The 210,924-nt window shown below is 39.0% G+C and overlaps 2 protein-coding genes across 4 annotated transcripts; both read right to left on the bottom strand.

The window, feature by feature from the left end:
* Nucleotides 1-70,160: 70,160 nt before the first annotated feature.
* LOC137420906 (endonuclease domain-containing 1 protein) lies at nt 70,161-118,319 on the bottom strand. The gene is made up of 3 exons (XM_078777038.1): nt 118,059-118,319; nt 84,748-85,524; nt 70,161-72,681 (listed from the first exon to the last, which is right to left on the bottom strand). Exons 2-3 carry the CDS (start codon nt 85,491-85,493, stop codon nt 72,366-72,368), a joined length of 1,062 nt encoding a protein of 353 aa, XP_078633164.1. The 5' UTR covers nt 85,494-85,524; nt 118,059-118,319; the 3' UTR covers nt 70,161-72,365.
* An 11,490-nt stretch (nt 118,320-129,809) lies between these two features.
* PCP4L1 (Purkinje cell protein 4 like 1) lies at nt 129,810-187,859 on the bottom strand. Of its 3 annotated transcripts, none has more exons than XM_068106393.2 (4): nt 187,741-187,859; nt 158,744-158,789; nt 145,191-145,354; nt 129,810-129,943 (listed from the first exon to the last, which is right to left on the bottom strand). In XM_068106393.2, the coding sequence occupies exons 1-3, from the start codon at nt 187,846-187,848 to the stop codon at nt 145,191-145,193; spliced, it is 318 nt and encodes a 105-aa protein (XP_067962494.2). In that variant the 5' UTR covers nt 187,849-187,859; the 3' UTR covers nt 129,810-129,943. The 3 variants fall into 3 exon arrangements, with proteins under 3 accessions (XP_067962494.2, XP_078633137.1, XP_078633098.1); XM_078777011.1 differs by having other exon boundaries at nt 187,750-187,859; XM_078776972.1 differs by lacking the exon at nt 129,810-129,943 and having other exon boundaries at nt 145,098-145,354.
* Between the last annotated feature and the right edge of the window lie 23,065 nt (nt 187,860-210,924).

The following is a 210,924-nucleotide window of genomic DNA, read 5'->3' as shown; positions in this document are numbered from 1 at the left end:
CATTTTCCCTCAAATCAAGTCAAGCCATTTTCCCTCAAATCAAGTTACAGGCTATTTTCCCGCAAATCAAGTCACAAGCCATTTTCCTGCAAATCAAGTCAAGCCATTTTCCTGCAAATCAAGTCAAGCCATTTTCCCGCAAATCAAGTCAAGCCATTTTCCCTCAAATCAAGTCAAGCCATTTTCCCTCAAATCAAGTTACAGGCTATTTTCCCGCAAATCAAGTCACAAGCCATTTTCCTGCAAATCAAGTCACAAGCCATTTTCCCACAAGTCAAGTCACAATCCATTCTGCCTCAAATCAAGTTACAGGCTATTTTCCCGCAAATCAAGTCACAAGCCATTTTCCTGCAAATCAAGTCAAGCCATTTTCCCGCAAATCAAGTCACAAGCCATTTTCCCTCAAATCAAGTCAAGCCATTTTCCCTCAAATCAAGTCAAGCCATTTTCCTGCAAATCAAGTCAAGCCATTTTCCCGCAAATCAAGTCACAAGCCATTTTCCCTCAAATCAAGTCACAAGCCATTTTCCCTCAAATCAAGTCACAAGCCATTTTCCTGCAAATCAAGTCAAGCCATTTTCCCTCAAATCAAGTCACAAGCCATTTTCCCTCAAATCAAGTCACAAGCCATTTTCCCTCAAATCAAGTCACAAGCCATTTTCCCTCAAATCAAGTCACAAGCCATTTTCCTGCAAATTAAGTCAAGCCATTTTCCCGCAAATCAAGTCACAAGCCATTTTCCCTCAAATCAAGTCAAGCCATTTTCCCACAAGTAAAGTCACAATCCATTCTGCCTCAAATCAAGTCACAAGCCATTTTCCCGCAAGTCAAGTCACAAGTGATTTTCCCTCAAATCAAGTCACAAGCCATTTTCCCGCAAATCAAGTCACAAGCCGTTTTCCCTCAAATCAAGTCAAGCCATTTTCCCACAAGTAAAGTCACAATCCATTCTGCCTCAAGTCAAGTCACAAGCCATTTTCCCGCAAGTCAAGTCACAATGCATTCTGCTTCAAGTCAAGTCACAAGCCATTTTCCCTCAAATCAAGTCAAGCCATTTTCCCACAAGTAAAGTCACAATCCATTCTGCCTCAAGTCAAGTCACAAGCCATTTTCCCACAAGTAAAGTCACAATCCATTCTGCCTCAAATCAAGTCACAAGCCATTTTCCCACAAGTCAAGTCACAAGTGATTTTCCCGCAAATCAAGTCACAAGCCATTTTCCCACAAGTAAAGTCACAATCCATTCTGCCTCAAGTCAAGTCACAAGCCATTTTCCCACAAGTAAAGTCACAATCCATTCTGCCTCAAGTCAAGTCACAAGCCATTTTCCCACAAGTCAAGTCACAAGTGATTTTCCCTCAAATCAAGTCACAAGCCATTTTCCCGCAAGTCAAGTCACAATGCATTCTGCTTCAAGTCAAGTCACAAGCCATTTTCCCGCAAGTCAAGTCACAAGTGATTTTCCCTCAAATCAAGTCACAAGCCATTTTCCCGCAAGTCAAGTCACAATGCATTCTGCTTCAAGTCAAGTCACAAGCCATTTTCCCACAAGTCAAGTCACAAGTGATTTTCCCTCAAGTCAAGTCACAAGCCATTTTCCCGCAAGTCAAGTCACAAGTGATTTTCCCTCAAATCAAGTCACAAGCCATTTTCCCGCAAGTCAAGTCACAATGCATTCTGCTTCAAGTCAAGTCACAAGCCATTTTCCCGCAAGTCAAGTCACAAGTGATTTTCCCTCAAATCAAGTCACAAGCCATTTTCCCGCAAATCAAGTCACAAGCCGTTTTCCCTCAAATCAAGTCAAGCCATTTTCCCACAAGTAAAGTCACAATCCATTCTGCCTCAAGTCAAGTCACAAGCCATTTTCCCGCAAGTCAAGTCACAATGCATTCTGCTTCAAGTCAAGTCACAAGCCATTTTCCCTCAAATCAAGTCAAGCCATTTTCCCACAAGTAAAGTCACAATCCATTCTGCCTCAAGTCAAGTCACAAGCCATTTTCCCACAAGTAAAGTCACAATCCATTCTGCCTCAAATCAAGTCACAAGCCATTTTCCCACAAGTCAAGTCACAAGTGATTTTCCCGCAAATCAAGTCACAAGCCATTTTCCCACAAGTAAAGTCACAATCCATTCTGCCTCAAGTCAAGTCACAAGCCATTTTCCCACAAGTAAAGTCACAATCCATTCTGCCTCAAGTCAAGTCACAAGCCATTTTCCCACAAGTCAAGTCACAAGTGATTTTCCCTCAAATCAAGTCACAAGCCATTTTCCCGCAAGTCAAGTCACAATGCATTCTGCTTCAAGTCAAGTCACAAGCCATTTTCCCGCAAGTCAAGTCACAAGTGATTTTCCCTCAAATCAAGTCACAAGCCATTTTCCCGCAAGTCAAGTCACAATGCATTCTGCTTCAAGTCAAGTCACAAGCCATTTTCCCACAAGTCAAGTCACAAGTGATTTTCCCTCAAGTCAAGTCACAAGCCATTTTCCCGCAAGTCAAGTCACAAGTGATTTTCCCTCAAATCAAGTCACAAGCCATTTTCCCGCAAGTCAAGTCACAATGCATTCTGCTTCAAGTCAAGTCACAAGCCATTTTCCCACAAGTCAAGTCACAAGTGATTTTCCCTCAAGTCAAGTCACAAGCCATTTTCCCGCAAGTCAAGTCACAAGTGATTTTCCCTCAAGTCAAGTCACAAGCCATTTTCCCTCAGGTGAACTCACGCCATTTTCCCTCTTATCTGTTACCTGCAGTGAAGACCCTCATCTCTTAATTGTCAGATTTATAATGTGAATCCCATGAGGTACGATATGAATGGCGATTCTTGTCATAATGTTGTTTGTGTATTCCATATCGCCAGACTCGATTGTCGTAGTTCATTGCAGGATTTCTATGGATTAAAGTGCAGAAGAGGTGTGTTTACCTGATCTCTCAGCACCTTAGATGGTCACATGTAACCCCAATATTAAACCAATGAGACTGGCTCCCAGTTACAGAGAGAATACAATTTATCTCATATAATCAACACCTTATTTTGTTTGTTTATTTGTCTTTCCAACGATTTTCTCTCAAACTACTCGACCAAGGAGCAAAATCCATCTCATGATGAACATCTTTATCTCAGGAGTTCTGGTTGGGTATTTAATTATTTATTTTCATTACCATGTGACATTATATGTTTTTTTAAAATCATTTAGCTAATACCGTTGGAAGAGGGAAGTTGATGACTTGGGGTTTTGAGGGGGATTGATGATTTGGGTGGGGGGACGGTGGGTTGTGGACTTGGGTTGGGGGAGGGGGTGAGGAAGGGAGCGGTTGAGGATTTGAAGGAGAAAGTGGGAGGAGAAGACAGAGAGTTCGTCTTGTGGGAAGGGGGAGCAGCGAGTTGGGGCCTTGGAGTGTGGGTGGGTGGAGGAGGTGAGGGGGTGGGTGGAGGAGGTGAGGGGGTGGGTGGAGGAGGTGAGGGGTGGGTGGAGGAGGTGAGGGGATGGGTGGAGGAGGTGAGGGGTGGGTGGAGGAGGTGAGGGGGTGGGTGGAGGCGGTGAGGGGGTGGGTGGAGGAGGTGAGGGGTGGGTGGAGGAGGTGAGGGGGTGGGTGGAGGCGGTGAGGGGGTGGGTGGAGGAGGTGAGGGGGTGGGTGGAGGCGGTGAGGGGGTGGGTGGAGGAGGTGAGGGGTGGGTGGAGGAGGTGAGGGGGTGGGTGGAGGAGGTGAGGGGGTGGGTGGAGGAGGTGAGGGGGTGGGTGGAGGAGGTGAGGGGGTGGGTGGAGGAGGTGAGGGGGTGGGTGGAGGAGGTGAGGGAGAGTGTGGGGGAGAGATTGATGACTTGTGGTGTGGGTTCGAGGGTTGATTTAATCCAATAACTATTCTTTGCCTAATATTTTTGAAGTTGCATTTTACATTTTGTGGAACTTCTCTGGGTACATACCTGCTGGTATGGAATCATTCTTCAAACTTTCAAGTCCTTGTTATGCTCTCCAGCATGCATGTCGCCATGGTTCACAGGTAAGAGAACACCTTTGTCACTTCATTCTGCAGAAGATCCTTCTGTTGTTGCACAAACGTTTCACAGAAAGGTGTGCTATACCTCCAGTTACATTCAATCAATCGCCTCAAGGTGTTGGAACAATATCTCAACTTCAATGAGAAATATACCTCCAGTGGAATGTTTTAAAACTACCTGAACTCTTATTTATACCCTTCTGTTCCTTTTTTAAACTCCCCTCCCCACCTGTCTACCTCCCCTCTCTCTCTCTCTTTGCCTTTTATCCAAAGACATTACTGTATAAATACAATGATTATTTTTATTATTAAGACGTTTCCATTTATTTTCAACATGCATATGGGAAGTATATCCAGTTCAGAACGCAAAGAGCATGTGTATGCACAAGTAAGAGCAGGTTCGAGTTTCTACCTTGACGCAGGAAATGATAATGACGTCATGGGATGTGCAAAAGGCAATGGCAATGGCAACGACATGACAAGGGGACTGCAGCTGTGAAGCGAGAACCTTTGGTTTACTGGAGGAATGAGATGTTCCTTAACTTTGTTGATACACCTGTCCCATCATTTATTTTGTGTACCTGCAAGCAGAAGTGCTGTATATCAGTGGGAAGTGAAAGACTGTTCTCTTGGAGCGGGGGATCTATGAACCGACTAAAGAAGAAAACAAAGTTCTACAAATGTTAAATAAATAAGATTTGTAAATGTGATTTTCTTGTTTCAATCTCGATTCAAAATAATCGCTCTTGACATGCACAGTAAAACCACCATCAAGACGAGCATTAGATTATTCAGAGGAATACAAGGAATACCTTGAGATGAAGATGAGTGAACCCGGGATAAGTGAAAGCAGAGTTTGTTAAATAAATAACACCAGGCGATGACGTGGCAACCTGGACGATGAGATCAATGAGATGAGAACACGATTGTTTTATGTTAATGGTCACATGGCAAGTGTTGGGTGGTGCACATGTGGGTGAGGGGTAGTTGGCATGCATAGTTCTTGTGTCTTATGCATGCTTTATCACAACACAATCTGATGTTTTTAAAAACATAATCTGATGAAACCCACATTGAATACTCCCACAATCTGATTACACCCACAATAGCAGAATCTGATGAAACACAAATCTGTTGTGTAACTGCACCAATTACACAAACCAATGCTGGTGTAAATGAGGTACTGTACATTTAGTATAACAAACAACTTGTGGCAAAAACACTTCTCTTGTTGGTTGTTATCTCTTTATGCGGGTGTTAGGAGGTGGGAGGAAGTTCTCCAAGAACACAAAATATCCACCTCATTTCTTGGTAAAGGATCATTATTCATGAACCAGATTGTGAAACTTGATTCTCAAAGTTCTGTTCCAAAGGCTCTTTTTAGAATCATCACTGAACCTCTGACAGCCTCCACTTGCAACTGGTTTGTCGTGATATTCCACAGAATGATTTTTAAGTTGTAGTGATATTCCACAGAATGATTTTTAAGTTGTAGTGATATTCCACGGAATTATTTTTAAGTCGTAGTGATATTCCACGGAATTATTTTTAAGTCGTAGTGATATTCCACGGAATTATTTTTAAGTTGTAGTGATATTCCACGGAATGATTTTTAAGTTGTAGTGATATTCCACGGAATGATTTTTAAGTTGTAGTGATATTCCACGGAATTATTTTTAAGTTGTAGTGATATTCCACGGAATGATTTTTAAGTTGTAGTGATATTCCACGGAATGATTTTTAAGTTGTAGTGATATTCCACGGAATGATTTTTAAGTTGTAGTGATATTCCACGGAATTATTTTTAAGTTGTAGTGATATTCCACGGAATGATTTTTAAGTTGTAGTGATATTCCACGGAATGATTATTAAGTTGTAGTGATATTCCACGGAATTATTTTTAAGTTGTAGTGATATTCCACGGAATGATTTTTAAGTCGTAGTGATATTCCACGGAATTATTTTTAAGTTGTAGTGATATTCCACGGAATGATTTTTAAGTCGTAGTGATATTCCACGGAATGATTTTTAAGTTGTAGTGATATTCCACGGAATTATTTTTAAGTCGTAGTGATATTCCACGGAATTATTTTTAAGTTGTAGTGATATTCCACGGAATGATTTTTAAGTTGAAGTGATATTCCACGGAATTATTTTTAAGTTGAAGTGATATTCCACGGAATGATTTTTAAGTTGTAGTGATATTCCACGGAATTATTTTTAAGTTGTAGTGATATTCCACAGAATGATTTTTAAGTTGTAGTGATATTCCACGGAATGATTTTTAAGTTGTAGTGATATTCCACGGAATGATTTTTAAGTTGAAGTGATATTCCACGGAATTATTTTTAAGTTGAAGTGATATTCCACAGAATGATTTTTAAGTTGTAGTGATATTCCACGGAATGATTTTTAAGTTGTAGTGATATTCCACAGAATGATTTTTAAGTTGAAGTGATATTCCACGGAATTATTTTTAAGTTGTAGTGATATTCCACGGAATTATTTTTAAGTTGAAGTGATATTCCACGGAATTATTTTTAAGTTGTAGTGATATTCCACGGAATTATTTTTAAGTTGTAGTGATATTCCACGGAATTATTTTTAAGTTGTAGTGATATTCCACGGAATTATTTTTAAGTTGAAGTGATATTCCACGGAATTATTTTTAAGTTGTAGTGATATTCCACGGAATTATTTTTAAGTTGTAGTGATATTCCACGGAATTATTTTTAAGTTGTAGTGATATTCCACAGAATGATTTTTAAGTTGTAGTGATATTCCACGGAATGATTTTTAAGTTGTAGTGATATTCCACGGAATTATTTTTAAGTTGTAGTGATATTCCACGGAATTATTTTTAAGTTGTAGTGATATTCCATGGAATTATTTTAAAGTTGTAGTGATATTCCACGGAATGATTTTTAAGTTGTAGTGATATTCCACAGAATGATTTTTAAGTTGTAGTGATATTCCACGGAATTATTTTTAAGTTGCAGTGATATTCCATGGAATGATTTTTAAGTTGTAGTGATATTCCTGGAATGATTTTTAAGTTGCAGTGATATTCCTGGCATGATTTTTAAGTTGCAGTGATATTCCTGGAATGATTTTTAAGTTGTAGTGATATTCCATGGAATGATTTTTAAGTTGCAGTGCTTTCCACAGAATGATTTTTAAGTTGTAGTGATATTCCTGGAATGATTTTTAAGTTGCAGTGATATTCCTGGCATGATTTTTAAGTTGCAGTGATATTCCACAGAATGATTTTTCAGTTGTAGTGATATTCCTGGAATGATTTTTAAGTTGCAGTGATATTCCTGGAATGATTTTTAAGTTGTAGTGATATTCCATGGAATGATTTTTAAGTTGCAGTGCTTTCCACAGAATGATTTTTAAGTTGTAGTGATATTCCTGGAATGATTTTTAAGTTGCAGTGATATTCCTGGCATGATTTTTAAGTTGCAGTGATATTCCACAGAATGATTTTTTAGTTGTAGTGATATTCCACAGAATGATTTTTAAGTTGTAGTGATATTCCATGGAATGATTTTTAAGTTGTAGTGATATTCCACAGAATGATTTTTAAGTTGTAGTGATATTCCACAGAATGATTTTTAAGTTGTAGTGATATTCCACAGAATGATTTTTAAGTTGTAGTGATATTCCACAGAATGATTTTTAAGTTGCAGTGATATTCCTGGAATGATTTTTAAGTTGTAGTGATATTCCACGGAATGATTTTTAAGTTGTAGTGATATTCCACGGAATGATTTTTAAGTTGTAGTGATATTCCACGGAATGATTTTTAAGTTGTAGTGATATTCCATGGAATTATTTTTAAGTTGTAGTGATATTCCACGGAATGATTTTTAGTTGTAGTGATATTCCACGGAATGATTTTTAAGTTGTAGTGATATTCCACGGAATGATTTTTAAGTAGTAGTGATATTCCACGGAATGATTTTTAAGTTGTAGTGATATTCCATGGAATGATTTTTAAGTTGTAGTGATATTCCATGGAATGATTTTTAAGTTGTAGTGATATTCCACGGAATGATTTTTAAGTTGTAGTGATATTCCACAGAATGATTTTTAAGTTGTAGTGATATTCCACAGAATGATTTTTAAGTTGTAGTGATATTCCACAATGATTTTTAAGTTGTAGTGATATTCCACGGAATGATTTTTAAGTTGTAGTGATATTCCACGGAATGATTTTTAAGTTGTAGTGATATTCCATGGTATGATTTTTAAGTTGTAGTGATATTCCACGGAATGATTTTTAAGTTGTAGTGATATTCCTGGAATGATTTTTAAGTTGCAGTGATATTCCTGGAATGATTTTTAAGTTGCAGTGATATTCCACAGAATGATTTTTAAGTTGTAGTGATATTCCGCGGGATGATTTTTAAGTTGTAGTGATATTCCACGGAATGATTTTTAAGTTGTAGTGATATTCCTGGAATGATTTTTAAGTTGCCGTGAAATTCCTGGAATGATTTTTAAGTTGCAGTGATATTCCACGGAATGATTTTTAAGTTGTAGTGATATTCCTGGAATTATTTTTAAGTTGCAGTGATATTTCACGGAATGATTTTTAAGTTGTAGTGATATTCCATGGAATGATTTTTAAGTTGCAGTGATATTCCTGGAATTATTTTTAAGTTGCAGTGATATTCCACAGAATTATTTTTAAGTTGTAGTGATATTCCACGGAATGAATTTTAATTTGCAGTGATATTCCACAGAATGATTTTTAAGTTGTAGTGATATTCCACAGAATGAATTTTAATTTGTAGTGATATTCCACAGAATGATTTTTAAGTTGCAGTGATATTCCACGGAATGATTTTTAAGTTGTAGTGATATTCCACGGAATGATTTTTAAGTTGAAGTGATATTCCACGGAATGATTTTTAAGTTGTAGTGATATTCCACGGAATGATTTTTAAGTTCCAGTGATATTCCAGGAATGATTTTTAAGTTGCAGTGATATTCCATGGAATGATTTTTAAGTTGTAGTGATATTCCTGGAATGATTTTTAAGTTGTAGTGATATTCCTGGAATGATTTTTAAATTGTAGTGATATTCCTGGAATGATTTTAAAAATTGTAGTGATATTCCTGGAATGATTTTTAAGTTGTAGTGATATTCCTGGAATGATTTTTAAGTTGTAGTGATATTCCTGGAATGATTTTTAAGTTGTAGTGATATTCCACGGAATGATTTTTAAGTTGCAGTGATATTCCTGGAATGATTTTTAAGTTGCAGTAATATTCCACGGAATGATTTTTAAGTTGCAGTGATATTCCTGGAATGATTTTTAAGTTGCAGTGATATTCCACGGAATGATTTTTAAGTTGTAGTGATATTCCTGGAATGATTTTTAAGTTGCAGTGATATTCCTGGAATGATTTTAAAGTTGCAGTGATATTCCACGGAATGATTTGTAAGTTGCAGTGATATTCCTGGAATGATTTTTAAGTTGCAGTGATATTCCACAGAATGATTTTTAAGTTGTAGTGATATTCCATGGAATGATTTTTAAGTTGTAGTGATACTCCACAGAATGATTTTTAAGTTGTAGTGATACTCCACGGAATGATTTTTAAGTTGTAGTGATATTCCATGGAATGATTTTTAAGTTGTCGTGATACTCCACGGAATGATTTTTAAGTTGTAGTGATATTCCACTGAATGATTTTTAAGTTGTAGTGATATTCCACGGAATGATTTTTAAGTTGTAGTGATATTCCACGGAATTATTTTTAGTTGTAGTGATATTCCACGGAATGATTTTTAAGTTGTAGTGATATTCCACGGATTGATTTTTAAGTTGTAGTGATATTCCACGGAATGATTTTTAAGTCATAGTGATATTCCACGGAATGATTTTTAAGTTGTATTGATATTCCACGGAATGATTTTTAAGTTGTAGTGATATTCCATGGAATTATTTTTAAGTTGTAGTGATATTCCACGGAATGATTTTTAAGTTGTAGTGATATTCCATGGAATGATTTTTAAGTTGTAGTGATTTTCCACGGAATGATTTTTAAGTTGTAGTGATATTCCACAGAATGATTTTTAAGTTGTAGTGATATTCCACGGAATGATTTTTAAGTTGTAGTGATATTCCACAGAATGATTTTTAAGTTGTAGTGATATTCCACAGAATGATTTTTAAGTTGTAGTGATATTCCACAGAATGATTTTTAAGTTGTAGTGATATTCCACGGAATGATTTTTAAGTTGTAGTGATATTCCACGGAATTATTTTTAAGTTGTAGTGATATTCCATGGAATGATTTTTAAGTTGTAGTGATATTCCACGGAATGATTTCAAAGTTGTAGTGATATTCCACAGAATGATTTTTAAGTTGTAGTGATAATCCACGGATTGATTTTTAAGTTGTAGTGATATTCCACAGAATGATTTTTAAGTTGTAGTGATAATCCACGGATTGATTTTTAAGTTGTAGTGATATTCCACGGAATGATTTTTAAGTTGTAGTGATATTCCACGGAATGATTTTTAAGTAGTAGTGATATTCCACGGAATGATTTTTAAGTTGTAGTGATATTCCACGGAATGATTTTTAAGTTGTGGTGATATTCCACAGAATGATTTTTAAGTTGTAGTGATATTCCACGGAATTATTTTTAAGTTGCAGTTCTTTCCACAGAATGATTTTTAAGTTGTAGTGATATTCCATGGAATTATTTTTAAATTGTAGTGATAATCCACGGAATTATTTTTAAATTGTAGTGATATTCCACGGAATTATTTTTAAATTGTAGTGATATTCCATGGAATTATTTTTAAATTGTAGTGATATTCCACGGAATTATTTTTAAGTTGTAGTGATATTCCACGGAATTATTTTTAAGTTGTAGTGATATTTCACAGAATGATTTTTAAGTTGTAGTGATATTCCACGGAATGATTTTTAAGTTGTAGTGATATTCCATGGAATTATTTTAAAGTTGTAGTGATATTCCACGGAATGATTTTTAAGTTGTAGTGATATTCCACAGAATGATTTTTAAGTTGTAGTGATATTCCACGGAATTATTTTTAAGTTGCAGTGATATTCCATGGAATGATTTTTAAGTTGTAGTGATATTCCTGGAATGATTTTTAAGTTGCAGTGATATTCCTGACATGATTTTTAAGTTGCAGTGATATTCCTGGAATGATTTTTAAGTTGTAGTGATATTCCATGGAATGGTTTTTAAGTTGCAGTGCTTTCCACAGAATGATTTTTAAGTTGTAGTGATATTCCTGGAATGATTTTTAAGTTGCAGTGATATTCCTGGCATGATTTTTAAGTTGCAGTGATATTCCACAGAATGATTTTTCAGTTGTAGTGATATTCCTGGAATGATTTTTAAGTTGCAGTGATATTCCTGGAATGATTTTTAAGTTGCAGTGATATTCCACAGAATGATTTTTAAGTTGTAGTGATATTCCACAGAATGATTTTTAAGTTGTAGTGATATTCCACAGAATGATTTTTAAGTTGTAGTGATATTCCACAGAATGATTTTTAAGTTGCAGTGATATTCCTGGAATGATTTTTAAGTTGTAGTGATATTCCACAGAATGATTTTTAAGTTGTAGTGATATTCCACGGAATGATTTTTAAGTTGTAGTGATATTCCACGGAATGATTTTTAAGTTGTAGTGATATTCCATGGAATGATTTTTAAGTTGTAGTGATATTCCACGGAATGATTTTTAGTTGTAGTGATATTCCACGGAATGATTTTTAAGTTGTAGTGATATTCCACGGAATGATTTTTAAGTAGTAGTGATATTCCACGGAATGATTTTTAAGTTGTAGTGATATTCCATGGAATGATTTTTAAGTTGTAGTGATATTCCATGGAATGATTTTTAAGTTGTAGTGATATTCCACGGAATGATTTTTAAGTTGTAGTGATATTCCACAGAATGATTTTTAAGTTGTAGTGATATTCCACAGAATGATTTTTAAGTTGTAGTGATATTCCACAGAATGATTTTTAAGTTGTAGTGATATTCCACGGAATGATTTTTAAGTTGTAGTGATATTCCACGGAATGATTTTTAAGTTGTAGTGATATTCCATGGTATGATTTTTAAGTTGTAGTGATATTCCACGGAATGATTTTTAAGTTGTAGTGATATTCCTGGAATGATTTTTAAGTTGCAGTGATATTCCTGGAATGATTTTTAAGTTGCAGTGATATTCCACAGAATGATTTTTAAGTTGTAGTGATATTCCGCGGGATGATTTTTAAGTTGTAGTGATATTCCACGGAATGATTTTTAAGTTGTAGTGATATTCCTGGAATGATTTTTAAGTTGCCGTGATATTCCTGGAATGATTTTTAAGTTGCAGTGATATTCCACGGAATGATTTTTAAGTTGTAGTGATATTCCTGGAATTATTTTTAAGTTGCAGTGATATTTCACGGAATGATTTTTAAGTTGTATTGATATTCCATGGAATGATTTTTAAGTTGCAGTGATATTCCTGGAATTATTTTTAAGTTGCAGTGATATTCCACAGAATTATTTTTAAGTTGTAGTGATATTCCACGGAATGAATTTTAATTTGCAGTGATATTCCACAGAATGATTTTTAAGTTGTAGTGATATTCCACAGAATGAATTTTAATTTGTAGTGATATTCCACAGAATGATTTTTAAGTTGCAGTGATATTCCACGGAATGATTTTTAAGTTGTAGTGATATTCCACGGAATGATTTTTAAGTTGTAGTGATATTCCACGGAATGATTTTTAAGTTGAAGTGATATTCCACGGAATGATTTTTAAGTTGTAGTGATATTCCACGGAATGATTTTTAAGTTCCAGTGATATTCCAGGAATGATTTTTAAGTTGTAGTGATATTCCTGGAATGATTTTTAAGTTGCAGTGATATTCCTGGCATGATTTTTAAGTTGCAGTGATATTCCACAGAATGATTTTTCAGTTGTAGTGATATTCCTGGAATGATTTTTAAGTTGCAGTGATATTCCTGGAATGATTTTTAAGTTGCAGTGATATTCCACAGAATGATTTTTAAGTTGTAGTGATATTCCACAGAATGATTTTTAAGTTGTAGTGATATTCCACAGAATGATTTTTAAGTTGTAGTGATATTCCACAGAATGATTTTTAAGTTGCAGTGATATTCCTGGAATGATTTTTAAGTTGTAGTGATATTCCACAGAATGATTTTTAAGTTGTAGTGATATTCCACGGAATGATTTTTAAGTTGTAGTGATATTCCACGGAATGATTTTTAAGTTGTAGTGATATTCCATGGAATGATTTTTAAGTTGTAGTGATATTCCACGGAATGATTTTTAGTTGTAGTGATATTCCACGGAATGATTTTTAAGTTGTAGTGATATTCCACGGAATGATTTTTAAGTAGTAGTGATATTCCACGGAATGATTTTTAAGTTGTAGTGATATTCCATGGAATGATTTTTAAGTTGTAGTGATATTCCATGGAATGATTTTTAAGTTGTAGTGATATTCCACGGAATGATTTTTAAGTTGTAGTGATATTCCACAGAATGATTTTTAAGTTGTAGTGATATTCCACAGAATGATTTTTAAGTTGTAGTGATATTCCACAATGATTTTTAAGTTGTAGTGATATTCCACGGAATGATTTTTAAGTTGTAGTGATATTCCACGGAATGATTTTTAAGTTGTAGTGATATTCCTGGAATGATTTTTAAGTTGTAGTGATATTCCTGGAATGATTTTTAAGTTGCAGTGATATTCCTGGAATGATTTTTAAGTTGCAGTGATATTCCACAGAATGATTTTTAAGTTGTAGTGATATTCCGCGGGATGATTTTTAAGTTGTAGTGATATTCCACGGAATGATTTTTAAGTTGTAGTGATATTCCTGGAATGATTTTTAAGTTGCCGTGAAATTCCTGGAATGATTTTTAAGTTGCAGTGATATTCCACGGAATGATTTTTAAGTTGTAGTGATATTCCTGGAATTATTTTTAAGTTGCAGTGATATTTCACGGAATGATTTTTAAGTTGTAGTGATATTCCATGGAATGATTTTTAAGTTGCAGTGATATTCCTGGAATTATTTTTAAGTTGCAGTGATATTCCACAGAATTATTTTTAAGTTGTAGTGATATTCCACGGAATGAATTTTAATTTGCAGTGATATTCCACAGAATGATTTTTAAGTTGTAGTGATATTCCACAGAATGAATTTTAATTTGTAGTGATATTCCACAGAATGATTTTTAAGTTGCAGTGATATTCCACGGAATGATTTTTAAGTTGTAGTGATATTCCACGGAATGATTTTTAAGTTGAAGTGATATTCCACGGAATGATTTTTAAGTTGTAGTGATATTCCACGGAATGATTTTTAAGTTCCAGTGATATTCCAGGAATGATTTTTAAGTTGCAGTGATATTCCATGGAATGATTTTTAAGTTGTAGTGATATTCCTGGAATGATTTTTAAGTTGTAGTGATATTCCTGGAATGATTTTTAAATTGTAGTGATATTCCTGGAATGATTTTAAAAATTGTAGTGATATTCCTGGAATGATTTTTAAGTTGTAGTGATATTCCTGGAATGATTTTTAAGTTGTAGTGATATTCCTGGAATGATTTTTAAGTTGTAGTGATATTCCACGGAATGATTTTTAAGTTGCAGTGATATTCCTGGAATGATTTTTAAGTTGCAGTAATATTCCACGGAATGATTTTTAAGTTGCAGTGATATTCCTGGAATGATTTTTAAGTTGCAGTGATATTCCACGGAATGATTTTTAAGTTGTAGTGATATTCCTGGAATGATTTTTAAGTTGCAGTGATATTCCTGGAATGATTTTAAAGTTGCAGTGATATTCCACGGAATGATTTGTAAGTTGCAGTGATATTCCTGGAATGATTTTTAAGTTGCAGTGATATTCCACAGAATGATTTTTAAGTTGTAGTGATATTCCATGGAATGATTTTTAAGTTGTAGTGATACTCCACAGAATGATTTTTAAGTTGTAGTGATACTCCACGGAATGATTTTTAAGTTGTAGTGATATTCCATGGAATGATTTTTAAGTTGTCGTGATACTCCACGGAATGATTTTTAAGTTGTAGTGATATTCCACTGAATGATTTTTAAGTTGTAGTGATATTCCACGGAATGATTTTTAAGTTGTAGTGATATTCCACGGAATTATTTTTAGTTGTAGTGATATTCCACGGAATGATTTTTAAGTTGTAGTGATATTCCACGGATTGATTTTTAAGTTGTAGTGATATTCCACGGAATGATTTTTAAGTCATAGTGATATTCCACGGAATGATTTTTAAGTTGTATTGATATTCCACGGAATGATTTTTAAGTTGTAGTGATATTCCATGGAATTATTTTTAAGTTGTAGTGATATTCCACGGAATGATTTTTAAGTTGTAGTGATATTCCATGGAATGATTTTTAAGTTGTAGTGATTTTCCACGGAATGATTTTTAAGTTGTAGTGATATTCCACAGAATGATTTTTAAGTTGTAGTGATATTCCACGGAATGATTTTTAAGTTGTAGTGATATTCCACAGAATGATTTTTAAGTTGTAGTGATATTCCACAGAATGATTTTTAAGTTGTAGTGATATTCCACAGAATGATTTTTAAGTTGTAGTGATATTCCACGGAATGATTTTTAAGTTGTAGTGATATTCCACGGAATTATTTTTAAGTTGTAGTGATATTCCATGGAATGATTTTTAAGTTGTAGTGATATTCCACGGAATGATTTCAAAGTTGTAGTGATATTCCACAGAATGATTTTTAAGTTGTAGTGATAATCCACGGATTGATTTTTAAGTTGTAGTGATATTCCACAGAATGATTTTTAAGTTGTAGTGATAATCCACGGATTGATTTTTAAGTTGTAGTGATATTCCACGGAATGATTTTTAAGTTGTAGTGATATTCCACGGAATGATTTTTAAGTAGTAGTGATATTCCACGGAATGATTTTTAAGTTGTAGTGATATTCCACGGAATGATTTTTAAGTTGTCGTGATATTCCACAGAATGATTTTTAAGTTGTAGTGATATTCCACGGAATTATTTTTAAGTTGCAGTTCTTTCCACAGAATGATTTTTAAGTTGTAGTGATATTCCATGGAATTATTTTTAAATTGTAGTGATAATCCACGGAATTATTTTTAAATTGTAGTGATATTCCACGGAATTATTTTTAAATTGTAGTGATATTCCATGGAATTATTTTTAAATTGTAGTGATATTCCACGGAATTATTTTTAAGTTGTAGTGATATTCCACGGAATTATTTTTAAGTTGTAGTGATATTTCACAGAATGATTTTTAAGTTGTAGTGATATTCCACGGAATGATTTTTAAGTTGTAGTGATATTCCATGGAATTATTTTAAAGTTGTAGTGATATTCCACGGAATGATTTTTAAGTTGTAGTGATATTCCACAGAATGATTTTTAAGTTGTAGTGATATTCCACGGAATTATTTTTAAGTTGCAGTGATATTCCATGGAATGATTTTTAAGTTGTAGTGATATTCCTGGAATGATTTTTAAGTTGCAGTGATATTCCTGACATGATTTTTAAGTTGCAGTGATATTCCTGGAATGATTTTTAAGTTGTAGTGATATTCCATGGAATGGTTTTTAAGTTGCAGTGCTTTCCACAGAATGATTTTTAAGTTGTAGTGATATTCCTGGAATGATTTTTAAGTTGCAGTGATATTCCTGGCATGATTTTTAAGTTGCAGTGATATTCCACAGAATGATTTTTCAGTTGTAGTGATATTCCTGGAATGATTTTTAAGTTGCAGTGATATTCCTGGAATGATTTTTAAGTTGCAGTGATATTCCACAGAATGATTTTTAAGTTGTAGTGATATTCCACAGAATGATTTTTAAGTTGTAGTGATATTCCACAGAATGATTTTTAAGTTGTAGTGATATTCCACAGAATGATTTTTAAGTTGCAGTGATATTCCTGGAATGATTTTTAAGTTGTAGTGATATTCCACAGAATGATTTTTAAGTTGTAGTGATATTCCACGGAATGATTTTTAAGTTGTAGTGATATTCCACGGAATGATTTTTAAGTTGTAGTGATATTCCATGGAATGATTTTTAAGTTGTAGTGATATTCCACGGAATGATTTTTAGTTGTAGTGATATTCCACGGAATGATTTTTAAGTTGTAGTGATATTCCACGGAATGATTTTTAAGTAGTAGTGATATTCCACGGAATGATTTTTAAGTTGTAGTGATATTCCATGGAATGATTTTTAAGTTGTAGTGATATTCCATGGAATGATTTTTAAGTTGTAGTGATATTCCACGGAATGATTTTTAAGTTGTAGTGATATTCCACAGAATGATTTTTAAGTTGTAGTGATATTCCACAGAATGATTTTTAAGTTGTAGTGATATTCCACAGAATGATTTTTAAGTTGTAGTGATATTCCACGGAATGATTTTTAAGTTGTAGTGATATTCCACGGAATGATTTTTAAGTTGTAGTGATATTCCATGGTATGATTTTTAAGTTGTAGTGATATTCCACGGAATGATTTTTAAGTTGTAGTGATATTCCTGGAATGATTTTTAAGTTGCAGTGATATTCCTGGAATGATTTTTAAGTTGCAGTGATATTCCACAGAATGATTTTTAAGTTGTAGTGATATTCCGCGGGATGATTTTTAAGTTGTAGTGATATTCCACGGAATGATTTTTAAGTTGTAGTGATATTCCTGGAATGATTTTTAAGTTGCCGTGAAATTCCTGGAATGATTTTTAAGTTGCAGTGATATTCCACGGAATGATTTTTAAGTTGTAGTGATATTCCTGGAATTATTTTTAAGTTGCAGTGATATTTCACGGAATGATTTTTAAGTTGTAGTGATATTCCATGGAATGATTTTTAAGTTGCAGTGATATTCCTGGAATTATTTTTAAGTTGCAGTGATATTCCACAGAATTATTTTTAAGTTGTAGTGATATTCCACGGAATGAATTTTAATTTGCAGTGATATTCCACAGAATGATTTTTAAGTTGTAGTGATATTCCACAGAATGAATTTTAATTTGTAGTGATATTCCACAGAATGATTTTTAAGTTGCAGTGATATTCCACGGAATGATTTTTAAGTTGTAGTGATATTCCACGGAATGATTTTTAAGTTGAAGTGATATTCCACGGAATGATTTTTAAGTTGTAGTGATATTCCACGGAATGATTTTTAAGTTCCAGTGATATTCCAGGAATGATTTTTAAGTTGCAGTGATATTCCATGGAATGATTTTTAAGTTGTAGTGATATTCCTGGAATGATTTTTAAGTTGTAGTGATATTCCTGGAATGATTTTTAAATTGTAGTGATATTCCTGGAATGATTTTAAAAATTGTAGTGATATTCCTGGAATTATTTTTAAGTTGTAGTGATATTCCTGGAATGATTTTTAAGTTGTAGTGATATTCCTGGAATGATTTTTAAGTTGTAGTGATATTCCACGGAATGATTTTTAAGTTGCAGTGATATTCCTGGAATGATTTTTAAGTTGCAGTAATATTCCATGGAATGATTTTTAAGTTGCAGTGATATTCCTGGAATGATTTTTAAGTTGCAGTGATATTCCACGGAATGATTTTTAAGTTGTAGTGATATTCCTGGAATGATTTTTAAGTTGCAGTGATATTCCTGGAATGATTTTAAAGTTGCAGTGATATTCCACGGAATGATTTGTAAGTTGCAGTGATATTCCTGGAATGATTTTTAAGTTGCAGTGATATTCCATGGAATGATTTTTAAGTTGTAGTGATACTCCACAGAATGATTTTTAAGTTGTAGTGATACTCCACGGAATGATTTTTAAGTTGTAGTGATATTCCATGGAATGATTTTTAAGTTGTCGTGATACTCCACGGAATGATTTTTAAGTTGTAGTGATATTCCACTGAATGATTTTTAAGTTGTAGTGATATTCCACGGAATGATTTTTAAGTTGTAGTGATATTCCACGGAATTATTTTTAGTTGTAGTGATATTCCACGGAATGATTTTTAAGTTGTAGTGATATTCCACGGATTGATTTTTAAGTTGTAGTGATATTCCACGGAATGATTTTTAAGTCATAGTGATATTCCACGGAATGATTTTTAAGTTGTATTGATATTCCACGGAATGATTTTTAAGTTGTAGTGATATTCCATGGAATTATTTTTAAGTTGTAGTGATATTCCACGGAATGATTTTTAAGTTGTAGTGATATTCCATGGAATGATTTTTAAGTTGTAGTGATTTTCCACGGAATGATTTTTAAGTTGTAGTGATATTCCACAGAATGATTTTTAAGTTGTAGTGATATTCCACGGAATGATTTTTAAGTTGTAGTGATATTCCACAGAATGATTTTTAAGTTGTAGTGATATTCCACAGAATGATTTTTAAGTTGTAGTGATATTCCACAGAATGATTTTTAAGTTGTAGTGATATTCCACGGAATGATTTTTAAGTTGTAGTGATATTCCACGGAATTATTTTTAAGTTGTAGTGATATTCCATGGAATGATTTTTAAGTTGTAGTGATATTCCACGGAATGATTTCAAAGTTGTAGTGATATTCCACAGAATGATTTTTAAGTTGTAGTGATAATCCACGGATTGATTTTTAAGTTGTAGTGATATTCCACAGAATGATTTTTAAGTTGTAGTGATAATCCACGGATTGATTTTTAAGTTGTAGTGATATTCCACGGAATGATTTTTAAGTTGTAGTGATATTCCACGGAATGATTTTTAAGTAGTAGTGATATTCCACGGAATGATTTTTAAGTTGTAGTGATATTCCACGGAATGATTTTTAAGTTGTCGTGATATTCCACAGAATGATTTTTAAGTTGTAGTGATATTCCACGGAATTATTTTTAAGTTGCAGTTCTTTCCACAGAATGATTTTTAAGTTGTAGTGATATTCCATGGAATTATTTTTAAATTGTAGTGATAATCCACGGAATTATTTTTAAATTGTAGTGATATTCCACGGAATTATTTTTAAATTGTAGTGATATTCCATGGAATTATTTTTAAATTGTAGTGATATTCCACGGAATTATTTTTAAGTTGTAGTGATATTCCACGGAATTATTTTTAAGTTGTAGTGATATTTCACAGAATGATTTTTAAGTTGTAGTGATATTCCACGGAATGATTTTTAAGTTGTAGTGATATTCCATGGAATTATTTTAAAGTTGTAGTGATATTCCTGGAATGATTTTTAAGTTGCAGTGATATTCCTGGCATGATTTTTAAGTTGCAGTGATATTCCACAGAATGATTTTTCAGTTGTAGTGATATTCCTGGAATGATTTTTAAGTTGCAGTGATATTCCTGGAATGATTTTTAAGTTGTAGTGATATTCCACAGAATGATTTTTAAGTTGTAGTGATATTCCACAGAATGATTTTTAAGTTGTAGTGATATTCCACAGAATGATTTTTAAGTTGTAGTGATATTCCACGGAATGATTTTTAAGTTGCAGTGATATTCCTGGAATGATTTTTAAGTTGTAGTGATATTCCACAGAATGATTTTTAAGTTGTAGTGATATTCCACGGAATGATTTTTAAGTTGTAGTGATATTCCACGGAATGATTTTTAAGTTGTAGTGATATTCCATGGAATGATTTTTAAGTTGTAGTGATATTCCACGGAATGATTTTTAGTTGTAGTGATATTCCACGGAATGATTTTTAAGTTGTAGTGATATTCCACGGAATGATTTTTAAGTAGTAGTGATATTCCACGGAATGATTTTTAAGTTGTAGTGATATTCCATGGAATGATTTTTAAGTTGTAGTGATATTCCATGGAATGATTTTTAAGTTGTAGTGATATTCCACGGAATGATTTTTAAGTTGTAGTGATATTCCACAGAATGATTTTTAAGTTGTAGTGATATTCCACAGAATGATTTTTAAGTTGTAGTGATATTCCACAGAATGATTTTTAAGTTGTAGTGATATTCCACGGAATGATTTTTAAGTTGTAGTGATATTCCACGGAATGATTTTTAAGTTGTAGTGATATTCCATGGTATGATTTTTAAGTTGTAGTGATATTCCACGGAATGATTTTTAAGTTGTAGTGATATTCCTGGAATGATTTTTAAGTTGCAGTGATATTCCTGGAATGATTTTTAAGTTGCAGTGATATTCCACAGAATGATTTTTAAGTTGTAGTGATATTCCGCGGGATGATTTTTAAGTTGTAGTGATATTCCACGGAATGATTTTTAAGTTGTAGTGATATTCCTGGAATGATTTTTAAGTTGCCGTGATATTCCTGGAATGATTTTTAAGTTGCAGTGATATTCCACGGAATGATTTTTAAGTTGTAGTGATATTCCTGGAATTATTTTTAAGTTGCAGTGATATTTCACGGAATGATTTTTAAGTTGTATTGATATTCCATGGAATGATTTTTAAGTTGCAGTGATATTCCTGGAATTATTTTTAAGTTGCAGTGATATTCCACAGAATTATTTTTAAGTTGTAGTGATATTCCACGGAATGAATTTTAATTTGCAGTGATATTCCACAGAATGATTTTTAAGTTGTAGTGATATTCCACAGAATGAATTTTAATTTGTAGTGATATTCCACAGAATGATTTTTAAGTTGCAGTGATATTCCACGGAATGATTTTTAAGTTGTAGTGATATTCCACGGAATGATTTTTAAGTTGTAGTGATATTCCACGGAATGATTTTTAAGTTGAAGTGATATTCCACGGAATGATTTTTAAGTTGTAGTGATATTCCACGGAATGATTTTTAAGTTCCAGTGATATTCCAGGAATGATTTTTAAGTTGTAGTGATATTCCTGGAATGATTTTTAAGTTGCAGTGATATTCCTGGCATGATTTTTAAGTTGCAGTGATATTCCACAGAATGATTTTTCAGTTGTAGTGATATTCCTGGAATGATTTTTAAGTTGCAGTGATATTCCTGGAATGATTTTTAAGTTGCAGTGATATTCCACAGAATGATTTTTAAGTTGTAGTGATATTCCACAGAATGATTTTTAAGTTGTAGTGATATTCCACAGAATGATTTTTAAGTTGTAGTGATATTCCACAGAATGATTTTTAAGTTGCAGTGATATTCCTGGAATGATTTTTAAGTTGTAGTGATATTCCACAGAATGATTTTTAAGTTGTAGTGATATTCCACGGAATGATTTTTAAGTTGTAGTGATATTCCACGGAATGATTTTTAAGTTGTAGTGATATTCCATGGAATGATTTTTAAGTTGTAGTGATATTCCACGGAATGATTTTTAGTTGTAGTGATATTCCACGGAATGATTTTTAAGTTGTAGTGATATTCCACGGAATGATTTTTAAGTAGTAGTGATATTCCACGGAATGATTTTTAAGTTGTAGTGATATTCCATGGAATGATTTTTAAGTTGTAGTGATATTCCATGGAATGATTTTTAAGTTGTAGTGATATTCCACGGAATGATTTTTAAGTTGTAGTGATATTCCACAGAATGATTTTTAAGTTGTAGTGATATTCCACAGAATGATTTTTAAGTTGTAGTGATATTCCACAGAATGATTTTTAAGTTGTAGTGATATTCCACGGAATGATTTTTAAGTTGTAGTGATATTCCACGGAATGATTTTTAAGTTGTAGTGATATTCCATGGTATGATTTTTAAGTTGTAGTGATATTCCACGGAATGATTTTTAAGTTGTAGTGATATTCCTGGAATGATTTTTAAGTTGCAGTGATATTCCTGGAATGATTTTTAAGTTGCAGTGATATTCCACAGAATGATTTTTAAGTTGTAGTGATATTCCGCGGGATGATTTTTAAGTTGTAGTGATATTCCACGGAATGATTTTTAAGTTGTAGTGATATTCCTGGAATGATTTTTAAGTTGCCGTGATATTCCTGGAATGATTTTTAAGTTGCAGTGATATTCCACGGAATGATTTTTAAGTTGTAGTGATATTCCTGGAATTATTTTTAAGTTGCAGTGATATTTCACGGAATGATTTTTAAGTTGTATTGATATTCCATGGAATGATTTTTAAGTTGCAGTGATATTCCTGGAATTATTTTTAAGTTGCAGTGATATTCCACAGAATTATTTTTAAGTTGTAGTGATATTCCACGGAATGAATTTTAATTTGCAGTGATATTCCACAGAATGATTTTTAAGTTGTAGTGATATTCCACAGAATGAATTTTAATTTGTAGTGATATTCCACAGAATGATTTTTAAGTTGCAGTGATATTCCACGGAATGATTTTTAAGTTGTAGTGATATTCCACGGAATGATTTTTAAGTTGTAGTGATATTCCACGGAATGATTTTTAAGTTGAAGTGATATTCCACGGAATGATTTTTAAGTTGTAGTGATATTCCACGGAATGATTTTTAAGTTCCAGTGATATTCCAGGAATGATTTTTAAGTTGCAGTGATATTCCATGGAATGATTTTTAAGTTGTAGTGATATTCCTGGAATGATTTTTAAGTTGTAGTGATATTCCTGGAATGATTTTTAAATTGTAGTGATATTCCTGGAATGATTTTTAAATTGTAGTGATATTCCTGGAATGATTTTTAAGTTGTAGTGATATTCCTGGAATGATTTTTAAGTTGTAGTGATATTCCTGGAATGATTTTTAAGTTGTAGTGATATTCCACGGAATGATTTTTAAGTTGCAGTGATATTCCTGGAATGATTTTTAAGTTGCAGTAATATTCCACGGAATGATTTTTAAGTTGCAGTGATATTCCTGGAATGATTTTTAAGTTGCAGTGATATTCCACGGAATGATTTTTAAGTTGTAGTGATATTCCTGGAATGATTTTTAAGTTGCAGTGATATTCCTGGAATGATTTTAAAGTTGCAGTGATATTCCACGGAATGATTTGTAAGTTGCAGTGATATTCCTGGAATGATTTTTAAGTTGCAGTGATATTCCACAGAATGATTTTTAAGTTGTAGTGATATTCCACGGAATGATTTTTAAGTTGTAGTGATACTCCACAGAATGATTTTTAAGTTGTAGTGATACTCCACGGAATGATTTTTAAGTTGTAGTGATATTCCATGGAATGATTTTTAAGTTGTCGTGATACTCCACGGAATGATTTTTAAGTTGTAGTGATATTCCACTGAATGATTTTTAAGTTGTAGTGATATTCCACGGAATGATTTTTAAGTTGTAGTGATATTCCACGGAATTATTTTTAGTTGTAGTGATATTCCACGGAATGATTTTTAAGTTGTAGTGATATTCCACGGATTTATTTTTAAGTTGTAGTGATATTCCACGGAATGATTTTTAAGTCATAGTGATATTCCACGGAATGATTTTTAAGTTGTAGTGATATTCCACGGAATGATTTTTAAGTTGTAGTGATATTCCATGGAATTATTTTTAAGTTGTAGTGATATTCCACGGAATGATTTTTAAGTTGTAGTGATATTCCATGGAATGATTTTTAAGTTGTAGTGATTTTCCACGGAATGATTTTTAAGTTGTAGTGATATTCCACGGAATGATTTTTAAGTTGTAGTGATACTCCACAGAATGATTTTTAAGTTGTAGTGATACTCCACGGAATGATTTTTAAGTTGTAGTGATATTCCATGGAATGATTTTTAAGTTGTCGTGATACTCCACGGAATGATTTTTAAGTTGTAGTGATATTCCACTGAATGATTTTTAAGTTGTAGTGATATTCCACGGAATGATTTTTAAGTTGTAGTGATATTCCACGGAATTATTTTTAGTTGTAGTGATATTCCACGGAATGATTTTTAAGTTGTAGTGATATTCCACGGATTGATTTTTAAGTTGTAGTGATATTCCACGGAATGATTTTTAAGTCATAGTGATATTCCACGGAATGATTTTTAAGTTGTATTGATATTCCACGGAATGATTTTTAAGTTGTAGTGATATTCCATGGAATTATTTTTAAGTTGTAGTGATATTCCACGGAATGATTTTTAAGTTGTAGTGATATTCCATGGAATGATTTTTAAGTTGTAGTGATTTTCCACGGAATGATTTTTAAGTTGTAGTGATATTCCACAGAATGATTTTTAAGTTGTAGTGATATTCCACAGAATGATTTTTAAGTTGTAGTGATATTCCACAGAATGATTTTTAAGTTGTAGTGATATTCCACGGAATGATTTTTAAGTTGTAGTGATATTCCACGGAATTATTTTTAAGTTGTAGTGATATTCCATGGAATGATTTTTAAGTTGTAGTGATATTCCACGGAATGATTTCAAAGTTGTAGTGATAATCCACAGAATGATTTTTAAGTTGTAGTGATAATCCACGGATTGATTTTTAAGTTGTAGTGATATTCCACAGAATGATTTTTAAGTTGTAGTGATAATCCACGGATTGATTTTTAAGTTGTAGTGATATTCCACGGAATGATTTTTAAGTTGTAGTGATATTCCACGGAATGATTTTTAAGTAGTAGTGATATTCCACGGAATGATTTTTAAGTTGTAGTGATATTCCACGGAATGATTTTTAAGTTGTCGTGATATTCCACAGAATGATTTTTAAGTTGTAGTGATATTCCACGGAATTATTTTTAAGTTGCAGTTCTTTCCACAGAATGATTTTTAAGTTGTAGTGATATTCCATGGAATTATTTTTAAATTGTAGTGATAATCCACGGAATTATTTTTAAATTGTAGTGATATTCCACGGAATTATTTTTAAATTGTAGTGATATTCCATGGAATTATTTTTAAATTGTAGTGATATTCCACGGAATTATTTTTAAGTTGTAGTGATATTCCACGGAATTATTTTTAAGTTGTAGTGATATTTCACAGAATGATTTTTAAGTTGTAGTGATATTCCACGGAATGATTTTTAAGTTGTAGTGATATTCCATGGAATTATTTTAAAGTTGTAGTGATATTCCACGGAATGATTTTTAAGTTGTAGTGATATTCCACAGAATGATTTTTAAGTTGTAGTGATATTCCACGGAATTATTTTTAAGTTGCAGTGATATTCCATGGAATGATTTTTAAGTTGTAGTGATATTCCTGGAATGATTTTTAAGTTGCAGTGATATTCCTGACATGATTTTTAAGTTGCAGTGATATTCCTGGAATGATTTTTAAGTTGTAGTGATATTCCATGGAATGGTTTTTAAGTTGCAGTGCTTTCCACAGAATGATTTTTAAGTTGTAGTGATATTCCTGGAATGATTTTTAAGTTGCAGTGATATTCCTGGCATGATTTTTAAGTTGCAGTGATATTCCACAGAATGATTTTTCAGTTGTAGTGATATTCCTGGAATGATTTTTAAGTTGCAGTGATATTCCTGGAATGATTTTTAAGTTGCAGTGATATTCCACAGAATGATTTTTAAGTTGTAGTGATATTCCACAGAATGATTTTTAAGTTGTAGTGATATTCCACAGAATGATTTTTAAGTTGTAGTGATATTCCACAGAATGATTTTTAAGTTGCAGTGATATTCCTGGAATGATTTTTAAGTTGTAGTGATATTCCACGGAATGATTTTTAAGTTGTAGTGATATTCCACGGAATGATTTTTAAGTTGTAGTGATATTCCACGGAATGATTTTTAAGTTGTAGTGATATTCCACGGAATGATTTTTAGTTGTAGTGATATTCCACGGAATGATTTTTAAGTTGTAGTGATATTCCACGGAATGATTTTTAAGTAGTAGTGATATTCCACGGAATGATTTTTAAGTTGTAGTGATATTCCACGGAATGATTTTTAAGTAGTAGTGATATTCCACGGAATGATTTTTAAGTTGTAGTGATATTCCATGGAATGATTTTTAAGTTGTAGTGATATTCCATGGAATGATTTTTAAGTTGTAGTGATATTCCACGGAATGATTTTTAAGTTGTAGTGATATTCCACAGAATGATTTTTAAGTTGTAGTGATATTCCACAGAATGATTTTTAAGTTGTAGTGATATTCCACAGAATGATTTTTAAGTTGTAGTGATATTCCACGGAATGATTTTTAAGTTGTAGTGATATTCCACGCAATGATTTTTAAGTTGTAGTGATATTCCATGGTATGATTTTTAAGTTGTAGTGATATTCCACGGAATGATTTTTAAGTTGTAGTGATATTCCTGGAATGATTTTTAAGTTGCAGTGATATTCCTGGAATGATTTTTAAGTTGCAGTGATATTCCACAGAATTATTTTTAAGTTGTAGTGATATTCCACGGAATGAATTTTAATTTGCAGTGATATTCCACAGAATGATTTTTAAGTTGTAGTGATATTCCACAGAATGAATTTTAATTTGTAGTGATATTCCACAGAATGATTTTTAAGTTGCAGTGATATTCCACGGAATGATTTTTAAGTTGTAGTGATATTCCACGGAATGATTTTTAAGTTGTAGTGATATTCCACGGAATGATTTTTAAGTTGAAGTGATATTCCACGGAATGATTTTTAAGTTGTAGTGATATTCCACGGAATGATTTTTAAGTTCCAGTGATATTCCAGGAATGATTTTTAAGTTGCAGTGATATTCCATGGAATGATTTTTAAGTTGTAGTGATATTCCTGGAATGATTTTTAAGTTGTAGTGATATTCCTGGAATGATTTTTAAATTGTAGTGATATTCCTGGAATGATTTTTAAATTGTAGTGATATTCCTGGAATGATTTTTAAGTTGTAGTGATATTCCTGGAATGATTTTTAAGTTGTAGTGATATTCCTGGAATGATTTTTAAGTTGTAGTGATATTCCACGGAATGATTTTTAAGTTGCAGTGATATTCCTGGAATGATTTTTAAGTTGCAGTAATATTCCACGGAATGATTTTTAAGTTGCAGTGATATTCCTGGAATGATTTTTAAGTTGCAGTGATATTCCACGGAATGATTTTTAAGTTGTAGTGATATTCCTGGAATGATTTTTAAGTTGCAGTGATATTCCTGGAATGATTTTAAAGTTGCAGTGATATTCCACGGAATGATTTGTAAGTTGCAGTGATATTCCTGGAATGATTTTTAAGTTGCAGTGATATTCCACAGAATGATTTTTAAGTTGTAGTGATATTCCACGGAATGATTTTTAAGTTGTAGTGATACTCCACAGAATGATTTTTAAGTTGTAGTGATACTCCACGGAATGATTTTTAAGTTGTAGTGATATTCCATGGAATGATTTTTAAGTTGTCGTGATACTCCACGGAATGATTTTTAAGTTGTAGTGATATTCCACTGAATGATTTTTAAGTTGTAGTGATATTCCACGGAATGATTTTTAAGTTGTAGTGATATTCCACGGAATTATTTTTAGTTGCAGTGATATTCCACGGAATGATTTTTAAGTTGTAGTGATATTCCACGGATTTATTTTTAAGTTGTAGTGATATTCCACGGAATGATTTTTAAGTCATAGTGATATTCCACGGAATGATTTTTAAGTTGTAGTGATATTCCACGGAATGATTTTTAAGTTGTAGTGATATTCCATGGAATTATTTTTAAGTTGTAGTGATATTCCACGGAATGATTTTTAAGTTGTAGTGATATTCCATGGAATGATTTTTAAGTTGTAGTGATTTTCCACGGAATGATTTTTAAGTTGTAGTGATATTCCACAGAATGATTTTTAAGTTGTAGTGATATTCCACAGAATGATTTTTAAGTTGTAGTGATATTCCACAGAATGATTTTTAAGTTGTAGTGATATTCCACGGAATGATTTTTAAGTTGTAGTGATATTCCACGGAATTATTTTTAAGTTGTAGTGATATTCCATGGAATGATTTTTAAGTTGTAGTGATATTCCACGGAATGATTTCAAAGTTGTAGTGATATTCCACAGAATGATTTTTAAGTTGTAGTGATAATCCACGGATTGATTTTTAAGTTGTAGTGATATTCCACAGAATGATTTTTAAGTTGTAGTGATAATCCACGGATTGATTTTTAAGTTGTAGTGATATTCCACGGAATGATTTTTAAGTTGTAGTGATATTCCACGGAATGATTTTTAAGTAGTAGTGATATTCCACGGAATGATTTTTAAGTTGTAGTGATATTCCACGGAATGATTTTTAAGTTGTCGTGATATTCCACAGAATGATTTTTAAGTTGTAGTGATATTCCACGGAATTATTTTTAAGTTGCAGTTCTTTCCACAGAATGATTTTTAAGTTGTAGTGATATTCCATGGAATTATTTTTAAATTGTAGTGATAATCCACGGAATTATTTTTAAATTGTAGTGATATTCCACGGAATTATTTTTAAATTGTAGTGATATTCCATGGAATTATTTTTAAATTGTAGTGATATTCCACGGAATTATTTTTAAGTTGTAGTGATATTCCACGGAATTATTTTTAAGTTGTAGTGATATTTCACAGAATGATTTTTAAGTTGTAGTGATATTCCACGGAATGATTTTTAAGTTGTAGTGATATTCCACAGAATGATTTTTAAGTTGTAGTGATATTCCACGGAATTATTTTTAAGTTGCAGTGATATTCCACGGAATGATTTTTAAGTTGCAGTGATATTCCACGGAATGATTTTTAAGTTGCAGTGATATTCCACGGAATGATTTTTAAGTTGTAGTGATATTCCACAGAATGATTTTTAAGTTGCAGTGATATTCCACGGAATGATTTTTAAGTTGTAGTGATATTCCACGGAATGATTTTTAAGTTGAAGTGATATTCCACGGAATGATTTTTAAGTTGTAGTGATATTCCACGGAATGATTTTTAAGTTGTAGTGATATTCCATGGAATGATCTTTAAGTTGTAGTGATATTCCTGGAATGATTTTTAAGTTGTAGTGATATTCCACAGAATGATTTTTAAGTTGTAGTGATATTCCGTGGAATTATTTTTAAATTGTAGTGATATTCCACGGAATTATTTTTAAGTTGTAGTGATATTCCACGGAATGATTTTTAAGTTGTAGTGATATTCCACAGAATGATTTTTAAGTTGTAGTGATATTCCACGGAATGATTTTTAAGTTGTAGTGATATTCCACGGAATGATTTTTAAGTTGTCGTGATATTCCACAGAATGATTTTTAAGTTGTAGTGATATTCCTGGAATGATTTTTAAGTTGTAGTGATATTCCACGGAATTATTTTTAAGTTGCAGTGCTTTCCACAGAATGATTTTTAAGTTGTAGTGATATTCCACGGAATGATTTTTAAATTGTAGTGATATTCCTGGAATGATTTTTAAGTTGCAGTGATATTCCTGGAATGATTTTTAAGTTGTAGTGATATTCCACAGAATGATTTTTAAGTTGTAGTGATATTCCACGGAATGATTTTTAAGTTGTAGTGATATTCCACGGAATGATTTTTAAGTTGTAGTGATATTCCACAGAATGATTTTTAAGTTGCAGTGATATTCCACAGAATGGTTTTTAAGTTGTAGTGATATTCCACGGAATGATTTTTAAGTTGTAGTGATATTCCACGGAATGATTTTTAAGTTGAAGTGATATTCCACGGAATGATTTTTAAGTTGTAGTGATATTCCACGGAATGATTTTTAAGTTGTAGTGATATTCCACGGAATGATTTTTAAGTTGTAGTGATATTCCATGGAATGATTTTTAAGTTGTAGTGATATTCCATGGAATGATTTTTAAGTTGTAGTGATATTCCACGGAATGATTTTTAAGTTGCAGTGATATTCCACGGAATGATTTTTAAGTTGTAGTGATATTCCACAGAATGATTTTTAAGTTGTAGTGATATTCCTGGAATGATTTTTAAGTTGCAGTGATATTCCTGGAATGATTTTTAAGTTGCAGTGATATTCCACAGAATGATTTTTCAGTTGTAGTGATATTCCACAGAATTATTTTTAAGTTGTAGTGATATTCCATGGAATTATTTTTAAGTTGTAGTGATATTCCACAGATGATTTTTAAGTTGTAGTGATATTCCTGGAATGATTTTTAAGTTGTAGTGATATTCCACGGAATTATTTTTAAGTTGCAGTGCTTTCCACAGAATGATTTTTAAGTTGTAGTGATATTCCACGGAATGATTTTTAAGTGTAGTGATATTCCTGGAATGATTTTTAAGTTGCAGTGATATTCCTGGAATTATTTTTAAGTTGCAGTGATATTCCACAGAATGATTGTTAAGTTGTAGTGATATTCCACGGAATTATTTTTAAGTTGTAGTGATATTCCACGGAATGATTTTTCAGTTGTAGTGATATTCCACGGAATTATTTTTAAGTTGTAGTGATATTCCACGGAATTATTTTTAAGTTGTAGTGATATTCCACGGAATGATTTTTAAGTTGTAGTGATATTCCGCGGAATGATTTTTAAGTTGTAGTGATATTCCACGGAATGATTTCTAAGTTGTAGTGATATTCCACGGAATGATTTTTAAGTTGTAGTGATATTCCACGGAATGATTTTTAAGTTGTAGTGATATTCCACAGAATGATTTTTAAGTTGCAGTGATATTCCACAGAATGGTTTTTAAGTTGTAGTGATATTCCACGGAATGATTTTTAAGTTGTAGTGATATTCCACGGAATGATTTTTAAGTTGAAGTGATATTCCACGGAATGATTTTTAAGTTGTAGTGATATTCCACGGAATGATTTTTAAGTTGTAGTGATATTCCACGGAATGATTTTTAAGTTGTAGTGATATTCCACGGAATTATTTTTAAGTTGTACTGATATTCCACGGAATGATTTTTAAGTTGCAGTGATATTCCACGGAATGATTTTTAAGTTGTAGTGATATTCCACAGAATGATTTTTAAGTTGTAGTGATATTCCTGGAATGATTTTTAAGTTGCAGTGATATTCCTGGAATGATTTTTAAGTTGCAGTGATATTCCACAGAATGATTTTTCAGTTGTAGTGATATTCCACGGAATTATTTTTAAGTTGTAGTGATATTCCACGGAATTATTTTTAAGTTGTAGTGATATTCCACAGAATGATTTTTAAGTTGTAGTGATATTCCTGGAATGATTTTTAAGTTGTAGTGATATTCCACGGATTTATTTTTAAGTTGCAGTGCTTTCCACAGAATGATTTTTAAGTTGTAGTGATATTCCACGGAATGATTTTTAAGTTGTAGTGATATTCCTGGAATGATTTTTAAGTTGCAGTGATATTCCTGGAATTATTTTTAAGTTGCGGTGATATTCCACAGAATGATTTTTAAGTTGTAGTGATATTCCACGGAATGATTTTTAAGTTGTAGTGATATTGCACGGAATGATTTTTCAGTTGTAGTGATATTCCACGGAATTATTTTTAAGTTGTAGTGATATTCCACGGAATGATTTTTAAGTTGTAGTGATATTCCGCGGAATGATTTTTAAGTTGTAGTGATATTCCATGGAATGATTTCTAAGTTGTAGTGATATTCCACGGAATGATTTTTAAGTTGTCGTGATATTCCACGGAATGATTTTTAAGTTGTAGTGATATTCCATGGAATGATTTTTAAGTTGTAGTGATATTCCACGGAATGATTTTTAAGTTGTAGTGATATTCCACAGAATGATTTTTAAGTTGTAGTGATATTCCACAGAATTATTTTTAAGTTGTAGTGATATTCCACGGAATGATTTTTAAGTTGTAGTGATATTCCACAGAATGATTTTTAAGTTGTAGTGATATTCCATGGAATGATTTTTAAGTTGTAGTGATATTCCACGGAATTATTTTTAAGTTGTAGTGATATTCCACGGAATGATTTTTAAGTTGCAGTGATATTCCACGGAATGATTTTTAAGTTGTATTGATATTCCACAGAATGATTTTTAAGTTGTAGTGATATTCCACGGAATTATTTTTAAGTTGTAGTGATATTCCACGGAATGATTTTTAAGTTGCAGTGATATTCCACGGAATGATTTTTAAGTTGTAGTGATATTCCACGGAATGATTTTAAGTTGTAGTGATATTCCACAGAATGATTTTTAAGTTGCAGTGATATTCCACGGAATGATTTTTAAGTTGTAGTGATATTCCACGGAATGATCTTTAAGTTGTAGTGATATTCCTGGAATGATTTTTAAGTTGTAGTGATATTCCACGGAATGATTTCTAAGTTGTAGTGATATTCCACGGAATGATTTTTAAGTTGTAGTGATATTCCATGGAATGATTTTTAAGTTGTAGTGATATTCCATGGAATTATTTTTAAGTTGTAGTGATATTCCACGGAATGATTTTTAAGTTGTAGTGATATTCCACAGAATGATTTTTAAGTTGTAGTGATATTCCACAGAATGATTTTTAAGTTGTAGTGATATTCCACGGAATGATTTTTAAGTTGAAGTGATATTCCACAGAATGATTTTTAAGTTGTAGTGATATTCCATGGAATGATTTTTAAGTCGTAGTGATATTCCACGGAATTATTTTTAAGTTGTAGTGATATTCCACGGAATTATTTTTAAGTTGCAGTGATATTCCACGGAATGATTTTTAAGTTGTAGTGATATTCCACAGAATGATTTTTAAGTTGTAGTGATATTCCACGGAATTATTTTTAGGTTGTAGTGATATTCCACGGAATGATTTTTAAGTTGCAGTGGTATTCCTGGAATGATTTTTACGTTATAGTGATATTCCACGGAATTATTTTTAAGTTGCAGTGATATTCCACAGAATGATTTTTAAGTTGTATTGATATTCCATGGAATGATTTTTAAGTTGTAGTGATATTCCACAGAATGATCTTTAAGTTGTAGTGATATTCCTGGAATGATTTTTAAGTTGTAGTGATATTCCTGGAATGATTTTTAAGTTGTAGTGATATTCCACGGAATTATTTTTAAGTTGCAGTGCTTTCCACAGAATGATTTTTAAGTTGTAGTGATATTCCTGGAATGATTTTTAAGTTGCAGTGATATTCCTGGAATGATTTTTAAGTTGTAGTGATATTCCACAGAATGAATTTTAAGTTGCAGTGATATTCCACAGAATGATTTTTAAGTTGTAGTGATATTCCATGGAATGATTTTTCAGTTGTAGTGATATTCCACAGAATTATTTTTAAGTTGTAGTGATATTCCACGGAATTATTTTTAAGTTGTAGTGATATTCCACAGAATGATTTTTAAGTTGTAGTGATATTCCTGGAATGATTTTTAAGTTGTAGTGATATTCCACGGAATTATTTTTAAGTTGCAGTGCTTTCCACAGAATGATTTTTAAGTTGTAGTGATATTCCACGGAATGATTTTTAAGTTGTAGTGATATTCCTGGAATGATTTTTAAGTTGCAGTGATATTCCTGGAATTATTTTTAAGTTGCAGTGATATTCCACAGAATGATTTTTAAGTTGTAGTGATATTCCACGGAATTATTTTTAAGTTGTAGTGATATTCCACGGAATGATTTTTCAGTTGTAGTGATATTCCACGGAATTATTTTTAAGTTGTAGTGATATTCCACGGAATTATTTTTAAGTTGTAGTGATATTCCACGGAATGATTTTTAAGTTGTAGTGATATTCCGCGGAATGATTTTTAAGTTGTAGTGATATTCCACGGAATGATTTCTAAGTTGTAGTGATATTCCACGGAATGATTTTTAAGTTGTAGTGATATTCCACGGAATGATTTTTAAGTTGTAGTGATATTCCACAGAATGATTTTTAAGTTGCAGTGATATTCCACAGAATGGTTTTTAAGTTGTAGTGATATTCCACGGAATGATTTTTAAGTTGTAGTGATATTCCACAGAATGATTTTTAAGTTGAAGTGATATTCCACGGAATGATTTTTAAGTTGTAGTGATATTCCACGGAATGATTTTTAAGTTGTATTGATATTCCATGGAATGATTTTTAAGTTGTAGTGATATTCCACGGAATTATTTTTAAGTTGTAGTGATATTCCACGGAATGATTTTTAAGTTGCAGTGATATTCCACGGAATGATTTTTAAGTTGTAGTGATATTCCACAGAATGATTTTTAAGTTGTAGTGATATTCCTGGAATGATTTTTAAGTTGCAGTGATATTCCTGGAATGATTTTTAAGTTGCAGTGATATTCCACAGAATGATTTTTCAGTTGTAGTGATATTCCACGGAATTATTTTTAAGTTGTAGTGATATTCCACAGAATGATTTTTAAGTTGTAGTGATATTCCTGGAATGATTTTTAAGTTGTAGTGATATTCCACGGATTTATTTTTAAGTTGCAGTGCTTTCCACAGAATGATTTTTAAGTTGTAGTGATATTCCACGGAATGATTTTTAAGTTGTAGTGATATTCCTGGAATGATTTTTAAGTTGCAGTGATATTCCTGGAATTATTTTTAAGTTGCAGTGATATTCCACAGAATGATTTTTAAGTTGTAGTGATATTCCACAGAATGATTTTTAAGTTGAAGTGATATTCCACGGAATGATTTTTCAATTGTAGTGATATTCCACGGAATTATTAATAAGTTGTAGTGATATTCCACGGAATTATTTTTAAGTTGTAGTGATATTCCACGGAATGATTTTTAAGTTGTAGTGATATTCCGCGGAATGATTTTTAAGTTGTAGTGATATTCCACGGAATGATTTCTAAGTTGTAGTGATATTCCACGGAATGATTTTTAAGTTGTAGTGATATTCCACGGAATGATTTTTAAGTTGTAGTGATATTCCATGGAATTATTTTTAAGTTGTAGTGATATTCCACGGAATGATTTTTAAGTTGTAGTGATATTCCACAGAATGATTTTTAAGTTGTAGTGATATTCCACAGAATGATTTTTAAGTTGTAGTGATATTCCACGGAATGATTTTTAAGTTGAAGTGATATTCCACAGAATGATTTTTAAGTTGTAGTGATATTCCATGGAATGATTTTTAAGTCGTAGTGATATTCCACGGAATTATTTTTAAGTTGTAGTGATATTCCACGGAATTATTTTTAAGTTGCAGTGATATTCCACGGAATGATTTTTAAGTTGTAGTGATATTCCACAGAATGATTTTTAAGTTGTAGTGATATTCCACGGAATTATTTTTAGGTTGTAGTGATATTCCACGGAATGATTTTTAAGTTGCAGTGATATTCCACGGAATGATTTTTAAGTTGCAGTGATATTCCACGGAATGATTTTTAAGTTGTAGTGATATTCCACGGAATGATTTTTAAGTTGTAGTGATATTCCACAGAATGATTTTGAAGTTGCAGTGATATTCCACAGAATGATTTTTAAGTTGTAGTGATATTCCACGGAATTATTTTTAAGTTGCAGTGGTATTCCTGGAATGATTTTTACGTTATAGTGATATTCCACGGAATTATTTTTAAGTTGCAGTGATATTCCACAGAATGATTTTTAAGTTGTAGTGATATTCCACGGAATGATTTTTAAGTTGTAGTGATATTCCACGGAATGATCTTTAAGTTGTAGTGATATTCCTGGAATGATTTTTAAGTTGTAGTGATATTCCACAGAATGATTTTTAAGTTGTAGTGATATTCCATGGAATTATTTTTAAATTGTAGTGATATTCCACGGAATGATTTTTAAGTTGTCGTGATATTCCACAGAATGATTTTTAAGTTGTAGTGATATTCCACGGAATTATTTTTAAGTTGCAGTTCTTTCCACAGAATGATTTTTAAGTTGTAGTGATATTCCACGGAATGATTTTTAAGTTGTAGTGATATTCCACGGAATGATTTTTAAGTTGTAGTGATATTCCATAGAATGATTTTTAAGTTGCAGTGATATTCCACAGAATGATTTTTAAGTTGTAGTGATATTCCACGAAATGATTTTTAAGTTGTAGTGATATTCCACAGAATGATTTTTAAGTTGAAGTGATATTCCACGGAATGATTTTTAAGTTGTAGTGATATTCCACAGAATGATTTTTAAGTTGTAATGATATTCCACAGAATGATTTTTAAGTTTTAGTGATATTCCACGGAATTATTTTTAAGTTTTAGTGATATTCCACGGAATTATTTTTAAGTTGCAGTGATATTCCACGGAATGATTTTTAAGTTGTAGTGATATTCCACGGAATGATTTTTAAGTTGTAGTGATATTCCACAGAATGATTTTTAAGTTGTAGTGATATTCCACGGAATTATTTTTAAGTTGTAGTGATATTCCACGGAATGATTTTTAAGTTGCAGTGATATTCCACGGAATGATTTTTAGTTGTAGTGATATTCCACGGAATGATTTTTAAGTTGTAGTGATATTCCACAGAATGATTTTTAAGTTGCAGTGATATTCCACAGAATGATTTTTAAGTTGTAGTGATATTCCATGGAATGATTTTTAAGTTGTAGTGATATTCCACAGAATGATTTTTAAGTTGTAGTGATATTCCACAGAATGATTTTTAAGTTGTAGTGATATTCCATGGAATGATTTTTAAGTTGTAGTGATATTCCTGGAATGATTTTTAAGTTGTAGTGATATTCCACGGAATTATTTTTAAGTTGCAGTGATATTCCACGGAATGATTTTTAAGTTGTAGTGATATTCCACAGAATGATTTTTAAGTTGTAGTGATATTCCACGGAATTATTTTTAGGTTGTAGTGATATTCCACGGAATGATTTTTAAGTTGCAGTGGTATTCCTGGAATGATTTTTACGTTATAGTGATATTCCACGGAATTATTTTTAAGTTGCAGTGATATTCCACAGAATGATTTTTAAGTTGTATTGATATTCCACGGAATGATTTTTAAGTTGTAGTGATATTCCACGGAATGATCTTTAAGTTGTAGTGATATTCCTGGAATGATTTTTAAGTTGTAGTGATATTCCTGGAATGATTTTTAAGTTGTAGTGATATTCCACGGAATTATTTTTAAGTTGCAGTGCTTTCCACAGAATGATTTTTAAGTTGTAGTGATATTCCACGGAATGATTTTTAAGTTGTAGTGATATTCCTGGAATGATTTTTAAGTTGCAGTGATATTCCTGGAATGATTTTTAAGTTGTAGTGATATTCCACAGAATGAATTTTAAGTTGCAGTGATATTCCACAGAATGATTTTTAAGTTGTAGTGATATTCCATGGAATGATTTTTCAGTTGTAGTGATATTCCACAGAATTATTTTTAAGTTGTAGTGATATTCCACGGAATTATTTTTAAGTTGTAGTGATATTCCACAGAATGATTTTTAAGTTGTAGTGATATTCCTGGAATGATTTTTAAGTTGTAGTGATATTCCACGGAATTATTTTTAAGTTGCAGTGCTTTCCACAGAATGATTTTTAAGTTGTAGTGATATTCCACGGAATGATTTTTAAGTTGTAGTGATATTCCTGGAATGATTTTTAAGTTGCAGTGATATTCCTGGAATTATTTTTAAGTTGCAGTGATATTCCACAGAATGATTTTTAAGTTGTAGTGATATTCCACGGAATTATTTTTAAGTTGTAGTGATATTCCACGGAATGATTTTTCAGTTGTAGTGATATTCCACGGAATTATTTTTAAGTTGTAGTGATATTCCACGGAATTATTTTTAAGTTGTAGTGATATTCCACGGAATGATTTTTAAGTTGTAGTGATATTCCGCGGAATGATTTTTAAGTTGTAGTGATATTCCACGGAATGATTTCTAAGTTGTAGTGATATTCCACGGAATGATTTTTAAGTTGTAGTGATATTCCACGGAATGATTTTTAAGTTGTAGTGATATTCCACAGAATGATTTTTAAGTTGCAGTGATATTCCACAGAATGGTTTTTAAGTTGTAGTGATATTCCACGGAATGATTTTTAAGTTGTAGTGATATTCCACAGAATGATTTTTAAGTTGAAGTGATATTCCACGGAATGATTTTTAAGTTGTAGTGATATTCCACGGAATGATTTTTAAGTTGTATTGATATTCCATGGAATGATTTTTAAGTTGTAGTGATATTCCACGGAATTATTTTTAAGTTGTAGTGATATTCCACGGAATGATTTTTAAGTTGCAGTGATATTCCACGGAATGATTTTTAAGTTGTAGTGATATTCCACAGAATGATTTTTAAGTTGTAGTGATATTCCTGGAATGATTTTTAAGTTGCAGTGATATTCCTGGAATGATTTTTAAGTTGCAGTGATATTCCACAGAATGATTTTTCAGTTGTAGTGATATTCCACGGAATTATTTTTAAGTTGTAGTGATATTCCACAGAATGATTTTTAAGTTGTAGTGATATTCCTGGAATGATTTTTAAGTTGTAGTGATATTCCACGGATTTATTTTTAAGTTGCAGTGCTTTCCACAGAATGATTTTTAAGTTGTAGTGATATTCCACGGAATGATTTTTAAGTTGTAGTGATATTCCTGGAATGATTTTTAAGTTGCAGTGATATTCCTGGAATTATTTTTAAGTTGCAGTGATATTCCACAGAATGATTTTTAAGTTGTAGTGATATTCCACAGAATGATTTTTAAGTTGAAGTGATATTCCACGGAATGATTTTTCAATTGTAGTGATATTCCACGGAATTATTAATAAGTTGTAGTGATATTCCACGGAATTATTTTTAAGTTGTAGTGATATTCCACGGAATGATTTTTAAGTTGTAGTGATATTCCGCGGAATGATTTTTAAGTTGTAGTGATATTCCACGGAATGATTTCTAAGTTGTAGTGATATTCCACGGAATGATTTTTAAGTTGTAGTGATATTCCACGGAATGATTTTTAAGTTGTAGTGATATTCCATGGAATTATTTTTAAGTTGTAGTGATATTCCACGGAATGATTTTTAAGTTGTAGTGATATTCCACAGAATGATTTTTAAGTTGTAGTGATATTCCACGGAATTATTTTTAGGTTGTAGTGATATTCCACGGAATGATTTTTAAGTTGCAGTGATATTCCACGGAATGATTTTTAAGTTGCAGTGATATTCCACGGAATGATTTTTAAGTTGTAGTGATATTCCACGGAATGATTTTTAAGTTGTAGTGATATTCCACAGAATGATTTTGAAGTTGCAGTGATATTCCACGGAATTATTTTTAAGTTGCAGTGGTATTCCTGGAATGATTTTTACGTTATAGTGATATTCCACGGAATTATTTTTAAGTTGCAGTGATATTCCACAGAATGATTTTTAAGTTGTAGTGATATTCCACGGAATGATTTTTAAGTTGTAGTGATATTCCACGGAATGATCTTTAAGTTGTAGTGATATTCCTGGAATGATTTTTAAGTTGTAGTGATATTCCACAGAATGATTTTTAAGTTGTAGTGATATTCCATGGAATTATTTTTAAATTGTAGTGATATTCCACGGAATTATTTTTAAGTTGTAGTGATATTCCATGGAATGATTTTTAAGTTGTAGTGATATTCCACAGAATGATTTTTAAGTTGTAGTGATATTCCACGGAATGATTTTTAAGTTGTAGTGATATTCCACGGAATGATTTTTAAGTTGCAGTGATATTCCACGGAATGATTTTTAGTTGTAGTGATATTCCACGGAATGATTTTTAAGTTGTAGTGATATTCCACAGAATGATTTTTAAGTTGCAGTGATATTCCACAGAATGATTTTTAAGTTGTAGTGATATTCCATGGAATGATTTTTAAGTTGTAGTGATATTCCACAGAATGATTTTTAAGTTGTAGTGATATTCCACAGAATGATTTTTAAGTTGTAGTGATATTCCATGGAATGATTTTTAAGTTGTAGTGATATTCCTGGAATGATTTTTAAGTTGTAGTGATATTCCACGGAATTATTTTTAAGTTTTAGTGATATTCCACGGAATTATTTTTAAGTTGCAGTGATATTCCACGGAATTATTTTTAAGTTGCAGTGATATTCCACGGAATTATTTTTAGGTTGTAGTGATATTCCACGGAATGATTTTTAAGTTGCAGTGGTATTCCTGGAATGATTTTTACGTTATAGTGATATTCCACGGAATTATTTTTAAGTTGCAGTGATATTCCACAGAATGATTTTTAAGTTGTATTGATATTCCACGGAATGATTTTTAAGTTGTAGTGATATTCCACGGAATGATCTTTAAGTTGTAGTGATATTCCTGGAATGATTTTTAAGTTGTAGTGATATTCCTGGAATGATTTTTAAGTTGTAGTGATATTCCACGGAATTATTTTTAAGTTGCAGTGCTTTCCACAGAATGATTTTTAAGTTGTAGTGATATTCCACGGAATGATTTTTAAGTTGTAGTGATATTCCTGGAATGATTTTTAAGTTGCAGTGATATTCCTGGAATGATTTTTAAGTTGTAGTGATATTCCACAGAATGAATTTTAAGTTGCAGTGATATTCCACAGAATGATTTTTAAGTTGTAGTGATATTCCATGGAATGATTTTTCAGTTGTAGTGATATTCCACAGAATTATTTTTAAGTTGTAGTGATATTCCACGGAATGATTTTTAAGTTGTAGTGATATTCCTGGAATGATTTTTAAGTTGTAGTGATATTCCACGGAATTATTTTTAAGTTGCAGTGCTTTCCACAGAATGATTTTTAAGTTGTAGTGATATTCCACGGAATGATTTTTAAGTTGTAGTGATATTCCTGGAATGATTTTTAAGTTGCAGTGATATTCCTGGAATTATTTTTAAGTTGCAGTGATATTCCACAGAATGATTTTTAAGTTGTAGTGATATTCCACGGAATTATTTTTAAGTTGTAGTGATATTCCACGGAATGATTTTTCAGTTGTAGTGATATTCCACGGAATTATTTTTAAGTTGTAGTGATATTCCACGGAATTATTTTTAAGTTGTAGTGATATTCCACGGAATGATTTTTAAGTTGTAGTGATATTCCGCGGAATGATTTTTAAGTTGTAGTGATATTCCACGGAATGATTTCTAAGTTGTAGTGATATTCCACGGAATGATTTTTAAGTTGTAGTGATATTCCACGGAATGATTTTTAAGTTGTAGTGATATTCCACAGAATGATTTTTAAGTTGCAGTGATATTCCACAGAATGGTTTTTAAGTTGTAGTGATATTCCACGGAATGATTTTTAAGTTGTAGTGATATTCCACAGAATGATTTTTAAGTTGAAGTGATATTCCACGGAATGATTTTTAAGTTGTAGTGATATTCCACGGAATGATTTTTAAGTTGTATTGATATTCCATGGAATGATTTTTAAGTTGTAGTGATATTCCACGGAATTATTTTTAAGTTGTAGTGATATTCCACGGAATGATTTTTAAGTTGCAGTGATATTCCACGGAATGATTTTTAAGTTGTAGTGATATTCCACAGAATGATTTTTAAGTTGTAGTGATATTCCTGGAATGATTTTTAAGTTGCAGTGATATTCCTGGAATGATTTTTAAGTTGCAGTGATATTCCACAGAATGATTTTTCAGTTGTAGTGATATTCCACGGAATTATTTTTAAGTTGTAGTGATATTCCACAGAATGATTTTTAAGTTGTAGTGATATTCCTGGAATGATTTTTAAGTTGTAGTGATATTCCACGGATTTATTTTTAAGTTGCAGTGCTTTCCACAGAATGATTTTTAAGTTGTAGTGATATTCCACGGAATGATTTTTAAGTTGTAGTGATATTCCTGGAATGATTTTTAAGTTGCAGTGATATTCCTGGAATTATTTTTAAGTTGCAGTGATATTCCACAGAATGATTTTTAAGTTGTAGTGATATTCCACAGAATGATTTTTAAGTTGAAGTGATATTCCACGGAATGATTTTTCAATTGTAGTGATATTCCACGGAATTATTAATAAGTTGTAGTGATATTCCACGGAATTATTTTTAAGTTGTAGTGATATTCCACGGAATGATTTTTAAGTTGTAGTGATATTCCGCGGAATGATTTTTAAGTTGTAGTGATATTCCGCGGAATGATTTCTAAGTTGTAGTGATATTCCACGGAATGATTTTTAAGTTGTAGTGATATTCCACGGAATGATTTTTAAGTTGTAGTGATATTCCATGGAATTATTTTTAAGTTGTAGTGATATTCCACGGAATGATTTTTAAGTTGTAGTGATATTCCACAGAATGATTTTTAAGTTGTAGTGATATTCCACAGAATGATTTTTAAGTTGTAGTGATATTCCACGGAATGATTTTTAAGTTGAAGTGATATTCCACAGAATGATTTTTAAGTTGTAGTGATATTCCATGGAATGATTTTTAAGTCGTAGTGATATTCCACGGAATTATTTTTAAGTTGTAGTGATATTCCACGGAATTATTTTTAAGTTGCAGTGATATTCCACGGAATGATTTTTAAGTTGTAGTGATATTCCACAGAATGATTTTTAAGTTGTAGTGATATTCCACGGAATTATTTTTAGGTTGTAGTGATATTCCACGGAATGATTTTTAAGTTGCAGTGATATTCCACGGAATGATTTTTAAGTTGCAGTGATATTCCACGGAATGATTTTTAAGTTGTAGTGATATTCCACGGAATGATTTTTAAGTTGTAGTGATATTCCACAGAATGATTTTGAAGTTGCAGTGATATTCCACAGAATGATTTTTAAGTTGTAGTGATATTCCACGGAATTATTTTTAAGTTGCAGTGGTATTCCTGGAATGATTTTTACGTTATAGTGATATTCCACGGAATTATTTTTAAGTTGCAGTGATATTCCACAGAATGATTTTTAAGTTGTAGTGATATTCCACGGAATGATTTTTAAGTTGTAGTGATATTCCACGGAATGATCTTTAAGTTGTAGTGATATTCCTGGAATGATTTTTAAGTTGTAGTGATATTCCACAGAATGATTTTTAAGTTGTAGTGATATTCCATGGAATTATTTTTAAATTGTAGTGATATTCCACGGAATTATTTTTAAGTTGTAGTGATATTCCATGGAATGATTTTTAAGTTGTAGTGATATTCCACAGAATGATTTTTAAGTTGTAGTGATATTCCACGGAATGATTTTTAAGTTGTAGTGATATTCCACGGAATGATTTTTAAGTTGTCGTGATATTCCACAGAATGATTTTTAAGTTGTAGTGATATTCCACGGAATTATTTTTAAGTTGCAGTTCTTTCCACAGAATGATTTTTAAGTTGTAGTGATATTCCACGGAATGATTTTTAAGTTGTAGTGATATTCCACGGAATGATTTTTAAGTTGTAGTGATATTCCATAGAATGATTTTTAAGTTGCAGTGATATTCCACAGAATGATTTTTAAGTTGTAGTGATATTCCACGAAATGATTTTTAAGTTGTAGTGATATTCCACAGAATGATTTTTAAGTTGAAGTGATATTCCACGAAATGATTTTTAAGTTGTAGTGATATTCCACAGAATGATTTTTAAGTTGAAGTGATATTCCACGGAATGATTTTTAAGTTGTAGTGATATTCCACGGAATGATTTTTAAGTTGTAGTGATATTCCACAGAATGATTTTTAAGTTGTAGTGATATTCCACGGAATGATCTTTAAGTTGTAGTGATATTCCTGGAATGATTTTTAAGTTGTAGTGATATTCCTGGAATGATTTTTAAGTTGTAGTGATATTCCACGGAATTATTTTTAAGTTGCAGTGCTTTCCACAGAATGATTTTTAAGTTGTAGTGATATTCCACGGAATGATTTTTAAGTTGTAGTGATATTCCTGGAATGATTTTTAAGTTGCAGTGATATTCCTGGAATGATTTTTAAGTTGTAGTGATATTCCACAGAATGAATTTTAAGTTGCAGTGATATTCCACAGAATGATTTTTAAGTTGTAGTGATATTCCATGGAATGATTTTTCAGTTGTAGTGATATTCCACAGAATTATTTTTAAGTTGTAGTGATATTCCACGGAATGATTTTTAAGTTGTAGTGATATTCCTGGAATGATTTTTAAGTTGTAGTGATATTCCACGGAATTATTTTTAAGTTGCAGTGCTTTCCACAGAATGATTTTTAAGTTGTAGTGATATTCCACGGAATGATTTTTAAGTTGTAGTGATATTCCTGGAATGATTTTTAAGTTGCAGTGATATTCCTGGAATTATTTTTAAGTTGCAGTGATATTCCACAGAATGATTTTTAAGTTGTAGTGATATTCCACGGAATTATTTTTAAGTTGTAGTGATATTCCACGGAATGATTTTTCAGTTGTAGTGATATTCCACGGAATTATTTTTAAGTTGTAGTGATATTCCACGGAATTATTTTTAAGTTGTAGTGATATTCCACGGAATGATTTTTAAGTTGTAGTGATATTCCGCGGAATGATTTTTAAGTTGTAGTGATATTCCACGGAATGATTTCTAAGTTGTAGTGATATTCCACGGAATGATTTTTAAGTTGTAGTGATATTCCACGGAATGATTTTTAAGTTGTAGTGATATTCCACAGAATGATTTTTAAGTTGCAGTGATATTCCACAGAATGGTTTTTAAGTTGTAGTGATATTCCACGGAATGATTTTTAAGTTGTAGTGATATTCCACAGAATGATTTTTAAGTTGAAGTGATATTCCACGGAATGATTTTTAAGTTGTAGTGATATTCCACGGAATGATTTTTAAGTTGTATTGATATTCCATGGAATGATTTTTAAGTTGTAGTGATATTCCACGGAATTATTTTTAAGTTGTAGTGATATTCCACGGAATGATTTTTAAGTTGCAGTGATATTCCACGGAATGATTTTTAAGTTGTAGTGATATTCCACAGAATGATTTTTAAGTTGTAGTGATATTCCTGGAATGATTTTTAAGTTGCAGTGATATTCCTGGAATGATTTTTAAGTTGCAGTGATATTCCACAGAATGATTTTTCAGTTGTAGTGATATTCCACGGAATTATTTTTAAGTTGTAGTGATATTCCACAGAATGATTTTTAAGTTGTAGTGATATTCCTGGAATGATTTTTAAGTTGTAGTGATATTCCACGGATTTATTTTTAAGTTGCAGTGCTTTCCACAGAATGATTTTTAAGTTGTAGTGATATTCCACGGAATGATTTTTAAGTTGTAGTGATATTCCTGGAATGATTTTTAAGTTGCAGTGATATTCCTGGAATTATTTTTAAGTTGCAGTGATATTCCACAGAATGATTTTTAAGTTGTAGTGATATTCCACAGAATGATTTTTAAGTTGAAGTGATATTCCACGGAATGATTTTTCAATTGTAGTGATATTCCACGGAATTATTAATAAGTTGTAGTGATATTCCACGGAATTATTTTTAAGTTGTAGTGATATTCCACGGAATGATTTTTAAGTTGTAGTGATATTCCGCGGAATGATTTTTAAGTTGTAGTGATATTCCGCGGAATGATTTCTAAGTTGTAGTGATATTCCACGGAATGATTTTTAAGTTGTAGTGATATTCCACGGAATGATTTTTAAGTTGTAGTGATATTCCATGGAATTATTTTTAAGTTGTAGTGATATTCCACGGAATGATTTTTAAGTTGTAGTGATATTCCACAGAATGATTTTTAAGTTGTAGTGATATTCCACAGAATGATTTTTAAGTTGTAGTGATATTCCACGGAATGATTTTTAAGTTGAAGTGATATTCCACAGAATGATTTTTAAGTTGTAGTGATATTCCATGGAATGATTTTTAAGTCGTAGTGATATTCCACGGAATTATTTTTAAGTTGTAGTGATATTCCACGGAATTATTTTTAAGTTGCAGTGATATTCCACGGAATGATTTTTAAGTTGTAGTGATATTCCACAGAATGATTTTTAAGTTGTAGTGATATTCCACGGAATTATTTTTAGGTTGTAGTGATATTCCACGGAATGATTTTTAAGTTGCAGTGATATTCCACGGAATGATTTTTAAGTTGCAGTGATATTCCACGGAATGATTTTTAAGTTGTAGTGATATTCCACGGAATGATTTTTAAGTTGTAGTGATATTCCACAGAATGATTTTGAAGTTGCAGTGATATTCCACAGAATGATTTTTAAGTTGTAGTGATATTCCACGGAATTATTTTTAAGTTGCAGTGGTATTCCTGGAATGATTTTTACGTTATAGTGATATTCCACGGAATTATTTTTAAGTTGCAGTGATATTCCACAGAATGATTTTTAAGTTGTAGTGATATTCCACGGAATGATTTTTAAGTTGTAGTGATATTCCACGGAATGATCTTTAAGTTGTAGTGATATTCCTGGAATGATTTTTAAGTTGTAGTGATATTCCACAGAATGATTTTTAAGTTGTAGTGATATTCCATGGAATTATTTTTAAATTGTAGTGATATTCCACGGAATTATTTTTAAGTTGTAGTGATATTCCATGGAATGATTTTTAAGTTGTAGTGATATTCCACAGAATGATTTTTAAGTTGTAGTGATATTCCACGGAATGATTTTTAAGTTGTAGTGATATTCCACGGAATGATTTTTAAGTTGTCGTGATATTCCACAGAATGATTTTTAAGTTGTAGTGATATTCCACGGAATTATTTTTAAGTTGCAGTTCTTTCCACAGAATGATTTTTAAGTTGTAGTGATATTCCACGGAATGATTTTTAAGTTGTAGTGATATTCCACGGAATGATTTTTAAGTTGTAGTGATATTCCATAGAATGATTTTTAAGTTGCAGTGATATTCCACAGAATGATTTTTAAGTTGTAGTGATATTCCACGAAATGATTTTTAAGTTGTAGTGATATTCCACAGAATGATTTTTAAGTTGAAGTGATATTCCACGGAATGATTTTTAAGTTGTAGTGATATTCCACGGAATGATTTTTAAGTTGTAGTGATATTCCACAGAATGATTTTTAAGTTTTAGTGATATTCCACGGAATTATTTTTAAGTTTTAGTGATATTCCACGGAATTATTTTTAAGTTGCAGTGATATTCCACGGAATGATTTTTAAGTTGTAGTGATATTCCACGGAATGATTTTTAAGTTGTAGTGATATTCCACAGAATGATTTTTAAGTTGTAGTGATATTCCACGGAATTATTTTTAAGTTGTAGTGATATTCCACGGAATGATTTTTAAGTTGCAGTGATATTCCACGGAATGATTTTTAGTTGTAGTGATATTCCACGGAATGATTTTTAAGTTGTAGTGATATTCCACAGAATGATTTTTAAGTTGCAGTGATATTCCACAGAATGATTTTTAAGTTGTAGTGATATTCCATGGAATGATTTTTAAGTTGTAGTGATATTCCACAGAATGATTTTTAAGTTGTAGTGATATTCCACAGAATGATTTTTAAGTTGTAGTGATATTCCATGGAATGATTTTTAAGTTGTAGTGATATTCCTGGAATGATTTTTAAGTTGTAGTGATATTCCACGGAATTATTTTTAAGTTGCAGTGCTTTCCACAGAATGATTTTTAAGTTGTAGTGATATTCCACGGAATGATTTTTAAGTTGTAGTGATATTCCTGGAATGATTTTTAAGTTGCAGTGATATTCCTGGAATGATTTTTAAGTTGCAGTGATATTCCACAGAATGATTTTTAAGTTGTAGTGATATTCCACAGAATGATTTTTAAGTTGCAGTGATATTCCATGGAATGATTTTTAAGTTGTAGTGATATTCCACGGAATGATTTTTAAGTTGTAGTGATATTCCACGGAATTATTTTTAAGTTGTAGTGATATTCCACGGAATTATTTTTAAGTTGTAGTGATATTCCACGGAATTATTTTTAAGTTGTAGTGATATTCCACGGAATGATTTTTAAGTTGAAGTGATATTCCACGGAATGATTTTTAAGTTGTAGTGATATTCCACGGAATGATTTTTAAGTTGTCGTGATATTCCATGGAATGATTTTTAAGTTGTAGTGATATTCCACGGAATGATTTTTAAGTTGTAGTGATATTCCACAGAATGATTTTTAAGTTGTGGTGATATTCCACAGAATGATTTTAAAGTTGTAGTGATATTCCACGGAATGATTTTTAAGTTGTAGTGATATTCCACAGAATGATTTTTAAGTTGTAGTGATATTCCATGGAATGATTTTTAAGTTGTAGTGATATTCCACGGAATTATTTTTAAGTTGTAGTGATATTCCACGGAATGATTTTTAAGTTGCAGTGATATTCCACAGAATGATTTTTAAGTTGTAGTGATATTCCACAGAATGATTTTTAAGTTGTAGTGATATTCCACGGAATTATTTTTAAGTTGTAGTGATATTCCACGGAATGATTTTTAAGTTGCAGTGATATTCCACGGAATGATTTTTAAGTTGTAGTGATATTCCTGGAATGATTTTTAAGTTGCAGTGATATTCCACAGAATGATTTTTAAGTTGTAGTGATATTCCACGGAATTATTTTTAAGTTGCAGTGATATTCCTGGAATGATTTTTAAGTTATAGTGATATTCCACGGAATTATTTTTAAGTTGCAGTGATATTCCACAGAATGATTTTTAAGTTGTAGTGATATTCCACGGAATGATTTTTAAGTTGTAGTGATATTCCACGGAATGATCTTTAAGTTGTAGTGATATTCCTGGAATGATTTTTAAGTTGTAGTGATATTCCACAGAATGATTTTTAAGTTGTAGTGATATTCCATGGAATTATTTTTAAATTGTAGTAATATTCCACGGAATTATTTTTAAGTTGTAGTGATATTCCACGGAATTATTTTTAAGTTGTAGTGATATTCCACGGAATTATTTTTAAGTTGTAGTGATATTCCACGGAATGATTTTTAAGTTGTCGTGATATTCCACAGAATGATTTTTAAGTTGTAGTGATATTCCACGGAATGATTTTTAAGTTGTAGTGATATTCCACAGAATGATTTTTAAGTTGTCGTGATATTCCACAGAATGATTTTTCAGTTGTAGTGATATTCCTGGAATGGTTTTTAAGTTGTAGTGATATTCCACGGAATTATTTTAAAGTTGCAGTGCTTTCCACAGAATGATTTTTAAGTTGTAGTGATATTCCATGGAATGATTTTTAAGTTGTAGTGATATTCCTGGAATGATTTTTAAGTTGCAGTGATATTCCTGGAATGATTTTTAAGTTGTAGTGATATTCCACAGAATGATTTTTAAGTTGTAGTGATATTCCACGGAATGATTTTTAAGTTGTAGTGATATTCCACAGAATGATTTTTAAGTTGCAGTGATATTCCACAGAATGATTTTTAAGTTGTAGTGATATTCCACAGGATGATTTTTAAGTTGTAGTGATATTCCACGGAATGATTTTTAAGTTGAAGTGATATTCCATGGAATGATTTTTAAGTTGTAGTGATATTCCACGGAATGATTTTTAAGTTCCAGTGATATTCCACGGAATGATTTTTAAGTTGCAGTGATATTCCACGGAATGATTTTTAAGTTGTAGTGATATTCCTGGAATGATTTTTAAGTTGTAGTGATATTCCTGGAATGATTTTTAAATTGTAGTGATATTCCTGGAATGATTTTTAAGTTGTAGTGTTAATCTGTATCGGTGTTAATCTTTCATACCTGTATGGAGTGGTCGAGTATTTCGTGCCGCGATATATTGCGGCCTTGTTGTTGTTCTTTAAGCTTCCCACCTGGAGGCTTTGTTTTCTCTCAGCGGTCGATTGTGGTCCTGCTACTCTCGTTCTCTCAGTTTTTTTCCCAGTCTTTTCACCCCATACTTCCTTGTTTAAAATCTTAACAAAAAAAAACAAAAACATTTCCTTCTTTGTTCTTTTCATTCGTTCGTTCTTCGACCACGTGTTTCACCCCCATTTTCACGCCATTCCCCAGATCTGTTTTGCCCTGTTCCTTTTGCTGACATATTTTGCCCTGTTCACGTGACTCATGGTTGTCCCTCCAGGCTCCCTCTCCCTGTTGGTTTTTTTTTGTGAATATTTGACTGTTCTTCACGGTTCTGTTTAAATATGTTTAAACTTTCCCCTGCAGTGTTTTATTCATTGGTCTATTACAACATGCTGTTTTTCCTCCTATTTAAAAGGCTCTTTACAATTTCAATCAATTTCCTCTCCAACTCATTCTACTTCAAAAAAATATTCAATCTCTTATCATTCTAAATCACTACATGCTCTAAATTCACATTCATTCCACACCTCCTCCATCATTCTTAAACGGATCTCTAACTTGAAAATCACAATAAACCCAATTTGTTATAAATGTTCGTCTTTCATTAATCATCCACTTTCTAAACTCCCCCCTTGCCCCTCCCCTCCAAATCTCCCCCCTTGCCCCTCCCCTGCTAAACTCCCCCCTTGCCCCTCCCCTGCTAAACTCCCCCCTTGCCCCTCCCCTCCTAAACTTCCCCCGAAACCCCTTCCCTTCAAAACTCCCCCCCAACCCCTCCCCTTCAAATCAACCCCCCTACCATCCCTCTCCAATTCTCCCCCCTCCCACCCCCTTCTCAAAGCTGCCTCCTCCCCACTTCGTCTCCCTTCTATCTCATACCTCCACCTCCCCCAACCTTCTACTTTCCTCTGCCACCCCTCAAAGAACCCCTCACTGTGCCTCATCCCATCACCATCAACCCTTTCGTCCTCATCCTTGTCTTTCTTGAAACTCTTCTCTAATCTCTGACACACTATTAACTGCTCTTCCAACCTCCCCCGCCCATCCTTCATCTGCCCCAACCCCACCCCTCCCCTCTCCTGCACCCGATGCTCCACCTCTCTCCTCATTAAAGATATGGGCCTCAAACATCCGGGGCCTTTGCTCAAACCTGATTGATTTCTCCATGCAGGTTGCTTCTGACAATCCAGACTTGATCTGCTTAACAGAAACTTTCCTCCATCAAGATGTCTCTGATTCCTTAATATCTCTTCCTGGTTACTCCCTCCTCCGGTATGATAGACCTGAGCCTTGTCCTGGTGGTGGGGTGGCTATCTTTATCAAAAACTCTCTTCCTCACTCTCCTTGCACTGCCCTCTCTCCATCCCACCCCCAGGAGTACCCCTGTCTACGGCTTCCTCTCCGCTCCCACCTTTTGTTCATATGTGTTCTGTACCGTCCTCCAAACAGTGATGACTCCATTTACATTTCTCTGTCGGACAACATGGACCAACTTCTATCAACTCATCCAAACTCTCTCTTCCTCATATGTGGCGACTTCAACTGTCATCATGCAAGCTGGCTGGGTGTGGATTCCTCTATCACCAGCCATGGCACCTCAGCAAAAGACTTCTGCGACTCATTGGGACTGACACAATCTGTCAATTTCCCGACCCGGATCTCAGTCGATGGAGTATCTTCTCTTCTAGACTTGGTCATGACAAACTTCCCTGCTAATGTCTGCTGCTCTTCTTCTGCTCCAATCGGTTCTTCTGATCATGTGCTTGTTAAAGTGGACATCTCTCTGGCCATTCTCAGAGAGCCTCCTCAGCGCCGACGAGTCTGGCATTTCACTCAGGCTGACTGGCACGGGCTGCAAGCAGCCATAAATCATCTGGACTGGTCTCCCATCTCTGTTGCCTCTGACATCAATTCTTCCTGGGAATTCTTACAAAGCAAACTGCTCTCTCTCTCATGCACAGATTTATCCCATCTCATCTTCAGTTGTCTTACCCTTCCTCATGTCCATGGTACACTGAATTTTGTGGTGAGGCAGTTGTCCTGAAACAACTTGCCTTTGCCTCTTGGAAGGCAAATCCAACTGAAGGAAATCTCAGTTCCTTCCACCAAGCTCGGAACAAGTGTGTGTCTACCCTCAGGAGTGCCAGGAAGCACTATCTCTCCACACTCAAGAATGAACTCTCAAACCTGTCTCCTTCCTCCAAATTCTGGTGGCGTCTGGTCAAATCCGTTTCTGGTGTTTGTTCCCACTCCATCCCCTCCCTCACCTCAAATGGCTACACATTTGACACCGCACGTGACAAAGCCAAATGCCTCAACTCTGTGTTTGCCTCAAAATCTTGTGTCCCAAACCCATCCCTCTCTGTACCCACCTTTCCCAGTCGAACCCAACTGCTCCTGGACTCTGTGTCCTTCTCTCCTGACAAGGTAGAGGAGTTTTTGTCTAACCTCGACTCTGATTCTGCAACTGGACCAGACGGCATCAGCCCACGGGTCCTAAAATCCTGCTCTGCCGCTCTATCTCACCCTCTCTCTGTTCTTTTCACCCTATCTTTTGCTCAATGTCATCTGCCAGCATCCTGGAAATCAGCAAACATTACCGCTTTACACAAAAAAGGTGCCAAAACAGATCCTTTTAACTACAGACCAATCAGCCTGCTCCCAATTATCAGCAAAGTCATGGAATCCATCATTGCTTCGGATATGAAATCTTTCCTCTTCTCCAATGGCTTGATCTCTGATCATCAACTTGGATTCAGACCAGGTCACTCTACTCTGGACATGCTGCTTCTCCTGTCTCAACAATGGATGGAGGTCCTCAATGCCAAACAGGAAATCAGAGCTGTCTACCTCGACATATCACGTGCCTTCGATACGGTCTGGCACCCAGCTCTGCTCACCAAACTCTACTCCTATGGTATCCATGGAAATCTCCACGCTTGGCTTGCGGACTTCCTCTCTGGTGGTAGTCAACGTGTGGCCCTGAATGGATTTCTCTCATCTCCCCTTCCTGTACAGGCTGGAGTTCCCCAAGGCAGTGTGCTGGGCCCTGTGCTTTTTCTGGTCTTTATCAATGATCTCTCCGACTCTCTGGAAAATCCTCTCTATCTCTTTGCTGATGACTCCACTCTCTGCCGCTCCATTCCTCTTCCCTCAGATCGGCAGTCTGCAGCCTCCTCACTCTCTGAAGACCTGGACAAAATCACAGACTGGTCAAACAAGTGGAACATGTCTTTCAATCCTGACAAATCTCACACTCTTACTATGTCTCTCCGAAAAGATCGACTGGACAACCCTCCCATCTACTTTCTCAACAATCCTCTCCAAGAAGTTCTGTCGCTCAAGCTTTTGGGTCTCACTATCTGCCATGATCTTTCTTGGGAAAACCACATTTCCAAGCTGGCCTGCAAAGCCAGTCGCCGACTGGGCATCCTCCGTCGTGCGAAGTCCTTCCTAGGCACACCTGAGCTCCTCACCACATACAAGGCTTTCATCCGCAGCTCAATGGAATACTGTTCTCCCCTATGGGCTGGTGCTCCTGCCTCACACCTAGCTCGGCTTCACGCTGTTGAAACCAAAGCTTTCAGAATCATTGGAATCTCCCGCGATGAAGCTATCTCTGAGGGCCTTTCACTCACTCACCGCAGGCAGGTAGGTGGTCTTTCTGTCTTCTACCAACTCCTCTCCGGCCTTGCTCCCCCAGCTCTCTCTGTGCTCTGTCCCCCAAATATTCCTACAGGTCGCACAAGATCTGCCAGCAAGCCTCTGATGGTTAAACTGCCAAAATCTAGGCTCTCTGCTCACCTTCACTCCTTCATTCCTCTTTTCTCCCGCCTCTGGAACAAACTCCCACACTCCCTTCAATCCCACTCCTCCCTCCAGGTCTTTAAAACAGCTGTTCGCCACCATCTCTTATCTTCCCCCATCCAAAACCTTGATCTTTTCTACCCCCACTAATTCACCCCAGATCCACCTTGTTTGTAATTCCAACTTCTTTCCTGGTAGTCCTGGCAGTGTCCATATGTTTTATGCCTCTCCCACCCCCTTTCCCATGCCTCCCCCCCAAAGCCCTCTCCCTCCCACAGATCTCTCGATGTCTCCATGTCTCTCGGTTCCTGCTCTCAAATGTTGTGTTTGTGTCCTTCCCCCTCTCTCCCCATCTTGTCTACCGCTCCCGATGCTTTTTGTTTTATGTGTCGGTTTGTCGGTTATGTGTCGGTTTGTCGGTTTGTCTTTCTGTGTGATAAATGTTCGCTCCTTCACGAGCCTCGATCTTGTATACAAAAAAAAAAAAAAAAAAAATCAAAGATTTTTCAAGCATATTGGTCGGTTGCATTTGTGGGTCTGTCTGTCTGTCTGTTTGTCACCGGCCTAGAGGTCATAATTCTAAACCGATCGTCACGAAACTTCACCAAGTTGTATAGGTCGTCCCAATTGAGAAGCCCATTGTTTTTGGGGACAAAAGGTCAAAAGGTCACCAACTTTGCCAGATTTCTAAAATCCTCAATTTTCATCTGATTGACTTGAAATTTGAAGAGCACTTGCATATCTGGTCACTGAATCCAACCACCAAGTATATTTGAGATCAGCATAGGCAAAAAGGTCAACATAGGCCAAATTTCTAAAATCCTCAATTTTCATCCAATTGACTTGAAATTTGAAGAGGACTTGCATATCTGGTCACTGAATTCAACCACCAAGTATTTTTGAGGTCAACATCGGCCAAATTTCTAATATCCTCAGTTTTCATCCAATTGACTTGAAATTTGAAGAGGACTTGCATATCTGTTCACTGAATTCAACCACCAAGTACTTTCTAGGTCAACATTTGGCCAAAAGGTCAGCATAGGCCAAGTTTTTAAAATCCTCAATTTTCATCTGATTGACTTGAAAATTGAACAGCATTTGCACATTGAGTCACTAAATAGGGAAACTAACTATTTTTGAGGTCAAAAGGTCAAAGGTCACCTCAAGGTCAACCTTCCAAAATCATCATTTTTCATCTGAAAAATCGTCACTTTTCTTCCTATTGACCCGAGCTTTGATCCAGATTGTCAATTTTAATCTTGACGAAATGGAAAATTTGCTGTATCAATGGAATTTATTTTCTTGGGGGGGGGGGGGGTGTGGGGGGGGGGGCGGATTTTGCAAGTATCGTGCTCGGCATGACGTCATCTTGTTCTTTTGTCTGTTTGTCTGTTTGTCACCGGCCTACAGGTCACAATTCCAAACCGATCGTCACGAAATTTCACCAAATTATAAAGGTCGTCCCATTTGATAAGCCTATTGATTTTGAGGTCAAAGGTCAAAGGTCATCTGGAGGTCGAATTTCTAAAATCGCCATTTTAAATCTGATTGACTTGAAAATTTAACAGCATTTGTATATCGAGTCAATAAATTGGGAAATGAACAATTTTGAGGTCAAAATGTCAAAGGACAACTCAAGGTCAAATTTTCAAAATCATCAATTTTCATCTGAAAAGCCGTCAATTTAAAACCGATTGACTTGAACATTGAACAGCATTTGCACATCGAGTCACTAAATTGGAAAACATACTATTTTTGAGGTCAAAAGTTCAAAATCCAACTCAAGGTCAAACTTCCAAAATCATCACTTTTCATCTGAAAACCCGTCAATTTTCATCCGATTGACTTGAAAATGGAATAGCATTTGTATATTGCTTCACTGAATTGGGAAACCAACTATTTTTGAGGTCAAACGGTCAAAGATCAACTCAAGGTCAAATTTTCGAAATTAACAAATTTAATCTGAAAAGCCGTCAATTTTCAACCGCTTGACTTGAAAATTGAACAGCATTTGCATATCGAGTCACTAAATTGGAAAGCATACTATTTTTGAGGTCAAAAGGTCAAATCAAGGTCAAACTTCCAAAATCATCACTTTTTATCTGAAAAACCGTCAATTTTCATCGGCTTGACTTGAACATTGAAGAGGATCTGCCTATCTGGTCACTGAATTCAACCATCAAGTTTTTTTGAGGTCAACATAGGCGGAATTTCTAAAATCCTCAATTTTCATCCGATTGACTGGAAATTTGAAGAGCATTTGCATATCTGGTAACTTAATTCATCCACCAACTATTTTTGAGGTCAACATCGGCCAAAAGATCAACATAGGCCAAATTTCTAAAATTGACAATTTTCATCTCATTCATTTTAATTTTGAAGACGATTTGCATGTCAGGTCACTGAATTCAACCACAAATTATTTTTGAGGTCAAAAGGATGCTCTATTGAGTGCCATTCTGCTTTGTTCTGTTTAGCCAAGTGTCGCTCTATGAGTGATTTTTCCTTTGTTACTTGCAAAATCGTAGATTTTTCAAGCATATTGGTCTGTTGCATTTGTGGTTCTGTCTGTCTGTTTGTCACGGGCCTACAGGTCACAATTCTAAAATCGATCGTCACGAAACTTCACCAAGTTGTATAAGTCGTTCCAATTGAGAAGCCTATTGTTTTTGGGGTCAAAAGGTCAAAAGGTCACCAACTTTGCCAAATTTCTAAAATCCTCAATTTTCATCCAATTGACTTGAAATTTGAAGAGCACTTGCAAAGCTGGTCACTGAATTCAACCACCAAGTATTTTTGAGGTCAACATAGGCCAAATTTCTAAAATCCTCAATTTTCATCCAATTGACTTGAAATTTGAAGAGGACTTGCATATCTGTGCACTGAATTCAACCACCAAGTACTTTTGAGGTCAACATCAGGCCAAAAGGTCAGCATAGGCCAAGTTTTTAAAATCCTCAATTTTCATCCGATTGACTTGAAAATTTAACACTATTTGCACATTGAGTCACTAAATAGGGAAACTAACTATTTTTGAGGTCAAAAGGTCAAAGGTCAACCTTCCAAAATCATCATTTTTCATCTGAAAAATCGTCACTTTTCTTCCTATTGACCCGAGCTTTGATCCAGATTGTCAATTTTAATCTTGATGAAATGGACAATTTTCTGTATGAATGGAATTTATTTTCTTAAGGGGAAGGGGGGGGGGGGGGTAGCGGATTTTGCAAGTATGGTGCTCTGCATGACGTCTTATTGTTCATTTGTCTGTTTCTCTGATTGTCACCGGCCTGCAGGTCACAATTCTAAACTGATCGTCATGAAATGTCACCAAGTTTACAAGTGTTTCGACAATTTTCACCAAGTGTACAAGTGTTTCGACATGAGTTTTCTACATCCCGAAAGGTGACTGGTACTTCCTGTTTCTACCCCACAAAACCTGCATTTGTTTGATTGGCAAAGTTTGTGGCCATTCATTTTTCTCAGGTCAAGTCACAAGTCATTTTCCCTCAAGACAATTCACAAATCATTTTCCCTCCAATCAAGTCACAAGTCCTTTTCCCTCAAGACAAGTCACAAATCATTTTCCCTCAAATCAAGTCACAGGCCATTTTCCCTCAAGTCAAGTCACAAGTCCTTTTCCCTCAATTTCAAGTCAAGTCACAAGCCATTTCCTCTCATGTCAAGTCACAAGCCATTCTGCCTCAAGTCAAGTCACAAGCCATTTTCCCACAAGTCAAGTCACAAGTCCTTTTCCCTCAATTTCAAGTCAAGTCACAAGTCATTTTCCCTCAAATCAAGTCACAAATCATTTTCCCTCAAATCAAGTCACAAATCATTTTCCCTCAAATCAAGTCACAAGCCATTTCCTCTCATGTCAAGTCACAAGCCATTTCCTCTCATGTCAAGTCACAAGCCATTCTGCCTCAAGTCAAGTCACAAGTCATTTTCCCTCAATTCAAGTCACAAGCCATTTCCTCTCATGTCAAGTCACAAGCCATTCTGCCTCAAGTCAAGTCACAAGTCCTTTTCCCTCAATTTCAAGTCAAGTCACAAGTCATTTTCCCTCAAATCAAGTCACAAATCATTTTCCCTCAAATCAAGTCACAAATCATTTTCCCTCAAATCAAGTCACAAGCCATTTCCTCTCATGTCAAGTCACAAGCCATTCTGCCTCAAGTCAAGTCACAAGTCCTTTTCCCTCAATTTCAAGTCAAGTCACAAGTCATTTTCCCTCAAATCAAGTCACAAATCATTTTCCCTCAAATCAAGTCACAAATCATTTTCCCTCAAATCAAGTCACAAGCCATTTCCTCTCATGTCAAGTCACAAGCCATTCTGCCTCAAGTCAAGTCACAAGCCATTCTGCCTCAAGTCAAGTCACAAGTCATTTTCCCTCAATTCAAGTCACACGTCATTTTCCCTCAAGTCAAGTTACAGGCCATTTTCTATCAATTCAAGTCACAAGTCATTTTCCCTCAACTCAAGTCATTTTCTATCGGGTCAAGCCACAAGCTATTCTGCCTCAAGTCAAGTTACAGGCCATTTTCTATCAATTCAAGTCACAAGTCATTTTCCCTCAACTCAAGTCATTTTCTATTAGGTCAAGCCACAAGCCATTCTGCCTCAAGTCAAGTTACAGGCCATTCTGCCTCAAGTCAAGTCACAAGTCCTTTTCCCTCAATTTCAAGTCAAGTCACAAGTCATTTTCCCTCAAATCAAGTCACAAATCATTTTCCCTCAAATCAAGTCACAAATCATTTTCCCTCAAATCAAGTCACAAGCCATTTCCTCTCATGTCAAGTCACAAGCCATTCTGCCTCAAGTCAAGTCACAAGCCATTCTGCCTCAAGTCAAGTCACAAGTCATTTTCCCTCAATTCAAGTCACACGTCATTTTCCCTCAAGTCAAGTTACAGGCCATTTTCTATCAATTCAAGTCACAAGTCATTTTCCCTCAACTCAAGTCATTTTCTATCGGGTCAAGCCACAAGCCATTCTGCCTCAAGTCAAGTTACAGGCCATTCTGCCTCAAGTCAAGTCACAAGTCCTTTTCCCTCAATTTCAAGTCAAGTCACAAGTCATTTTCCCTCAAATCAAGTCACAAATCATTTTCCCTCAAATCAAGTCACAAATCATTTTCCCTCAAATCAAGTCACAAGCCATTTCCTCTCATGTCAAGTCACAAGCCATTCTGCCTCAAGTCAAGTCACAAGCCATTCTGCCTCAAGTCAAGTCACAAGTCATTTTCCCTCAATTCAAGTCACACGTCATTTTCCCTCAAGTCAAGTTACAGGCCATTTTCTATCAATTCAAGTCACAAGTCATTTTCCCTCAACTCAAGTCATTTTCTATCGGGTCAAGCCACAAGCTATTCTGCCTCAAGTCAAGTTACAGGCCATTTTCTATCAATTCAAGTCACAAGTCATTTTCCCTCAACTCAAGTCATTTTCTATTAGGTCAAGCCACAAGCCATTCTGCCTCAAGTCAAGTTACAGGCCATTTTCTATCAATTCAAGTCACAAGTCATTTTCCCTCAACTCAAGTCATTTTCTATCGGGTCAAGCCACAAGCCATTCTGCCTCAAGTCAAGTTACAGGCCATTTTCTATCAATTCAAGTCACAAGTCATTTTCCCTCAACTCAAGTCATTTTCTATCGGGTCAAGCCACAAGCTATTCTGCCTCAAGTCAAGTCACAAGTCATTTTCCCTCAATTCAAGTCACACGTCATTTTCCCTCAAGTCAAGTTACAGGCCATTTTCTATCAATTCAAGTCACAAGTCATTTTCCCTCAACTCAAGTCATTTTCTATCGGGTCAAGCCACAAGCCATTCTGCCTCAAGTCAAGTTACAGGCCATTTTCTATCAATTCAAGTCACAAGTCATTTTCCCTCAACTCAAGTCATTTTCTATCGGGTCAAGCCACAAGCCATTCTGCCTCAAGTCGTCACAAGCCATTCTGCCTCAAGTCAAGTCAGAAGCCATTTTCCCTCAAGTCAAGTCACAAATCATATTTTCTAATTGAACACCATGAAGTTTTATGGAAATTGGAATGCCCTGACAAATTTTCATTGGTCTTCACCAGCCTGGAGCATACCTGTCTGCCGTACTCGAGGGTCTTTTTGGTCCTTGGGGTCCTTTACTTTTTGGTCCTCGGGGTATTTTTGGTCCTCGGGGTCTTTTTGGTACTTGGGGTATTTTTGGGCCTCAGTGTCTTTTTGGTACTTGGGGTATTTTTGGGCCTCGGTGTCTTTTTGGTCCTCGGGGTCTTTTTGGTCCTCGGGGTATTTTTGGGTCTCGGTGTCTTTTTGGTACTTGGGGTCCTTTACTTTTTGGTCCTCGGGATCTTTTTGGTCTTCGGGGTATTATTGGTCTTTTGGGTATTTTTGGTCCTCGGGTTCTTTTCGGTCCTCGTGGACCCGATTCCTCAACACAATGATGATTTTGAGTTTCCATCGATACAAATCTCAAAGCTGCTCACGATCCAAAAGTTATTACGATGAAGAAGATTCACCGTTTTGATAAAATGTCAATACAATCATGATTTTGAGTTTACACCCGAACGATGCCGCTTTTGTCGATCCTCAGATTGGTGGTTAGTTTCATAAGTTCATTAATACAAGTTTGATTTTGATTTTCTATTTGTATTTGTACGAAATGTGTCATATCCGCCCTTTCTCGCCGGCAGATTCGTCTGTTTTCGTTTATCACGTCAGATCATGAGATCGGAGTCTATCTTCGTTAACATCACGAGTATTTTAACTTTTAACGTATTTTGTTATATTGATGCTACAGTATTAATATTTGTGATCGGAATTATGCTGTTTGGAATGAAAATATCGAGAGATTGAATTTAAAACACAGCAGAATGAACCGGAAATGGCCGCAAAGGAGGCGTTTGGCTGGTGACGAGTGGGAAGATGGCGGACGTTTGAGGTTGGGACGTGTTGTGGAGGTCGAGGATGCTTCTGGTTTTTCCGGTATTGCGGCTCACTCCCTCCAGTGGATATCGAGCATCTAGTAATTCTAGTTAATGAACCAGTGGGTTGAACTATATCTCCTCAGGGGGCGTAAGATGAGGGTGATAATGGATAGTAGGTCTGGTGTTGAGGAGGACGAGGCTCTGCCGTCGGGTAACAGAGTCCCAGGAGGATCTGACATGGAGGGTTAGGCTCTGGCAGGATCAGGATGTCGTGAACAACCTGATGTTCCTGCTGCTATGCAGGCAAGGCCTCAGTTAATCACGATGAACAGGGTGGTGAATTTCCCATCATAATTTCGACTTTACATTGCTCCAAACATTTGTGCTCTGAAAATCCAATGGCAATGGCTTCCCTGATCAAGAATGAATGGGTGACGTCATCAGTGGTAAAAATCTCAGATCTTGGGATTTGCTAATTATTTTCAAATCGGCTTCCCAGGGTAACAAGGCTCTGAGAGCTTCTCTTTTTGGTGGCAGTCGAGTCTCCTACCTCATTCCTAGATCGCTGCAGGAAAGTCGTGGGGTTATTTATGGGATTGCCTCCTCTGTCGAGATCGCTGACGTAAAGACCTCATTCTCATCCACCCTCTCTGAAAAAATGTCCACTTCTCCCTTCATTGACCTCCACACCCCTTCCGACCTCACTGACTACTACAACCACACTCTCTCCTCCTGCCTTGACCAGCTTGCGCCTGTAAAAACCAAAACAGTTTCTTTCACCCATTCTGCTCCCTGGTTTACCCCTGAACTCCACCTGATGAAAACTCGTGCTCGCCAACTTGAAAGACTCCGCAATAAAACGGGTCTCACAGTTCACTCCCAAGCCTACAAGGACCACCTACAACACTACAAAGATGCCCTCTCCCGCGCCCGCTCTGCCTACTACTCTCAAATTATCCACTCTGGCTCCGGAAACCCAAAAGCACTCTTCTCGACAATAAACAAACTCCTCCGCCCCCTGAACACCACCACCCAGTCATTCACAGTAGACAACTGCATCTCCTTCCTCTCTTTCTTCCAACGCAAAATTGACAACATCTACAACAGCTTGACCACCGCCGCACCCGCTCCCCCTCCAACCACCTGCCCCCCCTTGTCCTGCCATCCCCTGTCTCGGTTCTCCCCAATCTCCCCTACTGACCTCTCTGAACTCCTCATAGGAATGAAAACTGCCACCTGCACTCTTGACCCCATCCCCTCCAGCTTTGTCAAAGCCTCCCTCCCTGCTCTCTCTCCACTTATCATTGCAACAATAAACTCCTCCCTGTCTACAGGCATCGTCCCACCTTCCCTCAAAATTGCTGCTGTTACCCCCATTCTAAAAAAACCTGGTCTAAACCCTGACACCCTAAACAACTTCAGACCCATCTCCAACCTACCCTTTCTGTCAAAAGTTTTGGAACGCGCTGTAGCCACTCAACTCAAACATCATCTCTCTGCCAATAACCTGTATGAAACATTCCAATCTGGATTCCGGTCCAACCACAGTACTGAAACTGCTCTCCTCAAAATCACCAACGACCTTCTCCTCTCCTCTGACGCTGGCAACCTCAACATTCTCGTCCTCCTCGACCTCAGCGCTGCCTTTGACACCATCGATCACACTATCCTCCTCACCCGACTTGAATCCACCTTTAACGTTACCGGCACTGCCCTCTCTTGGATTAAATCATACCTCTCTGACAGATGCCAGTTCATCTCCATCAATAACTGCAAATCCCCCACTGCTCCCCTCCCCCAAGGTGTCCCCCAAGGTTCAGTTCTTGGCCCCCTCCTCTTCATCCTTTACCTGTCCCCGCTCGGTCACTTAATCCGCCGTCATGGTCTCCAATTCCACTGCTTCGCCGATGACATCCAGCTTTTCATCTCCACCAAGTCCGTCTCCACCGACACCCACTCTATCCTGACAAACTGCATCACTGAAATAAAATCCTGGCTTCAAATCAACTTCCTCAAGCTTAACTGTGATAAATCTGAAATAATCATCATTGGCCCAAAAACGCTCACAAAATCCACCCATAACTTTGCCCTCAACATCGACGGTATCCCAGTATCCACCTCCCCTCACATCCGGAATCTTGGCGTCATCTTTGACCAAACCCTTTCCTTCGACAAATACACTAAACAGATCACAAAGTCAGCCTTCTTTCACCTGAAAAACATTGCCCGTCTCCGCTCATCCCTCTCCTCCACGGCTGCAGAAACCCTCATCCACGCCTTCATCACCTCCCGTCTGGACTACTGCAATAGCCTCCTCTATGGTTCACCCTCAAAAATCACCAATAAACTCCAATACATTCAGAACTCCGCTGCCCGTCTACTCACCCATTCCCGGACCCGTGACCACATCACCCCCGTCCTTTACAAGCTTCACTGGCTCCCCATCCCCCAGAGAATCCAGTACAAAATCCTCCTCTTGACATACAAAGCCCTCCATAACCTGGCCCCATCCTACCTGGCTGACCTCCTCTCCAGACACACTCCCACCCGCAACCTCCGCTCTGCTGGTACCAACCTCCTGACCCCCTCCATCCGGACCAAATTCAGATCCTGGGGGGACAGGGCCTTCTCCATCGCTGCTCCCACCCTCTGGAACTCACTACCTCACACCATCAGAGACTCCTCCTCACTCACCACATTCAAAACATCACTCAAGACCCACCTGTTCAACACTGCATTCAACATTCAACCCACAGCATTTAACCCCTGACTATCTCTTCTCCTTCTCCCTCCTTTTGCTTTAAATATTTCCCTATTGATTCTTGTCTTTTTGCAATTGTTGTTTTCATGTATTGTTATGCATTATGTTTGCCACTCTGTCAAAGCGCCTTTGGGCTTCTGGAAAAGCGCTATACAAAATAAATGAATTATTATTATTATTATTAAAGAACCACTCATCTGATTATAATATATATTGGGGTTGTTGATGCCCACCATCTCACCACCGTAAGGGAAAGGGTGAAGGTGGAAACATAATTGGTGCTGCTGTCGTTCGCCAACCCTGGAATTCCCCCCACACCCCCCATGCCCGCCCCCCAAGCTTTTCTGGCTTATCAAGTTTTTTCTGTCCAGGAATATGCCCCCTCCGCCACACCAACAAAGGCGCCAAAAGTGTCAGAAGTTTGGCCATCCTGCTCCATCCTGTAGGGGTAAGCTGCATTGCAGCAAATGCTATGGCGATCACGAACGTGGTGAATGTTCGAGTACTAAGATGTTCTGCCTCAACTGTGACGGGGCACACAGCGCAGCCTATAGGTGGTGCCCTAAATTCCAGAGGGCCGTCCAGATCCAGCAAGTAAAACCAGCATGGAAGCTATCCTATGCAGAGGCCGTCATTGAGGTCTCCAAGGTCAAGGCCCCTGCAAAAGGCATCATCTCAGCCCCCAGAATTGCAGCACAGACCAAAACTTTAACATGATCGGTGGGAGTCCAGACCGAGACAAGTGACCAAGAATGTCACACTGAGGGTTCAATAATCAATATGGGCATGAGCTTTTCCAAAATGGGGTTCATTGGCTTCATTACAGAAGTTGTCAATTGCGCAGCACAAGCTAAAAGGAGAACAGAGAAAATAGGCATTATCTTCCGCAGCCCAGAAACATTTGGGCTGGGAGGGGTTTTCTTGTAAGGAGATCAATAAATTATTTAAGTCCAGTGCTACGAGCAGCTCGAAGGAGCAAAAACAGTCACAGGACTCGTCCATGGAGTAATGAAAATAATTCAGTGAAATGCAAAAGGTTTAGCAGCTCACGGAGATGAATTTAAAAAGGTCATCAATGATTTAGCACCCAGGCCTGACATCATATGTATTCAGGAAACCTGGCTTAAAAGTCAGAAGCAATTCCGGATCCCTGGCTACACCTTTGTCCGCAAGGATAGAGTAAGGAGGAGTGGAGCAGATTGCACGGTTTTTGTCAAGCTCTGTATTTCCTTTGAGGAAATAGAATGTGTTGCCAAACGGGAATTGATCGTTATCAGGATTCCTGGCTCGAGGAAAGATTTATCGATCATAAACCTCTATAATCCCTGCAAATCACTGAATCTCTGTCTGCTCTGACTGGAGGTGCTTAAGAAGTGTGAAGGTGTTGCAATCTGGTGTTGGGACTTCAATAGCCACAATTCTCTTTGGGGCTCCAATATCACGGACAAAAATGGTGAATGTGTTGGAAATATAATTTAAGAATTTGACATTGTGCCTTTAAATGATGGCAGTGGGACCTGTTTCAATCCATCCATGGGGAAAACCTCCCCTCTGGATCTCATCTTCATCGCTTCATCGGCAGCAGCAAGATGCAAGTGGTGGGTGCACAGTGATAATCTGGGGAGCGACCACTTTCCAGTGTTTCCAAACTTTTTATTTCAAAGGCACATTGAGGCCTCTGGTGGCCTTCCATCCTGGAGTTTCCCAGATTATCATTTTTAGCATTGTTGCTGACTGGGTTTCTTTTACACATCGTTGCTGCGAGGAAGTGAAGGAAGATCTCACAAGTGGGAACACTGCCGATTTCAACAGCTCTTTAGTCCAGACCGCAAATGCCATCGTCCAGAAAACGATCCCTACCTGCAGAAGCTCACCGAACAGGAAAACTAAAGTGTCTTGGTGGAATGCTGTGTGCGGACAGTCCATTCAGGAAAGGAGGGAAGCTCTGAAGAAAGTAAGGAAATCCTTAAGGATGAAGGATGCCATTGAGGACAGCATGAAACGAGCCCAGGTCCAGCGGGTCATAAAACGAGCCAGGACGGCCTCTTGGTGGCGTTTTTGTTCTTTCATTAGCCCAGGGACCTCTCTTGAAGCCATTTGGAGAAGGGTGAAATTTATCAACATAATTTAGAGAAGGAGGAAGGGTTATCCCTGTACTTGTTACACCCGATGGTACCTCCTCCTCGAACAAGGCCGATGCCATGGACAAACATTTGTCTGACCTCATCGGAGAAAACAACGTCGACAGTGAGTCATCATCCAAAACTTCAATTCCAGATCCAACACAGAGAAATCCTTCATGACTGGCGTCCGAAGCATTCTCCCCTTAACCTTGACTTCTACTTTTGGGAACTTTGGCAAGCTATTCAAAAATCTAAGAACAGTGCCCCCTGGCCCTGACCTATTGACCTTCCACATGGTTTAACAAATGGACGACAAGGTGTTGGGCTTGTTTCTCGCCCTATGTAATAGGGTTTGGTCTCTTGGAGAATTTCCCCGTGAGTGGAAACATTCCATAATCATTCCGATTCTCAAAGCGTGGAAAAATCCCCAAAACCCTTCCACATGCAGGCCTATCTCACTCATCTCGGTGGTAAAATTGGCAAATTAATAGAGAATATATTGAATAATCGCCTGGTTTTCTTCCTCGAATGGAACAACTTGTTGTGTGAAATCCAGAGCGGATTTTGAAAGGGTCGTTCAGCCATTCACAATATTGTTCTATTGGCTAATGAGGTCAGGAAATCCCTCAATAACCAGGAGTCGCTCCTTGGTGTTTTCCAGGACATTCATGAAGCTAACAATACAGTCTGGAAGGAAGGCCTGCTTTACAAACTGCGCCATCTTGGCATGAGTGGCAAAATGTCCTGGTGGATCCAGGATTTTCTATCCATCATGACATTTCAAGTGAAAGTGCGCCAGGCCCTCTCTCCCTATTTTCATCTGAAAGAAGGAATCCCCCAGGGTAGCTATCGAAGCCCTACACTTTTCAATGTCATGATCAATGATATAGCCTCCCTCTCGGAGTCTCGGGGATCCATGGCAAGATGCTGCTGTTTGTGGACGACATTGCTCTGTGGGTCCGATGCAAAAACTTAGCTTTTGTGTTCAGGAAACATCAGGCTGACATCAGCTTCATGGCCCAAAGATGGGGTTAGATTCACACATTGATTCACACACCACACACAGATGTTACAATATGGGGTTTGTGTTCAGTGCTTGATTCACACACCACACACACGTCATGTTCCAATATGGGGTTTGTGTTCAGTGCTTGATTCACACACCACTCACACGTCATGTTACAATATGGGGTTTGTGTTCAGTGCTTGATTCACACACCACTCACATGTCATGTTCCAATATGGGGTTTGTGTTCAGTGCTTGATTCACACACCACTCACATGTCATGTTACAATATGGGGTTTGTGTTCAGTGCTTGATTCACACACCACTCACATGTCATGTTACAATATGGGGTTTGTGTTCAGTGCTTGATTCACACACCACTCACATGTCATGTTCCAATATGGGGTTTGTGTTCAGTGCTTGATTCACACACCACACACACGTCATGTCACAATATGGGGTTTGTGTTCAGTGTTTGATTCACACACCACACACACGTCATGTTCCAATATGGGGTTTGTGTTCAGTGTTTGATTCACACACCACACACACGTCATGTTCCAATATGGGGTTTGTGTTCAGTGCTTGATTCACACACCACACACATGTCATGTTCCAATATGGGGTTTGTGTTCAGTGCTTGATTCACACACCACTCACATGTCATGTTCCAATATGGGGTTTGTGTTCAGTGCTTGATTCACACACCACACACATGTCATGTTCCAATATGGGGTTTGTGTTCAGTGCTTGATTCACACACCACACACATGTCATGTTCCAATATGGGGTTTGTGTTCAGTGCTTGATTCACACACCACTCACATGTCATGTTCCAATATGGGGTTTGTGTTCAGTGCTTGATTCACACACCACACACATGTCATGTTCCAATATGGGGTTTGTGTTCAGTGCTTGATTCACACACCACTCACATGTCATGTTCCAATATGGGGTTTGTGTTCAGTGCTTGATTCACACACCACTCACATGTCATGTTACAATATGGGGTTTGTGTTCAGTGCTTGATTCACACACCACACACATGTCATGTTCCAATATGGGGTTTGTGTTCAGTGCTTGATTCACACACCACACACATGTCATGTTCCAATATGGGGGTTGTGTTCAGTGCTTGATTCACACACCACTCACATGTCATGTTCCAATATGGGGTTTGTGTTCAGTGCTTGATTCACACACCACACACATGTCATGTTCCAATATGGGGTTTGTGTTCAGTGCTTGATTCACACACCACTCACATGTCATGTTCCAATATGGGGTTTGTGTTCAGTGCTTGATTCACACACCACACACACGTCATGTTCCAATATGGGGTTTGTGTTCAGTGCTTGATTCACACACCACACACACGTCATGTTCCAATATGGGGTTTGTGTTCAGTGCTTGATTCACACACCACACACACGTCATGTTCCAATATGGGGTTTGTGTTCAGTGTTTGATTCACACACCACACACACGTCATGTTCCAATATGGGGTTTGTGTTCAGTGTTTGATTCACACACCACACACACGTCATGTTCCAATATGGGGTTTGTGTTCAGTGCTTGATTCACACACCACACACATGTCATGTTCCAATATGGGGTTTGTGTTCAGTGCTTGATTCACACACCATACAGACGTCATGTTACAATATGGGTTTGTGTTCAGTGCTTGATTCACACACCACACACACGTCATGTTCCAATATGGGGTTTGTGTTCAGTGCTTGATTCACACACCACACACACATCATGTTACAATATGGGGTTTGTGTTCAGTGCTTGATTCACACACCACACACACGTCATGTTCCAATATGGGGTTTGTGTTCAGTGCTTGATTCACACACCACACACACACACGTCATGTTACAATATGGGTTTGTGTTCAGTGCTTGATTCACACACCACACACATGTCATGTTCCAATATGGGGTTTGTGTTCAGTGCTTGATTCACACACCACTCACACGTCATGTTACAATATGGGGTTTGTGTTCAGTGCTTGATTCACACACCACTCACACGTCATGTTACAATATGGGGTTTGTGTTCAGTGCTTGATTCACACACCACTCACACGTCATGTTACAATATGGGGTTTGTGTTCAGTGCTTGATTCACACACCAAACACACGTCATGTTCCAATATGGGGTTTGTGTTCAGTGCTTGATTCACACACCACTCACACGTCATGTTCCAATATGGGGTTTGTGTTCAGTGCTTGATTCACACACCACTCACACGTCATGTTACAATATGGGGTTTGTGTTCAGTGCTTGATTCACACACCAAACACATGTTATGTTACAATATGGGGTTTGTGTTCAGTGTTCGATTCACACACCAAACACATGTTATGTTACAATATGGGGCTTTGTCTTCAGTGTTTGATTCACACACCACTCACATGTTACAATATGGAGTTTGTGTTCAGTGTTTGGTTCTTGAAATGCTAGTTTCTCGCTTCTTTCCACAATCGTGTTTTATTTAGTGAATATTACAATTTAGACACAAAGATATTTGAACATTTCTGCTCTTTATTGATTGATACATTGATTATGTGTTTGATTACATTAACTTGATGAATAGAAATAGAGAAAATGATAGATTTGTGATGAGGACAATGGACTGGTACATGAGATGTTGTTTGTAAATGTTGTTGAAATCAGTAGTACAATTACCATGGCACGACTGGAATGTTAGTAAAAACCCAGCTTGCTCACTAATGATATTCAGTGGAATTTATGTACCTTCCACATCCCCTGTGATCTCCACGACACTCCAGTCCACACTTTGTCATTCACTTTTAATGCCCCAAAACCATTAAATGTAACCTTTGTATGAGGGAATGCTTCTCAATAAAACCACCACCCAAATGGAATAAAAATCAATATTTAGATTTGTATTTTCTATCATATATGAAATCTGGTTCATTGATTAATCTGTAATGTACCACTACCCAAATGGAATAAAAATCAATATTTAGATTTGTATTTTCTATCACAAATGAAATGTGGTTCATTGATTTTTTTTTTTTGGTTTTTTTGTATACAAGATCGAGGCTCGTGAAAGAGCGAACATTAATCACACAGAAGGACAAACCGACACATAAAACATATAACATCGGGAGCGGTAGACAAGATGGGGAGAGAGGGGGAAGGACACAAACAACATTTGAGAGCAGGGACCGAGAGACATGGAGACATCGAGAGATCTGAGAGAGGGCGAGGGCTTTGGGGGGGGGGGGGGCATGGGAAGGGGGCGGTGGGAGAGGTATAAAACATATGGACACTGCCAGGACTTCCAGGAAAGAAGTTGGAATTTCAAACAAGGTGGATCTGGGGTGAATTAGCGGGGGTAGAAAAGATCAAGGTTTTGGATGGGGGAAGATAAGAGATGGTGGTGAACAGCTGTTTTAAAGACCTGGAGGGAGGAGTGGGATTGAAGGGAGTGAGGGAGTTTGTTCCAGAGGCGGGAGAAAAGAGGAAGGAAAGAGTGAAGGTGAGCAGAGAGCCGAGATTTCGGCAGTTTAACCATCAGAGGGTTGCTGGCAGATCTTGTGCGACCTGTAGGAATATTTGGGGGACAGAGCACAGAGAGAGCTGGGGGTGCAAGGTGGGAGAGGAGTCGGTAGAAGACAGAAAGACCACCTACCTGCCTGCGGTGAGTGAGTGAAAGGCCGTCAGAGATAGCTTCCTCGCGGGAGATTCCAATAATTCTGAAAGCTTTGGTTTCAACAGCCTGAAGCCGAGCTAGGTGTGAGGCAGGAGCACCGGCCCATAGGGGAGAACAGTATTCCATTGAGCTGCGGATGAAAGCCTTGTATGTGGTGAGGAGCTCAGGTGTGCCGAGGAAGGACTTCGCACGATGGAGGATGCCCAGTCGGTGACTGGCTTTGGAGGCCAACTTGGAAATGTGGTTTTCCCAAGAAAGATCATGGCATATAGTGAGACCCAAAAGCTTGAGCGACAGAACTTCTTGGAGAGGATTGTTGAGAAAGTAGATGGGAGGGTTGTCCAGTCGATCTTTTCGGAGAGACATAGTAAGAGTGTGAGATTTGTCAGGATTGAAAGACATGTTCCACTTGTTTGACCAGTCTGTGATTTTGTCGAAGTCTTCAGAGAGTGAGGAGGCTGCAGACTGCCGATCTGAGGGAAGAGGAATGGAGCGGCAGAGAGTGGAGTCATCAGCAAAGAGATAGAGAGGATTTTCAAGAGAGTCAGAGAGATCATTGATGAAGACCAGAAAAAGCACAGGGCCCAGAACACTGCCTTGGGGAACTCCAGCCTGAACAGGAAGAGGAGATGAGAGAAACCCATTCAGGGCCACACGTTGACGACGACTAGAGAGGAAGTCCGCCAGCCATGCGTGGAGATTTCCATGGATACCAAAGGAGGAGAGTTTGGTGAGCAGAGCGGGGTGCCAGACCGTATCGAAGGCACGTGATATGTCGAGGGAGACAGCTCTAATTTCCTGTTTGGCATTGAGGACCTCCATCCATTGTTGAGACAGCAGAAGCAGCATGTCCAGAGTAGAGTGACCTGGTCTGAAACCAAATTCATGATCAGAGATCAAGCCATTGGAGAAGAGGAAAGATTTCATATCCGAAGCAATGATGGATTCCATTATTTCATATCCGAAGCAATGATGGATTAATCTGTAATGTACCACTACCCAAATGGAATAAAAATTAATATTTAGATTTATATTTTCTATCACATATGAAATCTGGTTCATTGATTAATCTGTAATGTACCACTACCCAAATGGAATAAAAATTAATATTTAGATTTATATTTTCTATCACATATGAAATCTGGTTCATTGATTAATCTGTAATGTACCACTACCCAAATGGAATAAAAATCAATGTTTAGATTCGTATTTTCGATCACATATGAAATCTGGTTCATTGATTAATCTGTAATGTACCACCACCCAAATGGAATAAAAATCAATGTTTAGATTCGTATTTTCGATCACATCTGAAATCTGGTTCATTGATTAATCTGTAATGTACCACCACCCAAATGGAATAAAAATCAATGTTTAGATTCGTATTTTCGATCACATCTGAAATCTGGTTCATTGATTAATCGGTTATGATCCCATACAGAAAGATCATTCTTGTTTTAACAGTGAAGTGAACTTTTCAAATCAGTGAAAGACCCAGTGTAGCACACCCAGAATGACAACCAGCATGACCGGTGATGAGGTCCTTGTGGGAAGGCCACTGTTACCAAGTGAACAGGTGTTCCTCTTGCGATTACAAAGGTGAGTGAGTGACCGCGACTGGGAATTGTGTCTAAATATCTTTACAGTTACACCCGCAGGTGCGTGAGGCTGTAGAATATCTTTCTCGAACTTGTGTAGGCCCTCCCAGGTGTCCTCCTTGTGTAATGTGCTGTCATCCTTGTTCTCTCCCCAGAAAACAAATGGCTCGTAGTAGGTGACGTTGTCTCTTCCTTCCATCCTAGGAAATCAGGTGAGGGAGAGGGTGTTCATGTTAATAATACAAAAATACTAGTATTACAATGTGAGGACCTACACAATAATAGAATGTGAGGTACAGAGAGCCCTGAAAGAAGCTGGTAAGTTGAAAATCACCAGGTATCGACAAAATTCCAATATAACGCTTTGAGGTAGTTGGGGAGGAGACAATAACCACCTTAACAGGTATCTGTACATAGATCTGGAGCAGGATTGTTTGGCCTAACAGGTGGAAGCTGTCGGTGTACATACCATTGACAAAGAAAGGGGATCCAAGAGAATGTTCAAATAACCGAAGGATTGTCTTGATTTCACATTGGAGCCGAAGGATTGTCTTGATTTCACATTGGAGCCAAAGGATTGTCTTGATTTCACATTGGAGCCGAAGGATTGTCTTGATTTCACATTGGAGCCGAAGGATTGTCTTGATTTCACATTGGAGCCGAAGGATTGTCTTGATTTCACATTGGAGCCGAAGGATTGTCTTGATTTCACATTGGAGCCGGAGGATTGTCTTGATTTCACATTGGAGCCGAAGGATTGTCTTGATTTCACATTGGAGCCGAAGGATTGTCTTGATTTCACATTGGAGCCGAAGGATTGTCTTGATTTCACATTGGAGCCGAAGGATTGTCTTGATTTCACATTGGAGCCGAAGGATTGTCTTGATTTCACATTGGAGCCAAAGGATTGTCTTGATTTCACATTGGAGCGACATATTACTAAAGATCATTCAATACAGAATATAATATTTAACAAGAAGACGTCATGCGGAGCACGATACTTGCAAAATCCGTCCCCCACCCCAAAGGAAAAAAATTCCATCGATACAGCAAATTGTCCATTTCATCAAGATTAAAATTAAAATCAAAGCTTGGGTCAACAGGAGGAAAAGTGACGATTTTTCAGATGAAAAATGATGATTTTGTAAGGTTGACCTTGTTGACCTTTGACCTTTTGACCTCAAAAATAGTTGGTTTCCCTATTTTGTGACTCAATGTGCAAATGGTGTTCAATTTTCAAGTCAATTGGATGAAAAGTGAGGATTTTAGAAATTTGCCCTATGTTGACCTTTTGGCCTATGTTGACCTCAAATATACTTGGTGGTTGAATTCAGTGACCATATATGTAAATCCTCTTAGAATTTCAAATCAATCAAATGAAAATTAGTGATTTTAGAAATTCGGCCGATGTTGACCTTTTGGCCAATGTTCACCTAAAATATAATTTGTGGTTGAATTCAGTGACCAGATATGCAAGTCATCTTCAAATTTCAAGTCAATCAGATGAAAACTGAGGGATTTTAGAAATTTGGCAAAGTTGGTGACCTTTGGCCTATGTTGACCTTTTGACCCCAAATACAATAGGCTTCTCAATTGGGACGACCTATACAACTTGGTGAAGTTTCGTGACGATCGGTTTAGAATTGTGACCTGTAGGCCGGTGACAAACAGACAGACAGAACCACAAACGCAACTGACGCACAACGCAACGCACAAATCTTCGATTTTGCAAGTAATAAAGGGAGAAACACCTATTGATCAGGTTTCAGAAGAGGAAGAGGTACTGGACATAAAATTGTAAATATGAGGTGAATGGAAAAAGATGTCATGGAAAAAGCAAGGGAATATCAAAGGAAGGGAATGTCAAGGAAAAACCATGGGAATATCTCATTCTCTAGTTCGGTTATCGTGAAGCCTTCGATTGTGTTGATTGTGAATTGATGTGGATTATACTGAGAGAAATGGGGATGTCAAAGCACTTGATATGTCTGATGTGAAACTTGCACATTCAACAAGAAAATACCTTCAGAACAGAGTTTGGATAGAGAATTGTTTGGGATTGGTAAAGGGGGCAAATAGGGGTTCATTCTCTCCCCTTCAATAAAGATGTGACAAAACAAACCAAGAGGAGGTTGGTGAATGATCTGGTATTTCCAATTGCGATGTTTGGATAGGAGAGATGGACAGTGAAAAAGGAAGGAAGAAGATTCAAAGTTTTGAAATGATGGTGTTGGAGACTAATATTAAAAACTCCATGGTTTGAAAGAAGAACAAACTAGAACGGCACTCGGTAGAGAGCATACCTCCACCTGGTGTACAGTTTACGTTTTGTATCCCACTGATGGGCCGGATCTGGATTCGGACCTGAACCAAAATCGAATGGGCTTGTTCTTCTCGCCTAACCAACTCATCCACCAAGTTTTGTCATAAGTCGTCCACATCTTTTTGAATCGTCATACTATATGTCGTTTTCGGCCTGAAATCTCAATGGTGAAGAATCACTTACAAATTCAAAAATTATCTTCTCCGGATCCAGATCCGGATCTTCACCAAAATCGAATCAATTCATCCGTGTCACACTCCCAACCTCTCCACCTAATTTCGTCCGAATTCGTCCGCAACTTTTAGAGATATCCTGTTCACAAACAGACAGTTATCGACAGTGGTGAAAACATAACCTCCATCCACTTTTGGTGGTGGTAACAAATAAGTACTTCAATAAATTTGACCACCATGTACATGAGAATGGCTGATGATAAAAGAGGAACTATCATGCTTTGGACATATCATGCATGCAGAAAAGGAAAGTGTGGAGAAATAATCCATGCTTGGTGTGGTTCAGTGAAGAAGAGGAAGAGGCAGACCTTGTATGTGCCTGATGGATGGGGTAAAGGATGCAAACTAGCTTTCTCTGCCACAGCTTCGTAAATCAGTGCAAGATAGGCATGATCAGAAATGTCACCAGAAGTCGGACACGACTTGACGGAACTAGATAACTATGGCAGACTGTCACCACCTGTTGTTCTAAACCGGATTATTACCCGTCTTCCAGCGGACTTGTGAAACAATCGTGCATTTTATGATAAAAGCATGAAACTTGGAACAATCATACCAGATCACAAGCAGAACATTTTAAATATTAGAGGCACTCTCTATTGTCAAACCGCTGATGTCAACTGCTGACGTCCAGAAGATCACCGAGTGCTTTGGGCAAAGTCATTTTGATGCGTAACCCACCAAACATAATAATCACAAACGAGTCTTCTCCACAGGTTTCTGGCCACGTCCACTGGATTTATTTCATTTCTATTTCTCAAACTCTATCGTTGTACAGAGAGAGGCGCACCCTGCACTTTTCCCAGTGTTTTTGTCTTCTTTTAAAGCTTTGTGAGCCATTTAGGTAACAATCCTTATTGTGCACACCTCTTTTTTGCATACATAATTGAGTCTGAGACTCGGAAGAACAAAAATAAATCATTATGTGATATATTTCTGCATCTGTGCTCAGAAGGAGCTCAAAATATGCATCCTACCCAATGACCTACCCAAAGACTATAATGGGATATCACAGCTCCTGTTGTAAAAATTCACTGTGTTTCCAAAATTTGGACTGAACCCAGTTGAGATTAAACCATAAACAATTGAGCAATCCCTTCGAAGGGTATTCCGATCTCAAGTTTCTCATCCGGAAACGACATCATCTGGGGCACCTGTGTTTCTTGTAATTGTAAACGCAAAACGATTCATCCAACAATTGAGTTTCTCGGTTGTTGCGAAAATATAAGATGCTGAGCAGGCAGTGGTGGAGGCTGCTGTCATACTTCAAGACTCCCATATGCTCGCAAAAATGGGAAATGTCGATTTTATTCCAAAAGAAGTGAAGTACCACCAAGACATACTTGAACAGGGCACAGAGGGAGCACGGATCAACATCTGAAAAGACAGCATTATAGTGAATTCAGGAACACTCACAAAAGCATTTGAAATCCTCAATGATTGTCAGAGAGTATTTGATCATCAGACATCCGGGACGTCGATCCATGCAATTTGCATGCATGCGTTTTTTGCATGCATGCATGCATGCGAATGATACGGAATGATTTGGATGTTGTCAGTTCAGTTTGCAATGTCCAGTCCCTAACTGATGAGATATCAAACCATTTTGGATCTAATGTACCGATTGCAAAATCGAGTATAAAGCCAAGAAGCATTCTGTACAATCGGCACATGGACATGGACAAGGACATACCATTGACTGCCTAGCAATATGCCAGTTCCTTTGATGCTAAGGTGACAGAGGCTGTGCTCTACATTCGATGCAAAATACAAGAGCTAAGAGCATCATGTAAAGCTCTACCTAGTGAGTTGACAGGTGAAGCCATGGCAGAGGGACAGGCAGAAACACCTGGTGTGTTACTACAGTTTTCTTGGTTTCTATAAACTGGTTCAGAGAAGGTCGAGACAAAAACACGTGCAGAACACGTCTGCTGCACAGGATGCTATGTTTGCAACAAGTGGAGGAACTGCGAAGCCAGCAAATATCTATGCCTGGGCCTCAGCCTGAAAAGCAAGACTGGCAGTCAAAAATTATTGAAATAATGAACCATTTTGGACATTCTAATAGTTACCCCATAGTTGAAGCCATGGAAATGGAGTTGGCCACAAGCATTTCTGGCAAGGAAAGAGTTACACTTTATTGGCTTCTCCAGAAACCCGGGTTTGGCAACAGGTGTTGCCTGGGACGACTACGATGTAAACGCTGAGACATAATCGTGCTCCATTACCCTGCACGATACTATCGGAATATGTTATCGGAACAATGTCGGAAAACATGTCGTCTCCCAACCTGAGACAGACACAGCACCCTCAGGTCTACCTGCCATTCCAGGATTGCACCCCTTCTCAGGATGTGACTACACTGCCCGTTTTGCACAAAAGGGTAAAGCTCATCGATGGGTGTTGTTGGAGAAAGACCACAAATTCAGGAAAGCCTTTGACAAACTAGGACAGTCTCCAACCACATCCCAAGTCTGTCCCATGTCTTCTGATTGGTGAAGACATTGGATTTTTAACATTCCATTTATTTAATTATGTAAATTCCACAACAGTGGTGTTGGGGGTTGGTTTAAAGCAGGGGTGGGGAACCTTTTTCCTGTCGAGGGCCATTTCGATTTTTAGAACATCCTTCGAGGGCCATGCTAAATTATTGAATACATATATCGGACTCGCCTAATGCGATGGCTGGAACTGTTTCTCTTTGGCGAGGCGTTTGGTGTCAGGTGGTAGTGATGATGATGCTACTCGCAGCTGGTTTTGCAGGTTTGGGTCAGTCAGTCTTGAGCGAAACCGAGTCTTTGCAAGAGTCAGTTTTGAAAATAACTGCTCACAGCTGTAGGTCGTCCCAAACAGTGATGCAAACTTCAGTGCATGTCTCCTCAGAATGGGAAAATCCTCAGCACGTACATACAGTTTGTAGAACTCGAGCAAAGGGAGGACAAATCTCACACTCTTACTATGTCTCTCCGAAAAGATCGACTGGACAACCCTCCCATCTACTTTCTCAACAATCCTCTCCAAGAAGTTCTGTCGCTCAAGCTTTTGGGTCTCACTATCTGCCATGATCTTTCTTGGGAAAACCACATTTCCAAGCTGGCCTCCAAAGCCAGTCGCCGACTGGGCATCCTCCGTCGTGCGAAGTCCTTCCTCGGCACACCTGAGCTCCTCACCACATACAAGGCTTTCATCCGCAGCTCAATGGAATACTGTTCTCCCCTATGGGCCGGTGCTCCTGCCTCACACCTAGCTCGGCTTCACGCTGTTGAAACCAAAGCTTTCAGAATTATTGGAATCTCCCACGATGAAGCTATCTCTGAGGGCCTTTCACTCACTCACCGCAGGCAGGTAGGTGGTCTTTCTGTCTTCTTCCGACTCCTCTCCGGCCTTGCACCCCCAGCTCTCTCTGTGCTCTGTCCCCCAAATATTCCTACAGGTCGCACAAGATCTGCCAGCAACCCTCTGATGGTTAAACTGCTGAAATCTCGGCTGTCTGCTCACCTTCACTCTTTCATTCCTCTTTTCCCCCGCCTCTGGAACAAACTCCCTCACTCCCTTCAATTCCACTCCTCCCTCCAGGTCTTTAAAACAGCTGTTCACCACCATCTCTTATCTTCCCCCATCCAAAACCTTGATCTTTTCTACCCCCGCTAATTCACCCCAGATCCACCTTGTTTGAAATTCCAACTTCTTTCCTGGAAGTCCTGGCAGTGTCCATATGTTTTATACCTCTCCCACCCCCCTTCCCATGCCCCCCCCTTCCCATGCCCCCCCCCCCCAAAGCCCTTTCCCTCTCACAGATCTCTCGATGTCTCCATGTCTCTCGGTCCCTGCTCTCAAATGTTGTGTTTGTGTCCTTCCCCCTCTCTCCCCATCTTGTCTACTGCTCCCGATGTTATATGTTTTATGTGTCGGTTTGTCTTTCTGTGTGATTAATGTTCGCTCTTTCACGAGCCTCGATCTTGTATACAAAAAAAAAAAAAAAATTTTTTTTTTAATAGATAGATGAATTGCCTCGCGGGCCGGATCAAACGGTCTCGCGGGCCGTATACGGCCCGGAGGCCGGAGGTTCCCCACCCCAGGTTTAAAGGGTGCAGAAAAGATAGTGGTTTTGGATGGGGAAGTGACTGGAGATGGTGGTGAACAGCTGTCTTGAAGACCTGGAGGGAAGAGTGAGATTGAAGAGAGTGTGTAAGGTGGTTCCAGGTGGGGAAAAAGAGGAATAAATGAGTGGACGTGAGCAGTGAATCCTGGATTTAGGAAGATTCACTGGGAGGAGGTTGCTGGTGGACCGCGTGCGTCCTGCACATACCTTGGGGCTAAAAAACACAGAGGACAGGGGGACAAGACCTGAAATGAGGCAGAAGAAGATAGAGAGACTACTGATGATCTCTTTGTGATGGCGAAGTGACAGGCCCATACACTGCTTCATCGTGAGAGATTCCAGTCATCTTGAAATCCTTGGTCTCTATGGTGTCAAGCTAAGGAAGATGAGTGGCAGGGGGGCCAGCCCGGAGGGGAGAGCAATACTCCATCAACCTGCGGATGTAGGCCTTGCATGTGGATACGATTTCAGGTGTGCAAGGAAAGATTTGCGCGGCGGAGGATGCACAGTCGGCGGCTAGCTTTGAAGACCAAAGTTGGCCAGGGAAAATAACAGGGAGGTCAACAGGACAAGCTAGTGGTATCACATTCACTTCTGAGCTGTCTCGGCTGGATGTGAATCCCAAGCTTGCTATACACCACCCTCCTGGTGTTTCACAGGGCGAGACATCAATGTGTGAGGCGTTCCCCCTTGGATGTATGTTTAACTGGGCTTCCCATCCTCCAGCATTAGTCGGTGTATGTTTGATGTCACGGTGTCCTTTGTGAAGAGGATGAGATCGATCAGCAGCACCCCAAACGAAATACAAATCCCTTCACCCTTGTTCGTTGTTGTCTTCAAATGCAGGTTTTAGGAGGTGGAAGTAAGTTCTCCCAGAACTCAAAATTTCCACCTCCTTTTTCGCTAAAGGATCATTATTCATGAACCACATTGTGAAACTTCATTCTCAAACCTTCGTTCCACGGACTCTTTTTTAGAATCCTCACTGAACCTCAGACAGCCTCCACTTATGGCTCATTTGTCATGATATTCCCTGGAATGATTTTGAAGTACTAAGTAAGGGGTTTTCCTAATCATCCTTGTTGCTCCGAGAATTTTTGTTACAATTTCAGCTTTCTTCAATTTCCATGACCTCTTGACCTCGTTCTTCAGCTCCTGGTATTTGATCCTTTTCTTGGTTTCTGAAGCATTTAGTCCAAAGTCATTGGGAACCGGAACCTCAATCAACAATGCTGTCTTTTGCTTTTTGTTTGAGCACTATGTCCGATGCAATGCTTCACCTGCAATGTCTACACTTTATGGATCATCTTGTCATGCGTGAGCACAACATGTTCATTTTCAAGGAATGGATTTAGTTTGTGTTTCCATGATTGTTCTGGGACCGGAATGTTGAAATGTTTACAGATGTGCCAGTGGATTACTCTGCAGACGCCGTCATGTCTTTCTGTGTACAACTGTTCCGACATGATTTTTTTACATCCCGAAAGGAGGTGATTGGTATTTTCTTTTTCTACCCCACAAAACCTGCATTTGGCCGATTGGCTCAATCCCACCATTTTCTTAAAACCATTAGTGTAGTGTCCTTCGTCTTGAGCATTTATGATGACTCGTTCTCCATCCCAATTAACTTGAACTCTTCTCCGCCATTCCAATGAGCCTTCCTTGTCGATCCATGGTCTGTCAAGCTCTTTTTTGAATCTTCCTGCTCTTTTGTCATTCTCCCATTTGTTCGAGTATATCTGCTGATATTTCTTTTTGTAGTTTTTTCTTTTTCTTCTTTGCGATCATTGGGGCTGCATTTGTTTCTGTTTCGTTTTCCTGTGTAGTATCCTGTACTTGCTCCTGTTTTTGGAAGTTTGTTGTTCAATGGATCAAGAATACCTTTTCTGATTTGTTGTTTTCTTGCTCGTGTACAAATATCATTTGATAGTCTGTAGAGCTTTTCACATACTCCGCTAGCCCTACTCACTCTGTTCTGCGCACTTGGTTTAGCTCCATCAGACCGCCTCCTCCTCTTCGTCTCGACAAGTAAAACCTTGGAATGCATTGAATTTTTTAAAACATGTTTTCTGATTTTCTCTTCATCTATTAACATCGAGCGCCTTTCTTGTACGTGTTGCTTTTTATTTTCCATGCGTTGTATCCAATCTGCTTCCTTGTTGTGTCATCTTTCATCTTCATATATCCCTTTCCAGAATTTTTCAAGATCCTCTTTTTTGGGGGGGAGTTGCAACATTTTGTTTCTGTTTCCCTAGTTCTCACTATAACTTTTTCGGGTTGTTTTCAAACTCTTGATTTTGCTTTTCTTCTGTTGTTGGCCTCGGTTTTTTTTTTTCCCCCCCGCTATCTGTTGTATTTGGAGCTTATGATTGGGCAGCTAATGGGTCATTGTTTTTCTTTTTAATTTGTCTGATTGTTTCCTTGGGCTTTGGACTTCTGTTTCCCTTCTTGAATCGTCAACCTGCACTTGCGAAGCAAAAAGCGGGGTTAAGCATTCATGTACATACGTACGTACGTGTGCCGTGAGCCATACATGTGCCCTTACGTGTGCCGTATGCCATGTCTGCATTTTAAAAATTCATTTTCTCGACAACCGTTGGTCCGAATGACACTAAATTTTACCATAGGAGCGCCGCCTCCGTCTATATAATTTTTTTATTCACAATTATGATGTCATAGGTCACGTGGTACGGGCACCATCTTGGAAAAACGTTCCACCTCTATATCTCCCAAACCGCTCAATGGGAAAAAATGGAAACATGGCTCATTGTTAGGTACTCCCCATGGGGAATAAGATATGTTGATGATGATGTCATCGTTGCCTAAATTATGACATCATAATTCGACAAGTACAACGCTTGATCTGATCAGTATAAAAAACCAAAAATTCCTCTGCAACTGTTAGTCCGATTGGCACGAAATTTTCAGAATATGAGCGGCTCCTCCTGTGGAATTTTTAAAATGATAATTATGACGTCATAGGTCACGTGGTACAGGCGCCATCTTGGAAAAATCAAAAAAAGGTTGCACCTCTATATCTCCGAAACCGCTCCATGGAAAAAATTGAAACATGGCTCATTGTCAAGTACTCCGCTTGGGGAATAAGACATGTTAATGATGATGTCATCGGCACCTTAATTATGACGTCATAATTCAACAAGTATAACACTTGATTCGATCAGTATGAATTTTTTTCTCTGCAATTCTTGGTCCGATTGATACGAAATTTTCACCATAACAGCCCTCCTCTAGAATATTTTAATGATTATTATGATGTCATAGATCACGTGGTACAGGCACCATCTTGGAAAAACCGAACACCTCTATCTCTGAAACCACACCATGGAAAAATTTGAGACCTGGCTCATTGTCAACTACTCCCCATGGGGAATAAGATATGTTAATGATGTCATCAGTGCCTTCGTTATGACGTCATAATTCGACAAATGCAACACTGATCCATCCGATCATTATTTTTATTTTTTTCACAACTGTTGGCCTGATGCACGAAATTTTCACCATCGGAGTGCCTCCTCCTTTGGAATATTTAAATAATAACCATGACGTCATAGGTCATGTGTGACAGGCGCCTTCTTGGAAAAAACGGAAAAACGTTGCACCTCTATATCTCCAAAACGGCTCAATGGAAAAAATTGAAACGTGGCTCATTGTAAATAACTCCATATGGGGGATAGGTGTTGTTAACGATGACGTCATTGGTGCCATAATTATGACGTCATAATTTGACAGGGACAACGCTTAGTCTGATCAGTTTGAAATTTATTGAGCATGATCTATGCAACAATTATATTAGATAATATCGATTTATGACGTCATCGCTCACGTGGTCTGGCAGCCATATTGGACCAAAAAAAAAAAGAAACGTTCAAAAACAGAAGAGTTGGCTCACACCAAGTTGACTGCGCAGGGTAAGTATTCCATGAATACCATCTAGTTCTATTTGTCCTGTTTCCTTCCTCAGTTGGTCTCTCTGCTTCTCCAGTCTCTGCTTCCATGGTGGTGTTTTGTTTCTGTTCAGTTTCCTCATTGTGATCTATATTTGTTGGTTTTATTTGTTTTGTTCGCAAAGGTGCTATTTGAGATGATTAAAGTAACTTCGAGTTGTTCTTCCTCTAGAAATGTTGCTGCACCATTTCCTTTTGTCAATCTTTGATGCCGTTGCGGAGTTTCCAATTATGTTTCCTGATTCAATTCGTCAATCTGCTGCCCAATATCTGTCTCTGTTATTGTAATTAAACTTTAAATCCCATCTCCTTCTGCTATCGTCTCGTCCTTTTATATTTCCTGTGCAACCCCAATACAGTCGGTTGCTCCTTTTCTTTGGGAGTTTGTACTCTGGGAATATCATCCCATATGATATGTCCCCTCATTCCATTTTGGCGTTGGTGGTAGTGCGCCATCTATAGGTGACCAATTATTTATTATTGCCTCGTCAATTTGTTCATCTCTTATTCTGAGTTTCTCTTCTGTGAATATTTTCTGAATGAATGATCGTTTTAAGGCCATTTTTTCCATGCTACAGCAGGGGTTATCCTTGCGTGCTCCATGACCTCATGGTTCCCTTTTTGAGGCAATGTTTTTACGGTCAGATGCCTTTCCTGACCCCAACCCTTAGTCACCTCTGACGATGCGCAGGGATACGGTGTACCTATTCTAAATTGGGGTACACACTGGGATTATTCATCCCAGCAAGCTGGTACTCAATTTGCCGACCTCGGAAGGATGACAGACTGAGTCAACCCGCCTGGCATTAATTCAGCGATCGACCGGGATTCGAACTCAGGATCCTAGGATCCCAAGCCGGCACCCCAACCGCTAAGCCAACCCCAGGCTCTCTGTAAATATTTTCTGATGGATGTAATTGTTTTTCTTTTAATTTAGTGTTGCCCTATAACAATTAACTTTATTAGGGCACATTCTTCGGAATATCTGTTCTCAGGTGTTTGCACGTTGTTTTCTCACACATTTTTATTTGGCATACTCCTTTGCCCACATTAAGGTCCATTTTTCCTTCTTTGTCCAGTTTTTCATCTTATTTTTAATTCTCTCTTCTTGGGTCATCAGATTTTTGTTTTCAAATGCTTGCTGTCTTGCTTTGTTTGTTATTCCCTTTATTATTTCCTGGGTGAAGTAGTTTTCCTTCACTGATGCTACTGTATTGAATTTCTTTAATGGAACTCTTTCGGTCTTGGCTGCCAGCTTCACTCTCATTCCAGTGGTAATGGTGACCAGTCTGGGATTGTGACCCTTAACAAATAAGCTTCCTAGGCAGGACCGATTCTGTATTGAGAATGGTGACTTGATGTTTGGCCTATTTTAAGAATCACCACCAAATGGGAGCAATGTTTACATGTTTTTAAATCGTAACCAATTTGGGACAGCACTGCCTTGGTTTTAACCTACTTGTCATCAACACGACGGAAACAACTGAATAAAAGCTTTTCAAAAACACCTGATAACTTCACCTTTCAAGTAGATAATTAATATGTTAAGAGTACACATGATAAATACCTTTACTGGTAAATAATTAAAAATTATTAAGGTAAAGATTGAAATAGAAGATGATTGGTTTGGTGTTCATTCTCACCGACACAAAGATGCGCTCCATGTAATGGTGGGGATGTTGACTCGTTTGTTAGGATCTGACCAGGACGGCGGTGTCCAACTCCCGCAGTCTTCCCCACAGCCGATGAAATCAGGTCCTGTTATAGCACCGGTGACTGCGAATGACACACCCTGTCGGTTCCGGCAGTCCTCTGCAATCTCACGGAGTTCTGTCTCTCCTGATTTCCACTCACCCCTGTTGAATCCTGAACTCTGAGGGACCGCATTGGTGAGTGTAAATGTCGCTTCTTTAATTACGTTTTTATTTTGCAACTGGACCGGATTCAGGTGGCCCTTATCAAATCCATTCCCAGTGTAGTCTTGATTGATAGCTTGAAAAAGTGGCAAGCACGATCGATCTTGGGAGTTCAACCATCCAGCTGTATCCATGTCATCCCCCAATTTGCAAGGGTTGTTTTGGTCTCCAAGAGCTCCGAGTTCCACCTTCCAACTTTCATCCGGTCTTTCTGGCCCCGGATCGACATTGTAGGCCGAGTATATGGCCGAGCGGTTGCCTGTATCGTACAGCGTTACAAAGTGGAACCGGTTTTCATACTTCTGGCAAATAATTTTCACATGTGGTCCAGGGTCTTTAAATATTGGTGGAATGCCATTCAAAAAGAATTTCTTACAGTCAGCTGGTACCTCATTCCAGCTTTGGAACACCATGGCTGGGATGCCAAGAGACATGCTGAAGATGATGACAATGGAAAGCAGGTTTGGAGTCATGATGACGATCACACAAGGCAGCAGAAGATCTCTGTGTGGGAAACATAATCACAGTTAATAAAGTGGTGGAGGTACTCCTGTTTTTTGTTTTTTTTAATGCTTGGACGACACTTGTGGAATGTCAAATAAAGTGCTGGAGGTCCAGCATTCAAACATAATGTGGTGGAGGCACACCTTTCAGACCCAGCAACTAACATGGTGGTCATAAGGCCTCCAGACCCGGTAACTATCATGGTGGAGATACGGTTTACAGACCCGGTAACTAACATGGCGGAGATACGGTTTCCAGATCTAATTAACATGCTGGAAGCAATCCCTCCAGACCTGGTAACTAACATGGTGGGCATAAGGCCTCCAGACCCATTAATTAACATGGCGGACATACAGCTTCTAGACTTGTTAACTAACATGATGGGCACAAGGCCTCCACCCTGTTAATTAACATGGTGAAGGTAGTTTCCAGACCCAATAAGTAACGGACTGGAAGCAAACCACCCAGACCCGGTAACTAATGTGGTAGGTCAGGTCAGGTATGGGAGCATTAGCTGGAGCAGCATGTCGCCGCATCCACTTTCTGATGGTACTCCAGGGGCCTCCGTCTGGTCATCCCCCAGGCTGATGCCTGGCCCATCCATATCTCCTTGAGATGCCGATCAACCTACTGCAACCACGAGGCATGCGATCGGTCCGTTGGCCTCCTCCACTCACTAGGCTCCCTTGCTGAGAGTATCTGGTGAGCTGGGTCAGCGTCCGGAAAACGAGCCACATGTCCATACAGCCGCAGCTGACGTTCACGGACCATACAGGAAACAAATCTCATCTTAAGTCTCTCTCAGCAACTGCTTGTTGGACACAAAGACCGACCAGCGATAGCCAAGGATTCTCTGAAGAGACTTGGTTCCAAAGGAATTGAATTCCTTTGAATTGAATTGAAGGAATTGGTTCTTGGAATTATTTTTTTATGCATTAGAGGTGCAGTTTATAGATCCCACAACTAGCATGGTGGAGTTATGACTAGCTTACCCCGATGATTAAGTGCACTTAGGAGGAGCTTGCTGAAAATGGCAAGAGTGGCTTGTCATCAGTCTCTGCCGTAATGACTTCCCGGCCATACAGGTAGTGGTGGAGGTGTTGACAGGCAAATACTATGCTCAGGCATTCTTTTTGGATCTGTGTATAGTTTTAGTCTGTCAGAATGTGTCCTTGATGCAAATGCAACTAGTTGTCCCTCTTGCATGAGAGAGCATCCAAGTCCATTCTATTTTGGCTTGAGTCACTTTGTATGGTGACTGGCTTTGTGATGTCATAGTACTGTTATGTTTATGGGGGTAGATCAAAGAATACCATAGGAAAGGTAGAATTGTATAGGAAATAGTATGGACCATGTGATGTGTAGGAGCATCTTGATGTACATATGTAGGGAAAATGTAGCTTAAGGTTGTTTAAATGTGCATCATACGGGGGATGAGGCCCTGTTAATTAGTAATAGGGGTTAAGGCTAGTTTTCCCCTGTGCGTCAAACTCTCTGTAGTCAGCCCTAACATTTTTGCCAACACTGCCGGCCAAATTACGCTCCATGAGCTGCCGGCCAGACTGCCCCCTCCCCAACCCCCCATGGACATATACACAAAGAATTAAGTTAAGCACCCCCCCCCCCCCCGTTTTTTTACAACCTCGCACATTACAAGTTTGTTGTCGTCAAAACAGTGTAATATACCCATGATATTGCTATATTTTCTGGAGAAGTGATATTATGGTCACATAAAAACATAACAATCATGCCGTTTTCAATATTTTATTCTGAATAATTTAAGGTGAAATTTTTTGGGAATTTTAGGCATATTTTCACCTCAATTTAAGTATGGAGCTATAGGTCCATCACGGACAGTGTGGATGACGTTTATGTTTTCTAACGTACAGTCATTGTTCTGAGAAGACCTCTAGCGATCTTTGCGTCAATAACGTGTGTAGGACCCACGTGATCGGATCACTGACTCAACCCTACGTCTCATAGACCCTGTAAGCCGTCGTATGCGTTGCTGTGGCAGGTTGAACCCCCTCGAGCACGTTTGGGACATGTTGGGACGACAAATTGCGAAGATGGTCCCTCCAATAGCCAATCTGGATGAATTGGAACGTGCATTACATCGGGAATGGAACAACCTGCCACAGCAACGCATACGACGGCTTACAGGGTCTATGAGACGTAGGGTTGAGTCAGTGATCCGATCACGTGGGTCCTACACACGTTATTGACGCAAAGATCGCTAGAGGTCTTCTCAGAACAATGACTGTACGTTAGAAAACATAAACGTCATCCACACTGTCCGTGATGGACCTATAGCTCCATACTTAAATTGAGGTGAAAATATGCCTAAAATTCCCAAACAATTTCACCTTAAATTATTCAGAATAAAATATTGAAAACGGCATGATTGTTATGTTTTTATGTGACCATAATATCACTTCTCCAGAAAATATAGCAATATCATGGGTATATTACACTGTTTTGACGACAACAAACTTGTAATGTGCGAGGTTGTACAAAAACGGGGGGGGTGCTTAACTTAATTCTTTGTGTATATATGGAAAAAGGGACCTGCCAGGGGAGGCGGAGCGACCAAGCAAGGGGCATTGGGAGGAGAGACCAGCAGGCCACACCTCCAAAATGATGTGGGCGAGGCAAAGGGAGAGGGAAACTTTGCTATTGTTTCTCGCAGCTGAAGAAGAGACCGCCTGGTTCTGCTTGTTGGACAAGGAAGGTTGGCGATTATTGTATGCGCAGTGAGGAGAGAACCTTTGTCGCGGCCAGTGAGAAAAGGCTTGTGCAATCTGTCCTTGGTGGGCTGGATACCACGTGTGCTTTCCCAGATGGTGGAGGTCATAAAAAGGAGGCTGTCTTCGTGACCAGCCTCACGCCAGTGGTGCCTTCTGTGCACGGCGCGTTGGGGCCGTCGCAATTTTGAGCGCTTCCGGCGTGGGTGGCTCAAGTGCTTTGTCACCGCCACCAACCTTCCAAAAAGGATCCATTTTGGGCCAAAGCTAAGTGCCGGCCAAGGGAGGATTTAATATTGATTTTATTACTTTACCCTGTGTGCGTGTTCGTGTCAGTGTGTGAGGTACTCCAGATTAGAACTTTTGCCTCGGTCTTTATTTCGACAATTTCATTCTGCACCGTATTTGCCTTCAACTCGTTATTGCTGCATTATTTTGTTGAGTATTATTAGTTGTGGGTTTCGGGAGTAAACCCGTGTGTTTTGTTAATTAAACGTCTCGCATCTCTTCCATCCTGCACGCGCAAAGTTAACTGCCATAATCGGGAGGTTGATTGGGAGTAAGCTGGTTTGACCACCGTCCCAGCTGATCTTAATCGGCAGGGATGCGACAGTACCTTAATACAGGAACGGTGGTAACCGAGCGCTTTATTTCCTGTTTCCGTAGCCAATGCCATATCACATCCTTGTCCAGCAGTCACCTCAACAGCACACACACCTCAGCGAGGCGTGGCATGAATTTGGCGATGTAGTTCACAAAGCCGATGAAATTCTGGACCTCCTTCACGTCTGTTGGCCGTGACATTTCCAGAATGGCTCTCACCTTTTCGGGACCAGCCTTTAGGCCATTTCAATACTGTGTCCATGAAAATAGACCTTTGTCATGTTGAACTGCAGCTTCTTCAGGACAGCTCTTGGTTTAACCTGCCTGCAGCACTCCATCAGCACCAGAAACTTTGTGTCATGGTCACAGTATTCTTCGTAATCTGTGTCCCCGCAGCCAGCAATGACGATGTCATCTGAATTAGGCTCTACTCCACCGAGCCCAGCCATTAGCTCATGCTGCTTGCGTTGGTACAACTCTGGTGCTACGGGCAGTCCAAAAGGCAGTTAGTTTAAGCCACCGTTTTCTGCCCCAGGGGTCCACAATGTTGTCATGTAACTGCTCTCCTCGTCTATTGTTATGTAACTGCTTGCATTGCAAAAAGGCGTCGTGTGCATCTACAAGTGTGGACACCCATGCCTTTGGTAGTTTGTACAAGACATCTTTGAGTGTTGGCATGATGTGGTGAGATCTTTGCAGTGCTTGGTTCAAAAACTTTGGATCTATCCAAATTCTCAGGCTTTTTCACGATGACCATGTTATTTATCCAGTATGTCGTTTCGGTCACAGGGCAATGTGACCATCTGCCTCATGTCTGTCCAGCTGTGCCTTCACGGCAGACTTCATAGCTACGGGTACATTTCGTGTTGTGTACTGTACTGGTCGGAAACTGGCATCCAGTTCATAATGTACTTCTCCTAGAACTGACTCTATTGTCCCATTGAAAACATCGTTATACCTGCTTATCAGCTGTTGTTTGGTCAAAGGCCTTGTCAGATGGTGCTCCATCTTGTTCAGTTCAGGAGGGACAGTGAAGTGCATCCCAAGCGCTCACATGTGGAGCCTGACAATAGTGGTTTCTGATTGGCCTCCACAATTTCAAATTCAAGCTTGTGTGCTCGTCCACGTAATACACACTTTGTTTTGAAAAGTCCCAGTGACTTCATCAGCTCGCCCGAATACAACTTCAGTCTCTTTTCACTTGGTAAGAGTCGGGCTTTAGATGCTGGAGTCATCTTGTCTTTGCGGCTCATTACGTCACATGTTGCCCCCGAATCAAGCTGGTATTGCCGTACGTTATTATGCAGTTGTCATGTGACAAGCCATTTCTTCCCTCTCGACCTCACAGCACCGATGCACCCGCTTGTGTAAATGAGTTGCCACTGTTTTCGTCTTCCTCATCAGATTCAGTATTTTCCACCCTGTGTAGCTGCCCTGCTGTGGGCCTTCTTCTGCTCTCAAAGCATACTTTGGTAAAGTGATTAGCTCTGCCACATGATCTGCATGTCTTACCATAGGCTGGACAGTGTTCTCTTCCTCGTCTGTGTGCTTTGCCACAGTATTTACATGTGTCACGGTTGTCCACCCACATACTGGGAGGGTGGTCATTTTGCTTTGTTGCTTTTGAAGAGCCGGTCCTGCTGTACTGTTGTCTCATTGTGACATTAACACTATTGATCAACGGCCTCTCCTGCTCCATTGTTTCCATCTGCATGTCCGTGAGCTCTTCTGCCCGGCGTCTCAATGGCCGCGTTTACAGTTAAATCAGGAGGCGACGCGTGTACTCTCATTAGCAACGCCAAGAACGATTTTGTCTCCAATCAGCTCATCCTTCAATCAGCTCATCTGGCTTCTTCTTCAGACCGGTTGCTAATAAATAATCCTCAAATTCGGGTCTAAAATTGTCCCAATTACTGCTCCAGTCAGCACTCATTTTTGTCTCATCCAGGGGTTGTATGTTGGTCAAGGCCTATGTCCGTCGTGTTTCAGCACAGCACGGTACAGCGGGAGATCACAGTCTTCAGTTACTCACTTTTGCACACGCGGTGGGTGCTTGGAGGAGTTCTGGACTGAATAGGAGGGGTAACTCGAACCCCTTCTGTCACCATTAATCAAATGCTTATACAGTCGTGGCGAAAAATATTGGCACCCTTGCACTTTTTTCAAATAACTCACAATTTTCTCCGAAAATAAGTTGAAATTGACCAAAGTATTTGGTCTCCACAATTCTTTATTTCACCGTTAATATTGCAGAACCTTTGTTTTTGATTCAGAAGAAATGGCATTGACAAAATTATTGACACCCTCAACTTAATATTTGTTAGGAGGTCTTTTGGACAAAATAACTGCAGACAAGCGCTTCCTATAGCCATGAATGAGCTTCATACACCTCTCTACTGGCAGTTGGTCCCACTCTTCTTGTGCAAACTGCTCCAGTTCTCCCATATTTGAAGGGTGTCTTCTCCCAACTGCTGTTTTCAGACTTCCCCACAGGTGTTCAATGGGATTTAGATCTGGACCTATTGCTGGCCACTTCAGAACAGTCCAATCCTAGTTGCTTTTTGAAGTGTGTTTGGGGTCATTGTCCTGCTGCAAGACCCATGACCTTCGACGGAGACCCAGCTTTCTGACACTGGGTTGAACATTGCGCTCCAAAATACCTTGGTAATCTCCCGATTTCATGATGCCATGCACACATTCAAGGTACCTAGTGCCAGATGCAGCACAGCAACCCCAAAACATCACTGAACCTCCTCCATGTTTGACTGTAGGGAAGGTGTTCTTTTCTTTTAAGGTTTCATTTTGTTTTCTGTAAACATAGACATGATGTGCTTTACCAAAAAGCTCTAATTTGGTCTCAACTGTCCACAGAACATTCTTCCAGAAGGATTTTGGCTTGTTCATGTGTGTTTTGAAAACTCCAGTCAGGCTTTCGTATGTGTCTCTCTCAGCAGTGGGGTCCTCTTGGGTCTCCTACCATAGAACCCCCTTTCATTGAGTTGGTGATGGATGGTGCGAGTTGAAACTGTTGTACCTTGTGTCTGAAGGTCAGCTTGAATCTGTTTGGCAGGTTATCGAGGTGCTTTCTCTGCCATTCGAATAATCCTTCGCTGCAATCTTTGATCAAGTTTTCTCTTGCTGCCACGTCCAGGGAGGTTGGCTGCAGTTCCATGGGTCTTAAACTTCTTGATAACATTGCGTACGGTGGACACAGGAACATCAAGGTCTCTGGAGATGGACTTGCAGCCTTGAGATTGCCCATGCTTGGCTACAATCTTATGTCTGATCTCCTCAGACAATTCTCTGGTTTTCTTTCTTTTCTCCATGTTCATTGTGACACAGTGACACAAAACAGCAGAATGACTCCTTTTCTCTATTCAAACTGGTTGGATGAGTGATTTTTATATTGCAGGCACCTGCAACTCACCACAGGTGAGTTCAATTCCAAAGTAAAGGAGAATCACCTGCTTGCAATCTAATTATTTCTAACAACTTCTTTTCTAACAACTTAGCTCTTTCACGAGCCTCGATCTTGTATACATAAAAAAAAATTTTTAAAAAGCCAATAATATTGTCCGGGCCATTTTATGATTTCTGTGTGGAATAAGCTAAGAATTTGTATTATTTCAGCTTTTTTGGTTGTGTTCCACTGAAAACCAAAAATACATATGTGGAATGTGGATACCAAAAGTTTTTTTAAATTTCAACAATTTTCTGGAAGAAATGGTGCATTTTTTTATTTTTTTTAAGTGCAAGGGTGCCAATATTTTTGGCCACGACTGTATGAAGAAAGGACATGTAGCTGGTGTTAGTTCAAGTAAACCATGTTCCACGTCCAGCACACCCGGTCAGGAGGTAAATCCAGAAGTAGGTCCACAGTAATGCCATGCCACAGTCATCCACCAGGCGGTGTTATGAAACAAGCTATAACACCAAAGCAGGAGATGGGCCTGGCATTCAATGAGATTGTGTGGAAGATTGATGTATCATGGGCATGGGTGGGAGATGTGTCTGGCAATTAGATTGAGTGGAAGATGGGTATAACCAGCAGGTTGGGCAGAAGATGGGCATTGCCAGCAGGTTGGGCAGGAGATGGGCATTACCAGGCGGTTGGGTGGGAGAAAATCGGCCAGATGACCAGGTGTGCTGACCGAAGATCAGATTTACCTGGTATCCTACAGGAATGTCAATCGAGTTATTATTCTGATTCTCAACACCTTTAGTTTCATATTCTGTGAAAAGGGAAAGGTTAATTTAATTATTGTTTTTGTAATCCGTATTAAAAATAAATGCTTTGAAACATTTAATGACTTCATGTGAACATGGCGTATGAATTATTCTCTTTCTTTGACTTTAAGGAATGAAACAGTGTGTAATGAATAATGATGAATGATGATATTTGAATGAATGAACGATGTGTCGGAACCGGAGTGTTTCAAACAGTGAAGCTTTGGGATTTTTTTACGATTCGTGTAGATATGAGGTGAATGTTACAGTTGTATGTTAAATGAACATGTGGGGGATTCGTGTATATATGACATAAATGTTACAGTTGTATGTTAAATGAACATGTGGGGGATTCGTGTATATATGACATAAATGTTACAGTTGTATGTTGTTAATGAACATGTGGGGGATTCATGTAGATATGACATAAATGTTACAGTTGTATGTGAAATGAACATGTGGGGGATTCATGTAGATATGAGGTAAATGTTACAGTTGTATGTTATTAATGAACATGTGGGGGATTCATGTAGATATGACATAAATGTTACAGTTGTATGTGAAACGAACATGTGGGAGATTCATGTAGATATGAGGTAAATGTTACAGTTGTATGTTTTATGAACATGTGGGGGATTCATGTAGATATGAGGTAAATGTTACAGTTGTATGTTAAATGAACATGTGGGGGATTCATGTAGATATGAGGTAAATGTTACAGTTGTATGTTATTAATGAACATGTGGGGGATTCGTGTAGATATGAGGTAAATGTTACAGTTGTATGTTATTAATGAACATGTGGGGGATTCATGTAGATATGAGGTAAATGTTACAGTTGTATGTTATTAATGAACATGTGGGGGATTCATGTAGATATGAGGTAAATGTTACAGTTGTATGTTAAATGAACATGTGGGGGATTCGTGTATATATGAGGTAAATGTTACAGTTGTATGTTAAATGAACATGTGGGGGATTCATGTAGATATGAGGTAAATGTTACAGTTGTATGTTAAATGAACATGTGGGGGATTCATGTAGATATGAGGTAAATGTTACAGTTGTATGTTAAATGCACATGTGGGGGATTCATGTAGATATGAGGTAAATGTTACAGTTGTATGTTAAATGAACATGTGGGGGATTCATGTAGATATGAGGTAAATGTTACAGTTGTATGTTAAATGAACATGTGGGGGATTCGTGTAGATATGAGGTGAATGTTACAGTTGTATGTTAAATGAACATGTGGGGGATTCATGTAGATATGAGGTAAATGTTACAGTTGTATGTTAAATGAACATGTGGGGGATTCATGTAGATATGAGGTAAATGTTACAGTTGTATGTTAAATGAACATGTGGGGGATTCATGTAGATATGAGGTAAATATTACAGTTGTATGTTAAATGAACATGTGGGTGATTCATGTAGATATGAGGTAAATGTTACAGTTGTATGTTAAATGAACATGTGGGGGATTCATGTAGATATGAGGTAAATGTTACAGTTGTATGTTAAATGAACATGTGGGGGATTCATGTAGATATGAGGTAAATGTTACAGTTGTATGTTAAATGAACATGTGGGGGATTCATGTAGATATGAGGTAAATGTTACAGTTGTATGTTAAATGAACATGTGGGGGATTCATGTAGATATGAGGTAAATGTTACAGTTGTATGTTAAATGAACATGTGGGGGATTCATGTAGATATGAGGTAAATGTTACAGTTGTATGTTAAATGAACATGTGGGTGATTCATGTAGATATGAGGTAAATGTTACAGTTGTATGTTAAATGAACATGTGGGGGATTCATGTAGATATGAGGTAAATGTTACAGTTGTATGTTAAATGAACATGTGGGGGATTCATGTAGATATGAGGTAAATGTTACAGTTGTATGTTAAATGAACATGTGGGGGATTCGTGTATATATGAGGTAAATGTTACAGTTGTATGTTAAATGAACATGTGGGGGATTCATGTAGATATGAGGTAAATGTTACAGTTGTATGTGAAATGAACATGTGGGGGATTCATGTAGATATGACGTAAATGTTACAGTTGTATGTGAAATGAACATGTGGGGGATTCGTGTAGATATGAGGTGAATGTTACAGTTGTATGTTAAATGAACATGTGGGGGATTCATGTAGATATGAGGTGAATGTTACAGTTGTATGTTAAATGAACATGTGGGGGATTCGTGTAGATATGAGGTAAATGTTACAGTTGTATGTTATTCATGAACATGTGGGGGATTCGTGTATATATGAGGTAAATGTTACAGTTGTATGTTAAATGAACATGTGGGGGATTCATGTAGATATGAGGTAAATGTTACAGTTGTATGTTGTTAATGAACATGTGGGGGATTCATGTAGATATGACATAAATGTTACAGTTGTATGTGAAATGAACATGTGGGGGATTCATGTAGATATGAGGTAAATGTTACAGTTGTATGTTATTAATGAACATGTGGGGGATTCATGTAGATATGACATAAATGTTACAGTTGTATGTGAAACGAACATGTGGGAGATTCATGTAGATATGAGGTAAATGTTACAGTTGTATGTTTTATGAACATGTGGGGGATTCATGTAGATATGAGGTAAATGTTACAGTTGTATGTTAAATGAACATGTGGGGGATTCATGTAGATATGAGGTAAATGTTACAGTTGTATGTTATTAATGAACATGTGGGGGATTCGTGTAGATATGAGGTAAATGTTACAGTTGTATGTTATTAATGAACATGTGGGGGATTCATGTAGATATGAGGTAAATGTTACAGTTGTATGTTATTAATGAACATGTGGGGGATTCATGTAGATATGAGGTAAATGTTACAGTTGTATGTTAAATGAACATGTGCGGGATTCATGTAGATATGAGGTAAATGTTACAGTTGTATGTTAAATGAACATGTGGGGGATTCATGTAGATATGAGGTAAATGTTACAGTTGTATGTTAAATGAACATGTGGGGGATTCATGTAGATATGAGGTAAATGTTACAGTTGTATGTTAAATGAACATGTGGGGGATTCATGTAGATATGAGGTAAATGTTACAGTTGTATGTTAAATGAACATGTGGGGGATTCATGAAGATATGAGGTAAATGTTACAGTTGTATGTTAAATGAACATGTGGGGGATTCATGTAGATATGAGGTAAATGTTACAGTTGTATGTTAAATGAACATGTGGGGGATTCATGTAGATATGAGGTAAATGTTACAGTGGTATGTTAAATGAACATGTGGGGGATTCATGTAGATATGAGGTAAATGTTACAGTGGTATGTTATTAATGAACATGTGGGGGATTCGTGTAGATATGAGGTAAATGTTACAGTTGTATGTTAAATGAACATGTGGGGGATTCATGTAGATATGAGGTAAATGTTAGTTGTATGTTAAATGAACATGTGGGGGATTCATGTAGATATGAGGTAAATGTTACAGTTGTATGTTATATGAACATGTGGGGGATTCGTGTAGATATGAGGTAAATGTTACAGATGAATGTTAAATGAACATGTGGGGGATTCATGTAGATATGAGGTAAATGTTACAGTTGTATGTTAAATGAACATGTGGGGGATTCATGTAGATATGAGGTAAATGTTACAGTTGTATGTTAAATGAACATGTGGGGGATTCGTGTAGATATGAGGTAAATGTTACAGTTGTATGTTAAATGAACATGTTCGTGTAGATATGAGGTAAATGTTACAGTTGTATGTGAAATGAACATGTGGGGGATTCATGTAGATATGACATAAATGTTACAGTTGTATGTTTTATGAACATGTGGGGGATTCGTGTAGATATGAGGTAAATGTTACAGTTGTATGTTTTATGAACATGTGGGGGATTCGTGTAGATATGAGGTAAATGTTAGAGGTGTATGTTTTATGAACATGTTGAGGATTTATGTATCCATGAGGTAAATCTTAGACGAACATTTTATGATCGTGTTAAGGATTGATGTGGCCATGTGGTAAATTTCACTGATGTATGTTTTATGATCGTCTATTATTTTATGTAAATGTGTTGAGGATTCATATTTATATATTTTATTGCTAGTGCCCCTGCTCACTTCGGGAGCAGAGGAAGGGCCAATTCCTCTTTGGGGTATATAGATTACAGTAGATCTGTGGTCGGTCTCAAGAACATTGGGTGTGTGTTCATTTACCAAGTTTCTTGTGGAGAGATCATGTGCGATATTGTTATAAGTTAATTGTGTTAATTTGCTTTATTGTGATATTTGAAGTTTTCAAAAGCTACACCCGGATCCGGAAGGGTGGAGCTTCGCGAGCACGCCATGCTGGAAATGGAGATGTTTGCTGTGATTATTGCTGCCTGATGAATGACTTTGGTTTTCGCTTACAATAAACCATTGTTGATGAACTTAAAGGAGTGATACTGGATCCTGGGGACATTACAGATCATCAAGTGGTTAAAGCATTCGAGCAAGCACTCCATTCAAAACCGTTAAGGAACGGCTGGCATGGCAAGCGCTAGCTGCTTGGGAAATGAGCACACCCCGGAATTCCTCCCTTTCAGTTTTATGTTAAACAGCAGGAGTGAGTTTCAAAAGTTCACGACGAAAAACGCCATGTTAGCAGCAGGAAGGGTCATGTTATTATACACAACCCTTATGGGGTATATAGAGTACAGTAGATCTTCGTTTAGCTCTGCAAGTAAAACATACCTTACGGATGTCGGGATTCTTCCAAATTTCTTTGTTTAGTGTTATAAACAGCATTAGCGACTGTTTAAAAAGCTAATCATACATGTTTGTGATTTATAATATTTTTACCTCTGTTAGAAGTCGTTGGCCCATTGCTCCCTCAAAAACGCCATGATAAGCTATTTATAAACATTGACTCGACATTTGCTCAAGCAGGAAAAACCCCTTGGGGAGGTGGGATATTGTCGCTCGGACCCTTCGGTTAATACCAGGGCTCGCGGATGGACCAGAACGGAATTACTGGAGGCGACGCTCAAATACGGATTTTGCTTTTGTAGCACGGGAAGGAGAAGTGAAGAGGAAGAAGCGGGAGCGCATAACTGTGGAAGGCGAACGAACTCAAACGGCACAAGATTTGCAGGGAATGGAAAATAATACAAGGGTTTATTGCAATAAAAGGTCGGGACAGGAAAACGCGATACTAAATAAAAGTCCTAGGTTGGGATCCCACACACCTCACTTCAGAAACGAGACACAGGAAGGAATTACGAAAAGAATAACGTCCATTATGTAAATGTGGGGTGTGGGTGCAGCCTTATCTCGTCTGTCGTCTTGTATTGTTTGCCATCCAACACGGCTCCTTTCGGCCCCGCTCGCGCGCCACCAGGCCTCGCTCCAAGCACCAATCAATCGCACACCATGAGGTCCGTGCGCCACTCCAAAACACCACAAAGGCCCGAGCCAACGCCTACCAGGACCTCCCAAAACCAAGAGGAAAAACGCAGAGAGCACAAGACAGCCAGGGAAGAACGTGCGCAAGAGAGTTCGAGCTGCCAGAGGAAGCTGCGCAAGCAAGAAGAGCCGGATGTGCAAGACCAAGAGCGAGCTGCAAGAGGGACTCCATGTGCCAGAGCGCAAGCCCAAAATGTCATTTGGCGCGCCCCTATATAACCTTGCGGCGGTGACGTCAGCCTTAGCGCGCCACCGAATCACAGGCCTGTAGCGTGGTCATAGCTTGTGCTACTCGAGGCCTGCCGGAGGTGTAGCTGGCTGCGGCCCATGCGGCGGTGCCCTGAACTGGCCTCTTGCCTGTCCTCTTCCGAGGTCCTTGTCAGGGAAGGGAATTATTTAATGTTGTACACTAAGGGCCTGTCTAAGTGTTTATGTTGGTGTGCATTGCCATAAGGGACAAAGGTTTGATTACCATGTGTGACGCACAAGGGTTTATCTTTAATCCCTACACTATCTAACACTCGAACATCCTGGTATGTTCACAGGTATACATCTTAACCCGACAAACCGGACTACACAGAACTTATTACAAGGTAGATTCCCTATCGTGACAGTCGAAGCATGTTACCTATTCAGATCTACCTGGCCCTAGATATTCCTTTACCCCACCAGACATAACAATATTATTGGTAATAATATTGTTTTGTAATAACATTAATATTATGCTATTATCATTCGTTTTGTTATTAGAAGCAGCCTTGGAAATACACCACGATAAAGCTAACTTAACACGGATATACACCTCAACACACAACCCCGTTGTCTGCAATGGTGGAGAAAACCCCCTTGGGGAGGGGGGCAAATTAATCCGCTACAACCTTCCTTGTGTAACCCTTGGTCAGCCTGTCAAGTTTGGTTGAGATTGGTTAAGTAACGACGGAATGTATCGTGGTAAAAAAAAATCATGACATGCAGACACCAAATGGCGTATTTTAGTATGATTGAAAGACAACAAGACACGTACACTTTAAAGTTCAAGACAATTATGAAATGTTTGTGACTTGAACAAAAACTCCAATGTGGAGCACTTATTTTTAATTTGAACACGTTGAACAAAAACCCTTTCAAAGTAACAAATTGATATAAACGCTTTAAAACAGGAATAGGTACAAAAATAATAAAATGACTGACCAAAACATTTTTGGGAAATTACAATTTCAAATAAAGTCAATTAAACGAAATTCACAAGTTTGACTAAACAATCTTCAATATTTCACCGAAATAAAAAGATTACATTTCACAGTTCTTATAAGAAAAAGCGATTTCCACCAGATAACTTAGTGATTGACCAGCGGCAGCGATAAAACTTTGAAGTAAAAAAAATTCATCAAGGTTTATTGACCCTGGATCCGTTCCCGTTATGCTCGCCACATTTCCTCTTTGTATCGCCGAACAGATTGTATCGCCATACGTTCTGTACATCAAATTTGGACCCAATAGTTTGTGAAACTGACTGTTCATCTAATAAAAAATACTTATGTTTTACAGTGACACGTGTTTTAGTACTATTTTCGAGATTTCACGATTACAATACTCTCGTCAATAGCTGAAAGTTGTGTGGAGTTAACAATTGTTTTGGAAAACGCAATAATGGGTTAATAGGTGAAGATATTTTTCAGCAAACATTAAAATTGTCCTCGTATTATTTTGCTGTAAGTTAGTAGGTGAATACTTGAACAGCTGATGGGAGTGTTCTGTGATTACGAGTTGTGAGGTTGCTGGTATGAAAAGCACTGAAATTTGATCTGTAAGTGTCAGGAGTATAATAATTTAAATGTGGATACTGATTTTTATGAACTTTGATTCACCAGCAAATAATATACGGTAAGGCCACCAAAAATACTGGCGGGCCATAAGAACCTGTTTAGGTGGCCCGGTGGACAAAAAAAATAAATTTAAGGGTGGCGCAGAGATGAACCAAGTCCAAGGACACAAGTGATTCTCAGCTGAGAATTGTCCAACATTAGGCCAAGAGGGGAAAGGGATGGTATTCAGCCAATCTTCTGAATGTTTGGAGGCTGTGGAGCCTTGCCCGTTCTTGGTCTGAGGATGAACAAGAGAACAGGATTTCAATTGATCGAATACACAAGGGAGTGTCCCAAGCGGATTGGCTCAATGTTTTGGCTGGGATCACGCAAATGCCGACACCTGCTTTTTCCGTCGACTGTATGCGGGTGCTTGTCAAATCAGAATAATCGGCCTGAGGAACATTCTATGATAGTGGATCATCAATCAAGTTTACAAGTGTAGGCCGAAGAAAGAAAAGCTGGGATAGATAAGCGGAAGCAGATCTGACACCTGGGCCGCCGTTATTTGGTGGCAGCGAATATTGTGCCCATCTTGAATCTGACAGCTCGGTGTTCAAAACACTTTCCAAAGTGTTTTTTAGTACCAAATCTTAGGAAAAAGCACGTTGCTATCAAAGCCTGGAGCTAACCAAAAGAAGAACAACAATTCTGGAATTGCGAAGCAATTTTTTTTTTTTTTTTTTTAAGCGAAAGCAAAGTGTCACGGGGCAGCCAAATCATTGAGCCTGCTCTTCATCTGTCACAAATCGTCGTTTCCTTTCGACGACTTTGTTGCACTGCTCAAGGAAGAAGAACCCAGGAATGTCATTACCTTGCTATTAACAAGCTTAATGTCAGCAGCGATTTCGCAGATATTGTTTCATATTGAAATTTTGTTGCTCATGTCCGAATCCAAAACGATCAACTCCAACTTGAGGGTGTTGACTTTTAAGCCCAGAGACTGTTCTGCGTCAATGATCTTTTTGAAGTCGGCCAAAACGGTGGTATAATCCCTGCCCATGGTTCCGTCATCCAAATACCAAACGTTAAATCCACTGGCCAGTTGTTGATGAGGTCTTTAATGCCCAAGGAGAAAAGAAAGGGGCCTAGAGGATCGCCCCGTTGCACACATTTCATCAAACTGAATGAATGATCTCCAAAGTGCAAAGTTGATGGTTTGGAGTATGGTTGCCAAGCGAATGGAAGGAGAAAGAGGGAGCGCATGTCTGTGTTGCTTCAAATAGTCCATGTTGTGTGTTGTCTGTGTTGCATGTCTGTGTTTAACCTTTCGTCCTCCTCACCCTTCCCTTTCTTGTAACTCTTCTGTAATCTCTGACACACTATCAACTGCTCTCCCTACCTCCTGCTCTGATCCTTCATCTGACCCTACCCCTCCACTCACCTGTCCTGCACCCGATGCTCCCCCTCTCTCCTCATTAACGGTATGGACCTCAAACATCCGGGGCCTTCACTCAAACCTGATTGATCTCTCCATACAGGTTGCTTCTGACAATCCAGACTTGATCTGCTTAACAGAAACTTTCCTCCTTCAAGATGTCTCTGATTCCTTAATATCTCTTCTTGGTTACTCCCTCCTCCGGTATGATAGACCTGAGCCTCGTCCTGGTGGTGGGGTTGCTATCTTTATGAAAAAAACTCTCTTCCTCACTCTCCTTGCACTGCCCTCTCTCCACCCCACCTCCAGGAGTACCTCTGGCTACGGCTTCCTCTCCGCTCCCACCTCTTGTTCATATGTGTTCTGTGCCGTCCACCAAACAGTGATGACTCCATTTCCATCTCACTGTCTGACAACATGGACAAACTTCTATCCACTCATCCCAACCCTCTCTTCCTCATATGTGGCGACTTCAACTGTCATCATGCCAGCTGGCTAGGTGTGGGTAATTCTCACACCAGACATGGCACCTCAACAAAAGACTTCTGCGACTCATTGGGACTGACACACTCTGTCAATTTCCAGACCCGGATCTCAGTCAATGCAGTATCTTCTCTTCTAGACTTGGTTATGACAAACTTCCCTGCAAATGTCTGCTACTCTTCTTCTGCTCCAATCGGTTCTTCTGATCATGTGCTTGTTAAAGTGGACATCTCTCTGGCCATTCTCAGAGAGCCTCCTCAGTGCCGACGAGTCTGGCATTTCACTCAGGCTGACTGGCCTCGTCTGCAAGCAACCATCAATCATCTGGACTGGTCTCCCATCTCTACTGCCTCTGACATCAATTCTTCCTGGGAATTGTGACAAAGCAAACTGCTCTCTCTCATGCACAGATTTATCCCATCTCGTCTTCAGTTGTCTTACCCTTCCTCCCGTCCATGGTACAATGGTACATTGAATCTTGTGGTGAGGCAGTTGCCCTGACCAACTTGCCTTTGCCTCTTGGAAGGCAAATCCAACTGAAGGCAATCTCAGTTCCTTCCACCAAGCTCGGAACAAGTGTGTGTCTACCCTCAGGAGTGCCAGTAAGCACTATCTCTCCACACTCAAGAATGAACTCTCAAACCTGTCTCCTTCCTCCAAATCCTGGTGGTGTCTGGTCAAATCCGTTTCTGGTGTTTCTTCCCCCTCCATCCCCTCCCTTACCTCAAATGGCTACACAGTTGACACCGCACGTGACAAAGCCGAATGCCTCAACTCCGTGTTTGCCTCAAAAGCTTGTGTCCCAAACACATCTCTCTCTGTTCCCACCTTACCCAGTCGAACCCAACTGCTCCTGGACTCTGTGTCCTTCTCTCCTGACAAGGTGGAGATGTTTTTGTCAAACCTAGACTCTGATTCTACAACTGGACCAGACGGCATCAGCCCACAGGTCCTAAAATCCTGCTCTTCCGCTCTAGCTCACCCTCTCTCTGTTCTTTTCACCCTCTCTTTTGCTCAAGGTCATCTGCCAGCATCTTGGAAATCAGCAAACATTACCGCTTTACACAAAAAGGTGCAAAAACAGATCTTTGCAACTACAGACCAATGAGCCTGCTCCCAATTATCAGCAAAGTCATGGAATCCATCATTGCTTCGGAAAGCAAATCCTTCCTCTTCTCCAATGGCCTGAACTCTGATCATCAATTTGGATTCAGACCAGGTCATTCTACTCTGGACATGTTGCTTCTGCTGTCTCAACAATGGATGGAGGTCCTCAATGCCAAACATGAAATCAGAGCTGTCTCCCTTGACATATCAGGTGCCTTCGATACGATGTGGCACCCAGCTATGCTCACCAAACTCTCCTCCTATGGTATCCATGGAAATCTCCACGCATGGCTTGCGGACTTCCTCTCTGGTCATCGTCAACGTGTGGCCCTGAATGGATTTCTCTCATCTTCCCTTCCTGTTCTGGCTGGAGTTCCCCAAGGTAGTGTTCTGGGCCCTGTGCTATTTCTGGTCTTCATCAATGATCTCTCCGACTCTCTGGAAAATCCTCTCTATCTCTTTACTGATGACTCCACTCTCTGCCGCTCCATTCCTCATCCCTCAGATCGGCAGTCCGCAGCCTCCTCACTCTCTGCAGACCTGGACAAAATCACAGACTGCTCAAACAAGTGGAACATGTCTTTTAATCATGACAAATCTCACACTCTTACTCTGTCTCTCCGAAAAGACCGACTGGAAACTCCTCCCATCTACTTTCTCAACAATCCTCTCCAATAAGTTCTGTCGCTCAAGCTTTTGGGTCTCACTATCTGCCATGATCTTTCTTGGAAAAACCACATTTCCAAGCTGGCCTCCAAAGCCAGTCGCCGACTGGGCATCCTCCGTCGTGTGAAGTCCTTCCTTGGCACACCTGAGCTCCTCACCACATACAAGGCTTTCATCCGCAGCTCAATGGAATACTGTTCCCCCTTCTGGGCCGGTGCTCCTGCCTCACACCTAACTCGGCTTCACGCTGTTGAAACCAAAGCTTTCAGAATAATTGGAATGTCCTGCAATGAAGCGAACTCCGAGGGCCTTTCACTCACTCACCACAGGCAGGTTGGTGGTCTTTCTGTCTTCTACCGACTCCTCTCCGGCCTTGCTCCCCCAGCTCTCTCTGTGCTCTGTCCCCCAAATATTTATACAGGTCACACAAGATCTGCCAGCAACCCTCTTATGGTTAAACTGCCAAAATCTAGGCTCTCTGCTCACCTTCACTCTTTCATTCCCCTTTTCTCCCGCCTCTGGAAAAAAAACTCCCCCACTCCCTTCAATCCCACTCCTCCCTCCGGGTCTTTAAAACAGCTGTTCACCACCATCTGTTATCTTCCCCTATCCAAAACCTTGATCTTTTCTACCCCCGCTAATTCACCCCAGATACACTTTTCTGAAATTCCAACTTCTTTCCTGGAAGTCCTTCCAGTGTCCATATGTTTCATACCTCTCCCACCTCCCCCCAAGCCCTCTCCCTCCCACATTTCTCTCGATGTCCCTGCTCTCAAATGTTGTGTTTATGTCCTACCCCCTCTCTCCCCATCTTGTTTACTGCTCCCCTTATTTTGTGTTTTATGTGTCGGTTTGACTTTTTGTGTGATTAATGTTGGCTCTTTCACGAGCCTCGATCTTGTATACAAATACAGTCACGTGAAAAAGTAAGTACACCCCACGTAATGTTTTGACGTTTTCAACATATTTCAACATACAGCTATTTGATCTTCATTTCAACAATATTGACAGATAAAGATGATATAATATAACAGATATCATGAAACATTTACATTTTGTAGTCCATTGTATAATTTAAATGAACATAAATGCAAATTTCGCATGTGGAAAAAGTAAGTACACCCCCACATTTATCACTACTTCAAATACCTAAAATTTGAATCAGGTGCACCAGCTCAGGTGCAAATGATTAGAACATCGTTGGAGAGGATCTTGGAGGAACCTGTCTTATTTAAACCTCAGACATTTCGTTTGGTTTGCTCTTTGTTGTTGAAGTGTGCGGCATCACCATGCCTAGATCAAAAGAGCTCTCTGAGGCCTTCAGAAAGAAGGTTATAGATGCCTACGAGTCTGGAAAGGGATTTAAAAAGATCTCCAAACAATTGAAATCAATCATTCGACTGTCCGGAAGATCATCTACAAGTGGAGAAGATTCCAAACAACTGCCAACTTGTTCAGGCCAGGCCGCCCCAGCAAGTTCAGCCCGAGAGCAGACCGCAAGATGCTGAAAGAAGTCTCTAAGAACCCCAGAATGTCATCACAGGACCTACAGGCAGCTCTTGCCACTGTTGATGTCAAAGTGCACCAGTCTACCATTAGAAAGAGGCTGCACAAATTTGATCTACATGGGAGGTGTGCCAGAAGGAAACCTTTGCTGTCCAGAAAGAACATCAGGGCAAGACTAAAGTTTGCCAATGAACACCCAGGCAAAGACCAGCACTTCTGGAACAATGTGCTCTGGACAAATGAGTCAAAGGTCGAGCTATTTAGCCACAGTACCAGAAGACATGTTTGGTGAAAACCAAAGACAGCATTTGACCACAAGAACCTGATACCAACTGTAAAGCATAGTGGTGGAAATATTATGGTTCGGGGCAGCTTTGCTGCATCAGGGCCTGGGCAGCTCACCATCATCGAATCCACTATGAATTCTTTATTGTACCAGAGGGTGCTTGAGGATAATGTGAGGCCATCTGTCAGAAAGTTGAAGCTCACCCGAAGGTAGACCTTGCAACATGACAATGACCCTAAATACCAGTAAATCCACCAAGGAATGGCTGAAAAGAAAGAAATGGAGGGTCTGGAATGGCCAAGTCAAAGCCCGGATCTAAATCCCATGGAGATGTTGTGGGGGGATTTGAAACGAGCTGTGCATGCAAGAAACCCCTCAAACGTCGCACAGCTGAACGAATTCTGCATGGAGGAGTGGGCAAAAATTTCTCCCTGTCGATGAGAGAGACTGGTAGACAGTTATAAGAAACGCCTACTTGAGGTTGTTTCTGCCAAAGGGAGCAATACCACCTATTAGAGTGAAGGGTGTACTTACTTTTTCCACATGCTAAATTTGCATTTATGTTTATTTAAATTATACAATGGACTACAAAATGTAAATGTTTCATGATATTTGTTATATTATATCACCTTTATCTATCAATATTGTTGAAATGAAGATCAAATAGCTGTATGTTGAAATATGTTGAAAAACTCAAAACTTTACATGGGGTGTACTCACTTTTTCACGTGACTGTATATATATATATATATATATATATTTGCGGATCTCCCGAAGCCCGTTCACATTACAAAAGGGGGGATTAAACCCCTTTTTCCACCATATGTTTCATACCTCTCCCACCGGCCCTTGGGTCGCAATGGGCCCTTGGGTCTTCGTGTTCACGAGGCCAAATCGCCACTTCCACAGCGAGCGTGAGAAAGGGTATCGGGTCGACGCCGCACGTACCTTTGACCCACGCTGCTACGAAAACGGGGATCGGACCTCGCACAAGCCACGCTAATCGATTACGCCCGAGCGGTGTGCGTATCACGTGAATTGTGCCGTTAGTTTTATGGAACCCGATTCGAGCGGTTTTATTCGTACTATGCTAGGCCAATTAATGGAAGGGACAGGAATGGTAAAATAAGAGGAATAACACAATTTATTTACAATGATCCACAGAGACACAGAGCAGGCACTTAAACAACGTTAACTTATTTCCAGACAAAGGGCCCAATCACTCACACGTGGAAATGGAGAACAACAGGTTCACGCGCCAAACGCGCCTTTCTGCCAGTCGCTCCCGGACAGCTTAACCTGCGTGGCCCTCTGGCGGTCTGGTATGCAGGGAAAATGCAGGCAGGAGGAGATCGCGCGTCTGTGGCCCGGAATGGGTCGCCTCCAAAAGTGCGATTATACAGCGGCAGAGCGCAGGGTACAGGGCACGGGGAGAGTTCGTGTACAACGAGGCTATTACAATAGTTCAATGCAAGCGCTTTGACTTGTTCAGGGGCTGGGTGACTCTCTCTCCTCGTCTCTCGTTCTGACGCGTTCAGCTCTGACGAGCTCCCATGAACTCCGCTGCTGTTCTCACCCGTTCTGACCTCTCGTGCGTTCTCTCTCGTCTGCGTTCTGACTCTGCGCGTTCTCACTCGTACTTCTCTGATACCCCGACTGACTCGACTCATGGGCTGCGCGACTCGAATGTTCCTCGACTCTCCCTCTCTGGGGCACTCTCTCTCCGACTCTGCTTAATGGGCTCGGGGCAGGGCCTTATATGGCACCTCCCCGATCTCACCTGAATGTTCCAAGCCCCGCCTCTTGCCGCCGTTGCGAGCCACTCCCCTCGAGCTCTGATTGGCGGCTCGTTGCTTACCGGCCACTCCCTCCTGCAGCTCCTCCCTTCGGCCTTGCCAGATTTGTTCAGGCCTAGCACATGGCATTCCAGCCTAACCAAGGCCTACTCACTGGCCTACTCAACGCAAAACTAACACAGGAAAGGAGACTACCTTACATTTACTAAGAAATAACTATACTACAGCGAGGCTACATGTTGTGCTGCGTCTACCTACGAGGGAGGGGGGGAGGGGGGAGTCATCCTTTATTCTCAAAACCGCAACAATATATATATATATATATATATATTTATATTTATATATTACACCAGATCATGTTAAAACGTCTTGAAATCTATATTTAGGATGACTTTTCCTCTTGATTGGGAGTGGCTGATGAATGTTCTACATGCGTGTGTGACCACTTCTGCCTCCAAAGGAAGACCGATGCCCAACTGGTGAGGCACAAACTTTGTAGAGCAAATAGTGGACAATTTGTTCATACGCACTTTGCTCATGAGGTATGTCAATGGTATTCCAATCGCAATGGGCCTAATACCACCATCTGGTTTGGACAGCACCAAAAGAGTAGCCCCAAAGAAGAACATGCACATTTTCTGAGATGTTGCCACACAAAATAATATTGTTGCCGATTTTGACGACTGCGTCCAATAAGTTAGTTTCCACATTGCCGAGGGACTCAGCTGCCCCAGCAGCGGGTCTTTCAGGTGTTGTGGGAGTAAGCTGTCCGAGTCTCCTGCCAAACCGATTTTTGAAAGATAAAATGGCCCGTTTGGCCTTATTTGCAGAGAAGGCCATGCTTGTCTGCCCCCGAAGGTGAAGGTGGCAGTGAAGAATCAGCATGAGGTTCCGGATGCATATCTTGCAGTGTCTGTACCACTTCCAGTTACAGTTATATGATTGATGCATGTGATGAACCTGTCCTCACCGCCCACTAATGTTCCCCACCAAAATTGTAGAAGAAACTAGCGATGCAGTTGGACAATTTCAACTATGTATTCTTTTGCCCATTTGACAGAATTGTTTCGGAAGCGCGCTGTGAGAAGAAAAATTGCAGATTTGTTGATTTACAATGGAGGCCAGTGATTTTTTTCCCCGACATCTGGGGCTAGCAAGGCAAGCTCTTGGGAAAGAGAAGATTTTTCCCAAGCCTCTGAGGAGTTTTCAAGGACGACATTGTAAAGTAAATCCGAGAGAACTTTTGCTGCTTGCATTCTGGATGATGTTGGTACCCGCTTCAAAATATAATCACGTGGGAAACTTTTCGGTTGCGTCCTGGTTTGATTTGTGGTGTTCCCTCGGGAAACCTCCTGCCTGCAGCACGGGCCCGTCCATGTATCCAACGAATCCCATTGCCTTTTGTTGAGTTTCACACCGTGCAGATGAAACAAATTTGAGTAAGTTTTGCAATAAATCCACTGACGCCACCGTGACTTGCTGTCGTTGACACCGCATTTTCAGCAAATTGACATGTTTTTGGTGTTGCTATGATAGGGGCAGCATTGATACTGATTGCATTATTGTGAGTATTGATACTGGTTGTTGTGCTGCCATTCACAGAGTGCAAGAAATAGCTTCCCCGCTGCATGCCAGCATGTCATGGATGGTTGTTGTTGCTGTTAGCACAGTCGGCGGCCTGCACACTTTGAATATAACCGTTCCACCGACTATCAATTGTCAATACCAATTAGCAATACCGAAAAGAAAAAATCATTGACATTCTCGTCTCAACTACAACGTTAAAAGGAATATCCATGAGGGTTGAGTTTACCAAGGCTTATGTGTAGTGCACTTGCTCGGCTTGTCTCTCATATGTCCCGACATGAAAAGCTTTTCAAGGACGTTGAACCCTAAATTTCGCAGATGTATTAAACCCACCAAGCTATCAACGCAGCTCAGGAAGGAGAACGAGCGAAACACACTTTGCCATTACGATCCCGACTCTACCTTCAGATCCGCCATCTTTCTGTCTCATTTGTTTATATTTCAATGAAATTCACTAAAACGAAAGGAAAACAATTTTCATTTACTGATATATTTTGTACACTACCAATAAAGACAGGGGGCCGCCAAACGTGCGACATTGCTTCGGCGCCCGGTGATGCCGCCATGCATCACATGGAGACGGAATTGAGAGGGAGCGGTGTACAATAGTTATTTGATTAATTACCACTGTTTCATCCGAATTTGTAACCTTTTTAAAATTAAGTAATTAAACGAAAAATTAAATGATTGATTGATTAATTATTCAATAAATCAAAAATACCATTTACAGCCAAATCACTTGGTCACTGTTCATCTTTATTCCCAAATTTCAGCTTCCTAGCTCAAAAGTTGCCTGAGATATTGCCTTGATGAGAATGAAAATAAATAAATAGTAATCATAAAAAAAATTGATCAATTGGCTAATAGAATACATAAACCACCACCATTTCATCCGAATCTGTAACTTTAAAAAAATTAATTTATAAAGTCATTAATCGAATAATTAAATGATTAATTGATTAATCAATGAATCAAAAATATCCTTTACAGCCAAATCACTTGGTCACTGTTGTTTCCAAATATTAGCTTCCTAGCTCAAAAGGTGCCTGAGATATTGCCCAGATGAGAAAGAAAATAAATAAATGACTAATAATGAAAATATATAAATAATAGTCATAAAAAATAATCATTTGGCTAATAGAATACATAAACCATCACCATTTCATCCGAATCTGTAACTTGAAAAAAATTAATTTATAAAGTCAATCGAATAATTAATTGATTAATCAATAAATCAAAAATAGCCTTTACAGCCAAATCACTTGGTCATTGGCATGTCCAAATATCGGCTTCCTAACTCAAAAGGTGCCTGAGATATTGCCTTGATGAGAAGGAAAATAAATAAGCACTTGATAAATCTATAATAATTAAGTAATTAATCAATCGATTAATTAAAAATTCCGTTTTTGCCAAAGCACAAGCTCACTATTTTGCCCAAATTTCATCTTCCAAAGGATGGCTGAGATATCACCTGGACAAACAAGAACCTTTGACTATATAGCAAAAAAAAAACAGCCTCACTTTTGTCCTTTGGAATCCTCTAATAAAGTTTGACGAAGATAGCTGAAAGCATTCGCGAGTTATCATACTCAGACAAACAAATAAACAAAGGGGACAGAGTGACATGATTTCACAAATTGACAAAAAAAAAGCTTCTATTTTGGCGAAATATGCTTCCCTCTCTGTCCCCCTCTTGTTTCCCCACTCACTTCATTGCATGTTTTATGTGTCTGAGCATGTTTTCATGTTTAATGTGTTAGATCTTACACGAGCCTCGATTCTGTATACAAAAAAAAGAAATAAAGCGACACAAATTTTCAATTTTTGTCATAACAAACGGGACAGACCGAAATATGGCGAAAATGTTCAATTTGCATCATAACAAACAAGAAAACAAGAAGACGTCATACGTAGCACGATACTTGCAAAATCCCCCCCCCCCCCCACCCCCCCTAAAGTTTTCCATTGATACAGCAAATTGTCCATTTCATGAAGATTAAAATTTACAATCTTGATCAAAGCTCAGGTCAACAGGAAGAAAAGTGACGATTTTTCAGATGAAAAATGATGATTTTGGGAGGTCGACCTTGAGTTGACCTTTGACCTTTTGACCTCAAAAATAGTTAGTTTCCCTATTTAGTGACTCAATGTGCAAATGCTGTTCATTTTCAAGTCAATCGGATGAAAATTGAGGATATTAAAAATTTGGCCTATGTTGACCTAATGGCCTATGTAGACCTCAAAAATAGATGGTGGTTGAATTCAGTGACCATATATATAAATACTCTTAGAAGTTCAAGTCAATCAAATGAAAATTGGTGATTTTAGAAATTTGGCCTATGTTGACCTTTTGGCCTGTGTTTACCTAAAATATAATACGTGGTTGAATTCAGTGACCAGATATGCAAGTCCTCTTCAAATTTCAAGTCAATCAGATGAAAATTTAGGATTTTAGAAATTTGGCCTATGTTGACCTAAAAAATACTTGGTGGTTGAATTCACTGACCAGATATGCAAGTCCTCTTCAAATTTAAGTCAATTGGATGAAAATTGAGGATTTTAGAAATTTGGCCTATGTTGACCATTTGGCCGATGTTGACCTCAAAAATACTTGGTGGTTGAATTCAGTCACCAGATATGCAAGTCCTCTTCAAATTTCAAGTCAATTGGATGAAAATTGAGGATTTTAGAAATTTGGCCTATGTTGACCTTTTGGCCGATGTTGACCACAAAAATACTTGGTGGTTGAATTTAGGGACCAGATATGCAAGTCCTCTTCAAATTTCAAGTCAATCGGATGAAAATTGAGGATTTTAGAAATTAGCAAAGTTGGTGACCTTTGGCCTATGTTGACCTATTGACCCCAAAAACAATAGGCTTCTTGCTTTTGACCAACTCTACCATGTGGTGAGGGTTTGTGAAGATCGGTTGAAAATTGTGACCTGTAGACCGGTGACAAACAAACAAACAAGAAGATGTCATGCGTCGCACGATACTTGCAAAAATCCCCCCCCCCCCCCCCTCCCAAAGTTTTCCATTGATACAGCAAATTGTCCATTTCATGAAGATTAAAATTTACAATCTTGATCAAAGCTCGGGTCAACAGAATGAAAAGTGACGATTTTTCAGATAAATAATGATGATTTTGGAAGGTTGACCTTGAGTTGACCTTTGACCTTTTGACCTCAAAAAAAATTAGTTTCCCTATTTAGAGACTCAATGTGCCAATGCTGTTCAATTTTCAAGTCAATTGGATGAAAATTAAGGATATTAAAAATTTGGCCTAGGTTGACCTCGAAAATAGATGGTGGTTGAATCCAGTGACCATATATATAAATCCTCTTAGAAGTTCAAGTCAATCAAATGAAAATTGGTGATTTTAGAAATTTGGCCTATGTTGACCTTTTGGCCTGTGTTTACCTAAAATATTGTTGCGGATTTGAGAATCCTGTGTTTTTTTTGTATTGTTGTAAGTGTCATGAGAATTGTTGTAAATATCACCCTCCGTGTGTAAAGGTAACAGGTCGTTCTCCTAGTTACTCCATATACATACACGTAGCAAATCAAATACCCTTCTAAATAGTTATCTCCTTATTCTATGTAGTTGAAGGCTCTGTTCCCATTAGTTGACTCTGCATTGCATCAAATTGAAATAAGGTAGAATCCCCTGTCAAGTTCAAAGCCTCCATTGCCAACTGCATTGCCGCCATTGCCCATGTGGTCAGCTCGGAGAAGAAAGGCGTGTCTCCGCCCTCGTCATCGAAAGGAGGAGTGTGCCAACCCCGATTAACCAACCAAGGACGAGGGGTTTGGCTTGAAAGGGCGGAGAGAGAACGATCGGGGAGGTTCGCGAAGGTTCGAGGGTGTGGTCTATATAACCCGTCCCGCGACGCCCCCAGATGAGTCCTTAGAGAGCACGCGACGCACCCCACCTGAGCCGAGTTGAGGAGGGAGATAGAAGCACCCATGAGCTTTAAACCACCGCAGCTCTGAAACCATCGCAGCTTTGGGGACCATCGAAGCTTTGAGACAACCGCAGTGGTGACCACGGCAGCTTTGAGCTTTTGCGAAGCGACACCGCCGGGCGAACACGATTGAGGAAGGGCGGCGGCTGCTCACTCCCGGCCCAGCCGTCCTCCCGTGTCCAGCCGAACCTTCCTCCCCTTCCAGTCATCCGTGCCTGGCCTCATCCATCCATTCGTGTGAGTCTGACCGTAGTCTGTCTTTTGTCTTGTCCTGGGGTTAAGTAAGACTGTTTAGATAAGTTAATAATTGCTCTGTGTCTTCTGGTCCTTCCATCCTTTCTGTAAATTATTTTATTATCTTTCCTTCTCCTTGGTTCCTTTGATTGTGTAAATATTAGTAATAAATTATATTTGTATTTCCTACCTTTGTTCTTCTTCTTCTTGCTCGTCCGGTCGCTTTAGTGATTTCCACATTGGACACCTGTGGCACGATTTGGCCAACGAATAGGAATCGGGTCTAGTTCTTGTTAATAGTTCGTGCCGCGGTTGCTAAACCGCTCGGCAATTAACATCTGTCCGCGGTCGCGAACGGGGTTGCGCCCCTGCCTCTCCGGAGGGAGCGGTGCAGCGTCAGGACTCACGTCGGTCAGTCACAAACAAGGGGTCTAATCCCCCCCTTCTTAAGGGGAAGAAGGCCGACGTAGAGATCCGTAACAATATTATACGTGGTTTAATTCAGTGACCAGATATGCAAGTCCTCTTCAAATTTCAAGTCAATTGGATGAAAATTAAGGATTTTAGAAATTTGGCCTATGTTGACCTTTTGACCGATGTTGACCTCAAGTATACTTGGTGGTTGAATTCAGTGACCAGATGTGCAACTCCTCTTCAAATTTCAAGTCAATTGGATGAAAATTGAGGATTTTAGAAATTTGGCCTATGTTGACCTTTTGGCCTATGTTGAACTTTTTGGCCTATGTTCACCTAAAATATCATTTGTGGTTGAATTCAGTGACCAGATATGCAAGTCCTCTTCAAATTTCAAGTCAATTGGATGAAAATTGAGGATTTTAGAAATTTGGCCTATGTTGATCTTTTGGCCGATGTTGACCTCAAAAATACTTGGTGGGTGAATTCAGTGAGCAGATATGAAAATGCTGTTCAATTTTCAAGTCAATCGGATGAAAATTTAGGATTTTAGAAATTTGGCCTATGTTGACCTTTTGAACTATGTTGACCTAAAAATACTTGGTGGTTGAATTCAGTGACCAGATATGCAAGTGGTCTTCAAATTTCAAGTCAATCGGATGAAAATTGAGGATTTTAGAAATTTAGCAAAGTTGGTGACCTTTGGCCTATGTTGACCTATTGACCCCAAAAACAATAGGCTTCTTGCTTTTGACCAACTCTACCATTTGGTGAAGTTTCCTGAAGATCGGTTGAAAATTGGGACCTGTAGACCGGTGACAAACAAACAGACAGACAGACAAACAGACAGACAGAACCACAAACACAACCGACCAATATACTTGAAAAATCTTCGATTTTGCAAGTAACAAACAGAGTGAAAACTGAGTACTCCCTTTTGGCGTGCGTCATCCCCCGGACCCCGACGTCATGTAGCCGTGGAGATGGAATAGGGAGGGAGTGGTGTACAACAAGAAAGAAAACAAGACTTGAACGGCACTCGGTACAGAGCAAACCTCTGCCAGGCTGAACACTTTACTTTTTATATCCCAATAACAGGTCGGATCTGGATTCGCACCTGAAACGAAACCGAATCGGCTTGTTCTTGTCACCTACCCAACTCATCCACCACGTTTTGTAATAAGTCATCCACAACCTTTTGTGATATCGTGCGATATATCGTTTTTGTCCCTTTATGTCAATGGTGAAGAATCACGTAAGAAATTCTCAGATCCAGATCCGAATCTTCACCAAAATCGAATAATTTTGTCCTTGTACAACATACCAAAACTCTCCACCAAAACTCTCCACCAAAACTCTCCACCAAAACTCTCCACCAAAACTCTCCACCTAAACTCTCCACCAAAACTCTCCACCAAAACTCTCCACCTAAACTCTCCACCTAAACTCTCCACCAAAACTCTCCACCAAAACTCTCCACCAAAACTCTCCACCAAAACTCTCCACCTAAACTCTCCACCAAAACTCTCCACCAAAACTCTCCACCTAAACTCTCCACCAAAACTCTCCACCAAAACTCTCCACCAAAACTCTCCACCTAAACTCTCCACCAAAACTCTCCACCAAAACTCTCCACCAAAACTCTCCACCAAAACTCTCCACCAAAACTCTCCACCAAAACTCTCCACCTAAACTCTCCACCAAAACTCTCCACCAAAACTCTCCACCAAAACTCTCCACCAAAACTCTCCACCTAAACTCTCCACCAAAACTCTCCACCAAAACTCTCCACCAAAACTCTCCACCAAAACTCTCCACCAAAACTCTCCACCAAAACTCTCCACCAAAACTCTCCACCTAAACTCTCCACCAAAACTCTCCACCAAAACTCTCCACCAAAACTCTCCACCTAAACTCTCCACCAAAACTCTCCACCAAAACTCTCCACCTAAACTCTCCACCAAAACTCTCCACCAAAACTCTCCACCAAAACTCTCCACCAAAACTCTCCACCTAAACTCTCCACCAAAACTCTCCACCAAAACTCTCCACCAAAACTCTCCACCAAAACTCTCCACCAAAACTCTCCACCAAAACTCTCCACCAAAACTCTCCACCAAAACTCTCCACCAAAACTCTCTTCCAAATTTCGTTTGAATCTGTCTACAACTTTTTGAGATATCCTATTCACAGGCAGACAGGGGTGAAAACATAACGTCCACCCACCTTCAGTGGCGCAGGTAAAAACGGAGTGAAAACTGAGTATGCCCTTTTAGACAAGGAGCCCAGAAGGTTTATTCAAGTGAAAAGCGCCGAAGCAACTGACCACGTGGGTTGAAAGGGTTCTACCCCCACATCACAAAAATGCATTGCTGCCGGGTCAGGGTTTTGGGCCTTCCCGCCCAAATCGCCCAAAATAGGGACGCCATTACCGAAAATCCTATTTTCATCAATATCTGGACAACTATACATGGGAGTATCACAAATCTGGTGTCTACACCCATGTTTTCATGGTCAATCATTATAAAAATGCATTTCTCCTTCGCCAGGGTTGTGTCTTTCCCGCCCCAAAGTGCCAAAGTAAGGAAACCATTGCTGAAAATCCTATTTCCCTCGATATCTGGACAACTATACATGGGAGTATCACAAATCTGCTGTCTACACCCATGATTGCAGTGGGTCTGCAATCTTTTCGGGCTATTATTATCCTTTCAAGCTATTAAAATTATGATAGCAAAGAAAGCCTATGCTGCACCAAGTAAAAAAAACCCTGTTGGATGGTACCAGAGTCATGAACTCAACAGGACTATGTCCAGCTGAGTTTTTGTCGACACCCAGTGTCCGTCGTCTGTCTGTCTGTCTGTTGTCTGTAAGCAATTCGACGTCTACGCTCTAAAAGTCACAAATATTGATTGAATTTGATGAAACTTGTTATGCAGCATCTTTAAGACATAAACTAGTTTGGGATTGCATTTGGGCGTTGCACGCCCAAAAATAGGCGTGGCAGGGCGGCCATATTGAAAAATCAATTTTTGTCACGAGTCCAATTCAATGAATAATGACTATGTTTGTGTGTGTGAGGAGGTGGGGATTTGATGAATGAATACTTAAACCCTGTTGAAGACATCTATTGAAATGTTCAACATATCTTGATTCAATACCATACCTGTATATAATTGTTTGACCAAGTCTTTCTAGATAAATTCAAGTCTGAAATGTGAGAAAAGTAATTGTAGTTTTACTTTTCATGCCTCACTTAAAACTCAATTTTTTCTAGTTTCCTGTTTAAACATGAGATACCTTCAACGTTACTGTACCTCTTTAGCACATATAAACTATATAGTTTGTGGTTCTATTATGCATATTCTAACCATATTGATATAGACCAGTTGAGTTCAGGTTCCCTGGAACCTCCAGTTTACTTTTGCCATGGTCAGGAGTACTGAAAAGTGATCCCTGCCAAGACGATCATCTGAACAGACCAGGTAGGCTCATATGTAGCCGAAGCGACCTTTTGGAGAAGATACTCCAACTTTAGCTTTGTATAGTGGGTGTGCCCGGCACTGTTTTCCTCACCATCCCTACATAGAGAGTGCTAATGCACTGTCTGATACACACACACACACATACACACACACACACACACACACACACACACACACACACACACACACACACACACATATTGCATTAAATCAGACTTTTTCCACCTTTATCTACACATCGTAACCCACAACCTCCAAGTGTGAAACTAATTCTACAAATTTCATAAAATTAATAAAAAATACAAAACTAGAATATCTTGGATGGATAGGTGTTTTGTATGATCTTATCTTGGTTGTAGGTTCGACTTCAAACAAATTTCAACAGAATTACGACATAAAGATTACGAACGCACACATAACTCTCTGGCTATTGATTTTGTCCTTATTGCCTCCGCCCACCAAGACTGGATGCTGGTTATGTTTGAGATTGACATTGCATGTCACATGGTACCCAAGGCACTAATTACATTACCTTGTCATATTTCCCTGATAATCAGACTCATTATCGTGATATAGGTTTTTGCATTATCGCACAGGCCTTATATGTATATAATAATATACGTATGCATGTATGTATATGCAATGTACATCCATACATATACACCATATTATACAGAGGCATGTCAGGGTACACGATATTAGAGAAGGAATTTATTTTGTGCACCATCATGGATCCTCCTACCGTGCAGGGAACGACCACCGTGACGGACGCACCACCACGTCTTGCCCGGCCCCACCTGCCCTCGCTCCGCCCACGCACTGCAGAAGCAAAAACACCCGGAAGTCTGCAACGGGTGCTGCCGAACGATCTCCTCGCCTCTTACCGTGACCAGCACACGGTACGCAGGACCAGGTAAACGGTACAACTCCTTACGTGGAGAAACGGACCGGTCGGAGCGGTTCAGATTCACAGCCACTGGAAAGGCTGAAACAACCGAAGGGCGGAAACCCCGGAGGGCTCCCCAACCAGATCTGGGGGGTGAAGAGGGGAGGTGGCGATACGTGGAGGATATCGTGATAACGTGCTCACCGCGGGTTGTTCGAGTTCACTTCCATCGCGATCGGACATATTGATCGCGCTCCGAGACCCAGCAGCTGCTGAGCTGCTTCTCCGATACGTTCCACATTTTAACTAAAACCAGTGCGAGCTCTTATATAATTGTTGATTATAATAATAATATTAACATAAAGACTTTCCGCAAAATAAAATTATAATACATTGAAACATATGGGAGTTATTTCGGGTTATATCAATTACTACCCTTGGAATTCATCCTAATGGGGTTTTAATGGTGTTATATTCCCTTAAATGTAACCCTAGTAAATGAAACGATTACATTTGATATTCCGTACATGATTTACACAATAGTTCTTCTATTAACCCCTTCCTGGTTAAACCTCCGGCATGCAGTGGCAGCGCATCTCACGACTTTGATCCCGTCCATGGAGCCTCCTCCTTCCAAAGAAGGTTCGATCCCATTCTTCCCGTCAGAGCTTGAAGCAGGGGTTACACCACCTTGTCATGTGATCCCCATCCATACCCATGATCTTTGGTTACTCCCATTATCTCTCCCGAAACTAAACATATTACTGGCATGTTCATGTGTTCTCTCTCCTTCCTTCTCCCTATCCCTCTCTCTCTTTCCTCTTTTCCTGGTTATTTATTCAATCCATTGCTTTGGCGAATTCATCAACCCTCATGTCCAACCCAACCTATCCCCAAGCAGGAGGTTCCTCCCTTCCTCTCTCTCCTTTTTTCCTCCCCACATCCAAAACCTTAATCTTTTCTACCCCATTATTACACCCCAAATCCACCTTTTCAAATGCTGTTTTTCTTTCCTGAAATTCCTAGGAGTGCCCATCGTGTTTATCCCACGTACCCTGCCCTATCGCTCTCCCTTCCACAGATCTCCTGATGTCCCTGTTCTCCACTGTCGTTGGACTTTCCTCTTCCGTCCCCCATCTTGTCTCCCGCTCCCTTTATTATATGTTTCATGTGTTTCTGTTTTTGCTTTTATGTGTTTATGTGTTAGCTCTTACATGAGCCTCTACTTTCTATACAAAAAAAATCCATGTCTTTTTGGCCTTCGACTCATGATTCTTCCATGAGCCTCGATTTTGTAAACAAAAGGGATGGGTGGTTGCATGAGCTTTGGAAACCATAAATAAATTAGTTCAGATGTGTTCCTCGTCTCGTGAAGAATCAGCTGTGATGCCATTTGAGGTGATGAGGCCATTGTGAGGAGCACACCCAATGACGAGGCAACGGCTCCTTCACATTATCGGCGACGCCTCGACTCAATAGGGCTCCACTCGGACTTTGAAGGAGAGTTTGGCCTTAACGTTTGCCAAATATTTCGACTCCCTTGAGGATAGACACGAATGACATACCGTCGCCCTTAGGTTAGCATTAGACGATAATATAGCCGCTTGATAGGCCACAGGGTTCAGTGTCCCAGGGCCTAGTGGATGGATAGGACAATGTGTGTGTGTGTGTATGTTTTCCCAGAGGCAATGCTGGATACAGAGGGGTGCAAGAACAGTCCTTTTGCAAGAGTGCAGATTGCAATCCCTGTTAATCAGTTGGCCGAAGCAAATATCCAGACCCCACAATGCTGAACGGAAACTGTAACGACGGTCAGAGAGATTTTCACTTTTTCCAAGAATATGGATGGAGCAGCCAAGTAGAACAGAGGAGTCACAGGAGTTGGGTGGAAACTTGTTCGTTACCAGTTCGAGGGTCGGAGGATGTACCATCGGTGGAGTTTCTTTTTTCCTTGATTGGTTCAGACATATTGAATGCGGAATACATTAGCTGCCTCGCCACGGGTTGGTTGCTGCAGGGCCGCCTCTTAGCCAACTACCATGGTTGAAGATCAAATCACCATAGATAAAGGATAGATAGAGAGATATGGAATTGGGAGCAATGTGTTGGTCCACATCAACAGAAAAATTGGTCTATGTAAAGTCATCATTGAAAGTAGATGGTACAGACCATTCAGAAAGTATTCACACCCCCCCTTGACGTTTTTCACCTTTTTTGTGTTACAGCCTGAATTAAAAATGGTTTTAATTGAGATTTTTTTTGTCATTGATCTACACACAATACCCCATAATGTCAAAGTGGGATTTTTTTTTTTTTTTTACAAAATAATTAAAAATGAAAATCTGAAATGTCTCGAGTCAAACAAGTGTTCAACACCTTTGCTATGACAGTCAAATTGATCTCAGGTGCATCGAATTTCCTTTGATCATCCTTGAGACGTCTCTACAACTTCATTGGAGAACTCCTGTGGTCAATTCAATTGATTGGACATGATTTATAAAGAAACACACCTTTCTATATATAAGGTCCCACACTCCCCACAGTTGACAGAGAATATTAGAGCAGAAACTCTACCCAGAAGTCCAAGGAACTGTCCGTAGAACCCACGAAACAGAATTGTGAGGAGGCCTAGATCTGGGGAAGGATGTAAAACAATTTCTCGTGTTGAAAGTTCCCAAGAGCACAGTGAGCTCCATCATTTCATCTCATCAGACTAAGAGCACAGGTCTGATGAGATGAAAACTGAACTCTTTGGCCTGAATGCAAATCGTTGCGTCTGGCGGTAATTGAGCACATCTCGTCACCCGTCTAACACCATCCCTAACGTGGAGCATGGCGGTGGCAGCATCATGCTATGGGGATGCTTTTCAGTGGCAGGGACTGGGAGACTTATAAGGATTGAGGGAAAACCATGAATGGAGCCAAATAAAGGCAAATCCTTGAGGAGAACCTGCTTCAGAGTGCAAAAGATCTTAGACTGCAGCGACGATTTATGTTCAACAGGACAATGACCCCAAGCATACAGCCAAAGCTACACTGGAATGGCTTCAGAACAAAACCTGAAAGTCCTTGAGTGGCCCAGACAAAGCCCAGACTTGAATCCCATTGAGAATCTCTGGAAACACTTGAAGATTGCTGTTCACTGACGCTCCATATCCAACCTGATAGAGCTTGAGCAAATCTGCAAGAAAGAATGGGAGAAACTCCCCAAATCCAGAAGTCCTTCCTTGGCACACCTGAGCTCCTCACCACATACAAGGCTTTCATCCGCAGCTCAATGGAGCGTTCAGAATCATTGAACACATGTACCAAGTACAAAGCTGTAATAGCTGATACAGACTGATACAGACATGTAAATGTACAAAGCTGATACAGACAAACCCAAAAAGACTCAAAGCTGTAATAGCTGCAAAAGATTCTTCAATGAAGTATTGACTCAGGGGGTTGAATACTTATCTAAATTTGACATTTCTGGATTTCATTTTTTATTATTTTAAAAATACTCTGAAAAAATTACACTTCGACATTCTGGGGGGTATTTATTATGTATAAATCCGTGACAAAAAAATCTCAATTGAATCCATTTTTTAATCAGGCTGTAACATAACATGTGAAAAAGGTGAAGGGGTGTGAATATTTACTGAAGGCACTGTAGATAATGTAGATAAACATAAAATGGTTGCAGAGAGTAATGTGCGCCTAGAGGTAACACAGGGACTTACGATGGACTAGTGCAGACCATGGGCCGAGGGGCTGTTTGTCGACATAACCAGCAATCCCACCACCTGTGGTCTGGCCTATGATAATGGAAAAATGAATATCCAGGGAGAGACACAGAAGTCAGGGATATCTTATCGGAGAAATGTTTCTTAAACACCCATTGTGTGGAATATCAGCAGCAACCTGTATGGAGAGATCTGTGATGTCAGAATAGTCCTTGAATGTTTGAGGTTTGTAAATTTGGTGGGGGGTCGGGGGGGGGGCAAGGTGTAGGGAAGTGCTGGCATGGGCATGGTCATGTGGACCACAGTGAGTTTGGCTATTTTGTGTTTGGCCATGAATTCCCATTCACTGCAGAATTTGTTCTGTTTCAGAATGCAGGTACAGGTACTATTCAGGTACACATCATAGATAGTCATGCTAGGGTTGGTTAACACTGTGAAGAAAAGCAGACAGTGGGAGGATAGGCTGTAGTAGGATAGTCGCCCTATCGCACTCCTATGAGTGTGGCCAATTCTATATATATGCATCCTATATATAGCCAGTTGCCACCTCGGAATTGCCACCACAATACACCGTGAAGGCGACTTGTTAATTCACTTTCTTTAATCTGTAAGGTATTCACCTGTGTTGGCATGGATCCCTACCCTGCCCTCGTGCTTTCACATCACACTATTACTCGTATTGAGGTGGTGTTCACCATGTTAGGCCCTAAACTAGCCAAACGAGGAACAGAGCTTTTTACCCTCCAGATCATCATAGCACCATTGATGTCCTCGTGGCTCTCAACTTACTTGCAATTTTTGAAGACCTTCAAATTGGAATTTATACAACCGGTAATTCAGGTGAAAGGGTAGCTGTTTTTCAGCTACCTCAGGGAGTAACGACCCTGCCCTATGCGAGTCCCGGGTTCAGCTGGCTCCGGCTGACTACCTGGTGTGGGCCCCTTGTCCAGGGTAACGGATCCCCACTGCCTTGTGGGGGAAGCCTCTTTAGGCTAAGGCTATGAGAAGGACACTCAGACACCAAACCGCACCTGTCGGTCAGCCTGGGCAGCGCTACATAGTGGATAGATGTGCCCATGAAAATAGGTGGTGGCACCAATTTCTTGTTCACTGCACCACATCTGCAGAAATCTGTGTCCCATATGAATTCGCATATCGATTTTTATGCCACCGCTGCCCCTGTCCATACAAGCGTCCGTCCGTATGGGCTAAACCTCGTTTTTCTAAGCAACCACTTGTCCGATTGAGACAAAACTTTCAGGGTAGGAGCGACACTCATGTAGAATGTTTTTATGATAATTGTGACGTCATAATTCATGTGGTATAGCTGCCATCTTGGATTAAACGCAAATAAAAAATAAAAATTCTTGGAAAACCACTGAATGGAAAAATTTGAAACTTGGCACATTGTGAAGTACTCCCAATGGGGAACAAAAGCATGATAATGATGACATCATCGGTGAAGTGGTACACCAACCATAAATGTTTGAATCAAATGCCTTATTCTGAAAATCGGAAATTGCATGCACATGATCTTTGACCGATTTGTTTTGAAATATTACATTTATGACATCGTCGGTCACATGGTTTGGCAGCCATTTTTTTTTTTTGTTTTTTTTTGTATACATAATCGAGGCTCGTGAAAGAGCCAACATTTATCACACAAACAAATCAAACAGACAAACAAACAAAGTATACAAAAAGGGGAGCGGTAGACAAGATGGGGAGAGAAGGGGAAGCACATAAACACAACATTTGTGAGGGACATCGGGAATGTGTGGGAGGGAGAGGGATTGGGGGGAGGCGGCGTGGGAAGGGGTGGGGGGGGGGGGGGTGGGAGAAGTATAAACACAAGGACACCAAGGACTTCCAGGAAAGAAGTTGGTATTTCAAAAAAGTGGATTTGGGGTGAAATTAGCGGGGGTAGAAAAGATCAAGGTTTTGGATGGGGGAAGATAAGAGATAGTGGTGAACAGCTGTTTTAAAAACCTGGAGGGAGGAGTGGGATTGAAGAGAGTGAGGGAGTTTGTTCCAGAGGCGGGAGAAAAGAGGAATGAAGGAGTGAACGTGAGCAGAGAGTCTTGATTTTGGGAGTTTAACCATAAGAGGGTTGCAGGCAGATCTTGTGCGACCTGTAGGAATATTTGGGGGACAGAGCACAGAGAGCTGGAGCAGCAAGGCCGGAGAGGAGTCGGTAGAAGACAGAAAGACCACCAACCTGCCTGCGGTGAGTAAGTGAAAGGCCCTCGGAGTTAGCTTCATCGCGGGAGATTCCAATGATTCTGAACGCTTTGGTTTCAACAGCGTGAAGACGAGCTAGGTGTGAGGCAGGAGCACCAGCCCAGAGGGTAGAGCAGTATTCCATTGAGCTGCGGATGAAAGCCTTGTATGTGGTGAGGAGCTCAGGTGTGCCAAGGAAGGACTTCGCACGACGGAGGATGCCCAGTCGGCGACTGGCTTTGGAGGCCAGATTTGAAATGTGGTTTTCCCAGGAAAGATCATGGCAGATAGTGAGACCCAAAAGCTTAAGTGATAGAACTTCTTGGAGAGGATTATTCAGAAACCAGATTCAGATTTAACCTAAAACCTTAAACATCTCCCAAACCACCAAATTGATCGACTTGAAACTTTATATGTGTCATTAACTTTGCGGGGTGATTAAACATTGATCACAAAAATGTCAACGGTCACATGGTGTGACAGCCATATTGGATTGAAGGAAAATATTAAATAATTATATATCAGAAACCGCTTTCCCTATCGATGTGAATCTTTACAAATATCATATAACACCATTACTGCATGTAGTTTGAAAATGTTGATGCCGTAGATCACGTGGTTTGGCAGCCATCTTGGATAGAAAAACAAACCTTGTCCAATCAACATAAAACTTCTCAAATGTGATCTACCCATATATACAGAGTGTATATTTTTGATGTCATATGTCACGGGGTGTGGCAGCCATATTAGCTTAAAAGCTGATATATATATATATATATATTTTAAACCCTTCTTCAAAACCGCTTCACCGATCAATGTTAAACCTGTCATGTCTGGTGAAATTGTGATACTTGAGAATAGCTGAAGGGATTTAAAACAAACTTGTTTATTTTTGGGATAATCAACGAGGGTATCTACCCGTTGTCACAGGCCGGGACTATGTAGAGGCATACTGGTGACGCGTCATATTGCTCTCGTTGTTACTTATTCGGGGTTTAGTATGACACATGACCTGCCTATACCGCCTTTTGTCTCACACACTCTTGCTTTTCATCCTCATCTTCACACTCGTATACCACCTCTCTCAAATTTTTACTTGCCTCCCCTTATAACGATGAAACCATTTTTAAATCCCCATCTCTACAAACACTTTTATTAATTGTGTTTTGCTTTGTCTTGAACCATTCCTGGGTGCTTTTTGAAATGTGTTTGGGGTCATTGTCCTGCTGCAAGACCCATGACCTTTGATGGAGACCCAGCTTTCTGACACTGGGTTGAACATTGCGCTCCAAAATGCCTTGATAATCTCCTGATGTTGTGATGCCATGCACACATTCAAGGCACCCAGTGCCAAAGGCAGCACAGCAACCCCAAAACATCACTGAACCTCCTCCATGTTTGACTGGAGGGAAGGTGTTCTTTTCTTTAAAGACTTCATTTTGTTTTCCGTAAACATAGAGATGATGTGCTTTACAAAAGCTATAATTTGGTCTTGTCTGTCCACAGGACATTCTCCCAGAAGGATTTTGGCTTGTTCAGGTGTGTTTTGGAAAACTCCAGTTGGGCTTTCTCAGCAGTGGGGTCCTCCTGAGTCTCCTACCATAGAACCCCTTTTCATTGAGTTGGCGAGGGATGGTGCAGTTTGAAATTGTCGTACCTTGTGTCTGAAGGTCAGCTTGAATCTGTTTGGCAGGTGATCGCGGTGCTTTCTCCACCATTCGAACAATCCTTCGCTGCAATCTTCGATCAAGTTTTCTGGTGGTCTCTGGAGATGGACTTGTAGCCTTGAGATTGTCCATGCTTGGCTCCAATATTGTGTCTGATCTCCTCAGACAATTCTCTGGTTTTCTTTCTTTTCTCCATGCTCATTGTGGTACACTCAGTGACACAAAACAGCAGAATGACTCTTTTTCTCTATTCAAACTGGTTGAATGAGTGATTTTTATATTGCAGGCACCTGCAACACACCAAAGGTGAGTTCCTTTCCAAAGTAATTGAGAATCACCTGCTTGAAATTTAATTATTTCTAACAACTTCTAAAAGGTGCCAATAATATTGTCCGGACCATTTTAGGATTTCTTTGTGGAATAAGCTAAGATTTAGTAATTTTTTCAGCTTTTTTTGTTTTGTTCCACCGAAAACCATAGAAATACAAATGTGGACACCAAAAGATTTTTTAATTTCAACAATTTTCTGGAAGAAATGGTGCATTATTTGAAAAAAGTGCAAGGGTGCCAATATATTTGGCCACGACTATCTTGGCCATCATTCCATACACGTCGAAAGCCAACCCCATTTCCCTTTTTACACAAAACAGCTTTTGGAATTGCATAGCCAATTCCACAAACATTACACAATTGTATATTACCAGCAGAAATCTGTGATGTAAATACCACGATGGAAGAAAAATAATAAAGAAAGCCATTTATTATTGCGCTGTTTGAAAGAGCTCAAAATGCGAGGTTCAATAAGGAATGCCTTGAGTTGTTGGATGCACCTGGGGTGTGCTCCGTTAGCAAGCAGCTTGCTGTCGCTTTCCAAGCCAGTCGTTCCGTATCAAAGTCTACTAGCAGCTTATGCTCGTCATCTTTGGTGTAATATCGTTGTTGAAGGGATTAGGTTCTCGTGTGCCGTGAGTGGTACCATAGTTATTTACGGCAGTAATGTATGGTTATTACACGAAGCACCCCAACATGGTGTTTGTTTTGTTGTTGTTGTGTGTCACTTAAACAAGTAATTGTAGACATTGTAGACATTTGAAAGGATCCCACCTTTAGAGGCCATTTTCCCCGCAGAGCGGGGGTTGGCCTTTTTCGGGCATCGTGGTCCCCTTTTTGAAGCAATGTTTTATGGCCGGATGCCCTTCCTCCCACCAACCCTGTTAGTCGCCTCTTGCGACACCCAGGGAATTACCAGTGAGCTGGTACTCAATTTGCCGACCTCTGAAGGATGCCAGGCTGTGTCAACCCCCCTGGCGTTAATTCGGTGATCGACCGGGATTCGAACCCAGGATCCTGGGATCCCAAGCCTGCACCCTAACCGCTCAGCCAATACCAGGCTTGCATTGCAGGCATTTGAAAGGGTCAGAAGAAAACTTTATTTCCATTCCATGTATTTTAGCTTGAGTTTATTGAATACATATTTCATAGGAAAGGCTAAGGTAACATGTGTAAAGGCAAGAAAATTCACTTTGGAGCTCCTTGAAATAAATCGAAACAAAAAAGGACAAGAATCTAACAGAATCAGGTGATAGGTACACGCACTCAATCTTTTACCGAAACAGCACGTTTGTAAAAGCCATTTAAACATTTCTATCCTCGTATGGAATGGTTCTTACAATAGGAAACAATTACATTGTGAACACAATAACTTGGAGGAAGAGCGGCTTGGATGCAGGCCAGTAACACGACCACCACCCAAATGGAACAGTGTGCGATGGTCATTCGACTTTCTAAGAGCTTATTCTTCAACGGCTCATGAGCTTCATGGTCCTTTAGGAGGCACGGCTTACATAAACGGCTTACACAAGTTACACACACAAACAACAACTTGCATACATAGTTTACATACACAACCAACAACTAGCATACATAGTTTACATACACAAACAACAACTTGCATGCATAGTTTACATACACAACCAACAACTAGCATACATAGTTTACATACACAACCAACAACTAGCATACATAGTTTACATACACAACCAACAACTTGCATACAGTTTACATACACAACCAACAACTAGCATACATACTTTACATACACAACCAACTTTCATACATAGTTTACATACACAACCAACAACTTGCATACATAGTTTCAATACACAACCAACAACTAGCATACATAGTTTACATACACAACCAACAACTAGCATACATAGTTTACATACACAACCAACAACTTGCATACAGTTTACATACACAACCAACAACTAGCATACATAGTTTACATACACAAACAACAACTTGCATACATAGTTTACATACACAACCAACAACTAGCATACATAGTTTACATACACAACCAACAACTAGCATACATAGTTTACATACACAACCAACAACTAGCATACATAGTTTACATACACAACCAACAACTTGCAAACAGAGTTTACATAAACAACCAACAACTAGCATACATAGTTTACATACACAACAAATAACTTTCATACGTAGTTTACATACTCAAACAACAACTTGCATACATAGTTTACATACTCAAACAACAACTTGCATACATAGTTTAAATATACAACCAACAACTAGCATACATAGTTTACATACACAACCAACAACTTTCATACATAGTTTACATACACAACCAACAACTTGCATACATAGCTTACATACACAACCAACAACTAGCATACATCGTTTACATACACAACCAAAAACTAGCATACATAGTTTACATACACAACCAACAACTTGCATACATAGTTTACATACACAACCAACAACTAACATACATCGTTTACACACACAAACAACAACTTGCATACATAGTTTACATACACAAACAACAACTTGCATACATAGTTTACAGAGACAAACAATAACTTGCATTCATAGTTTACATACACAACCAACAACTTGCATACATAGTTTACATACACAACCAACAACTAGCATACATAGTTTACATACACAAACAACAACTTGCATACATAGTTTACATACACAAACAACAACTTGCATACATAGTTTACATAGACAAACAATAACTTGCATTCATAGTTTACATACACAACCAACAACTTGCATACATAGTTTACATACACAACCAACAACTTGCATACATAGTTTACATACTCAAACAACAACTTGCATACATAGTCAACATACACAAACAACAACTTGCACACATCGTTTACATGCACAAACAACAACCTCATCATCATCATCATCATCATCATCATCATCATCATCATCATCAGGTAGATCTTGATCTATCATTATAACAACAACTTACACACACATTATACATCACAAACAACTTACATACACATTTTACATACACAATCAATTTACATACATAGTTTACACAAACACCAACTTACACACACAGTTTAAATACACAAACAACAATGGGAGGTTCAATAAGGAATGCCTTGAGTACATGCACAAACATACATTGTTTACATGCACAAACAACAACTTGCACACATAGTTTACATGCACAAACAACAACTTGCACACATCGTTTACATGCACAAACAACAACTTGCACACATAGTTTACATCCACAAACAACAACTTGCACACATAGTTTACATCCACAAACAACAACTTACACACATAGTTTACATGCGCAAACAACAACTTGCACACACAGTTTACATGCACAAACAAAAACTTACACACATAGTTTACATCCACAAACATTGCATTGTTAAAAGCTCAGATTGTCCACCCCAGGTGTGGTTTAAAATCAAAACTGCACAAAACAACAGATTCCTCTAAATGCACACACCAGGGTAAGTTTCATGAACATTCATTTCCTCTACCACATAATTAGACTGAACCTGTGGCATGACATTTTTTTAAACTTCCATTGTATACTATAACATTCCACACAAGGATTTCATTACATGCTGAGGTTTCACAAAAGGTTAACGTTTTCACGGATTATTTACAGAGCCATGTTGTTCAGTGCAGGCTCAAGCAAGGCTGAATTCAAACAAGAAAAACCTCAAACAGAATGAATGAATTGTCAATCGAAGGAGATCTCCACAGAGCATTACGACCTGGCTCCACCCAAAACGAGAATGTCCATGGCGATGAAGGTAAACTGCAACACACACAAATCACATTGTTGATAAAACCAAACTGTAATCTTGTAAGTTATATAACGTCAAAATAATCGTTTGCATAAAATATCAATGAATTTGATGTCACTGAGAAACAAGAGTGACGATTTACAGACGATACAGTCGTGGCCAAAAATATTGGCACCCTTGCACTTTTTTCAAATGATGCACCATTTCTTCCAGAAAATTGTTGAAATAAAAAAATATTTTGGTGTCCACATCTGTATTTCTTTGGTTTACAGTGGAACAAAACATAACAGCTAAAAAAACACTAACTCCTAGCTTAATCCACACAGAAATCCTAAAATGGCCCAGACAATATTATTGGCACCTTTTAGAAGTTGTTAGAAATAATTAGATTTCAAGCAGGTGAATCTCTTTGGCCTTGAAATTGAACTCACCTGTGGTGAGTTGCAGGTGCCTGCAATATAAAAATCACTCGTTCAACCAGTTAGAATAGAGAAAAGGAGTCATTCTGCTGTTTTGTGTCACTGTGTGTTCCGCAATGAGCATGGAGAAAAGAAAGCAAACCAGATAATTGTCTGAGGAGGTCAGACACAAGATTGTAGCCAAGCATGGACAATCTCAAGGCTGCACGTCCATCTCCAGAGACCTTGATGTGTCTGTGTCCACCGTACGCAATGTTATCAGGAAGTTTAAGGACCATGGCAACGTGGACAATCTCCCTGGACATGGCCGCAAGAGAAAACTTGATCGAAGATTGCAGCGAAGGATTGTTTGAATGGTGGAGAAAGCACCTCGGATCACCTGCCAAACAGATTCAAGCTGACCTTCAGACACAAGGTACGGCAGTTTCAACTCGCACCATCCGTCGCCAACTCAATGAAAGGGGGTTCTATGGTAGGAGACCCCGGAGGACCCCACTGCTGAGAGAGAGACAAAAGAAAACCCGACTGGAGTTTGCCAAAACACACCAGAAGATGCCAAAATCCTTCTGTGGACAGATGAGACCAAATTAGACCTTATGGTAAAGCACATCATCTCTATGTTTACAGAAAACAAAATGAAGCCTTCAAAGAAAAGAACACCTTCCCTACATGGAGGAGGTTCAGTGATGTTTTGGGGTTGCTGTGCTGCCTCTGGCACTGGGTACCTTGAATGTGTGCATGGCATCATGAAATCAGGAGATAAAAAGGCATTTTGGAGCACAATGTTCAACCTAGTGTCAGAAAGCTGGGTTTCCGTCGAAGGTCATGGGTCTTGCAGCAGGACAATGACCCCAAACACACTTCAAAAAGCACCCAGGAATGGTTCAAGACAACACTGGACTGTTCTGAAGTGGCCCGAAATGAGTCCAGATCTCTATCCCATTGAACACCTGTGGGGAGATCTGGAAACAGCAGTTGGGAGAAGGTACCCTTCAAATCTGGGAGAACTGGAGCAGTTTGCACAACAAGAGTGGGCCAAACTGCCAGTAGAGAGGTGTAGGAAGCTCATTCATGGCTATAGGAAGCGCTTGACTGCAGTTATTTTGTCCAAAGTCTGTGCTACCAAATATTAAGTCTACGGGGTCAATAATTTTGTCAATGCCATTTCTTTTTATTTTCTGATTTTAAAGGATATATTAAGTTCGGAATCAAAAACAAAGGTTCTGTAATATTAACAGTGAAATAAAGAATTGCAGAGACAAAATACTTTTGTCAATTTCAACTTATTTTTAGAGAAAATTTTGAGTTATGTAAAAAAAAGTGCAAGGGTGCCAATATTTTTGGCCACGACTGTATAACCTCCCCCTCCTTTACAAATGATTTGTTCATAATGGGATTTGATCATTATAGTAGGAGACCAGCCTGTAGGTCCCGTGACCAAATTCTGAGAACAAAGGTTTGAAAGTGTTTTTGTGTTCCCTGATGAATACCGAACAACTTTGACTTGGGCTGCCCCCTTGAAAATGTCAGGCATTTCCGGGAAGGGTCAACAAAGGTCAAACAGGGGTCAAAATTCAAATATATTCCAATCGTGTTGATACGCATATCAAATTACTCGTCTAGTCATGAGGATTCCAAAAATGTATAGTTTGTTATACCTCCGACCTTACATGAGGGCGCTATGGTCAAAAACGTCGAAAGGTCAACACACTTTTGACTGGCGGTCAAATTCACCAACACAGTTAACATTGTCCGATTCTAATGCTTTTAGTGTCTAATAATATGTTTTCTGACATGGCAAATTCAAATAAGCAACTTTTAAAAGTAAAGGTGGTTGCCATAACCTTGAAATTTCAAAATGGCTGGCAAAAGGGCTACTGAAAGACTTGAATCAGGATCCTTGGCCAACAATAACACAGTTATTTCTAAACACATTGTCCAATGATGCTTATCTTGCTTTATTGCCCAGTTCATCATCCTACTCAGTGTCATATCCATCAGAATCAGAGTCAGAATCACTGTTACAATCACTAGTATCTGAATCTGTGTCAGAGTCTACAGTGCGGTTTGTTCTGGCATCACGTAGACGTTGAGGTAGTGCCGGCTGTGAATACCGTATTGGCAAACATTTGCCCTCTCTCAAGCTCCAACCATGCTGAAGGGGAGATGATGGAGCATCTGGATTCATAAAGTTTAACATGATGAATGCCTGATAGTTGGCCCGTGTTACCTTCAAATTATGTGAATCTGTATCAGGAGGAATCCTGAGAGTCGATTTCCTCTTCATCCCCTCCCACTTTTTGGCCCGAGCTTCTGCGAGTGTCTTGCTTGATTTATCTTTGTATATGTATTTGATGGTATACTGCTCTAGCTGTTTAAGAGTTTGTGACGACCCTCCTCTGAGTCCATTGATGTAACATCATCAGGTTGTACAAACATAACATTGGTCCGGTGAGATGTATCGGCCCCTGTCAATGTATCATCTTTGAAGTCATCGTTATCTAGGATACCTGTTCCTGGAAAACCATCTGCTAACTCGTCAGGACAAGCAACATTTGCTTTGATATCATCCATGGCCCAAGCTTCATACAGAGCAAGAACATCTTTGTAACTTATTCCAAGAGCAAATTTTTTCAAGATGTCAATGATTTCACGACTCCGAGTTAATCCATGAAGAGTCACTGATAACTTTGTTTGGAAGGATGTGCGTTTGCCGGTGATGAACGAAAACAAGAGGGATGCCAAAGCAGCAATTTGTGGATCATGACATGCTTCAGTAAAGTCATTGGAATCAGGATCCTTGAGCCATGTCAAAAGTTGGCGCAAAAGTTCATGGGGTTCTTCAATATTTTCAAGCTCATCAACACGGAGAGGCCAAGATAAACCCACTTCTTCTGTAAACTTCTTTCTCAGATGCCTTGCAACATTGTTTAGTAACTGTTCATCACTTATTCCCCAAGAATAAATGGCTGCTTCAATGTAACTTCCACCAGCAGATGCATCATAGACAATTGTGCTCTGGTTCTTGTGGAAACGATCATGGAATCCAATGTTGTCTTTGAATTCATTTTGAAGCATTTGTTTTATAGTGCTGGTTTTCATCACAGTTTCAAAACCAAAGTTTGCACTCATTTGGTTATAATCAACCAGAAGACCCTGTAATGTTGGCTCATTCATCTCCAGCACAACTGTACGGACATGCCTAAAAAACATCTGTCTAACCTCTGTAAGTCGCACGTTCTGTAAGTGCATTCGGTCACCAGATGAATCAGAATGTTTGTAGTGAGGCTTCACATACTTCATCCAGCAGGAACGATGATAGCGTATTTCTGACGCAAAGGGATCAGGGGTAGAATCTATGACAGTTAAAATTCTTTCTCTCATCTGGTCATCTTCCAAGTGTATTGTATGTGACTTGAAGGTGTTCCACGCATTCAACTGTTGGACAATACATAATGTTTTGGAATTTTTCAAGTCTTCTGGTTTCATACACCAAATGCACAGATTCTTTTCATGAAGGAGACCTGTGCTACGTGAAGATCGTCCAGCTTGCTGCTGGTCTTTTGCATGCGTTTCTTGTGTGTCCACTGTTTGTTGTTTCTGTTCTTGATCTCTTTTTCTTAATGCTTGTTGAAGTCCACGTTGAGCTGCCAATGCAGTCCTGCATGCCTTATGAAAATAGACACCATTCGGTCCTGCATCCCAATTGACTGAATCATAAACAGTTCCAAATTTATGCAACCCTTTCCAATCTTGTGCTTTGCCCTTCATGCGTTCCCATGCTTCAGGAGAAATGTTGCTTTTATCTTCATCGCATTGTTCATTACACAAATTACATAGTCCAGATATTTCCTCTCGTTTTCTTTTTCTGTTTGGTTGAGGCTTCAGTACTGGTGTTGACTTTGGTGGTGCTGACATTGTTCCCAGAAGATCTAAAATATAAAAATACAGAGCAGATGTTAGTCTTGATCCTATGGGGATCCTAATCATATTTACTTTACATCAATACACAGAAGAAATGTTTGTAAAAATTACTAGTATGTGGACGTCATGAAACAGAACAAATGACTACCAGATATTCACAGCCCATCATCATCATTTACCTATACACTTTATATGGTACACAATATTATATCGAACATGTGCTCTAAAGAAAAATGATACACATAATTAAAAATCATTATTTTGTTTTAAAAATGGAGTGTTTCAATTGTTCGTGACGTTTCGGTGACAAACATTTAATAATTTCTTATCCATGGGTCTGGGAAAAAAATTGTTGTTTTTGGCTAATTTATGTTAACCTTTTAGCAGCCATTTTGAAATTTCAAGGTTATGGCAACCACCTTTACTTTTAAAAGTTGCTTATTTGAATTTGCCATGTCAGAAAACATATTATTAGACACTAAAATCATTAGAATCGGACAATGTTAACTGTGTTGGTGAATTTGACCACCAGTCAAAAGTGCATTGAGCTTTCGACGTTTTTGACCATAGCGCCCTCATTTAAGGTCGGAGGTATAACAAACTATACATTTTTGGAATCCTCATGGCTAGACGAGTAATTTGATATGCATATCGACACGATTGGAATCTATTTGAATTTTGACCCCTGTTTGACCTTTGTTGACCCTTCCCGGAAATGCCTGACATTTTCAAGGGGGCAGCCCAAGTCAAAATTGTTCGGTATTCATCAGGGAACACAAAAACACTTTCAAACCTTTGTTCCCAGAATTTGGTCAGGGGACCTACAGGCTGGTCTCCTACTATTATGTTTTGAACATTCTTGTTTTCTGCAATTATCCATTAATCATATTTTTTTCACAATTGTACCATGAATAATTGTGATATCAGCAGATCGTGCCGTGGTAGGACAGATGTCAACGTGAAGAAGTGTATCCAATGAGTAAAACGCTCTTCAGACCTTAGCACCAAAGAAATGTGAAACAAGTAGAGCTACATTGAAAGTACACCGCCCCATGAAAAATAAATAAATAGCATATCCTCCAGTGCACCGACAATTCTGAGGCGCCTTCGGCACTTGATGATAGCAGTGCAGCACGTGGAGACAGAATTTGGAAGGAGTGGTGTACAATAATGTATTGATTAATTGCGTAATTCAAATAAATAAGTAAGAAATGTAAAATAATTAATTTCTTAATCAATTAGCTAATAGCATACCTAAACCACCACTGTTTCAAACAAATCTGTAACTTTTTGAAAATTAATGAAGCAACTTATCTAATAATTAAGTAATTAATTGATCAATAAATCAAAAATACCCTATACAGTCAAATCTCTTGGTTACTGTCGTCTCCGAATATCAGCTTCCGAGCTGAAAAGGTGCCTGGGGCATTGCCCAGATGAGAAAGAAAATAAATAAATTGGTAATAACGAAGTAATTAATCAATTAACTGATTAATCAAAAAAGAAAATATACCGTTTTTGCCAAAGCACTTGTTCACTATTGTGCCCAAATTTCAGCTTCCTAGCTCAAAGGATGGCTGAGATATCACCCGGACAAACGAACAAGAAAGAAAGAAAATTAAAAAAAATGGAGTGAAAACTGAGTACTCCCTTTTGGCGCGAGTCATCACCAAGCCCCCTTCAGTGCCCGGCGATGACGTCATGGAGCGGTGTACAAAAAGAAAGTCTTACTCTGCCACCGGCACCACACAGGCCTGTATTTCTATGGCTTTTGTCAGGTTTGAACACACCGATGTCCAGTGAGATTACCTATCTAATGCTCAATGTATAGTCTGATCAGCAGTTTACATAATGCTGTTCAAAGAGGAGCAGTTTACACGTTGCTGTTCATGGATCAGCAATTTACACGTTGCTGTTCATGGATCAGCAGTTTACATGTTGCTGTTCATGGATCAGCATCAGCAGTTTACACATCCCTGCATGTAGGTCAGCAGTTTACGCATCCCTGCACATAGGTCAGCAGTTTACGCATCCCTGCATGTAGATTAGCAGTTTACGCATCCCTGCACGTCAATCAGCAGTTTACGCATCCCTGCAGGAAGATCAGCAGTTTATGCATCCCTGCACATAGATCAGCAGTTTACGCATCCCTGCATGTAGATCAGCAGTTTACGCATCCCTGCACGTGGATCAGCAGTTTACGCATCCCTGCATGTAGATCAGCAGTTTACGCATCCCTGCACAAAGATTAGCAGTTTACGCATCCCTGCACATAGATTAGCAGTTTCCGCATCCCTGCATGTAGATCTGCAGTTTACGCATCCCTGCACGTCGATCAGCAGTTTACGCACCCCTGCACATAGATTAGCAGTTTACGCATCCCTGCATGTAGATCAGCAGTTTACGCATCCCTGCACGTAGATCAGCAGTTTACGCGTCCCTGCACATAGATTAGCAGTTTCCACATTCCTGCATGTAGATCAGCAGTTTATGCATCCCTGCACAGAGATTAGCAGTTGCCACATCCCTGCACGTAGATCATCAGTTTACGCATCCCTGCACGTAGATCATCAGTTTACGCATCCCTGCACGGAGATCATCAGTGTACGCATCCCTGCACGTAGATCATCAGTTTACGCATCCCTGCACATAGATCAGCAGCATTATTTTAGATGGTCCAATTGAAAATGCCACCTAACGTTTAGCTCTTGGTTTCTGTGATCAATTATTAGTCAGGTTCCCTTTGTTTTTTCGTTCTAATTTTTTGGAGATTAGCAAAACTACACATTTTTGGAATATTCAGAGCATGAGGAATCCAAAAATTAATGTTGGCATTTGTGTAGATACCTTTACGAAAATGACACTCAGGACAATGATGAAGATCTGTAAAAGCATATACCTGAACGGTGTAGACCTCGTAGATCCTGTGTAAAGGACTTATATTTCAATCTGATACTAACAAGGCTGCTTTCTTGCTTTATAAACCCATACCTATAACTTCAAAGGACTTGCAATATCATGTATTATGTAATACAGTTATAGCACAAATATAAAGACAGTGGTTTTCAATTACCTTTGTTTGTTGCTTTTCTGTAATCCTAAGCACTATTTTGAGGCCTTTATTGGATTCCTTGACCCAGAAAACATAGGATTTGCATATTGAATTAAGTTTCTAGGTTGACTAGAAGCCGAGATCGCGCAAAATATGTATTTTATGGCGGCCATTTTGAAACTCCAAAATGGCGGCCATGCAGGTGTCTGTGCAAATGCCAACATTGATTTTTGGATTCTCCATGCTCTGATGATTCCAAAAATGTACAGGTTTGCTAATCCCAAAATTTTGAACGAAATTATATTTGTTAACAAAGTGAACCTGACGATATCGCCCTCTTCACTGTGTGCTGCTCCACGGGCAGTTCGGGGATGTGATGCTTTGTGAAGAAAAACAAGATTTTATGCACTTGGTACACAAAGGCTTACACCTGGAATTCTGGACCTGTCAACACAGTGCACCACATGGGACACTCCATGCTGTGGGTTTCTTTTCCACTCCAGCACCAGGTGTCACTCCATGTTGTGGGTTTATTTTCCACACCAGCACCAGGTGTCACTCCATCTTGTGGGTTTCTTTTCCACACCAGCACCAGGTGTCACTCCATGTTGTGGGTTTATTTTCCACACCAGCACCAGGTGTCACTCCATCTTGTGGGTTTCTTTTCCACTCCAGCACCAGGTGTCACTCCATCTTGTGGGTTTCTTTTCCACTCCAGCACCAGGTGTCACTCCATCTTGTGGGTTTCTTTTCCACTCCAGCACCAGGTGTCACTCCATCTTGTGGGTTTCTTTTCCACTCCAGCACCTGGTGTCACTCCATTTTGTGGGTTTATTGTCCACACCAGCACCAGGTGTCATATTCAGCCTTTATTTGGCCAAATTTGCCCCCTTGTTCGGGACGCTAGCTCAGTCGTGCTCTTCGAGCAAATTGGGTTCCACACAAAAAGGACCTCGATTGACTCTCAAGCACAAACATCCGTCTCATGATCTGAAACAAATGGACGATACAAGAAACGTCCTTCACACATGGTAAATGTACAGCCAGTGTATGGAGGTAGTGAAAACAAACGTAGTGATGAAAGGAAAAGGTACATGTGGTCCTTTTCTGGTCCTCAAGGTGACTGTGTGATCCCGATAGGATGTGTTGATCAGGATCTCTATACTTATCTTGTCTTGTCGGAAACGTGAGACCCACTAACCCTCACATGTTGTTCAAATGTCTCTGATAAGGAGTAGAACAAATGTACAGTTGCGAAATATTACTGTTTGGCCACATCCACAATGGAGTTTTTCAAATTACCTGCAGCTGTTACTTCATTATGTTAATGCTTAATCTATGTGCTTTGTGTGACCCCCCCACCTACCTCAAACCCCCACACTCCACCCCCATCTTATCTCGTGCACACGTCATCAACACATGGTCTGTAAGTGTGACGGTCCCTTTCTTGGCCTTGTCTTCCTTGTAAAACCGGATAAGGAGATGATAACACAAAGATGAAGATATAGTACATACAAGTATACTACACCAGTGGGATGACGGACTTAGTAATGAAGGATACAAGATACACTACTCCATGACTACTATAGTTTACCTGTGGAAGCTGGTAGTGTGGTATGGATGTGTAGGATCGTGTAGTATGTAATACAGTTTACTGTGGAATATGGTAGTCTAGTATGTACTGTAGTTTACTGTGGAACCTGGTAGTGTAGTGTGGATGTGTAGTGTGGTATGTTACTATAGTTTACTGGGGAACCTGGTGGTGCAGTATGGATGTGCAGTGCACTGTAGTATGTACTATAGTTTACTGGGGAATCTAGTAATGTTGTATGGATGAGTTTTGTAGTGTAGTATGTACTATAGTTTACAGTGGAATCTGTTAATGTAGTATGGATGTGTTTTGTGGTGTAGTATGTACTATAGTTTACAATGGAATCTGTTAATGTACTATAGTTTACAACGGAATCTAGTAATGTAGTATGGATGTGTTTTGTAGTGTAGTATGTCACTATAGTTCACTGTGGAATCTAGTAATGTAGTATGGATGTGTTTTGTAGTGTAGTGTATACAGTCGGACCTCAACATTCGCGGTCCCAACATTCGCGGGTTCCACATATTAGCGGTTCATAGCATGTGGCTTGCTTCTACATACGTGCCTCGCATATTCACGGTAAATTTATTTTATTAATTTTTTGTATTTTTTACACATCAGGACTGGTCTTCTATATCCATGGCCGCTGGTTTTAATTCAGCCTGGGAATGCTTCCACAGAAACCTGCTCTCTTGTGCACAGATTCATCTAATCTCTTCAATTATCTTACCCATCCTCCCACTCTTGGTACTCTGAATCCTGTGGTGAGGCAGTTGCTTTAAAACAACTTGCATTTTCCTCCTGGAAAGCAAATCCAACCGAAGACAACCTCAGATCATTCCACATAGCTCGCAACAAGTGTGTCTACTCTCGGGAGAGGCAGAAAACAACATCTGTCCAATATCAAGAATGAGCTTTCAAACTTGTCTCTCTCTTCTTAAACCTAGTGGCACCTTGTCAAGACTTGCACCCTCTGCCCTCTCCATGTTGTGTCCCTCTCAGGATACACGTTGTCCACCAGAAACCACCTTCAAGTGAAACTGCCTGAATCCAGACTCACTGCTCACCACTCATTTATTCCTTTTTATCCACCTGTGGAACTACCTTCCTTACTCCTGCGGTTCTGTGAACCTGCCCCAAAGGTAATTGCACCCAGCATACTCAACATACCCTCAGACTAGTTATTTCCATAATGTAAGGTTGGAGTAGTCCCTTCACCTGGTGTAATGGGTTAGAATGTGATAATGCATCGGTGAGGGTTAGAGAGGTTTTCCCCATTTTTCTCCCCATTTCTAGGGCGTAATGATTACGTATGCACATCTTGTTTTCGTTTAATAGCTCCGTGTGGTGTGTGTGTGAGTTAGTCGACTTAGCACGTCAAAAGGCGTTCAAATCGTACACCGAATCCAAACTGCCATTCGTCCTCCCCGGCTCTAAGTCTTCCCTTTAGATACGCGATAAGGACACATCACTTTATGCTTTATTTTGGCTTCGTTTTGATTTTCACGTTAACCTTACATGACATTAAGATATTAGACACACGGCTTACGTTAATCACAGAGCTCCATCGTGTGCCGCATAGGGAGGCAAGACTGAGCCCAAACCGTCATGAAGGTCTCACATGGGTGGGGCTAAAGCAGTGATGTGCCAATCAACAGGCGAAGATGCACCAAGAGGCCATTTTGATCCAGTATTTGGCCCCGCCCCCTCTAAGGGATTATAAAAGAGCCGGATTATAAAAGAGCCGGATGGTAGATACTCGGCATGCTGGTTTTTGGCTTTGAACGAGATACTGGTGCTCGTCCTGTCTGCTGCTGCTGACTCGTGGTGCTTCACGGGGAGAATTGACATGGAGGAGCGGTCGCTGCGAAAGCGGGTTGGAGCTGGGGCTGATCTTTGAGCGAGCGGGGCAGGCACCATGGAGAGCTCGTCGACAGAGCCAGACCAAGCCTTGCTTACACATATCTTTTGGTTCTCACCCAGTAGGTTATTTATCTCATGCATTCTTTTCTCAGCTATTTTTATTCCATTGTTTTTCCTTGAACGCAGAGTCAACATCAATAAAGAGGACATCAACAATTGGCGTCGTTGCCACGGCGCGACTCCTCCTGGGTGGCAACCGCTGATAACGCACCTTCGCAGTTTCTCTTAAACCGCCCCCATTTCACGTACCCCACCTCACCCACCTTAGACACCCCAGGTATTTCTCCTCTCGACCCCTACCTTTTAGCGTTTGGTTCGCGGAAGCACGACTGCTGCTGCACGGTGAGCAAGAGGCCATGGCCCTCGTTATTTTTCTCCTCTTCCTGCTCTATCTCCCTCTGCAGATGGTTTGATTGGGTACCCATGTTATCTCAACCGGTAGGTAAGGCATAGCTTTAGTTCTGCTCTTGTCCTGATCGCACATTAGGTTAGACTGGGAGGGTATAATTCCCCAATTGATTGGCTTGTTGAAGTCGGGCATGTACCAGGGGTTGCTCGGCTGCCCTAATTAGGATATAATTAAGATAAGATTGGTGCATAGCTGAGGGCACGCCCATCCCCTACCCCCACACCCGATTTGAAAGCCATGTGATGCAGGTAAATGGTGATCAGACGGTCAAAAAATGGTGGTCTCAGATCCCTGAGACCACGTGCTAGAACAATTGCCTCTCGCGTCGTTGCCGCGGCGCCATGGCAGCAATCCACCATGGTACGAAGTTATTATTGATCGGTGGCCTCAGATACAGTAAGTTTGAGGGGAGCCAAGGATCCTGCTCGTAGTAGACCTGAAATCCGTGGATGTAACACTCTATTCAATCGCATTCTTTCCTCCAGATCCTCAAGACAGCTGTTCGCCATCATCTCAAGGTCATCCTCCATCCAAAATCATGGTATTTTATTCACCTGTTAAACCTCCCCACCTTTCCAAAAATTTTGCTTCTCGATCCATCTTCTCCACTCTTTGCGTTCTCTCTTACCCCAAGTTGTTGCCTGCATCCCTTATTCCTCGTCTTCATCTACTTTCTCCCTCCGCCCAGCTGTCGGTGTTTCCCCTTTCTCTTGCTGAACTCCCTTTGCTATGTTGTGTCCTGATGTATTCTGTGTGCTAGCTCTTCCACGAGCCGAGACCATGTATAAAAAATAGGGCCGTGAGTCCTGAAGCTCACCTGGATCAGGAGCAACAGTCACTCAAATCCACGCATAGACCCCCTCAGACCCACATATTTTTTATGCCGTAAACAAACGTTGGTACATCATGGGTGATGAGGTTGTAGTCAAGTTTCGTCGAAATTGGTGTGTAGTTTCAGAGAAGAGAAAAATTTGGATTCAGACCGGGTCACTCTAATCTGGGCATGCGGCTTCTGCTGTCTCAACAATGGATGTAGGTCCAAACACCAACCATGAAGGCAGAGCCGTCTCCCTTGACATATCTCGTTCCTTCGATACAGTCTGGCACTCCGATCTGCTCACCAAACTCTCCTCTCCGGCCGCAGTAAATGTGTGGCCCTGAATGGAATTCTGTCATCTCCTCTTCCTGTCCAGGCTGGAGTTCCTCAAGGCAGTGTGCTCTGGGCCCTGTGCTTTTTCTGGTCTTCATTAATGATCTCTCCGACTCTCTGGAAAATCCTCTCTATCTCTTTTCTGATGATTCCACTCTCTGCCGCTCCATTCCTCATCCCTCAGATCAGCAGGCAGCAGCCTCTTCACTCTCTGCAGACCTGGACAAAATCACAGACTGGGCAAACAAGTGGAACATGTCTTTCAATCCTGACAAATCTCACACTCTAACGATGTCTCTCCAAAAAGACCGTCTGGACAACCCTCCCATCTACTTTCTCAACAATCCTCTCCACAAAGTTCTGTCGCTCAAGCTTTTGGGTCCCACTATCTGCCATGATCTTTCCTGAGAAAACCACATTTCCAAGCTGGCCTCCAAAGCCAGTCGCCGACTGGACATCCTTCGTCGTGCGAAGTCCTTCCTTGGCACACCTGAGGTCCTCACCACATACAAGGCTTTCATCTGCAGCTCAATGGAATACTGTTCTCCCCTCTAGGGCCGGTGCTCTTACCTCGCACCTAGCTCATCTTCACGCTATTGAAACCAAAGCTTTCAGAATCATTGGAATCTCCCGCGATGAAGCTGATTCTGAGGGCCTTTCACTCACTCACCGCAAGCAGGTTGGTGGTCTTTCTGTCTTCTACCGACTCCTCTCCGGCCTAGCTCCCCTGCTCTCTCTGTGCTCTACAAACACAACAACAGACATTTTAAGGCCATTTTCCATGCGAGAGTGGGGGTTAGCCTCTCAGGATGAAATAGGGCTCTGTCCCCCAAATATTCCTACAGGTCGCATAAGATCTGCCAGCAACCCTCTTCTGGTGAAACTGCCAAAATCTTGGCTCTCTGCTCACCTTCACTCTTTCATTCCTCTTTTCTCCTGCCTCTGGAACAAACTCCCTCACTCTCTTCAATCCCACTCCTCCCTCCAGGTCTTTAAAACAGCTGTTCACCACCATCTCTTATCTTCCCCCATCCAAAACCTTGATCTTTTCTACCCCCGTTAATACACCCCAAATCCACCTCTTTAAATCTCTGACTTCATTCCTGAAATTCCTTGTAGTGTCCATTTGCTTTATACCGTGTATCCCTCATCCGCCCCACCCCCAAGCCCTATTCCTTCCACAGATCTACCGACGTCCCTGTTCCCTACTGTTGTTGTGCTTGTGTGCTTCCCTCTCTCTCCCCCTCTTGTCTCCCGCTCCCTTTGTTATGTTTTATGTGTCCATTTATGTTTTTGTGTTTAATGTGCTAGCTCTTACACGAGCCTCGACTTTGTATACAAAAAAAAAACTTTTGGGGTCAAACTTTGGTCTCTTCAATCCCACTCCTCCCTCAAGGTCTTTAAAACAGGCTTTCACCACCATCTCTTATCTTCCCCCATCCAAAACCTTGATCTTTTCTACCCCCGTTAATACACCCCAAATCCGCCTCTTTAAATCCCCAACTTCTTTCCTGAAATTCCTCGTAGTGTTCATTTGCTTTATACCATGTACCCCTCCCTCCTCCCCTCCCCCCCCCCATCTCTCCTTCCCCAACCCTCCCCCTTGCACAGATCTACGGACGTCCCGGTTCGCTACTGTTGTTGTGCTTGTGTATTTCCCTCTCTCACCCCAACCCCCCTCATGTCTCCCCCTCCCTCTATTGCATGTTTTATGTGTCTGTGCATGTTTTCATGTTCAATGTGTTGGCTCTTACACGAGCCTCGATTCTGTCTTCAAAAAAAAAAAAACTTCCCGCAAACCTCCTGAACCCCTGATTTGTTTTTTAATGCCGTGAAAAACTTTAGTACATCACAGGAGATGAAAGTTGTGGTGAAATTTCATCAAAATCATGTGTGTAGTTTCGTAGAAAGGCAAATACCTATATTTGTGGGGGTGGGGGGAATCAATTCCCCCCCGCCCCCGCTCTCCGTTACCCCCCTTAATGAGCGCAGATTTTGATGCGATCAATACACTTTCATTAGGCATCAGGTATGAAGCTTGTGGCCAAGTTTCATCAAAATCGTGTTTGGTTCAAGTGATATAACGACTGAAGTGTTTACAGACTCACTCACTCACTCACTCACTGACTGACTTACTCACTCACTCACTCACTGACTCACTCCCTCACTTACTGACTCACTCACTTACTGACTTATTCACTCACTCACTGACTTGCTCATGGACTCACTCACTCACTCACTCAATCACTCACTCACTCACTCACTCACTCAATCACACTCACTCACTCACTCACTCAATCACTCACTGACGGACTCACTCACTGACTCACTCACTGACTCACTGACTCACTCAATCACTCACTGACGGACTCACTCACCGACGGACACTGCTCGATCACCTAAGCTCACCGGACTAAAAACCAGCAGACAGTCTAGTGCTGGAGACACATCGTCACTGAGAGGCCACTAGTACGAGGAGTACCCCAATGGTCATCCCTCAAGCTAACAAGAAACTTGAAGTAACCTGCAGTGTATTGATGACGTTATAAAAAGAGGAAACCATGGTTCAAATTTCAAATTGTATAACCCCCGCACAGTCTCTTAGATATGAACAAACTCTGCTCCGGTTATACGGAAATGTGAATTCCTCGAGAACTCGAGCACCGAGGGAGGAACAAAAGTGGTGTGACTTGGAAACTCCAAGTGGTGATATACACTTGTGGAGTGTGTTCATCAGATGTTGGAGTGGTGTGTAAATGGATGCATATGTGGGAGGATATGGTGTCGCACTCATTGCTGGTCCTTCTTCTTGTGACCACGTCGAAAGCGGGACTGGATGGCCAGGGCGGCCTTCTGCGTCTCCGGGGCCGTCAGGTCGATGTCCACTTCCTCAGCGGGGTTTTCGGTGTCTGCACGTGTCTGCGGGCAGATCGCTCCTCCGGCCATTTGTCCACCTAGCAGGAACGGCAGTTGGAACCGGGCACAGTTCACACGACCCTGAGACAGTGTATTCAGGTGTACATATTCACACGGTTTTATCTTTTCATTCATTTATTGATTTACAAATACCAGATGACGAAGGAATGTGTCGATGGATTAATAAATGCCAGAGAGGGACAGGAAGCTGCGAGTATAAGTGGTGCATGGCTAGATGAGACCAAGACGAGACAACCGAACCATTTGCACAATGACGAGGTCGACAAATCCGGAATTTGAACTCCCAATAATATTGACTTATTGGCTTTGGTCTTGACATATTGCCTTATTCACTTTAGTCTTGACATAATGGCTTATTGGCTTTAGTGTTGACATATTGGTTTATTGGCTTTAATCTTGACATATTGGCTTATTGGCTTTAATCTTGACGTATTGACCTATTGACTTTAGTGTTGACATATTGGTTTATTGGCTTTAATCTTGACATATTGGCTTATTGGCTTTAATCTTGACGTATTGACCTATTGACTTTAGTCTTGACATATTGGCTTATTGGCTTTCATCTTGACATATTGGCTTTAATCTTGACATATTGGCTTATTGGCTTTAGTCTTGACATATTGGCTTTAATCTTGACATATTGACTTATTGGCTTATTGGCTTTAATCTTGACATATTGGCTTATTGGCTTTAGTCTTGACATATTAGCTTATTAGCTTTAGTCTTGACTTATTGGCTTTAGTGTTGACTTATTGGCTTTCGTCTTGACATATAGGCTTATTGGCTTTAGTCTTGATATATTGACTTATTGGGTTTAGTCTTGACATATTGGCTTTTGTCTTGACTTATTGACTTTTGGCTTTAATCTTGACATATTGGTGTATTGGCTTTAATCTTGACATATTGACTTTTTGGCTTTAATCTTGACATATTGGCTTTAGTCTTGACATATTGGCTTATTAGCTTTAGTCTTGGGTTTCGTCTTGACTTATTGGCTTTAGTCTTTACTTATTGGCTTTAGTCTTGACTTATTGGCTTTAGACTTGACATAGTGGCTTATTGGCTTTAGTCTTGACATGTTGACTTATTGACTTTAGTCTTAACATATTGGCTTATTGGCTTTAGTCTTGACATATTGGCTCATTGGCTTTCATCTTGACACATTGGCTTATTGGCTTTAGTCTTGACATATTGGCTTATTGGCTTTAGTCTTGACATATTGGCGTATTGGCTTTAGTCTTGACATATTGGCTTTAGTCTTGACATATTGGCTTTAGTCTTAACATATAGGCTTATTGGATTTAGTCTTGACTTATTGGTCTTGACCTATTGGCTTATTGGCTTTCGTCTTGACATATTGGCTTTAGTCTTGACATATTGGCTTATTGGCTTTAGTCTTGACATGTTGGCTTTAGTCTTGACATATTGGCTTTAGTTTTGACATATTGGCTTATCGGCTTTAGTCTTGACATATTGGCTTTTTGGCTTTAGTCTTGACATATTGGCTTAAGTCTTGACACATTGGCATATTGGCTTTACTCTTGACATGTTGGCTTATTGGCCTTTGTCTTGACATATTGGCTTTAGTCTTGACTTATTGGCTTTAGTCTTGACACATTGGCTTATTGGCTTTAGTCTTGACATATTGGCTTAAGTCTTGACACATTGGCATATTGGCTTTACTCTTGACATGTTGGCTTATTAGCTTTAATCTTGACATATTGGCTTATTGGCTTTAGTCTTGACATACTGGCTTGTCGGCTTTAATCTTGACATATTGGATTATTGGCTTATTGGCTTTAATCTTGACATATTGGCTTATTGGCTTTAGTCTTGACATATTAGCTTATTAGCTTTAGTCTTGACTTATTGGCTTTAGTGTTGACTTATTGGCTTTAGTCTTGACATATAGGCTTATTGGCTTTAGTCTTGACATATTGGCTTTAGTCTTGACATATTGGCTTTCGTCTTGACATATTGGCTTTCGTCTTGACATACTGGCTTTAGTCTTGACATATTGGCTTTGGTCTTGACATATTGGCTTTAGTCTTGACATATTGGCTTTAGTTTTGACATATTAGCTTATAGGCTTTAATCTTGACGTATTGGCTTATTGGCTTTAGTCTTGACATAGCTTATTAGCTTTAGTCTTGACTTATTGGCTTTAGTGTTGACTTATTGGCTTTAGTCTTGACATATAGGCTTATTGGCTTTAGTCTTGATATATTGGCTTTAGTCTTGACATATTGGCTTTAGTCTTGACATATTGGCTTTTGTCTTGACATATTGGCTTTAGTCTTGACATATTGGCTTTAGTCTTGACATATTGGCTTTAGTCTTGACATATTGGCTTTAGTTTTGACATATTAGCTTCTAGGCTTTAATCCTGACGTATTGGCTTTTTGCCTTTAGTCTTGACATATTGGCTTATTGGCTTTCATCTTGACATATTGGCTTTTAATCTTGACATATTGGCTTATTGGCTTTAGTCTTGACATATTGGCTTGTTGTCTTTAATCTTGACATATTGGCTTATTGGCTTATTGGCTTTAATCTTGACATATTGGCTTATTGGCTTTAGTCTTGACATATTAGCTTATTAGCTTTAGTCTTGACTTATTGGCTTTAGTGTTGACTTTTTGGCTTTCGTCTTGACATATAGGCTTATTGGCTTTAGTCTTGATATATTGACTTATTGGGTTTAGTCTTGACATATTGGCTTTTGTCTTGACTTATTGACTTTTGGCTTTAATCTTGACATATTGGTGTATTGGCTTTAATCTTGACATATTGACTTTTTGGCTTTAATCTTGACATATTGGCTTTAGTCTTGACATATTGGCTTATTAGCTTTAGTCTTGGGTTTCGTCTTGACTTATTGGCTTTAGTCTTTACTTATTGGCTTTAGTCTTGACTTATTGGCTTTAGACTTGACATAGTGGCTTATTGGCTTTAGTCTTGACATGTTGACTTATTGACTTTAGTCTTAACATATTGGCTTATTGGCTTTAGTCTTGACATATTGGCTCATTGGCTTTCATCTTGACACATTGGCTTATTGGCTTTAGTCTTGACATATTGGCTTATTGGCTTTAGTCTTGACATATTGGCGTATTGGCTTTAGTCTTGACATATTGGCTTTAGTCTTGACATATTGGCTTTAGTCTTAACATATAGGCTTATTGGATTTAGTCTTGACTTATTGGTCTTGACCTATTGGCTTATTGGCTTTCGTCTTGACATATTGGCTTTAGTCTTGACATATTGGCTTATTGGCTTTAGTCTTGACATGTTGGCTTTAGTCTTGACATATTGGCTTTAGTTTTGACATATTGGCTTATCGGCTTTAGTCTTGACATATTGGCTTTTTGGCTTTAGTCTTGACATATTGGCTTAAGTCTTGACACATTGGCATATTGGCTTTACTCTTGACATGTTGGCTTATTGGCCTTTGTCTTGACATATTGGCTTTAGTCTTGACTTATTGGCTTTAGTCTTGACACATTGGCTTATTGGCTTTAGTCTTGACATATTGGCTTAAGTCTTGACACATTGGCATATTGGCTTTACTCTTGACATGTTGGCTTATTAGCTTTAATCTTGACATATTGGCTTATTGGCTTTAGTCTTGACATATTGGCTTGTCGGCTTTAATCTTGACATATTGGATTATTGGCTTATTGGCTTTAATCTTGACATATTGGCTTATTGGCTTTAGTCTTGACATATTAGCTTATTAGCTTTAGTCTTGACTTATTGGCTTTAGTGTTGACTTATTGGCTTTAGTCTTGACATATAGGCTTATTGGCTTTAGTCTTGACATATTGGCTTTAGTCTTGACATATTGGCTTTCGTCTTGACATATTGGCTTTCGTCTTGACATACTGGCTTTAGTCTTGACATATTGGCTTTGGTCTTGACATATTGGCTTTAGTCTTGACATATTGGCTTTAGTTTTGACATATTAGCTTATAGGCTTTAATCTTGACGTATTGGCTTATTGGCTTTAGTCTTGACATAGCTTATTAGCTTTAGTCTTGACTTATTGGCTTTAGTGTTGACTTATTGGCTTTAGTCTTGACATATAGGCTTATTGGCTTTAGTCTTGATATATTGGCTTTAGTCTTGACATATTGGCTTTAGTCTTGACATATTGGCTTTTGTCTTGACATATTGGCTTTAGTCTTGACATATTGGCTTTAGTCTTGACATATTGGCTTTAGTCTTGACATATTGGCTTTAGTTTTGACATATTAGCTTCTAGGCTTTAATCCTGACGTATTGGCTTTTTGCCTTTAGTCTTGACATATTGGCTTATTGGCTTTCATCTTGACATATTGGCTTTTAATCTTGACATATTGGCTTATTGGCTTTAGTCTTGACATATTGGCTTGTTGTCTTTAATCTTGACATATTGGCTTATTGGCTTATTGGCTTTAATCTTGACATATTGGCTTATTGGCTTTAGTCTTGACATATTAGCTTATTAGCTTTAGTCTTGACTTATTGGCTTTAGTGTTGACTTTTTGGCTTTCGTCTTGACATATAGGCTTATTGGCTTTAGTCTTGATATATTGACTTATTGGGTTTAGTCTTGACATATTGGCTTTTGTCTTGACTTATTGGCTTTAGTCTTGACTTATTGGCTTATTGGCTTTCGACTTCACTTATTGGCGTATTGGCTTTAGTCTTGACATATTGGCTTTAGTCTTGACATATTGGATTATTGGCTTTAGTCTTGACATGTTGGCTTTAGTCTTGACATATTGACTGTTGGCTTTAATCTTTACATATTGGTGTATTGGCTTTAATCTTGACATATTGACTTTTTGGCTTTAATCTTGACATATTGGCTTATTGGCTTTAATCTTGACATATTGGCTTTCGTCTTGATATATTGGATTATTGGCTTTAATCTTGACATATTGGCGTATTGGCTTTAGTCTGGACATATTGGCTTATTGGCGTTAGTCTTGACCTATTGGCTTTAGTGTTGACATATTGGCTTATTGGCTTTAGTCTTGACATATTGGCTTATTGGCTTTAGTCTTGACATATTGGTGTGTTGATTTTAGTTTTGACATATTAGCTTATTGGCTTTAATCTTGACATATTGGCTTATTGGCTTTAGTCTTGACATATTAGCTTCTTGGCTTTAATCTTGACATATTGGCTTATTGGCTTTAATCTTGACATATTGGCTGATTGGCTTCAGTCCAGACATATTGGCTTATTGGCTATAGTCTTGACATATTGGCTTTAGTCTTGATATATTGGCTTATTGGCTTTAATCTTGACATGTTGGCTTTCGTCTTGATATATTGGATTATAGGCTTTGATCTTGACATATTGGCTGATTGGCTTTAGTCTTGACATATTGGCTTATTGGCTTTAGTCTTGACATATTGGCTTTAGTCTGGACATATTGACTTTAGTCTGGACATATTGGCTTTAGTCTGGACCTATTGGCTTATTGGCTTTAGTCTTGACATATTGCCTTTTTGGCTTAAGTGTTGACATATTGGCTTATTGGCTTTAGTCTTGACATATTGGCTTATTGGCTTTAGTCTTGACATATTGGCTTATTGGCTTTAGTCTTGACATATTGGCTTATTGGCTTTAGTCTTGACATATTGGTGTATTGACTTGAGTCTTGACATATTGGCTTATTGGCTTTAATCTTGACATATTGGCTTTAGTCTTGACATATTGGCTTTAGTTTTGACATATTAGCTTATTGGCCTTAATCTTGACGTGTTGGCTTATTGGCTTTGGTCTTGACATATTGACTTATTGGCTTTAGTCTTGACATATTGGCTTATTGGCTTTAATTTTGATATATTGGCTTATTGGCTTTGGTCTTGACATATTGACTTATTGGCTTTAGTCTTGACATATTGGCGTATTGGCTTTAAGAAAGATATTCACCATCTACTTTCTGAACTTTGTGTGTGTGTGTGTGTGTGTGTGTGTGTGTGTGTGTGTGTGTGTGTGTGTGTGTGTGTATGTATGTATGTATGTATGTATGTATATATATATATATATATGTATAGCTGTTGGGGGGGGGGGGGGTGGACACTTATCCACCAAGATATTCTCGTTTTGTATTTTTAATTAATTTCTGAAATTTGTGGAGTTCGTTTTTCACTTGGAAGTTGTGGGTTATGTATAAATAATGGTGGAAAAAGTCTGATTTAATGCAATTTAATTCCAGGCAATAAGGTAACAAAAGACGAAAATTTTGAAAGTGGATGTAGACTTTTGTAGGCACTGTACAGCACAACAAACTTGGTGGATCAGTTGATTAGGGGACAAGAAGAAGTCGATTCGATTTTGGTTTAAGTCTGAATCCAGATCTGGCCTATCAGTGGTATACCAAATGTAAACTGTTCACCCTGGCGGACGTATGCGCTCCACCATGTACTGTTCTCGTTAATCGTGTGTTCAGTGCAAGAGGGTTTGTATCTTGTGAGGTCTTTGGGTTTTTAGTATGTGCTACGTAACTATTTGAATCTTTTATCTACTCAAGCTTTAGTTTGCTTGTGGCACAACTTGTTGACCCTCAATTATGTTTACTATTTTGAGGCAGTAAAGGGACCCTAGATTGAGTCATTAACTATGAGCACTTGCTTTCCGGCCTGGTTCACATTCTACCCACAACCACAACCACAGCAGTTCTTCCGGTTTCATAATCTCTCTTTAAATTATTTTAGGAAGCTTGTTATTGAAACCTACCAGCGAATAAACCCCACTTATTGAAGATCCTTATGGCATTTCCCATCACTCCTTTGCTATTCACTGGCTCTTTAATTCGGCTGAGACTGAGCGAAGTGAGGTGGACGCCGTTTATTCCTGACACCTGAAACAACCTGCAACCTACGAGCCGCCTCTGGAGGCCATTTCCTCCCTGCAGAGCAGTGGTTGGCCTTTTTCGGGCACCATGGTCCCCTTTTTGAAGCAATATTTTATGGCCGGATGCCCATCCTGTCGCCAACCCTGTTATTCACCTCTTGCAACACACAGGGAATTACCAGCAAGCTCGTACTCAATTTGCCGACCTCAGAAGGATGACAGGCTGAGTCAACCCGCCTGGTGTTAATTTAGCGATCGACCGGGATTCGAACCCAGGATCCTGGGATCCCAAGCTGGCACCCTAACCGCTAAGCCAACACCAGGCTAACCTGCAATCCACGCCTACATAAAATATTCAACATCCCGCATTTTCCATCGAATCATCATGTAACTTTGTTTAAAAATCTCCATGTGTAGGCACTCCAATGTTGAAAGTCTTTTGTCAAAAACGAATTAAAAAGGTGAAAAAGTGAAACCCTTGTCCGACGCTCCACAACGTGTTCATGGATGCTTGCGAGTTATAATAAATAACACATGCCCTGTAGTCTAAGAACGGCTTAGCCGGGCTTGTTTGATACTTTCGTTGAAGAGTATAGTATGAGCTGGGTGCAGTTACCAGTTAGCAAATGATGTAAGTATCATTTTTTTTGACTTCAGGCATGGACAGCCTGTTCGTGAATGACTTGGGTAAAAAAACGGCGAATGGCAAACGATGAACCAATAAATTCCACATTCCTGTGCCACCTTCAGCCAAATATCAGACATTGACAGCACGTTCTCTATATTTTCATTCCAAACAGCATCATTCATCATTCCAATCACAAATTGGTACGACAGTGTTAATATATCAAAATATAATGTTAAATCACGATTGTATTGAGATATCATCAAACCAGCGATCCGTTATCATCTGTTCACTTCCGGTTTCGGGAGCAAGGTCCGTGTCGATCACATTTCAAAATCATAATTGCATTGAGAAATTTCTGAAAACTCCTACCCACCTTACGACACCTGCTGGGACCCCAAAATATTCCACAGAAGGTTATTATATTTCCTTTTAGTGAAATATGCAACTGTAATGGTTACTGAATGCACCCCTACGTCATGTGACCAGACTTTCTGAAAACTGCTTTTTTAAATCCCCAAAATTCAGAATTAAATAATGTAGTGTGTCCTATGACCTCACACCCAAATCTCATGACCTGCTAAATGGGAAATAAATGCATTGTCATTTTCCAGTTGAGGCTCTGGGTGGATGGATGGACAGGACCCAAAATATAAATCCCCTGCTAGTGGAGTAGACAAACGTCTAATTGAATGTACGGTACATGTTAACATTGTGGAGTCTCAAGCCAGGTAGGGTTGCTTCCAAAGTAGACTTTTCCACTAAGCCAACATGAGGATAGCCGCTTGTAGTCTACTGCTTGTTTCCCTTCAGCATGTTCAGAATGATGGAGACTTGGGCATCCTCTGTTGATCCAATAAGTGTTTCCTTGGAAAATCAGAGCTACTCATAGTCTATAAGGTTTTTGTCTGGAGCTCAACGGAGTGCTGCTCTCTTTTACATGCTATTGTCTCAGCAGCTTATACTTGTAACCTCAATATCAGAAATCCAAAGCTCTCAACATTACTGGAAAGTCCCCAAATGAGGCTGAAGCACAAGACATGTTGTTCTCACATCATAAACAGGTCAGTGGCCTCCCTCTTTTTTAAGAGTCTCTCCTCTGATTTTTCTCCATCTACAATCAGGCCCTCTCCAAGATACGCAAGTTCTTTCAGTAAATCTGTCCTATGTTAACTCCCAAAATCCAGGCTCACTGCACTCCCCCAACTGCATTGTTCCTCTTTTCTCCCATCCGGTAAAACTGCCTTCCAGAGACTGATCAATGGCATTATTCCCTCTAACCGCTTCAAGTAGATCGTGCTCCACCACCTGGTCATGTTATGTAGTGTTGCTATCCATTCTGTCTTAATCAGAACCAACTATTGACAACTCGACATCAAATACGAGATCTCGTATTTGGAGATCTCGCGAGATCTCGGAGACGGTGGGAGGGATTTTCGAAGCTCCACACGGTCTCCACGTTTTTCGAAGTTAAGTCTGTTCACAATTGTATTTTGTCGAAACTGTATTTATCTTTCGGTGTGTGAAGTTATTGTGTGCAACTTTGGTTGTTTCTCGGTGTTTATCTTTCATAAATTGATCGTCTGTTTGCCGTGTCGTGTCTTGAGGCCTTGTACAGTGTGCACTGTACAACATTGAGGCTTTGTTTTTCTCTCAGCGGTCCGTCGTTTGTGATCCAATAACTTTCGTTCTCTGTATTCCCAGGCTTTTCACCCATAGCCTACTTCCTTGTGTAAATCTCAACTCAAAAAAAAAAAAAAAAAAAAAAAAAAAAAATTCCCTTCTCTGTTCTCATTCGTTTATTCATTCTTATTCGTTCGTTCGTTCTTTGACCACGTGTTTCTCCCCCATTTCCCCAGATAGTTTTCACTCATTAACCTTCAATGTTTACACTTTCCCCTCAAGTTATGTATTCCGTCATATTTTATAACACCTTTTTCTTCTTCTTCTTTAAAAGGCTGTTTTCGACTTGCTCACCAAATCAATTCATCCCCAAAAAAATATCCATCTCCTATAGTGCCTTTTTTCTACATTCCCTAAACTCTCCTGCACTCCATCCTCCATCCAGCGTCCTTAAACGTATTTTTAACTCGAAGGTCACAAGAAACCCATTTTGCAATAAATGTTCGTTTCCCATAAATCGTACACTTTCAAAAATCCAATCTCACCCCTCCCCTCCAAATCTTCCCCATAACCCCTCCCCTCCAAATCTTCCCCATCACCCCTCCCCTCCAAATCTTCCCCATCACCCATCCCTTTCAAATCTCCCCCCTTGCCCCCTCCCTCCTAAACTACCCCCTCACCCCTCCCCGCCAAGACGCCCCCTCGCCCCTCCCCTCCTAGACTCCCCCATATCCCATCCCTTTCAAATCCCTCCCCTTGTCCCTTCCCTCCCAAACTCCCCCCTCACCCCTCCCCTTCAAATCTCCCCACCCTCATTGCTTCTCAATTTCCCCCCTCTCACTCCCCCTCCTCAAAGCGTCCTCCCCGCTTCTTCCCCCTTCAAACTCTCACCTCCATCTCCCCCAACCTTCTGCCTCGCTCTTCCCCCTCCTCAAATAACACCTCATTGTGGCTCACCCAATCACCATCAAACCTTTTGTCCGCCCCAACCTTCCCTTTCTCCGAGCTATTCTGAAATCTCTGACACACCTTCAACAGCTCTCCCTATCTCTTCCACCTCTTCCACATCTTACCCTACCCTTCCTCCCCCCTGTTCTGTATCTGATGCTCCCCCTTCCTCTTCATTAACGGTATGGACCTCAAACATCCGGGGCCTTCGTTCAAACTTAACTGATCTCTCCATACAGGTTGCTTCTGTCAAACCAGACGTGATCTGCTTAACAGAAACTTTCCTCCTTTATGATGTCTCTGATTCCATAGTATCTCTCCCGGGCTACTCCCTCCTCCGGTATGATAGACCTGAGCCTCGTCCTGGAGGCGGGGTTGCTATCTTTATCAAAAACTCTCTTCCTCACTCGCCCTGCACTGCACTCTCTCCACCTCACCCCCAGGAATACCTCTGGCTACGGCTTCCCCTTCACTCCCACCTCTTGTTCATATGTGTGTTGTACCGTCCACCAAACAGTGATGACTCCATCTACATCTCGCTGTCTGATGATATGGACCAACTTCTATCTACTCATCCCAACTCTCTCTTCCTCATATGTGGTGATTTCAATTGTCACCATGCCAGTTGGCTGGGTGTGGGTACCTCTCTCACCAGCCATGGCTCTTCAGCAAAGGACTTCTGCGACTCACTGGGACTGACACAATCTGTCAATTTCCCGACCCGGATCTCAGTCAACGGAACATCTTCTCTTCTGGACTTGGTTATGACTAACTTCCCTGAAAATGTCTGCTGCTCTTCTTCTGCTCCGATCGGATCATCTGATCATGTCCTTGTTAAAGTGGACATCTCTCTGACCATCCTCAGGGAGTCTGCTCAGCGTCGACGAGTCTGGCATTTCACTCAGGCCAACTGGCACGGTCTTCAAGCAGCCATCAATCATCTGGACTGGTCTCCCATCTCTACCACCTCTGACATCAACTCATCCTGGGAATTCTTCCAAAGTAAATTGCTCTCTCTCATGCACAGATTTATCCCATCTCGTCTTCAGTTGTCATACCCTTCCTCCCGTCCATGGTACACGGAATCTTGTGGTGAGGCTGTTGCCCAGAAACAACTTGCCTTCGTCTCCTGGAAAGCAAATCCAACGGAAGGAAATCTCATTTCCTTTCACAAAGCCCGAAACAAGTGTGTGTCCACCCTCAGGAGAGCCAGGAAACAATATCTCTCCGTTCTCAAGACCGAACTCTCTTATCTGTCTCCCTCTTCCAAATCCTGGTGGCGTCTAGTCAAATCTGTTTCTGGTGTTTGTTCCCCCTCCATCCCCTCCCTTACCTCAAACGGCTACACAGCTGACTCCGCACGTGAAAAAGCTGAATGCCTCAACTCTGTGTTTGCCTCTAAATCTTGTGTCCCAAACCCATCCCTCTCTGTACCCACCATACCCAGTCGTACCCTGCTGCTCCTGGACTCCGTGTCCTTTCCTCCTGACAAGGTGGAAAAGTTTCTGTCAACCCTCGACTCTGATTCTGCAACTGGACCCGACGGCATCAGCCCACGGGTCCTAAAATCCTGCTCTGCTGCTCTATCTCACCCTCTCTCTGTTCTCTTCACCCTCTCTTTTGCTCAAGGTCAACTGCCATCTGCTTGGAAATCAGCCAACATCACCGCTTTGCACAAAAAAGGTGCAAAAACAGATCCTAGCAACTACAGACCAATCAGCCTTCTCCCAATTATCAGCAAAGTCATGGAATCCATCATTGCTTCGGATATGAAATCTTTCCTCTTCTCCAATGGCTTGATCTCTGATCATCAATTTGGTTTCAGACCAGGTCACTCTACTCTGGACATGCTGCTTCTGCTGTCTCAACAATGGATGGAGGTCCTCAATGCCAAACAGGAAATTAGAGCTGTCTCCCTCGACATATCACGTGCCTTCGACACGGTCTGGCACCCCGCTCTGCTCACCAAACTCTCCTCCTTTGGTATCCATGGAAATCTCCACGCATGGCTGGCGGACTTCCTCTCTAGTCGTCGTCAACGTGTGGCCCTGAATGGGTTTCTCTCATCTCCTCTTCCTGTTCAGGCTGGCGTTCCCCAAGGCAGTGTTCTGGGCCCCGTGCTTTTCCTGGTCTTCATCAATGATCTCTCTGACTCTCTCGAAAATCCTCTCTATCTCTTTGCTGATGACTCCACTCTCTGCCGCTCCATTCCTCTTCCCTCAGATCGGCAGTCTGCTGCCTCCTCACTCTCTGAAGACCTGGACAAAATCACAGACTGGTCAAACAAGTGGAACATGTCTTTCAATCCTGACAAATCTCACACTCTTACTATGTCTCTCCGAAAAGATCGACTGGACAACCCTCCCATCTACTTTCTCAACAATCCTCTCCAAGAAGTTCTGTCGCTCAAGATTTTGGGTCTCACTATCTGCCATGATCTTTCTTGGGAAAACCACATTTCCAAGCTGGCCTCCAAAGCCAGTCGCCGACTGGGCATCCTCCGTCGTGCGAAGTCCTTCCTCGGCACACCTGAGCTCCTCACCACATACAAGGCTTTCATCCGCAGCTCAATGGAATACTGTTCTCCCCTATGGGCCGGTGCTCCTGCCTCACACCTAGCTCGGCTTCACGCTGTTGAAACCAAAGCTTTCAGAATTATTGGAATCTACCGCGATGAAGCTATCTCTGAGGGCCTTTCACTCACTCACCGCAGGCAGGTAGGTGGTCTTTGTCTTCTACCGACTCCTCTCCGGCCTTGCACCCCCAGCTCTCTCTGTGCTCTGTCCCCCAAATATTCCTACAGGTCGCACAAGATCTGCCAGCAACCCTCTGATGGTTAAACTGCCGAAATCTCGGCTCTCTGCTCACCTTCACTCTTTCATTCCTCTTTTCTCCCGCCTCTGGAACAAACTCCCTCACTCCCTTCAATCCCACTCCTCCCTCCAGGTCTTTAAAACAGCTGTTCACCACCATCTCTTATCTTCCCCCATCCAAAACCTTGATCTTTTCTACCCCCGCTAATTCACCCCAGATCCACCTTGTTTGAAATTCCAATTTCTTTCCTGGAAGTCCTGGCAGTGTCCATATGTTTTATACCTCTCCCACCGCCCCCTTCCCATGCCCCCCCCCCCAAAGCCCTCGCCCTCTCTCAGATCTCTCGATGTCTCCATGTCTCTCGGTCCCTGCTCTCAAATGTTGTGTTTGTGTCCTTCCCCCTCTCTCCCCATCTTGTCTACCGCTCCCGATGTTATATGTTTTATGTGTCGGTTTGTCTTTCTGTGTGATTAATGTTCGCTCTTTCACGAGCCTCGATCTTGTATACAAAAAAATAAAAAAATAAAAAAAAAATACAAAGTACCAGCTGTTCTGTCCTCCCGCGTCGTCTCGGCCTCCTTTCTCCGTATCTGAAAGAAAATGTCCAAGTTAGTCAGGTGTGGAACCTCAGCCAAGCATATTTCATGGATAACATTGCAGTTATACTTCAACCACACTCACGCATACTCATAACACTCATGCATACTCTTTACTGAGCGTTGGTGCTGCTGAAGCAGTTTCTTGTTGAGGATCATACTGGGTGGTTTGCCATTGCCTTTGCAGCATAGTTTGTCCATTCCCTGTCCTTTCAAATGCTAAGCGTCAAGCAAGGAATCACCACGTACCATTTGTAAAGTCTTTGGTATGACTTGTAAGAACCAGAGCAGACGTGCTAACTTTTACACCACCGAGTCTGGTACAAGTCATCTCGATTATATTCTGCTAAGGTGAGTCTGTCTGTCCGTTCGTGGGTGTGGCTTCCCCCAATGATGGAGTGGCTCCACCTGTCTCGGAGGGGCTTCAAAGACAAATCTCTACCAATTGTTTCCTCCACATAGCTTTGAGGCTCCATAGGCCTCTGGTGTTCATTTTAAGACAGAATCAACGCGTCTTCTATCATAACAAGTTACGTTTTGAAGAAACATAGATACGTTTTGATTACAACTCATGTAAAGGAAACGAGCGTTACGCCTAGGTCCCCCGTCAGTGAAGTGATGTGAGTTGACAAAGTGGAAGATGCAAGGCGGCCATCTTGGATTTTGACGTGACGACCCAATTTTCAATAGTGTTCTTCCTTATGCCTAGATACACCCACACACCAGATTAGAAGTTGGTACTTCGCTTATTTTTCAAGATATTCCGCTCACAAGGTTCAGACATACATGGCGTCAGACATACATGGTCGCCGGCCATCTTGGATTTTGACGTGGGTTGCACCCACACACCAAATTAGAATTCGGTCCTTCGCTTACGGACGCACACACGGACGGAGGGGAAAACCATAGTCCCCCGTTCGCTCCGCGGTGCGACGGGGGACAACAAGGTAATGCATGTTTCCTTCGGAGTGATCGCAGCAGGGCCTATTATGCACCGCCCAAAGAAGATGCGTTTTCATAATGCAAAGGATATAAAATCGTGAAGTGTTTAATAAAAAGAAAACGTTTGGTTTTCGCACGAGTTTTCAAAGCTGAATCGTATTCAAATACAGGAGTAATAAACAAACTGTATTTCCCGTGTGCATTAGGGTGGCACTAAAATAGCGGTAAAATTTCAAACACATGAAAATTATGGTCTTACCATTCAAAGTGGTTCCATTTATTGTAGAAATCACACATGTAAAATTTTATGCAAATTGTATAATATTTAGGGGTTGCTCACTGCAACAAGCCATGTTGCGGTGAGCATGCAATACAAAATTGAATAATCACATACAATTATATAATAATATTATAATTACATTATTATGTCCATACATATTACATAACAGACTGCAACATAGATAAATATAATCTGATCATTAATAATTCATAAACTTCAAAAATAATGAACATACATCAGTTGCCAGTGGGCTTTAATGGGTTAAGATGAAAAACAAAAACGTACCCTATTATTATTACTGTTATTATTATTAGGTTTACTCTCCATGAAATGGAGAGAAACCTATTATTACTGCTAGAGTTTTTCTTATTATTATTCTTCCACCCTATTTTGCACCTCCGAAAACTTCATAATTAAGTTTCTCAGCAACCGCTGGTCGGATTGACAGGAAATTTTCATCAAATGATCGGCTAGGCTCGTAGAATTGTTTAATGCTAATGATGACGTCATAGGTCACGTGGTATGGGCGCCATCTTGTAAAACACCTTCAACTTTGCCCCTCTGTATCTCCGAAACGGCTCAATGGAAAAATTTGAGGAATGGCTCATTCTAAAGAACTCTGCAATGGGAACAAAAAACATGTTTATTGAGTATATCAAAAATGCTAATGTTAAGAGGTTAGAATTCGTCAAACACAGTTTTTCTCCCCCGAAAATGAGATTTTTTCCCCAGATGCTTAGTTAAAAAAAACTCAGAATGCAAAAATTTTCGAAGTCATACGTCACATGGTTCGGCCGCCATCTTGTTTTCCGTGAAAAAACACAAAAAACCCTTTTTCTCCACAACGGCTGAACGGATCGAGCCCAATCTTGGCATGCGTATTCGCATACCCATGACGAACAAAAAAGTCAGTGAGCACGACGTCATCCGACACGTGGTTTCAGAGTTATGACGTTTTAAAGCTCAAACTAGAAATGGAATCACCTCCATAATTTGTGGAGATATCGAGTGCAAACTTTACACAAATGTTCCTCATGGGGGGATGTTTCAACGTTACTTGAGACGTTTTGATAAGTCACATGGTTTGGCCGCAATAAATAATGGAAGTTAAATTTTAAAAAGCTTGTAACTCTTGAACCACTGCATGGATCGACTTGAATCTTTAATGGAATGTAGCTCTCATCAAGCGGAACAAGTGTGCAAACTTTCAAGATGATTGGATGTACGGTCGCGAAGCTATAAGTCTTTATTGTTGAAAGAAGAAGAAACACACCATTTTGTCCTTCCAGGCCACGTCTCCCCGTGCTATTGCCATTTTAAGTTTTAATTTCCTTTAAAAAACATTTTCTCTGCAATAATAGGGCCGATTGAGATAAAATTTTCACCATAGGAGGGACTCGGTCTGTAGAATATTTTAATGGTAATTATGATGTCGCAGGTCACGTGGTTCGGCCGCCATCTTGTTTTTCGTGAAAACACGAAAATCCCTTTTTCTCTGCAACGGCTGAACAGATAGAGGCCAAACTTTGCAAGCAGAATCGCATACCCATGACGAACAAAAAAGTCAGCGAGCACGACATCATCCGACACATGGTTTCAGAGTTATGACGTTTTTAAGCATGAACCTTTAAAACCTAGCTCCTCCCTCATTTTTGATCCAATCGAGGAGAAAATTCAAAGATCTGTTCAGCATGTCAGTCTACTAAAATGTCATTTTAGAATTTGCGATAGGTCACGTGGTTTGGCAGATATCGTTAATTAAACGAATTTTTATTTATTTATGGATATCTCTTGAATCGCTTTATTGATCGACGTGAAACTTCATACTGTAGTAGAAGTCATGAAGAGTAACAAGTGTGCAAAATTTCAAGATGATTTGATGTACGGTCGTGAAGCTATAAGTCTTTATTGTTGAAAGAAGAAGAAACACCATTTTGTCCTGCCAGGCCACGTCTCACAGTGAGTGCTATTGCCATTTTAAGTTTTAATTTCCTTTTAAAAACATTTTCTCTGCAATAATAGGGCCGATTGAGATAAAATTTTCACCATAGGAGGGACTCGGTCTCTAGAATATTTTAATGGTAAATATGACGTCGCAGGTCACGTGATTCGGCAGCCATATTGTTTTTCGTGAAAACACGAAAACCGCTTTTTCTCTGCAACGGCTGTACAGATCGAGGCCAAACTTTGCAAGCAGAATCGCATACTCATGACGAACAAAAAAGTCACCGAGCACGACATCATCCGACACATGGTTTCAGAGTTATGACGTTTTTAAGCATGAACCTTTAAAACCTAGCTCCTCCCTCATTTTTGATCCAATCGAGGAGAAAATTCACAGATCTGTTCTGCATGTCAGTCTACTAAAATGTCATTTTAAAATTTGCGATAGGTCACGTGGTTTGGCAGATATCGTTAATTAAACGAAAATATTTTTTTAAAAATGGATATCTCTTGAATCGCTTTATTGATCGACGTGAAATTTCATACTCTAATAGAAGTCATGAAGAGTAACAAGTGTGCAAAATCTCAAGATGATTGGATGTACGGTCTGGAAACTAGAAGTTGTTATTGCTTGAAGAAGAAGAACCACAACACTTTTTTTTAACCAGGCCATGTGACATAACCACCTCACGAGCTAAGGGTAGCTCGAAATTAAATCGTCTTCGGATTTGACAGTCGGTAGAGGGTGTTAACATTCGAATGCAATAAATCTGGGCAAATTCTGATGAATTTTCGTAAAACTACACGATATTGTCATTTACATTGGAAAATAACATTGTAAAACTCTCCGCCGCCTCGGCTTATTTCTCGCTCTGAAGTTCATCCTGTCTTCAATTTTAAGGAGAAAGAGAGGTATCTGCAAGCAATGGTGACCCTTATTTTGTGGAAATCCGATTTAAAATGACGAAGTTATCCAAAATCTAACATTTTAAATGGAGCGCATTTCCAAAGTGAATCTTCCACAGGTAAAATATCCACACGTGCAGGCACACCTTACGGCGTCAATTTGGCTCAGATTTCAAATCGGATTTCGATTGTCGTATTGCCTCGGATGAGTTAACAAAATACCACAACAAATTTGGTGACAATCATGAAAAATTTGACCAAGTTCGATCGACGGGATACTTCGTTCTACGCTGACATACGGCACGGGCCACGGATGACGTCATGCCACGGCAGGACGTTCTTCCACGGGTGGCAGATATCGTTAATTAAACGAAAATATTTTTTTAAATGGATGGGGTGGGGGGGATGTGTGTGTGTTTGTGTGTGTGTATGGATGTGCGTGTGTGTGGATGTCTGTGTGTGTGTGTGTGTGGGTTTGGGGGGGGGGGATATGTGTGTGTGTGTGGAGGGGTTGGGGTGTGCATGTGGAGGAGGGGGGGGATGGATATGTGTGTGTGTGTGTGTGTGTGTGTGTGTGTGTGTGTGTGTGTGTGTGTGTGTGTGTGTGTGTTGGGAGCGGGGTGGGGAGATGTGTGCGTGTGTTTGTGTGTGTGTGTGTGTGGATGTGTGGATGTGCGTGCGTGTGTGTGTGGGTGTGAGGGGGTGGGTGGATATGTGTGTGTGTGGAGGGGTGTATGTGTGGAGGGGTGTTCGTGTGGGGGGAGGGGTGTGGGGGTGTTTGTGTGTGTGCATGTGTGTTAGGGTTGGGGGGGGTGGGGGGATGTGCGCATGTGTTTGTGTGTGTGTTCGGGGTGGGGGATATGTGTGTGTGTTTGTGTGTGTGTGTTGGGGGTGGGGGGGCTATGTGCATGTGTGTGTGTGTGTGTTAGGGGTGGGGGGATATGTGTGTGTGTGTGTGTGTGTGTGTGTGTGTGTTGGGGGTGGGGGTGGGAGGACGTGTGCATGTGTTTGTGTGTGTGTATGTGTGTGTATGTGGGTGGGGGGTAGGGGGAATGTGTGTGTGTGTGTGTGTGTGTGTGTGTGTTTTGGGGGTGGGGTGTGTGTGTGTGTAGGGGGGATGTGTGTGTTTGTGGGGGTGGAGGGATGTGTGTGTGTAGGTGGGGGTAGGAGGGGTGTGTGTGTGTGTGTGTGTGTGTGTGTGTGTGTGTGTGTGTGTGTGTGTAGGGGGGATGTGTGTGTGCGCGTGGGGGGAGGGGGTGTGTGCGTGTTTGTGTGTGTGTGCGTGTGTGTGTGTGTGTGGATATGTGTGTGTGTGTGTGTGTGTTGGGGGTGGGGTGTGTGTGTGTGTGTAGGGGGGATGTGTGTGTGTGTGTGTGTGTGTGTGTGTGTGTGTGTGTGTGTGTGTGTAGGGGGGATGTGTGTGTGTGTGGGGGGGGAGGGATGTGTGTGTGGGGGGGGGGGGGAGGGATGTGTGTGTGTGGGTGTGTGTGTGTGTTTGGAGGGGTGTGCATGTGGGGGGAGGGGTGTGGGTATGTGTGTGGGAGGGGGTAGGGGGGATGTGTGTGTGTGTGTGTGTGTGTGTGTGTGTGTGTGTGTGTGTGTGTGTGTGTGTGTGTGTGTCGGGGTTGTATCCAAGGGGGTTGTGTCAAAGCATGTCCAATGAAAGTGGGGTTGTATCACAAGTGGGGTTGTAACAAAAGTGGGGTTGTATCAACAGTGGGGTTGCATCAAAAGTGGGTGCGAGTAAACCGGTCATCACTGCCAGCAGTTTTAAAGTGGCAGTTCTAGTTCTAATTATTATTAATATTATTAGGGAGCGTGGTGGCCCAGTGAGTACTTACTTTTTCCACATGCGAAATTTGCATTTATGTTTATTTAAATTATACAATGGCCTACAAAATGTAAATGTTTCATCATATTTGTTATATTATATCACCTTTATCTATCAATATTGTTGAAATGAAGATCAAATAGCTGTATGTTGAAATATGTTGAAAAAGTCCAAACTTTACATGGGGTGTACTTACTTTTTCACGTGACTGTATATATATATATATATATATATATATATATATATATATGTACATATACACCTTGTAAGCAATAAGTATGTAGGTACATAATAAATAAAATCTTTATAACTATAAGCAATCATCACCGACCTCCTGCTAGATATCGGTTGTTTTTCTTTTCGTTTGTTTTTATTACGGAAGCGTTTACAGCTTTTTACGTAAATTTGCATTGGGATTTTAATTTCACCGTTTAAAGTTATAGAAACTCCAATTTTCAAATGCTGGATATTGATTAAAGTTTTCTTTTTAAATCAACGCCTTTAAGTTTTTTTTTTTACGTACATTTTAATTTCCGGCTACTTTTCTTTTTTTCCTTTACAGACATTATTCTCATGTTTATTTCGCAGTTTACAGTTATATAAATTACAATTTTCAAATGCTAGATATTGATTGAGGTTGTTGTTTTTTACTGACGCGTTGACATTCTTTTTACACACATTTTCATTTATGGTCGCTTTCCAACGGTTCTGTGATTTTTTCCGGTGTACCGGCTTCGATGTCCATTGGCATCCCGGTGTACCGGCATTGGCATGCAAAATTTAAACTTTCTGCAACACCCGGAAGGTACCGACCATTAATATCATTTAGTCAGACAGTTATTCAATGGTTAATAAGATATATATATATATATATATATATATATATATATATATATATATATATATATATATATATATATATATATATATATATATATATATATATATATATATACATATATATATATATATATATATATTGTAACGAATTTGGAAAGTGTAAAGAATGTGAGAACTGGTTTGCTGTGTTTTAACTGGCCCTCATAGAGTAAATAAGATCGAAAGACGTCCCCCTAGTTAATTCCATGAACCTACAGACAAGACAGGCCACGATATATCTTTTTTAAATAGCTTATTTCCTTATTCTATGTAGGCTAAATATGTGTTTCCCACTAGATTGACTCTGCATTGCATCAAACGAAATAAGCGTAGGCCCCTCCGATGATCCATGGCAGCTCAAGTGCCAGGGATTCCTCCACTTGAGCTTTGACAGCAACCGTTTATTGCAGTACTGAACTGCTGTGCAACGTGACGGCGCATTACCTGCAGCTGCTGACCGGTTTTCGACATTTGCGGCCATTACGAACAAGGGGAGTGGCTAGAGAAGACGGGTCGCCCCCCTCGTCATAGGGGGGAGGAGTAAGTCGGCCCCGCTCATCCAACCCAGAACAAGGGGTTTGGCTAAGAGAGGGCGGAGCGGGAACCCCCGAGAAAGTGCGCGAAGGTTCGGTGAGAAACCAATATAAACCGCCGCGGGACGCCCTCCGTCCTCTTACTCTCTTGCTCTGACCCCGTCCTCTTGCTCTTACCCCGTCCTCTTGCTTGCTGTCGCTCGTTGTTGCTGGGGAGAAGGAAGACGCCTGAACGAGCAGGTGTGACAGAGCCTGCGAGCCATCGTGCGACCAGCTGCGCTGCAGCTAAGAGGACGCAGGCCACGAAAAGGGCGCGCCAGGCAGCAATCCACGCTGGACCCTCCATTGCCTCCCAAAACAACCATCCATCCTCAAGCCATACCTGCCTGCAATTTCCCCCGTGTAAGTGTGAACGTCGTCTGTCTTGAATGTTGTCCTGGGGTTTATAAGTAAACTGCATAGTATAAGCTAATGATTTCCCTGTGTCACCTGCTTCTTCCATCCATTGCTTGTAAATAACTTGATTGCTCCTTTTTGCTTGTGTGTGTATAATAAATCTGTTCTTCCTCTGTACTCTGTCTTCCTCCTCTCTTCCTTCTCTTTCGGTCGCTTTAGAGGTTTCCAAATTGAATACCTGTGGCGCGATTTGGTCAACGTTTGGGGGAGTCGGGCTAATCGGGGATCCTGTAACGGTCGCGGTTGACCATCCGCTCGGCCCAAAGTAACATCTTGTCCGCGACCCGTAACAATATATATTGTTGTGGAAATGAGAATCGTGTTTTTTTTTTTGTTGTAAAAATATCACCCTCCTTCCTCCAGTTGTGTATAAAGGTCAAAGGGCGTCCCTTAGTTAGGTCATATACAATCGCGTTAGCCAATCATAGATTTCCTGCTTGTTGGTAGTTATTTCCTTATTATGTGTATTAGATTAAGGCTGTGTCTACCATTAATTGATACTCCATTGCACCGAAGTCAAATAAGCTAGGTCCCCTTTCGTTTTCATCCCAGCGGTGCGAGTGGTTTTCCATCGCCGCAAGACTCCATTAGCCACGAGGTAATCTTGGAGAAGAAGGGGGAGGAGCCAAATCACGGGCGTTGCCCACCCATCGTCATCAAAAGGGTGGAGCCGGCGAGCCCTGACCAGCCAACCAGGGCTGGGGAAATACCATCACGGGCGTGGCGCGGGTTGATCTGAAAGCGCGTTATAAAAGCGCCCGCGCAAGCATTTCGAGAGGGACGGCAGATGAGTAAGGGATCCCCACGAGCAGATGCGTCAAGAAGGCAGTTAAGCAGATGAGTTGAGTCCACCACAGAGAGACCACCACCACCAGCTTGGAGTCCACCACCACCAGCTTTGAGACCATGCAGTTTCGACCCGCTGCGACACGGGAGCCGGATTGCGGTGGCATCGGTGGCCGTCGAGGTCCCGCCCGACGTCCCGTGCGGGATCAAGCTCCAGCTCCGGTTCCCGTTGGACCTTCCTCTCCTTCCAGTCCTTCCATTCCAGCCTGCAATTTCCCCATTCGTGTGAGTTTGATTGTCGTCCGTTTTGTGTGTCTTGTCCTGGGGTATTAATTAAGACTGTAGGTAAGCTAATTTGCACTGTCTCCTTGATTCCTTCTGTCTTTATTTTATTATCCTTCCTTCTCCTTGGTTTCTTTGGTCTTGTAAATAGTAATAATAAATATAGTCGTATTTCAAAGCCTTTTTGTCTTCTTCTTCTTCTTCACATCCGCCATCTTTGTCTTTTCCAAATTGAATACCTGTGGCACGATTTGGCCAATGTTCGAGAATCGGGTCTAGTCTTTGTTAACGGTTCGGGCCGTGGCTGCCATCCGCTCGGCAAATTAACATCTTATCCGCGGTCACGAACGGGGCTGTGCACCGGCCTTTCCGGAGGTCGCGGTGCAGCTTCAGGGACCATGTCGGTCAGTAACAAACGAGGGGACTAATCCCCCCTCAAAGGGGAACCATAGGCCGACGTTGGGTTCCGTAACAATATATATATATATATGACTTCACGCGAAGTCCTCAGCATCATCCCGTTTCAGCCCTTCAAACGCAATATGGTCAGCTAAGGTGGGCCAGCAGGGGCTCATAAGCCTCCACATGCAACAACTACACTTGGATGCGTACGTACCCCCACCCCTATTCAGCGAGAACAGAAACTACAACAACAAAACACTACCTGCCACTCCCAGAATCTACAGCAACGAATAAAAACATGGTGGAGCACCCAACCAAGCACCCACCCTCACAACACACATATATATCACACACACACAGTGGTGGATACTTTAAGACCTGATCGGTCTCTCCTTTCCATTTCCTGAGATATCAGCCAACAACAGCAACTTGCAAGCACACACACACATTTACACACACACACGCACATGTACACCCACATGCATGTGGATACATGGAGACCTCGGAGAGCTGCGTTCCATCTTCTGAAAACAATATCTGGAGATAACATCTACCGACACACACACAATAACAAAACCCTGTTTCCCACGCAAATGTAATTTGACTGGTTTGTCCTTATTGGATTTGTTTCAACTTGTTGTAATGGTAGTGATGGATGTGGTGCTGAGAGCACAAATTCCAGTAGGACAAAATGTTCCAACTTGTGATGACTCAAAGAGGAAAGGTGTGTTTCTGAAAGTGTACTCCTGCCCTTGGGTTGAACAATTTCTAGTTGTACCTGCTCGTATGTACTGTACAGTCGTCCGTCGAAACAGTCAGATTTAATGTTTTCATATTGATCAACAACCATAAAAGTCTGGATCACATCCGATCTTCATCATCTCTACTCGAGCGTAGGAAGGCCGAACTATTTAGGCCTCAGTGGATACTCCGTCCTCAAGACACTGGATCATCCTACGTTGGGCACCACCTGATAACCTAATGTCTGATAACCATGCAGAGTTTCCATGCTGTGCCTGTATATTAAAGATGCGGATGGAACAAAATGTGTACAAAAGTAGAGAAAAAAGGAAGTTAAGAGTTCAATCCCTGAATCTGATTTAAAATTTACTCCAAGACCCTTGTCTTGGTCCATTGAAGCATTGAGTTATCACGTTGTCATCGTGGTCTATCCTGGATTGAGTTATGGAAACCTCTTTCACTCGGATATGCATGACTTTACACTTTACCCAGTTAGTATCAGCTGCCTGCAGCTGCCTGGGGCGCTTCGGTTGCAAGCTCGAACTGAGGAATGGCAGGTGGGAGTTTTTGGGGGTGCTTTCTGCTTTGCAGGTTGTGCTGCTGCTTCGCCAGTGCCTGCTCGAGGGTACCATTGGGGTCTGTGCGTCTCCCAGGCTTGCAGCCAGAAAGCCAGAGGACCGAACCCAAATGTATTGCTTTGGGAAGCTCCCTCACCACCTGGCGCATCGTCTCGGATCCCCTTCTCCACAAGCTTGCAACTGGGAGGGATTCTCAGAGGTCCTTTCCGAGGACACCAGTTTATACAGTTGGTGACATCTGGAATGCTCCTTGTTGGTCTGCAAAGTTACCCGAAGCCTCCTCTTTTATTTTACTGTCGGCCAATCAACAGCAGCACCTCCAAAGGCGGCTCCAATGTAGGCAACAGTATCAACGCCCTGCACTCATCAAGGTCCCCAATGCGCATCACACCCTGAATTCAGTGTTTCCTTCCATCTATCAAAGACTTTAAACAACCGGTCGAAACACAGAAACCCAAATGTGAAAGCACATTATTCAAGTTAAATTCTCCTTGATATGACCCCAAATGAAAGCGTCCGCTAGTTAACATGGAACTGATGTCAAGTTCACATGATGATCACCCCTTTGGTCTTTAGATGGTGACCCTCATGACATGCATTTGGCAAAAAGGTCTGCAGGGGGCGTCACATGTTCATATTTGAGGATCTTGAGAATGAATCCCACCAAGTCTAGGAGACTTAAATCCGGTGAGTGTTAATTTAAATAACAATGTTCTCCTTTATAAAACCAATAACACCAAGTTAATTAACCACTTCCCTTCATTGTGGCTTTGGACTTAACTGTTGTGGCTCTGGTCTATACTGTTGTGGCTCTGGTCTATACTGTTGTGGCTGTAGACAATACTGTTGTGGCTCTAGACTATACTGTTGTGGCTCTAGACTATACTGTTGTGGCTCTGGACTATACTGTTGTGGCTCTGGACTATACTGTTGTGGCTCTAGACTATACTGCTGTGGCTTTAGACTATACTGTTGTGGCTCTAGACTATACTGTTGTGGCTTTAGACTATACTGCTGTGGCTTTAGACTATACTGTTGTGGCTCTAGACTATACTGCTGTGGCTCTAGACTATACTGTTGTGGCTCTGGACTATACTGTTGTGGCTCTGGACTATACTGTTGTGGCTCTAGACTATACTGCTGTGGCTTTAGACTATACTGCTGTGGCTTTAGACTATACTGTTGTGGCTCTAGACTATACTGCTGTGGCTTTGGACTATACTGTTGTGGCTTTGGACTATACTGTTGTGGCTCTAGACTATACTGTTGTGGCTCTAGACTATACTGTTGTGCCTTTAGACTATACTGCTGTGGCTTTAGACTATACTGTTGTGGCTCTAGACTATACTGCTGTGGCTCTGGACTATACTGTTGTGGCTCTGGACTATACTGTTGTGGCTCTGGACTATACTGTTGTGGCTCTAGACTATACTGCTGTGGCTTTAGACTATACTGTTGTGGCTCTAGACTATACTGTTGTGGTTTTGGACTATACTGTTGTGGCTCTAGACTATACTGTTGTGGCCCTAGACTATACTGCTGTGGCTTTAGACTATACTGTTGTGGCTCTAGACTATACTGTTGTGGCTTTAGACTATACTGCTGTGGCTCTAGACTATACTGTTGTGGCTTTAGACTATACTGCTGTGGCTTTAGACTATACTGTTGTGGCTCTAGACTATACTGTTGTGGCTTTAGACTATACTGCTGTGGCTCTAGACTATACTGTTGTGGCTCTAGACTATACTGCTGTGGCTCTAGACTATACTATTGTGGCTTTAGACTATACTGCTGTGGCTTTAGACTATACTGTTGTGGCTTTAGACTATACTATTGTGGCTTTAGACTATACTGTTGTGGCTTTAGACTATACTGTTGTGGCTTTAGACTATACTGTTGTGGCTTTAGACTATACTGTTGTGGCTTTAGACTATACTGTTGTGGCTCTAGACTATACTGTTGTGGCTCTGGACTATAATGTTGTGGCTTTGGACTATACTGTTGTGGTTTTGGACTATACTGTTGTGGCTTTAGACTATACTGTTGTGGCTTTAGACTATACTGTTGTGGTTTTGGACTATACTGTTGTGGTTTTGGACTATACTGTTGTGGTTTTGGACTATACTGTTGTGGCTCTGGACTATACTGTTGTGGTTTTGGACTATACTGTTGTGGTTTTGGACTATACTGTTGTGGTTTTGGACTATACTGTTGTGGTTTTGGACTATACTGTTGTGGTTTTGGACTATACTGTTGTGGTTTTGGACTATACTGTTGTGGTTTTGGACTATACTGTTGTGGTTTTGGACTATACTGTTGTGGTTTTGGACTATACTGTTGTGGTTTTGGACTATACTGTTGTGGTTTTGGACTATACTGTTGTGGTTTTGGACTATACTGTTGTGGTTTTGGACTATACTGTTGTGGTTTTGGACTATACTGTTGTGGTTTTGGACTATACTGTTGTGGTTTTGGACTATACTGTTGTGGTTTTGGACTATACTGTTGTGGTTTTGGACTATACTGTTGTGGTTTTGGACTATACTGTTGTGGTTTTGGACTATACTGTTGTGGTTTTGGACTATACTGTTGTGGTTTTGGACTATACTGTTGTGGTTTTGGACTATACTGTTGTGGTTTTGGACTATACTGTTGTGGTTTTGGACTATACTGTTGTGGTTTTGGACTATACTGTTGTGGTTTTGGACTATACTGTTGTGGTTTTGGACTATACTGTTGTGGTTTTGGACTATACTGTTGTGGTTTTGGACTATACTGTTGTGGTTTTGGACTATACTGTTGTGGTTCTGGACTATACTGTTGTGGTTTTGGACTATACTGTTGTGGTTTTGGACTATACTGTTGTGGTTTTGGACTATACTGTTGTGGCTCTGGTCTATACTGTTGTGGTTTTGGACTATACTGTTGTGGCTTTGGACTATACTGTTGTGGCTCTAGACTGTACTGTTGTGGCTCTAGACTATACTGCTGTGGCTTTAGACTATACTGCTGTGGTTTTGGACGATACTGTTGTGGTTTTGGACTATACTGTTGTGGTTTTGGACTATACTGTTGTGGTTTTGGACTATACTGTTGTGGTTTTGGACTATACTGTTGTGGCTCTGGACTATACTGTTGTGGTTTTGGACTATACTGTTGTGGTTTTGGACTATACTGTTGTGGTTTTGGACTATACTGTTGTGGTTTTGGACTATACTGTTGTGGCTTTGGGCTATACTGTTGTGGTTTTGGACTATACTGTTGTGGTTTTGGACTATACTGTTGTGGCTCTGGACTATACTGTTGTGGCTCTAGACTATACTGCTGTGGTTTTGGACTATACTGCTGTGGTTTTGGACTATACTGCTGTGGCTCTAGACTATACTGCTGTGGCTCTAGACTATACTGCTGTGGCGTTAGACTATACTGTTGTGGCTTTAGACTATACTGTTGTGGCTTTAGACTATACTGTTGTGGCTTTAGACTATCCTGTTGTGGCTCTAGACTATACTGTTGTGGCTCTGGACTATAATGTTGTGGCTTTGGACTATACTGTTGTGGTTTTGGACTATACTGTTGTGGCTTTAGACTATACTGTTGTGGCTTTAGAGTTTAGACTATACTGCTGTGGCTTTAGACTATACTGTTGTGGCTTTAGACTATACTGTTGTGGCTTTGGACTATACTGTTGTGGCTCTGGACTATACTGTTGTGGTTTTGGACTATACTGTTGTGGTTTTGGACTATACTGTTGTGGTTTTGGACTATACTGTTGTGGTTTTGGACTATACTGTTGTGGTTTTGGACTATACTGTTGTGGCTCTGGACTATACTGTTGTGGTTTTGGACTATACTGCTGTGGCTTTAGACTATACTGCTGTGGTTTTGGACTATACTGTTGTGGTTTTGGACTATACTGTTGTGGTTTTGGACTATACTGTTGTGGTTTTGGACTATACTGTTGTGGTTTTGGACTATACTGTTGTGGCTCTGGACTATACTGTTGTGGTTTTGGACTATACTGTTGTGGTTTTGGACTATACTGTTGTGGTTTTGGACTATACTGTTGTGGTTTTGGACTATACTGTTGTGGCTTTGGACTATACTGTTGTGGTTTTGGACTATACTGTTGTGGCTTTGGGCTATACTGTTGTGGTTTTGGACTATACTGTTGTGGTTTTGGACTATACTGTTGTGGTTTTGGACTATACTGTTGTGGCTCTGGACTATACTGTTGTGGTTTTGGACTATACTGTTGTGGTTTTGGACTATACTGTTGTGGTTTTGGACTATACTGCTGTGGCTTTAGACTATACTGCTGTGGTTTTGGACTATACTGTTGTGGTTTTGGACTATACTGTTGTGGTTTTGGACTATACTGTTGTGGTTTTGGACTATACTGTTGTGGTTTTGGACTATACTGTTGTGGCTCTGGACTATACTGTTGTGGTTTTGGACTATACTGTTGTGGTTTTGGACTATACTGTTGTGGTTTTGGACTATACTGTTGTGGTTTTGGACTATACTGTTGTGGTTTTGGACTATACTGTTGTGGTTTTGGACTATACTGTTGTGGTTTTGGACTATACTGTTGTGGTTTTGGACTATACTGTTGTGGTTTTGGACTATACTGTTGTGGCTTTGGGCTATACTGTTGTGGCTCTAGACTATTGTGTTGTGGTTTTGTCCCATGCTCATGAGTGAATTCCCTTGCGTAGTTTGAGTAAAAGATCTCTGCTTTAGATGTCGATGCAAACACCATTGTGTAATTACTGCCATGTCGGCCCCAAATTGATTTCATATCTTTGGATTTGCTAACAATTCTATTCCAAAACCTGTTGCGATTTTATTTCACACCTGTTGCTAATTACCATCCACACTTCCTGCATCATGTCCAATCTTTCCAACGACATTTCGGATTTCTTCATATCCCTCGGATTCAACAGGATGCCAGGAATATGAGTTGCATCTGCAAACTTTGTGCTTGAGCGATATGAGACTTTTAGCTCCAGCATTATCCATGGAAGGATAATCTTCTTCTTCATAAAACGTTTTGAGCCTTGCATTTCTCTTTCCAGTTTTGTATGCCATTCTTCATGAAGTCTCAGGACTCTTGCGCATCTTTGTCTAATAACTCGGTGGTCTAATCAGTGAAGGCCGTTGTCCTTGCCCATACTCCCTATGGTGACAACACCAATAATTGCATGCTGAACCTTTTCCTGTTGTCAAGGTTACATTTATATGAGGAACACAATGCCAACTTTTTTTTTCTTTTTAGCCGCGTCGCAAGACGCTGGTCATAGAGTGCCCTCTGCTGTTGTTCTTGTTCTTCTTCTTCTTCTTCTTCTTCTTGCAGAGAAGACAAAACCTCAAAGCTCCACCCATTCTGGGAACCATAGGTCCACCCATTGTGGGAGAGACTTCATATAAACAAATATCCACCATTTTATTAACTCGCATAGCTTTGAGGCCTGTTTTGTAGGCCCGTGGTGTCTTCCTCTCTCACACAGTTTTATTTCAAATCAAATTCGATCTATCATTTCATTTTTCACAGTCGCTAACATAGTTTTAGACTCGGTTGAAAAAAAACTGGAAGACAATCCGATGAAAGTTGCCCTTTTCGAACGATATGAATTCTCAAAGGCCTGTAACTTCAAGTCCATTGAGATTTTTTTTTTTAATCGCGGCATGGTGTCATACACCGCCCGAAATAAGAGACGGGAAAATGCCGAGATATATATATATTTTGTTTAAATCGCGGCATGGTCAGTCATACACCGCCTGAAATAACAGATGGGAAAATGCCGAGATATATTAAAAATTCGTCGCCACACACGGGAAATTGCCGAGATATATTAAAAATTCGTCCATTTGATGACAATCGTCACGATGAAATATTTAATTTCTACGTCGTCACAATAATGTGGAGAGAGGAGCATAGCTTCGTTCACGTGTCGCCACATACGGGAAATTGCCGAGATATATATTTTTTAAATCGCGGCATGGTCAGTCATACACCGCCTGAAATAACAGACGGGAAAATGCCGAGATATATATATATATATTTAAATCGCGGCATGGTCAGTCATACACCGCCTGAAATAACAGACGGGAAAATGCCGAGATATATTAAAAATTCGTCGCCACACACGGGAAATTGCCGAGATATATTTTCACTTTGCACAAAAATAACATCAAGTAATCGAATCAATAGGAATGTCCTGTGCCTATAACATCGACGTTATAGGCACAGCTGCATCTAGGCATTGTGTAACATCGACGCGGCTTTTGTTTTAATTAAAACTTTTTGTACTTGTTTTTTTAATAAAAGGTCGAGGCTCATCTAAGAGCGAAGAATTGCTCTCAAGAGTGCCGGAGGTATCAGCAATGCCTCGCTTTGTGGTCAAAAGCAAATCCGGAAAACTAGGCATACGCGCTTCCCAAAACACGTGGGCTTGTCCACCAGGTGGGCAGGGAAATTGTCCGCAATGCAGGTACACACGTTAAAATCGACATCATGGGTACATGTGGAATCTGCATCGTTTCTAAGGTTGCCTCGTTTAATATCATTCAAAGCTGAATCATTTGACTCCTATACCTACAACCGAATGTACCGATTCCACCATCGTGTGAATCCACAGGGATGCTCGGAAGTCGTCTTCCTCCAGTCGAGGCATTGGGACAAACTTTTTATAGAACCCCGAATATAAATATTGATTCCCCTGCTGTGTAATCTCTAATTAAAGGTAATAGTTAGCTCATGTATCCATGTAGACCAAACATCTCTGTGGACACAACCACCACGTGCTTTCGACCCACTTCCGTCACGGCAGTAATGTCTGGAGACCATTTTCCCACAACTCATGGAATTTATTTTATTTAAAGAAACATTGGAATGTGCTCCAAATGAAAACATCTAACATCTTGGACAGTACCTTGACTACTATCGGCCATGTAACACCCCAATAATTACACCCCTTGTAGTTAATTGTTCATTTAATTTACCATTTCTCTTTCTCCGTGCAGCTCACGAGACAAACTCATTCTCTCCTTGGTTTAGGGTGTGAAGGTCGGGGCCATAGGTAGGCCAGAGAAGTCCCCAATGGTCGACCATTTCCCAAGTATTTCTCGTGCTCGTCAATATCTGTGTGTATGTGATCTTCGAAAGTGATTCGAGAATTATTGAGTGATCGGGCCAAAAATGACATATAGCAGGATATCTCAAAAAGTTGTGGACGGATTTGGACGAAACTCGGTGGACAGGTTGGGTGTGTGACGAGGACAATTATATTCGATTTTGGTTAAGATCTGAATATGGATTCGGATCTGAGAATTATTTAATTTCTAAGTGATTCTTCACCATTGAGTGATCGGGCCAAAAATGACATATAGCAGGACATCTCAAAACGTTGTGGACGGATTTGGACGAAACTCGGTGGACAGGTTGGGTGTCTGACAAGGACAAATAGATTCAATTTTGGTGAAGATCTGAATATGGATTCGGATATGAGAATTATTTAATTTCTAAGTGATTCTTCACCATTGAGTGATCGGGCCAAAAATGACATATAGCAGGATATCTCAAAAAGTTGTGGACGGATTTGGACGAAACTTGGTGGACAGGTTGGGTGTGTAACAAGGCCAATTATATTCGATTTTGGTGAATATCTGAATATGGATTCGGATCTGAGAATTATTTAATTTCTAAGTGATTCTTCACTATTGAGTAATCTGGCCAAAAATGACATATAGCAGGATATCTCAAAAAGTTGTGGACGGATTTTGACGAACCTTGGTGGACAGGTTGGGTGTCTGACCAGGACAAACAGATTCGATTTTGGTGAAGATCTGATTATGGATTCGGATATGAGAATTATTTAATTTCTAAGTGATTCTTCACCATTGAGTGATCGGCCAAAAATGACATATAGCAGGATATCTCAAAAAGTTGTGGATGGATTTGGACGAAACTTGGTGGACAGGTTGGGTGTTTGAGAAGGACAATTATATTCGATTTTGGTGAAGATCTGAATATGGAATCGGATCTGAGAATTATTTAATTTTTAAGTGATTCTTCACTATTGAGTGATCGGGCCAAAAATGACATATACCAAGATATCTCAAAATGTTGTGGACGGATTTGCACGAAACTTGGTGGACAGGTTGGGTGTCTGACAAGGACGATTCAATTCGATTTTGGTGAAGATCTGAATATGGATTCGGATCTGAGAATTATTTAATTTCTAAGTGATTCTTCACCATTGAGAGACCGGGCTAAAACCGATACATTGCAGGATATCTCAAAGAGTTATGGACGAGTTGATTTGGTGACAAGAACAAGCCGATTCCATTTTGTTTCAGGTCTGAATTCAGATCCGGCCGATCAGTGAATACAAAACGTAAACTGTTCACCTGGTGGAGGTATGCGCTCTATCGAGTGCCGTTCTAGTTTGTTCCTTTTTATCTCTCCTGTAGAATCAACTCTTCCTCATTCTGTTCAATTCCATCCTTCCCTCCGGGGCTACAAGATGGCTGTTCATGACCATCTTAAGTCATGTCTTATCCACACTCGTGATTGTTTCTATATCATCACCAACCCTCCACAAACGCACCCCTTCCTTACAGATTATTGTTCCCTGCGCCCCCTCCTCTCCTCCATCTTTCCATTCATTGGTCCATTATTCCTTCATCCCAGCTCTCTCTGCCTCTTCTTCCAAATGTCTTCTGACTGTTTGAGCTTGCATCCAGTTTGTTCACCCCATTAGTCCTCCCCCCCCCCTCCCCTTGCACTCATTCTTACCCTCGTTCATTCTTTCTCCAAGTATCCTTCTATTGTGTCCCTCTATCCAGCTGTTAATGTACTTCCCTCCCTTTCCACCATGTTCTAGCTGTTCAGTGCTTTTCTGCGTTCTTCCATTAGTCTCGACTGTATCTTCTATACTACAAAATAACCGTTTGCCTGGGTGTGTGTGTGTGTGTCTGTGTCTGTGTCTGTGTCTGTGTGTGTGTGTGTGTGTGTGTGTGTGTGTGTGTGTGTGTGTGTGTGTGTATATATATATATATATATATATATATATATATATATATATATATATATATATATATATATGTGTGTGTGTGTGTGTGTGTGTGTGTGTGTGTGTGTATATATATATATATATATATATATATATATATGTGTGTGTGTGTGTGTGTGTGTGTGTGTGTGTGTGTGTGTGTGTGTGTGTGTGTGTGTATATATATATATATGTGTGTGTGTATATATATATATTGTTGCGGATATGAGATTGGCATCCATCCATATCCGCTTGTAAATATTCCCCTATTTCCTCCATACTTCCCAACTATCCCCAATCCCCCATTCCCTAGTCCCATTTTCTGTAAACAACACTCTGTAGACTCGACCTTCCCCTATTTCCCCCATTAAATGTCGCATCCAGGTCCACCGCATCTCACGTAGACAACTATAGGACATCTTGCTAGTTATTCTTAGTCTATGTCAGTTAAGGACTCGTTTCCATTAATTCTGACTGTTCGTTGCACCAGAATGTGATTGTATGGCACCGTTAGGAAGTTTAGGACCTCCCAATACCTCCCCGCAGCTCTTCCTCATGGTACAACAACAACAACAACAACAGCGGCGGCGGCGCGGGGAGTGTGCGTCCTCACTCCGGCTTGGTTGGTAGGGAGGTGTTGAAAGGGCACCAAGCCTTTCCAACGAGCCGCCATCGAGCATGTGCTCGACGGGGTTACCACGTAGGGGCTCGCTGTCAGCTCCTCGTCAAGGGCGGAGCCCGGTAACCCCCCGCACCCAATAGAAGCGGCGGACCGATCCCATCTGGGGCGGGGCCAACGAGCCGAGGGCATGTCACTCCCCGCTGAGCATGCGCAGGAAGAGAGAGGTGACGTCAGATGCGCCCTCAGCTTGGAGAGAGAAGGACGCCACCTCCGAGCGCTGCAATACCTCCCCGCATCTCTGGACCGGACCGTGTTTGATTCTGCCCCTGAGCCAAGGTGCACCTTGTGCTATCGACTGCCTGTCCTTCCCTGCCATCAATCCCTGTGTAAGTCAGTCTTGTTCCGTTTGTCTGTGGTCTGTCTGGGATAGATAAGATTGTGTCTAAGTGCCTATCTCTTCTGTGCTTTACCTCTTACCTTGTAATCTACCCCTTTTCTCCACCACCAATTATATCCTCCTCCGGAGGTCTTGAGAACTGTACCCCTTGTGTCGTTTCATTTATCCCAGCCGTTGTGTCCTTTCCTTCATTGATTTTAGCATAGCGCGATTTGGTCAACGTCGGGTGGAATTGGGGGTAAGTTGGGGGAAGAATCGGGTAAACTGTGCGAACACGGCGGCCATTCCGCTCGGCCCATCATAACATCTTAAGCCGTGTCCGTAACAATATATATATGTGTCTGTATGTGTGTGTGTGTGTGTGTGTGTGTGTATGTGTGTGTGTGGTGTGTGTATATATATATATAATGTGGTGTGTGTGTGTGTGTGTATATATATATATATATGTGTGTGTGTGTGTGTATATATATATATATTGTGTGTGTGTGTGTGTATATATATATAAATATGTGTCTGTATGTGTGTGTGTGTGTGTATATATATATGTGTGTGTGTGTGTGTGTGTGTGTGTGTGTGTGTGTGTGTGTGTATATATATATATATATGTGTGTGTGTGTGTGTATATATATAATATGTGTCTGTATGTGTGTGTGTGTGTGTGTGTGTGTATATATATATATATGTGTGTGTGTGTGTGTGTATATATGTGTGTTTGTATTAGGGTGGTCCACGGATATATGTAATATTTAATACTATTAAAAATCCATGCTCCACAAGGCTGCCCTTGTTCCTATGTTTATAAAGATCATATGAACCAAACATGAGGTCAATTGGAACTTATTTCGAGGTTGCCCAAAAAATAAACGTGTTTAATTTATCCTGTTTTTTTCAGATGCCAGAAACTCGCAGCTCTTCCACAGTTTGGTTGCTTTGCAAGTCTGAAAAGGAAATAATATGTGGGGGACTACCAACCAAAGGACACACATTGCAGAAAATGGTGTACCATCACATACAAGAACACCATACAGTTGGTGAAAGTGCCATACTTAGTGTACAAGCTGTGTGTGCATACTGGGAGAAAGCACGAATTTCAGTGCAGAGAGTAGATTCCTGTGAGCGCCAACTTTTGAAGTTGTGTGATGCCGACAAACTGGTAAAGAGAAATAGAACCAAGACATTCGAAAACTATAGAGTGAAGGAGCAGATGTTCAAAGATGATCTTCAATCCCTCTTCGATATCTCACCAAATGATGCTTGAGAAAATGACGAATGAAGAAGACAAAGCATTCCTTATCATGCAGCGTGAGGATCCCTCAAGTTCATGTATGGGATCTGTGGACAACACTCTGGCAGTGAAGGAGAACAGAATGCGTATCAGGCTTGAGAATGAAGATAAAAGAAAGAAGAAACATGCTGCTGAGACTCCAACAGCAATGCAATCTGTTCCATCAACATCGGCTGTGGTTGATGATGATGATGAGTCTGAGATTGAAAGCTCCGATTCAGGGGCCAATGAATTCAAACTCCAAAGTCCATCTTCTGCCAAACAGGTGAAAAAGGCTCCCATCAAGGTGATCACTCCAGCAATAGTGGCAACTCTGGGCAGAGTAAATCTCTCAGATCGGCGTGCTGTGTTTGTGGCCAGTGCTTTTGCACAATCTCTTGGTCATACCATTGAAGACATGTGCAAGCCAACAATAATAAATAACTTGAGTAATTGAAAATAGATAATTATCTATGAATTGATGGATGATGCTAAAAATTCTGTATCTTATTATTCATTAAAATTTGTCAACATTTTGAGCAACCTCTAAATATTGTCCAATCAAGCTCAAACTTTCACCACAAACTACTTTCTTCAATAGGAGTAGGGACAGGCTTGTGGAGAAATGAAAATACAATCTTCAAATTTTTGGACCACCCTAGTCTGTTTGTGTGCATATGTGTGTCTGTATGTGTGTGTGTCTGTATGTGAGTGTGTGTGTGTGTTACTATAATATTAAATATAAATTTTCCTTAGTAGGTGTAAAGAGGTGTTTTAGGCACCCACAGAAAATAGCAAAAAAAAACAAATTGACGCTGGGCAACGCAGGGTAATCCTGCTCGTACATAATAAATAAATATCCACCAGTGGGCTGACGGGAATCTCTTGAGGTTGTGGTTCAGACCTCTGCTGATTTGGGGGAATTCCCCTGGGAGCCCCCATGATCCAAATTCAAAACAAAAGAAAACGAAAAATTTAAGACCGAGTGATCCTGCGGACCATCGAGTAGAAGGACTGCATCAGGTTTCCGAGCAATTGGTTGGTAAATAAGACACTAGTCGGGATCCGAAGTATCAGCGGTAACCCTCCCTTACCCCTCGGGGCCCAAATGATCCGAACTTGAAGCCTGAGCGATTGTGCGGGCCATCAAGTCGAAGGACTGGAGGGGAGGAGGATGGGCGGGGGAAGGGAGGGGAGGAGAGGGTGGGGAGGGGAGAAGAGGGGGGGAGGGGAGAAGAGGGGGGGAGGGGAGAAGAGGGGGGGAGAGGGAGGGGAGGGTGGAGGGGAGGGGGCAGGGGGAGGGGGGAGGGGGAGGGGTGGAGGAGGAGGGGGCGGGAGGAGAGGGTGGGGAGGGGAGAAGAGGGGGGAGGGGAGAAGAGGGGGGGAGGGGAGAAGAGGGGGGGAGGGGAGAAGAGGGGGGGAGGGGAGAAGAGGGGGGAGGGGGAGGGGGGAGGGGGTGGGGTGGAGGAGGAAGGGAGGGGGAGGAGGAGGGGAGGGGGAGTGGAGGGGGAGGGGGAGGGGGGAGTGGAGGGGAAGGGGGAAATTTTCCCCCTTCCTAACCGATCATTCTTTTTTGTGTGCCAAGTTTGAGCAACATCTGTAAATGCATGTCTGAGAAATGGCTGAGGACATGGTCAATAAAGGGTTTCTTACAACTAACATGGCCGCCAGTCTACCAGTCGGCCATCTTTGATCAGATCGCAAAATAAAGTGAGGCGCACGTGTATCGGACTGAGTCCAACGGGGTCTAATAAGGGACTAGTATGGATCTGAAGTTTGGTGGGTAAACTCCCGGCTTCTCCCAACCCCCTACCCCAGCAGTCCCATGATGCAAAATCGAAGCCCGAGCGATTGTGTGGGCGACCACTGTCTTGGAGTCACGTGTCCAGTTTCAGAACACTCAGCCGGATGATGAGGAAGGAGTTGCAAAAATATCAAAAAATTAACTACCAGATGGACAGACATCCGGACATCGCGACCCATTTTATAAGTTGATCTCTTAGAGAATCAAGATGAGGTGACCTAAAAAAAGGGTTTGGATGCATCGTGGTTTGTCACTTGGCAGTGAAGTTCAATTGATTAAACTCGAGGAGTTTAGTTTATCAGATGAGAGAGGAGATCCTATGGAGCTGTGGTCAGATACGGCTATGGGCAGTAAGATTGTGGAAGAGTAAGAATGTAGGGATGTGAGGGAGTATTGATGTTGGGTGTATGGATGTGGGTGAATAAGGATGTGTGGGAGTAAAGCTGTAATATTAGGAAATCTCACCTAGATCGACAGATGTGGGACGAACAGTTGAACAGACGAATCACAAATGGAGAAACGTTTGAAACAAACCCATGGAGATGGTTTGCAGGTGCTGCTTGGAAATTCAATCCCCTGGAGCCCCCCCCCCCCCGCCCCCCTCCACACCCAATCCCACCTCCTGTAACCAGGAGTGAAATGTGAGTACTTGACTGGCACAGAGTGATATATTCATTCACACGACTCGCTCCTTGCACTCCATGTGGGAACGGATGGAAAAAAAAATCGTGGAAATACACAATTCCTTGCAAAACACACCATTTCCTTCGACATTAATCCATTCCTCGGGAATTACACCATTCCTCGAAAACACACCATTCCTTGGAAAATACACCATTCCTTGGAAAATACACCATTCCTTGGACATTAATCCATTCCTCGGGAAAATACACCATTCCTTGGAAAATACACCATTCCTTGGAAAATACACCATTCCTTGGAAATTAATCCATTCCTCGGGAAAATACACCATTCCTCGAAAACACACCATTCCTTGGAAAATACACCATTCCTTGGAAAATACACCATTCCTTGGACATTAATCCATTCCTCGGGAATTACACCATTCCTCGAAAACACACCATTCCTTGGAAAATACACCATTCCTTGGAAAATACACCATTCCTTGGACATTAATCCATTCCTCGGGAAAATACACCATTCCTTGGAAAATACACCATTCCTTGGAAAATACACCATTCCTTGGACATTAATCCATTCCTCGGGAATTACACCATTCCTCGAAAACACACCATTCCTTGGAAAATACACCATTCCTTGGAAAATACACCATTCCTCGAAAACACACCATTCCTTGGAAAATACACCATTCCTTGGAAAATACACCATTCCTTGGACATTAATCCATTCCTCGGGAAAATACACCATTCCTCGAAAACACACCATTCCTTGGAAAATACACCATTCCTTGGACATTAATCCATTCCTCGGGAAAATACACCATTCCTCGAAAACACACCATTCCTTGGAAAATACACCATTCCTCGGGAAATACATTATACTGTGAAAACACACCATACCTTGGAAAATAACCATACCTTGGAAAAACACCATTCCTCAGAAAATACATGTGAAATATGAAAAATACACAAAAAAATACATGAATACACACTACTAATAAACATTCATACATGAATACACACACAACTAATAAATATTCATACATGAATACACACACGACTAATAAACATTCATGCATTAATACACACACAACTAATAAATATTCATACATGAATACACACACGACTAATAAATATTCATACATGAATACATACGCGACTAATAAACATTCATACATGAATACACACACGACTAATAAACATTCATACATTAATACATACGCGACTAATAAACATTCATACATGAATACACACACGACTAATACATATTCATACATTAATACACACACGACTAATAAACATTCATGCATTAATACACACATGACTAATAAATATTCATGCATTAATACACACACAACTAATAAACATTCATGCATTAATACACACATGACTAATAAATATTCATGCATTAATACACACACGACTAATAAACATTCATACATGAATACACACACGACTAATAAACATTCACACATGAATACACACACGACTAATAAACACTAATACATGAATACACACACGACTAATAAACATTCATACATGAATACACACACGACTAATAAACATTCATTCATGAATACACACATGACTAATAAACATTCATACATGAATACACACACGACTAATAAATATTCATACATGAATACACACACGACTAATAAACATTAATACATTAATACACACACGACTAATAAATATTCATACATGAATACACACACGACTAATAAACATTAATACATGAAGACACATGACTAAAACATTCATACATGAATACTCACACAACTAATAAACATTCATACATGAATACACACACAACTAACAAACATTCATATATGAATACACACGAAACTAATAAACATTCATACATGAATACACACACAACTAATAAACATTCATACGTGAATACAAACATGACTAATAAACATTCATACATGAATACAAACAACTAATAAACATTCATACGTGAATATAAACACGACTAATAAACATGCATACATGAATACAAACAACTAATAAACATTCATACGTGAATACAAACACGACTAATAAACATGCATACATGAATACAAACAACTAATAAACATTCATACATTCATACAAACTACCAATAAATATTCATACATGAATACAAACTACTTATACATAAACATTCAGACATGAATACAAACTACTTATACATAAACATTCATACATGAACACCAACACTTGGTATACATAAACATTCATGCATAAACACCAACGCTTGGTATACATAAACATTCATACATAAACACCAACACTTGGTATACATAAACATTCATACATAAACACCAACACTTGGTATACATAAACATTCATACATAAACATCAACACTTGGTATACATAAACATTCATATATAAACACCAACGCTTGGTATACATAAACATTCATACATAAACACCAACGCTTGGTATACATAAACATTCATACATAAACACCAACACTTGGTATACATAAACATTCATACATAAACACCAACACTTGGTATACATAAACATTCATACATAAACATCAACACTTGGTATACATAAACATTCATACATAAACACCAACACTTGGTGTACATAAACATTCATACATAAACACCAACACTTGGTATACATAAACATTCATACATAAACACCAACACTTGGTATACATAAACATTCATACATAAACACCAACACTTGGGATACATAAACATTCATACATAAACATCAACACTTGGTATACATAAACATTCATACATAAACACCAACACTTGGTATACATAAACATTCATACATAAACACCAACACTTGGTATACATGAACATTCATACATAAACATCAACACTTGGTATACATAAACATTCATACATAAACACCAACACTTGGAATACATAAACATTCATACATAAACACCAACACTTGGTATACATAAACATTCAAACATAAACACCAACACTTGGTATACATAAACATTCATACATAAACATCAACACTTGGTATACATAAACATTCATACATAAACACCAACACTTGGTATACATAAACATTCATACATAAACACCAACACTTGGTATACATAAACATTCATACATAAATACCAACACTTGGTATACATAAACATTCATACATAAACACCAACACTTGGTATACATAAACATTCATACATAAACACCAACACTTGGTATACATAAACATTCATACATAAACACCAACACTTGGTATACATAAACATTCATACATAAACACCAACACTTGGTGTACATAAACATTCATACATAAACACCAACACTTGGTATACATAAACATTCATACATAAACACCAACACTTGGTGTACATAAACATTCATACATAAACACCAACACTTGGTATACATAAACATTCATACATAAACACAAACACTTGGTATACATAAACATTCATACATAAACATCAACACTTGGTATACATAAACATTCATACAAAAACACCAACACTTGGAATACATAAACATTCACACATAAACACCAACACTTGGTATACATAAACATTCATACATAAACACCAACACTTGGTATACATAAACATTCAAACATAAACACCAACGCTTGGTATACATAAACATTCATACATAAACACCAACACTTGGTATACATAAACATTCATACATAAACATCAACACTTGGTATACATAAACATTCATACATAAACATCAACACTTGGTATACATAAACATTTATACATAAACACCAACACATAGTATACATGAACATTCATACATGAACACCAACACTAATAATACAAACATTCATATATCAATATATAGACGAGTAATACAAAATAGTTCATACAACAACATGAACTCCAACGTCACAAAAGCATGGACATAATTCATGCACGAATTGCATCACTACTAATGCGATATTTGATGTAATAACAGGAACACCAACACTAGTCATTCATGAACGCAAACATGACAATACAATAACAAGTAGATTAACACTGCAAATGCATGTTGATTATTCGTATATGTTGATTATTCACACGTGTTGCTTATTCGTACATGTTGCTTATTCGTACATGTTGATTGTTCACATGTGTTGCTTATTCGTACATGTTCCTTATTCGTACATGTTGCTTATTCGTGCATGTTGATTATTCGTACATGTCGATTGTTCGTATATGTTGATTATATCCACACATGTTGCTTATTCGTACATGTTGAATATTCGTACATGTTGACTATTCACACGTGTTGCTTAATCGTACATCTTGATTATTCGTATATGTTGATTATTCACACGTGTTGCTTATTCGTACATGTTGCTTATTCGTACATGTTGATTATATTCACATGTGTTGCTTATTCGTGCATGTTGCTTATTCGTACATGTTGATTATTCACACGTGTTGCTTATTCATACATGTTGATTATTCACACGTCTTGCTTATTCGTACATGTTGATTATTCGTACATGCTTCCTTCCAACACTATTTTTCCTCCTTTGCTCATCTTTCTTCACCGATCCCAAATGCACAAAACGAGTGCGATTTGTTGGAATAGTATGTTCCTCGGTCAGGTTTAGTCATCACTCATCACTCACCACTCACTCACCACTCACGCACCTCACTCACCTCGCTCACCTCGCTCATGGTGATGGTCAGAGCAGGTGCGTGTGCGGCTCCGCACGATCCCAGGATCCCAGGCACGAGTTCTGCCCACGCTCTCAGCGCGAACATCATGAGGCTATTAGTGTGGGGGAAAGGGGACAGGCCATCTGGGGGGTGGGGCGGGGGGGGGCGAGGGGAGGTGGAGTAAGGGGAGGATTCGGTGGAGGAAGAGAGAGAGGTTAAGGGATGGGGGCCGTCCTTCGGGAGGATCGAGGGAAAGAGAAGCCTTAGGGAAGGGTTGGGGAAGTTGGGTGGGGGGAGAGGGTGAACTGACAGAGAGAGGGAGAGAGAGAGGAGAGCCTTGCGGGATCCGTCATGGAGTAAAGTCAAAGAGAACAGATGCGTAAATTTGGCATGAGAAGAGACCAGGGAGGGGGAAGGGGGGGGGGGCGAGAGATTTTGATTGAATAGCAAAGAAGGAATGGAGCATGGAGGGAGGGAAGAGGACTGGAATCGTGTGTACGTGGTGGATCCGAGTCACTTGGTAATTCATTATGGCTTCGCAGGTAATCAGCTTTGTTTTAAACTGTAATTAATTGAATAAAAGGACTTTCATTGCCTTCCAAAAAAGGAATCACAACTTGATTATCATCTTCCATAAATTAATCACAATTAATCATCACATTCAAAAACGAATCCAAATTGATCATTGCCTTCCCAAAATGAATCCAAATTCATAATCACCTTCGAAAAAGAAATCCAAATTGATCATTGTCTTCCAAAAAGGAATCACAATTGATCACCTTCCAAAAAGGAATCACAATTAATCATCACCTTCTAATTGATAATCACCTTCCAAAAAGGAATCACAATTGATCATCACCTTCCAAAAAGGAATCACAATTAATCATCACCTTCCAAAAAGGAATCACAATTGATCATCACCTTCCAAAAAGAAATCACAATTGATCATCACCTTCCAAAAAGGAATCACAATTGATCATCACCTTCCAAAAAGGAATCACAATTGATCATCACCTTCCAAAAAGGAATCAAAATTGATCATCACCTTCCAAAAAGAAATCACAATTAATCATCACCTTCCAAAAAGGAATCACAATTGATCATCACCTTCCAAAAAGGAATCACAATTGATCATCACCTTCCAAAAAGGAATCACAATTGATCATCACCTTCCAAAAAGGAATCACAATTGATCATCACCTTCCAAAAAGGAATCACAATTGATCATCACCTTCCAAAAAGGAATCACAATTGATCATCACCTTCCAAAAAGGAATCACAATTGATCATCACCTTCCAAAAAGGAATCACAATTGATCATCACATTCCGAAAAGGAGTCACAATTAATCATCACCTTCCAAAAAGGAATCACAATTGATCATCACCTTCCAAAAAGGAATCAAAATTGATCATCACCTTCCAAAAAGGAATCACAATTGATCATCACCTTCCAAAAAGGAATCACAATTGATCATCACCTTCCAAAAAGGAATCACAATTGATCATCACCTTCCAAAAAGGAATCACAATTGATCATCACATTCCGAAAAGGAGTCACAATTAATCATCACCTTCCAAAAAGGAATCACAATTGATCATCACCTTCCAAAAAGGAATCAAAATTGATCATCACCTTCCAAAAAGGAATCACAATTGATCATCACCTTCCAAAAAGGAATCACAATTGATCATCACATTCCAAAAAGGAATCACAATTGATCATCACCTTCCAAAAACGAATCAATCACAATTAATCATCACCTTCCAAAAAGGAATCAATCACAATTAATCATCACCTTCCAAAGAGGAATCACAATTAATCATCACCTTCCAAAAAGGAATCAAAATTGATCATCATGTTCCAAAGAGGAATCACAATTAATCACCACCTTCCAAAAAGCAATCACAATTAATCATAACCTTCCAAAAAGGAATCCAAATTGATCATCACCTTCCAAAAAGGAGTCACAATTAATCATCACCTTCCAAAAAGGAATCCAAATTAATCACCACCTTCCAAAAAGGAGTCACAATTAATCACCACCTTCCAAAAAGGAATCCAAATTGATCATCACCTTCCAAAAAGGAATCACAATTAATCATAACCTTCCAAAAAGGAATCATAATTAATCATCACCTTCCAAAAAGGAATCCAAATTGATCATCACCTTCCAAAAAGGAGTCACAATAATCACCACCTTCCAAAAAGCAATCACAATTAATCATAACCTTCCAAAAAGGAATCCAAATTGATCATCACCTTCCAAAAAGGAGTCACAATTAATCATCACCTTCCAAAAAGGAATCCAAATTAATCACCACCTTCCAAAAAGGAGTCACAATTAATCACCACCTTCCAAAAAGGAATCCAAATTGATCATCACCTTCCAAAAAGGAATCACAATTAATCATCACCTTCCAAAAAGGAATCACAATTGATCATCACATTCCAAAAAGGAATCACAATTAATCATCACCTTCCAAAAAGGAATCACAATTGATCATCACCTTCCAAAGAGGAATCACAATTAATCATAACCTTCCAAAAAGGAATCAATCACAATTAATCATCACCTTCCAAAAAGGAGTCACAATTAATCATCACCTTCCAAAAAGGAATCAATCACAATTAATCATCACCTTCCAAAAAGGAGTCACAATTAATCATCACCTTCCAAAAAGGAGTCACAATTAATCATAACCTTCCAAAAAGGAATCACAATTAATCATCACCTTCCAAAAAGGAATCACAATTAATCACCACCTTCCAAAAAGCAATCACAATCAATCATCACCTTCCAAAAAGGAATCAATCACAATTAATCATCACCTTCCAAAAAGGAATCACAATTGATCATCACCTTCCAAAGAGGAATCACAATTAATCATCACCTTCCAAAAAGGAATCAAAATTGATCATCATGTTCCAAAGAGGAATCACAATTAATCATAACCTTCCAAAAAGGAATCCAAATTGATCATCACCTTCCAAAAAGGAGTCACAATTAATCACCACCTTCCAAAAAGGAATCCAAATTGATCATCACCTTCCAAAAAGGAATCACAATTAATCATCACCTTCCAAAAAGGAATCACAATTGATCATCACCTTTCAAAAAGGAATCACAATTAATCATCACCTTCCAAAAAGGAATCACAATTGATCATCACATTCCAAAAAGGAATCACAATTAATCATCACCTTCCAAAAAGGAATCAATCACAATTAATCATCACCTTCCAAAAAGGAATCACAATTGATCATCACCTTCCAAAGAGGAATCACAATTAATCATCACCTTCCAAAAAGGAGTCACAATTAATCATCACCTTCCAAAAAGGAATCACAATTAATCATCACCTTCCAAAAAGGAGTCACAATTAATCATCACCTTCCAAAAAGGAATCACAATTAATCACCACCTTCCAAAAAGGAGTCACAATTAATCACCACCTTCCAAAAAGGAATCCAAATTGATCATCACCTTCCAAAAAGGAATCACAATTAATCATCACCTTCCAAAAAGGAATCACAATTGATCATCACCTTCCAAAGAGGAATCACAATTAATCATCACCTTCCAAAAAGGAGTCACAATTAATCATCACCTTCCAAAAAGGAATCACAATTAATCATCACCTTCCAAAAAGGAATCCAAATTGATCATCACCTTCCAAAAAGGAATCACAATTAATCATCACCTTCCAAAAAGGAGTCACAATTAATCATCACCTTCCAAAAAGGAGTCACAATTAATCATCACCTTCCAAAAAGGAGTCACAATTAATCATCACCTTCCAAAAAGGAGTCACAATTAATCATCACCTTCCAAAAAGGAATCACAATTAATCATCACCTTCCAAAAAGGAATCACAATTGATCATCACCTTCCAAAAAGGAATCACAATTGATCATCACCTTCCAAAAAGGAATCAATCACAATTAATCATCACCTTCCAAAAAGGAATCAATCACAATTAATCATCACCTTCCAAAAAGGAATCACAATTAATCATCACCTTCCAAAAAGGAATCAATCACAATTAATCATAACCTTCCAAAAAGGAATCAATCACAATTAATCATCACCTTCCAAAGAGGAATCACAATTGATCATCACCTTCCAAAGAGGAATCACAATTAATCATCACCTTCCAAAAAGGAGTCACAATTAATCATCACCTTCCAAAAAGGAATCACAATTAATCATCACCTTCCAAAGAGGAATCACAATTGATCATCACCTTCCAAAAAGGAATCACAATTAATCATCACCTTCCAAAAAGGAGTCACAATTAATCATCACCTTCCAAAAAGGAATCACAATTGATCATCACCTTCCAAAAAGGAATCAATCACAATTAATCATCACCTTCCAAAAAGGAATCAATCACAATTAATCATCACCTTCCAAAAAGGAATCACAATTAATCATCACCTTCCAAAAAGGAATCACAATTAATCATCACCTTCCAAAAAGGAATCACAATTAATCATCACCTTCCAAAAAGGAGTCACAATTAATCATAACCTTCCAAAAAGGAATCAATCACAATTAATCATCACCTTCCAAAAAGGAATCAATCACAATTAATCATCACCTTCCAAAAAGGAGTCACAATTAATCATAACCTTCCAAAAAGGGATCAATCACAATTAATCATAACCTTCCAAAAAGGAATCAATCACAATTAATCATCACCTTCCAAAAAGGAGTCACAATTAATCATAACCTTCCAAAAAGGAATCAATCACAATTAATCATCACCTTCCAAAAAGGAGTCACAATTAATCATCACCTTCCAAAAAGGAATCAATCACAATTAATCATGACCTTCCAAAAAGGAATCACAATTGATCATCACCTTCCAAAGAGGAATCACAATTAATCATCACCTTCCAAAAAGGATTCCAAATTGATCATCACCTTCCAAAAAGGAATCAAAATTGATCATCATGTTCCAAAAAGGCATCACAATTAATCATAACCTTCCAAAAAGGAATCAATCACAATTAATCATCACCTTCCAAAAAGGAGTCACAATTAATCATCACCTTCCAAAAAGGAATCAATCACAATTAATCATGACCTTCCAAAAAGGAATCACAATTGATCATCACCTTCCAAAGAGGAATCACAATTAATCATCACCTTCCAAAAAGGATTCCAAATTGATCATCACCTTCCAAAAAGGAATCAAAATTGATCATCATGTTCCAAAAAGGCATCACAATTAATCACCACCTTCCAAAAAGCAATCACAATTAATCATCACCTTCCAAAAAGCAATCACAATTAATCATCACCTTCCAAAAAGCAATCACAATTAATCATCACCTTCCAAAAAGCAATCACAATTAATCATCACCTTCCTAAAAGGAATCCAAATTGATCATCACCTTCCAAAAAGGAGTCACAATTAATCATCACCTTCCAAAAAGGAGTCACAATTAATCACCACCTTCCAAAAAGGAATCACAATTAATCATCACCTTCCAAAAAGGAGTCACAATTGATCATCACCTTCCAAAAAGGAATCCAAATTGATCATCACCTTCCAAAAAGGAATCACAATTAATCATCACCTTCCAAAAAGGAGTCACAATTGATCATCACCTTCCAAAAAGGAGTCACAATTGATCATCACCTTCCAAAAAGGAGTCACAATTGATCATCACCTTCCAAAAAGGAATCCAAATTGATCATCACCTTCCAAAAAGGAATCACAATTAATCATCAGCTTCCAAAAAGGAGTCACAATTAATCATCAGCTTCCAAAAAGGAGTCACAATTAATCATCACCTTCCAAAAAGGAGTCACAATTGATCATCACCTTCCAAAAAGGAATCCAAATTGATCATCACCTTCCAAAAAGGAATCACAATTAATCACCACCTTCCAAAAAGGAATCACAATTAATCACCACCTTCCAAAAAGGAGTCACAATTGATCATCACCTTCCAAAAAGGAGTCACAATTGATCATCACCTTCCAAAAAGGAGTCACAATTGATCATCACCTTCCAAAAAGGAATCCAAATTGATCATCACATTCCAAAAAGGAGTCACAATTAATCATCACCTTCCAAAAAGCAATCACAATTAATCATCACCTTCCAAAAAGCAATCACAATTAATCATCACCTTCCAAAAAGCAATCACAATTAATCATCACCTTCCAAAAAGGAATCACAATTAATCATCACCTTCCAAAAAGGAATCACAATTAATCATCACCTTCCAAAAAGCAATCACAATTAATCATCACCTTCCAAAAAGGAATCACAATTAATCATCACCTTCGAAAAAGGAATCACAATTAATCATCACCTTCCAAAAAGGAGTCACAATTAATCACCACCTTCCAAAAAGGAATCACAATTAATCATCACCTTCCAAAAAGGAATCCAAATTGATCATCACCTTCCAAAAAGGAGTCACAATTAATCACCACCTTCCAAAAAGCAATCACAATTAATCATCACCTTCCAAAAAGCAATCACAATTAATCATCACCTTCCAAAAAGGAATCACAATTAATCATCACCTTCCAAAAAGGAATCACAATTAATCATCACCTTCCAAAAAGGAATCACAATTAATCATCACCTTCCAAAAAGGAGTCACAATTAATCATCACCTTCCAAAAAGGAATCACAATTAATCATCACCTTCCAAAAAGGAGTCACAATTAATCATCACCTTCCAAAAAGGAATCACAATTAATCATCACCTTCCAAAAAGGAATCACAATTAATCATCACCTTCCAAAAAGGAATCACAATTAATCATCACCTTCCAAAAAGGAATCACAATTAATCATCACCTTCCAAAAAGGAGTCACAATTAATCATCACCTTCCAAAAAGGAATCACAATTAATCATCACCTTCCAAAAAGGAGTCACAATTGATCATCACCTTCCAAAAAGGAATCACAATTAATCACCACCTTCCAAAAAGGAGTCACAATTAATCATAACCTTCCAAAAAGGAATCACAATTGATCATCACCTTCCAAAAAGGAATCACAATTAATCACCACCTTCCAAAAAGGAGTCACAATTAATCATAACCTTCCAAAAAGGAATCACAATTAATCACCACCTTCCAAAAAGGAGTCACAATTAATCATAACCTTCCAAAAAGGAATCACAATTGATCATCACCTTCCAAAAAGGAATCACAATTAATCACCACCTTCCAAAAAGGAGTCACAATTAATCATAACCTTCCAAAAAGGAGTCACAATTAATCATAACCTTCCAAAAAGGAATCACAATTGATCATCACCTTCCAAAAAGGAGTCACAATTGATCATCACCTTCCAAAAAGGAATCCAAATTGATCATCACCTTCCAAAAAGGAATCACAATTAATCATCAGCTTCCAAAAAGGAGTCACAATTAATCATCACCTTCCAAAAAGCAATCACAATTAATCATCACCTTCCAAAAAGGAATCCAAATTGATCATCACCTTCCAAAAAGCAATCACAATTAATCATCACCTTCCAAAAAGGCATCCAAATTGATCATCACCTTCCAAAAAGCAGTCACAATTAATCATCACCTTCCAAAAAGCAATCACAATTAATCATCACCTTCCAAAAAGGAATCACAATTAATCATCACCTTCCAAAAAGGAATCAATCACAATTAATCATAACCTTCCAAAAAGGAATCAATCACAATTAATCATCACCTTCCAAAGAGGAATCACAATTGATCATCACCTTCCAAAGAGGAATCACAATTAATCATCACCTTCCAAAAAGGAGTCACAATTAATCATCACCTTCCAAAAAGGAATCACAATTAATCATCACCTTCCAAAGAGGAATCACAATTGATCATCACCTTCCAAAAAGGAATCACAATTAATCATCACCTTCCAAAAAGGAGTCACAATTAATCATCACCTTCCAAAAAGGAATCACAATTGATCATCACCTTCCAAAAAGGAATCAATCACAATTAATCATCACCTTCCAAAAAGGAATCAATCACAATTAATCATCACCTTCCAAAAAGGAATCACAATTAATCATCACCTTCCAAAAAGGAATCACAATTAATCATCACCTTCCAAAAAGGAATCACAATTAATCATCACCTTCCAAAAAGGAGTCACAATTAATCATCACCTTCCAAAAAGGAGTCACAATTAATCATAACCTTCCAAAAAGGAATCAATCACAATTAATCATCACCTTCCAAAAAGGAATCAATCACAATTAATCATCACCTTCCAAAAAGGAGTCACAATTAATCATAACCTTCCAAAAAGGGATCAATCACAATTAATCATAACCTTCCAAAAAGGAATCAATCACAATTAATCATCACCTTCCAAAAAGGAGTCACAATTAATCATAACCTTCCAAAAAGGAATCAATCACAATTAATCATCACCTTCCAAAAAGGAGTCACAATTAATCATCACCTTCCAAAAAGGAATCAATCACAATTAATCATGACCTTCCAAAAAGGAATCACAATTGATCATCACCTTCCAAAGAGGAATCACAATTAATCATCACCTTCCAAAAAGGATTCCAAATTGATCATCACCTTCCAAAAAGGAATCAAAATTGATCATCATGTTCCAAAAAGGCATCACAATTAATCACCACCTTCCAAAAAGCAATCACAATTAATCATCACCTTCCAAAAAGCAATCACAATTAATCATCACCTTCCAAAAAGCAATCACAATTAATCATCACCTTCCAAAAAGCAATCACAATTAATCATCACCTTCCTAAAAGGAATCCAAATTGATCATCACCTTCCAAAAAGGAGTCACAATTAATCATCACCTTCCAAAAAGGAGTCACAATTAATCACCACCTTCCAAAAAGGAATCACAATTAATCATCACCTTCCAAAAAGGAGTCACAATTGATCATCACCTTCCAAAAAGGAATCCAAATTGATCATCACCTTCCAAAAAGGAATCACAATTAATCATCACCTTCCAAAAAGGAGTCACAATTGATCATCACCTTCCAAAAAGGAGTCACAATTGATCATCACCTTCCAAAAAGGAGTCACAATTGATCATCACCTTCCAAAAAGGAATCCAAATTGATCATCACCTTCCAAAAAGGAATCACAATTAATCATCAGCTTCCAAAAAGGAGTCACAATTAATCATCAGCTTCCAAAAAGGAGTCACAATTAATCATCACCTTCCAAAAAGGAGTCACAATTGATCATCACCTTCCAAAAAGGAATCCAAATTGATCATCACCTTCCAAAAAGGAATCACAATTAATCACCACCTTCCAAAAAGGAATCACAATTAATCACCACCTTCCAAAAAGGAGTCACAATTGATCATCACCTTCCAAAAAGGAGTCACAATTGATCATCACCTTCCAAAAAGGAGTCACAATTGATCATCACCTTCCAAAAAGGAATCCAAATTGATCATCACATTCCAAAAAGGAGTCACAATTAATCATCACCTTCCAAAAAGCAATCACAATTAATCATCACCTTCCAAAAAGCAATCACAATTAATCATCACCTTCCAAAAAGCAATCACAATTAATCATCACCTTCCAAAAAGGAATCACAATTAATCATCACCTTCCAAAAAGGAATCACAATTAATCATCACCTTCCAAAAAGCAATCACAATTAATCATCACCTTCCAAAAAGGAATCACAATTAATCATCACCTTCGAAAAAGGAATCACAATTAATCATCACCTTCCAAAAAGGAGTCACAATTAATCACCACCTTCCAAAAAGGAATCACAATTAATCATCACCTTCCAAAAAGGAATCCAAATTGATCATCACCTTCCAAAAAGGAGTCACAATTAATCACCACCTTCCAAAAAGCAATCACAATTAATCATCACCTTCCAAAAAGCAATCACAATTAATCATCACCTTCCAAAAAGGAATCACAATTAATCATCACCTTCCAAAAAGGAATCACAATTAATCATCACCTTCCAAAAAGGAATCACAATTAATCATCACCTTCCAAAAAGGAATCACAATTAATCATCACCTTCCAAAAAGGAGTCACAATTAATCACCACCTTCCAAAAAGGAATCACAATTAATCATCACCTTCCAAAAAGGAATCCAAATTGATCATCACCTTCCAAAAAGGAGTCACAATTAATCACCACCTTCCAAAAAGCAATCACAATTAATCATCACCTTCCAAAAAGCAATCACAATTAATCATCACCTTCCAAAAAGGAATCACAATTAATCATCACCTTCCAAAAAGGAATCACAATTAATCATCACCTTCCAAAAAGGAGTCACAATTAATCATCACCTTCCAAAAAGGAATCACAATTAATCATCACCTTCCAAAAAGGAGTCACAATTAATCATCACCTTCCAAAAAGGAATCACAATTAATCATCACCTTCCAAAAAGGAATCACAATTAATCATCACCTTCCAAAAAGGAATCACAATTAATCATCACCTTCCAAAAAGGAATCACAATTAATCATCACCTTCCAAAAAGGAGTCACAATTAATCATCACCTTCCAAAAAGGAATCACAATTAATCATCACCTTCCAAAAAGGAGTCACAATTGATCATCACCTTCCAAAAAGGAATCACAATTAATCACCACCTTCCAAAAAGGAGTCACAATTAATCATAACCTTCCAAAAAGGAATCACAATTGATCATCACCTTCCAAAAAGGAATCACAATTAATCACCACCTTCCAAAAAGGAGTCACAATTAATCATAACCTTCCAAAAAGGAATCACAATTAATCACCACCTTCCAAAAAGGAGTCACAATTAATCATAACCTTCCAAAAAGGAATCACAATTGATCATCACCTTCCAAAAAGGAATCACAATTAATCACCACCTTCCAAAAAGGAGTCACAATTAATCATAACCTTCCAAAAAGGAGTCACAATTAATCATAACCTTCCAAAAAGGAATCACAATTGATCATCACCTTCCAAAAAGGAGTCACAATTGATCATCACCTTCCAAAAAGGAATCCAAATTGATCATCACCTTCCAAAAAGGAATCACAATTAATCATCAGCTTCCAAAAAGGAGTCACAATTAATCATCACCTTCCAAAAAGCAATCACAATTAATCATCACCTTCCAAAAAGGAATCCAAATTGATCATCACCTTCCAAAAAGCAATCACAATTAATCATCACCTTCCAAAAAGGCATCCAAATTGATCATCACCTTCCAAAAAGCAGTCACAATTAATCATCACCTTCCAAAAAGCAATCACAATTAATCATCACCTTCCAAAAAGGAATCACAATTAATCATCACCTTCCAAAAAGGAGTCACAATTAATCATCACCTTCCAAAAAGGAATCACAATTAATCATCACCTTCCAAAAAGGAGTCACAATTAATCACCACCTTCCAAAAAGGAGTCACAATTAATCACCACCTTCCAAAAAGGAGTCACAATTAATCATAACCTTCCAAAAAGGAGTCACAATTGATCATCACCTTCCAAAAAGGAATCACAATTAATCACCACCTTCCAAAAAGGAGTCACAATTAATCATAACCTTCCAAAAAGGAGTCACAATTGATCATCACCTTCCAAAAAGGAATCACAATTAATCACCACCTTCCAAAAAGGAGTCACAATTAATCATCACCTTCCAAAAAGGAGTCACAATTAATCATAACCTTCCAAAAAGGAGTCACAATTAATCATAACCTTCCAAAAAGGAATCAATCACAATTAATCATAACCTTCCAAAAAGGAATCAATCACAATTAATCATAACCTTCCAAAAAGGAGTCACAATTAATCATAACCTTCCAAAAAGGAGTCACAATTAATCATCACCTTCCAAAAAGGAGTCACAATTAATCATAACCTTCCAAAAAGGAGTCACAATTAATCATAACCTTCCAAAAAGGAATCAATCACAATTAATCATAACCTTCCAAAAAGGAGTCACAATTAATCATAACCTTCCAAAAAGGAGTCACAATTAATCATCACCTTCCAAAAAGGAGTCACAATTAATCATAACCTTCCAAAAAGGGATCACAATTAATCATAACCTTCCAAAAAGGAGTCACAATTAATCATCACCTTCCAAAAAGGAGTCACAATTAATCATAACCTTCCAAAAAGGGATCACAATTAATCATAACCTTCCAAAAAGGAATCAATCACAATTAATCATAACCTTCCAAAAAGGAATCACAATTAATCATAACCTTCCAAAAAGGGATCACAATTAATCATCACCTTCCAAAAAGGAATCAATCACAATTAATCATCACCTTCCAAAAAGGAATCACAATTAATCATAACCTTCCAAAAAGGGATCACAATTAATCATCACCTTCCAAAAAGGAATCAATCACAATTAATCATAACCTTCCAAAAAGGAATCACAATTAATCATAACCTTCCAAAAAGGAATCACAATTAATCATAACCTTCCAAAAAGGGATCACAATTAATCATAACCTTCCAAAAAGGAATCACAATTAATCATCACCTTCCAAAAAGGAATCACAATTAATCATAACCTTCCAAAAAGGAATCAATCACAATTAATCATAACCTTCCAAAAAGGAATCAATCACAATTAATCATAACCTTCCAAAAAGGCATCACAATTAATCATCACCTTCCAAAAAGGAATCAATCACAATTAATCATAACCTTCCAAAAAGGCATCACAATTAATCATCACCTTCCAAAAAGGAATCAATCACAATTAATCATAACCTTCCAAAAAGGAATCACAATTAATCATAACCTTCCAAAAAGGAATCACAATTAATCATAACCTTCCAAAAAGGGATCACAATTAATCATAACCTTCCAAAAAGGAATCAATCACAATTAATCATAACCTTCCAAAAAGGAATCACAATTAATCATAACCTTCCAAAAAGGAATCACAATTAATCATAACCTTCCAAAAAGGAATCACAATTAATCATAACCTTCCAAAAAGGAATCACAATTAATCATAACCTTCCAAAAAGGAATCAATCACAATTAATCATAACCTTCCAAAAAGGAATCACAATTAATCATAACCTTCCAAAAAGGAATCAATCACAATTAATCATAACCTTCCAAAAAGGAATCACAATTAATCATAACCTTCCAAAAAGGAATCACAATTAATCATAACCTTCCAAAAAGGAATCACAATTAATCATAACCTTCCAAAAAGGAATCACAATTAATCATAACCTTCCAAAAAGGAATCACAATTAATCATAACCTTCCAAAAAGGAATCGATCACAATTAATCATCACCTTCCAAAAAGGAATCAATCACAATTAATCATAACCTTCCAAAAAGGAATCACAATTAATCATAACCTTCCAAAAAGGAATCACAATTAATCATAACCTTCCAAAAAGGAATCACAATTAATCATCACCTTCCAAAAAGGAATCAATCACAATTAATCATAACCTTCCAAAAAGGAATCACAATTAATCATAACCTTCCAAAAAGGAATCACAATTAATCATAACCTTCCAAAAAGGGATCACAATTAATCATAACCTTCCAAAAAGGAATCACAATTAATCATAACCTTCCAAAAAGGAATCAATCACAATTAATCATCACCTTCCAAAAAGGAATCACAATTAATCATAACCTTCCAAAAAGGGATCACAATTAATCATAACCTTCCAAAAAGGAATCACAATTAATCATAACCTTCCAAAAAGGAATCACAATTAATCATAACCTTCCAAAAAGGAATCACAATTAATCATAACCTTCCAAAAAGGGATCACAATTTATCATAACCTTCCAAAAAGGCATCACAATTAATCATCACCTTCCAAAAAGGAATCAATCACAATTAATCATAACCTTCCAAAAAGGAATCACAATTTATCATAACCTTCCAAAAAGGCATCACAATTAATCATCACCTTCCAAAAAGGAATCAATCACAATTAATCATCACCTTCCAAAAAGGAATCAATCACAATTAATCATCACCTTCCAAAAAGGAATCAATCACAATTAATCATAACCTTCCAAAAAGGAATCAATCACAATTAATCATCACCTTCCAAAAGGGAATCAATCACAATTAATCATCACCTTCCAAAAAGGAATCAATCACAATTAATCATCACCTTCCAAAAAGGAATCAATCACAATTAATCATAACCTTCCAAAAAGGAATCAATCACAATTAATCATCACCTTCCAAAAAGGAATCAATCACAATTAATCATAACCTTCCAAAAAGGAATCAATCACAATTAATCATCACCTTCCAAAAAGGAATCAATCACAATTAATCATCACCTTCCAAAAAGGAGTCACAATTAATCATCACCTTCCAAAAAGGAATCACAATTAATCATCACCTTCCAAAAAGGAATCAATCACAATTAATCCTAACCTTCCAAAAAGGAGTCACAATTAATCATCACCTTCCAAAAAGGAATCACAATTAATCATAACCTTCCAAAAAGGAATCACAATTAATCATAACCTTCCAAAAAGGAATCACAATTAATCATAACCTTCCAAAAAGGAATCAATCACAATTAATCATAACCTTCCAAAAAGGAATCAATCACAATTAATCATCACCTTCCAAAAAGGAATCACAATTAATCATAACCTTCCAAAAAGGAATCAATCACAATTAATCATCACCTTCCAAAAAGGAATCAATCACAATTAATCATAACCTTCCAAAAAGGAGTCACAATTAATCATAACCTTCCAAAAAGGAATCAATCACAATTAATCATCACCTTCCAAAAAGGAATCAATCACAATTAATCATCACCTTCCAAAAAGGAGTCACAATTAATCATAACCTTCCAAAAAGGAATCAATCACAATTAATCATCACCTTCCAAAAAGGAGTCACAATTAATCATAACCTTCCAAAAAGGAATCAATCACAATTAATCATCACCTTCCAAAGAGCAATCAATCACAATTAATCATCACCTTCCAAAAAGGAGTCAATCACAATTAATCATCACCTTCCAAAAAGGAGTCACAATTGATCATCACCTTCCAAAAAGGAATCCAAATTGATCATCACCTTCCAAAAAGGAATCACAATTAATCATCACCTTCCAAAAAGGAATCACAATTAATCATAACCTTCCAAAAAGGAATCAATCACAATTAATCATAACCTTCCAAAAAGGAATCAATCACAATTAATCATAACCTTCCAAAAAGGCATCACAATTAATCATCACCTTCCAAAAAGGAATCAATCACAATTAATCATAACCTTCCAAAAAGGCATCACAATTAATCATCACCTTCCAAAAAGGAATCAATCACAATTAATCATAACCTTCCAAAAAGGAATCACAATTAATCATAACCTTCCAAAAAGGAATCACAATTAATCATAACCTTCCAAAAAGGGATCACAATTAATCATAACCTTCCAAAAAGGAATCAATCACAATTAATCATAACCTTCCAAAAAGGAATCACAATTAATCATAACCTTCCAAAAAGGAATCACAATTAATCATAACCTTCCAAAAAGGAATCACAATTAATCATAACCTTCCAAAAAGGAATCACAATTAATCATAACCTTCCAAAAAGGAATCAATCACAATTAATCATAACCTTCCAAAAAGGAATCACAATTAATCATAACCTTCCAAAAAGGAATCAATCACAATTAATCATAACCTTCCAAAAAGGAATCACAATTAATCATAACCTTCCAAAAAGGAATCACAATTAATCATAACCTTCCAAAAAGGAATCACAATTAATCATAACCTTCCAAAAAGGAATCACAATTAATCATAACCTTCCAAAAAGGAATCACAATTAATCATAACCTTCCAAAAAGGAATCGATCACAATTAATCATCACCTTCCAAAAAGGAATCAATCACAATTAATCATAACCTTCCAAAAAGGAATCACAATTAATCATAACCTTCCAAAAAGGAATCACAATTAATCATAACCTTCCAAAAAGGAATCACAATTAATCATCACCTTCCAAAAAGGAATCAATCACAATTAATCATAACCTTCCAAAAAGGAATCACAATTAATCATAACCTTCCAAAAAGGAATCACAATTAATCATCACCTTCCAAAAAGGAATCAATCACAATTAATCATAACCTTCCAAAAAGGAATCACAATTAATCATAACCTTCCAAAAAGGAATCACAATTAATCATAACCTTCCAAAAAGGAATCACAATTAATCATAACCTTCCAAAAAGGAATCAATCACAATTAATCATCACCTTCCAAAAAGGAATCACAATTAATCATAACCTTCCAAAAAGGGATCACAATTAATCATAACCTTCCAAAAAGGAATCACAATTAATCATAACCTTCCAAAAATGAATCACAATTAATCATAACCTTCCAAAAAGGAATCACAATTAATCATAACCTTCCAAAAAGGGATCACAATTTATCATAACCTTCCAAAAAGGCATCACAATTAATCATCACCTTCCAAAAAGGAATCAATCACAATTAATCATAACCTTCCAAAAAGGAATCACAATTTATCATAACCTTCCAAAAAGGCATCACAATTAATCATCACCTTCCAAAAAGGAATCAATCACAATTAATCATCACCTTCCAAAAAGGAATCAATCACAATTAATCATCACCTTCCAAAAAGGAATCAATCACAATTAATCATAACCTTCCAAAAAGGAATCAATCACAATTAATCATCACCTTCCAAAAAGGAATCAATCACAATTAATCATAACCTTCCAAAAGGGAATCAATCACAATTAATCATCACCTTCCAAAAAGGAATCAATCACAATTAATCATCACCTTCCAAAAAGGAATCAATCACAATTAATCATAACCTTCCAAAAAGGAATCAATCACAATTAATCATCACCTTCCAAAAAGGAATCAATCACAATTAATCATAACCTTCCAAAAAGGAATCAATCACAATTAATCATCACCTTCCAAAAAGGAGTCACAATTAATCATCACCTTCCAAAAAGGAATCACAATTAATCATCACCTTCCAAAAAGGAATCAATCACAATTAATCCTAACCTTCCAAAAAGGAGTCACAATTAATCATCACCTTCCAAAAAGGAATCACAATTAATCATAACCTTCCAAAAAGGAATCACAATTAATCATAACCTTCCAAAAAGGAATCAATCACAATTAATCATAACCTTCCAAAAAGGAATCAATCACAATTAATCATCACCTTCCAAAAAGGAATCAATCACAATTAATCATAACCTTCCAAAAAGGAGTCACAATTAATCATAACCTTCCAAAAAGGAATCAATCACAATTAATCATCACCTTCCAAAAAGGAATCAATCACAATTAATCATCACCTTCCAAAAAGGAGTCACAATTAATCATAACCTTCCAAAAAGGAATCAATCACAATTAATCATCACCTTCCAAAAAGGAGTCACAATTAATCATAACCTTCCAAAAAGGAATCAATCACAATTAATCATCACCTTCCAAAGAGCAATCAATCACAATTAATCATCACCTTCCAAAAAGGAGTCAATCACAATTAATCATCACCTTCCAAAAAGGAGTCACAATTAATCATCACCTTCCAAAAAGGAATCAATCACAATTAATCATGACCTTCCAAAAAGGAATCACAATTGATCATCACCTTCCAAAGAGGAATCACAATTAATCATCACCTTCCAAAAAGGATTCCAAATTGATCATCACCTTCCAAAAAGGAATCAAAATTGATCATCACCTTCCAAAAAGCAATCACAATTAATCATCACCTTCCAAAAAGGCATCACAATTAATCACCACCTTCCAAAAAGCAATCACAATTAATCATCACCTTCCAAAAAGCAATCACAATTAATCATCACCTTCCAAAAAGCAATCACAATTAATCATCACCTTCCAAAAAGCAATCACAATTAATCATCACCTTCCAAAAAGGAATCCAAATTGATCATCACCTTCCAAAAAGGAGTCACAATTAATCATCACCTTCCAAAAAGGAGTCACAATTAATCACCACCTTCCAAAAAGGAATCACAATTAATCATCACCTTCCAAAAAGGAATCCAAATTGATCATCACCTTCCAAAAAGGAATCACAATTAATCATCACCTTCCAAAAAGGAGTCACAATTGATCATCACCTTCCAAAAAGGAGTCACAATTGATCATCACCTTCCAAAAAGGAGTCACAATTGATCATCACCTTCCAAAAAGGAATCCAAATTGATCATCACCTTCCAAAAAGGAATCACAATTAATCATCAGCTTCCAAAAAGGAGTCACAATTAATCATCAGCTTCCAAAAAGGAGTCACAATTAATCATCACCTTCCAAAAAGGAGTCACAATTGATCATCACCTTCCAAAAAGGAATCCAAATTGATCATCACCTTCCAAAAAGGAATCACAATTAATCACCACCTTCCAAAAAGGAATCACAATTAATCATCACCTTCCAAAAAGGAGTCACAATTGATCATCACCTTCCAAAAAGGAGTCACAATTGATCATCACCTTCCAAAAAGGAGTCACAATTGATCATCACCTTCCAAAAAGGAATCCAAATTGATCATCACATTCCAAAAAGGAGTCAGAATTAATCATCACCTTCCAAAAAGCAATCACAATTAATCATCACCTTCCAAAAAGCAATCACAATTAATCATCACCTTCCAAAAAGGAATCACAATTAATCATCACCTTCCAAAAAGGAATCACAATTAATCATCACCTTCCAAAAAGCAATCACAATTAATCATCACCTTCCAAAAAGGAATCACAATTAATCATCACCTTCCAAAAAGGAATCACAATTAATCATCACCTTCCAAAAAGGAGTCACAATTAATCATCACCTTCCAAAAAGGAATCCAAATTAATCATCACCTTCCAAAAAGGAGTCACAATTGATCATCACCTTCCAAAAAGGAATCCAAATTGATCATCACCTTCCAAAAAGGAGTCAGAATTAATCATCACCTTCCAAAAAGCAATCACAATTAATCATCACCTTCCAAAAAGCAATCACAATTAATCATCACCTTCCAAAAAGCAATCACAATTAATCATCACCTTCCAAAAAGGAATCACAATTAATCATCACCTTCCAAAAAGGAATCACAATTAATCATCACCTTCCAAAAAGGAATCACAATTAATCATCACCTTCCAAAAAGGAGTCACAATTAATCATCACCTTCCAAAAAGGAGTCACAATTAATCATCACCTTCCAAAAAGGAGTCACAATTAATCACCACCTTCCAAAAAGGAATCACAATTAATCATCACCTTCCAAAAAGCAATCACAATTAATCATCACCTTCCAAAAAGGAATCACAATTAATCATCACCTTCCAAAAAGGAATCACAATTAATCATCACCTTCCAAAAAGCAATCACAATTAATCATCACCTTCCAAAAAGGAATCACAATTAATCATCACCTTCCAAAAAGGAATCACAATTAATCATCACCTTCCAAAAAGCAATCACAATTAATCATCACCTTCCAAAAAGGAATCACAATTAATCATCACCTTCCAAAAAGGAATCACAATTAATCATCACCTTCCAAAAAGGAGTCACAATTAATCACCACCTTCCAAAAAGGAATCACAATTAATCATCACCTTCCAAAAAGGAATCCAAATTGATCATCACCTTCCAAAAAGGAGTCACAATTAATCACCACCTTCCAAAAAGCAATCACAATTAATCACCACCTTCCAAAAAGCAATCACAATTAATCATCACCTTCCAAAAAGGAATCACAATTAATCATCACCTTCCAAAAAGCAATCACAATTAATCATCACCTTCCAAAAAGCAATCACAATTAATCATCACCTTCCAAAAAGGAATCACAATTAATCATCACCTTCCAAAAAGGAGTCACAATTAATCATCACCTTCCAAAAAGCAATCACAATTAATCACCACCTTCCAAAAAGGAATCACAATTAATCACCACCTTCCAAAAAGGAGTCACAATTAATCATCACCTTCCAAAAAGGAATCACAATTAATCATCACCTTCCAAAAAGGAGTCACAATTGATCATCACCTTCCAAAAAGGAATCACAATTAATCACCACCTTCCAAAAAGGAGTCACAATTAATCATAACCTTCCAAAAAGGAATCACAATTAATCATAACCTTCCAAAAAGGAGTCACAATTAATCATAACCTTCCAAAAAGGAATCACAATTAATCACCACCTTCCAAAAAGGAGTCACAATTAATCATAACCTTCCAAAAAGGAATCACAATTAATCACCACCTTCCAAAAAGGAATCACAATTAATCATCACCTTCCAAAAAGGAGTCACAATTAATCATAACCTTCCAAAAAGGAATCACAATTAATCACCACCTTCCAAAAAGGAGTCACAATTAATCATAACCTTCCAAAAAGGAATCACAATTAATCACCACCTTCCAAAAAGGAGTCACAATTAATCATAACCTTCCAAAAAGGAATCACAATTAATCATAACCTTCCAAAAAGGAGTCACAATTAATCATAACCTTCCAAAAAGGAATCACAATTAATCACCACCTTCCAAAAAGGAATCACAATTAATCATCACCTTCCAAAAAGGAGTCACAATTAATCATAACCTTCCAAAAAGGAATCACAATTAATCACCACCTTCCAAAAAGGAGTCACAATTAATCATAACCTTCCAAAAAGGAATCACAATTAATCACCACCTTCCAAAAAGGAGTCACAATTAATCATAACCTTCCAAAAAGGAATCACAATTGATCATCACCTTCCAAAAAGGAGTCACAATTAATCATAACCTTCCAAAAAGGAATCACAATTAATCACCACCTTCCAAAAAGGAGTCACAATTAATCATAACCTTCCAAAAAGGAATCACAATTAATCACCACCTTCCAAAAAGGAGTCACAATTAATCATAACCTTCCAAAAAGGAATCACAATTAATCATCAGCTTCCAAAAAGGAGTCACAATTGATCATCACCTTCCAAAAAGGGATCCAAATTGATCATCACCTTCCAAAAAGGAATCCAAATTGATCATCACCTTCCAAAAAGCAATCACAATTAATCATAACCTTCCAAAAAGGAATCACAATTAATCATAACCTTCCAAAAAGGAATCACAATTAATCATCAGCTTCCAAAAAGGAGTCACAATTGATCATCACCTTCCAAAAAGGAATCCAAATTGATCATCACCTTCCAAAAAGGAATCCAAATTGATCATCACCTTCCAAAAAGCAATCACAATTAATCATCACCTTCCAAAAAGGAATCACAATTAATCATCAGCTTCCAAAAAGGAGTCACAATTAATCATCACCTTCCAAAAAGCAATCACAATTAATCATCACCTTCCAAAAAGGAATCCAAATTGATCATCACCTTCCAAAAAGCAATCACAATTAATCATCACCTTCCAAAAAGGCATCCAAATTGATCATCACCTTCCAAAAAGGAGTCACAATTAATCATCACCTTCCAAAAAGCAATCACAATTAATCATCACCTTCCAAAAAGGAATCACAATTAATCATCACCTTCCAAAAAGGAGTCACAATTAATCACCACCTTCCAAAAAGGAATCACAATTAATCATCACCTTCCAAAAAGGAGTCACAATTAATCATAACCTTCCAAAAAGGAATCACAATTAATCACCACCTTCCAAAAAGGAGTCACAATTAATCATAACCTTCCAAAAAGGAATCACAATTAATCACCACCTTCCAAAAAGGAGTCACAATTAATCATAACCTTCCAAAAAGGAATCACAATTAATCATCAGCTTCCAAAAAGGAGTCACAATTGATCATCACCTTCCAAAAAGGAATCCAAATTGATCATCACCTTCCAAAAAGGAATCACAATTAATCATCAGCTTCCAAAAAGGAGTCACAATTAATCATCACCTTCCAAAAAGCAATCACAATTAATCATCACCTTCCAAAAAGGAATCCAAATTGATCATCACCTTCCAAAAAGCAATCACAATTAATCATCACCTTCCAAAAAGGCATCCAAATTGATCATCACCTTCCAAAAAGGAGTCACAATTAATCATCACCTTCCAAAAAGCAATCACAATTAATCATCACCTTCCAAAAAGGAATCACAATTAATCATCACCTTCCAAAAAGGAGTCACAATTAATCATCACCTTCCAAAAAGGAATCACAATTAATCATCACCTTCCAAAAAGGAGTCACAATTAATCACCACCTTCCAAAAAGGAGTCACAATTAATCATAACCTTCCAAAAAGGAGTCACAATTGATCATCACCTTCCAAAAAGGAATCACAATTAATCACCACCTTCCAAAAAGGAGTCACAATTAATCATAACCTTCCAAAAAGGAGTCACAATTGATCATCACCTTCCAAAAAGGAATCACAATTAATCACCACCTTCCAAAAAGGAGTCACAATTAATCATCACCGTCCAAAAAGGAGTCACAATTAATCATAACCTTCCAAAAAGGAGTCACAATTAATCATAACCTTCCAAAAAGGAATCAATCACAATTAATCATCACCTTCCAAAAAGGAGTCACAATTAATCATAACCTTCCAAAAAGGGATCACAATTAATCATAACCTTCCAAAAAGGAATCAATCACAATTAATCATAACCTTCCAAAAAGGAATCAATCACAATTAATCATAACCTTCCAAAAAGGAGTCACAATTAATCATAACCTTCCAAAAAGGAGTCACAATTAATCATCACCTTCCAAAAAGGAGTCACAATTAATCATAACCTTCCAAAAAGGAATCAATCACAATTAATCATAACCTTCCAAAAAGGAGTCACAATTAATCATAACCTTCCAAAAAGGAATCACAATTAATCATCACCTTCCAAAAAGGAGTCACAATTAATCATAACCTTCCAAAAAGGGATCACAATTAATCATAACCTTCCAAAAAGGAATCAATCACAATTAATCATCACCTTCCAAAAAGGAATCACAATTAATCATAACCTTCCAAAAAGGAGTCACAATTGATCATCACCTTCCAAAAAGGAGTCACAATTGATCATCACCTTCCAAAAAGGAATCACAATTAATCATAACCTTCCAAAAAGGAGTCACAATTGATCATCACCTTCCAAAAAGGAGTCACAATTGATCATCACCTTCCAAAAAGGAATCACAATTAATCATCAC

The sequence above is a fragment of the Myxine glutinosa genome, chromosome 1 (assembly GCF_964187855.1).
Source record: "Myxine glutinosa chromosome 1, kmMyxGlut1.1, whole genome shotgun sequence".
In the NCBI taxonomy this organism is placed as follows: domain Eukaryota; kingdom Metazoa; phylum Chordata; class Myxini; order Myxiniformes; family Myxinidae; genus Myxine; species Myxine glutinosa.
Note: the sequence above shows the minus strand (reverse complement) of the source record. Positions and strands in the feature narration are given on the sequence as shown.

Excerpts from the sequence above, each read along its gene's own strand:
- LOC137420906 (XM_078777038.1), bottom strand. The coding sequence starts at position 85,493 with ATGACTCCAAACCTGCTTTCCATTGTCATCATCTTCAGCATGTCTCTT. Across the intron at positions 72,682-84,747 it reads TGGAGCGCATCTTTGTGTCG|GATGGAAGGAAGAGACAACG; the intron begins GTGAGAATGAAC and ends CTGATTTCCTAG.
- PCP4L1 (XM_068106393.2), bottom strand. The coding sequence starts at position 187,848 with ATGATGTTCGCGCTGAGAGCGTGGGCAGAACTCGTGCCTGGGATCCTG. Across the intron at positions 158,790-187,740 it reads CCATGAGCGAGGTGAGCGAG|ATACGGAGAAAGGAGGCCGA; the intron begins GTGAGTGAGGTG and ends ATTTTCTTTCAG. Across the intron at positions 145,355-158,743 it reads GCGGGAGGACAGAACAGCTG|GTGGACAAATGGCCGGAGGA; the intron begins GTACTTTGTATT and ends CGTTCCTGCTAG.